The sequence below is a fragment of the Pinus tabuliformis genome, chromosome Q (assembly GCF_031772625.1).
Source record: "Pinus tabuliformis cultivar Carrire ecotype Pingquan chromosome Q, CPIR1, whole genome shotgun sequence".
NCBI lineage: Eukaryota > Viridiplantae > Streptophyta > Pinopsida > Pinales > Pinaceae > Pinus > Pinus tabuliformis.
The window spans coordinates 905,565,481-905,853,838 of NC_142296.1; the positions used below are offsets into that span (position 1 = coordinate 905,565,481).

At 39.3% G+C, this 288,358-nt stretch overlaps 1 protein-coding gene across 1 annotated transcript; it reads right to left on the reverse strand.

Annotated features, from left to right (window-relative positions):
- Nucleotides 1-4,859: 4,859 nt before the first annotated feature.
- LOC149222392 (3-oxoacyl-[acyl-carrier-protein] reductase 4-like) lies at nucleotides 4,860-150,142 on the reverse strand. The gene is made up of 11 exons (XM_089385425.1): nucleotides 149,740-150,142; nucleotides 76,584-76,726; nucleotides 73,310-73,363; nucleotides 31,005-31,085; nucleotides 30,825-30,870; nucleotides 30,620-30,714; nucleotides 30,454-30,486; nucleotides 26,916-27,050; nucleotides 26,681-26,774; nucleotides 5,422-5,504; nucleotides 4,860-5,311 (listed from the first exon to the last, which is right to left on the reverse strand). The coding sequence occupies exons 1-11, from the start codon at nucleotides 149,927-149,929 to the stop codon at nucleotides 5,279-5,281; spliced, it is 987 nt and encodes a 328-aa protein (XP_089241551.1). The 5' UTR covers nucleotides 149,930-150,142; the 3' UTR covers nucleotides 4,860-5,278.
- Nucleotides 150,143-288,358: the final 138,216 nt, after the last annotated feature.

Genomic DNA, 288,358 nt, shown 5'->3' on the forward strand with positions numbered 1-288,358 from the left:
AAATCTTACATACCCATATGAACATGAGTCCAACCCTGACGAATCAGTGTTCCAGGATGTGCTCACGTACAAGGAGTCGAAGTTGCAAGTGTAGCTGAGAGGTTAGGCAGATTTGTTTCCTATCCAGTTCCTAGAAGAAAAACAAATAGAAAAACAAAGGGAGCAGTGTTCTTCTGAGATAGAGGCACTTAAAAAGGCTAAAAATGATGAAAGGCTTAAAGTTTAATCCTTCAAAAAGAAAAGACTTGAGGCCGAGATGAGAATAGAGCAACAAGGGCTAGTCCAGGTTGAAGGCTTAACTGTCGAACAGATAACCATTGATGATGATGAACCACAAGTAGAGATAAACAGATAAACATGTAGGAGAGAGATACCAGCAAGGGGAAAGAGCCCCAACATTCCTCGGAATCCTCTCGACAACAAGAAATCTTGGAGCCAAATGCTCCAACAGTGACTATGATACAAGGGCCCATTATCTCGAAGAGTCTGATTTCCTTTTCCTAACAATCGCTAAACAAACAGGTGCAACACCTACTTCATAATCCCAGGGACCTCATTGATGAAGTCATTAAGTTGGGCGACTATTACTACAGCAAATCCAAGAAAGCAATTATCTGCAATGTCCCATAGAGAAGAAAAATTGGAACCACTAAGAAGGAAGAAGTCATTTAGGAAAGCCCAGCGCAGAGGATAATATGGAGTATAGCCAAGAAGAGCAACCAAAAGGTCGTAGTAGACAGAGCCTCGGTTGTAGGAGCTTTGGCTATAGAAAATAAAGCTACCACTCAAAGCTCATCCTTGGATGTGGAGCAATTGTGTCAACAGGTTCAGGACTCCTTCATATAGTTGGAACAGGTAACCCGCAAAATTGATGTTGAATCACAAGCCTATGATAGAGCCAACAAAGCTCTCGAATAGATTCTTGAATGGAAAAAGGAGCATGTGGACGCTCCAAATTCATTGCCATGGTTAGGTAAAGAGAAAAAAGAGAAAGGATCGATCTCTGTTTAATGTGTAGAGATCATAACATGAAAAAAACAAAACAACAATGACTGGAGCCATTGAATTAGTTAGAAGAATGTGGGGTGCCACCGTTGAAATGATAGAAGAATGGGAACTCGAAACTTTAGTCTATCCAGCTCCACCTCCATTGGACCAATAATTCACAAAATATCTAAAAGTTGAGCCACGACAGTCCTCGAGATCGAACAAATCCAAAGGGTGAATGAAGAATCAATTGAAAATTTCATTATCATTCCCACAAGAGGGGCTACACAACATTGTTGCTATACTAATGGTATGAAGACGGACGTGCAGAGACAAGTAGGTTAAGCATTGAAGGGAAGGCATCAATTATGAAAGATGGAAGACCCTAGGATTTCTGAAATCATGTACATCCACACTACCTGGAAGATGCACTGACAATAGACTCTTTCAGAGAAGTCTTAACATTTCCATTGTGCCTAAGGTGTTACTGGTTGAACGCCCTTTTGTAACGGTATTGTAAATATATAAATAGAAAGACCCTCCAAGAGGGGGAGAGTGAAGAAGATTATAACATTGAATGTCTTTGTTGAAGGTCCCCATTTTGCAATATTTTGTAACGAAGACCTTATTCTACTAATTAATAAATTCATTGTCTTGGGGATATATGTGCCATTCTTGTATGGTAAATCAATATTGTTGTATTGTATGCACCTTGTATATTAGCATCAATTTATAAGAATGTCGAGGCCTAGTTAAAATTAATTTATCAGTATTGATTTTACGCTATGCTTAGTCAATGTTTTTCTATTCTTTTCAGTCTAATAATGAATCTCTCCAATACTTAATAAATCGTTATTAAAATTGAATCGAAATAACTAAAATACCACGAATGGTAGATACAATATACAGCTCGCAAAATGATTCCTTACCCTAATAGTGGCAATCGAGCCCACATATCAGTCAAAAGTTACTATCTCAAACAAAAGCAAGTCTAACTGGCAATCGCAATTTGGTTTCCTCCCCTCATTGGTGGCATTCCAGCAATCGTCATATTTTACCCATCAAGAGACGTATTTCAACAACTAACATGGTATGACATCTAGTTGTCTACTTTGTGATGTGTTGAATGGTGGTGTATCTAGATTGGGTTCACTTTTGATCCATTAGGGAACAAGATGATGTGGAGAGAAATGATGATATGATAGTGCTTGTAACTGGGACTCGCGATTTGGTTTCCTCCCCTCATTGGTGGCATTCCATCAATAGTCATATTTTACCCATCAAGAGACATGTATTTCGACAACTAACATGGTATGACATCTAGTTGTCTACTTTGTGATGTGTTGGATGGTGGTGTATCTAGTTTGGGTTCACTTTTGATCTATTAGGGAACAAGATGATGTGGAGAGAACAATGATGATATGAGAGTGCTTGTTAATATGTATTGAATCAATGTGAACATAGTGTATAGCATTATTACGATTGGGGGCTGAGCAATTTTATCCATTTTGACTATTGTTAAAAGTTTGTTTCACCCGGCAATGGCACAACATTAGATGTGTTTACTCACTTGTGAATTTATTTTTAGATATTTTGTGTCATTGACACCAATAGTGGGCTACAACTTACCTTGTACAGGCATGTAATGGACATTTAATAACCTGTGTTTTTAATTATTTATTAGTTTATTTCCATTTCAATTATTGCTTTGTATTCAATTGAAACTAGAGCCAACGTGAAATACTAGTGGGTGAAACTAAACCATTAGTATATCACTCTCATATCCTAGTCGACCTTGTTTATTGGTTGGGTGTTCTGACCCATATGTTTATGGGAATATTCTTATATTCACTAAATTATTTTGTTCTTACCACCATTTTAAAATATCATTGTAACATTATAAATTAATATATTTCTCGATGTCTTGCTCATCACACCTTCAATCCATGCTATGAAAGAAGAACAATAGTTTAATCACAATTTTCTTGATAAGATGATGATGCCCTCAACAATCATTCCACATCTTACAATGGCTGCATTCTTAGATAATTCTCAAAGGCCACTTTAATGTGAGAAAAATTTATGAACCATTGCATATTCAAGTTTTCATTGTGTCATCAAATTAATATGATCATATTATTTCAAGTAGATATTTATTTGTTCTAATTCATTGGTTTAGTTGCACCAATATTTGTTCTAATTCATTGGTTTAGTTGCACCAATTTGTTTAAGAATGAACAAACGAAGGCCAAGATAAGCCTGAGACAAGTATCAAATTAATCTTATCATAATGTTTCGGGTAGATATTTATTTGTTCTAATTCATTGATTTGGTTGCACCTATTTGTTTAATCATGAAACATAAGGATATACAATGGAACAAAGAAAGAATGGATCTAGGACGGAAGAATGGCACAAGAAAAATAAATGCTCAGAGCGCTAAATATAAATGAGTTGAGAGTAACAAAAGATTAATACACAAATGGTGGTGGCTGTGAAAGTGGCAGTGAATGCAAGTGGAGACGTTTAAAGAAGAAGTGGTCGTAAATGTGCAAGTGGAGACATGAATGTGGTTGCCTCCCACATGTAAGGTTTTCGTAGAGTTGGCAGGAAAGAGGTGAAATACTCTTTAATATGGTTTTCTGCATTTATAAGAGACTTTTCATAAGGAGGAAACCATATTATGCATATATAACATATTTAATTACTATTATTAACAGCAATAAGCAGAAATGAGGCATAGCACAAGAAGTGGTGCTCAAGGCCCTAATATATCAACCTGAGCTTCACACCACTGTCACGTGACATCCGCTTAAATCCTGTCTATTCTTGTCTCTGTAGATAATTAATTCACCATAAAACTCCCAAAATCTCTCAAGGCCCTAATATATCAACCTGAGCTTCACACCACTGTCACGTGACATCGGCTTAGATCCCGTCTATCCTTGTCTCTATAGATAATTTAATTCACCATAAAACTCCCAAAATCTCCCAGTTGGGCCTTCAGTCAACATCTTCTTCAACTTTGACTGAACCTTAAACAATCGCAACTTCAATAAAGGCGCCAATAATTACAGGCTCTCAGCAACAATGTTCAATACTTCTCAGAGAACATTGGTCAGATTTTTAGTCAACACTTACATTTAAGGCCTCAAATGTTTTTTTCAATCAAGATCGCCTTGGGGTCAACAATGCTTTTCAATTCTAAAACCAAACTAAAATCGTCCGAAATTGAAATGCACGAGGAGCTCCAACACTGACACGCTGCTTTTTCTAAAAAAGCATGGATCCAAGAATGAAAGGCAATCCACTCAGTAGAGAGATATGCAAAATAAATTCAGAAACAAAATCATATTGAGAGGGGTACGGGAATTCCATGTTAAACACCGAGTGATAAACATACTGTAAAGCCTTGTTGGCCCAAATGAAATTTCAGATTATGGTGATGATATCTATTTGTTGGCCCTGTTGCTTAGAATGAATACATTATATTCGATGTCCTCTGATTGAGGCTGTATCTATGACCCAATGCTTCAGACATAATTTTGCAAATATGAATTTAGTCCCTTTTAATGTTTTGGTGTGCCTCCATGCCAGTCTTTCCTCTTGCAAATAGTAAACTCTTTCAATATAGCCAATTTCATTTTACAATTTCAAAGTCAATGTACAAGAAAATGACTTGTTCATCCTATTTGAAAATAGGGAAAGTACCTCAAATCATAAGCAATGTATATTTATTAAGTATAGTGCACAGAGTAATAATGTGAACATTTGTTAGCAAGATCTCCAAATTTTAGTCTTAGAAATGAGGAATGATTTCTTATACCAAGATACCTAGATTATTACTTTGTGGGATTATTTATACCATGACCGTTGAGTAAAATGATGGTTTGCATTTAATGTATCCCACACGATGCAGGACACACAAAATTGGGCTACGTGTTATGAAAAAACAAAAAATAACATATATATGTTCACTATGAAGTTCCACTGGTTTGAATCAAACCCCTTCTTCCTGTTGTCACCGTTGGAATTGTGGATATCTCAAATGTCAACCTACAATTTGTAACATGAAAACTTAATAAAGCAGAAAATATGCTCATAAAAATATCGTGCAGTCTTTCCTCCCATGTGAAATTTGTAACTTTCAGCCCATGCTTTTGTTCACTTGAAGCCAATTATTCAATAGGCTTAAGAACTCCGAATAAGATATTAATTTAAAAACTACAGTTGTTTTTTTGCCAGCATCCATGCACTTAGCAAACTCATAGACACTAGACATTAGCTTGTCTTTACATAACCATTCCTCCATCAATATTGAAAACCTGCAAGAATTGGCGTGCAATAATGTCAAGGCAAAATCTTAACATATTCTCTCGTTACCAATGTAAATGAAAGACATTTATTCTGATAATTTAAAACAAGCTTCTCATACCTGGCCTGTGATATAGTTGGCAGCTGGATTAAGAGCCAAGAACTCCACCAAACCTGCAACTTCCTCCGGTTGTCCATACCTACCTGAATATCCACATAACGAAGAAAAAAATATGAAAATTTGATCACAATTATTGTTATCATAAGTCAGTTATTAGTAACTAACATTTACTTCACATAAATACATAATAATTAACATTTATTTATTTATTTATTTGATAATAAATAAACAAGATGAGGTTACATAATGTCTTTCTCCTCTACATGTATATATATGAAGACATATTATGACTTTGAATGAAAATATGAATTGATTTAATAATAAACAAAGAAGGTGAGGTTACATAATGTCCTTCTCCTCTACGTTTTGATAAATGACGACATTATGATTCTGAATGAAAATATAACTTGATGGTTCCCTTCTCATGAGTAAAGGATCCTCTTCATTCAGTCCCTATATAATCTGATACGGTATCAAAGCCACGGTGAAAACAAACCAAAGCTAAAAACAAGTGAAGGCCTAAGGACCGGCATGTCCAGTGACAGTCCAAGGAACTGCAATATGAGTTAAGCAGTGCAGATAGGAAAACAGTAACACATGGAATACCTGTCGTATAAATCTGGCAAAAGTTGCACCGTACTAACAGAGCAGCAACTGCAGTACAAATTTGATGTTAGTGTTGGTCTTTTCCAACATGCACTTTTCCAAAGAGCTAGGTGTTGTGAGTTGTAAGTTCACGTAGGGTTGTTATCTGCCCAGTTGTCATAGCTATCTTTAGCCAACACTGGGCCTCCTCTCATTGTTATAAATGTAGGACCTCATTATGTATTTTTCATACAATGTGAGTAATACAAAACTCTTACATGGTATAAGAGAGGGAATTTCCTGCCCTGTTGAAACCTTATTTTTTTCCTTTTTTCTTTTAGATTTGAATGGGGTTTCCATTAAGTCTGATGTCTAATGAGGGTTTAGAAAATATTAAATCTAGATTGAAGCCTTTAGCTCTCAGATCTGAAGGTTTTTGCTGTGGATCAGTGAGATGTCCACTATTTGGAGGAGGCCCCAATGGATCAAGTTATTAATCTAGGCATGATAAGGAGGCTGAGTTGCTTTTCTGCAATGTAAACTGATCGCATTAAGCAGTAGTTTCACATGCACAAACATTTATTGAATGTCGCAGCTGAAGCTCCACCCACTTAAAACGCTTGGCAATTGAGCTTGATTTAGTCGCACCAGGAGCTGTTTGAGTGCCATTTAGTCTTGCCCGATGGTCCCATTGGCCATTCATAAATGAGTATTCTTGAGAGCTCAGACTGGCACAGCCCACTTTTGCTAACAGCCGCTACCACCAGATGGTGAAAAGGAGATCCAAACGATAGGTATGAGGTGGTTCTTTCCGAGAGTCCTTCTACAGCCAAGGTTCTGAAAGAGCTGTTGATTGCCCTGTGATAGCTGTCTTCTATGTGCCAGTGCAGCTTTCTGTGGAGCTGCAGAAAGCAGATCGTCAATTCTCCTAGCTTTACTTCACTGGATGGTGATTTTCGTATGGGGTGTCCTAACTCTGTGATTGAACTGTGATTGTTTTATGAGTGCCACCTTGATGGTCCTTATGATTGTTATCATCTTTCTGACTGCTCCTGCGTTATTGCACCAGCTAGCAATTGTATGTTTACATAAGGCATTTAGGGTCCCTGAATATTTTTCTGGGCAACATTTTGATAAGCCACTATTTTTTCTCCCGCCGTCTTGTATTGTTTGAGGCATTGGAAGGGGGATTTATTTATTAGCAGGTCCATGGTCTTCTGTAACTCTTGGATCTCACTAAGGGATATCATTCCTTGCAAGAATATACGTGGCCTCTTCACTCCCCCATTGCCACCATCAATTTCCTAGCAGTCTTTGTTATTTGTTACTTCCTGGAAGCCTTAACCAAGTTGTTGGGATCCTTTTTTAGTTGTGATTTATGAATCCTCAAGCCAGTCGAACTTCTTGATGTCATTGTTCAAGATCACAACAATCAGAGAAACACCAAATCTCATATCTCCTTCAGATCTTCTGTTCTCTTGTGTAGAATCGAGGGAACAGGCCACCTGCATTTTTTTTCCTCAAAGCACCAAGCCATGGAAGCATACCAAGGAGCATCAGTAATGACTTGAAGAACAGAGACAACTGGGCCACTTTTGGTGCAAAGGGAGTTGATTAACAGATCTGTGTTGTTTGTTTGATTCCACAGAAGCTGTCGATATTGCCCTCTCTAACGCATAAGACAAGGCCAAACCCTCCTACAAGCAACCATTTGAGAAGGATAAACAGACTTTTTCCAGGCTGGAGATAACGTTGACTCCTCGTGTAATCCTGTTTCTTCACTCACATATTCGTGGCATTGAGATCTGAATTTGCTTGGGGGGCTTTCGCCTGTCTATTGCAGATCTGATACAATTGTATTGGGGCCCAGACTCTAAAGAAGCCATAGTTATTGACACAACACATCATCCTTTGCAAGGCCTGGCACCTGGTCTTCCCCTCTTCATGGTTCCATCCTGCTGAAGTTTTGGCATTGAGTTTGTGGATTGCTATGGATCTTAGTGGCTCTCCATATTCTCAGGTGAACCTAAGATATCCAAAATTGTGTGGTTGCAAATTAGGATGATAACTAGTCGATTTATCAAAATACATTTTGCTATTGCTTGGCTTAACTCCTTTTTCAGTGTGTCATCTCTATCATGGTGATTGCATAAACCAAGATCAGATCCACACATCCATCAGCTTTTGTTTTTTTGTAGCAGTTTTGTTTCTGTGGCTAGTGAAAAACACATTTGCCAACTTAAGGTTGTCAAGATGGGTAAAATATTGCCGGAACTTCATGTAAAGAAAGCAGCTGAGGAACCTCGCAACAAGGTCCATAACTTGCAGTCTGTTGTTGCTATATTGCAAGCAGAGACTGCAACACTTAAGCCTTGGTTCCAGTCTTATATCGCTGAGAAAATCAGCAAGGTTGATAACCTGGAGTCAACAATTGGAAAGTATGTCCAAAATATTGCAGATGAATTTCAGGCCAAGATTGACCTTCTTGATGATTTGGAGGAGGAAGTTGAGTCTCTGTTTAACTCCGAAAATGCTTTGTTGAAGAAGCAAATTTGCAGGATGGGGGAGAAAAATGCCCAACAGACTGAAGAGGTTGCTTATTTAAAATCCTCCATGGAAATGCTTCGTGAACAAGCTGCACCTCTTCAAGAAGATGACAGGAGTGACTGCTTAATCAATATCAAACTTTGAAAGAAGATCATGGCGACTTGTTGCTGCAGTTGACTAAGAAAAATGACATTATTCAGGACTTGCAGGAATGCAAGCAAAAGCTTGAACAGGAAGTCAGTCGCCTATAGAACACTGAGACGAAGACTGTTGTGTTGAAGAATCTAGGGCAAATTAAGTTAATAAGATTCTTCTCACCATGATAACTATTTGTGAGGTATTTTTAACTTTTTCCTTATTAGCACAATCTTCTCTTGCTATTATTAGAGTGTGTCTTCTTAGTTCATCAAATAGTTACCAAAACAAAAGAGACAAGAACACAAGATGTTGGCTTTCTGCCAGGGCCAAAACCTCTCACTCTTTGAGAGGAAAACCTGCACAAAATTCTTCTTATAGAGATTCCAATTGACAAATACCAAGACCATGACCCTTGACCTATTAGGCCACTCCAAGACCAAGACACCAATCCTCTTCTTTGTCACTGCTGAGATCATCATCATCACTGCTGCTACACCGAGGTCATCATTATTGCATCACTGAGGTCATTACAGTTGCACCATTGCTGCTCCTTCATTGAGACCTTCACCATAACAACGAGATCTCTATATGTATGAGAGCTGCACCGAGATCTACATCTAGATCATGACCTTGTAACTATGTCCTCATCAAGATCATGACTGAGATCATGATTAACATTATGCTGAGATCATGACTGCGTTCAGAATGAATGCCGAGACAGAGTGTGTTACTGTGGGATCACCGAGATCCTCATCATCACAACTATGCCGAGACTGTGACTGTAATCTCTCCCTGCACCGAGATCTTCATCATCATAGATATGCCGAGACTGTCTAGTATGCTGAGACAGTGATCATCATGAGACTTTACTTCTGGGGTACCCATCCGAAAAACACAGAGATGCTGGTCTGTACCCATCTGAAATACTGTACCCCTGTACTCATCCGAAATTTCAGAGGATCCGAGTTCTTCTGCCTGTAATGCGGATCTTACACGCCTATTTATAGTGGTTAGTCATGCATATAAGCCGACATGAGAGAGTGAACTGTTGTGTCTCCTTATATGAGCCGACATGACTTCTTTTTATATCGTTTGGAGGCCGACTTCTTCAAGAGGGATTGTGCTTGTCTTTGGAGGGCTTCTACACATTTCTATAGACTTGAATACATTAAACATAGGCTCAAGAAGAGCTTCTTCATACATGACATTGACTCTTTGACTTAATAATAAATCCTAAGGCTCTCAATGGGAGCCACTAACAAATAAACCTCTTTCTCATGAAACCCATGTAGCAAGGCATACAAAAATAATTTTATTTCTTTTATTTCATCATTTACAAAGATCATGTCATTATGAAGACCGAACCTAGTTACACTTTCTTCAAGATGTTTCTGTTGAGCTGTCAGGCTTACCTATTACTTCTTCCACCCTTTATAATGTTGATTGTCAGAAGCTTTTATTACACTAGCTTTGAAAAACACACTACTGGTATTGGACCCCAAATGTTGACCAAAAACGGATAGCCAGAGGAGGACTTGGGAAAAATGGACAGTGAATTTCTGTTCCTAATGCGCCCAAAGAGCAGACATGTAAAGTAGGTCTTGGATATGTTGGTCCTGCTACTTCACTTCTTACATATGACCCTGCTGAATCTGGGAAGGTGTCTTTTGTCTCAGGTAGATTTCAGACTACGTTGCTGGAAGAGAAACCCCTTGCTGATTGTGTTGCAGACTGATAAATTGGCTGATAATGTTGTTGCAGATGACAATGTTGCTGCTGTAAAGGCTTGTCTGCCTGTTTGTGCACCATGATTTGAGTCTATAGAACAGATATCTGAACCACGTCAACATCCCCATATGAAAAAGAGGAATTTATCTAGGAACCATAAAGTTGTTGATTATAAATTCAGATCATTGCAAAAACGACGAGAAAGGCTGAAGCATGGACCAACTCCAACCATTAGGATCAATTGTGGTTGGATTGATGGATGGTCATGGCATCATTTGAATAGATGTTTGCAAACTTTATATTGAGTCTCATCGGCTGTGCAGCTGTATAGCATTCCTATTGTTTGTTGTTGATTGCAGCTGCTCCCTCAGTTCAGGTGGGGAAATTTCATGATGACAGAGTTTCATTTGAGTTTCGAGGGGGGGAAAGGAGGGAGGGTTGAAGGGGGAAGTTAGAAGATGACAAATACTGTTGTCGTTGTTTAGTTGTTGTGACCATCTTTGATCAGTGCGATGGTGACAGTGTTCAAACATCTTCATAAGTGCTGTTGTACCATGTTTGAGCTAAGTCTGTCATACTTACAGGCCTCATTGTTTGTTGGTTAGTTGATAGTGTTCCTTATGTTTGAAGCATGTAGCCGCAAAATCTAGCAGGCTTTGGAGAGGGAAACCAGGCATAAACTAGACCAAGAGACAACAATGGGGTAGTGGCCCACTATCACCACAGCCAAAACCCTTGCTCTTTACAAATTTTCACTGATGGGAGGAGTCCCAGTATGTGATAAAGGTCACCTATGTATGATATTCTAGGAAGAATGTATTAGATGACTTGACTAGGTCTCCTACAAGAAAGACACAACAGTGGCTCCAAGCTCCAAGAGCAAGCAATTTGATTTCTATGTATAGGCCTAGGGCTACAAGCACAAGACCTAGGGTTTGAGTAATTTGTTGAATGTTGGAGTATCCAAAGGTCAAGGCTAAGAGAAAAAGTTTCCAACAATGTGTATTTGCAAGGTCAAGGCTCATGATGTTGGAATTAATGCTTCCATGTCATGTGTAGTTGTCATTAGGAGTTACGAGGAGTCAGTCTAGAAGTTGTTGTTTCCAATGTATGAGTTGTAGTGATGATCTAGATGTGTCGAAGTCAGTAAATTATGTCCTATATATTTGTCCCTGTGGTGATCAATAAAGGTATCAAATGTGAATTGTTGTGTGCAATCAATCGCTCTCTGATCTCTCTCTTTGTTTTCTAAAATGGTATCAAAGCCTGTTCTGGCTTAATTCCCTTATGGGAGGCCAAGAAAATGAAAGAGATGTGAAAGTTGATCCTTTGTAAATAGATTAGTCTAATAGAGTGTCTGATCAGTTTTTTGTGTGAGTAAATTCTTGTTCTTGTGTGTTGTTTGTTTCGTGGTGTTGAGGTGTTGCTATCTGCTTGTTTGACAGCAGAGTTGTGGAGAACTTTTTTATTTCTGATGTGGATCAAATTAGTCAAGGGGAAAGATCCAACGTGATCTGACTACTTTGAAAAGATTTAAAACTTTGGAGAGATAGTGCACTAAGGCACAAAACAATGACGAATTTTGGATCTGAGATCCAAGAGAGAACGTGTGCTGCTCAAAATTTTGCAGAGCCATTGAACGCAGTGGTTTGGGGAATAAAGAAATTACATCAGATCTGAGGATTTCCAACGCCAACCAACATCCAGCGTCAGAGGAATCATCTATTCTCATCAGTGCATGGATATTTTCTGTCAGATGGAAGCTTTATCGATCTCCCCTGACGTCCAAGAGGTCAAATGGTTCCGCAGCAAAGAAATGGGCCAGTTTTTGTCATGTGCTAACAGATAATAACCGACACAGAAATTGAGTGTAAGGAGCCCACTCGCTGAATATGGAATTTTATTAATAATTAAAGGCCCTGTGTCATCATGGTCATCAAATACTCTAAAGCTATGAGCCAACAGTTACCGTGAGCCACTTGCTGTAGCGGACTCACTATTAATTTAGAAGTTCATTTTTTTTTAAGTCTTCACGTGAAAAAGGGTTTTTATTTGAAGAAAGTCTTCGTCCCCTTTTTTTAAGTCAAGTCATTTAATGTATTAAATATATATAAAATGATTTTTTTGACTTGCGGAAGGATTTGGGTATTAATAAATTGATGCAAGGTTGATTTAAGAAAAGCTGAAGTGGGTGGATTTCAAGCAGTTGCGAGCTAAAGAAAGGATCCAATGTCGTAGAGGTTTTGTTGGTCAGCTCTATATTCCTTGGTTAGTGGGAAGATTTGCTTTGAAGATGGCAGAGTTGTTATATTATTTCAAACAAAAAAATGTGAGAAATCGTGTTGGTGTTTGTGTTTTTATTGGTTATAACTTATAAAAAGGGTTGGTGATTCTTAAACTGGAAGCCCCGGTGTCTGAAACATCAATTGTTGTGTGTTAGTAATTCTGGTTATAAAAAGAGTTGATGGTTCTTAACTTGGAAGCCTCGTGTCCGAAACATCAATTCTTGTGTGTTAGTAAGGTCAAGTTGTTTGATCAACTTTTGAACACATTCAATATCCAGACTTCCATCCTAGCACCTGATGGGTAGTCGAAAGTGAAATATTCGACAGATAGTGGTTTGTCCATAGGATGGTTTCATTACTTGATGGCTCTTATCACGAAAGCCCCAACAAACCGAGGTGTCAATATTGTTAATCTTGCAAAGTTCATCAACGATGGTCAGAGGCGGTTACGTTTTAAATGGAGGTCAAATAACAACTCGAAGATGTGGTCATGAAAGAGCAGTGTTAGCAAGATTCCAGAGATGTGAGTGCTCATGAAGACAAGTTAGACAGATATCATATTGTTGTTGTAATATGTGTTTTCAATGTTTTCCATGTAAGCATTAAGGGAGGGTGTTGGAAGTAATGCTTCCATGTCATGTGTAGTTGTCATTAGGAGTTACGAGGAGTCAGTCTAGAAGTTGTTGTTTCCAATGTATGAGTTGCAGTCATGATCTAGATGTGTCGAAGTCAGTGAATTATGTCCTATATATTTGTACCTGTGGTGATCAATAAAGGTATCAAGTGTGATTTGTTGTATGCAATCAATCGCTCTCTGATCTCTCTCTCTGTTTTCTAAAACACGAAACGTTCAAGAAGCCCCGAAGTTGAAGGAAAAAAAAGCTAGGGTTTCCCTATTAGGGAAAACAACTAGGGAAATAATTTATAGATGAAATTGAAGTGGATGCCCACCAAAAGGATAGATTTTGTGGAAAATGATATCCTCTTGATGTTTAGGCTCTTCAACCCCAAGAATTCTACTTGCCTAGGAATTCGCACCAAGCCCTAGTTTACTACCTTAGCCTTAAAGCGGCTGAAATTTAAAGGAGAGAGAAGAATGGATAAGAAAGGTAAATGATCACCAACCAATTGGACCAGTCCCTTATCCCTTGGGAGTATGGAGTCAATGATGTTTCAAATCAGCCAAATAGTTTCTAATGAGGCCGAAATTTTGATGCCCTAGCTACCAAAATTCCAACAATTACCTATCCAATGGAAGAGGGATTTTTTCATGGGAGAGCTACCAAGAGTTCACCCCGAAGGACATTCATTGACATGCTATGTATGAGTAATCATGCAATAGATCATCTAAATTAACATTCAAGAGATATTCAACAAGTTAGGGCACAAGTGCAATTACTAGAATCAAAAAAATTTCATACATTACACATGCAAGAGATAGATATTCAAAATTTAGGTACAATTACAAGATAACATGCAAAGAATTTGAATGTTAATTTGAGAGATGACAGGAATTAGGATTCTCTATTGCGAAGCCTCGTTCACTGTTGTCGACGATTTGAAGAATGTCTCAGGGGATGAGGGAGGTTTATGGATAGGAAAAGGTGAGTTTTCTCTTCCACCAGTGAACGGGAGGGTATTGTTGCAGCCTTTGTATGTGGAGAAAGGGCTGCAAGGCGTCGCCGCAGGCCATATCCCCATGTTTTCCAAAGGAAAAAGGGCTTCGGGCTAAAGCAAAAAGCCCCTTCCTCAACATCAACAATGGCATTTGGAGGCTAGGAGTTCAGGCATCAGAGTTCTATTTAACATATTGTAGCAGTCTGCAAACATATTACACGACTGAACGATGGACCTCATCTTAGATCTAGCCCTCAAGTCTCACAAAGGACCAGTTTACAGCAAATCTAAAACACTTTGTAGATCTTTGTTGAAATATTAGCAAGAAATTGATTCCTTGATTTATGCCTTAATTCAAGGAGTCACACTCGAGTTCCTAAAATTCAGGAGTGTCCCTAAAAATAAGGACAAGTTAGATTGCAATTAACTGATGTGTTGATATTGAAGGTCGAGTTCTTGACTTTCTAGTGTTAATTGAGGAAAAACACAAGTGGTCGAGTTTCAAGTTATTTACATGAAATAGGACAAGTTGCGTGAACAGTTAACTCATGCTAACTCAATCAATCACAAAATCATTCCTTAATTAGAAAATTCACTAATTTTAGCCATTTAAATTGCTATAAAGAAGGCACAAAGGCACAATTGTATTCACTCTTGTATGCACCAGTTTTGTGTGTAAGCTTGTAAGTGAGCATGACAAGAAGGCTTGTGCAAGTTGGTAGAAGGTAGTTTGGCTTATGTGCTAGAACTCAGGAGCTAAAGGATCAGCTCTTGCGCAAGGAATTAGGGACTTGGTTCCTTGGGTTTATGCTAGGAATTCGGAGCAGAGGAGGAGCAACGAAAGAGGGCAGCGTAATTAGCATTCTTGCGAGGATTTCAGGCTTAGGATAAGAGCAAGGAGAAGGGTGTATTTTCCAAGTGAAACAATTGTATTTGTAAGAGATCAATTGCTCAGTTTATATCAATAAACAAGCAGAGGGTTTTCCCAGTTAGGTTCCCTATAAAAATTTTGTCTCAAATGGTGTGAATTGTATTTATTTATGTTCTTATTCCGCTGCAAATTTGAAGTAGAGAAATTTTGTGTTTTGGTGAAAAGGAACCAGTTTTCAGATAATCACTATAGCAGATCAGAATTTTGTGGATTTTCTACATGGTATCAAAGCGTGGATCATAATAAATACCAACACAAGGTGATTAGCACATCCAAGTGGAACGCATCATAAAAAAAACATTATCTGAGGCAAGCCGCAAATCAAGGTGCTCAACGAAGAGAGAAAGACATTTGTTTTGGGGTTGATATTTGTGACAACTAGTGAGCCGAGTTTGATCAGAAGTGTAGGCTGAGTTGAAGCGAATTCTGGGCAGGTTTTGTGTGAGTCTATTGGTGGGACAGACCTCTAAGTTTAGGTCGTAGTTCTGTACAATTTGGGCAAGAGGGTCGAGGTTCCTATAGTCTCTATTTGGAGAGGTCGAAAGGCATAACATAGGTGTCATATCAGTCCTAGAGGGAAACATATGGAAGGAGCTTGACAAGGGAGGAGGACCGCAACTTTAGAAGGTTTTTTTGGAGCAGGAAAGTAGGGCTAACAAGGACTGTTAGGAGCCCTAACCAGACCGGATCCTACAGCAATACATAAGCCCAAAATTGAGTAAAAAAAGGTCATATTGGACAATCTGTGTGGGCAACTTATATACAAGTGGGAAGTCTGTTAGGAGTTGTCATAAGTAGCCCAAGTTCAGTTCTTGTGAAGGACTACAAGACTAATAGGAGAGGCAGAATTATTTGAGCCCTAAGTACAGCCTCTTGTGAAGGACTACAAGACTGTTAGTGGGCAGGTGTTGGTGAGTTCTCTAAGTAGCTAGAATGACACACGCTGGAGTAGGATTGAGAGAGTTGGATAGACTTGATGGTGCAGCAAATTTTGGTGTTTGGAAAGTCTGGATAATGTTCTTGTTGGACGAGTTTGGGCTAAAGGATTTCGCTGAGAAAGGTGTTGCAAAACCTTCAAATCCAGACGAGTTAAGGCTTTTCCAAAGGCAGATGGCCAAGACCAAGAGGATGATCCTAGATGGACTCTGGGATCATGTAGTCCCTCATGTTGCAGGTAAAGATACAGCTAAGGAGATGTGGGATGCCTTAGTCAAGCTCTATCAAGACCCTTCCAAGAACCGGAAGATGATTCTCAAAGAGAAGTTGAGGACAATCAAGATGTTGAAGGGTGAGACTATAACTTCCTATCTCACCAGGATTCAAGGAGTCTGAGATGAGCTAGCAGTTGTAGGAGAGAAGTCGGTGGATGGAGAGCTAGTACGAGTTGCTATAAATGGGTTTACCAAGGAGTGGGCTACTTTTGTTCAAGGGATTACTGGACGAGATAAGTTGTCGGATTGGGAGCACCTGTGGAGTGACTTCACTTAGGAGGAGCTAAGGCTCAGTCTAGTTGAGGCTTCTAGCAGCAGTGGCAAGGGTGCCAAGGTTGAGAAGGATGAGGAGAACTTTGCCTTGGTAGGCAAGAGTAGCAAGGCCAAGGGCAAGGAGGGCCAAGGAGAGGCCGAGTCTAGTCAGAAGGGAAAGAAGGACACTATAGAGAAGTGGTGGTTGAGTGAGAGCAAGATAGAGCTGTCAAGATGGAGCCTCAACTAGTATCTCAGTTTTAGGTTAAGCTAGTTGGCAATTGGGTTGACCAATAGGATGATGATGATGAGGACCACAACCTAGAGCGAGTGGAGGCAACCACTAAAGCAAAGACTTCCAGTATAGGGAAAGTTCGAGAGAAGTGGGCAAAGGAGTTGGTTAAGGGAGATCAGAAGAGAGTTGAGTCTTCTAGCATCAAGAAGTAGCCACAATGGTACACAAGGTACATCGCACTTATGACTAAAGAAATGGACTAGCAGAGCATGGTGGGAAAGAATAGGTCTTCAAAGCAAGTTCCGACAAAGAAAGCAGGGAAATCTTCTAGTTCAGAAGGATCAGCTACAGCAGCGGAGAACTTGGTAGTGTTGGAGACAGATCCAAGTGGATGAGGTTCTTCCAAGAATCCCTTCCTCGCTAAGAGGGAGTGTTGAAGATAGTAGCGAGAAATTGATTCCATGATTTGTTCCTTAATTCAAGGAGTCAAACTCGAGTTCCTAAAATTTAGGAGTGTCCATAAAAATTAGGACAAGTTAGGTTGCAGTTAACTGATGTGCATGGTGGGAAAGAACAAGTCTTCAAAACAGGGTCCGACAAAGAAAGCAGGAAATCTTCTAGTTCAAAGGGAGCAGCTACAGCGGCGGAGAACTTGGTAGCGTTGGAGACAGATCCAAGTGGATGAGGTTCTTCCAAGAATCCCTTCCTCGCTAAGAGGGAGTGTTGAAAATAGTAGCGAGAAATTGATTCCTTGATTTGTTCCTTAATTCAAGGAGTCAAACTCGAGTTCCTAAAATTTAGGAATTTCCATAAAAATTAGGACGAGTTAGGTTGCAGTTAACTGACGTGTCCAAATTGAAGGTCGAGTTCTTGATTTTCTTGTGTGAGTTAATTGAGGAAAAATACAAGTAATTGAGTTTCAAGTGGTTGACTTGAAAGAGGACGAGTTGCGTGAGCAGTTAACTCATTCTAACTCAATCAATCACAAAATCATTTCATAATTAGAAAATTCACTAATTTTAGCCATCTAAATTGCTATAAAGAAGGAACGAAGGCACAATTGTATTCACTCTTGTATGCACAAGTTTTGTGTGTAAGCTTGTAAGTGAGCGTGACAAGAAGGCTTGTGAGTTGGTAGAAGGCAGTTTTCCCTTGGCTCATGCGCTAGAATTAAGGAGCTAAAGGATCAACTCTTGCACAATTAATTAGGGACTTGGTTCCTTGGGTTTGCGCTAGGAATTCGAAGCAGAGGAGGAGCAAGGGAAGAGGGCAACATGATCAACATTCTTGCAAGGGTTTCATGCTTAGGATAAGCAGGGAGAAGGGTGTATTCTCCAAGTGAAACAGTTGTATTTGTAAGAGATCAATTGCTCAATTTCTATCAATAAACAAGCAGAGGGTTTTCCCAGTTGGGTTCCCTATAAAAATTGTGTCTTGAATTGTGTGAATTGTATTTATTTTTGTTCCTATTCCGCTGCAAATTTGAAGTAGAGAAATTTTGTGTTATAGTGAAAAGAAACTAGTTTTCAGATTGTTCACTATAGCATATCAGAATTTCGTGGATTATCTATAATTCGGCCATCTATACTAATAAATCTCATATTTTCTTTCCAGATATGGACAAAAAATAGGGAGAAAACAAAAAATATCATATTTTTATCAAAAAATTAAATGGGAAGGTATTTACCTAATGGATCTAGGGCTCGAAACTAGTGAATCACTTGAAGCAAAGCGTTTAAAGTGACAGGGGAATACTAGCAACAATCCAAATTTTGTTATATGAATGAAAAGTGCTCCAAGATGCCCTCTAGCTGAAAGATTATGGTGTGGCAAGGGATTCTACCATAATATTAAATCTGAAGCTAAGGTGGAGCTACAGCCTCCAAAAACCGTAATACAAATTCTAGAAACCCTAATGGATCCATCTTGTTCAAGGATGCAGTGAAAGGGAGGATTGTCGCTCCAGCTAAGTCGATCCAAAATCTACCATGACCTTATATTGTTGAGCAAATGGACAAGGTACCAACTACGGATGTAAAAACCCCAAAGGTAAAATAATATTTTTTTGATCTACAATCTAAGGCATTAAAATGTCAATTTAATGGTTTATGGCCGAAAAATGAAGAATTATATAAATGGGTGTTTTCTTCTTGGACACAAAATTGTGATCTTTACTTATTCTCCAAAGGTTTTTTCATATTACAATTTGACACAACAAGATATGGAAAAAGTTATAAACGAAGGGCTATGGTTTTGGGGTGGAGTTGGGCTTTTCATTACACCTTGCTTCCCTGGATTCGACGCTACAAGCATGGTGGTAACAACAATGCCAGTATGGGTGAGGTTAACAAACCTCCCTCTCCCCTTCTGGCATCATCAGGTCCTGGAGGATATTGGAAATACCCTAGGTAAATTCAAAAAAATGGACATGGATAGAACAGCGAAAGGTATCTTTACATTGCGAGAATATGTGTAGAGATAGACCTTAGCAAAGGTCTCCTTGATCGTATTCTTTTAAAACGTGAAAACCTTCAGTGGACACAGGTTTTAGATTATGAGAATATGACATTCTGGTACGAACCTGTTTTCAAACTGGACATCTTCAGAACACCTGCTCACAAGCAAAAAGGACTCCAAAAAGAAAAAGAGATAAGCCCCAAAGCCAAGAGGAGGACAATTTCCTAATATTTCTGAAGACGAAAAAGAAGAGGCCAAATTACTCCAAACACAAATGCACAGACACAACCTGAGAATCAAGTAAATGGACGAGTTGGGGAATAGTCAGGAATAGTGGTTCATAACCAGAAGGCACTAAATCAACAGAGATCATAGCAACAAAGCAACAAAAAGTGAAAACACCTATCGAAAAGGAATTAGGGGGCATAAAGAGATCCCATGTCTCTGAGAGCTTGAACTCAAACAAAGAAGCCCTTCTAAAGGCAGAAGGCAATCATTTGGCAATAGTAACAGTCACTCCCAAACAACGAGTTTGGAAAAATGTGGAGAAAAAGAAAGGCAAAAAGGGGACGCTAAGTGATTTTTATCACACTTAGCCTTGGCAAAATTATGCAATTTTTTATATTTATATGTTTTTTATTGTGCATTAGCCAACAAAATTACGATTTTTTCAGGTTCAATAAATTACGATTTTTCCTTTAGTAAAAAAAAAACATGCACTGAATCCATTCCATTCATGCAAAGAATAGCTCCAAAGTGCAATGATTTAGCTCCAAATATCAAAATGCATCAAAGATCCAAATATCCCCACAATTTCAAGAGGTGGAAATATCCAAGCGTGATGTGATGAGATATAAGAATGAAGGCCTCCTCTATTTACATGAGGAGGTCAAGTTCCTATTTAGCCTAGAAACCCCTTTAAACAATAAAATAATGTGCTAGGTCACAAGTTGACCTAGTAGCCCTTGCAAAACACATTAATCCTCCACATGTGTGAGCCAAAATAAGCAAAAGTGTTGACGTCATGCCAACGTAGGCCCTTCTAGGGTTGACATTGAGGGTAATAGGTGCCATAATATGTGTAGTAGCCCCCTCAAATCAAACTCTAGGGGTTGGCCCCTGGGTCTCTAACATAATCCATCTGTAGACCTGATTTTGGCTTTGGGGCACGAAAGTGGTCTCATGGATCTCCAAGTGGCCAAAATGTACCATTGCTCCAACGTTGAGGGCTCTCATGGTGCTACTAGCCCTCCCATGTCTCAATGTATGAGACCATCCTCATTTGGGCCTTGGATTAGTTGCCATACATCTGATCGGTGCTAAGTCAGCTAGGGGCATGCTGGTCTAGCTACATCATCTCATAAAAGTCAACAATGCGGGGCAAAGAGCTAGAACGTTATGGGAGCTGGAGGTGCCCAAGGATGTCAATGTTGCTCTTCAACTATCTGGAGTCCCATGGCTCTCAACACTTCATCTATGGGTGCCAATATGTCCCTCTAGAAGACCTGGACCCTAGTTAAGTTGCCCAAACCTATAGATGGAACCACCTGTCAATTACATACAATATCTAGTGTTGCAACTTTCACCATTAGGTACATTTAATCATTATTGCAAATTAACACTTCATACAAGGCTTCCCTTCCAAAATTGTGGCTTCGGTAACGTAATCATGTTACCTCCCTAGGTAGAAGTGGTTAATAGATGACCCTATTAGGTGTTCTCAACCCCCAAGGGGAAGTAACATGTCCTTGGTCCACCCTTCAATCGATTGGTGCCATGTGAATAATAATGGAACAGAGGGGAAAGTTCAAAGAACTTCATGGCCAAGTGCCATGGTTAAAGGGACCAGCCTAATGGGGATCCTCATACTAGGTGTATTGATGTGTATTTTTACACCCGTCTTATGCCTTTTACTTTTTCTTGATTTTTCTTTGTATTGTTGCTCATAGCTCAAAGAGTTAGAACTTTTTTTGTATGATGTGTAGCAATAATTAGCCCCTTAAGGATGGGACAGTTCATCTCCCATCAGGGGTTGGGACATGCAAGGGTTCCTTGTCTTCCATGAGATAAGGCAACATTGGCCCAAGAACCAGGTGATGGCCATATGAGTGAGGTAGAGCTCATACTTTTCTTTTGCCCGCGTCTTAATTTTTGTGTCCCAACCATCTTTTGCATTTTTAATATTCTTTTATTTTCCTTTGTTTCTGGCCATTATATGCTTTTTGTGCTTCTTTTAGCTACATCAAACTCCCAGTGTACATTTCCAGGCCCTACCCAGATATGTGGATGTGTGGCTGCCAAATCCGAATGAACCAGTGGTTAGTTGAACCTGAAGAATGGAGGTTGAATAGTGGCTTCTAATGTAAGATGGAAAGTGGTAAGTATGGAATAGGGAGAGATGGGGCCACATTATTTCAATCATGGTTTCCCAAGTAGTGCCCCTCCTATACCCGTCAGGTCATTAGGGGAGGTCCCACTAGACTAGGATTGAAAATTAATCCCCCATTTAAGGTGAGTGAACAAGATCACGACCAAGACCCTTCTTCCTTCCAAGTTACCCCATAATCCATGTCAAATGCCCAAATACAAACAAGCATAAGCACCCAATTGCAAGATGAGTAAAGTACATTTTGATCAAAAGCCCACTTTCTAACATGTGCACTTGCCAAATGGGGGGTGAAACTTATGACTGATGCAGGTAGCAGAGATATAAATGGCACATTATCATCGGCTACTACTGGTTCTCAGGGGTTGTTGGCTACCAACTAAAAGATATGATAGGAGAAAAATTTCTCCTATGGGGTCACCCACTTTGGGTGGGTAAAAAACATTTGCCTTGTTTCTTTACCAGCGTTTATTTTCTATGAATCATTTATGAGGATGTTGTTAGCGTTTGTCTTTCTTGTGCCTCTACAACATCTTCTACTTCAAAGATCAACCAAGTTCACTAATGTTTCTTGGCTCTCATCTTCACAGTTTGGTACTTCTTGATTGGAATGGGGAGATTTTTTGGTCGACCTTCCCTAAAATTTGGCCAGAAATTGGGAAAATTGTAGTTTTAAATTGCTAAGTCTGCACAATTTATTTGTTGAGTCTGCAGAATTTGAGTGCCCCATGATTTTTCTAGGGTACTTAATCCATTTTTGCATTTAAAAATGCAATTTAAACAACAGAACATTGCAAAACTCACAAAGAATCATGTTACCGAGTTCCAGCGAAGAAGATCAATCATGGTTTCCCAAGTAGTGCTCCTATACCCGTCGGGCCATTAGGGGAGGTCCCACTAGACTAGGATTGAAAATTAATCCCCCATTAAGGTGAGGGAACAAGATCACAACCGTGACACTTCTTCCTTCCAACTTACCCCATAATCCATGTCAAATGCCCAAATACAAACAAGCATAAGCACCCAATTGCAAGATGAATAAAGTACATTTTGATCAGAAGCCCACCTTCTAACATGTGCTATTTCCAAATGGGGGATGAAACTTATGACTGATACAAGTGGCGGAGATATAAATGGCACATCATCATCGGCTACTAGTGGTTGTCAGGGGTCGCTGGCTATCGGCTGAAAGATATGATAGGAGAAAATTTTCTCCTATGGGGTCACCCACTTTGGGTGGGTAACAAAGCCTTTGCCCTGGTTCTTTACTAGCGTTTATTTTCTATGAATCATTTATGAGGATGTTGTTAGTGTTTGTCTTTCTTGTCCCTCTACAACATCTTCTACTTCAGAGATCAACCAAGTTCACTAACGTTTCTTGGCTCTCATCTTCACAGCTTGGTACTTCTTGATTGGAATAGGAAGATTTTTCTGGTCAACCTTCCCTAAAATTTGGCTAGAAATTGGGAAAATTGTAGTTTTAAGTTGCCGAGTCTACAGAATTTGAGTGCCCCATGGTTTTTCTAGTGTACTAAATCCATTTTTGCATTCAAAAATGCAATTTAAACAACATAACATTGCAAAACTCACAAAGAATCATGTTACCAAGTTCCAACGAAGAAGACCAATCATGGTTTCCCAAGTAGTGCTCCTCCTATACCCACCAAGCCATTTGGGGAGGCCCCACTAGACTAGGATTGAAAATTAATCCCCCATTTAAGGTGAGGGAACAAGATCACAACCAAGACCCTTCTTCCTTCCAACTTACCCCATAATCCAGGTCAAATGCCCAAATACAAACAAGCATAAGCACCCAATTGCAAGATGAATAAAGTACATTTTGATCAGAAGCCCACCTTCTAACATGTGCTCTTTCCAAATGGGGGATGAAACTTATGACTGATGCAGATGGCATAGATATAAATGGCACATCATCATCGGCTACTAGTGGTTGTCATGGGCTGCTGACTACCGGGCCACTAGCTAAAAGAGATGATAGGAGAAAATTTTCTCCTATGGGGTCACCCACTTTGGGTGGGTAACGAAGCCTTTGCTCTGGTTCTTTACCAGCATTTATTTCCTATGAATCATTTATGAGGATGTTGTTAGTGTTTGTCTTTCTTATGCCTCTACAACATCTTCTACTTCAGAGATCAACCAAGTTCACTAAGGTTTCTTGGCTCTCATCTTCACAATTTGGTACTTCTTGATTGGAACAGGAAGATTTTTCTGGTCGACCTTCCCTAAAATTTGGCCAGAAATTGGGAAAATTGTAGTTTTAAGTTGCCGAGTCTACAAAATTTGAGTGCCTCATGGCTTTTCCAGGGTACTAAATCCATTGTTGCATTAAAAAATGCAATTTAAACAACAAAACATTGCAAAACTCACAAAGAATCATGTTACCAAGTTCCAGCGAATAAGACCAATCATGGTTTCCCAAGTAGTGTCCCTCCTATACGCGTCAGGCCATTAGGGGAGGTTTCACTAGACTAGGATTGAAAATTAATCCCCCATTTAAGGTGAGGGAACAAAATCACAACCAAGACCCTTCTTCCTTCCAACCTACCCCATAATCCATGTCAAATGCCCATATACAAACAAGCATAAGCACCCAATTGCAAGATGAATAAAGTACATTTTGATCAGAAGCCCACCTTCTGACATGTGCTCTTGCCAAATGGGGGATGAATCTTATGACTGAAGCAGGTGGCGGAGATATAAATGGCACATCATCATCGGCTACTAGTGGTTGTCAGGGGCTGCTAGCTACCGGCTGAAAGAGATGATAGGAGAAAAAATTTCTCCTATGGGGTCACCCACTTTGGGTGGGTAACAAAGCCTTTGCCCTCGTTATTTACCAGCGTTTATTTTCTCTGAATCATATATGAGGATGTTGTTAGTGTTTGCCTTTCTTGTGCCTTTACAACATCTTCTACTTGAGAGATCAACCAAGTTCACTAAGGTTTCTTTGCTCTAATCTTCACAGTTTGGTACTTCTTGATTGGAACAGGAAGATTTTTCTGGTCGACATTCCCTAAAACTTGGCCAGAAATTGGGCAAATTGTAGTTTTAAGTTGCTGAGTCTGCACAATTTGAGTGCCCCATGGTTTTTCCAGGGTACTAAATCCATTTTTGCATTCAAAAATGCAATTTAAACAACAGAACATTGCAAAACTCACAAAGAATCATGTTACCGAGTTCCAGCGAAGAAGACCAAAAAGTCGCCTCATTAGACTACACCTAAAATTTGGTACATGGCCACTTTATCAAATATTATGCTTATGGGTAACCAAAAATTTAATGGCCACAATTTTGAGAACATATGTTTGAACAGATCGGTATTGGGACAAAAAGAAATCAGAAGTCAAACTCATGTAGATGCCCAAGAAAAAATTATGATACAAAGATTGGAGATGTTGTCATGCTCAGTAAGCTTTCAGTCACGGATGAAATGCTCCTTGAACTTCAAACTGGGAGCAATGCATTCACCATTCGGAAGATTGTTCAGAATTTGCATGAAACCTCTGATATAAGTAGAGCTTTTTTTCTTGAAGAATATTTGTTTTCTACTAAGATGGAAGAGCATGATTCTTTTCGAAAGTCATTATTGAAGATTAAAGATGTTCAAGATCAATGAAAGGCTATTGATAGGAAGAATGAAGAGGAAGATCGTGTCATCATAACACTGAAGCATTTTCCCCCATTCAAAAATTTTATTGAAGCTATGAATATAACTTCTAATATTGAGCTAACATATGAACAACTCAGGAATAGGTTCTCGCAAAAAGACGGGTGGAGGAAGAAATTTGGGAATGGGAGTGGTCATGACAATCACTTGGACAGGTCTGAGTTTTGCAATCAACTACATATCCAGGTTTCTGACAGACCTTGAAGTAGAACATTGGATAGCAGTAGAAAGTGTTTTGGAATATGTTAAAAGTACAACAGGTATTGGATTATTATATGGTGAAAGTGATGCATTTCACTTAACTAGTTATACAGATTCCAATTCTGTGGGATCAATAAACGACCGAAAATCAATAACTGGATATGAGTTGAGTCTTGGAACGGATGCAATTTTATGGGTTAGTGAGAAACATGTGGTTTCACTTTCTTCTATGAAGGCAGAACATAGGGCAACAATAAAAGGAACATGTGAGATGGTTTGGCTTAAAAGAATACTTGGGGACTTGATGCTTGAACAAACCAAGCCAACAGTTCTTTTATGTCACAATCAAAGTGTTCTGAAATTAGCAAAGAATCCAGTGTTTCATGAGTGCAACAAACACATTGATGTGCATTGTCATTTCATCAGACTTGTAGAAAATGCCGAGGTTGAACTTCAATATTGCCCCACAGAACAGCAGACTGCAGACAGTTTCACCAAGCCACTTGGTCCAGATAAGTTCGTCAAATTTAGAGACAAGTTTGGTGTATTTTCCAGAAAGACCATTAAGGGAGGATGTTATAGTGATTATTAATAATGGTCATTTATTAGTAATTAGCATTTACTTCACATAAATACATAGTATATTAAGTACTTTAGAGTTTACAATAAATAAACAGGAAGAATTTACATACATCTTTCTCCTCTTCATTAATATATATGTAAGAAGACATTATGATTTTGGATGAATATATAACTCGATTGTTCCCTTTTCATGAGTATAGTATTTTCTCTGTTCAATCTCGGTTTAATCTGATAATAATATGCCATTCTGAAATTACTCGGCCCGTATTTTCTGCAGTAGCAAAAATAACATGGCAAGTTTGGCTTGTCTGTCGTATGAAGCAGAACACCAATACATGACATTTCCAGAATATCAAGAATTCTTAGTTGTTTTATTAATGGGAGCAACATAATAAAAACATGCCTGAAATACTTACCCAGAGGTATGGTCTGGAGAATTTTCTTCTCAATTTCATCACCAAGTTTTGCAGTCATGTCTGAAGCAATAAATCCAGGAGCTATGGCATTGGCCTGTATAAGAGAATATTAAAAGCATCCCTTTATGTTTCCTACGAAAGGTTCAGTAATTGAGATAAGACCTCATAACTCCAACCTAAACTCTTCATTTAAAATTCTAATGCACACAGAAATTCACAAAGTTGAGAAGCTCACTGTGATATTTCTAGTGGCATATTCCCTTGCAACAGTCTTAGTCAGCCCAATAACTCCTGCTTTGGCTGCACTGTAATTAGCTTGCCCTATATTGCCAGTCAAGCCAACCACAGAAGCTATATTGATGACTCTTCCCTGCAAGCATTCAAAAAATACGTTGGAGTTAACAAAAAACAACCTACCATCAAAAAGCTTATAACTTTAATTGTACTATCTTGCTTAGGGTACAAAATAGGAGTGAATACTATTGTAATCCCCATTTCGTACCTGCTGTTTTGTGCATGGACTACACTGTAAATATCAATATTTTCCTAGGTTCCAATTCATGAGAACTTTATGCAAGGTGCCACATATCATATGTTTGTTCATATGAGGTAAATTGTAGGATCTAGTAAAGTTTCTAGTAAGACATAATTAGCTCATTTAGAAATTAGCCTAATTTTGTTTCCCCAAGCCATGAAGCCACTATGTAATGGCTTCCATTGGAATGGGGGCTATGTCACTATGATATGAAAAGTGGTAGGGAGAAAAGGAAAGAGATAGGCTAGGACATGTGGCATATACCTAACTCATTTACCACTAATAGTAAAATGTGGCATAACTGAAAGGATGAAAAGTGGGATAATGGACACCTCACTCTCCAGTGTACCTATTGTACTACCAACCAATTCCATTAATAATTTAATATATAGGCTATAGCACATTTTGAGATTATGCAAGGTTCTTTCTTTTTGGATCTCTTCTTCTTTTTCAGTGATTTTAGTGGTTGGTTCTTAAGCTGGTTCTATTGCTTGGTTTTTGGGGTATTCAGCCACACTCCATTGTTGCCCATTATACCTTGGCTGAGCAATGTGCAAGCTTGGGGAGCAAAACGTTTATGCTGCTGCATAGAGGCTGTAATCCTGTGCCAAAGCCTCATTTGTGTGAGGCTAGACTTCTGCTGTTGGTATTTCTAAGATAAACAGAGGTATATTGTGCTTGAACCATAACAATACATGTTGGTGGAGGGATCTTGGGTGCTTCATTGCTCAGTTCGCTTTCTAGCCTAGATATCATGGCACTACTCTCGGGGATTGCTAAGAGTAAGTCACTAGCCCTTGTACTCTCATATCCCAAACCTGGGGAAGGGAGTTGAATCAGATATCTATAGCTGGGTGATAAATGTCCCTCTGGAAATGATTCTACATGTTAAATGTAACACCCCAACTTTGACCCGTGGATTGTGCTTGATCATATTTGTAATATGTAGTTGTACATATACAATGAAGATGTGACCAGTTTTGCTCAAGTGTCGAGTCATGTTGGATTCATTTATAATACACCCATGATGTGTATTTGTATACAGAGCACAGGGCTCCACTAGAGAATGCTAGGAAAATTGCTTTATTCACATTTCCTAAATAAGACATGGTGAAGTCACCACTATCTCTGTTAATAAAGTTAGTATGAAAAGTATAGAGTTCATGTGATGGCTGCAAAGAAGCATGAGAAGAGAAGGCAATGATGTGATGAGAGGGGAAGGAAAAGGGGTCACAAGGGAAAAATACTGCTTGCCAACTGTCATGTTTAGAACACCCCAATCCTCATGAATGTGTTCCAAATCAAATACTCTTTGAGAGAACTTCATGACATACATATTTTCATGCATGCTCTTTCTCTTGTATATACTCCATAATTTTGACTTAGTGAAAGAGGGGGGGTGTTGGTGATCTGTTGCAATTTCTGTATAGTTGGACAGCTTGAGTATTGCTGTAGCAAGAATATGAGACTGAGAGGGACTTCCACCATTCTTACACACCCTGTGCAGAGTCTTGATCATTTTGATCTAATGATTTCTTGAATCCCCCACTGGTGCTATTATTGTGGGATTTTGAGAGTTGAACTGCATTACCTTACAAGGTCTCTTGGAATTTGCAGCTTAGTGGGCTAGGATCTTCTTGTCAGATTTGAATCTTGGCTATGAAGGTTCCTTATGCAATTTCTGATTTGACAGTGGAGTGGTCGAGCTAGTGTGTGTGCTGGCTCAAGGAAGATGATCATAGGTTAAGTGAGTGCTGGTAAAGCATCCTAAATGGAATATGCACCAGTCTGACTAGTATTTGGATTCATGTCATATGCTATTTTCTAGCTCATATTGGGGTATTCTTCTCATTGCTCACTTCCTCACCCTCCCAACTACCTCAGTCATATTTCTAACATTGTAGTGAACCAGAGTAATGTTGTTGATCTGTTACAGTTTTTATATAGTTGGAGAGCTTGAGTATTTCTTTAGCAAGAATGTGAGACTGGTAGGGATTTCCACCATTCTTACACACACTGCAGAGTCTTGATCATCTTGATCTAATGGCTTCTGGAATCCCCCACTGGCACTATCATTGTGGGATTTTGAGAGTTACAAGGTCTCCACGAATTTGTAGCTTAGTGGGCTAGGATCTTCTTGCTAGATTTGAATCCTGGCTATGAAGGTTCCTTAGGCAATTTTTGATTTGACAGTGGAGTGGTTGAGCTAGTGTGCATGCTGGCTCAAAGAAGATGGTCATAGGCTAAGTGAGTGTTGGTAAAGCATCCTAAGTAGAATCTGCACCAGTCCGACTGGTGTTGGGATTCATGTCATGCCATTTTCTAGCTCAGTTCAAGTTGTACCATGTTTGGGGTGTGTTGAGAGAGAATTTCAATAAGCAGTCAATCACCCAGCTCAGGGGAGGTGTCCACAGTTGATGCATATGGCTGGGAGGAAAATCACTCCTATGCAATAAATTCAGTTGAGCATACTTTCATATGGGTAAGTATTCTAGTATTGTGTATTGTGCTATTGATATTCGGACTTGTACATACATAATGATTTTATGTATGAATACTGTATATTGCCTATGAATGGCAAAGAGTAAAGGTATCAAACAAATCCACAGTACTCTGTGTATACATATTCTTTGTCTGTTCATATATAGCTGGTATTATATTTTTCGTATTTTATGGATAAATTAGATAAAAAGTTTGGCCGCTTTTTACGTTGTTCCTCACCTCAACTCACATAGATTTCAGTAGTTAATTTCACTTTCTCTCGAAAATTGACATGCATACTTTTGCAAGAGTCTGTAAGCACAAAAACATAGATCACATGTAACCCTCTATCAATGGAAAACCTTCATCACTCCACTGTCAGTAGAAGACCAGCATTTGGATCATAAGTTATAACCCAAATGGATTAAAACCTTTCTAGAAGAAGAGTAGGTGAATTCAGAGGGGATGAATTGGATATTAAGTGTTGCTTTGCAGGCTGCAACACGGGACGGTCAAATTAAGAGTCGTGAGACTTAAAAGGCAAGCATAGAATTATCTTACACAACATGTACACTGTTCCTGGGTAATTTGAAATGTTTATTGGGAAAGGGTGCACACCACTAACAAATTCCACACAAACTTCAACAAAAAATAGCAACAAGTGTAACAGTCATCTATATTGTAACACAAAGTTCTACACTAAAGCATGAACTACCAAGAGTTTAGTTTACAATTCAATAACAAATTTGAGGTTTACCTTCCTCTTCTTCATCATAACTTTAGCTGCTGCCTGCATAGAAAATAAAAGTCCAATTGGTAACTGAAGACAGAGAAACATCACTAAAGCAAAAACCAGAGGAAATAGCAAGACACTTCAGTAACTAGACCCTAATTCACCATGCTTGCAACAGACCAACATTTACCTGTGTACAAAGAAATACACCAGTGAGATTCAAGTCAATGACATCCTGCCACTGAGATTTTGTCATTCTCATCATTAGTGTGTCCTTTGTAATACCTGCATATAAAACTCACGGCACCCATACATAAGAATGCAATAAGAAATAAGCAGAGCAGATTGAGAAAGTCAAAACAAGAGAAAAAAGACATAAAAACACATACGAATACCTGCATTGTTTACCAAGATGTCAACTGTTCCCCATGAGTCAATTACCTATTCAAATAATAACAGCAAAAATGAAATTCAGCAATTAGTGCATAATGTCATAACAAATTGAAGTGCAGTCCAAAAAAATGGCATGATATCTCATATTGACAGCAGCTGTAGTCTGGATATTTAGTCCTCACCGTTTTAAACATACCCTCAACATCAGCCTCCTTTGACATATCCCCTCCATAAACAATGGCTGAGCCACCAGCAGCTTCGATCTGTGGTGAATTGAATCTCAATAAAGATAATAAAGACAATAAAAACCTTTAATGTAATATGTGTACTTCATATTAGACACTACAGTGTATATCAAGAAACAAAGCAACATATATAAATGCAAACAACAAAAACCAGACACCAATTCTGAAGAAACAAAGCTCTGACACTGCAAATAAGCCTCCCGCTGATGCATTTTCAAAAGAAAGAAAAAAAGCAAACAATTTTTGATAACATAAAATACATTTAAAAGGCTAATCCTTCCAATCAAGGCACCTTTTGAAAAGTATGGCCAATCCAAATAGTGTATGGAAACATGAGGCTTTTTAGATGAATCAATCTCAGTTGGTGGTAGGTTTTTAGATGAATAAATCATTTCAGCTGGTAATAGATTTGACAATGTACACAAACAAAGGACACTTTAGAAACAGAAATTTAAAAAGTGTACCCAGAATTTTCACATAAATGGTTTCAGATTCTTGTTTCTAGTTAGCTTTGCTATCAAAAAATACCAGAGTAGCTGTTTCTAATTCTTCAGCCTTTCCTGTTGATTATTGTAGCATCGGACAGGTACTTTCACACAGGTCTAAATATCTACACATGTGGAAATCGTACTGTCGTCCAAAGCCTTCAACCTTCGATAATTCACTTTAATTAAAGGAATAATTGAAGTGTTTTTTATAAGAAAAGAGAGTTTAATCTAATGAAATGCAAAGGCTATTTGCATTAGTGAATTAGATGAATCCTAACCATTAATCTCAACTGAGACGAGATCTAATCTCAACCGTCAATCACTATGGATATCAAGGCTATGGATTCAGTCAACAACTCAAGCTTATAAAAGCAAAGTTAGGTGAAAAAAAAAAAGATAAAACAGTGAGCACAAGACAGCGAGATAATGAGATCCCAGTGATTGGATGAAGAAGGAATTTCATCCAAGTGTGCAAGGTCTAGAGGAAATTTGCAAGAGAGTAATTTTAGCAGCAAGGATCATTCCCAGAAGGATCATACAGCAGAAATCTGCAACAGCCGCACGTGGAGGCCATACACAGCGAGAAAGAGTTACACATGCCACATGAGGGCAGGAAACAGTTGCAAAAGTGCAGGCAGGTGCTACTCATGCCACATGGAGGGAGCAGATCTGTCACACATACTGCAGGCAGCAGCAGTACATCTCACACATGTGCCACAGGCAGGGTTGCAGACAGTCAACAGGTGATGGATAGGTGGCAGGTTGAGCAGACAGCAGGTTGTGGGGGTGCTCAGGAGAATTTTCAGAGGCCCGTACTGTTGTTTAGGTCCCCAGTGTTGTAACTTGTATATTTCCTCTGTGGGCCATTTTCCCATTGAGGGAGCCCTTGCATGCTGAGTATTTAATTAATGAACAGCAGAACTTGAAAAGCAGAAATTTCTGTGTATGTGTGAAATTGGCTTAATTTGCTTCTGCTGATTTTATTTGTACTTACCTATTAAAATCCCAGCAGTGTATTTTATTCAGTAATATGCAATTTGATATAATTAACAGCAAGGTAATTATTAGGTAGTAATTTGCCGGTTGCTAGGGTCAAGGAAACTTAACTTGGTATCAGAGCTTTCACTCTGAGAGGGAGGCTGATTTCAAGGTTGCACAGCAATTCAGCCAACAGTTGGATTGGAGGCTGAGGGAAGTCATACCAGTCAAAATGTTTGGCAGCAGTATTTTTTTTCCTTTTGTGTATTTGAAGGACCAAACACAGATCCACAAGTGTTTGCAGTAGATCTATTAGATCTGCAAAGAGATCTCAGATTCTCGGCAGATCTATAAACCAGCAGCAGTAAAATTCTTGTGGTTGCTTGAAGGAATAAGCGTACACACAGCAGTTTTTGTTCGGATCTAGAAATGGCAGCAGCAAGTCTCACATTTGAAGACAGATTGGATGGGGCTTCAAACTTCTTGTCTTGGAAGGTAAGGGTTACCTTGCTATTGAAGGAAATTGACCTCTGCAAAATTGTGAATAAGGTAATTCCTTCACCAACAGACCCAGTGCATTAACAACTCATGAAAAGGACATCAAAGCACAACAGGCTATTATGGATGCCATGAAGAATCATCTGTTCCTTCACCTAGCAGAGAAGAAGTCGTACAGGGAGATGTTCAAGGCTCTCATGGATTTGTTCCAAAGTGACAACATGAATAGAAAGATGATCTCAAAAAACAAGCTCAGCTCCATGCAGATGTCAAGATCTGACAGTGTTACAGCTACCTCATGAAGATCACACAAATATGTGATCAGCTTGCAGCGATTAAGGAGAAACTGGAGGATATAGAACTCATAAATATGACACTGAATGCTTTAACCAAGCCATGGGAACCATTTTTCAAGAGGACCTGCGCTCGGAACACCTTCCCAATTGGGAAAGGCTTTGAGATGATTGCATCCACAAAGTGTTAGAAAACCAGAACAATCTGAGAGTGGGGATGCATCAGTATTGTGAGAATTTAAAACATTCTTTCACAAAGTAAAGAATACTTAAACACCAACAATCTCTTTAGCAACAATATATGTGAGCATCATTATCAATCAACACAAGAAGCACATATTAAACACATAGATACTTCAATCTTTTTCTCAATTGCTTTTATAAAGGCAAGCTTCAACTTGTTATTACATCAATTGGTAAGCTTCAACCTACTTGAGAGCTTCAACCCTCAAACTATTGGTTTCTCAAGCTCCAACCTGAAGGAAGCTACTACTCCCTAGTTTATCAGTTGCTACTAAAAGGAGCTACAACACCTGATTTTATCAGCTACCACTGAAAGGAGCTACAACCCCTGAATTGCTTACAACTTGCTGAACCTCCTTGGTTCATCTTTCATTCGATTTTCGAACTCAAATCATGAAAGCCTCTCTTTTACAAAATAATTTTTCGGTCTCCCAATCACATACCTTAATCACCAATGCAATCTTTGCTACAGCATCACCATAAAACACCTTCAACAATATTCTTCTCTAATCTCTCGATCATCAATCTTCTTGCTAATTCAATTTCTGCTTATAAAGAATAAGAGCTGATATTTTTAGTGTTTATCTTTAGTTAAGTTCATCTTAACAAATTCTTTATTTTAACTTACTTTTCTCTTATATTCCACTTCTTTAAACTTATCTTGATGTGTACTAATGGTCTTTAGTTTTCCATCACTGTTTCCTATGAGAAAATCTGAGTTAAATTGTTGCTTTCTTCAATTCTGGTGCATTACAGGTTTTGGCAGTGAATTTAACTCCAATTCTAACTCTAGTGAACTGCCAAATTTGGCTAAATTGCCAAATACACCGCCCAGCACCAACTACTCCATTTCTCCGCTGACTTTACCAATGCAATCTTCCTTCAAGTCGACTGAGGCTCAAGTCGAATAGAAAAATCAATATTTAGTCAATTTGACAATTCGACATCTAGTCAAGTCGATATCCATTCAACTTGACAAGTCGATATCTAGTCGAGAAACAAAGTTGACTAGTCGATATCCATTCAAGTCAATGAGTCAATATCTAGTCGAGTCAACTTCACCAAGTGCCACTTGGTTGTGGCTATACTGTCTGATAACTTTGTCTAAACTACCAAATATACCACACACTGCCAACAACTCCACTGACTTCACTATTTTCCCCATTGAATGGCTGCTTCAGAGCACAAAGTTCTGGAGCACGTGCTTGTTAGCGCTTTCTCCATAAAATCATAGGTTGTGACCAAAGCCTGAACACTTTGGGGGCTAAAAGAGGTCAGGGGTTGGGACCGTTTACTCTGTGCATGTTTCCTTCTCCGTCAACTGGCTGGAGGCCCAACTAGGTCGTGTTCCAAATGCATGACTAGCCCAAGTTTCTGACTAGGCCAAAAATCATTAACACTTGAAAATCAAACAAAATACGACCCCTGGCACAATTTACGAGGCTTTGCCACATCACCAAACTGCGCCATGTTGATGTCATGAGCCATGGTGGCTCCACCTGTGCTTCCATGTCATCTCTCTCATCCAATCAGAATATTCTATGTGTCCTTTTGTCGGGTCCTACATGGTCGAGGGTCGGGGGAGTCGACCCATTTCCTTGTTGTGCACCAACCCAACTATACCAACTCCCAATTGGCCTGACTTGGGTCCCATGCCGACTCGAAACCTTGCCTTGTTGACTCTTTTACCCTTTTTAAGTTCTAAACTTTGACCAGCTATAACTCCTTCATCCTTAGGAGTTTTTCAAGTTGCCATATACCATTGGAAAGCTCTCTTCGAGGCCTATCGATCTGAGTAGTTTCCAATCTCATATGGGTTGATCTTTGACTCCAAAAACTAATCTGAATATGCTGCTCCATAAACACTTGTTTCACTATTATGCTCGCACACAACTGATCTTTGTCAATCAATGACTTCCTTTGACATCAATGCCAACATATTTCTAACATTCTCCCCCTTTGGCATTGATGGCAACAACAAAAACATTGTTATCAAAAATAAAAGCATGTGTCATGTCAAACAATGAAATTATATGTAAGCATAACAATTCTTTTGATTTCAACGCTGGTTTCAACACTTGCACCTATACTTGTTAGCTGAGTTCTCCTCCTGTTTGAATAATTAATAAGTGTTTGCACTTATCTTCTTCAAAGTTTTCTTATCCTCCCTTCAATGTGCAAGGGTTTTCTTACTTCTCCCCCTTTGACACCAATGGTAAAGAAAATAATATGCTCCTCCTACAACCAATCTCCCCCTGTCATACTAATCCTATAGACCTAGCAACTCCCTTTTGATGTGTTGAATGCTTGGACTAATCTGGTTGTTGCCTTTCTTTCTCTCGAAGAAGAATTAGTAGAGGGAGGCAAGAGGGACTATTCCCAATCTCTGCCTTAAATATTCAAATTGATCTCTTGGGAGAGGTTTAGTGAAGATATCAGTGACATGTTCTTTTGTAGGTACATGCTCCAATTTTACAATCTAATTTGCAACTTATTCTCAAAGGAAATGGTACTTGATTGGAATATACTTTGTCTTGGAATGGAAAACAGGGTTCTTGGACATGTTGATTGCACTTATGTTCTCACAGATGATTGGTATTTGTTGGTCATATATTACTTGAACATATTGTAAAGTTTGCTTCATCCATAGTGCAACAAGTTATTGCTATATATTTTGCTTCAGCGATAGAGAGAGAAACTGAAGCTTGCTTCTTGCTCAACCATGAAACAAGGCATTCACCAAGAAAGAAAGCACCACCACTAGTACTTTTGCAGACATCTACATCACCTACCCAATCAACATTAGTAAAAGTCTTTAGTGAAAAATCTTTACCTCTATGGAGCAACAAAGCTCAGTATTAGACATAAGCATATATTTTTATTGATGAATGAGTGATTTTTACATAGAAGGGCCCCTGGCTTATATATTGGCTCGGGTGCCTCTTGGCAAAAGGGCATGATCTTTTGATCGTACCCTATTGCCTAATTAACCTATAATTATAGCTTATTAAATTTGGACATAACATTGCCTTCCTCTCAAAAAGATGCTTTGTCCTCAAAGCATACGTAATGACGGGTGTTGTTGACAAAACGCTTATGTCTCCCAAGAGGCTTTCTTCTGGAAGGTTCTTCCACTTGATAAGGTACTCTTTAATTACTGAAGAAAGTAATTTCTTTTCCCTAGTGGTAACAATTCCTTCTAGTTCTAAACGAAATTGCCTTCATCATCTAATATCGAAAGCGTTGTCTATGTTGATTGGTGTTTGCCCAATGCCTTTTTAAGATGAGATATATGGAAAACATTGTGAACTCGACTATTATCTGGAAGACTTAAGTTGTATGCTACTTGGTTGATCTTTTTGTTAATCTGGTACAGTCCACAAAACTTTGGTGATAGTTTATTTTTTCCTTTCTGCTTTAGGGATAATTGCTTGTAAGGTTGAATTTTAACAAATACTCATTCACCAACTTCAAATTCTCTCTTTGTTCTATGTCGGTCAGCCTGCTGCTTCATGTGATTTCTTGCAATACTTAGATTTTATTTTAGTGTTTGAAAGACTTTTTGGGTTTCTTCTAATTGCTCCTTAGCTACTCGAACTTTTGTCTCGGAAATGGCCAAGTCCTTCCACTTAGGAGGTTCATATCTGTTAGAGAATCTAGGGCAAAGTAGTGTTATGATGATTCTCTAAGACTTGATAACAATTTGTGAAGTCTTTTTACTTTTTCTTAGTTAGCTTATACTTCTTCTTCTTCTTATTGGTGCATATATGTGTGTGCTTCATCACACTGCTACCAAAACAAAATAACGAGAACACAGAATTTGGCTCTCTGCCAGGGACAAACCCTCTCCACTCTTGAGAGGGAAACCCTTTGTAAGTTTTCTCTTATTGAAGCTTCTTATTTGAACAACTGCCAAACCCTAGACCCTTGACTAGGATGTCCTCCAAGCATGAGTCAAATCCTTTCTCTTTCTGCACTATCACTTCCAACACATCTTTCAACTCTTCTTCCAGCACTTTGTCTTCCAGTACTTTTGTCTTCTAGGTTAGGAAGCCCTAGAATATGAGGGCTCCTGTTCTTCGCTATAAGGAGGTCCTTCTTTACTTACCTTGGAGACCTTGTAGACCTTTCTCTACATCCAAATGATACCCTTCAAAGTGTTGCCTTTAAACTGTTGTCAATCTGCAACAACTTACCTCTGAAATCCTTGCACGTGTGGACAACAAGAACCCTAGAACAGTCTTTTTATTCTTGTTGGCTCTTCCTCCTTTCTTTGTTGATGAGAGAGGCCTTGTAGGCCTAATTTGTACCTGAAAATTCTGAGATATAATGACCTGCACCTTACTGTAGTTGCAGCCACAAGCAGTCCTTACTTCTTCGTATGTGTGACTGCGTGTATGCCCTAAAGACAGTCTTTTCTTCTTCGTTGTTTCTCCTTCTTTCTTCGTTGCCCTTGTAGCCCTCTTTCTCACACTTTCTTTGTGTTACTTCGTCCTCCTTGCTTGCGGATTTCAAAGATATGATTGTGTATAAATGAGGAGTGGACAACCTCTATTTACAGAGGTTTGTCCCTCCTCTCTCAAGCCAACATGACTGTCCATTGGCCGACTTGACAGTTGCATTATATTTCACATTTATTCATCGTTTTTGCTGCTTGTAAACCTTGTTGGATCTAGGAGAGGATTTGACCATGTTTGGAGTTATTTCCTTGACCTTGTATGATGACTTACATGATGTAACATGCCCTCAAAGGGTCTTTTCATAATTACATTTTGACTTTGACTCTCTAGAAGCACTTCAAAATGTGCTTAACCTATTTTCAATGAGCAAGAAACTCATTGACAAATAATACAAAATAATTTCTTTTCTTGAATAAGTACAAATATCAAAATTACATATATGAAGACCAAACCTAGTTACATCTTCTCCAACACTCCCTCTTAACTAGGGAGGTATTCATACAACATTACAAGGTGTTTGGCAATTTTCAATCTTGAAGAATTCACATAAGAGAAACCGAATTAGCAATCCATCTATTATAGCATCATATTCAACAGCATTGTCATAGTGCAAGGCCTTGACTAATAGCTCCATCTCTTTACGAGACCATGAGCCACAATGCTGGCGAGCCCAATGATTTATCGACACCTTCATCATTGTCTCTCACATAGCCACCCGGGTGTTCTTGAGTATGACCTTCTAGGACTATTCTTATCTTGGGTTCCTAGCCCTCAAAGAATATCGGTCCTCTTGCCTACTCTTGTCTTGGATGCCCTACACATCCTCAAAGAGTATCGAATGCCAGATGATTACCTAATCCTCCCATTCTTTCTTCCCAAGTGAAGACAAGAATGTTGTGTCTATCTTGTGTCTACATTTCCATTCATGGCCTTCATCTAGACTTATGGTTGTTAGTCCTGCATGACCCATGACATGGAAAACACAATAGTCACTCCTTTGTAATCAAGGGTGATTCAAAACTCCCTCTTGATCAAGGACTTGTCAGAGCTCCCTCTTGATCAGGGACTTGTCAGAGCTCCCTCTTAACTGGGGACTCTTTCCTTCATCAACAGCTTCTTCATGGGTCCTTCAACTGCATGATCTCCTTCCTTTCTTGATGTCATGAAGTCTTTGATTGAACTTCTTCTCAGTAGGGCACCATCCATCCATCACTTTCCTTCTTGGTTAGTCATGTCATTGCTTCGTGGAAAGTGACTATCAGGTTCTTCTAGTCATCTTGGCTACTCCTTTGTCATCTTGTCCATGCTTCGGAATGCTCTCCTCATGGATGCTCCATCATACTTGCTAGGTTATATGCTTTGACCTGGTAGCCCATCATGACTTCATCCTGATATTGCTTCAACATTGTTTTTCCTTTTGTTGGATGGCTTCTTCATCACGACATCTTCATAGAGTAGAATCAGTTATCTGCACCTTTTATATCTCCAAGGCCTTCATAGGTGTCAAGGGTCCTTTCTTCCTTCATCAGAGTTATCCTGCCTTCTTTCGAGAGATATCTTTCAAGGCATTTTGTCAGATAGTGATTCTCAGTGATCATGGTGTTCTTCACATGCTTGATCTCTTTCTTCATTTGCTTCTTCTCAGATAGATCGGTCAACCACCTAATGCTTCTTGTGGAAGCATTCCTTCATCCCTTGCTTTCTAGACTTGTCAGCATTTCTTCTTGCTTCTTAGTCAGCGATCTTATGCTCCTTATGTGAGCATGTTCTTTTGTTGACCTTCATTGCATCGTGGTACATGCCTTCGAGCATGTTCTTGGTGAAAGAGATCCTTTCATGCTTGATCATGTTATAGAACTATACCCATGACTCAATAATATACAAATGATGACATGACTTAAACTTTGATGCATACATACCTCATCTTGATCCTCCTTGATCATTCTTTGGTGTAGCCCTTCTTGCTTCATCTTAGCCTACCTGCATATCATCCCTTTTCTTGAATCCCATGAGTGGGATTCCCAATGAGACATCTGCCTTTGTTCACGAACCTTCTCTTGAAGATTCCATCATAGGATCTTAAAGATCCTCGCCTTGCAAATGTTTCCTATCTTTGATGATTTAGGTCTTCTAAGATTCTTATCATGATCAAGTTTTCTTCCATCATATATGAGGTCCTATTCTAGGTATGCTCCTTCTACATGAATATCTTTGAGCTATATTTTCCATGCTCCCATATTCTAGAAGATATTCCTACATATGCATTTTTGTTCTTCTCATAAATGCTACATCTACATGAGTGTCTAGAACTCCATGTACATCATACTGCTAGATCCTAGAGGGTGATTCTAGCCATGCAATTTAGTTTATTCCTGCATGCTCCTATTCTACTCAAAACTTTGAAAGAAGTCTAGAAGGAAAGAGTTTGACCTAGTCATAGTAGAGATCCGAAGGATCTTCCTTCTTTTGCTTCTTTCCTTCCTCTTCCACCTCTTGAGTTATATGAGCTTCTTCTCTCTTTCTCTTGTTGTTGTTGTCCTTCTTAAGATTGGGACAATTCCTTTTGTAGTGTCCATATTCTTGGCATCCAAAACATTGGATCTTGGACATGTCTTTGTTGTTTGTTCTTCGTGGACCAAACTTGCCAAACTTACCCTTTCTTTTGGCCATGGTAGCAAATGCTTGTTCCTTTGATCCCACATCTTCTTTCGCCTTAAGTCTAGTCTCCTTTGTTATGCATAAAGACCACATATCACTGAGAGTGGTTGCTTCCTTCTTGGCATAAATGCTTGATGTGAAGTTTCCCCACTCCTCAGGTAGAGCATTGAGTACAACAGTTGTCATCTCTTTGTCAGACATGACTTCCCCAAGCTCTTGAAGTTGATTTCTCATCTCAGAGATTTTCATGAAGTAAGGAGCTACCCCTTCCTTTGTTATCTTCATCTTGTATAGTTCATTCCTCAAAGATAATACTTCTCCAGTGGTGGATACCATGAATAGCTCTACTAGCTTATCATAAATTTCTTTTGATGTCTCAAACTTGGAGACATAGGGAATGAGAGAGTCCTTGATTGATTCTATCAGAATCCTTTGAGCTCTTGTCTCATCCTTATTGTACTTGGCTAAGGCTTGAGTCTATTCCTTAGCAGGGACAGTGATGTTCCCCTTAACATATTCTAGGAGCTCATTCTCCTTGAGAAGTAGATCAGTCCTCTTCTTCCATGCAAGAAAGTTATTGGTGCCTACCAATTTATTGCTTTCCTTGCAAAAAGACATTGATGTATATTCAGAAGGGGACATGCACTTACTTGATAGATTTTGAGATTTGATGGATTTGCTTCCTCCTTGAAAGCTTGATGGCTTGTCTTCCCTGGATCTTGATGTCCTTCAAGTTGTCTTCTCCAAGTGGATTTGCTTGGTGATGAGGTGTGCTTGAAGACTTGTAGCTTGATGTAGATCTGCTCTTCTTTGTAGGTGCCTTTATATAAGGCTCTCCTTCTAGCTTTGTAGCCCTCCTTGATGAATGATGGATTGTAGACCCTTCTTGTCCTTGAAGTGGTTGAGACTTCTAGGCTTGATGCTTCAACTTTGTAGATGCTTGAGTGTTCTTGAGTTGCCCTTTCCTTGATGTGTCACCTTCCCTTTGATACCATGTTAGAGAATCTAGGGCAAAGTAGTGTTATGATGATTCTCTGAGACTTGATAACAATTTGTGAAGTCTTTTTACTTTTTCTTAGTTAGCTTATACTTCTTCTTCTTCTTATTAGTGCATATGTGTGTGCTTCATCAAACTGCTACCAAAACAAAATAACAAGAACACAGAATTTGGCTCTCTGCCAGGGACAAACCCTCTCCACTCTTGAGAGGGAAACCCTTTGTAAGTTTTCTCTTATTGAAGCTTCTTATTTGAACAACTGCCAAACCCTAGACCCTTGACTAGGATGTCCTCCAAGCATGAGTCAAATCCTTCCTCTTTCTACACTGTCACTTCCGGCACATCTTCCGGCTCTTCTTCCGGCACTTTGTCTTCCAATATTTTTGTCTTCTAGGTTAGGAAACCCTAGAATATTAGGGCTCCTCTTCTTCGCTATAAGGAGGTCCTTCTTTACTTATCTTGGAGACCATATAGACCTTTCTCTACATCCAAATGATACCCTTCAAAGTGTTGCCTTTAAACTATTGTCAATCTGCAACAACTTACCTATGAAATCCTCGCACGTGTGGACAGCAAGAACCCTAGAATAGTCCTTCTATTCTCGTTGGCTCTTCCTCCTTTCCTCGTTGATGAGAGAGGCCTTGTAGGCCTAATTTGTACCCAAAAATTGTGAGATATAATGACCTGCACCTTACTGTAGTTGTAGCCACAAGCAGTCCTTACTTCTTCGCACGTGTGACTGTGTGTATGCCCTAAAGACAGTCTTTTCTTCTTCGTTGTTTCTCCTTCTTTCTTCGCTGCCCTTGTAGCCCTCTTTCTCACCTTTTCTTCGTGTTACTTTGTCCTCCTTGCTTGCGGATTTCAGAGATATGATTGTGTGTAAATGAGGAGTGGACAACCTCTATTTATAGAGGTTTGTCCCTCCTCTCTCAAGCTGACATGACTGTCCATTAGGCCGACTTGACTGTCTTCTAGGCCGACTTGACAGTTGCATTATATTTCACATTTATTCATCGTTTTTGCTGCTTGTAGACTTCGTTGGAGCTAGGAGAGGATTTGACCATGCTTGGAGTTATTTCCTTGACCTTGTATGATGACTTACATGATATAACATGCCCTCAAAGGGTCTTTTCATAATTACATCTTGACTTTGACTCTCTAGAAGCACTTCAAAATGTGCTTAACCTATTTTCAATGAGCAAGAAACTCATTGACAAATAATACAAAAAATAATTTCTCTTTCTTGAATAAGTACAAATACCAAAATTACATATATGAAGACCGGACCTAGTTACATCTTCTCTAACAATATGCGTACTGAGCTTAAAATGAGGGTCATCTTTGCGGAAGTGTGATAAGTTGAATTGTACCACCATTCAGTGAGATGTAACCACTGAGCCCACTTATTTTGTTTGTTTGTTGCATAACAATGAAGGTAAGCTTCTAAGCACTTATTGACAGTTTATGTTTGACCATCTGTTTGAGGATGATATGTAGAACTCATGTTGAGGTATGTTCCAATATGTTTGAAAAACTCCTTCCAAAACTTCCCCTTAAACTTGGGATCTCTATCACTAACAATGACTTTAGGAAATCCATGTAATTTGTAGACATTCTTGCAAAATATCTCGGCGATCTCTTTTGTTGAATCTGATTTCTTCATTCCTATGAAGTGTGCATACTTTGTGAGTCTGTCTACTACTACAAGAATTTTATCTTTCTCGTCTGACATGGGTAATCCTTCAATAAAATCCATTGATATTTCTTCCCATTTTTGGTTTGGGATATTTTAAGGGGTGGAGCAGACCTAGGGTCATAATTTTCTCACTTTTATTTCGTTGACATTGATCACATTCTGCTACATATTTTTGAATATCATTATTCATACCCTTCCAGAAGAATGATTGACGTGCATTATAGTAGGTTTTAAAGAAACCTACATGTCCGGCTGACAGTGAATCATGGGACTCTTTAAGAACCTTGACTTTAAATTTGGAATTTGGACTTAGGTAAATCCTTCCCTTGTACCACAAAATATCGTTTTTCCATTCAAATTTTGAATTCTGAGGGGGTTATTGATTATAGCACTTGTTTCTGGATCTTTTGCATACTCACTTCGGATTTCATTAAGCCATTCTGGGATTATAGCTAAGACTGCAAACAAGGATGTTCCTTCATCTTTTCTGGAGAGAGCATCTGCCACTACATTGTCTTTTCCCCTTTTATGTAATATCTCCATGTCATGCGCAGCAATTTTTTCAATCCACTTTTGTTGTTCTTCAAAGAGTGTTTTCTGTTGGAGGAGGTACTAGAGACTGTTATGGTCTGTTCATATGGAGAACTTACTTCCCAAAAGATATTGTCTCCACTTGGCTAAGGCGTGAATAATGACGAGCATTTCCTTGTTGTATGTAGACTTGAGACGTTCTTGCTTGTTCAGCTTCCTGCTTTCAAACGCGATTGGATGACCATCCTACATTAATACTACTCCTATGCCAAATTCCGAAGCATCACATTCAATTACACACGGCTTTGAAAAATCTGGGGTTGCCAAAATACAAGTGTATTAGACATAATTCCCTTCGAAGTCTTTAAAACACTTTTCTGCTTCATCACCCCCATCGAAATTAGTTCTTCTTTAGAAGGTTCGTTAAGGGTGCGATTACATGGGCATAGTTTTTAATAAACCATTGATAGTACCCAGTCAACCCTAAGAATCCTCTTAACTTGGAGATGTTAACTGGTGTAGGCCATTCTTTTATAGTCTTGATCTTATTAGGATCTACTTTTACTCCTTCCCTAGATATTATGTGTATGAGGTACTCTACTTCTTTTCCAAAGGTACACTTGGACATCTTTGCATAGAACTAATGTTCTTCTAATATGGCAAGAACTTGCTCCAGATGTTGCAGATGCTCTTTCCACGTTTTACTATAGATTAGAATATCATCAAAGAATAATAACACAAACTTCCTTAGATACAGACGAAATACCTCATTCATGGTGGCTTGGAAGATTGTCGGAGCATTAGTTAATCCGAAGGGCATTACCTTAAATTCATAATGACCTTCATGGGTTCTAAAAGCAGTCTTCACTATGTCTTCCAACCTTATCCTTATTTGGTAGTACCCTGATCTCAAATCTAATTTTGAGAAGTATTTAGCTCCATTTTGTTCATCCAACATTTCATTGATAAATGGAATTGGAAATTTGTTCTTAATCGTTATCTTGTTTAGCCCTCAGTAATCTACACATAACCTAAACGATCCATCCTTTTTTCAAACTAATACAATTGGAGCAGCATATGGACTTCTACTTTTTATGATAATACCACGTTGTAAAAGATCTTGAACTAATCTCTCAATTTTGGTTTTTGATGATGTGGATATCGATACGGTTTGATGTTGATGTGATTTGATCCTGATTTGATTTCTATTATATGCTTGATTTCTCTTTTAGGAGGCAACTTCATAGGAAGGTCTTGGAACACCTTCTCATGCTTTTGAATTAGCTCTCGAACTTCAGTGACTCTTCATTAATCATATTTGAAATTAGCATTTCTAATTGATGACACTGCACTAAATAATTCGGTGCTACCTTTTGGATCATTTTCATCATCTGGGATGATGATACAACTTGATTCTCAGGGGATTGGAACCCATATAACTTGTATTTCTACCCTTCCCATTTAAATTTTATAAATTGCTTTTGATGGTTGGCAAAGTAGGTGCCTAGGGTTTGTAGCTATTGGATGCCTAGGACCACATCCACTCCTCCTAATGGTACAGTGTAGAATGAAGACTCTAGATTATAGTCTTGAATATGTAATTTGACTTTATGGCATTTCCCTACCTTTTCAATTTTCTTACTGCTGGCTACCATAACTTTCATGTTGGGCATAGAAAACGTGAAAATATCGAGCCTTTTCGCCATAGTTGAGTCCAAAAAGTTGTGGGTGCTACTGGTATCAATTAGAACCATTACGTTGCTTTCTTTAATATGACCTTTTAACTTTAATATCTGGGGTTGCGATATACTTGTCATGGCCAATAATGACACTTGCGGAATGTTCTCTTTATCTGGTTCTGGAGAAAATTGTGGAGAACCTTCAATCTCTTCTACATCTGAGTCTTCACTATCTAAATCATTAGTTGCTTCACAGTTATAGAGGTTCTTGGTTTCTTTTCCCTTAGCACATCTATGTTTAGGGTCCCATTTTTCGCCACAATGTCTGCACTTACCTTCTTTCATTCTTTGCATTTCCAAATTAGTTTTGTCTCTTTCACGAAGACGTGGTGGAACATATGTTGTATTATCCGTGTTCGCGGTTTGGGGAAATCTTCATCTCGAATATTCTCTTTCATTTTTGGCCATTGCATCTTTTGGTGCTTCTTTTTAGCAACTTTTGCTTTTTGTCTTGCTTCTTCTATAGAAGTGATGTCATGAAGCTCAAGCTCAGCCTGGAGATGGGGTTTAAGTTCCGTGATGTATGACTAAATGAGATGATTTTCTGATAATCCAAGTACTCGTGTAGCTAAAGTTTCCCATTCCCTATTGTATTCGTCCACATCTCCTTTTTGTTGCAATCTGGTGAGTGATGAAAAGAACTCTTCTTCCTTGACACCATGGAACCTCTTAAAGAATGCATTTTTGAATTTCTTCCAACTAATAGCAAGTGTCGTCTTTTTCCACCACATATACCAATTATATGTTTCGCCTTCCATTTGCATGGATGCATGTCTGATCTTTTCATCATCATTGTCAATACCGTAAATCTCGAAATATTCTTCTGCTTTATTGAACCATGCAACACTGCATTTCTCATTACTGTCAAATTTGGAGAGCTCAAGTTTTGCTCTTCATTGATATGTAGCAACTGGTGGATTGAAGCAAGGGTATTGATTTGACAACTGCATATTTGAGTATTGATTCAAGAGTTGCATATTTTGAAAATTTGTGTTATTATTTTGTTGATTGGGTATGGAAGATGTCTTTGAAGACTCAAGGGTCTGATGTGAGTCTGATGATTTTGATGTATCCAAATAATTTGGATGTTGAGTAGCTTCATTATTCTAGGGTATTTGATTTGTTGTAATCTTCAACTTGTCACAAATATAGGTTAACATCACCAATGCTTGATTATGATTTAGATCCACTTTATTTGAAAGGATTGCATGATCCCTTTTAAATTCATTATGGTTCTGCTTGAGCTGACTCTCTATTCTTTTTGTTGTACCGTGGAGCTCCTCGATTTTTTCGCCATGTCCGGTCACCTTAGTCTCAAGATCTATCAATCTTTTATTATAATCAGCCATCGACATTGATGATGACATTGAAAGGGTATGTGGGGGTTTATATTTATCCAATTTTAACCTTTTCTTTAACTTGACCCTAATTTTTTTAAATTAAATATAATTTTATTTTTTAAATATAAAGCTTTTTTTAATCGCTTTATTTATAATTAAATATTAATTAACCTATAGTTATTAAATACTAATTAATTATATAATTATAAATCATATAATGAATGAAAATCAGAACTATATGATAATTAACATAACTGTATAATATGCATTGTTGACCGATCAAAAAAACTTGAACCCAATTCAATGGAAGACAGAACAGGGGTCAACAGTGACATCGGGTAGACGAGTCGATTGGGAGAGTGATATGATGGTCAGGCAAGCAGGCAACTGACGATGAGAGTGGGCTTGGTTGGCGTCCAACAAAAATACGACACAGCGAGGACGTCGGCAGGCTAGACCAGACAAGGAAACGGTCAAACGGTATTCGATGTAGCTACAAAGACTAACACGAACGATGTGGCCACGGAGCAGAGGTGGCGATGTAGCTGCGAAGGCGGATGACCCGATCTAAACGCGGACAGGGAACCCGAGGGAAATGGAGGTTGACGGCGACAAGATTGCAAAGCAGAGACAAGGATGAACACGGCGACGCAGAGAGGTAGCGAGCAGTTGCATTTGTGGGAAGTTGGCGAAATCATGAACCGTGCAACAGTGAGCCGAGGAGTGTCCTACTCTGATACCAAATGGAGCAACAAAGCTCAGTATTAGACATAAATATATATTTTTATTGATGAATGAATTATTTTTACATAGAAGGTCCCCTGGCTTATATATTGCCTCAGGTGCCCGAAAGGGCATGATCTTTTGATCGTGCCCTTTTGCCTAATTAACCTATAATTACAGCTTATTAAATTTTTACATAACACTCTAGGGTACCAAAAACCATAGTCCATTGTGACTCTCTGAAATCTGAGAATCATCTTGGCTACTAGGAGATGACTTTGTCTAGGATTTGCTTGAAATCTTCCAACAATACCAACTGCCTGCATAATGTCTACTCTAGAGGCTACCAATAATAGATCTATATAAAGTTTGATCCACCTCTAGTGACACATCAACCTTGCTGAGTTTGCATCCAATGACCATTGAAGTGCTTGCCAAAGAACATTCCTCCATGCCAAACTTCTTTAACACTTCCTTGAGATACTTGCCCTGTGAAATAAAAATACCTTCCATTGTTTAAGTGATCTATAAGCCCACGAAATAAGAAAGTTCACCGAGCATTGACATTTAACGTTCAGCGTTCATATCAGCTGCAAACTAGCAAGTTAGATGATTTGCATCACTTCCAAATAATATATCTTCAACACAGATAACAACTACTAACAGTTTTGCATCATTAGATTTCACATATAGGTTGTTGTCAATTGCACCTCTTTTAAAACCACACTTAAGAAAATAACTATCCAGCCTGGAATACCAAGCTCTTGGGGCTTGATTGAGACCATACAAGGCCTTTTTCAGCCTACAAAAAGAATCAGGATTATCTGACAATTGAAAACCATTAAGTTGTTCAATACTATGTCATAAGGTTCGACGAACTTGAACCTTGAGGTTCGAAGTTCGGCGGACCTCAAAAAAATATTCAGATTCGATCAAGTTCGGTTTAAGCTCCCGCTAAGATTCGATTTGGGAAGGGTTTTCAATGTTGGTTTAAGCTTCCACTTGAACCCTAGCATTGTTGTTCTAGGGCACTACCATCATCGATGAAAAATCCATTCGCTCTGTGTACGATCAAAGCATCTTTCTCCACTGCTCCGATGAAAAATTCCATAGACACTGTTTCTAGTTCGAGCATCTAGTGGTTTGAGGAGAACGCCTGCATGTTTCCATTCCAGTAGAGGGCAGGGTCATTTCTACTCTCGCTCTGTTGAGCACTTGACACAGAAGTGTTTTACGCGTTCGAAGCTTCGATGGGCTTAGCCATCTCAACACGAAAGTGATATGTATATTTTAAACTTTTAACATATAATGTGTAATATAGTTTTATATTAAATAGGTTGAAATTTATTATTTTTATTATTCATAAAGAGTATGAACTAAATTATATAATTTAAAAATCATTTTATTTAAGTAATATAAATGAATAATATTTAGATATTCTCAATTTATTATTTTATGTTAAATTTTATTTTATCTATATATACATACACTCAAACTTAATGGCAAACCTCATTCGAACCTTATTGAAAAAATTGAATTTGAATCGAACTTAATCGTTGTCGAACTCGAATTCAAACCTGAAACATGTGACATTAGTTCAATATAGACTTCTTCCTACAACTCACCATTTAAAAAGGCAGATTTGACATCCATCTAATATATTTTAAATTTCTTGAAACTAACAAAAGCCAAGAACATGTGAATTGCTTCTAATCGTGCAACAGGAGCAAAAGTCTCATCAAAATCCAAACCTTCAATTTGTGCATAACCTTTGCAAACTAACCTTGCTTTGTTTCTTACCACTTCACCATTTTCATTCAATTTGTTTCTGAAGACCCACTTCATGCCAATAACATTCTTATTTGTTGGTCTTGGAACAAGCTCCCATGTTTGATTTTTCTCGATATGATCAAGCTCTTTGTTCATGGCCTTTAGCCAATTTTCATCTTGGTTGGCTTGAGAAAAATCCTTTGGCTCTATCATAGATAACAAGGCTACATGCACTTGAGTAGGGGGGTTTACTAACCTTCTTCTTGTTTGAACACCTATATGCAAGTCACCAACAATTTGGTCAATTGGGTGTCGTTTTTGCACATACCTTGCAAGATCTCTTGATTGTGGACTGAAGGGTTTTTCAATGTTTTCATCTGTAGCAGGTTCATCATTGTCCTCATGATGGCTAACTTGGTCATTGGTACTAATGTTTGTTGGTTGTTTGTCTTCAAAATCAATGTGCTCATCAACTTTAACATCAATGCAATCAATTATTTTTCTTGTATTCTTGTTGTAGCATCTATAGCCTTTGTTATTTTGAGAGTACCCAAGAAAAATACCTTCATCAGCTCTTGCATCGAACTTACCAAGCTTTTCATCATTCTTCTTGATATAACACTTGCTTCCAAATACTCTGAAATGCTTGACTATAGCAGGTCTGCCATACCATAGCTCATATGGGGTTTTGTCATTGTTTGGTCTGAAGTGTGCTTTGTTTAAAATCACCACTGTTGTGCGTATGGCTTCAACCCAAAATCTATGTTGTATACTTCGTTTTCCCATCATGGCTCTAGCCAGCTACTGGACAGATTTGTTGGCTCTCTCTGCTACTCCATTCTGTTGTGGAGTCTTTGCTATTGTAAATTGTCTTTTGATGCCCTGTTCTTTGCAAAAATCATCAAATTCTTTGGAGGTAAACTCACCACCATTATCAGACCTTATGCATTTGATTTTACAGTCTATCTCATTCTCAGCCATGGCCTTAAAAGTCTTGAACTTTTCAAAGGCCTCTAATTTTTCTCTTAAAAATGCTACCCATGTCATTCTACTAAAATCATCAATGATAAGAATGAAGTACAATTTACCTAAGGGTGACTGAGTTCTTGAAGGACCACACAAGTCCATATGTACTAATTGCAATGGCATGGTCGTTGAGTTCTCCTTGAATTTGAATGGTATTCGCACTTGTTTTCCAATCTGACAAGATTTGCAAATGGTGTTCTCTAGCTTAGATAGCTTTGGCAAACCTCTAACAGCATTCTTCTTGCTTAGCTTGACAATCTATTCAAAGTTCAAATGTCCTAACCTTTGATGCCATAACCAGTTCTTGTCTATCTTTGTCAGACATCATTTTTTTCTTTTATTTTAGAACATAGACATTATTGTCTATCCAAATAGCCTCTGCTATTACCTCTCCTGTGCATATAGATTTGATTTGAAAATTATTTGATCTAAACAACACATCATAGCCTTGGTCACACATTTGGGAAACACTAAGTAAATTGTGCTTCAGGCCATCAACAAACAGAACATCCTTAGCCTTACCTCTACCATTTACCAAATTGACTATTCCTTTACCCATGATCTTTCTTGGTGCATTATTTCCAGAGAACATTACCTTTTCTAACAGGTTTTAATGACGGAAACTTACTCTTGTCTCCTAACGTGCTTGTAACAACCACTAGATTGCAAAACAAAACTAGATTACAACCTTCTTCATTTTCCTTTTTCTTCCACACCGTCGGTTGTTGGCTTGATTGTTTAATTTGGCAGCTCAGGGACAAATTCCCTCCACTGGACAGCCTTCCTCATCAAGAAAGGCCCTCTTTGGAAGAATTTAATTTGGTAAAGGAAAAATATAATTTTATTATGGAAACCCACATGTGCACAAAAGGACAGGTTAGCCCTAAAAGGAAATAGGACACCCTTCGATGGCTATAAATACAAGTCAAGTGACCCTCAATTGGAGACAATCATCAAGCATTCTTCTTTTCTCTTCTTTGGTTTTGGCTCACACAGATCTGAAATTAGTTCACGGGGAATTCGTTCACATAGGTCCAAAATTTGAAGGTTCGAGTTCACACATGCGGATTAGGGTTTCAGGTTCGCAACCGCAAGGTTGCCACGGAAAATTTTCGGCTGCAATTGCACGCATACAAGCCTATGCTTGCGGTTGGAATGCTTCAGTCGCACACATACCCGTTAGCTCTGTGCGGCCAAGACATAGGGTTCTTTTACAATTGACCACAGATTATGATAGTTGACCGCAGATCCGACAATTGACTGCAAATGTTGATAGTTGACCATAAACTTCTAAATCATGATTTTGATTAGTATTATTGTTGGGTTCATCTCTAGGGATATGGTTTGGTTGGTTTTGTTGGATAGTCTTGTGAATGAAGAAATGGATTATTGTACTCTCTCTTTGTTGAACATTTTATGAAAATCTAATAAGAAGAAGAATTTGAAAGGGTTTTCCCCCTTGTGGGGTTTTTCCCTGGTCTCCAACCAATCCTAGTGTCTCTATGTGTGAATGTTTTTCTTCTATTGTTTCTTTATGTTCCACTGCATTATTGATGGAATTGTTTTTTCTATATAATTGCATATGTTGCTAATGATGTTATAATGTTGTGGGTGAATTCAATATGTAAATAATGAAATGCAATTATCAAAGCAAAGAACAATACAGCCCTAAGAAAAATTAACATGGTGTCAAAGTTGGGCTGAAAAAAAAGTCATTGAAGATCACCCCTATGAAGACACCATTGATGGAAAGCAAGAGAAGATGGCGGAGACCTAAAAGAATGCTAGGGTTTAAAGGAAACCCTAGGGGTTATTAGGGTTTGATGGATTACATGAGGTTACGGTTTGGAAGAAACCCTGAAGTTTGAAAAAGGTTTGAGTTAGGCAATCTTGAAACCCTAACATGATCAGTGAGAATTCATTCTAGCACTTGTGATGGATTCAGTTGGGCTAATATCTCCTGAAGACTGGTTCAAGAGGGATATGATCACTTCTCGTCGAAAGATAAGTACCTTTTAGATTTATGTTATTTCTTGATTAGATTTATTGATTTGATTATTGCTTCTTACATATTTGAGTATGTGAATACTTCTAACCTCTAGATGAGATGTGATAGGTTGATCCTTCTTGAGGATCATATAAGTTGCAGAAAGAGACAAGTTAGTGTCGGAAAAGGAAAAAGTTGCAAATGACAAACTATGTTGCCAGGAAACATGGGTTTAGGGACAGGGACAGGTACATCGTTTTTTGAAACAAAGTGTGTGGGTTCGTCGGGGGTATATTATAATTTATATATAATATATAAATATTATATTTTAAAAATTATTATATATATGAATTTGTATATTTTTCAACTTTAAACAAGAAAACTAAAATATTTATGATTTAAACTTTAAAGATTTAAACATGCACATCATTGAACATTCAACATTCACATTGAAATTTCAAAATTTTTAGTTTGATATCAAGTGCAAATTGGAGTTTACATATTAATAAGAATCATGATATATGTCCATTGTCACACTACATTCAAAATTTGCCTCAAGGCATCTCCAAACATGAACCAGGAAATTTTAAAATACTAAAATAAAAATAGCTAATAGTGAACAATGGCTTCCTCAAGCCATGTCATCAACATCCATGTCATCAGCATCACTCAAATCTTCAATTAGCATGCTCTCCGGGTAGGAATCACTCTCATCTTCAGGCTCCTGCTCATCCATAGCAACTGGAGGTAGCTCAATAAAGTCATCTAGTTGTATCTTCTCGTCCACACACATAGCATCATTTGTGTATTGGTCCCATCTCTTGAAAGGACCATCCTTGTACCCAAGGTCTTTTCGAGATATGAGACAAAGTGTGATATGAATGTACACTAAGTTCTCTTCTTTCTTTGAGCCCAGCCTATTTCTCTTTACTGAATGGATAAAGGCATAAGTACTCCAATTCCTCTCGCAAGATGAAGAACTAGCTACCTGGAATATTATGGGAAGCCCATTAAACTAATTAAAATTTTAAAAATAAAAACTAAAATTAACCCCAAAGAACTTGATTTTGGGGTTCCAGGTACCCATCATGGGGGTTCTTCGTACCCGTCAAGACAAAAGAGCCCAATTTTTTTTAATGGAGAACTCGGTTCTTCATAGAAGAACCCAGTTCTTATGGGTTCTTCTTAGAAGCACCCTTACCTGAATCCGGTACTTGGGGACGAGAACCCAAGATGGGTTCGAGAACCCCACCCCCAGGTTCGCGAACCCATGCAACATATATGACAAATAAGTGTTACAAGTTTCAAAGGTATATGAATACTACAAGGTATGTGTAGTAGATTGTTTCAGTGTTATGATTTAGCTACAAAATTAGATGGCAAGGTAAGCCCTGAGTTATGACGAGAGTATCACCTTCATAAATGACTCATGCATACGAAAGTAAGTTTGATTTCTGGTACATATGATATATTGGTGCACTTGATATTTGGCAAGTATCTTACATTTTATTAGACATGTTAGATTTCTTGTTTTTATAAAGCGGGCTAGAAACATTGATTTTGATATATAGAAACTTGATACTATTGTTAATGCATATGATAAGCATGGTAAACCTGACGATAAAAGTGTGACAATAAGATTGACACTTAGGATCTTCTTGCCGATCTTGGTTAGGTTTTGATAAGCGTAGTAGATTTGACAAAGTGGCAAAATTGGATGCCCTGATTTGATGATTGAGTAACGAAGTGATGTTGTGATTATAATCCTTGAAGTATGAAGACACACTTATATGACACTAACCTTTGATGAATGTTTGATGACATGTTCATATGTGATGATGAAGCAGTTGATGATGATTTGTTATATGTTTGAGAACTTGATATAGTTTGACTTCGTAATCTGACAGTTTTGTTGATGCATGACAATATTATGATAAACAGGTTAATGTTTTGATTGAAGATGATTGAAGAGGCTTTCCATTCAGAGGGAGAAACTCTCCATGATACCCCAACACCTATTATTATTTACTATAAATGAATAGAAGACTCTTGATTGTTGAAGCATGGTTTTTGGGTACACTTATATGACACTAACATTTGATGAATGTTTGATGACATGTTCATATGTGATGATGAAGCAGTTGATGAGGATTTGTTATATGTTTGAGAACCTGATATAATTTGACTCTGTAATCTGATAGTTTTGTTGATGCATGACAATATTATGATAGATAGGTTAATGTCTTGATTGAAGATGATTAAAGAGGCTTTCCATTCAAAGGGAGAAACTCTCCATGATAACCCAACACCTATTATTATTTACTATAAATGAATAGAAGACTCTTGATTGATGAAGCATGGTTTTTGGATACACTTATATGACACTAACCTTTGATGAATGTTTGATGACATGTTCATATGTGATGATGAAGCAGTTGATGATGATTTGTTATATGTTTGAGAACCTGAGTTTGACTCCGTAATCTAACAATTTTGTTGATCCATGACAATATTACGATAGAAAATTTAATGTCTTGATTGAAGATGATTGAAGATGCTTTCCACTCAGAGGGAGAAACTCTCCTTGATACCCCAACACCTATTATTATTTACTATAAATGAATAGATGATCACCTAGTGTTGTTCCGGATTGAGCTAGGCTCTTTGATGTTGATGTGGGTTGAGTTGAAACTCCCCGATGATGAGTTTCTCGAGTAGTAGCAGTGGGCTCCCCGCTAGCAGTGATTCCAAGTGGTAGCAGTCGCTCCCCAGTGGATACAAGGTGGTAGCTTAGGTTCTCCTCCAATGTCAAATTCTTCTTCTTTTAGATTCGAGAGTGTTCACCATACGAGCAGAGATAAGCAGAGATGAGCCAAGAAGAGCAAAGACGACATTTGATGATGACGATATATTTAAGATAGGACATGTGTTGCAATCGGTAATTTCTCCCTAGCTGAGAGGGAGTGTTAATTTGGCAACTCAAGGACATCCCTCCATTAGACAGCATTCCTCATCAAGAATGACCCTTCCTAGCCCATGGAAGAATTTAATTTGGTTGAGGAAAAATATAATTTTATTATGGAACCACACGTGCACAAAAGGACAGGTCGGCCCTAAAAGGAAATAGGACACCCTTGGATGGCTATAAATACAAGTCAAGTGACCCTCATTTGGTAATAATCATCAAGCATTCTTCTTTTCTCTTCTTTGGTTTTGGCTCGCATAAGTCTGAAATTGGTTTGTGGGGAATTCATTCGCACGAGTCCGAAATTACAGGGTTCGAGCTCGCACGTGCAGATTAAGGTTTTTGGTTTGCAGTCGTAGGGTCACCACAGGAAATTTCCGGCTACAGCAGCACACATAATCGTCAGCTCCATGCGGTTGAGACTTAGGGTTTTTATGACAGTTAACTACAGATTCTCATAGTTGACCACAGATTCTAACAGTTCACTGCAGGCTTCTGAATCATGATTTTGATTAGTATTATTGTTGGGTTCATCTCTAAGATATTGTTTGGTTGGTTTTGTTGGATAGTCTTGTGAATAAAGAAATGGATTATTGTACTCTCCCTTTGTTGAACATTTTATAACAATCTAATAAGAAGAATTTGAAAGGGTTTTCCGTCTTGTGGGGTTTTGCCCTGGTCTCCAACCAATCCTAGTATCTCTATGTGTGAATGATTTTATTCTATTGTTTCTTTATGTTCCGTTGCATTAATGATGACATTGTTCTTTCTATATGATTGCATATGTTGCTAATGATGTTATAATGTTGTGGGGTGAATTCAATATGTAAATAATGAAATGCACTTATCAAAGCAAAGAACAATACAACCCTAAGAAAAATTAACAACAACCACTGCCCGCATACCATTGGCTCCTTTCATTCTGAGCATACAAAACCATATTGCAGCCTTCTTCATTTTCCTTTTTCTTCCATACCTTCAGTTGTTGGCTTGATTGTTTAATTTCAGGCACTGGCCTTTTGTTTCTGAGTCTGCAAACAGCTGCTCTGTGGCCAAAAGTCTAACAAATATAACATTGAATCAAATTGTTCAAAGGAGAAAATGAATTGTCGAGACTAGTTTTTCTTCTCCACTATCTGGCAAATTGATTATCAAACTAATAATTTCTTCTTTGTGGAACGATCTACCTGAACATTAGGTTAACCCTGCAATACGCAGCCTTATGCCCATAATAAGTGCAAGTAAAACATTATCCTCGAAATACATCCTAGTACCTGGCAAACCATTGATTTTTGAAGCTTGTATGGGTTGCTCCTTGAGGTAATAAATCTTTTCTGAGGTTTGAATTTCTTTGTTGATTTGTCTTCTTTGCGTTGTTAGTGTTTTGTTGAGTCGAATGCGACTTGCTCTTTCTATCTTGGAATGGTTGATTTTCCTAACAATTGCTTGCGTTGGTTGTATTATTCACTGCTTGAACGGAAGTAATGACTTTCTTTCCCTTCACATCAACTACTGAGCTTTACTTAGCCTCAAATCCTAGACCTATTTTGTCATTAGAGACCCTATGTGCTTTAAGAAGTTCATTTAAACTTTCAGTACCTTAACCAAATTTTCCGTTGAAGCTCAGCTAGGTTTTAGCTTTTACAAGTTGTTTCCTTAGAGAAACAATTTCTCCTTCAAGCCTTTTACATGCTTGATTTTTCTCATTGAGCTACTGATTCAAAGTTTCTTGGATCTTCTTACTTTCTTCAATTTGCAGGAGCAGAGTTTCAATAGCTTCAGCTTTATCCTTAACCAGCAATTCCTTTTGTGCTTTATTTTTCTTTCTTAGCCTTTGGACCTCTTCAAGAGCACTAATCAACTCACCTTCTAAGTCAACTTTGGCCTCTTCTCTATCAGAGTCAACAGCTTTTGCTTCCAAATTGCCTATGGCCATGAGCATAAATTCTTTTGAACTTTCATAGGCTATGTCCTCATCCGAAGATTGGTTGTCTTCATTTTTAGAGGAGCTAGAGTCTTGGGTGTAGAAACTTTTCTTCTTTGGCTTCTTCTCCTTTTGAACCTTTCTATACTTGTTCTTAGATTCATCCTCATTCTTCTTATCTGGACACTTGGAGGCATAGTGACCTACTTTACCACAATTAAAGCACTTAAAAGGTAGTTTACCTTTGTACTTGTCTGAGCCACTCTTGAACTTCCTCATGAACATGGCCTCCTCTTCATCTAATTCACATTATGTTCTTCCTTGGACTTATTGTTTGCTTTGAAGGTTGACTCTCTTGATATAGGCTTGCCATTAGAGATCCTCATCTTATAGGTAGTAAGAGTGCCAAGTAGTTGATCCAATGCAAGAGACTTGAGGTCTATAATTTCCTCAATGGTTGAAACTTTGGGATTAAATCTCTCAAGCAGAGATCTCAACACTTTTTGGACTACCACTAGCTCTTTTAGTTCTTCATCAAGACCTCTTATTGTATTCACAATTTCATCAACTCTAAGGAAGCATTTTGCAATATCGTCATCATCATGCATCTTCAAAGACTCCAATTGCATTCTAAAACCTTGAAGTTTGGCTTGCTTTACCTTGCTATCACCTTCATAGCAGTTGCTAATCCTGTCCCATATTGTTTTTGCAACAGTGCAATCCATGACCTTGGCTAGTTCTGATTCAGATAAGGCAGTGAGTAGAGCATTCATAGCCTTGGCATTGCACGTAAATTCAATTTTCTGATCTTTAGTAATTATAGCTAGAGGTTTTTTATATTCTTCATCCACTAAATCGCATACATCAGCACCAAGGTTTTCATCCTTACCTTGCAAAAAGCATAGTTCGTTCCATTGAACATAGGTGCCTTGTTGGTCCTTCTTGATTTGCCATGATCCCTAATCTTTCTTCCAGCTGTTAAACTGGTCCTGAAGTAACCATGTTTTGATACCAATTGTTAGAAAACCAGGACAATACTAAGAGGGGGGGTGAATCAGTATTGTGAGAATTTAAAACTTTCTTTCACAAAGTAAAGAATACTTAAACACCAACAATCTCTTTAGCAACAATACATGTGAGCATCATTACCAATCAACACAAGAAGAAGCACATATCAAACACATAAATACTTCACTCTTTTTCTCAATTGCTTTTATAAAGGCAAGCATCAACTTGCTATTACATCAATTGGTAGGCTTCAACCCTCAAACGATTGGTTTCTCAAGCTTCGACCTGAAGGAAGCTACCACTCCCTAGTTTATCAGTTGCTACTAAATGGGGTTACAACCCCTGATTTTATCAGCTACCACTGAAAGGAGCTACTACCCCTAAATTGCAAGCTACAACTTGTTGGACCTCCTTGGTTCATCTTTCATTCCATTTTCAAACTCAAACCATGAAAGCCTCTCTTTTACAAAATAATTTTTCTTTGTCTCTCAACCACACACCACAATCACCAATGCAATCTTTGCTACAGCATCACCATAAAACACCTTCAGCAATATTATTCTCTAATCTCTCGATCATTAGTCTTCTGGCTAATTCAATTTCTGCTTATAAAGAATAAGAGTTGATATTTTAGTGTTTATCTTTTAGTTAAGTTCAGCTTAACAAATTCTTTATTTTAACTTATTTTTTTCTTATATTCCACTCTAAGTTGCATGAAACATTGAAACATTTCGGAGTTTCTGAAACGGGTACGTTTAGAAACGTCACCTCCCAAAAATGGAAACATCGACCGAAACTTCAGCCAAAACGTCATATATGTATATATAAATAAATAAGTGAATAGCACATTATCTTGCAAGAAAAAAAGGAATAAGACCCATAGATGACAATTTAAAAGGAAAAACAAGTCTATATTAACTCTAATAGATGATTACATGATAGTCGAGTTTTGGCCAAGTTTCAACCAAATTTCGGAGTTTCGAGTACAGATATGGCCCGAAACACTGAGTTCTTTGAAGTTTCGTGCAACATAGATTCCACTTTTGTCAACTTATCTTGACTTGTTTTTTTCTTATATTCCATTTTTTCAACTTATCTTGATGTGTACTAATGGTCTTCAATTTTTGATCATTGTTCTCTATGAGAAAATCTGCGTTAAATTGTTGCTTTCTTCAATTCCGGTGCATTACAGGTTTTACCAGTGACTTTAACTGCAGATCTAACTTTAGCAAACTGCTAGATTTGTTTAGATTGCCAAATACACTATCAACTACTCCAGTTCTTCACCGACTCCACCACTGCAATCTTCTTTCGAGTCAACTAAGGCTCAAGTCAAATAGACAATCCAATATCTATTTGATTCGATGATTCGATATCTAGTCGAATTGATATCCATTCAAGTCAACAAGTTGATATCTAGTTGAATTGATATTCGTTCAAGTCGACGAGACAATATCTGTTCAATTCGACGGGTCGATATCCGTTCAAGTTGACGAGTCAATATTCATTCCAGTCAACAATTCAACATCTAATCGAGTCGACGTCACCAAGTGGCTCTTGGCTTTGGCTGTATTGTTTGATAACTTTGTCTGAATTACCAAATATAGCACACACTGCCAATAACTCTGTCGACTTCACTATTTTCCCCGTCAAATGGCTGCTTCTAACCGTTGAGTTCTGGAGCACCTGCCTATTAGCGTTTTCACCATAAAATTACAAGTTGTGACCAAACCCTGAACACTTTGGGGGCTAAATAAGGTTGGAGGTCGAGACTATTTAATCTGTGCATGTTTCGTTCTCCGTCAATTGCTCGAAGGCCCAACTAGGTCATGTTTCAGAGGCCTGACTGGCTCGAGTTTCCGACTAGGCCAAAAATCATTAACAATAGAAAATCAAACAAAACACAACCCCTAACACAATTTACGAGACTTTGCCACATCTCCAAACTGCATCATGCTAACCTCATACGCCACCATGGTTCCACCTATACTTCCACGTCATCTCTCTCTCCAATCAAAATATGCCATGTGTCCTTCTAAACCAGGTCCCACACAGTCGAGGATCAGGCGAGTCATCTCATTTCATTATTGTGCACCAGCCCGAGAATCTCGACTTCGACTTGCATGACTTGGATCCCATGCCCACTCGAAACCTTGCGCTATTGACTCTTTTATGCTTTAAGTTCTGAACTTTGACCAACCATAACTCCCTCATCCTTAGGAATTTTTCGAGTTGCCATATACCGTTGGAAAGCTCTCTTCAAGGCCTATCAATCTGAGATTTACAATCTCATATGGGTTGATCTTTTACTCCAAAAATTGATCTAAATATGTTTCTCCATAAACACATGTTTCACCAATCTGCCTGTACACAACTAATCTTTGCCAACCCATGAATTCCTTTGACATCAACGCCAACATATTTCTAACACAAAGAGGTTCAAGAGGAATCTAAAGCCAAAAAGTAAGGAGATGGAGATGAGAACTTGGCCCAGGCCAATCAGGCTAAAAGGGCAAAGGAAAGGGTTCCAAGGGTAACAGTTAAGGGGTCAAACTCATAGCCAAGAGAAAGCTCAAGTGTTTCATTTGCCACAAGAATGGACAATATGCATTACAATGTCCAGAGAAAAAGGGGAAGGGGAAGTCACAGTAGATAGCAACATTTGCGGAGCTATAGCTAGATGAGTTTGCAGCAAAGTTCGAGAAGGACTTCCCACTAGTCTCCTATCTTTCTACCACCACCATAATCAGGAGTGCATGGTGCTTGGACAGGGGTGCATCATATCATATCACAGAAGCACGGGAGTTGTTTAGCAATCTAACAGAGAGACTCAAGGATTGATGTGTAACTTGATAATGATGCCATGTACACAGTGAAGGGAGTGGAAGATATCTTGTTCCAACTTGAATCAAGTGGATCTTTGGAAGCCATGGATGTGTTGCATGTACCAGGACTGAAGAAGAATTTGCTCTCAATCTCAGTGTGGAGGACAAAGGATTTGTAGTCATGTTTCAAAATGGGTAGGTGCTCATTCATCTAGACGAGTCTAGCCTTAACACAGCGGTGGTCATTATGGTTAGAGAGGGAAATTTATACAAGTTGCAGAGTAAGCCTATTCAGACATTGGTACATGACAGTGACAACCTGTGTAAGTTATGGCATAAGAGGATGGGACACCTGCATTACAGGCATTGACAATCCCTAGGGAGATTGTCACTAGTCTTCTGAATTTCAGTGTTGACCAACAAGGCATGTGCACTTGGAAAGAATGCCAAGGTTGATTTTCCAAGCAATGAGTAGGTCCAGGGGATCTTGGATCTCATTCATTCAAATGCATGTGGACCAATGTCGATAGCATCAATGAAAGGAGCACTATGCTATGAAGATTCAATTTCTAACGTTCATTGATGACTTTGCCAAGGAAACCTAGATCTTTATGAAGACAAAGGATGAGGTCCTTAGTCAGTGCTAAGAGTTCAAGGCCCAAATGGAGAACTAGATAGAGAAAAGGATCAAGGTCTTAAGGTTGGGCAATGGGGGTGAGTACACCTATATTGAATTCAAGGATTTCTACAAGGAGGTACGGATCAAGAGGGAGTTGACAATCTTGTACAATCCTTAGCAAAATGGAGTTGTGGAGAGAAAGCATTGGTCCATCATCAAAGTTGTCAAGGCTATGGTTCATGACTAGGAACTGCCTATATTTCTTTGGGAAAAGGCATGTAATACAATAGTATATTCAAAATAGAAGTCCTCATAAAATATTGGGGGACAATGTTAGTTTTTGTAGCATCAGATGGTGTTCCAGTCTCGAAACTTTGTGGAGAGACTAAAACATGGGAGTTTTCCAAAACCCAGAAATTGTTTTGGAAATCCCACCTACAGATGGCTCGATTAAATTAATTGGCCATAATTAAAATTTCCTAACTTAGGAAAAATGGTTAATAATAGTATTTAATTGAGAAAAGTGAGAATTCTCTAAAAGCTCACACAAATCGACATGGAGATGATCTCATCCATTGATTAAGTTTTAATCTTGGTTGTTGGAGTCCCAACTAGAGATTATAAAAAGAGGTCGATGGGTAGATGGAGGATACACCAAAGCAGATACTCAATTGCCTAAGCAATTCGAATTCCCAATAGCAAGAGTGATTCAGCAGTGGAGATCGAGCCAGTCGGTGAGTAGCAGGTGGCAGAGGGGCAACACAGCAGTATTCTGGAGGAGTTTCTAGTTCCGTAGACTCAGAAAGAGGAGGTCGAAATTATTCTTCAGGAAGCAGCGCAGGGATTGCATAGTTGCTTCAACAGATCAATTGAATTTGGCTGAGGGGAAGGACGTTTTCAGTTCCAGAGGCCAAGAGGATTTTCCAGAGTGTCGAAGAGGCAGTTTCCCTGTCAGTAGCAGGCAAGACGGCTTGATTAACATCAGTTTCGGGTTGAGCATGAGAGGGTTTGCGCAGAGGTGACACAGGGCCTACACAGAGGGTTTGGACGGCTTGCTTTTGAGAGGCAGTCAGGTGTCGAGATTGCTTGGAGAGAGGGTAAAATCCCTCAGTATATTTTTCTTGGATAGAATCACCATTTTGGCGATATTTTATTGTACTCAGAAATTATGTTGTTGCATAATAATAAAAACCCTCACTATTGCACTGATTTTCCCACATTGGTTTTTTCAGAGGACATTTGTCCAAAAATAACGGTGTCATAATTTGTGTGTGCTGGCATTTCTCTGTTCCTATTTTTGCTTCCGCAATATTTTTTATTTGGTGAAGAAATTGCAGTGTGATTAATTCGATATTAATCGAAAAATTAATAAATTCATAATCAGTTCGGAGAATTAATTCCAGTTGTTGCATTTCAAGGAATTTTCACGTGGTACCAGAGCATATTTGACAGACAAGAAGCTCAGAGGTGGAAGAGAGAAAATTTCATTGTTCAGAGGCAGCAACAGGCCAAAATTTTCAGAGGTTGTGCAATGCCTAGCCAGGCAATACTAATTGTTGGGCAAGGGTTCGATTTTCGGTTGCAGGGTGGCAAAAAATTCAACTTGCCTAGAAAAGCGATTACAGCAAGCAAAGGGAGTAGCAGCTCAGTGTTTTTGCTAAGCATATTTCTTGTCTGGGTGCAAAAGGGTTTTGCAGTGGTTTGCTATAAGTAGAATCAACATCGGGTAGAAGAGAAAGTGCACACACAAAGAGAAACTGCTCTCAAAGGATTTCTAGCTTCAGAAATCCAAATTTCTAGTTGCAAAAGGCAGTAGCAACAAGCAGACTTTCTCACTCCAGAAGGGAGTGCAAATAGCAGAGCTAACAGCCAAGCAGGAGAAAGTGGGAGATTTCCAGCACAAGTCGAGTTTTTGCAGAAATGGCCACAATCATGCTTAGAGATTAGGACAGATAGGATGGTGCCTCCAACTATATCATTTGGAAGGCCAGGATGTCCTTTCTCCTAGATGAACAAGGTCTGCAAACTTAAGTATACAGCATTGTGGTAGAACCCACAGACCAACAGCAATTAGTGACTTTCAGGAAAGAGATGGCCAAAGCGAAGCGAATGATCCTGGATGGAGTCCGGGACCATATAGTCTCACACATATCTTGCAAGAATACATCCAAGGAGATGTAGGATGCTCTCGCATGGTTATATCAAAATCCTTCTGAGTAGCGGAAGATGTTTCTAAAAGAAAAGTTGTGGAATACTCGGATGCAGAAGGGTTAAGGCATTGATCCTTTTCTCACCAAAATTAAGGATATCTAGGATCAGCTTGCAGCCTTAGGAGAAGCACTTCAAGCTACAGAGCTTGTACGTTTGGCCTTGAACAGTGTCTCAAAGGAATGGGAAATCTTCGTCCAAGGTATTTTGGGACGAGGTACATTACCAGGGTGCGGCAGATGTGGTCAAACCTACAACAAAAAGAGATGAGGCAGTCTCTAGTAAATACCTCCATTAGTGGCAGTAGCAGTGAGGGATTGAAAGGTGTGAAGGACAAAGACAATGTGGCCCTTGCATCAAAAGGGAAGGCAAAAGGTCCCAGTCAAGGACAAGGCTCGCAGGGAGAGAAGCGAAAGAAAAAGGATCTATCTAAGATCAAGTGCTTTAGGTGTGGAGATTTTGGCCACTACAGTATTCAGTGTCCTCAAAGAAGAAGGACAGGAAGAAGAAGCAGGATCAAGCGGCGGCATCCGCAGAGATAGACAAGTTGTCCTCCAAGCTACAGGAAGATTTCGCCATGTTTGCAGCTATACCTCCAAGAGTGAGGTGGGGTAATATGGAGCTTTAGTCCCAGAGTATCGCAGAGATTTGGACAGGGTCCAATGAGGCGAGCATCAGATGGTGTTTGCATCGAATGGTGTTTGCAGTGATGCCCACAGTAGTCAGTAGCAGGAGGAAAAGTGTCAGTTGGTGCAGTCAGATTTCAAAGGGACAATTGCAGACTAGCTGCAGTCAGATGTTGAAGAGAGCAGAGCATTGTTGATAGCAGTGCACGAGGCACAGTGTGGAATCAACAACAGTGCAGATTTCTCAGTGGACAGCGCAGAGGCGAGTAGGAATCAAATGCTCAAGAGACAGTTGCAGCACAGAGATACAGTTGATTCAATATTTTGGATGCTTCTTAGTTGCAGTAGTTGTAGTGGCAGTAGCAACAGTTGAGAGGGATTATTAGTTGGGTTGCAGTGCAGAAGCAGAGTTGGTCACAATACAAGATGTACAGTGCAGTGTCAACAGCAGCATGGTTCAACTATAGTTAGTGGCAGATGAATCAGAGTTAGCGTGGTTGTTGGTGGACAGTGGCAAGCACCTACAGTTGTTAGACATCAACAACATGGTTGCAGGATGTTACAGAGATAGAGTTTGGAGAGAACACCTTCCTCGCTAAGAGGGAGTGTTAGTTTTTGTAGCATTGGATGGTGTTCTAGTCTCGAAACTTTGTGGAGAGGCTAAAACACAAGAGTTCTCCAAAACCCAGAAATCGTTTCTGGAAATTCCACCTAGAGATGACTCAATTAAATTAATTGACCATAATTAAAAATTTCCCAAGTCTAACTTAGGAAAAATGGTTAATTAATAGTAATTAATTGAGAAAGGTGAGAATTCTCTAGAAACTCACACGGATCGACTTGGAGATGATCTCAGCCATCGATTAAGTTTTAATCTTGGTCGTTGGAGTCCCAACTGGAGATTATAAGAAGAGGTCGATGGGTAGATGGAGGATACACCAGTGCAGATACTCAGTTGCCTAGGTAGTTCAAATTCCCAGTAGCAAGAGTGATTCAGCAGTGGAGATCAAGCCAGTGGGTGAGTAGCAGGTGGCAGAGGCGCAGCACAACAGTATTCTGAAGGAGTTTCCAGTTCTAGAGAGTTAGAAAGAGGAGGCAGAAATTATTCTTCAGGAAGCGGTGCAAGGACTGGGCAGTTACTTCAGCAGAGCAATTCGATTTGGTTGAGGGGAAGGACGTTTTCAGTTCCAAAGGCCAAGAGGATTTTCCAGAGTGTCGAAGACAGTTTCCCAGTCAACAGTAGGCAAGAAAGCGTGATTAGCATCAGTTCCGGGCTGAGCGTGTGAGGGTCTGCGCAGAGGGTTTGGACGGCTTGCTTTTCAGAGGCAGTCAAGTGTCGGGATTGCTTGGAGAGAGAACAAAATCCCTCAGTGTATTTTTGCCAGTATTTCTCTTGGATAGAATCGCTAGTTTGGTGACATCTTATTTTACTCAGAAATTATGATGCTGCATTATAATAAAAACCTTCACTGTTGCAACGATTTTGCTAGATTGGGTTTTTCCAGTGACATTTGTCCAAAAATAACAATGTCATAGTTTTTGTGTGCACTAGCATTTCCCAGTTCATATTTTTTCTTTCGCAATATTTTTTATTTGGTGAAGAAATTGCAGTGTGATTAATTCGATATTAATCAGAAAATTAATAAATTGATAATCAGTTAGGAGAATTAATTCTAATTGCTGCATTTCAATGAATTTTCACATACAAGACTTCAGAGGAAGCATTCACTAGGCCGAAGTCAAAGATCCAACATTTGAGGATCTTTGGTTGCCCAATATTCATCCATGTGCCTATGGAGAAGAGAATGAAATTGGAGCCATCGGGAGAGAAGAGGATATTTCTAGGATACAGCTAGACTTCAAAGCCTCACAAGATCTTCATAACAATGTAAAGGAAGATAGTTGTGAGCAAAGATGTTAAGTTCGAGGAGAACCTGGCATCTTGGAAGTCTCGTCATTTGCCACCAATAGTGACAGAGAATAAGCAGGAGGCTCCAAAGATAAGTTGCATGATAAGGGGAAATGGGTACGCATTTCTAAAATGGAAACGCACTAGAAACATGAGCCCCCAAAAATTTGGAAATGGGAGTGTATATATATATATATATCTATATATATATATCACATTATATTGAAGCTTGGAAAGAAATCATTATGAATAAATGAGCAAGAACATTTAAATGACAAACATAAAGGACAAGTAATGTTCCACCATCACTTATAGTAGGATTTGTGTCGTTAGTATTACCATTTGCCTCTACCTCAATCTTCTAGGGACATCAATCAACACCACCCAATTTTGATGAAACTACCTAATCCAAGCTTTAAAAAATTTGCTACGAAAAGCCTAGCATGCCTAATCAATGATTTTGTTTTGAGTGAAGGGTACATTTTTGCTAAGGCCATGATAGAGGAGTCCAACATCACTAACATCGAGGTACATAAAGGGCTTGGTGCTCTTGATTAACTAACAATTCCATACCTTCATACATGATAGAATCTAACGTAAGTATTCCTAAAATTTTGAAAATCGTTGAGTCCGTTGAATTTTGAATAGGATATGAAATTGTACTTTCTCCATATGAAGACCAATGAGGTTGGAAACACTCTCAAACATCCCAAAACAATTGATGGCAATGTTAAAAATTTAAGTAAAAGCAATATTTCTTTTACTTTAAGAATTTAACATTACCATTAATTAACAACATTTTGGTGCAAACTGAGAGTGAAACCCTTTTTAAAGAAAAAAATTTCAATCTTAGAGGTTTCTAGAAGTCTCATTAATTCATAATTAACCTTTGATTAGGCAATAAAACAAAAAATGTGGGTCTCAACAATTAAATCAAAGCAAAATCAGACAAATTTCATTTAGAAACTCACTGTACAGATGTTGAAATGTGTTCAATTTGTATGAAACACATTTCTGACATGTGTAATGTGTTTCAGTCGAGTTTCAAAGTTTTGATACAGAAACAAGGAGGTTGCGAAGTTTCTCACAACATAGCTCCAAAGGGTGAACAATGTTCAAAGGCTTCTAGTTTAGGGAGTCAACCTTCAGTTAGGGAGGAGTCAGTATATTCTTCAAGTTCAGTCAAGAGATCCAGGTGATTTACACAAACATTGAAAGATGCTCAAGAGCATGTTGAGACTCCTAAGAGCACATTCAAGGAGATCATACCTCTGAAGAAGTTACCGAACTACATAGCACTGATGGGTAACATCATTGACGAGGTAGCAAACTGGGAGGTTTGGAGGAATGCCATGGTGAAGGATGATGAATGGGACATTGTGCCAGGACAAAAGGGAAAGCCAGTTCCAAGTGACTCTTTGAGAAGTACCTTCCTCACAAAGAGGGAGTGTTGATGATTATAGTGTTAGATGTGTGGAATTCATCCAAACCCTTCAACCTTAGCAAATCTACCTTAATGAGAGTGAAGTTTTTATATAAAAAAGTGAGCTTAATCTAATGAAATGCAAAAGTTATTTGCATTAGTGAATTAGATGAATCCTCACCAATGATCTCAAGTGAAGTGAAAGCTAATCTCAACCATCAATCACTTTGGAGATTAGGGTTATGAATTTAGTCAACAACTCAAGCTTATAAAAGCAAGGCTAGATGAAAGGGAAGACACAATAGTGAGCACAAGATACAGTGAGATAATGAGGATTTTAGTGATTGGGTGAAGTAATTTCATCCAAGTGTACAGGGTCCAGAGGAAATCTGCAAGAGGGTAATTTATGTAGCAAGGATCATTCCCAGCAGGGCCATACCACAGAAATTTGCAGCAGCAACAGCAACAGCCACACATGGAGGCCGTACACAATAAGGAAGGGCTATGCATGTCGTGCAAGGGCAGGAAACAGCCACACAAGTGCAACAGGTGCTACTCATTCCACGTAGAGGGAACAGCTCTATCATATGTGCCATGGGCAGCAGTACGGCATCAGGGGTGCAGACAGTAGCATGGGTGATGGTAGGCGGCCAGTTGAACAGCCAGCAAGTCATGGGAGCAGGCTTCAAAATTGCACACGTCACAACCGGTCAAGAGGGCTCTAGCGCGTCTCAGAAGTGCAAATCAAAATTTACACGTCAAAAAAAATGTTAAACTTTTTTTATACCAGTTTAACCAACAAATAAAAGATATAAGAAAACCAATAATAATTACCAACCAAAAAAAAAATTCTAACAGCATTGCCTGTGAAGGGCTGCCAGATCTCCCTCGAGGTTGACCCTGATCGGAGACCCATGGTTGCTTGTTTCTAGTTTTTAAAATTCGTTGTCGTACGCAGCCAGCATTTCAACCGTCCGTCAATTACTTTGAAGACATAGACGTTACATAATTCATTAAAAGCAGTGATCTTGATAAGATTTCGTAATTAACTGCTATGACTTCGCTGATAAATGGATTGGAGTTTCTTACAGCGCACAACCCCATGCTCCCCACCACTTGCTAATTACTATTAATACATTTCCACCATAGTGAATCATTCCATCAAAGAAGCAATAAATTGAATGACCTGCGGTGTAAAAAACAAGGCAGAGGAAAGTAAAATAGGGAGAAAACCAATGCAGCAGATTCATGAATCATCATCCTCGTATCATGTATCCCAACTGGTATCTGAAAAACTGATCTCTAATGCTTTTTTAGTCTTTTCTTGTCTGTGTATGTGTGCATCACTTGCTTTCTTGATTCCTCCTTTGTTGTCTGTGTGTATTTGGTGGTTTGATAACAGTGGGATGTTGGGGTCTTGAAACTCTGGTATTGCATCCATTTGGGCGCTGGATGTTGGATCTGAATTTGACCTCTGAAACCCATTTTTTAGTATCAAGATTCAAGGTGAATAGTTGTTTAGAGCTTCAGTCTCAACATCATAATCCATAGAAGCGGACTCTTTATGCGCAACTATTTTCAGCTTGATCCAACGCCGACTACAATTTGAGGGTGCACTAAGATTTCAAGCGGATCATTCGCTGTCCAGGCCTTGCATTGGAGATAGGCAGAGCTGGAAATTGATGAGGTATTTTCTCAAACCATTTACTGGTTTTGCACAAGATCATGGATTTTGCAAGCTATTCAGATAAGATAGGTCTCTGCAATCAAATTCTAATCACATGGTGGGGAAATTAGCTTTTCATTCTCATTGGCCAAGCCAACATAAGGTAGATCTGCTTTTTGGGTTGGTATTCTCACAAAAAACAACCCTGATTTTGACTCTTACCTACAACCCTGGCTTTCAATATATTGGTCATTTCTCCAAGAGAGCATTGTATGGCTTGTTCTTGTGGGGCTCCAATCTCTGGAGCGCCCTGGGGTTTCTCTCAGCGCTTATGGGCCATAATCACCCCTCAATTGGAAGCCAAATGAGTGATAATATTAGCTTCAACGTCCTTAAAATTATAATGAATGGGATTTCCTATCAGTTTCTGTGGGTGACTCTTTTGTTCCAGCCTGACTCGAGCTCTGGTTTTGTGATAAACAAGGGAACACCTGACCTTGGCATGAAATTGTTGATCTAATTTCTCATTCACGTATTCTTCTTTGTTTCTGCCCAAATATTGTTACTTAACTGAACACAGTTAGGGAAAGGGCTAACCTGAAGAGATATGCTTCTGCTCCTTGCTCGGATGCTTCCTTTACTTCCTTTGGTGGTTAATCAATTGGTTTTGCGCATGGAACCAGGCAATTTCATGAATATATATTTTCATTGCTTGGCATGAGAAGCCCAACGGTATCCAAGAAGAACCATTATGGATTCCTCACAAAACTCACGAGTAAAGGAGAGTTTGTTCTTAACTTTATTCTTGTCTATATATTAAGTAACATATATATGCCAAGTTGGGAATGATGCATATCACCCATGTGTTCATGCAATCGTTACATTAAAATAGCGAATAGCTCACATTAATTGACGTTTATTGAATATATATATATTTATATATAACATTAATCCACTTGTTGCGACTAACAAAGCAGAAAGCTATGAGAGTTGGGATTTGAAATCCAAATTCCTCTGTCAAATTCGAAAATCATACCAATATGTTTTGAACATTTTATTTAATTTTATGATGATTAGGCTTCATTTGTCATCGTATTAGATTAGTAAATGGCCACATTGATGATAATTTCAATTTGCTTTCAAATTCAACACTCTTAATTATAATATTTTATAATATTCTTAAATTTTTTGAAATTAAAACTCTTAAGTATTATTTTATAATATTTTGAAATTTTTGAAATTCCAGAGTCTTAATGATATTATTTTATAATATTCATAAGTATTTGGTGGTTCAAACTGTATTTGTTTTGGGGATCATGGTTAATGTTATTTAATTTAAATTTTACTAAAAAACTACGCTGAATAGAATGCCTCCGAGAAGCCTTGACACAGTTTTTTTTCAGAGTAGCAAAAATGCCATAGCTTTTTGAATCTTCATTCCAATATCAGTTATTGATAGACAACTCATTCCTCAAACTATTTTTCTCTATATATATGATTTAAGTGATTTGTTTGCGAATTGCCCTCCACATTCACATTGCTTCCTCTGTCTCGCTCACACACAAATGTGCAGCATGAATTTCAAAAAGGAATACAGTAAGAGGCAACGACCTCAAGCGTGACCTGCGCCCAGTGATATGGAGCAGAAGAAAACAAGCAAATAGTTGTTGGTGACATTGCTGTTAGTGCCATGGACTATATGCCCTGTCTCATATATATAATATAATGATTGGACAGATTTATTTATTTTATCCAACGCTTTTCTCCCCAGCTAAATAGAATTTTTTTAAATACTTTCCTTTTATTTTAAATATAAAATAGAAAATATACTCAAAAAGAAATATAATAAACGAAAGAATGAAATATCATATTACTTTATTAGTCTAAACATTAAATATAAAATAAAGAAAATGGAAAGAAAATTTTTGTAAATTTAAACATCAGCTTCGATAAAAGAAATTTGCAAGCATTTTCAGATTTGACTATATTGTTATTTGATGTTATCATAATGTGATATTTAGGAATTTAATTCATTTAATAGAAATAAATTTGATTAAAAATGAAATGTATAGATAATATATTGTTGTCAATAGAAATGCTTTTTTATTTTAAGCTTTTCATTATGGCAGGGTTGTATGGATATATGCCCTTCTAATCGAAATTAACACTAGCCCTTCAAATTTGATCACTGCATGGGAGTGCTCAGGAGAATTTTCAGAGGGCCATACAGCTGTTCAGGTGTCCAGCAAAATTTATGAATTGCTAATAGCTATAGCTTGTTTTTTCCTTCTGTGGGCCATTTTCCCACTAAGGGAGCCCTTGTATGCTGAGAATTTAATTAATGAACAGCAAATCTTGAAGGGCAGAAATTTTTGTGTTTGCATGTGTAAACTTGGCTCAATTTGCTTCCTCTGATTTTAATTTTATTTACCTGTTAAAATCCAATAGTGCATTTTATTCAGTAATCTGCTGTTTAATTTAATTAATAGCAAGGTAATTATTCTGTACTGATTTGCCAGTTGCCGGGGTCAAGGAAATTTAACATTTTCAAGCTCTTGCTAATAACCAGGATCATGAAATGATGCAGATAGCTATTGGGTGGAAAAATGAAAAATGAAAACTTCTCTCTAGAAAAGAGATCTTTGCTTATTTACCTATTCAAAGCTCTGATCAAAATTGTGTCATGTTCTGACACCATTTTCTAAGATTTAAGCAGCCTTGGAAAGTGTGAAGCACCTCAGGGAATACAAGGTGTGCTCATATTTGTAACACTACCTCTACTCTTGGGCCTAAAGGCTAATATTCTATTTTACAGGAAATCTCTGCTTTGCTGAGTTTCAGTGATGGGATCAATCATCAGACAATCCAGAATAATATTAAAGAATGGTTGGAGAGACACCCAAATTTGACGTGTAGGTATAGGGGATGGTACTTGTTGTAATCACTAGTCACCCTAGTCGACTAGTCAACTAGACAGGAGAATAGACCATGTTGCATGTATGTACTTAACCAAGTGGCTCAGCTCGGTCAATTGACTAGTCTAGTAATCCAACAGACATAAAGTAGTTATGGAAGTTACAAGTACCTTCCTCTCTAATAGCACTATAAAAAAGCATCAATTTGTCACTGTATGGAGGAGATACAAGGGTTGTGATGATATAATAAAAACTACCTATTTACTGGCTGTATGGTTCCTTGTTCTCCCTTCATATATGTGTGTATGCAGTAGATTGACCTTATATACATTATTGTTGCTTGTGATGTACAACTGGTAATTAAGTTACATTGTAATCCTGTAAGTTACGAAGTTGGTTCTGTTGTCAGTTGGGTTGGACCAGGACTTGTATTGGGAATATCTATATATATATAAACAAGATTGCAAATTGGTAAGAGGGAAAACTGGAAAATTGTTTAAAATTACACCAAAAGGAACCCACTAAACCTTGCAGAAGATAGGGCACAGTTTGATTAAAAGAGACACAAGAAATTCATATCGTACCACAAGAGATAAAGAAATTGATTTTCATATGCAGCGTTAAGTCAATTTAAAAAAATAAAAAATAAAAAAGTACTGAGTTGGATTGGCTGCGTAAGAATGGTAAATCTGACCATGAACCCATCTACAAGACTCTTCAAGCTTACCTGTCTAGAAACATCTTCAGCCTCCTTTATTGACCGAGCATAGTTCACAAGAACCTGCATTACCATTTGATTAAAGAGAAAAGAGAATTACATTCCCATCTTACAAAGTGCTCCCTATATCTCACATAAAACAGAAAAAACAAGCATCCACCTATGGAGCAGGACAATTGTTAAAACGATCCAAAGTGCATAGGACAAGAAGGAAGGAAATACCACTTATAAAAGGATGAAAACAAACATTAATAAAAGAAAGATTAAAGTGATACTCCAGTTAGATATCCAAAAGCCAAGTAGATAGTTTACAACTCCACAATGAGGTGTGATCTAATAACTTTGAAGTTTGCATTATTACGAATATAGGGGTACAAAGTTACAAACTTCAAAGCGCCACAAGTGAAATGCAAACATTACTGAGAATCAGCAAGGGACAAAGCCTAGAATGCCTTCAGCATTAGAACTTATTAACTTCCCTCTCCAGCAAAAGCCTAGGCCTTGAACATTTGAATTCATCAATTTCCTTTACAGAAAAAACATAGTAAAGCCTTGTGTGATAAACAGTTGAGATCTGAGAGTTGCATTATAAAGAAATCCAAGATATAGATTTTTTTCAAGAAGACGTATTTGAGTAAAGTGATGCAATTGAACATTCAAGAGGCTAGAAACCTGCCAGTTTCACAGAAAAATAATTAATCAGGACTCAAGTGAATATATGTTTCACAGAGAAAACATTTGAACTGAAAGGAATTAAAATTGTGAGCTGTCTCACTTTACTTATCAAAGTAATGATGGTATTGTGAATTTGTTTGTTTTTTGTCATGATAGTTGCAACTAAGAAGTATATGAAACCAAGAAGACACATTTCTACATGACTGTTATGAAAGATTTTCCTTAAACATGACACAACCAAATCTAAGTACGGTAAAAGTTAAACATTCATACAAACAGCATGATACCACACACCGATAATACAAAGTTACAAACTGATGGGCAACGCTAATACCAGATACTGAGATATATTAACAGTATAGTGTATATTGCATTCTCTTAAACTGGAATAAGAACTATGATCAGTGATCACTAATTATAATAACCCAGATTTGAGTTTTGAATAGTTTTTAAGAGATCAGGATGCTGGGATACCTTCAAGAAATCAATATCATCTTAAGTATAAATGGTCAGCAATCATTTTAATCTAAAAAATGGTAGGTGTAGGATTATGATAATTCAGAGTTCATAATGAAATCACTTGCAATCAAAAGTTATATCATATGATGACATGTCAAACATCTTGAGAGCTATGCCATGTTAGAAACATACAGATACAAGACTATAATTGGCAACTTCAGCAATAGTAACTGAGTTCAATGGATGGTACTTGAAAGTGGTCAGAGTGTCTATTTTTCATATGTTCAAAGTATGAAGCCGCACCCTAAATTTAAATGCTTGTGTTGTAGGTGCAATATGAATAGAATCTGAGTGGTACAAATACATAACGTGTTAATCAATTGTATGGGGTCCTAGCCTATCAACAAAATGATATCATTATTGCCATGTGTATTTCTTCGTGTATGGACTCTGGAGTACAATGAATTTCATTATAACAGATTGAGGAAGAACATGTCTATTGAGTGAAAGAAGTCTACTATTATAGATGCATCATGTGCATTTTCAAAAGAAGAAACATATGATACATAATTCTGCAAATCAAAGACTAAGAAAATCCTACACTGCTTGCTGCTACACACTTGCCCAATTCTGAGATTAAACTTTTCATTCAAACAGTAGAAGGTAGTCAACATACAGATAGATTTGAAACACACAAGCAATTAGAAAATACCCAACCCATGTCAAACAAGTTCGATGACAACGCTGGGAAACAAATTAAGCATAAAGCACTTAGTGCCTGTAACAGAGGTATATAAATAAAGAAACAGGAAAAATATCACTTTCTTATGTGATCAAGAATGCTTGCATGCAATTTTTATCAAAAATGGGGCACTGAATGCAACTGATTTGATAATTAAGTAGCATATAACACAAGATAACTGTCCAACTGTAACAAAAGTTTTTGAGACAACTTTCAAAAGAAAAATGCAAAACTACAGACATGGTAGGTTTAACAAAGAACAAAATATTTAACAAAAGCATTTCTGACCACATATAAGAATGCAGACTCCAAAGGGAGATGACAAAGAAAAAGAGAAACAAGCAAAAATCATTTTCTTACCTAATCAAGAATGCTTGCAAGCAAATTTTACCAGAAACAGGGCATTGAATGCAACAGATTTGATAATACAATAGCTTATAACATAAGACAATTGCCCAGCCATATAAAAATATCTCAAGACAACTTTTAAAAGAAAATTGCAAAAGTACATACATGGTAGGGCTAAAACAAATGAACCCAATATCTATAACAAAAGAAATTTCCCAGACATATATAAGAATACAAACTTCCAAAGGGAGATGGCACACATCGCCTGTTAAAACTTAAGAGAAAAGTTCAAGTCGCACCTAACAAAAGTCAGCTGTTGGACTATTTAAAGTACAATGCAAATCAAATAAAGAATGAAATCCACAACCAGTCAATATGCCATGCTCAAGATACATTGAAAGTAGTAAATAAGTACCATAAATAAGGCCCATAAAACCTGCCAAAAAAAACTATTATGAATTCAGTATGGGGGGTTACAAGATTATGAAACAGCATTGCTGAAACTAATCTTGAAGATTACTAAATTATTCTCTCTTCCTTTAGCAATGCATCATTTATTACATAAGACATTAAAATTCGGGATGGTAGGCTTTTATACTAACTTATCATCTTTTCTTTGTTGCACTTTTCTTGGACTTCTTCGAAGGGTACCAGTTACCATGTGTTATCGTTGACCTTAGTGGATGTTCAAGATGATAAACTGTATTACATTAAACCCCTCTGCTCTGCTTTTCCCTTCTTACAATTACAAGGCATTTCCTTTGTCATGTCATACATGACTTGTATGAATACACAATGAAAAAAGGTCATGTATTAAACAGAGACCATCTACAAAAATAAAATATTGCATCTCCTAATAGTGCAAAAACAACTCGCCTTATTCCTCATGCATTATATTCATCTAAAGCAACAAGAGAGAAAGTTGCATCACGTCAATTGTTGCATCATTTGTCCCCTCTTCCTTTTCTAATAAATAAATCTGTAAACAGTTTATCATAAATGAGTGCAAACAGCCATTGTAATTGCATGTATTAAGTAGGCAATGATATAAGTATGCACCTTACAGCCTGCTCTACCTAGTGACAGAGCAATGGCTTTGCCAATTCCTCTCGAAGCTCCAGTTACAACAGCCACTGGGGCTTCAACCTTTTTAGGAGTTTCAGCAGTTGCTTGTTCAATTGATGCAACTTGAGCCTTGACACCTGCATGCCAACATAATAAGGCCCAAAGTTCACTTCCTGTAAAAGCCTTCATGACAAAACAATAATTATTTGTATCCTTGTTTGTTATTTCTTGGGTTAGAGTATGAATGGCTATCACACACACACACTCTTTCTCTCTCTCACACAGACACACATAACCATTAGTTATTTTATTTCTTGTCCTTAATATATGAGATAGAGAGTAATTTGTCGTCAGGCAAGGACAGAATAGACAGCAATAAGTTAAGCAGAGCTGTTTCAGCAAAAGTAAAACAATTGACATTCATGGAGAGACACAACTAAGTCAATCCCCTAAAACCATATTTAAGGCTAATAATAGCAAGCTGTGGCATTTCCAAGAATTCAAGGTGGTCATCAAAGGACCACAAAGACAAATCTGTCTGTGAAAAAATATATTGTAGGATTTGACCCAATAAACCGCATGTAGAAGCACCAAATGCAGACTATCTGGTCTCGTCCCATTTCAACATAATTAAAAGATAAATAGATTCATTTAGGTACAGTGATTGAATAAACAAAGAAACTTCAAGACAATCAATAATTGCTGCCTTCTCCCATCTTATCTTATTGTAATCTTATCTTATCTCCTAAACAAAAAAGTTAAGGAAAAAGCCAATCTACAATAAAGTAGTTGACATACAAATTACCATTTTAATTTGTCAATGCTTGTATATATTAGGCAATTCCACACATAACATAGATTGCCCTACACTGATGACCAAATATTCAAAGGAATATAAAAACTTTAAGCGTGGACAACCAAAAAAGAGGAAATGTGGAACCAAAGCTCTAATAATCCATTAGAATCCCTCGTAAATAAGGAGTGGTTACATGTTCCAAACAATTCTGAGCTCCATTGTATTTACAGCTCACAAAAACATCACAACAGTTAATTTTTCAGGCCAGGGGAGACAAAATTGGATATGTTATAAACTAATGTTCTCCAAACAACATTACATCTACATTATCAAAAACATTAGGCTAGTTAAGCCTTCTCCCAAATTCTAAGGTTATTTGAAAAGTCAACAGAAGGAAAAATGGGACATGAGAACATAAGTTAATAGACTTTCGTGTACTTATGTAAGGATAAAGAGACTACAAATCTTTACTGATGCATCTTGAAAAAGGGAAAGCATATATTATTAAAAAAATAAACTGCAATGAATCAGGTCAAGCATCTTCAAGGAGCATCCATTAAGATCTTCAATGATAAGCATAGGCTCTTTGGAGGGCAGAGTAATTCAGAGAAACAAGTGAAGCTAAAAATCAAAGCAGTGATTAGAGAGACTGTAGAAGACATGAACATATCAAAGGTATGTGGCACATGGAGAAGGCAGAAAGGGATCTCATCAAAAACAAGAGCTTGGAAAGCTGTTTTCAATCTATGCTTAAGGGTCGAAAAAATCTGGTTCTCATAAACCAGAAAGGATTTCATTTGAAACCACCCAGCAAGTTGAGTAAAATTAAAATTTGACAAAGCACCAAAGGGGAAAGTCGGAGAGTGGAGGAAATTCCTAAAGGAGGAGAGGAGGGACACATATTTTTTGTCAATGTCTGAGTAAAAATTTTAAAAATGTGGTAAAGACAAAAGCAGTGTTGCGAACATCTCGATAACATCCTGATTTTATCTTGAAATGACAATTTTTTGGCCTAGGCGATGTTTGCCGATTTTTAAAGATATTTTTATGGTATCTTAATTCTGCTGATATTTGCCGAATTTTACTGATATTTTCCCCATTTTTTAGTTTTCCGGATCCTTGCCGATTTTATCGCGATGCCGATGTTCGCAACATTGGACAAAAGGCCTCCTCATGGGTCTGAAGTTAGGCATTGAAAGAAGATATCAGAAGCTAATAGTGAAAAGAGATATGAAAATCCTCTACGAAGCTGTGTCACCGCATTCACCAATTTTCAAGCATCAAAATTCGCCAAATTTGAAGGAAAGCCAAATTAATACGGAACAAATTCACCGAACTCAAAACCAACTTTTGTTTTGGAATTCTAACTCGATTTCTCTGTGAATTTGGAGTCGGTGCGTGATGAAATTCAGCTGTGGCATTGAATTCGTCAAAGGCAGTAGTATTAGACGCAGGGTTTTTTTAGTTTCTTGTGGTTTTATGCGATCCATGTGGTTTTATATTCAAGTGATGAAATTCAACTGTGATTGATGAATAGACTTTAAATATATTTGGTTACAGACTTACACACAAGTTTGGTTACACATATTTTTATTTACATTTTCATTTATTATTATTATTATTATTATTTTTAATATGTCGAATTTAATGTCGAATTTTATTCCAAAAATTTTTGCTCTTGAATTTTTGTCGAACTTCAAGGTCGTTCAACTCAAATTCGAATTCAAACCAGGTGACATAGCTTTGAAAGTATGGGTGGAAACAGTAAAATATGGTTGAGCCAATGGGCATATAGGTGCTAGACTTCAGGAAACAAGAAGATCACATTTAAAGTATAGAGAAGTTATCTCGAGGAAAGATGCAAGCACTTTACCATATATTCAATGGAGTAACAGGGAGGCTAGCATACACAATAGATTAGTAAAGGTTAAAAGCATTAGAAAAGATGGGGACTTTACATCAAAGAAAAAGAAGCCAGCGTAAATGAAGTCTAGAATTAAAAACTGAAAGATATATCAAATCATCCCATTCATACAGGGGAAGGGATCTGTAATAATGAAAATAGCCCCTGGAAAGCTAAAATTAGTGAGTAAGGATGAAAGGGATGATCACATTCAAGTTTCAACCAGTTACGTAAGAACAATAGAAATTTATAGCACCGTCTCTTAGATCAAAATACGAAACAACAGATCCCTGCTATATTGGGAAGAGTACAAAGTTGAAGATCAATCCAACATAGGAGCAAGGAACATTTTAGCAACAGACATAAATAAAAGAAGGGAAATAAGGAAAACATGTCCACAGAAGAAAACAGGAAAACTGTTAGGATAGATGACGTTTTGGCCTGAAAGCAAGATGATGTAAGCAGCCCTGCTTCTCAATGAATACGCTTTTGGAAGAAGAAAGAGAAATAGAGGAAGTTCTTCCACAAAATATTTGCAATTATTTGGAACTGTGACGACAGCCAAGAGTGGATGAAGTGAAGGAAGGGAAGAGGTGGATTAGATTAAATATCAGATAATGATAAGATAATTATATTAGTATCCAATGAATGTCCAAAAAGGCAGATAAATGCGGCTGAAAGAAAAATTACAATGAGCAATAGGGAACTGCAGGAGTACCTAAGGTAACTCTGAAAGCATAAAATAAGCTAATCTAACAGATACATGAAAATTACATGAAAAAGTGTGATCAAGTTTCAGAGAAACATGAAAACCAGGAGGAAGATTTAACTCCAGGCATCCCAGATCAGCAATCGTGTGACCTGTCTAGGAGCAAACTGATGGACAGAAAAAGAGATCCACGAACCAAAAGGAAGATTTGCTCTAGAAGAAATAAGCTTAGCGCTATAATACAAAAGAGATGAATATACTATGAGAAAGGAATTCCTCTAAAGAGGAAAGCTATGTTCCACAAAGTTTCCAGGATGGGGGAGCACAGGAGCGGGGATATGCACAACAGGGACATGTGGGAGCACCACCAAATTTTGGGGAAATTCAGGTGGGACAGGGGGCGTCAAGGTTCCTGGCATAGGGGTCCTCCTCTCTAAAATTATAAAAATACTAATGATAAAATCCCAACAATACCAATTCATTCCATGCAAATTCATCATCATGCAATCCAATGGAAATGCTATAATCCTGATAACCCTGAAAACTGTTAAGACTGCTGAATTCTGAATGGGATGTGAAATTCTACTTTCTCCATATGAAGTCCAATGAGGTTGGAACCACTCTCAAACATTCTGAAACAATTAATGGTAAAGATAGAAAAGGTAAGATAAATATTACCATTAACTACCAAGGTCACAGACTCCTCAAAGCTCTAAAACCTATCTTTGTTCTATCTTCATGGATTGTTAGACAAAAATCTGGGAAGGGACCCACAGACGTCCCCCTTCTAGGGAAGGGGGATGCCCAGACATCCCCCTTCTAGGGAGGGGGATGCCCAGACATCCCCCTTTTGAGGAAATGTGCCCCCCATACCAGGGAAACGTTTTCCCACAAGGGGGGACATGGGGAAACGTTTCCCCAGGCACTCCCCATCCCGGGAGTGTGGGAAATGTGGGGAGCCCGCGCCCCACCCTAGAGAATGTGTCCCCACGGAACACTAGAGAAAAGACATCTCACAGTTGAGCTAAGTTACCGGATCCGGCCCTCTGGGGTACAGGATCCACGGATCTGATCTGGATTCGGATCCGGATCCGCGTAAATACGCCCAAGAACCGGCACGTGGCGTATTAATGTTTGTTAGAAACAGATGTTGAAATCTGGAAACGGATCCCGTGTCACTTTTCCGGATTTCTAAGTTTTTTGCCATGTTTTTTTTACTTTGTAGACATTCGTGGTGTCTGCGGGAATCGAAAAGTCATTGTACATTTCCAAGGGTTTCGAACGCCGAACCTTGGCTTCAAGTTACACGATCTCCGGAATTTTTAAACGTGCAGAGTTTCGAGCACGCGAAGCATGACATTACAGGCAGATATTGATCTTTCTACTGTAAAGTAAAATCCAACCAACACACCATTTTATCACAGCCCTTGATCTGCAGTCAACTGCGCTAGTTGCGGTGTTATGACCCATGACCCGAGCTTTTACGAGCTATTAGACCTATATTTTGACTTATAGATTGGGATTTTAACATATAATTTTTTGCTAATTTTTATTAATTAATTTAAAATTTAAAACGATATATAAAATTTATACAAATTTCAAATATATATATATATATATATATATATATATATATATATATAATTTTAAGTTTAGTTTTGTCTTAATAAACTTAAAATATAGGTATGTATTTTTTAAATTATATTGCTTTTTATTTATAATTTAGTTTTGACTTATAGATTGGAATTTGAGCATATATTTTTTATTTTAAAATATTTTTTTTCTAATTTTTACTAATTAATTTAAAATTTAAAATGATATATAAAATTTATACAAATTTAAATATACATATTGATATATAGATATAATTTTAAATTTAGTTTTGTCTTAATAATCTTAAAATATAGGTGTGTGGGCATAAACTAATGATGGTGTTTTATGAATGCAAACTTAAAAAACAACAATTTGTTAATTTGAAGAGATAATTAAAGATGAACTTGAATATATGGTAAAAGCACAAAATGAATGACAATGATTTAGCTTTAATATATATATAAAAATGTATGATTTTGTGTCTATTATTAATTTTATTACATTTTTAATATTATTATATTTTTTGTACTTGTTGTATCCTTGCCATATCCGGATCCTGGATTTTCAAAAAACTAGCGAATCCGTATCCGTATCCGTATCCGAATCCTGGTAACTTAGCAGTTGAGTGATACCTTACATAATCACCTTGGAAGACACTACTCTAGTTCCTACATCAGAGTTAAAATGCACAAAACAGAAAACATGGTAAGAATTAAACTGGAGTTAAAATGCACAAAACAGAAAACATGGTAAGAATTAAACTAGAGTTAAAATTACATGGGATGGGAGTTACAAATCCACATTGGCATACAACAAACAAAACACTATCTTAGTGTATGATGTGTACTATAAAAACAAAAGTCACTACAAGAATAAAAAAAAATGAAAGCACCCCTATATTTTAAAACATATGAGAGCCAGCTAACTGAAAGGCTTCTCATTTCTTCCCTACTTAGGAAAACTGTCCTTAATTTTTTAACATCTAAAACACCTCCTTTCTTGAGTTACTGTTGGGATCGAGTTGTTGTCAAATAATAGTCATACGTCATCCAAAATAGTCAATAACCCAACTATGCATTATCTTCCAAGATGGTCATCATGCATACTCTACAAACAATGACAAACATATCAGAGAAACCCTAGGATAACAAGAAACCAAACTATTTATGCTAGGAAGAAGATGACAATGGAAGAGGTATTGTACTAAAAATAAGGTAGAATCAATAATACAAAGATGGATGAACCAAATTTGAAAGACATGTGCGAAGCCACTTTAAATTAGACTGTGGAAAGGGAGGGAGGAAAGTCACAATGGAAACTTGAACGATGTTACTCTACCTCTGAGATAGGCTGGGATTGCCAACAGATTACTCTCCCCCAGGGCCAGTACTTCAGCAATTTGAAACAAGAAGCTATAAGATATCTATTAACAATAGTTCATGGAAAAGCAATTTGCCCTTAAGGAAAAATATGTAATGATTCAAATAACATCCACATTCTAACGAGAATACCTAAAGATGACAAACTAGTTATGATCCAAAAAAGTGAAAATCGAGTGCTCCAAGTGGGATGAGCAAATAACCAATATCACAACTGCATATGATTTAAGGGGCTTATTAATAAAGTGAAGAACAAGGTAGCGAAATGGGTACCCCCTAAGGCCATCAATTTTTGGCTAACCTGTTCAAGTCATTTTTTGGACTTGCACATTGTTGTCACCTACTGTACCTTTTTTCGAATTGTGCCAAATGATGTCAAATGTTGGCCAGAAAGGGGAGCCGAAGTGCAAAAGGCCAAAAGGAGGACAAATATCAAAGGGCGAAAGCTCAAGGAGGCCAAAACCAAAGCTTAAATTTCAAAGACAAGAGGAAAGCCCAGATTTAAAGAGGAGCGTTGCAGTGCGAGACTCGATCACATCAGAGCCTAACATTGGGGAGACTAGCAAGAAGCCATATCGGAGGATGTTATATTAGGGGTCGGTGGCATCAAAACCCTTTTAAATCTCTTTTCAAAAGTTTCCGATGAGAGGGGCTTCGATATCAGCTGGCACCTAGTCACAAAGACCTCAAAGGACCAAGGGCGCAGAGTTGGGCAGAGCCCCCCAGTGCTAAGAAGGAATATCGGGGATTGAAAGCATCGAGATTCCTTCATAAAAAGTTCTAATGAAGGGGGCTTCCGATACAGATTGGCACATGGTCGTGAGAGATCCACAGAACCCGAAGCCAAGGGAAGATTTAGCACTTGAGTGCTACGAGCCATATTGGGGAGGCAAATATCGTAACTCCTGTGTAAGTTGATTTTGGAAAAGTTACGATAAAGAGGGCTTCCGATGTAGACTGGCGCTTGGTCACGACAATACAAAAGAAACCAGCGCAAAACCAAAGGCCCTAAGGACCCTTTCTCTCTCCTCAAAATTGGACACATGGCAACAGGTAGTTGGTCCCGAGAAGTGACAGGGTAAATTACGTCATCATGACGTGGAGGGACAAGGACACGTGGCAAGCGTTTTCAACATTTTGGAGGGCCCAAAAGGACAAATCTAGGTGACACGTGTCACCACCCAGGAGGCGCCACGTGGAAATGAGGACATCAACATGACATCACTCAAAGGTCTGCATATTGGAGGAAGAGGCCATCGGAACTCTTTTTATTTTCTTTTGCAAAACTTCCAATGAGAGGTGCTTCAATATCTACTAGCACTTGGTCACAAAGACCTCAAAGGACCAAGGGCGCTAAGCTGGTTGGAGCACCCAAGTGCTAAGAAGGAATACTGAAGGTTGAAAGTATCAGAACCCTTTCAGAAAGAGTTACAATGAAGAGGGCTTCCGATATAGGTGGCGCTTGGTCATGACCATCCATAAAACCAAAGGAAAAGCACAAATCACAAAGAGAGATAAGCCCCAATCGGAGCCCAAAAGGTTTTAACACTCAAGCGTTGAGCCTGAGGTCACAACACCCAATCCCATGGGATAGACAAGAAGAGGGCCAATAGAAAAGGAGCTTGAAGGCATCAGAACTTTGTGATTTCGGAAGGCTAGTTCAAATAAAGTTACGAGGATGAAAGGCTCTGATATCACAGTGCCTATGCATCGAACCTTTGGTCACAGGCAGTGGTTCCATGGTTGAGGAGCTTAAGCAAGAGGAGCTAAGGGTTATCGGAACTCTATGTTATTGTAACGATCTTTTATAAGAAGTTACGAGATGTATCGGGTTCCAATCGTATAGCCTAGAGTGTATGCAGGTGGATAAGTCAGTAGCTATGATTACAGAGCATCGTCAAGGCCACCACAGTTGATCGCTTCCAGCTCCAGAAAGTGGGGAATTCAAGCAGTTAAGGGGGAAAGCAAAAGGCATACTAGTCGGGTGATTGCGGAAGAAAACCGTGATAGAGACGTGGCCTAGTTGGACACAATCACAGGGAATGGCATGGAGATATTTTGCTATGACCATCATTCAGTTTTCCCAATTTTTGTTATTATGTAATTTCTGCATTTTAAAGAAAGAATCAAATCTGTTGTAATCATTTGGGGCAGCAGAACCTCCGCATGCCAAGACAGCTAGTCGATCAAACAGTTGGGGTGCATGCCCAGACAGCTAGTCGATCGAACAGCTGGGGCATCACCAAGATATTTTGTAATTGTTGTTTCAAGCTTCCCCTCTCCTTATAAATAGGGGGAAGAAACTCATTCTAAAGGTTCCCAAATTCTACATTCTAGAGGCCCGAATTCTGCTTTTGCAAGTTCTGAGCTCTGTTTGCAGAGAAAGCGGTTCCACTTTTGGTTCAATTTGCTTGTTCATGAGGTGCTCAGGCTTATACAAATGTTAACTATGATGGACTGGTGATTTGGACTCTATCTTCAAAGATTAATGAAGCAGTTTTGTTGATTCCAAGCGAAGTAATGTGCAATATGTTTTCCCCTCTGTATATCATTTCATGTATGTTTTTCCTCCTCTGAAATTGTGTAATGAAGTTGTTGGTTTCACTCTCATTTATGGTTGTATATATGTTGCAAAGTAGCAAACAGTACCTGTGTAAATGACAGATTTACTTGTGTTATTTTATAGCCTGTAGTACCTATGTGAGCACATATTTACTAATGCTATTTGGTGACAAAATGTGTCCATGAGGTATAGAGCTAGAAACCTTAAATTGCGCTCCACTATTCTGCGTTTTCACCTCCTCACTCTTCCATACTTCTGTTGGAACTTGTTGCTTAGGATTTTGTGTTTTATCCAACCCTCTGCATCGAATTCCTTCCTTTCTTTCCTCCTCTTCATTTCTACTACAACGACAATATTAAGCTACATTTTGTTGTGTGTCGGCCACCAGAATCAGGACATTCCTCCTTGAGATGAGTCATATCTACCCGTATGTATATATATTTTCATGTCTGCTTGAGTCTACCTTGGTGAAGGGCTATTGAGCCAAGCTTTGAATTATCTTATTTCAAGTTATGTGACATATGTTGTGCAGCATAAAACCTCAGAGAATCCTCAAAAGCACTCCTCTAGGATGCCCTAGGCACTGACCCTTTCCTTCAACCTGGGGGTTGTCTCTAGGAGGCTTCTACATCTTCTGAAGCACGAAGGGAGATAGAAAAAGCTACAACACACATGTAGGCAAACCCATGTATGTTTGAATTCTACAAAAAAATATCCAAAGTTATCACCACTGTTTCCTCAATATTTCAAGAATTTCCATCTAGAACACAAGCTTTACTCTTCTTTATGGATAAATATCTAAAAACAATAAAGAAAATCCATCAAATGTTTAAATTTACACAATATGAGAAAACAAGCTAGACTTTAATTTATAGTGCACCTGCACTAGTCATGTCAACATCAACAAGGATGGCCTTATGAACAAATTGCCTACAGCTAAAGTACCAATTATTTCTCAACTCAGAGTGTACTAATGATGTTCATATAGTAAAAGAGACTACACTCTAGGAGAAATCATCCCACGGCAAATTTGCAATCTATTTTGAGTGGGTCAAACGAGCCAATGCAATTGTAGCACAAGCAAACATTATAATACTTGCCTTGAACTCACCTCACAACACCAACCATCAATTGCACATTTGAATGGGCTATGGAAATAATAAATTCAAGGCACAAGCATTTCAAAAGAAACCTGGCACCTCTAAGTGAAGGAGGAAATGTTTTATCAATTCATAGCGCTCAAATTATCAAATTATGTATGAGTCATTCAAGCCCACAATAAGGCCGTGGAAAGGGACTGGACTTACAAAGAGTAACGCTCGAGTAAACTTAAGGATAAGAGAAAAAACTTACCTAGAATCAGAGATCTCGTTGGCGGGAAGAAAACCATCCTTGACATTCAAAAGGTTCTAACTTGTTACCTTTGTCAATTCATTAGCCCTTGATAGTGGTCAAGACTCAAAACACAATGTAGGTCCCCTTTGGTTAGTAGTAAGCACCACATGGAAGGCAAAGGTGGCCAAACTCAATCACAGGGTAGGGAAATTTGAAGATTTATGGAACTCAAAATTATTCAAAACTTTATAAGAGCTTAAACAAAACCTACCAACTTTAATGTTGTTGGTTGACATTAAACGCTCCAATGCTTCAAAATATTATGTAGGCCCCAATATAGGGGATCCACCATCAGATCATTTCGGCCTATCCACTTCCTTCCAGACATTGAATGGTACTTTCTTTCAAATACCCGAATGGGTTTTACATTGGCAAGGTTTGCTTGCCACAACATTAATGATTGAAGGAATTTCGAAGATAGGGTTAGCTTCAAACAATTCAAAAGAAAGCTTTCTAGAAGCCTTTGATGGTAATAAGGGTGGGCGATTGGAAGGGTTTATCAAAGATTGAGGTGTCTATGAGCATAGACCATTGAGGCACTTCACAACAATTCCAAATTGGAGTCTATGTTTAAAAATTTTGAAAGGCGGCATGCAGGTCCCACCATGGTTATCAAGACATTAGAAGAATTAGGCCATTCAGCCTCTTAGAAACAATTTGAAATTTTCACTTCAAAATGACTCCAGTGGAACTTGCTTAGAACCTTTTCAAAAAAGTTGGCAAGTGAGTCCCTAGCACTTAAGGCATTACCTTTTGAAAAGCATATCCTACTCTGAAATAAGACCAAAATTGGGTCATTAGGCCTTTTCTCCGTAACTAAGATGGAACCTTGGCATAAATGTTGTCGATGAGAGAGGGATCAATACGTACAAACTTGATCTCATAAAAGTGTAAAGGTTGCATTGGAATATTGGCTCACTCAAGTCACCAACATTCTTCAAAACAATTCAGACATGAAGCTTCTAAAGGCTTTTGATGGACTATACTTAGCCTATTCAAAAGAGAAACTCAAAGGTTATAATCATAAAATTTCCATATTCGAAAGGCAAAGATTGCAACTTGAAAGGATTAGCAATGCTAAAGTGAGTAGCATCAGAAGGTCTTCTACAATTGCTTGGTGTCTTAGCATGTGGAAGACATTATTTGCCTCTTCTAGTGATTTATGTCTTCTTTCCTAAGTTTAATTTAGGAAAAGTACAATAATTAAAGTCAATTAATTATTGTGGACTATTGGGTTATTTTCTAAGGATAAATAATTTAATTATTTAAGTGACTTGGAAATAATCTCAATTGTTGATCTTCAAGATGTTTCTAGAAGGAATCTTCAAGATATTTCTAGAAGGAAGATTCAAGATGTTTCTAGAAGGAATCTTCCTGATGTTTCTAGAAGGAAGATTTAAGATGTTTCTAGAGGGAAGATTGGGTTAGAGATTTGGATTCAATGAAGATTATGAATAAAGTCTAGCGATGGAGGTGAAAACACAAAGAAGAGCACAAGTATGTGAGCGAGTCATCACGAGAGAGAGCGATTTTCTCTGCAATGCAAGTGGCTTAGTAACTAGTGTGCAGAGAAGGAGAAGTGCAAGTGGGTTCGTGCGAATCTAAGAGGGTCAAGTTGGAGGAGATTGCAAGGTCGAGTTGTCGGAAGGAGATCGAGTTTGTCTAGAGGAGACCGAGTTGCTAGAGTGTTGGGGTTTTTCCAGTGCGCATTAGTGGCAAGGCACAGATCGAGTTGTTGGAGGGCATAGATCTTATTGTTGGAGGTTCCAGTGTGCATTAGTGGCAGAGCACAGATCGAGTTTGTTGGAGGGCATAGATCTTATTGTTGGAGGTCGATTTCTTCAGAGCGATTTCATTTAGAGGTAGATTTCCTTGACGTCAATTTACCTAGGCTAAATTCATTCTGAGGGAGTCAAGTTGCAGGTTCCAAATTGTATTTCTCCTTGTATCTCTGTGGGTCGAAAAACCCAGATTTTCCAGATAATGAAATGATGGAGAATTGTTTGTGGGTTAATTAATTTTGCAATGTGTGATTGATCTCTCTGGTTTATTTCCGCTACATATTTTTAATTCTAGAAGTTAAAGATACCAGTGATTTTATTTTTCAGTGATTCAATTATTATTTGGGTAAATAAATAATAAACTAGGGATAAATTAAATTGTCGTGAGAAAATAAATCTGGTTGGTATTAGAAATTTAACATGGTATCAAAGCTATCTAGAAAACTTTGAAAGAGAGATCTGAGATCACGAGGGTTTGCAGTAAAGAGTTTTCTTTTTTCGAACAGCAGAAAGTATTTCTAAACATTTTGCAGTTGTCTTTTGTGGTCGTGGTTGATTTGCAAAGATGTCACCATTAAACAATTTGAGATATGAAGACAGGTTGGATAGGGTACCAAATTTTGGCCATTCGAAGGAACGAATTACCTAGATTTTGAAGATGAATGATCTCTGGGAATTATTAAACAGAGATGTGCAGGTTCCTTCAAAACCGGTACAAGCAGTCGATCATAAAACCAAGGATATGAAAGCGAGTTGTATAATTCTAGATGGCATGAGGGATCATATAATTCCTCACATATCAGGGAAGGACACCAGTAGACAGATATGGGTATCTCTGACCGGTCTTTATCAAAGTACAAACGAGAACAGAAAAATGGTGTTGCAGGAAAAGTTAAACAGTATTAAAATGGTCAGATCTGAGACCGTGACTTCCTATCTCACGTAGGTCCAGTAGGATTGTGATGAGCTTGCCACTGTTGGGGAAACTATGCATGATTCCAAGCTCATCAAAGTTGCTATGAAGGAGTGCGTGAAGCATTGGTCCACTTTTGTGGATGGTATTATTGCTCGTCAACAGCGTCCTGATTAGAGTCGGCTATGGGACAATTTCACCCATAAGGAGATCTGGGAAAATTCATTAACCAAAGGACAATGAAAGGGCGGTGAGAAGAAGGACGAAGTTGCTCTTACTGCACAACTGAAAAAGAGAAAAGCGAAGGCCAATCAAAACTAGGGTAGAGAAGCATCTTCATAGAGAAAAAAGGAAAAAGAAATGAGCAAAGTTAAATGTTTTGCTTGTCATAAGAACAGGCATTTTGCCCATCAGTGTCCAAACTAAAAGAAAGGCAAGGGTAACACTGCTACAGTAGCTACTACACAGAAGGAGGAGATGGCAGAGAAGTTCAATAAAACTTTGCCCTAGTATCTTACCTTTCTGGAACTGTCACGAGAGGTGTCTAGTTCATGGACAGTGGAGCATCTCGTTATATGACGGGATTGCGAGACTCCACCAGCATGACTAGATGACCAGGGGGCCCAGTGATGTAAATGTGGAGCTTGGTGACAGGGCCAATTATGCAGTCAAGGGCACTGAGAGTATCGAGTTCTAGATGGACTCAGGTGACATCATGAAGGTGAACAAAGTGCTATATGTACCGGGTTTGGAGAAGAATCTCCTAGTTTCAGCCATGGAAGATAGAGGACTGGAGGTCATCTTTACAAGAGGTGAAGTGGTTGTTGGGTCGAAGGGGACCGATTTCAACAAGAAGTGGGTGATCAATAGGAGGGAGAGAGATCTCTATCTGTTGCAAGGACAGCAGGTGAAGGCTCTCATCCATGACAATGACAGCCAGAGCAAGATTTGGCATAGTATGATGGAGCACCTACAGTACAAATCTCTTCTGATGTTGCAAAGGATGGATCATGGTTACTGGTTTTCTAGATATTCAGGTTTAGCAGGATGAAGTGTGTAAACTTTAAAGGGTGTGCGCTTGGCAAGCAAGCCAAGAATGTGTATCCTCATAGGGAGACCAGGTCGAAGGGTGTGCTAGACTTGGTGCATTCTAATATATGTGGTCCTATGTCTATGACGTCAATCACAAGGTCCTTATATTTTGTGGTGTTCATAAATGATTATTCCAGGAACACTGGATCTACTTCCTAAATACCAAGGATGAGGTCTTCAATTGGTTTTAGGAGTTCAAGGCTCATGTGGAGAACCGAACAGGAAGGAAGATTAAAGTGTTGATATTAGAAAATGAAGGCGGGTACACCTCCAACAACTTCCTGGACTTTTGCAAGCAAGCAAGAATCAAGAAGGAGCTCACAATAACCCTACAACCCTTAGCAGAATGGGGTTGCCAAGAGGAAAAATAGGACCATCATGAAGGCAACGAGGGCAATGATCTATGATCAAGAGTTGCCTATGTTTTTGTGGGCAAAGGCTTGCAATACATATATGTGGTCCTATGTCTGTGACGTCAATCTCAAGGTCCTTATATTTTGCTATGTTCATAAATGATTATTGCAGGAAGACTAGATCTACTTCCTAAAGACCAAGGATGAGGCCTTCAATTGGTTTTAGGAGTTCAAGGCTCATGTGGAGAACCAGACAGGAAGGAATATTAAGGTGTTGATATTAGATAATGAAGGCGAGTACACCTCCAACAACTTCCTGGACTTTTGCAGGCAGGCAAGAATCAAGAAGGAGCTCACAATACCCTACAACCCTTAGCAGAATGGGGTTGCTAAGAGGAAAAATACAACCATCATGGAGGCAATGAGGGCAATGATCTATGATCAAGAGTTGCCTATGTTTTTGTGGGTTGAGGATTGCAATATAGTTGTGGATGTGTAAAACAAAAGTCCTCACAGGGTGTTAGAGGACGTGACTCCTACGGAGTTGTTTACAGGAGTGATACAAGATGTGAGACACTTGCGCATATTCGATAGTCCAATTTATGTCCATGTGCCTACAGAGAACAGGACTACGTTGGAGCCCTTATCTGAGAGGAGGGGCCTGTTTGTTGGCTATAGTGAGATCTCCAAGGCCTACCAAATCTACATTCCAAGATATAGAAAGGTGATCTTGAGTCAAGATGTCAAATTTGATGAGGATAAAGACCCTTAGGAGATCTCATCAGTGAGAGCCAGCAGTGGTAGAGGAGCAAAAGGCTCCTAAGACTGAGCAAGGACCAACAACACCAGCAAGGACACAGTCATCAAATTCGGAGGATGAGTTAAATATTCCTTCGAGTTCTACAAGGAGAAAGTCGAGATGGGATGAACAGACATTGAGGGATGGAGGAGCGTATGCAAGCTTCTAGCAACACCTTCAGGTATAGCAGACCGCCAATCAAATATTCCAATTATTTCGTACTATCGAGCAGCGTCTGCAAGTCTGAGCCATCCACTTTTGAGAGGGTTATAGGTGAGCAGGTCTTGAGAGATGTTATGATAGAGGAGTACAACTCCATCATGAGCAATGATGTTTAGGATATAGTGTGGACACTGGAGAGGAAGTCTGTGGTCACTTTTCGATGGATTTACAAAATCAAACATGCAACAAATGGCAGTATCAAGAAGTATAAGGCGAGGTTCATGGCAAGAGGGTTTTCCCAGAAGAAGGGAGTGGATTACGAGGAGACATTTGCACTCGTTGCCAAATATGCATCTATTAGAGCAATTATGTCCATTGCTTCAGAGATGGGGTGGAGGATACATCAGATGGATGTGACGACTACTTTCCTCAACAGAGTTATTGAGGAGAAGCCATCTATTGAGCAGCCTCAGGGTTTTGAGGTGCATGGGAGAGATTCCCATGTATGCAGTTGAAGAAGGCCCTTTACGGGCTGAAGCAGGCTCCATGTGCATGGTATGCCAGGATCGATGGATATCTTCTTCGTTTCGACTTCACCAAGAGTGAGATGGATCCCAAGACTGAGCAGGGACCAACAACACCAGCAAGGACACAGTCATCAAATTCGGAGGATGAGTTAGATATTCCTTCGAGTTCTACAAGGAGCAAGTCGAGATGGGATGAACAGACATTGAGGGATGGAGGAGTGTATGCAAGCTTCTAGCAACACCTTCAGGTATAGCAGACCGCCAATCAGATATTCCAATTATTTCGTACTATCGAGCAACGTCTGCAAGTCTAAGCCATCCACTTTTGAGAGGGTTATAGGTGAGCAGGTCTTGAGAGAATAGAGGAGTACAACTCCATCATGAGCAATGATGTTTAGGATATAGTGTGTGTTAGTGTCAGTCTTTCCAGCCTTCCTATAGTGATCAAATGTGCTCTTACAAAGTGATTTTGAAGTGTCAAGGTCAAATTTTGTCATTTCAGTGAGTCTTCAAGCAAAATTTGGTCACTAGGCATTAGGTCTAGGGTTTGCTTTTACTCTGTTCAAAGTTGCCCAAATGTCAGTCTATGTCATCATTCAGCTGAGTGTATCATCATTCAGAGGGTTGTCATCGTCATGTCAGAATCTAATGAGTCATTTCACACCTTGTTCATGCTTCAGTTGCGCCCAGGCAAGGTCATTTCCCTCTCTTAGGGTTTTGAAGGCAGTTTCTCTTGGGCGGACAAATCATCGGCAAAACTTGTTTCCTGATGTTCATACACCTTCCCCTATCCTTAATGTACCTTATCAAACACTTCCCGACACTCAGATCCCCCAAATTCCTCATTTTTCCACAAACCCTAGTTTCTAGCTACAACTTGGCAATTTTCTAGGTTGGGCCTGTGTTTCACTCTTTTGAACCCCTCCTCTCACTCAATCTCTGAGATTCCACTTTCCCCTGCTTCCTAACATCCCTCCCTACTCCCAAAAATTTCCTCAAGAATTTAGAAGCCCCCTATCCCCTTCATTTCGCTCCATTTCGACAAAATCCCTTGTTTCACACATCGGGACAAGTTTCACTCAAAAGCTGTTTCTGAGCAATCAAAGATGAATTTTGCAAAACTGAGAGAGGTTTTTGTCCACAACATGCCAAGGAAGAAAAACCTCTTTCACTTTTTACACAAGTGTCATGGTTTGAGAGAAATGTCAAAAATACCAGCGAGAACGAAGGTGCTCCAAGGACGGTTGGCCAAAGCACAAAAACGAAGGAAAACGCCCGATCCACTCCAAATTTTGGCCAAAGCCTCTTTGACTGAGCATGGTACTTGATTGGGGACTCCCAGCCCAAATTTCAAGAAATTTGGAGAAAATTTTGTCATTTGTGAATTTTTTGTGCAATTTTACAGGGTTTGGCCGTTGGAGTGGTCTCACCCCGCGCGCGACCACTCGTGGGGACAGCTCAGAACGGGGAAAACTCTACATTTTTGGAATTGTCATGCAAAAATACACTTGCCTATGGATGGACTTCAAATTTTATGGAGATTTGGACTTCCAAAAGCTCAAAATACATGCAAATTTTGACTTTCTGCCCCTTTTTTGAGTTGCAGAAAGCTGCCTTGGGAGAAATGATTTTTTAGGGGTCAAATCAACTCCAAATTCAGAAATTCCAGTGGGGTTGGAAAGTAGACTCATAGACCTTTCCAACAAGCTATCTTGCACTTGATTTGGACACCAGGAAGGCCCTCAAACACAGCTGCCAATGTGCGCGACCACTCCAAGGGAGGGGCGCGACCACTCAGGGAAATTTCACCATTTTGACTATTTCGGCCTGCAAAACACTGTTTTTACTTTGGTTGACTCTTAATGCATGTAAATGATGGATTGTTGGGTAATTTTCATGGCACATGGATACATTTACTCTCCTTTAACACTTCTAGAAGTTTCCTTGATGTAAATAGTGAATATTAAATGCATGAATGGGTTACCTAAGTTTTAGAGGCAAGTTGTTTTGACTGCCTATTATCTAGTGCTCAGTTTAGAATTAGTTCAAACTGCTCCTAGGAAGCTGAGCTCGACCCTTAGAGGTGGGGAAAGGAGTTAGATCATCTATATTATGCCTTCTCTTGCTCATTTTCATGGTTGGACTCTTGAGGGAGAAGCTCTATTGTATATTTTACTTGTATCTCTGCAATTTGAGGAAAAGGAAGGCCAGGGTTTTGCAGACATCATTGTGGATTCTTGTGGATTATTGTGTTGATGGTGTGTTTCCTACTTGTCATTGTAAGTGTGTTTATGTGTTCCATCTCTTATTCTATTGCTGCTAATTAAACAAAAGAAGTGATAAAGTTTGAATTCATGCATGCCATGCTCAGCTTTCAATTTTGTTTAATATTTATGTTTTCCACTGTCTAAAGAGGATTCAAAGTCATTGTTTGCCCTCTTTAGCTCCCTCTCTTTCTTCCTTGATCATCCATCTCAGCTTAAAGCATCAGCACAAACTCCTACCTCGCCCCAAAGACCCACCTGCAAAAACTGAGCTCAATCCCCACACCCTGAATTGCACTCCCTCCAATTGCCACCAAAACCCCAAAAACTTTAAATCAACCCTCCTTATCAGTTTACTAGCCTAATATCTTTGATCCTAATTGGTCATCTCGCTCCATTGAAAATCTACCGAGTTTGACCGGAGAGAGCCTTCTCATACCCCGTAGGGCTAGCTACGAGGTGAAATGGTTTGATGTTGCCTTGAAGGTTTACCTTCCTCAGCCTAGGGTGAAATCTCAAGCGCTAACATAGTGGCGACCATACTGGGGAGAACAAACTTGTTTGTGGGTTGATGTGTTTGTTTCATAAGTCTTAGACGGAGCCTGAAGTTACGCCAGGAGCCTTCGAAAACGCTCTTGTTTTACATCAGCATTAGTAGATAAACGCTGCTTCAGTCAATCTCCGTGAGCTTGTGAACACGACCACTTCATTTGAATTTCACCCCAGTACATGTATCAAGTTCAGATCTGATTGTTGATGGTGGACAACGATCAGACACTTGAAAGGCTGAAATCATTCACCTGGCGACTCTAAATCAGTTTTGAGATCAGATCCAAAGACTCCACTGGAGGATGATCCCGACCAGCAGAAACATGAAAGGAGAATATGGCAAAATCAGGTATTCAACTTGGAATTTCATCCAAGACATTTTGTTCTTTGTCATAAATTATTTCTTCTCTTTTCCCACGAATGTCAAGAAGGCTTTGCAAAGTATATTATGCTTGAGAAAAGATCCTCGGCCTGCCGTTGATTCTTTCCCTTTGAAGATTGTGAATACCAAAGATTTGCATGCTTTTGAGCTTGATCAAGATCCTTTTTCCGAATTTTGTGATGAACCTATACCTGTTGTACATATCCCTATACCTTGTAAAATTCCAGATCGGTATAAACCTCTTGTTTTACCTTCTGTTCTTCATGCTTTCCCCAAAAATTATGATCTATACTTGCCGATGTTTGATGGTGAATGTAAGAATGTCAACGCTGAGCAACATGTCCAGAATTTTGAGAATTTTCTAGATCTTTTTGAAGTTGATGAAGAAGATGTCAGTATTAGGCTTTTTGCTCTTTCTTTGCAAGCCAAAGTGAAGAGTTGGTTCAAAGCCCTGCCTGATGCAAGCATTTCAGATTTCCAGCAGTTTGTCAAAGTTTTTCTCGATAGGTGGATGATCGGGCAAAATCTTTTCTTGATTGTAGAAGAGTATAACCAGCTGAAAACACTGCCAGGTGAGACAGTACAACAGTTTTCGGCCAGATTTAATCAAGTTTATTATTCGATGCCAGTTGATATAAGACCTTCTCCTAGATCTGCTCTCTTGCACTATCCGGGTGCCTTTGATCCGGAGATGGAGTTTCAGCTGAGAGAAAGGGATATTGCAACACTTCACGAGATGCAAAACAGTGCAGTAAATGTAGAGGCTCATCTGCTGATCCGAAGGGCAAGGTTGAAGGAAGAAGAGATGAAAAACATAGATCCGGCCGAATCAAAATCTCTAGAGGTGAAGCTTGATATTTTGGTAAGTGCAGTGGAAAAGATGATGGACAAGATCAACACAAGAAATGCTTCTGATGTTCAAGCCCATGGCTCGCTGATTGAAGAAGAACAAGTTGCTGATTCAAATCATTTTATTTTTTATGCCAATTGTTAGGGATCTGATAATGATTGTCTTATTAATCATCTTGGAGAAGAAAGAACTGTTGATATGACATGCATGCTTGATGATGTGTTTTATAGTGATGATTTGCCTCGTTTTGATCAGTATGATGATGATTATGTTCTCCAAACAGAGGCTAATTGTGCAATCAAACAAGCAGCTAGTTTGTGGAAGGAAAAAGTTCATTTTCAGCAGCTTGAATACAATGTTCAGCCATCACATATCAGCTATGACAGTGACGAGGAAAGTGCAGCAAATTTTGAAGTAAGTGAAGGATCTTTACCTTTTTGTTTTGATTCATGTCAGTTCATTAAAGACAACTTCCATGAAATTAGAAATCAGCTGTCAACAAGTCTTGATCTAGACCATCTTGGAGGCAATAAAAACCTTGTTCCAGACTTCTCATATTCAGATTTGCAGCCCCCAAATGCCATTGGTTTTCAAGTTGCAGATGAAAGCATGGAAGCTGACATATTTGATCAAATGATACAAGAAGGTGACTCCGTACCATTCTGTTTTGAATCATTTCAGTTTTTGAAGGGTAGATTGCATAGTAAATCTTCAAATGAACAGCCTATAACAAATCAGCAATCTCTCAGTATAAATGTTGAGGATGAGACAGATGACAAAATTCTTGAGCAGCCTGTAACATCAGATTTGCAGCTACCAAATGAAATTGAAGGGCAGATTACAGATGAAGCTGTGGAAGATGATTTGATGATGCCGGAAGATTCTATACCCTTTTGTTTCGAAGCATTTCAGTTTATAAGGCAGAATCTTCATAAAATCTCTCAAGAAAAAGATGAACAGCTAGAAGGATGTCATACATTTTCAATGGATACATTGCAGCAGTCTTTTCAAGTTTTTCATGATCCAATAGCTGATGTTTTGGATGAGGTTTGCAGTCAAAGTCTTTCTCCATTGACTACATATGAGCTTGAAACATGTGCTGATATGAATTTGATCCGGCAGTCAGTTTCTTTGTCATTTTCAGCAGAGGTCTCGTCACAAGGCTCAGATTTGCATTCATATGAGGAAACGAGAAGTAATCCATTGGATGAACTAAGTTACAATGTGCATGAACTTCAAGATCCTTATGCAGTGTTGTTGGAGGTGGATAGAGAATTCATATCTTTCAACGGATCTGTTTCTAAGTTGTCATGGGAGTTGCCTTTCAGTAGTTCTCTCTTGTTATTCATAAGCGAGCACTTGTGGAGAATTCGAACAGCAGATGGACTACTCACTTGGTTGCATTGGTTGTTTCATTTCACTTGATCAGGTGATGAATGAAACTGTTAGAGTAGGTTGTGATGAATAAGCTCCCTTTTGAGCATCTTTCTAGTTGGTCGATTGTGTTTAAGTATTGAGTCAGTTTTTAGTTGAGTCATGAGTCCTTTGTTATTCCATTTTCAGTCTTGTTGTTAAGTTAGTTTGAGTCGGTTTTCAGTCATGCATTTCAGCTTGAGTTTTTGACTCCATTGCCCAATGATTGTAAGGCACTGGTCTCCTCTCCCAGAGGTCCGAGGTTCTTGGCACCTCCAAGGAGCTACCATCCCCATTGGAGCCAATGTTAGTGTCAGTCTTTCCAGCCTTCCTACAGTGATCAAATGTGCTCTTACAAAGTGATTTTGAAGTGTCAAGGTCAAATTTTGTCATTTCAGTGAGTCTTCAAGCAAAATTTGGTCACTAGGCATTAGGTCTAGGGTTTGCTTTCACTCTGTTCAAAGTTGCCCAAATGTCAGTCTATGTCATCATTCAGCTGAGTGTATCATCATTCAGAGGGTTGTCATCGTCATGTCAGAATCTAATGAGTCATTTCACACCTTGTTCATGCTTCAGTTGCGCCCAGGCAAGGTCATTTCCCTCTCTTAGGGTTTTGAAGGCAGTTTCTCTTGGGCGGACAAATCATCGGCAAAACTTGTTTCCTGATGTTCATACACCTTCCCCTATCCTTAATGTACCTTATCAAACACTTCCCGACACTCAGATCCCCCAAATTCCTCATTTTTCCACAAACCCTAGTTTCTAGCTACAACCTGGCAATTTTCTAGGTTGGGCCTATGTTTCACTCTTTTGAACCCCTCCTCTCACTCAATCTCTGAGATTCCACTTTCCCCTGCTTCCTAACATCCCTCCCTACTCCCAAAAATTTCCTCAAGAATTTAGAAGCCCCCTATCCCCTTCATTTCGCTCCATTTCGACAAAATCCCTTGTTTCACACATCGGGACAAGTTTCACTCAAAAGCTGTTTCTGAGCAATCAAAGATGAATTTTGCAAAACTGAGAGAGGTTTTTGTCCACAACATGCCAAGGAAGAAAAACCTCTTTCACTTTTTACACAGGTGTCATGGTTTGAGAGAAATGTCAAAAATACCGGCGAGAACGAAGGTGCTCCAAGGACGGTTGGCCAAAGCACAAAAACGAAGGAAAACGCCCGATCCACTCCAAATTTTGGCCAAAGCCTCTTTGACTGAGCATGGTACTTGATTGGGGACTCCCAGCCCAAATTTCAAGAAATTTGGAGAAAATTTTGTCATTTGTGAATTTTTTGTGCAATTTTACAGGTTTTGGCCGTTGGAGTGGTCTCACCCCGCGCGCGACCACTCGTGGGGACAGCTCAGAACGGGGAAAACTCTACATTTTTGGAATTGTCATGCAAAAATACACTTGCCTATGGATGGACTTCAAATTTTATGGAGATTTGGACTTCCAAAAGCTCAAAATACATGCAAATTTTGACTTTCTGCCCCTTTTTTGAGTTGCAGAAAGCTGCCTTGGGAGAAATGATTTTTGAGGGGTCAAATCAACTCCAAATTCAGAAATTCCAGTGGGGTTGGAAAGTAGACTCATAGACCTTTCCAACAAGCTATCTTGCACTTGATTTGGACACCAGGAAGGCCCTCAAACACAGCTGCCAATGTGCGCGACCACTCCAAGGGAGGGGCGCGACCACTCAGGGAAATTTCACCATTTTGACTATTTCGGCCTGCAAAACACTGTTTTTACTTTGGTTGACTCTTAATGCATGTAAATGATGGATTGTTGGGTAATTTTCATGGCACATGGATACATTTACTCTCCTTTAACACTTCTAGAAGTTTCCTTGATGTAAATAGTGAATATTAAATGCATGAATGGGTTACCTAAGTTTTAGAGGCAAGTTGTTTTGACTGCCTATTATCTAGTGCTCAGTTTAGAATTAGTTCAAACTGCTCCTAGGAAGCTGAGCTCGACCCCTAGAGGTGGGGAAAGGAGTTAGATCATCTATATTATGCCTTCTCTTGCTCATTTTCATGGTTGGACTCTTGAGGGAGAAGCTCTATTGTATATTTTACTTGTATCTCTGCAATTTGAGGAAAAGGAAGGCCAGGGTTTTGCAGACATCATTGTGGATTCTTGTGGATTATTGTGTTGATGGTGTGTTTCCTACTTGTCATTGTAAGTGTGTTTATGTGTTCCATCTCTTATTCTATTGCTGCTAATTAAACAAAAGAAGTGATAAAGTTTGAATTCATGCATGCCATGCTCAGCTTTCAATTTTGCTTAATATTTATGTTTTCCACTGTCTAAAGAGGATTCAAAGTCATTGTTTGCCCTCTTTAGCTCCCTCTCTTTCTTCCTTGATCATCCATCTCAGCTTAAAGCATCAGCACAAACTCCTACCTCGCCCCAAAGACCCACCTGCAAAAACTGAGCTCAATCCCCACACCCTGAATTGCACTCCCTCCAATTGCCACCAAAACCCCAAAAACTTTAAATCAACCCTCCTTATCAGTTTACTAGCCTAATATCTTTGATCCTAATTGGTCATCTCGCTCCATTGAAAATCTACCGAGTTTGACCGGAGAGAGCCTTCTCATACCCCGTAGGGCTAGCTACGAGGTGAAATGGTTTGATGTTGCCTTGAAGGTTTACCTTCCTCAGCCTAGGGTGAAATCTCAAGCGCTAACAGTGTGGACACTGGAGAGGAAGTCTGTGGTCACTTTTCGATGGATTTACAAAATCAAGCATGCAACAAATGGCAGTATCAAGAAGTATAAGGCGAGGTTCATGGCAAGAGGGTTCTCCCAGAAGGAGGGAGTGGATTACGAGGAGACATTTGCACTCGTTGCCAAATATGCATCTATTAGAGCAATTATGTCCATTGCTTCAGAGATGGGGTGGAGGATACATCAGATGGATGTGAAGACTACTTTCCTCAACGGAGTGATTGAGGAGGAGGTATATATTGAGCAGCCTCAGGGTTTTGAGGTGCATGGGAGAGATTCCCATGTATGCAGGTTGAAGAAGGCCCTTTACGGGCTGAAGCAGGCTCCACGTGCATGGTATGCCAGGATCGATGGATATCTTCTTGGTTTGGGCTTCACCAAGAGTGAGATGGATCCCAACTTGTACTTTGTACTCGTTGAGGTTGAACAGCTCATCTTGGTATCGTATGTGGATGATCACTTTTTGATAGGATCACAGAAGTTCATAAGGATGTGCAAGGAGGATCTTGCTTCGAAATTCAACATGAAGGACATCGACCTGATGCGTTACTTTTTGGGATTGGAGGTGTGGAAACAGCCAGGAGAGAGTTTCCTTGGGCGTGGCAAGTATGTAGTGTAGATCTTAAGTAGAATCAAGATGGAGGATTGCAAGCCTATGTCTACACCTATGATCACTAACCTGAAGAAGTTGGGCGCTTATGAAGGTGAATTAGCGGATCCCACAATATATATGCAGTTGATAGGTTCCTTGATGTATTTGATCAACACTAGACCTAATATATGCTTTGGTGTGACCACACTCAACCAGTTCACGGTGGAGCCAAGGCAGGTTCATTGGGTGGTACTGAAGCATGTGCTGAGATACCTGCATAGGACAATAGACTTTAGACTGAGATATGTCAGAGCTGGAGGAGTTGAGCTGAAGGGGATACAAATTTTAATTGGGCAGGGAGTGTGGTGGACATAAAATCCACATCTAGATGTTATTTCAGCTTGGGATTATTTATGATCTCATGGTTTAGTAGGAAGCAGCGGTCAGTGGCACTCAATTCAGCAGAGGCAGAGTACATGGTAGTGAGTATGTCGAGTTTTGAGGCAATGTGGCTTCACAAGATGCTTACAGGATTATTTGATCTGCAGATAGGGCCAACGTGATACATTGTGATAATCATAGTTGCATTAAGCTCTCTAAGAATCCTGTGTTTCATGATCAGTCCAAGCATATCAAAATTAGACATCACTTCATCAGAGATAGGGTCTTGAGGGGTGTTGTGAAATTGCATTACATTTCTACAGAGGAGCAGGTGGCAAATGTTCTCACGAAGCCTCTAGTGAAAGGAAAATTTGTGAAGTATCAAGATAAGTTGGGGGTGGTGGAGAATCCCTTCCTTGCAAGGAAGGAGTGTTGATGTGAGTAGCATCAAAGGGCCCTCTACAATTACTTGGTGTCTTAGCATGTGGAAGACATTATTTGCCTCTTCTAGTGATTTATGTCTTCCTCCCTAAGTTTAACTTGGGAAAAGTACAATAATTAAAGTCAATTAATTATTGTGGACTATTGGGTTATTTTCTGAGGAATAATAACTTAATTATTTCAGTGACTTAGAAATAATCTCAACCATTGATCTTCAAGATGTTTCTAGAAGGAATCTTCATGATGTTTCTAGAAGGGAGATTCAAGGTGTTTCTAGAGGGGAGATTGGAGTTACAGATTTGGACTCAATGAAGATTATATATGGAGGTTAGATGGAGGTGAAGACACAACGAAGAGAACAAGTGTGTGAGTGACTCATCACGAGAGAGAGTGATTCTCTCTACAATGTGAGTGGCTCAATGACCAATGCGCAGAGAAGGAGAAGTGTGAGTGCGTTCGTACAAATCTAGGAGAGCCAAGTTGGAGGAGATTGGGGGGATGAGTTGTCGGAAGGAGATCGAGTTTGTCTAGAGAAGGTTGAGTTGCTAGAGTGTTGGGGTTTTTCCAATGCGCATTAGTGGCAGGGTGTAGATCTGATTGTTGGATTTTGATTTCTCCAGAGTGATTTCATCTGGAGGTAGATTTCCTTGAGGCCGATTTACCTAGGTCGAATTCATTCTGAGGGAGCTGAGTTGCAGGTTCTAGATTGTATTTCTCCTTGTATCTTTGTGGGTAGAAAAACCGAGATTTTCCAGATAATAAAATGGCGGAGAATTGTTTGTGGGTTAATTAATTTTGCATTGTGTGATTGATCTCTCAAGTTTATCCCGCTACATATTTTTAATTCTAGAAGTTAAAGATACTAGTGATTTTGTTTTTCAGGGATACAATTATTATTTGGGTAAATAAATAATAAATTGTGTATACATTAAATTGCCATGAGAAAATAAATATGGCTGGTATTGGAAATTTAACAAGCAAACCAAACATGTTTGGGTCATCTGTAGCATTTGAACAATATAGATTAGTGGGCCTAATAACAAAGTCATCAACCCATTGTTGGCTCTCAACAGAACAATCATTCAAAAGAAAGGCAATGACAACATCCTAAAATAATAACTAGGTTGAAAATATGTTGAAAATAAACATAAGAAGATATTGCAACTAAATTCAAGAATGATCATCCCAATTTGCAACCCACTCTACACTCTAGATCATTCAATCAATTAAGGTTGATTCAATGAAAACAAACTTCCTAGCGATTGAATCCCAGCATGAAAACATCAAAAGATTAAGGAGGGACCCATATTGGCAAATGGACTTGTTGAGGGCTCAACAAAATCATTGTAACTAGAAAAGCACCCAATAGCATTCTCTCCAATTAATGATCAATCACTTCAGCACTAATGACGTCAACCTCTTAGCAAGGAAACCATCTATACCAATCACCAATGCTTGCAATCTTTATTTTCCCTTTAAAGTTCAACAACATTACTACCTACAATGGCTTCACTTAGCAATCAACTAGGTGAGATCCTCAATCTCCTCCCCACTCATACACCAAATGCATTCCACCTTGATACCTCCTCTCCCATAACAATAATATTCCTCATAAACAAAAGAGGTCGAGAATAGTTACTATTAAGAAACAAGGATATAGTGACCATTTTAGTCTAAAACGTGTGAAACATCAGTGCTTAATTATAGATTATAACACAAAGATTTGTATACTATTTTGTTAATTGTAGTGTCAACTTATTCTTTAATGGTGTGTTTGTCCTTTATTCTGTGTTTTTCCTTTTGTACATCCAACTAGATTTGTTAACTCCATTTAGGATATAATAAATAGAATAGTAACCTTCTAAATAGTATGCAATGATGCAAGGTGGCAAGTGCATGCAAGGATTCTTTCCTATTTTTGACATCCTCACTTTTCATGTAATGGACAGGTTGGGTTTCTAAAGCTTTATTTTGGCTAAATTTTCTTCAAGTTAATGGAATGCTCCATTATTTACAAGTTCTATTCCCATACAATCTATGTTTTCCAGCGTCCCATCTTACTCTCTCTAAAGCTCATAAAAATGTGAGGATTGAAATTTGAAAATTAGTCACTGGTTGAGGATGAGGCTAAACATGCTTGGCATTGGTGTTGGTTCAGATTATTTAAAAGACTTGTTTGGCATGTAGTACTAACAAGATTACTAGCAAGGAAAATAAAGAGAGGAAATAAGATGCTTTATTGTAGGATAAAGTAGTACCAACAAATTCTAAAACCCATCCATATGTCATTTTTTATCTCAAGGAAGATATACCATGTAATAAAGATGGAATTGTTCTAGGCGTGACTAGGTACAAATGTAATGACCTATACGAGTATGAATCAACTAATTTTGTTGGTAGCGGGCAAAAGGAATATAGAGTTGAACAGATATAAGACTAGCATATGTCAGTCAAGGATAGCCCAAGTGATTCGGACTCACAGTGATAATGTCACCCACCTCAGTTCAAATCCTGTCTAGTCTTGCTAACTATGGTTTATGGGCTATAACATCGAGCTAGGGGGCTTTCTTAGTGGTAGCACTATGTGATCCTTGGTGGAAACAATGATTGTATATTCTAGTTATTGATTTCCTCCTTGATACGTAGCAACAAAAGGATGTGGGAGTCGGGACTATCATCTATATAATAATTGAAGGTTGCAACTAAGACATACATTAACTATAACCAAAGAAGTAGGATACTTTCAATAAATCAATGGCTATAGAATCATCTTGACAATACAGTCAATGGTGGATCTGTCAGACACATAATCCTTCGGAGTGATTATTGTATTATTATTGTACATAATACAAAGGTGGATGAACAGAAGAGCATTGACGAAGATCAAGAGTACCTCATAGAATGCCAAACAAATGACCACCTCCTTTATATGTATGCAGCTTTGAGTTAATGAAATAAGCATCAAGTGTGGAGTTAATTCCTATCCTTGACAATACTATCAAAGCAGGGCTTAACTTCATGATTCCAGCTCAGACATGCCTCCTTGTCTCTTTACCTGTCAGATTTGCCTCTTTGCCAATCTAAGTTATGCTCCTAATCAATCCTAATCCCATTAAACTTGCCTCCAATGCCCTCTGTTTATTCTCCTACCTTGTAACGTTCTTTGTGGCCCATCTGTGTCTTGAATCAAATCCTTGTCCCTCCCTCTACATATGCGAGCTAGGATTTGTGTCATGAAGCTATGTTAGCAACCTCTTGAAACTCTTGCATACTCATTTCTTTATTCTTTGGATCAAAGAAACCCTTGCGAGCTCTCTTGTCTGCGAGACCTTTCAAATTTTTTGTCCAAAATTTATTTTTCTTTCTAATAGGGAACTCGCAAATTGAAATCTAGAAGACTATTATCACTGCCTCAAGTTCTACCAAGTTTATGTAGTGTTTTTGAATGTCATTGCGAGGTGTATCTAATTACCAAGAGCTTTTGCATTGATTTAGAGCACACTTGTTCTAATTACATTGTTGAACATCGTGCATTCAAACAAGTTCAAAGTTGTAAACTAGGGTAAACCTTAAACGCCTCGAGGAACGCTTTCTGTTATCAATTGTCACTTTCTTTTTTATATCTCAAATTGGTATGAATAGTGTGATATGTTGAGATTTGTAGCTTGGGAGTTACTCCAAACCCTAGTGCTAGAGGGTTGTAGAGGAATGGGCACACAAATGTGCTTTGTGGGCTTAGAACCCAAGCTTGGGGTTTTGCACCCAATGGTGTGGGGCCCAAATCCATGAGGAGTTTCAATGGTTTGACCCTTGGAGATTGCAGTAGACCCTAAAAGGAACTAGGGGCCGCAAAGAACACCAAAATTGGGTTAGTAGAAATGGAGATAATAATTTTTTTAATATTATGTGTGGGTTGGTGGTACTAAAGATAGGTCAGCCCTGACTTAGGATAAGCCCTTCAAGGGTAGATGTTGCCACAAGGAGTGTATAAATATGAATGAGGAGAGACCTCATTAACACATCCACATCACACCTTTTTCTCATCTAAAGGACAGGGACAAGAGGGTTGAGTATCTCAGACCTAGCTGCAACTCTAGGAGGCCAAACGAAGAAGAGAAGGAGGCCTGATCTGGTTTGCAGTCTCAAGACTGTTTGAGCCGAGTTTGAGTAGGGAGTAGGCAGCAAAGCTAGGAGGAGGATAAGCTGAGTTTTGGAAGGTTATTTTGGGCACAAAACAGTGATATATTCTCTGTATGAAGGTCGAGTAGTTATGTTGTAATTGCAGGTGGGAAGAAGGCTTGTTTAGGGAGGTTAAGTAGCCTACTAGGCTCCCTAAACAAGGCCGCATTTATCTCAAGCAAAAGCGCAACAAAGGGTGGTCTATGGATGTAAGAAATGATTGTTTTGATGCAGGACCAGCGTGCCCTAAATAGGACTGAAATCCTCAAAAAGTAAAGGCCCAAATCTGATGTGCTTCAAGGGTTTAAAGTGTAATGATCCACCTACAATTACCAACAGAATGTGAATATTAGCGTGCATACGAGGCATGCATATGATAGTTACATATGCATGCAACGTATGTACTGCACTAGTATACCTACTAGTTAATATTGAACACGTCTAAGTATAGGGTAACGAATTAATTGTTGAAGTACTAGGTAAATACCTAATTCACCAGAATGTAATGAATATGTAGAGTGGGGTACTTATTAAGTATACCAACACTATAAATGACACTAATCAAAGCACTATTCAAATAATATACATATCAATAAATACAAAGGATTGTATAAAATAAAATAAAAGAATTAAAATATATATTATTGTTTAATATACAAACCAAAATAATTATATATTTTACTTTACAAAAATACATATATAATAATAATAATTATATATTTTACTTCACAAAAATACATATATAATAATAATAAATATATCAAAATGATAAAGGACATAGATATTTGAATAAATGTAATTCCCTAAATAAGATATATGGAATAAAAATTAGTCAACAAGCATATTTATTAAAGGTAAAATAACCAAATTCGATGGAATATAACTTAGTTATATAATGACCGCCTCTAACCAAAAGGAGAGAAGGGGCGAGAAGGTAGGAGGCTGATAGCAAGGAGGTTGGGAGACGATGGGTTTGAGCATGTAAGGTAGTCGAAGAGGCCAGAACAAACGGGGGGGTGAGACATAAGAGAAATTTCCAATAGAGCCACGGAGATTGAGCCTGATTGTTCTGGGAATTTTGGGCACGGGGGCCAGAAGGTTTGTCTTCTAGATCTGGGGACCGTACAGGTAGACCCCAGATAGGCTGGGAGGTAAAGGGCAGCTTGGTAACTGTAGCAACGGGAACAACCACAGTCTAAAACACCTTCAACTGATTCCAGGTACTATTCTGCAATTTAAATTTTAAATTTTGATTCCTGTCTGGTTAAAATTTGCATAGTCAGGGTTTTACAGAAAGAACATGTCCTTAAGAGGAGAAGAGTGCAGGATGGAGGTCCAAGTATTGTACAGTGATTTGACCAACCATGTGCAAACATCATAGTGGGAGACCATCTAGAGAAGGCCGTAGATCTTGAAGCCTAAGCAAAGGAGGAAAGAGCATAAGTTTCTGTCTTTTCATGACTGCTAGGAGGGTCGAGTACAGAAAGAGGCAGGTCGAGTCCTTAAGGGATTTTTTGGGTTGGTAATTGTGTGAGTTTGTGGTGGATCAGACCTCAAATTTAGGGCCAAATTTCTGTGATTGGTTGCAGGAGGGCCGAGGGTTCTGTAGCCCTCATTTGGAGGAGTCGAAAGGCTGCAAACAGTGGCACATCAACTCTCAAGAAGCAACAAAGGGAAGAGGCATAAAGGAGGATCTAGACCGCAGCTTTAGCAGGAGATTTGGAGTTGTTTTGGAGGACTGACATAACCCTAATCTACAGCAGAAGTCACAAACCCATATCAGTAAGGAAAAGGTATGTTAATGATCTCCCAAAGTTGATGATTTTGCAAAGAGGTCGGAGGTCCTAGTGTAGGACAGCTGGTGAAGTAGCCAAAAGAGCAGGAGTTAGGAGGGTTGCAGCGGCTTGCTCCAAGCCCTAAGTGCAAGTCATTGAAGGACAAATGAGCTGATAGAAGAGGCAGAATTAGGTGAGCTCAGGATTGATTCTTGAAGGACGAAGAAAGGAGGTCAAGGGAGTAGATAACATCAACCCAAGTTCATTGTTGGAGAAGGACTTCTAGCATTGATAGGTTGCATGTTGAATTGTGTAGCTTGGAAGGTACTCCAAGCCCTAGGGTTCAGGGTTTGGAGGACAAAGCGCCACAAGGGCATCTTGTGGGCTTGGAACCCAAGTGTGGGGTTTTGGCACCCATCGTGTTTTGGGGCAAAACCATGATGGATTCACGGCATGTGATGGATGAGGATGATAGTGCTCGGAAAGACGATTCCAACGCATCGAAAATTGTCCGAATCCGAGTTGTCGTTAGAGAGATGAATTTTTTAAGTTAACATGATTATTATTGGGTGTCAAGTACGCCGACTTGAAGAATCCAATGGACGTGTCGCTTCAAACATGACTTTTGGGAGCCCTTCTTTATGGTATATATAGAAGGTGATATGGAGTCATTTTAGGCATCCAAATGTGCAACAAAACATAAGATATATCTATCTGAAGCAGCCACAGTCTAGGAGGACAGAATCTGAGTTGGAGAGAGGCATGTTTGGCATTCTTGTGATGGATTAGGAGGTCCGAGCTAGTACAGAGAGGCAGTCACATGCCTAGAGTGAGTTTTGGACTGTGTTTGGGCTTCTTTTGTGTGGCTTTCTTCCCTTGTGCAGGCCGCAGCTCCCAGGGGATGAAACAAGTAGGCTGCAGCCCAAATAATCTCTGAAACAGGGTGTCGTTGAAGCTGATGTATGACACAGCAAGACCGCAGACCTTGTTTCTCTGAACAGGAGGGCCAAGGAAGGTTGTTTGGGGCTGGCATTAGCCCAGAAAGGGAGCAGATTATGGACAGAACTCAAGAAGAGGAGGCCGCAGCTGTAGGAGGTCTTTTGGAAGAGAAGGAGGGGCTGACAAGGGATTGTTAGTAGCCCTAACCAGTCCATTGACGTGACAACAGTGCACAGTAGTTCAAAACAGTGAAAGGTATGTGTGGTCGATGTGTTTTGTTGCTAGTTGGATGGTCCATGTGTGAACGAATTTGTAGCAGCCTGTGGGTGCCATTTGGAGGACTTTGCATGGAGGTCAAAAGTTCATCTTAGGATCAGAACTTGCAGTGAAGGATTAGGTATCATAGAGTTGTTGGAGGGCAGCAAGTTGGCTACCCAAAGTAGCCCTAGAGCGGCAGACAAGAAGGACTTTGTTGGTGCGAGATTGGGTGAAGTTTTGGTGCTGAAGTGCAGCGCTTTGATGGACGGAAGTTGTTGCTAGCCTGGTAGATTGAAGCTCGAGAATTGGGCAACCCAGAGAGCAATTGATGAACTCGAGTTCAATGTAGCAGACGTGACTTGCAGCAGTGATAGGAGGCAACCCTCTTGGAGTCTCGATGTGTAGATGCCTTAATGGACTAAGGCACTACTAGTGAGAAGTACAGGAGCAAAGGACCGGCAAGACAAGATACGACATCGAAGTTGCACAACGAAGTTTGTCATTGTATCTTGTATACCATAGACTGTTGTATTATTCAAATTTGGTTTAATATAACGAAGATTGGGATTGTACATATTGTACAATTTTGTTTAAAAATTGTGTATATTGTGCATATGTGATTTACTGCTTTATATTTCCGTTGTGCAAAGTAGTTTATGGTTGAGATTCTTGGTTTTGTAGCGTCAATGATTTTAAGACTCTAACCTAGACCCAAGGTCGTGGAAATTGAACATGGTATCAGAGTGTGTCTGAGCTACTTTCGAAGTAAGTAAATCAGAGTTGTGCGCAGCAAAGTATAGAGTGAGAGGGAGTTGGTTACATTGTGAGTGAAGGGTTCACTACAATGTCGAAGTTGCAAGCAGGTAAATGATATGAGGACAGGTTGGAGGGGTTGTCCAACTATAGTCCATGGAAGGAAACAATCAAGTTGATCTTGCAAGTCAACAGGATCTGGGATTTTGTCGAGAAAGAAATCAAGAAGCCAACCGACCCTAAGGAGCTGGAAAAATGGGAAGATTTGGATGCGAAGGCGAGATTGATCATCCTTGATGGTGTGAGGGATGCCCTAATACCTCATTTGTCTGGGAAGAACACCGCACATGAGATGCGGGTGTCTCTTCAGTACTTGTTCCATAATAAGAACGAGAACCATGTATTGGTATTGGAGGATAAGTTGAAGTCCACCAAGATGTTAAAGGGTGAAAGCATGACCTTGTATGGTACGAGATTGTCTCAAGTCAAAGATGAGCTTGCCGCCATCGGTGTGACTGTCTCAGATGGAGATAAGGTAAGGATTGTCTTGAAATGGTTCACCGAAGAATGGAAGCTCTTCATCAAAGGAATCGTTGCCAGGGAGACGCTGCCAAACTAGGATAGGCTATGGGATGACTTCGTTCAGGAAGAGTTGCGAGACGAGGATCTTCAACCGAAGCAGAAAGCTTCAGATGATGACATGGCACTTGCATCATGAATGAAGGGTAAGCAAAAGAAGGACTTGAGTAAAGTCAAGTGTTTCAACTGTGGCGAGATGGGTCATTTTTCGTCAAGATGTTCGAAGAAGAAGAAGGGAGATGATGAGAAAAGAAAAGGGAAGCAAGTCACCCTTATTGCCAATAAAGCAGAGGTGGATGAGCTCGCTAGAAGATTGGAAGACGAAGAGGAGGATTTTGCTATGATTTCTCATTTATCGCAGAGTACTATCAAACAGGATGGATGGTACGTCGACAATGGTGCAAAGAAGCATATGACAGGGTCACAAGATATTTTTGAGACTCTAGTTGGATGGACTCGAAGTTGCACATGGTATTGGGCAACAAGAGAATCCGAGGATCGGATGTTGTGCCATTCAGAATGGAGACAGGACGTATGATGTGGGTCCAGGATGTACTGTTTGTACCAAGACTCAGATATAATGTGCTCTTTGTCTCGATGATGGAGAAGAAGGGGTTTGAGGTCTTGTTCCAGGATGGAAAGGCAAGACTTGGGCTCAAAGGCTCTAAGTCCGATGGGATTGTACTTGGAGTTAGAGAGCAATGTCTCTACAAGTTGACTGCCAAGCCTGAGGATCATGGAAAGAAGCAAGGATAGGTGCAAGTTCCAGAGAAGCAGGAGCAAGTGCAAGTGCAGGTGCAGGCTTCAGAGGAGAAGGCACAGGTTCCCGAGAAGAAGGTACACTTTTTCGAGAAGGTCCAGGTTCCAGAGACTCAAAGGAGTCTAGTTCGAGAGGGAGCTTGCAGATTCAGAGGGAGACTCTGCAACCCAAGAAGAGCGCGTGGTTAGTGGTGAGCAAGGGTGCTCCTACAACTGCCAAGAAGGAATCATGGAAAGAGTGGAAGACGTTACAAGATAAGAAGAAGAAGCAGGTTGCTTATGGTAGTGACAACGACACTTCCAAGAAGGGTGTAGTTCACTATACAGGGATTGTTGCGATTGTGAGCGCCAAGCGCTGGGCAAGTGTTGCAAGCAATGATGATGATGACGAGATACTTCCTAGTCTTGGAATTACCTCCCTCGCTAAGAGGGAGTGTTGAATTGTGTAGCTTGGGAGGTACTCCAAGCCCTAGGGTTCAGGGTTTGGAGGACAAAGCACCACAAGGGCAGCTTGTGGGCTTGGAACCCAAGTGTGGGGTTTTGGCACCCATCGTGTTTTGGGGCAAAACCATGATGGATTCACGGCATGTGATGGATGAGGATGATAGTGCTTGAAAAGACGATTCCAACACATCAAAAATCATTCGAATTCGAGTTGTCGTTAGAGAGATGAATTTTTGAAGTTAACATAATTATTATTGGGTGTCAAGTAGGCCGACTTGAAGAATCCAATGGATGTGTTGCTTCAAACATGACGTTTTGGGAGCCCTTCTTTATGGTATATATAGAAGGTGATATGGAGTCATTTTAGGCATCCAAATGTGCAAAAAAACATAAGATATATTAATCTTAAGCAGCCGCAGTCTAGGAGGACAGAATCTGAGTTAGAGAGAGGCCTGTTTGGCGATGGATTAGGAGGTCCAAGCTAGTACAGGGAGGCAGCCGCATGCCTAGAGTGAGTTCTGGATTGTGTTTGGGCTTCTTTTGTGTGGGTTTCTTCCCTTGTGCTGGTCGCAGCTCCCAGGTGATGAAACAAGAAGGCCACAGCCCAAATAATCTCTGAAACAGGGTGCCATGGAAGCTAATATATGACACAGCAAGACCACAGACCTTGTTTCTCTAAACAGGAGGGCAAAGGAAGGTTGTTTGGGGCTGGTATTAGCCCAGAAAGGGAGCAGATTGTGCACAGAACTCAAGAAGAGGAGGCCGCAGCTGTAGGAGGTCTTTTGGAAGAGGAGGGGCTGACAAGGGACTGTTAGTAGCCCTAACCAGTCCATTGACATGACAGCAGTACACAGTAGTTCAGAACAGCGAAAGGTATGTGTGGTTGATGTGTTTTTCGCTAGTTGGATGGTCCATGTGTGGACGAATTTGTAGCAGTCTGTGGGTGCCATTTGGAGGACTTTTTGTGGAGGTCAAAAGTTCATCCTAGGAGCAGAACATGCAGTGAAGGATTAGGTATCATAGAGCTATTGGAGGGCAGCAAGTTGGCTACCCAAAGTAGCCCTACAGCAGCAGACAAGAAGGACTTTGTTGGTGCGAGATTGGGTGAAGTTTTGGTGCCGAAGTGCAGCACTTTGATGGACGAAAGTTGTTGCTAGCCTGGTATATTGGAGCTCGGGAATTGGCCAACCCAGAGAGCAGTTGATGAGCCTGAGTTCAATGTAGCAGACGTGACTTGCAATAATGACAGGAGGCAGCCCTCTTGGAGTCTCGATGTGTAGATGCCTTGATGGACTAAGGCACTATTAGTGAGAAGTATGGGAGCAAAGGACAAGCAGGACAAGATACAACATCGAAGTTGCGCAACGAAATTTGTCATTGTATCTTGTATACCATAGACTGTTGTATTATTCAGATTTGGTTTAATATAACGAATATTGGGATTGTACATATTGTACAATTTTGTTTAAAAACTATGTATATTGTGCATATGTGATTTACTGCTCTATATTTCCATTGTGCAAAGTAGTTTATGGTTGAGATTCTTGGTTTGGTAGTGTCAATGATTTTAAGACTCTAACCTAGACCCAAGGTCGTGGAAATTCAACATGGCCGCCCTATGTGCCCTAAGAAGTGTCTTCATCAAGAAGCACAGGAAGGCACTAGTGGGAAGAAAGTCCCTAAGAAGTTGTGTCCTTGAAGGACTAAGGAGCAGCTAGTTGGGCAAGAAGTCCCAAAGGAGCTAAGGAGCAACAGTGGGTAGTTGAGAGTTGTTCACAAACGGAGTTGTGAACAACTCGACAGGAGTCTTGATGTGTTGATGCGTTGAAGGACTAACGATCAGCTAGAGAGCAGTTGAAGCCGAGTTTAGTGACCTAATGGAGTTGGTTCATTGATAGAGGCAGATTGGAGTTGCTATAGATCGAGAGCCAAAGGACTAGGCAGGTGTGTTCAGGGTACAACCGAGAGGAGCTGAGAGAGCACGCTAGATTAGCTAGATGGTCAGTGTATCTTGTTCTATGTAGATTGGTTGTGAAGTGACCGACACCAAACCCTAGTTGTATATCCTTGTATCAATGGATGTATGACAGCCATTATCCATGGTACAGGAGCCCTAAACAACTATATTAACAATTTGATTAATATAACGAAGTTGGGTTGTAAAATTTGTAAAAAGTTGTATATATCTGTGCACGTGTTGATTTACTATTATTCATTGTTCCGCTGTGCAAAGTGGTTCGTTGCGATACTTGGATTGGTAGCGTCAGTGATTTAAGATTCCATCCTAGACTCCAATATCGTGGAAAAACATGGTATCATAGCTACTTTGAAGGGCCAGTGTATTAGAGCATGCACAGTGAAGCGGCTCAAAGGGAGCAGAGGGTTCAATTGAAGACATGGAGATGTGGTCTTGACTGGCTTGCCAGCGAGATTGGTTGTGAGTTCTGGTGGATTGGTGGTAAACTTGGTGAACAACAATTTGTTGTAGGGCAGATTGTTGATCATGGAATTCCTATGACTTGCCATGGATCATTGGGACAGCTCAAGGTTTGCTTTGGCATGGATGAGATTGGTTTGATCGAGAGTGCTTCATGTGATGGATTGCAGATTTATCAACTAGTTTCTTCATTGGATCGTGATGTTGCATATCCGAGATTGGAGGGATGTGCACGAGTTGTGTTTGATCCAAAAGGATGAGTGCTTGCAAGACTAGGTTGCGGTAATGATGGCCTATGTTCAACCGCAACTTAGACTAACCTTGTAGGACATGAGATCAGTATCAGGATTGAGCCAGTGGAGATCGTGCAGACTCAGAGGGAGTCTAGCTTCAAAGGGAGAAGCCCTATGGAAGTGTTGAGGTCTTCAGGTTCTACTGAGATGAGGAAGAGGCACTACCAAGATTGCAGGGTTAATTTTACAAAGCATGTTGCAGTGATGGACGCCAACTGGGCTACTATTGTCAGTGATGATGATGAAGGCTTCATAATGTTGGAAGCATCTCCCTCGCTAAGAGGGAGTGTTGAGATTTGTAGCTTGGGAGGTACTTCAAACCCTAGGCTAGAGGGTTGTGGAGGAATGGGAACACAAATGTGCTTTGTGTGATTAGAACCCAAGCTTTGGGGTTTTGCACCCAATGATTTGGGGCCAAATCCATGAGGAGTTTCAATGGTTTGAGCCTTGGAGATTGTGGTAGACCCTAAAAGGAATTGGGGGCCACAAAGAACACCAAAATTAGGTTAGTAGAAATGGAGATAATAATTTTTTAATATTATGTGTGGGCTTGTGGCACTAAAGATAAGTCAGCCTTGACTTAGGATAAGCCCTTCGAGGGTACATGTTGCCACAAGGAGTGTATAAATGTGAATGAGGAGAGACCTCATTCACAAATCCACATTGCATTTCTTTCTCAAGTAAAGGACAAGACAAGAGGGTCGAGTATCTCAGACCTAGCCGAGGCTCTAGGAGGCCAAATGAAGAAGAGAAGGAGGCATGGTCTGGTTTGCATTCTCAGGACTGTTTGAGCCGAGTTTGAGCAGGGAGCAAACATCGAAGCTAGGAGGAGGATAAGGCGAGTTTTGGAGGGTTGTTCTGGGCACAAAACAATGACATATTCTCTATAAGAAGGCCGAGTAGTTCTGTTGTAATTGCAGGTGGGAAGAAGGCCTGTTTAGGGAGGTTGAGTAGCCTATGCGGCTCCCTAAACAAAGCTGCATTTATCTCCAACAAAACTGCAGCAAAGGGTGGTCTGTGGAGATAAGAAATCACTGTTTTGATGCAGGACCAACGTGCCTTAGATAGGGTTGAATTCCTCGGAAAGTAAAGGGCCAAATCTGATGTGTTTCAAGGGTTTAAAGTGGACATCCTTAAGAGGAGAAGAGTGCAGGATGGAAGTCCAAGTATTGGAGAGTGATTTGACCAACCAATTGCAAACATCATAGTGGGGGACCATCTGAAGAAGGTCGCAGATATTGAAGCCCTAGTGAAGGAGGAAGGAGCACAAGTTTGTGTCTTTTCATGACTATTAGAAGGGACGAGTACAAAAAGAGGCAGGTTGAGTCCTTAAGGGATGTTCTGGGCTGGTAATTGTGTGAGTTTGTGGTGGATCAAACCTCAGATTTAGGGTCGAATTTCGATGATTGGTTGCAAAAGGGTCAAGGGTCCTATAGCCCTCATTTGGAGGGACGAAAGGCTGTAAACAGTGGCACATCGGCTCTCAAGAAGCAACAAAGGGAAGAGGCATAAAGGAGGATCTAGACCGCAGTTGTAGCAAAAGGTTTGGGGTTGTTTTGGAGGACTAATGTAACCCTAATCTACAACAAAAGGCACATGTTGAATTTCCACGATCTTGGGTCTAGGTTAGAATCTTAAAATCTCTGACACTACCAAACCAAGAATCTCAACAAGAACTACTTTGCACAGCGGAAAATATAAAGCAGTAAATCACATGTACATAAGTATACACAATTTTTAACAAATATTGTACAATAATGTACAACCCAATCTTCGTTATATTAAACCAAAACTGAATAATACAACAGTCTATGGTATATAAGATAAAATGACAAACATGCTGCACAGACTCGATGTCGTATCTTGTCATGTCGGTCCTTTTCTTCCATACTACTCACTAGTTGCCCCTTAGTCCTTCAAAGGACAACACATCGAGACTCCAGGAGGGTTGCCACCTAACACTACTGCAAGTCACTTATGTAGCATGTACACGGGCTGATCCAATCTGCTCTCTGGGTAGGCCTAATTCCCGAGCTCCAAACTGCCAAGCTAGCAGTCACCTTAGTCCATCAAGGCACTGCACTTTGGCACCAAACTTCACCCAACCTTCAGCTCCTCTTTGTCACTTCAAGATAACTCGTCTAGGGCTACTTTGGGTAGCCAACACACTGCCCTCCACCAGATCAATGGCACCCAATACTACACTGCAAGATCTGCTCCAATGAAGGCTTACGATCACCTAATCAAGCCTCCAAATTGGCTCCCACAGGATGCTAGATAATTTGATCCAAAACTGATCCAAAGCTTGGATCCAACACCTACAAACATTCACTAAAATACATACCTTTGTCCACTAGCTCCACTGCTGCAAGTCTGGGCCTAATTAGGGCACAAAAACACAGTGCCTAACAGCCCCAAAATCTGCCTAGATTTTCCCTTAATTAGTGTGGTTGTCCTCCAATAGAAGGTTGTCCCTCCATGCTGCAAGTTTTGGGCAGTTTCAAGCCCTAAACACGGACTTGCTCTTCACTTGTTACAGTGGCACCCTACAAGACTCTAAACAGGCTTGTGGCAATCTCTTTTGAGGATTGTCCCACCTCCAACGAGCCCTCAGACAAACTCCTCTTCCTGAGGCCCTCAGCCTCCTTCCAACAACTCAGTGCCTTGATTTAACCCTTAAAACAATCCCTTCAACCTTCGTTGGTCATGTCCTCTTGCTATGGCCCAAAACAGAAGTATCTCCCTCACCAACGAGTTCTTTGTCAGGCAAGTGTTGCACTTTTGGATGAGTAGAATGACTCCACTCCACCTCTATATATACACATAAAGAGGGCTTCACGAATTTGATGAAGAGTCATGTCTCTTGGACGAATTCCTCAAGCCTAAATGACTTGTCTTGTCCAAATATTAATGACAACTTCAAAAATTCATAATTTCGTTTGTGGAGCTCCAATTTGAGTGATCTTTGGAGCGTTGGAATTGGCACGCCAAGCTCTATCACCTCAAATTTTCTCATGCTCAAATTCTTCATGGTTTTGGCCCAAATCCCGATGGGTGCAAAATCCCTACCTTGGGTTCCAAGCCCATAAGTGACCCTATGGCGCTTTGCCCTCCAAACTCCAAACCCTAGGGCTTGGAGTACCTCCCAAGCTACACAAAACAACAGCACAAACCCATATCAGTAAGGAAAAGATATGTTAATGATCTCCCAAAGTTGATGATTTTGCAAAGAGATTGGAGGTCCTAGTGTAGGACAGTTGGTGGAGCAGCCAAAAGAGCGGGAGTTAGGAGGCCTACAATGGCTTGCTCCAAGCCCTAAGTGCAGGTCATTGAAGGACAAATGAGCTGCCAGAAGAGGTAGAATTAGGTAAGCTCAGAACTGATTCTTGAAGGATGAAGAAAGGAGGTCAAGGGAGCAGATCACATCAACCCAAGTTCTTCTAGCATTGATAGGTGGTAGCGCTCTGTGCCCTAAGAAGTGTCTTCATCGAGCAGCACAAGAAGACACTAGTGGGAAGAAAGTCCCTAAGAAGTCGTGTCCTTAAAGGACTAAGGAGTAGCTAGTTGGGCAAGAAGTCCCAAAGGAGCTGAGGAGCAGCAATGGGCAATTGAGATTTGTTCACAAATGGGGTTGTGAACAACTTGACACGAGTCTCGATGTGTTGACGTGTTGAAGGACTAACGATCAACTAGAGAGCAGTTGGATTCGAGTTTAATGACCTAATGGAGTTGGTTCATTAATAGAAGCAAATTGGAGTTGTTGCAGATCGGAAGTTGAAGGACCAAGCAGGTGCGTTCAGGGTACAACCGAGAGGAGCTGAGAGAGCATGCTACATCAGACAGATGGTCAGTGTATCTTGTTCTGGGTAGATTGGTTGTCAAAGTGACCGACACGAAACCCTAGTTGTATATCCTTGTAACAGTGAATGTATGAGGGCCATTAACCTTGGTACGAGACCCCAAGAAAGTTGTATTAACAGTTTGATTAATATAACAAAGTTGGGTTGCAAAATTTTTAAAAAGTTGTCTATTTGTGCACGTGTTGATTTACTGTTATTTATTGTTTCGTTGTGAAAAGTAGTTTGTTGTGATACTTGGATTGGGAGCGTCAATGATTTAGGATTCTATCCTAGACTCCAGTATCATGGAAAAACAACAGGATATGCATTCCATTATCAAACACCACCTTCCCTTTTTTTATCTCAATTTGGTATGCATAGTGCTCCTCCAAGAAGTTGATCCAATATAAGTTGCATAAACTGTATTTCCAATTCCAAGAGGTTTCAATTTATTCTAAAGAATAAAAATCATATCTTCACCTTTTAAGATACAAAACTACTCACCTATGCCCAAGAATATTGTGAACCAAGCCTTGTATTTAAATTACAGAGTAATGTCCATCCTTAAACACCACTAGTCCGAAACTTCGCACAATAGCCTACTTCCTCTCAAGTATCTCAGCTCATAACTCTATTGAAGATCAATTCTCTCATTTCATTCTTGGTGCAATGCTGACTACCAAGGAAAACTATGTAGAGTCATCCAAAAAGATCAAGACCACTCCAATCTTTAATGATTTGTGGGAGGGCATATGTGAAGGAGACGCTAAACCTGGTAAAGGAGAGAAGCACTGTGGAAACAAGCCTACATCAAACAAGGAGCTAGCCATATGGAAGAACAACAACAAGAAAGCAGACATCATAATTGTTGCAATAGTAAGTGAAGAGGTAAACAACCATATTGTTTCCATTAAAGATTCTTATGATGCTTTAAACAAATTAAAGGATTTGTATGAATCACACTCCAAACTGGAAGTTGTACAATTGTTGGTGAAACTCTTCAACCTAGAGTTGAAGGATGATGATCCCATGGCTTTAGCCTCTAAGATCAAAGCCATCATGCATAACATAGACGCCACTAGAGTGAAGATAGACCTTACACTCACAACCTTCATCAAGGCCTTCTACCCTACATATTCTCACTACCTTGAAACCCTACAAGTTAGTGACCAACTAAAATCCATCACATTTGACTCTTTGGTGGAAAAAGTTGTAGAATGTGAGAAAGCCTTTGGAAAGAAGAAGACAACAACTCAAGCCCACTAGAGAGACTATGTGCCTTGCTAGGAAAAGGAAGAAATTAATCGCATGATTCTTCTAGAGGAAATAGCAGTAAATGAGGATGTGGAAGAAAGAATTCCAAATACGAGGGGGGTTGACACAATTAAGGTGAGAGATCTAATCTTCATTGTATTTGTTGCACCAAAAATGGACATGATACAACAACGAGCAAAATCCCCTAGGAGAAGATCAAAGACAAGTAAGATCAAAAAGAAGACAAAGGTAAAACATCATATCCAACTGAAGAGAACGCACGTGAATCTTCTCATTACATTGTTGCCCATTGCAATATTACGGTAACTGAAGATTTATTTCACACTTCATTTGCTTCTTGGAGAGATGCATGGTTGCTTGACACAGGTGCAACATGCCACATGACCTTTCGGAAAGGCTTCTTTGAAGATTTCAAAGACAATGTAGATGGTATAGTTCATTTTGCAAATAAATCAAGTCTCCAACCTTTAAGAATTGGCACCACTAGGCTTAAATTGCTTAGATTCCTAGATTTTCTTCTGCATGCTATGCTCTATCTTCCAAAGATATGAAGAAACTTCTTGTCCCTTGTGCGCATTCAATAGCAAGGCCACTCCATTCATATCTTTGATGGCAAAGTTGAACTAAGAAAGGCTTCTAACTGCATGGTTGTCATGACCAGATTTGAGGATGAAACATTTTTGAAGTTGAAAGGGACATTTTCTCATGAATAGAATGCATGCCTCTCATTACGATGAAGGTACATTGCCATCTAGTCTACTATGGCATGCCATATTTGGACGTATTAAATATGACAACCTTTGTTTGTTAAAAAATATTGTTTCTAGTTTGCCTACAATTCCTAGGAAATTGAAGCATTGTGATGATTGTATCCTTGGAAAACATAGCAAACAACCCTTCCATGATTCCACTTCCAAAGCATGTAGAAAACTTGGACTGATACACTCTAATTTGTGTGGCCCCATGCCTATTTCATCTACTAATGGCAATAAATACATCATGTTTTTCTATTGATGATTACACCAAGATGTGTTGGGTATACTTGTTGAAAGATCGATAACAAGATTTTGAAACTTTTAGAAATTTTCATATATGGATTAAAAATGAAGCACAATCACATATTGGTTATCTCCATACTGATAATGGAGGAGAATATACATCTAATGAATTTGAAAACTATCTTTGCCAACATGGGATTCAACATCAAACCATAGTTCCATACAATCCTTAGCAAAATGGTGTAGCTAAAGGAATGAATGGAACTATCTTGAATAAAGTTTGTTCCATGATGTTTTTCAAAAATGTAAAGTTGATGTTTTGGGTTGATGCAATTATATGTGTTTTATATGTGAAAAACAGGTATCCTCATGCTATGAAATGTGGTATGGCTACATTCTTCAGTGAGGCGTCTCAAGGTCTTTGGTTCCACCTGCTATGCATTGATTTCTAAGGAGCAAAGAAACAAGCTTAATGCAAGGAGTCAGAAGTGCATCTTCTTGGGGTACTCAAATATCACCAAGGCATATCGTCTTTAGGATGAGGTAAACAAGAAGTTCATTATTTTCATAGATATATTTTTTCTTAAATCTTCCAAGAATGAAAAAAATGTTGAGCAACAGCTTGATCATCTAAATAGATTAACCCATGTAAAGACATCATGAATTATAAGGTTCCACATATTTAACGAGGGATGCTTATGTTGGATCAATCTTTGGAATCTCCTTTTGAAGCACCATCAACCCTCATGAAGTTTTGACCACTTCATCAAATCAAAAAGATCCATCGGATGATGTGATTGAGAGGATTGAAAGGTTTGACCTTGATGTAGCACCATGTCATGTAGTGGAGCAACTTGGACCATCTCAGAAAGGTCCACCAAAGTGGCTCATCAAGACACTTGAAAGTGTTCATCCTGATGAGGTTGGAAAGACCAGAACCAAAGGTTCCATCAAACAAGATGGAGGCGATGTAGATAATTCCGATTCAAGTCATATAAATGATATAGATATGTCATATGAATAGGATTTGAATTTATCTACTAATTTTGAACTAACTTCCTTTGAAAAAGCTACTCCTTGCGTTGAGTGGAAAGAAGCGATGCAAAAGGACTATGATGTTTTCATCAACAATGGAACATGAAAGTTAGTGGACCCTCCATTTAAAACCAAACCAATTGGCTGCAAGTGGGTCTTCAAGAATAAGTACAAATCAAACAGTTCACTTGACAAGCACAAAGCAAGGCTCATGGAAAAAGTATCTGAATAGAAAAAAGGCATTGATTATGAGGAGACCTTTGCTCCAACAGCAAAATGGGCCACCATCCGCACTCTATTTGCCAAGGCAGCATAGAATGGATGGAAAGTTCATCAAATGAATGTGAAGACTTCTTTCTTAAATGGAGACTTCAAATAGAATGTTTTCATGCTCAACCATAACACTTTGTTGTTAAGGGGCAAGAACAAGAACAAAAAACATGTAAACTCGTCAAATCCTTATATGGCCTAAATAAGCACCTTAAGTCTAGTATGAAAAGTTAACTAAGAATATTCTTAAATTGAATTTCAAGGGCTTTAATCTTGATGATGAAACTTTCTTTGTCAAGAAAGATAGAAAAATTGTTGTATAGCGTATGGAGATGATATGTTAATAATAGGGAACAATGAAAGCCATATTGCATCCATAAAGGAAGAATTGAAGGTAGACTTTGAGATGATAGAAGTACAATGGAGAATTGCCGAACAAGTTTGGCATGATTGAATGCAGTTTTATCGGAACTGGACCAAAACCAATGGAACTGGTTGGTCCGACTAGTTTGACTCCAAAACCGGTCTAGTTCAAGGTTTGGAACCAAAAATGGTTGATTCAATGCCGAACCAACCTTTTTCCACCAAACCAGCGGGTTTTGTACAATGTGACCAAGGACATTCCAAATGAAATTTAAAAAATAAAAAATTGAGTGGGGCAATCTAATGTTCAAGCCTAGGGCCCCACTATTGCTATGCAATTAATGGTAATGTTAAATTCTTAAAGTAAAAGACATCCTTTTACTTCAAATTTTTAACATTACCATTAACTAACTCAGAATGTTTGAAAGTGGTTTTGACCTCATTGGATTTCATATGGAGAAAGTAGAATTTTAGATCCCACTCAAAATTCAGCACACTTAACAGTTTTTCAAATTTCAGGATTGGGGGGATTGCAACGTTTCCATTGTATTTTGTCATGTACGAGGGTAAGGGACTAGCATTTAATCAAGAACACCAAGCCCTCTATGTACCTTGATTTTAATGGCATTGATTGTTGAACTCCTCTATCATGGCCCTAGTAAAAATGCATCCATCACTCAAACAAATCTTGATTTGACATATTAAGTTTTTTATATCTTGTTTTAATGCTTAGATGGTGATATTGATGACAAAGATCCGAATATAGGCAATTATTTTGATGATATGTAGGTATTTTTTGTAGCATGATTTTTTTGGATGCTAGAGGCCACCTAAAGTCTATTTGTTGATGTATTTTTGGTTCAAATATGGATTACACTCGATTTTTGATTATATGCTCTTACATGCTATATAAATGATAACTTTTGAATATTTGTGTATAAATGGTTCAGATTCATATGGATGCACATGAATATATATGTTTTTCCTCAAAATTTGAATGTTTTATGCATTTTTGGTCGACCAATTTTTTGATCCAATTTATTTACCGATACCAGAATGGTTTTGATCTATTCCTAGTTTCAAGTGTCTACTAGTTCAGTCAATGGTTCAGTTCTGATAACATTAGCTAAATGTAACCCTCCCTCTACTCCAATAGAACAAAATTTGTAACTCACATCAAAAGAAGCTTTTACTAATGAGAAACCACAAATGCCGCATTTTCATTTTTTTTGTTGTCCTATCATCCTATGTGTAGTAATACATATTCCTACTAAGAAGAGACATAATGTAATATCCCTTAGAGGAAATCACCCTGAGGGTTGAAAAACACCTAACAATAATGTACCAATATCACAATATTTCTTCTATTTTGCAAACAAAGATAATATTGAATGCTCAAATAGAATAAACAAGTAGTTGTTTTCACCATCAACTCATAAAATGTAGCCAATCCAACAGCACATAATAGGACTACAAATCCACAGTTTTTACAATATCATACTAAGGTTTAGATTCACAACAATGGTCGTTGCAGCAACAAACCTTGTTATCCTAATTCTACTGATTTGACCTTTCAACCAACCTCAATAATAGCACCTCGACTCCCATTGCTACAAGCAAATCAGCCAAACTCCATTTGCCATATATCATGCCAAGAATGTTTTGAATGTCGCAAACAAGCCTCAGGGACATCCTGCCACCACAATCCCACGTTAGAGATAATATGCTACCAAAGAAATACTCCTGTATGGCCCGAGATCATCAACAAGGCCTCAGGATACCTCATTGTCTCAAGAGGGTTTCATGGATGGTGGTTTCCACGGTAAGCCTTGGGGTTCACATGTTGCCACCAATAATGTCCTAACAACAGGTTGTTGCCTCAAATAGTGTCTTAGGGATGATCTGTTGCCCAGATAGTACCTTAGAGTTCATGCGTTACCATGGGAAACACATTCAGATGGACCGCTACCTTAGAAAAGCCCTAAACAGGCCTACGTTGTCCCAAAATAGCCTTTGTTGCTCAGACTTCACTTTATTATCTCTCGTTGTCCCAGAAAAAGCCTTGAACAAGCCTACAACGTCCCAAAATAACCTTCGTTGCCCAGACTTCACTTTATTGTCCCTCGCTGCCTCAGAAGAAACCTTGTTGCCACATAATTATTCCCTCAAGATGGGTCATTGCCTCAAGTGGAGTCACAGAAGCCCTTGTTGCCACAAATTTAATCTCAACAACCCCTCGTTGCCTCAAATTTGGACTCAAAGGCCCTTCGTTGCTTCAGATCTAGCCTCAAAACCCTTCGTTGCCTTAGATCTAACCTTAAATAATGTCACAGTGGTATTTCGCTACCCAGACCATGCCCAAGTATCCTTGCCGTCACAGACTTGCTACCTTAGAACCCTTGTTTTCATAAGATAGATGAATGTTGCCTCATAAATTATGCTAAACAGAGTAGAGAGAAAGGATTGGCTAGGGTGGAATCCTTCACCACCAAAACCAATCAAATAAAATGAGTCATAAAACCCTCTAACAACCTTACCTCCAAAAATCGGAAAGATCCACAATCCATGATGAGAACGAACCTCCTTCCTCTCTTAGATAGTTTTGTCTTGGGGTTTTTTCCCCTCCTAAATTCAAATTTAAGTTACTTTTCAATTTCCCTCCTTTTTCCCCAAACTAGCATTTAATTTTTAATTATCCAATCTTACTTTATAAAATGGCTTTTTCCCCCTAAGTAACATTAAAGAATAATCCCCTTATAAATTAGACTATGGCCTATGGGAATTAGTTAGGCCACTAATTCATTCTAGTCTTCATTTCAAAAGGGACATTACAGTCCGCTCTTCCTGATAATGCTTGTCCTCAAGCAACTGTTAGTTAGGGGGCCACCATGGCTTAACCCTATATCTAGTCATCTCCTCAATCTTTGCTTGCCCAGAATTCTTCTTTTCATGCTCACAATGGAAGCCTTTTGGATCTTCATCTTTTCTAACAATGTCATTATTTGCTTGCTCTATTGCAAATATCAATGGTTTGTCTGCCATTGAAAATATAAACTTGTATCTTCCAGCCTTCTCAAATATTTCATCCAAACTGATTCCTCTCCTACAAAAGCTAGACAAACCATTTAATCCAACTATCCAATCCACCAATGTTGGAGCATCATATTCATACAGTGCTCTGCATGGAATCATATGGTAAGTGATGTTGTATCGATGCTCTACTCGATGCAACCACTTAACACAGTTTTTCTATTGTCCTGATAGATAGCTATGTAGATACTCCTCAACCATCTTAGTCAAACCATCCATCTACGGGGGGTAACTGATACCAGGAATCAACTGTATGTCGACCACTTTGAACATCTCCTGCCAAGGTATTTTGTGAAACCTATTATCCCGATAATGGATCACATACCCCGTTGGCTCGAGGAGCCTCAACATCTCCCTCAAGAACAACTCTGCCATATGTGTCAGCGATCAACCATTACATAAATGTGACCTCTGCTCTGAACCATGGGTTGACCCGTGATGACATCCATCAACCCCCTCTCCTTAGGAATAAGCAAGGGTTGACATACTCCTATCGAATGAGTCTGCTCAAACTTGCTCTACTAACAAGTGAAGCACACCCGCACATGCTTCATCACATCATCCTGGAGGCCCTTCCATGTAAACCTCTCTCTGACCTGCTTGTAAGTATCAAAGTATCCTCAGTGCCCTGCCAATGTTGTATTATGATGGGTCCTCAACAAATCTCTTCCATTTCCTTATCATCAATACAATCACCAATATCTACCAAACCCAGCAGGTTCCTTAGATATTCGAACTTCTTATTAGGAAGAGCCTTTGTCAGTATGTCTGCTACTTGTTCATCTGTCAAAACATACTCTAACTTCACGATCCCATCCTGCACCAAGTTCCTAATAAAGTGGAACTTATTATTGATATGTTTCGTCCTCGAATGAAACATGGGATCTCCAGACATCTTGATACAACTTTGATTATCACAATTAATCACAGTAGGACCCAGAGACTTCTCGAACAAATCTGTCAGAAGTTTCCTTAACCAAACAGCCCCTTTTCCTACTTCACATGCAGCCACATATTCTGCCTCGGCACTACTCAATGCAACAAGATCTTGCTTCCTACTCATCCATGAGATCATAGCAGCTCCCAGACTAAAGCATCCTCCAGTAGTGCTCCTTCCATTAGTCTCACTACCACCCCAATCAGAGTTTGTGAAGCCAATTAGCTTGACTTCCTTACTATCATACTTTAGGCAGTGATGTATAGTGCCACGAAGATACCTCAATATATGTTTGGCAACTATCCAGTGATCATGACGAGGCTCCAACTGAAATTGACTAAGAATGTTCACTGCAAAACATATATTTGGCCTAGTATTTACCAAATACATTAGGGAACCCACCAATTGACGATATGAGGTAGGATCCACGAGACTAGAGTTGGAGCTCCTCAACTTCTTGAGGTTGGTGATCATAGGAGTAACCATCGGCTTGGAGTCCATCATCCCAAATTTCTGCAATAACTTGATGATGTACTTTCCTTGCCCCAAATATATCTCCCCAGGTCTCTGCCATACTTCTAGACCTAGGTAGTAATGCATCAGTCCTAGATCCTTCATCTCAAATTCAGCTGCCAACATCTTCTTGCATTCTTGAATCCTTCGTTCTACACTAGTGATGAATAGATCATCCACATATAGTAGAATAATGACTGACTCATTATTCACGACCTTGATATATAGATTCGTATCAGTAGTACTCTTCACGAACCCAATCCTGAGAAGATATGCATCCATTCTTGCATATCATGCCCTTGGTGCTTGCTTCAAACCATATAGGGCCTTCTTGAATCTGCAAACATGAGAGTCCCTGCTATTCACTTCAAATCCTTCAAGTTGTTCAATGTACACTTCTTCATCAATGGTCCCATTTATAAATGTGGTCTTAACATCCATTTGATGGATATTCCACCCCATTGTAGCAGCCAATGAAACCAATGATCTAATCGTAGTGTACCTTGCAGTAGGTGCAAATGTTTATTCATAGTCAATGCCTTCCTTTTGAGAGAAACCTCTTGCGACAAACCTTGCTTTGTACTTGTCTATACTTCCATCAACAACATGTTTGATCTTATAGATCCACTTTGATGTGACAACCAATTTGTCACTAGGTCTAGGAACGATTTCCCAAACCCCATTCTTCATGATGGATTGATATTCTTCCTGCATAGCTTTCTTCCAAACCTCTTCATGCTCAACTTCCTGGAATGTAGATGGTTTGGCTTCAATCAACTTTGTTATATATGCAGCATAACCAGAATACCTTTTCGGTTTCTTACTTTCCCTGGAGGACCCTTTCGCAACTTCATGTCCTTCAGCATCTTCTAATGTAGCTTTCAACCAATTTGGCCTCTTCCTTGTGGTTGGGATAACCACCGATTGAATAGGCTCACTTGGTCCTTCTTCTTCATCATTTGCAATAGAGTTCTCATGATGAACTTCATCTTCTTCAAATACGGGAACTTCTTCGTCATCAGAATCAATAGGAATATCCTTTGATTTCTTGTAAGCTTGATTTTCATCAAATATGACATCCCTACTTACTTCAATATATCTTCCCTCCTTTATGTAAATTCTATATGCTTTTGAGAAAAGACTATAACCAACGAATATTCCCTTGATGCTTGTCAAGTCCAACTTCTTTCGCTTGTCTTTTAGAACATGGACATATGTTGGACCTCGAAATATGCGAAAATGATCCACACTTGGCTTCTTTCCTCTGAATACTTCTTCGGGTGTAGTATTATCAAGATTCTTATGAGGACTTCTATTTTCAACATATACGGCAATCATCGTTGCTTCACCCCATAAGAACTTCGACAAATCTTGATCAAGGAGAAGAGTTTGAATGCCTTCTTCAATTGACCTATTCTTCCTTTCGGCCAATCCATTTTGTTCGGGATAGTAGGGAACAATGAGCTCCCACTTAATTCCAGCATCCTTACAATATGCAATTAACTCTTTAGAGGCGTATTCCCGACCATTGTCAGACCTTAGAGTCTTTATCTTCTTTTGGGTTAGAGTTTCCACCTCAGCCCTGAACTCTTTGAACTTATCAAAAACTTCATCTTTAGTTTTGCGTAGGTAGAGCCATGTCGTCCTCGAATGGTCATCAATGAATCTTACATGGTAGAGATGACCTCCAAGTGTTTTTCCAGACATGGGCTCGCATTCATCGGAATGGATGAGATCTAATATTTCTTTAGATCTAGATTCATTATGATGAAACGGCTTTCTAGTATGCTTCCCCAAAGAACATCCCTTGCACACACCTTCATGGTCTAACTTCATATCAGGAATACCATGAACCAAATGACTAAGAGTAGAGATGACCCTATAATGAAGATGGCCATACCTTCGATGCCATTGTTCAATGGGACTTATTTCCATATGAACCAAAGCTTGAGGAGATGGAGTGATAACCTCGTAAAGACTTCCTTCACGAACTCCAATAACCCTAACTTTGTCAATACTAGAGTTCTTTCCCCAAACCAATACTTTTCCATCAACAAAAGCAATTCTTTCCCCTTTATCTTCTAAACAAGAAATAGAAAGTAAATTCTTTTTCAAACCTAGAACATAGAGAATCTTGTTGAGATGTAGCTTCGATCCATTATCCAACTTCAATGATGTAGATCCTAAACCTCTAACAACATAGCTGTTGTTGTCACCCAATTCCACTACATGAGAGGATGACTCCTTTGATAGCGTGTGTATTTGCTTGCTTTCACCTGTCATGTGTCTTGATGCTCCACTATCAATGATCCATGCATTGTCATCAGTAAGAGAGCCTGTAAGGGCAACCAAGAATCCTTGACTCTTGATTTTGTTGAATAAGTAGTAGATGATCTTCTTGATCCATCTTCCAGCAGAGTTGAAACCCAATCTTATGTAGTTCACCATAGAGGGAGAATCCATGCCAGCATAGTGATCTTCGACTTCTCTTGACCTAAGCTCTGTTACCATGTTGGAAAATCAAGGATATTATATTAGGGTTTGATTCTCCTTTCTTGATAATTACTTGTGAGTGTGTTGGCTTCTCTTACTTCTTTATCATCTTATCTTTCATCAAGCAATTATACATTTTTGAAGATCACAAAACAACAGACACAAGATATAGGCACATGCCAGGGCAAAACCCCCCTTGAGTGGAAAACCCAATCAAGATAATTCTTCCTTTCAATAGTATTCTTTGAGACTCTTTACCCTAGACCAAGACCAGACTTTCCCTCCACACCATGTCAACCTCCAAGATCTTTGACGCCTTCCAGCAACTTTGACTAGGCAGTAACTTCCGGCAACAGTGAAATCTTAGGAGACTTCAATCTCCCAACCCAGACCACTAAACAGAAAGAGAGGCACCAAAACTTGATTTTCTTCTTCTCTAAAGATTCCCCCAAACTCGCACTTCTTTCGTCCTCCTGGAAACATACCACTTCTCCAGCTCTTCTTGAGATATCGAACTTCCTTTAGAGTGAGTGCTTCAAATGACTTCGACCTCCTTCAATATATAGGCTTCTAGTGGGTCGAATGGGGGTCCTTAGGGTGACTTGATCTTCCTTAGGCCGACATGATGTGGAGGACACATAATTCATATTTGACTTGATACAAAACCTTTTTATATGATTCGAAAGGCCAGGAAGGGTCTATTCGAATATACAATGACTCTATAAACTCAATATGAATCCTAGGAGTCCACAATGGGGACTTTGACTAATATAATGATGACCAAAGCATGAAACCCATGCTTTAATAACTCATTGTTACAATAATAAAAATTATTTTCTTTATTATTTTGACAAGTACATTATTGAAGATCAAACATAGTCACATTTTCTAACACCAAGGAGGACAACATGCCCTAATGAAGCCAACTTCTTAGCTGCCAGGCTGACTTGGTCTTGGAGGGGTATTTTGACACTTTAAATACAAAAATAATTATTTTGACATGTTACAATATGCCCAATGGGGTCTTCTTCATATGACAATGACTCTATTGACTTCTTGACTCTATGACAAACCCTAGAAGCACTCAATGGGTGCTTGACCTCTAAATAAAATAACCTTGAGCATGAAACCCATGCTACCAAAAATAACAATAATAATTTTTCTTCCTTTTTACAATATACAAGAATCAAGAGTACATTTCATATTTATGAAGACCGAACCTAGTTACATATTTCAACAGTAATAACTGTTATACATCATACAAAGCAAGCTCTCATTCCTTGAGCTACGAGCAGTAATACAAAGAATCAAGAAAAAGTAAAAGGCATTTAGAGGGGTGGAAAAACAAAGGCTGAGGTAACTCATGCATCCACAATTGCTCCCTCCTCACATCTATACACCCAGGATGAGGTACTCCATGATAGTCGATCCCTACAACCATGGCACTTGGCCATGAAGTCTTTTCCCCTCTATTCCATCATTATTCACATGGCACCTATTGATTGAAGGGTGGACCAAGGACATGTCACTTCCCCTTGGGGGTTGAGAACACCTAATAGGATCATCTATTAACCACTCCTACCTAGGGAGGTAACACCATTACGTGACTAAGGCCCCAATTTTGGAAGAGAAGCCTTATATGAAGTGTTAATTTGCCCATTCCATTCAAGCTTGGTTCAATTTGATGCAATAATGAAAATGTACCTAATGATGAAAGTTGCAGCACTGGATATTGTGTGTAATTGATAGGTGGTTCCATCTATAGGTCCGGGCAACTTCACTAGGGTCCAGGTCCTCTAGAGGGACATATTGACACCCACAGGTGATGCGTCGAGAGCCATGGGACTCCGAACAATTGTAGAGCATCATTTGTATCAATGGGCACCTTCAGCACCATAGAGCTCCTTCACTTTTCCCTATATCATTTATGGGACGATGCACCTAGACCAGCATGCCCCCAGCCAGCTTAGCAGTACTACAGGGTCAAGCAATTGATCCAAGGCCCATATGAGGTTTGTCTCATACCTTGAGACATGGGAGGGCTAGCACCATCTAGAGTGACCTCAATGTTGGAGCAAAGTCAAGCATATTGACCACAGGGAGACCCATTTTGAGCCCCAAACCCAAAACTGGGGTCCACAAGATGATTTTGACAAAGATCTAGGGGCCAACCCCTAGAAGGTGAATTTAGAGGGCATCTACACAAATCAAGGCACTCAAGGTCCTCAACGCAAGCCCTAAGGAGACATCCACTAGCATGACGCGAACATTTTGGCTTGTACATGTGGATATTTACTTTATTTCACAAAAGGCTACTAGGTCAGTTTGTGACCTAGACTAGTATTTGCCCATTATTTTATGATTTGGAGGGGCTTATAGGCTAATTAGGCATTTGGGTGCCTCATATAAATAGAGAAACATATCATTGTAGCTTCTCATCATCACCACTTGAGATATTTCGGCCTCTTGAGCTTAATTTGGACTCGTATCTTAGAGGAGAATTTGGAATATCTTTGAATCTTTCTGCACTTTGACATTTGGAGTTGATTTGTCTATATTTGTTGCTATTCTTTGGATGAATGGAATGGAGTATTTGCATATTATCTTGTCAGTGTATCTAGATGTTGAAAATTAATTTCTTACATGTCTAACGTCTGGAATGTTATTGATTCTAGTAATTGCAATTGTGCCTTAATTTGTTGAATACTTATTTGAAAGCCAATCTAGATGATCTACTGCATGCATTACTCATGAATAATGTGTAAATGAATGTCCTTAGTGGTGAACTCTTGGTAGCTCTCCCATGAAAAATCCATCTTCCATTGCATAGGTAATTGTTGGAATTTTGTTGGCTAGGACCTCAGAATTTTGGCCTCCTTAGAAGCTCTTTGGCTAATCTAACACATTGAGGCTCCATATTGCCAAGGAACAAGGCACTGGTCCATTTGGTTGGTGATCACATCTTAATTTTATCCATTTTCTCTCTCTCCTAATTCGTCCCTTTCAATGCCAAGCTAGGAAACTATGGCTTGGTGCAAATCCCTATGCAAGTAGGGTTTTGATGGTTGGAGAGCCACAAACTTTATCCTTTTGGTGGGAATCCACTTCAATTTCATCCATAAATTTTCTTGCCCTAGTTGTTTTCCCTAAGAGGGAAACCTTGGTTTTGTCTTCCTTCAACTTGGGGCTTCTTGAAGGTTTCATGAGCCTTGGCCTTGCTAATATACATTGTTGGAAACCTTTTCTCCTAGCCTTGACCTTTGGTTACTCCAACACTCAACCCATCAATCAAACCCTAGGTCTTGTGCCTCATCAAATAGACCTCTACCAAGAAAGTGAATTGCCTCCCATTGGAGCCTTGAACCTAAATTGTGCCTTTCTTGTAGAAAACCTTATTGTGTCACCTTATAATATCCATTAGGTGACCTTCTCACATACTAGGACTCCTCCCATTAGTGAAAATCCATAAAGAGCAGGGGGTTTTGGCTGTGGTGATAGTGAGCCATCACCCCATTGTTGTCTCTTGGTCTAGTTTATGCCTTGTAAGGTTTCCCTCCACAAAACCTGCTAGATTTTGCAGCAACCATCACAAGATAGATGAATGCTACCTCGGAAATTATGTTAAACAAAGTAGAGAGAACGGATTGGCCAGGGTGGAATCTTTCACCATCGTAACCAATCAGAGAAAAGGGGTCTTAAAACCCTCCAAGAGCCTCAGCTCCAAAAATCAGAAAGATCCACAGTTCGTTATGAGAATGAACCTCCTCCCTCTCTTATATAGTTTTGTCTTGGAGTTTTTCCCCTCCTGGATTCAAATTTAAGTTACTTTTCAATTTCCCTCCTTTTCCCCAAAACCACCTTTTAATTTTTAATTATCTAATGTTACTTTATAAAATGTCATTTCCCGTATGTAACATTAAATAATAATCCCCTTATAAATTAGATTATGGCCTACGGGAATTAGTTAGGCCACTAAGTCATTCAGGTCTTCATTTTGAAAGGGTCATTACACATAAGCTTGAACCTTTTAGCATGAAGGATATTTTTATGGGATGAAAAGATGCCCAATACTTACAAGATTTACCTTCAAGCACAGTGAAAGATAGTGGTAAGTTAAGATGTGGAGGCTGACAATGACCCTTCGTCTTCTATGTGCTAGAAGCCTCTTATAGAGGCAAAAGAGAGAGAATATAGTGTTGTCCCAAGTAACAAAAAACATAATTTAGCAAAACCAAAAGCAATTCCATCAAGTCCTAATGTAGAAACAAATAGCAAAAAAGCCAAGATGCCTTACTTATACATTACAAGAAGCAAAAGAGCAAGTTGGAGCTCCAAATACTTCTTGTCCAATGAGTAATCCTCCTAAAACTCAATTATAAAAAAATAATGTATGGGAGATTCTGTTGAGACCAAAGGACTAAGTCAGCAATTGATTCCAAGTGATTGTACAAGGTGAAGCATATAGTTGATGGCGACATGGAGAAGTATAAGGCCAAACTCAATGCACGAATATTATCACAAAGAGGGACTTAATTATGGTGAGACCTTTGCTCCATTTGCTAGATATACCTCTATGAAAATTATCATGTCTTTAGCATCAATTTTTGGTTGGTCTTTACATCACATGGATGTTAAACTTCTTTTCTTAATGGGCTGATTGATGACACACTTCACATTAATCAACAGAGGGGTTTTGAGGTGCATCAATGAGATACCCATGTATGCAAATTAAAGAAGGCCCTTTATGGGCTGAAGATGTTGATTTGGGGTAGCATCAGATGTGCTCTAGCCACGAAAATTGGTGGAGAGGCTAAGGCACATGAGATCTCCAATACCCAGAAAGGGTTTGGGCAGATTCTAAACAATTTGGGAGATATTAAAATAATTAATATTTTTAATGGAGTCCCTAACTCTAAACTTAGGGAAATTAAAATATTAATGTGAATTAATATAAAACTGTGTCAGGCCCATGGGGCTTTGGATTGACGGTGAATGGGTGCACTGTTAAGGCACTCCTTGCGATAGGTCACTGGTTCAATTCCCCGTGGGTACTTAGTTTAGTCTTAACCTAGAAAAAAAAAATATAAAACTGTGTCAGAATGGTCCAAAAGTCATGGATCAAGCCAGATCTAATCTTAGTCGTTGATTAGGGACTTAATCTCAGTCGTTGATCTGTCAACGAGAAAAGTATAAGAGGAGGCTTGAGGGTCACTTGGAGAACACACCAAGAGATCAAGATTTCGACTTTCTGGGGCTAGGTTTGCTGAGAAAGTTGAGAGAGTGATCAGAGTTGCAGATGAGGGGCAGTGAATACAGAAGCAGAGAGAGGCAGAGATAGCACTGGGAGAATCAGCGCAGCAGCCAGAACTACCAGAAACTACCGGAACAGCTGGGAACACTGACGCAGAGGGCAAAAGTCAGAACTATCGGGAATAGCGAGAACTACCGGAACAGCCGGGAAAGCTGACGTAGAGGGCAGAAGTCGAAACTGCCGGGAAGACCCGAAACTGCTGGAACAGCTGGGAAGGTTGACACAGAGGGTAGAAGCTGGAACTGTTGGGAACAGCCAGAACTGACGGAACTGCCGGGAAAGCTGACGCAAAGGGCAGAAGTCGGAACTGTCGAGAACGTTGACGCAGAAGGCAGAAGCTGGAACTGTCGGGAACAGCCGGAACTGCCGGAACTGCCGGGAAAGCTGACGCAGAGGGCAGAAGAGGCTGACGCAGTCCCTAGAGGTTAACGTTGGGGTTTCGTGGGGCAGACTGGAGTTGTGGAGCTGCCGGAGTGTTTATCCGGGGTTTCAGCCGGAATATCTGCTTCCGAGTAGAGAGGTACTATTGCTGAGATTTTACTCTGTTGGGTAAGCCGGATTTGGCACCCAGATTGTATTCTAAAACTGCTTAACAAATCAAACCCTCAAATAGCTGCACCAGTTTTCCCGCATTGGGTTTTTCCAGGAACGTTAGTCCAAAAACAACAGTGTCACTTGTGTGCTTGTTTCTGTTTCCTTCAGTTGATGGTCTGTAATATGTTGAGCATGTACTTGTGTTTATTTTCATTATTTACATGGTAAATAACTTGTTAATTAATCAGAACAAGTAGGAAGAAATAAACCAGTAAGTACATGGAGGGTTTCTAACGGGTTAGACTTAGAAATTCCAACATGGTATCAAAGCGTGGTTGCAGATCGCAGGAGAACTGAGGACATCAGCAAAGCAGAGCAGTGGCAGCAGAAAACAGTTGTCCCGAGTGACAGAAGTTGTTCCTAGCAGAGTAGCGGCAAGGGAAGGGTGACGCAGTGCCTGCATCATCAAGATTGAGCCGGGAAAAGGCAGCGCAGAGGCTGAGGGAGGCAAAGGCAGACTCACGCAGAGCCACGCAGAGGCCAGGAGGGCTGCCGCAATTGGCTGAGGAGGCTGATTTGTCGGTGTCAGGATTGCAGGGATCCTAGGAGCTCTAACCTTCAGTTTGCTGGGGTTTAGGAGGATGTGGGTAAGTTGCAGAGTGGCGTTGGTGGGGTACTGTAGTCAAAACAGTTCCTAACATGGCAAGACCAAGGTAGAGGGAGTTCTTGACGAGGTGGATTCCTAGCCAAGGAATCTAGATCAGTGTTGCAGTTGCACAGACGATTGGAGAGGGGCATCTCGACATTGGCAGAAGGGTTTCCAGGAGGGAAATCGAGGCTCAGAGGAGTCATACCAAGAACTTCCAGGAGGGAAATCAAGGCTCAGAGGAGTCATACCAAGAACTTCTAGGAGGGAAGTAGAGGAGCAGCGAAATGGCACTACACGGAGTAAGAGACTAGGACAAACTGGACGAAGCCTCAAACTTTGTAGTCTGGAAGGCCAGAATCTTATCTGTGCTAGACAGGAATCGTGTCAAGCACTTTGCCTTGAGGACAATAGCTATCCCAGTTGACCCGGTTGATAACGACAGGTACGAGGATGCAATGGCAAGGGCTAAGAGTATCATCCTTGACGGGGTCAAGGATCATATAGTACCACATATTGCCGAGAAGAACATAGCACAGGAGATGTGGGAGGCCCTGACCAAGTTGTATTAGCATACTTCTGTGCAGAGGAAGATGCTACTAGAAAATCAGTTGCAATCATACCAGATGAAGAAGGGAGAACAGATCGACCCATTCCTCGGTCGATTGAAGGAGATCCGGGATCAGCTGACTTCCATAGGGGCAACACCGAATCCAGAATTGATGGTGAGAACAGCCCTAAACGCAGTCTCAGAAGACTGGGAGGTGTTTGTCCAGAGCATACTGGGCAGGGCGACCCTTCCAGATTGGGAGGAAATGTGGGTTGCTCTTCGCCAAGAAGAGATCAGAAGGCTGAGCAAGGCGGGAAGCAACGGCAAGGGGATCAAAATCAAGGAGGAGGAGGAAGATGTTGCCCTAGCATCTAAGGGAAAGCAGGAGAAACGGAAGAAGGACCTCTCCAAGGTCAAATGCTTCCACTGTGGGGAGCTGGGTCATTATGCGACCCAGTGTCCAAGGAAGAAGAGTAAGGGAGAGGCCTCCGAGACCAAGGCAACGCCAACAAGGGCAGAGAAGGAAGTGGAGATAGATGATGATTGTGCCATGAGTGCTCATGTGCCACTTCAGAAGAAGTGGGGAGACATCGAGTTGTAGTCAGGAGGACTACAGGCAATGAGGGGCAGAATCCTTGAGGTACCCAACCTCTTGGATTATACCTTGTTATGGGAGCCCCGAAGAGGAGTAGTAGGACTGACGGATGCAGGTAGAGACAAATGCGGATGAAGCGGCAGAGAGTGCTATAGTGCAAGAGTTCCCAGGACAACGCGAGGCTAGCAGGCTGCAACAGTGTGAGAGGCACGGGAGTGTTGCACCAGTGCGGGATGGCACAGAGAGGTGTGCAACACAATGTTTTAAAACTCCGACTCTGACTCGGCCGAGGGTCGACTCCGACTCGATATCGACTCGGCCGGCTCGATTTCAATGACTCGGTCGTTGTAAAAAATACATTAAATATTTATGTTTTATAAAAACACATAATTTTAAAGATTTTCATTCATGTTTCCAAACACACAGCATTAGAATATAGATAGAAGACAACATATGATCAAAGTAGGCTCATGAATATATCCATTATATCAAAATGGCACCCAATGCACTGTCCAATACATACATGATGATGATATAGAGATCAAAACAAAAACACATACCAAGGAGGCTATAAATGGCCTCTACAACAAAAGCCTGTGACCAGTACTACTGGCTACTGCTAGAGTTGCCAACATCATCTGGCTCACTATTACTTGGGAGTGGGAGCGAAAGTGGGGAGCGAGAGCGAAAATGGGAGTGGGAGCGACATTTTCAGAAGCTCCTAGTTTGGGAGCAAATCCCAAAGGAGTTCGACAACCAATGTCACTAATATCAAGGTACATAGAGGGATTGGTGCTCTTGATTAAATATGACTTCCATACCCTAATACATGACAAAATTCAATGGAAACATTGCAATCCCCCAATCCTGAAATCCTGAAAAACTGATAAGTCTGCTGGATTTTGAATGAAATCTAAAATTCTACTTTCTCCGTATGAAATCCAATGAGGCTGGAACCACTCTCAAACATCCTGAGTCATTTCATGGTAATGTTAAAAATTTAAGTAAAATGATGAAAATGAAGATTAAGGAGAATGTCACTTTTACTTTAAGAGTTTAACATTACCATGAAATTTGAATAGCATATCAATACTAGGAGAGGGGAATGGACCCCAAATAGCATTTAACTAATTTAGAAAACACCTTGGAGTCCCCAACACTCAGCTAACAGTTAAAATTTCTTAAAAAAATATGAAAAATCGCATTTTTTTTGGGGTTACAGGCCGCATTCATTGACTCGGCCGAGTTATTGCAGAACCGGCCGAGTTGACCGAGTCATGACTGACTCGGCCGAGTCAGTCATGACTCGGCGTCCCGTTCCGTTTTTTCTGCCAGGTCACAAAAAATCCCAACGACTCCGATCAACTCGGCCGTTTTGGATTCGATTCGGCCGTTTTTTAAAATGCAACGGTGTGAGATGCATGGAGTTGTTGTAGCAGCACAGAGGTCAAAGAGGGAGCACTTGTCAGTGACAGAGGGAGCTTCAGCATCAGGAGTGTTTCTAGCCTGACGGAGATGTCAGAGTTGGGAGATCAATTACTTACTTCTCAGTAACTGAGTTGCAGTGCAGCGATTAGCAATGGTAGTGCTATGGGCAGCGCGATGCAGCATGATGAGAGGAGTTGCAGTGCAAATGCAGTAATGGCAGTGGCAGGGCCATGGGCAGCAGCATGGATGCAGAGGGAGTTGCAGTACGGATGCAGCAGTGGTAGTAGCAGAGCCATGGGCAACAATACATGATGCAGCAGTGCAGAGGATGTTGGGCAGCAAGCCTAGCATCAGCACAGGAACTGATGCCGGATGACCAGGGTGATGCTCAGTGAGGAGTATTGCTAGAGGACAGTCCTCGCTAAGAGGGAGTGTTGATTTGGGGTAGAATTTGATGTGCTCTAACCACGAAAATTGCTAGAGAGTCTAAGGCACATGAGATCTCCAATACCCAAAAAGGGTTTGGGCAGATTCTAAACAGTTTGGGAGATATTAAAATAATTAATATTTTTATAATGGAGTCCCTAAGTCTAAACTTAGGGAAATTAAAATATTAATGTGAATTAATATAAAACTGTGTTAGAATGGTCCAAAAGTCATGGCTCAAGCCAGATCTAATCTTAGTTGTTGATTAGGGACTCAATCTCGGCCGTTGATCTGTCAACGAGAAAAGTATAAGAGGAGGGCTTGAGGGTCACTTGGAGAACACACCAAGAGATCAAGATTTCGACTTTCTGGGGCTGGGTTTGCTGAGAAAGTTGAGAGAGTGATCAGAGTTGCAGTTGAGAGGCAGTGAATACAGAAGCAGAGAGGCAGAGATAGCACCATGAGGATCAGTGCAACAGCCGGAACTGTTGGGAACTGCCAGAACAGACGGGAAAGCTGACGCAGAGGGCAGAAGTCGAAACTATCGAAAACTGTGAAACAACCAGGAAAGCTAACGCAAAGGCAGAAGCCAGAACTGCCAAAACAGCCGGGAAAGCTGACGCAAAGGGCAGAAGCTGAAACTGTCGGGAATAGCCGGGAAGCTGACGCAAAGGGCAGAAGTCGGAACTGTCGGAACAACCGGGAAAGCTAACGCAGAGGGCAGAAGCGAGAACTGCCAGGAACAGCCGGAACTAATGGAACTGTCGGGAAAGCTGACACAAAGGGCAGAAACCAGAACAATCGGGAAAGCTGACGCAGAGGGCAAAAGTCGGAACTGCCGGGAACAACCGGGAAAGCTGACGCAGAGGGCAGAAGAGGCTAACGCAGTCCCTAGAGGCTGACGTTGGGGTTTCGTGGGGGCAGATTGGAGCTGTGGAGTTGCCGGAGTGTTTATCTGGGGTTTTAGCCAGAATATCTGCTTCTGAGTAGAGAGGTACTACTGCCGACATTTTACTTTGTTAGGTAAGCCGGATTTGGCACACAGATTGTATTTTGAAACTGCTTAATAAATCAAACCCTCAGATAGTTGCACTGGTTTTCCCGCATTGGTTTTTTCCGAGGAGATTAGTCCAAAAACATCAGTGTCACTTGTGTGCTTATTTCTGTTTCCTTCAGTTGATGGTCTATAATATGTTGAGCATGTACTTGTGTTTATTTTCAGTATTTACATGGTAAATAACTTGTTAATTAATCAGAACAAGTAGGAAGAAATAAACCAGTAAGTACATGGAGGGTTTCTAACAGGTTAGACTTAGGAATTCCAACAGAAGAAAGCACCAAACCTAGTAGTTAATGATTGACAATGCTTATGGAGATTGGGCTTCACCAAGATTGTTGTAGATCCTATTTTTTATTATTTGTTTGTTAGACCTGATCTACCTATTTTGGTTCTATATGTAGATGACTTAATACTCACAAGTAACTTTGAGAAGCTCATAACATGGTGCAATACAAAGTTGACATGTGAGTTCAACATGAGGGACATTGGTCTTATGCATTATTGCTTGCGTCTATAAGTTTGGCAGGGTACAATTGAGGTCTTCCTTGGACAGAGGAAGTATATAGTTGAGATTCTAAAGAGATTTTAAATGATAGTGTTAAAACCCTTAGCCACTCCTATGGTTCCATATCTAAAGTTGCATATTGACTTAGATTCATCTTTGGTAGATCCTTCCATTTACAAGCAATTGATTAGTTCCCCTCTATATCTAGTTAATACCAAACCTCCTATATGTTTTGGAGTAAACTTTTTGAGTCAGTACATGGTTGCATCAACGTATATTTGCTAAGTTGCTATAAAGCATGTGCTTTGATATTTGAAAGGTACAATTCAGTATGGCCTAAGGTATGTTGGAGATGGTGACTTGGTGCAATATGGTTTTTTGTTGACTCTAACTGGCCGAGAGAAGCAAGTCGCAAGGAGATTACTTCAAGGTTCTTTTTTAGGTTCGGTTCAAGTATGATATCCTAATTAAAGGAGAAGCAAGTGGAAATGGCACTTAGTTTGTCAAAGGAAAAATAATGCCAATCAGTTTTGCTATTTGTGAGGCCACCTGGCTTCACAAGTTCATAGCATAGTTGACCAATCAAATGTTGGAGCCTATTGTGGCATATTGTGACAATTGGAGTTGTATCAAACTCTCTAAGAATCCATTGTTTCATTATCACTTCAAGCATATCGATATCCAATACCATTTCCTCGTAGACAAACTCCAAAAGGACGCAATAGTTCTTGAGTAAGTTCCTTCAAATTCACAAGTTGCATATATTTTGACAAGGCCACTAGCAGAGGGAAAATCCAATATGTTGGAGGAGAGACTTGGATTGGTGCAAAACACATTTCTTATAAAGAGGGAGAGTTAGATTGTACCTAGCTGCTCGATCAGTATTCTCCTACAACTAAACTTAGCCAATAGTTTGCATCAGATCCATACAATGCCTTGCAGATTCAGCTCACCTTGGGATTTGTGAGTTGATGTCGCAGGTGAGAAGACGTACTAGAGAAGCCTCTTAGACATACACCTTGTTTTCGTAGAGAGTAGAGAGGTAAAGGACACATGCATGCTAGTGAGGCCATACCAGAGAGACCTTTTAGACATGTATGTGCCCTCTACCTCTCTGCTCTCTACAAAAACAATAAACATGCATCCTCTATTTCTCTACTCTCTACAAAAACAATGTGCATGCATGTACCATTTACCTTTCTACTCTCTACAAAAATAATGCACATGCACCCTCTACCACTCTCCTCTACACAAAATCAATGCAACTGTATGTTCCCTCTACCTCTCTGCTCTCTACAAAAACAACATACACGGACAATCTACCTCCCTGCTCTCCACAAAAACAATATGCATGTGCCCTCTACCTCTTTGCTCTCTACAAAAACAATGCACATGTGCCCTCCGCCTCTCTACTCTCTACAAAAACAATGCACATGTCTAAGAGGCCTCTCCAGTGTGCCCTCTACCTCTCTGCTCTCTACAAAAACAATGTGCATATCTAAGAGACCTCTCTAGTGTGCCCTCTACCTCTCTGCTCTCTACAAAAACAATGTGCATATCTAAGAGGCTTCTCTAGTGCACCCTCACGCCAGCTACATCAACTCGGAAATCCCAAGATAAATATCTGCAAGGCAGGCATGCATGCACCAACCTTAGAAAAGTTCTAATTTTAGTTGGTGTTATAAAATTAGAAGTAATCCATTTTCTTCTCCTAGATTAGGTTATAATTCTGTGAGTATATAGTTGTTTTCTAGACTTAGCATAGCCATTTCTTAACTGGGTTAGATGTTGTTTTTAATATAGAACTGGGGCACTTTTCCTTATTAAGATTTTCCAAATTAAGCAGGGCACAACTTTCAAGCAGGCAATTCTTCATGCATGAGTCTATCTCCTTGAGATGTTTTATCCTATGCAATGTCCTCTTGCGGAACTAGGTGTTGAAAAATGTAACTAGTGTCAGTCTTCATAATTGTATTTGAGTCATGATGTAATGCATTTGTTACAAGAAAGAAAAAGAAAAATTATTTATTAGCATCGGTTTCATGCTTTATTATTTTATTTTTAGGTCAAAGCCTTCATTGTAGGCTTCTAGGATTTATGTCGTGAGTCCTTGTCCTTGTCAGTATTTAATAGACCCTTCTTGGGCTTTGTATATCAAGAAAGAAAATTATTTTTGATGTATTTTGGTCAATTAACCCTCCTCCAACAAGTCAGCCTCAAAAGGAGCCAGAAACCACTATAAATAAGCAACTGCTCAACTCATTTGAAGAACACACAAAATCAAGTTCAATCTGTAGTTGCAGGAGAAAAGAATAAGTGTGGAATATCCAGAAGAGGCTAAAACCCTAGCGAAGAAGTTTGAAGACCATTTTCTCTCTCTTTTGATTCACACGTGCGAAATTCTGAAGCTGCAGGAGGGCTGGAATTGCAAATCTGAAGCAGGGCCGAAATTCTGTTGCAGTAGGGCTGAAATTCTACGCTGGATGCAGTTTTGATGCAATTTGACTGGAGTTGACTTTTGATGTTTGGTTAATCATCTTGGAGGTTGACTTGGTGGATAGAAGGAGGTTCTTTGTCTAAGGTCTTGGTTTGTATCAATTTGATTTGAATTTACTAGTGGAAGAGTTTAATTGGATTTTCCCCTTCATATGGGTTTTGCCCTGGCTGAGTGTCTGTATCTGATGTCATTGATTTTCATGTTTTTGATTTGATAATTGCCTGATGAGAAGAATATAAAAGAAGAACATAAAGAAAGTTACGAAGAATACAAGAATATCACAAGTAATTGTCAACATAAGAAAATCTTTTTGCCTTTATGATTTTCTAACACTACAGTCTTAGGGTTTTTTCTAATATCACTGACAAGGATGGATTACTTTTGTAGCCTCTATGCCTTCTTTGTCTATAAAATAAAGAAGGGATAAGTTATTTATCATTTCAATTTTGAGTGAGTTCTTGTATTGTTTTCTTTTCTAAGTTGATAAGAGAAACAAGGATGTGTTTTTGAGTGTTTCATATTCTACTGTTAGTGTTTTCAGTTAGCCTGTGTGTCTGTAGATCTAGCATATATACGAACAATATTATGAGCTTTCCATTTTAAGGCTTTCAAGAGTTTTCGGTTGTGATTCTGCTAACCTAAAAATTTAAAATTTACTGGCTAGAAGGTAACCCCAAATTTCCAAGGGATAGGTTGAAGGGTCAGGATAGGTAAAACCTTAACTATATTTTTTTGAATTGAGCCTATTCCAAATCCACCTAGAAATGGTCACTAAATTTTGTGGCCAATTCCTCCTTGCCTCCATATCCAGGAAAAGTGCCCTGTTAGGAATCAGGATAGTTCCCAGCAGCATGGCAGCTAATCAGGATTAAGCATTTGAACTCATTTAGAAGAAACAAAATGATGCCAGGTTTAATAAGACATGGCCTATTAAGAATTTTTCATTGTATGGGAGCTTTCTAATTCGTGTTGATATATGTGTGTGTGTGTGTGCAAATTATTAGGTGAGTGAAAAAAGTTGAAGCTGGATGTGACCAAAGTTGGAAAAACTTAAATTAGGGGGATGAACAGGGTTACGAACACAATGTAAACAATGCCCCATGGAGGATATTGTTCCCTAGTAAAGTATCGCTCATTTTAGTTTCCTTGCTAGGTAGCAAAGAGGAATACAATGAATCAGCCACCCTGTGTGAGTTCTAGTTTCAAAGGGTGCAAACTTTTGTGTGCAATGTTAGAGGTACTTCTGTGATTATTTATGCGTGTTGTTGACTCACCCTAATCACTACACTTTGATTCATGGATTTGCTAACTCTTAACAGAATTTAAGCTAGGGCAGCAAACATATCACTGTTCCATTTGAACATGGCTTTTTAAGTATTGCTTATTTGCGTATGAATAGGGTTGGATAGCATCCCAACATGTTGTTTAATGGACATGTGAAGAAATTTTTGGGTTGTTTTATACCTGAGATTTTGGATCAGTTATCTGATGACATCAAATATATTTAAATCCAACAATCGTAGCAATGTATTAAGGTCTCTCTTACATAGATCTTGGTCTGATCTTGAGTATATTGGGGTTTCACACAAGAATCCATTTGTCAAAGCCCTCTAACCTTGGGCCCTGGGGTGAAGGCTTCGTGGGTCACTAGTCTTCTATCACACTCCAATCTTCAACTTTTAGAGGAGAGGAGCCCCAAAATGGTCCTTTCGTGATGAAATTTTGGCCTTTATCTTGCAGGTTTAGTTTGTTGAGAATCAAGATTAAGGTTTTTCCAAATGGCTACATTGGGAGTGTTCTCAAAATCTAGATCTTTCAAAGAGGCTGTGGCAGCCACAGTCTTTAGGAAAACCTACCATTCTCACTTTATCATTGAGAAAGTGGCTTCACCCCCAATTATTTCTGTTGTCCGGGAGGTTGTGGAGCAAGTGTGTGTGTGTGTGTGTGTAAAACATGACCCATTGTGTCAATTTAACAAAGCTCTGACCTCATCTCACAAATTTACACCACTAGATCTCACAATCTTGGAAACCCCTCCTCAAGAAGAAGCTTATATCCACACTTGTGCTAAAGGTTCCTTCCATATAGAGTCTGAATCCATAGAGGATAGGGATTGTATCAATCAATCCATTCCAAGGTTCTAGGGACTTGCTAGTTTATGTGTGACTGTAGTACCCCCAACTTTGACACCTCTTTTAATTCTTTATCTCCAACATCAGCGTGGATTGGACTTCTCAACCAACCCTTGCAATTTGGGGGGAGAGGGAGGGAATCCATGGCCACTATCTAAAATGCTTCAGGGAAATTCTTTTTCAACTCCCCTAACATTGATAAGATACATATCACAACTTTCACAAGGATGTATGTGGAAATGGACCTTGCAAAACTTAAAAGGCTTTCCAAGAGGAATTGATTTAAATTGACTTATTATACATGGAAGCTAAAAATGGACTATGACCAGATACCCTACAAATGCAGGTCATGTTTTGCCTACGAGCATTTGGCATCATCCTACCCTAATCATAAATCCAAAATTGCTCAAGACACCTAGAATTCTTCTAGGGGAAGAAGTAGGTAGTGAAAACCCTGAAGACCCATGTGGTGGTAAGGGCAAAGAAGTGTCACCATCTTATTGATCCTCCCAAGAATCAATGGCTAGAAGAAGGGAAAGAGATTTCAAGAAACAACATTTACAATAAAGATGATCCATCAATCAACTCCCCAAATTAGGATGTGTCATTATCCATGAAAAAGGAGAAACAAGACAAGTCGTTGGATCAAAGAGAAAGAGGTGAGGATTCATGCCTTCTTGAGGCTTCAAATATTGACAAACATTATGGAGGATCAACCCAAATCTAATGACAGGGATTAGATTGAAGAAAAAAAGGAAAAGGAAAAGGAAGATAGAAAGCATATGAATCTCAAACCAAGAAAAAAGAAGGGCTAAAGGATAAGTATGACTTGTACAAAAATGCATAAAAGGTCCAAACTAGGGTCAACGTATATTTAAATTGTAGCTGTGATAGGATTAGTTGTTTAGGGTGGTAAGTTAAGTTGAGGTAACCTAAAGTTGTTGAAACATAATCCTTAGACCAGCTATGGTGCTTTTGGAATGGTATATCATTTTTTACGAAAATAAAAAAGGTTGACCTGGATGTGCTGCACCTACACCAACTGCTAGAGTATTGGGGGGGTTGCTCCTTATGCTATGACTCTGAAGTTACCTGTCAACTCCCTAGCTCATTCTTGCTATTCCAAACAACCACGCAGGCCTAAAAGAAGGCTACATCACGCATTGGTCAAGTTGTCCATAATGAGGGAGTGTCATCACAATTGACCCCCTCCATCACAACACTAGAATGATGAGTTCCTATAGCTCAGCTTTGCCGTTTTTGAGACAAAGAAACCTAATAAGGACCCTTAGAAGGGCCAATGATGGTTGATACACTACCATACCAGGTCAAGAGCTAATGAATGAGGGATAGGGGCCCAACCCAATAACAATGACTACCTCCGACCAATGATGGTTGATACGCTACTATACCAGGTCAAGAGCTAATGAATGAGGGATAGGGGCCCAGCCCAATAACAATGACTACCTCCCACTTGAAGTGAGCCTTATCCTATTAATTGCTTGAGTTATGAATTTCATTGCTTGTACTTCCAATTGTGCGCATTGGAAGGCTAAACTTTATGGATATTTATGAACCTGTGCCAACTACACTAATATTACCAATATTGTATGCTCAAGTAGCAAATGTGGTTTTTAATGATCTTGGGTGATTGGATAGTGGAATCTACCCAACTGTGGACAAGCTTGTGGTGGTTGCTTAGTGTACTACTCTTTTTTGTATAAAATGCCCACAATGTACATTACTTGTTTATATTAATAGTCAAGGGCGGCATTTTATTCAAATTAAATTTAAGACACGAGCATAGATAATTGCAAACTTTACTATGGCAACGAGATGAATATAAGCTTTGCTCACAAGAAATAGTTATTGAGAATTTGAGAAAAATTGCTTGCGAATTGTAGTTTGGGCTTCATGTTGGCTCTCAAATCAATGACAAAGATCATCTAGGTTGGAACCAGCCATCACAGCATCCAACAACAAATATCAATTAAAAAAAGAGTTATGAAGAATTGAAGCCAAATAAAAATATTGCTTGCATTCTAAGGGCAATGTGGTTTCCTCCAAGAGAAGGATGTTATTTGTCAAGTAAGAAGTCATTGGCCCTAGAGGAATAGATAAACTGTCCAGAAACTTCTCGAAAAGGATGTAGCAACTCAAAAGATAACATTTTTTTGAGACTCCAATCAAGAGGAACTTTAAAAGGGATTGCTCGATGTGGGTGATTTTCTAGGAAGGATGTCTAGGCAAAATCTACCATCAACATAAAGATACATGAGGATGATGACAACCCAATGAAGTATCGATGGTTGGCTCCATAAATGTTGAAAGACAGACTTGTGAGTTTAGTCGGTTTCCATTAAAGAGAGTAATTGATGTGTTAGAAATTTTGTGGATTGAGAAGGGTGTAGGGATAATGTCAACACACAAGCGTGTGTGCGTAAACATGTGTGGATGTTTAATGCCAGTGTTAGGTGTCATATATATATATATATATATATATATAAAGTGTGTGAGAGAGAGAATAAAAAAGAATAAATAGAAATAGTTTATTTCTGTGTCTGCAAAATCAATTGACCTGTCATTACAGGAAGACTCATATAATTGAACCAAAACATAAGAAAGCAATATAAGAGAATAAAACAAAAGAGTGAGATGGAAAGAAGGTGTCAGTCCAAGATGTATTAGTTGCAACATCAATAATAAAACAATCTTTGATTTACTCTTCACCTGAAGTTCTACTGGATGTGTATGTGCACCATAAAAATTATCATGCATGACCCACATTAGATATATGTTAGGGTAATACATACATAACTAGGTTGAGGAAGGAACAATGCATGTAAGCACAAACCTGCATTTCTTACCCTGAGTGGTACAGCACACCAAAGCACCAAGGATTGCCAAGCAATGGAAAACTAACTAGGTTGAGTAAGGAATTGTGCATATAAGCACAACCCTATATTTCTTACCCTATGTGGTAAGGCACACCAAAGCACTAAGGATTGCAATCTTGTGCCAGTTGATATATGGTGAAAGGGTGGAGCCATGTGCAACCCATCTTTTATATTTAGGGAAATAAGGTGACCATGTGGCACTAATTGGAAGAGAGACTACATGATAAGTTTAATTGGTTTTATATCTTTCCTTGTAGGCAAGTACTATCCACCGTGCAACATGAATTGATTATTGGACTCTATTATCACACACCCTTAGTGCTTGAGAGGATCTGCGATTAAGATAACCCATAACACCATGTTGCTTGTCATAATGTCTTTCAGGTGCAGAAACGCAGTTCAGAACAAATGGTATATTGCAGTTCCAAATGCATTTTGAGAAAAAAGTTGAAGAAATTGTCTCCTAGGATTCACAAATATAGATCACCGTTTTAATTTTTAACAACAATGATTTTATAATTATAAATAGATAGCCTATCAAACTTCCCATCCACCTACACCAAACTTCAGTAATTGCACGCAAAATCTAGGATTATCTTGGAAGGGTAGGTCCTGCCTAAAAGGTCAACCCTTCAAAGAGTTGATCCTGAGAGTCTTAGAGTTGGTCCTGACTGAAAGGTCAATTCTTTAAAAAGTTGGCCATGAAAAGCTTCACTAGGTTACTTGAGTTGGAAGGGTTGGTTATGCCTTAGTTGAGTACAGCAAATGGTTGGTCCCGATAGAAAGACAGTAAGGTCCTGCCCTTCTAGCAAAGGTCCTGAAGGCGGGCACGAGAACAAGATAAGATCCAAGCACATCCAAAGACATACCTAAATGGGAATACTTACCAACAAAGGGAATAACTAGACACATTCCACAACCTCTCGTAAATCAAGGGAGTCAGATACTAAAGTTATCAAACAGTGCCACAACCACACAGTCACAGCAGAAACAAACCACAACACAGAATCTTCTTGGTTACCTTACCAGATTCCCTTCAAGCATTTCAGTTTAAGACTTACTCGTATTCAAAAAACAACGAAGTAGAGACTGAAACTTCTGCAACTATATAAGAGAATCCTGTGAACTGTCTCTGAGAGCCTTCCATGCCTCGAGACTCATACTCGCTCATAAGGGAGCTAAGATTTCAAGCTCAGTCACTCTTAGCTTCACCTTCCTGTTCCAATTAGGTAAGCAAACGGTCACAATACTGTATTTGACCAGCTGTCACATGGGTGGACCCTAGAACAAAATAAACAGTTAGCCAGTGGTCTTAAGCCCAATTACTTCTCATCAGACAGGTCCACTCTGCCTCCACGGGCATAGGAAAAATGCAACTGTGTGAATTTGTATCCATACCCACAGACAACTAATCCAAAATAAATAGTCGACTGATCCAGGGATTGGTAAAGGGCAATATATCTCCGAAGCATCAAGCCTTCGCCACAATAAACAGAAATCGAAACCATACAAAATATAAAGATTGACGGATCAGATCACGTTGTCATCGACAAGTCCCAAAACTCACGCATACGCATAAACAAAGAGGCATCTCCAAATACAGATATGTCTTGAAAGTTGAGTAAGGGCGTCCCCAATTCCCAACAGCCATATGAATTGTGCGGTCGATATGGGGCCAAGGAATTCAAGACTAACTCTTTGCAATTCAGAAATGTAAAGTTCTGAAACAGAGAGTAAACCAAAGCTTTGTGTAAACAAGAGAGGGAATAGAAATTGCCTGCTACATGGCATAGCGATCTCGATCTCAATCGTAAGGTGGAGGAAACACGAAGGGAAGGGCATTGACATTGGCATAGAGAGTGCCCAAATGTTAGCTGGTGAGCAGGAGGAACAAGCCTATTAATCACTGCGTTATTTGCTGCGTGGAGCATCGCCACATTGGAAGCCGCCATGGATATGCTCGCCATTGTCTTCTCAGTGGAACTCTGAAGGGATCCGCAAAACGATGGTCTCTTCCTGCTCTACTGATTTCATCGTTATATGATATCCAAGTTGTGTTTTCTTGAATACATCGAACATGACTCGAAACATATCGATGATCTCGATGACTTTAATTATTATAAAAGTTATTTACAGTTGGGCGTTGATAGAAGTCTCTGTTAAATTATTGCTCGTGAATGGTGGGTTGGTTGTGGGCAGGTTAGTTGTTGGTCAGTAGACTTTTGACATCGTGAAATAATTTGTGGACGGAAACAGAATTGATGAATGACGACGACATCAAACCAGGGTCTTTAAACAAGAAGCTTATGGGCATGACCAAACCAAGGATTATGGGTTTGTGTAGGGTTTAGTGTAGGTTCAAATTTTTATTTTTTTTATTAGGGGAGGATTTGAGACAAATTTTTATTTTTTTATTAGGGGAGGATTTGAGAGTTATTTTGGAAGAATTAAATGATCTAAAATTATTGAAAAAAAAAATCAATCTCCACCGAATCAGATTATCAATTATTTTAAAAATATCAAATTAAACTATCATTATCCCAAAAAGCATCTAGCACAACCAAATTAAACTATCCCAAAAAAGTTGTCAAGTTTCATTGAACTTCACACAATTTAATGATAATATCTCACAAATGACCATAAATCATTCTTTCATTTAATATTAAAGTTAATTTTCATCTTAAGTTAAAGTAAATTTTACTTATTTTTAATTAAAATAATAAAAATAAAAATAAAATAAAAAGAGTTGTCTTTAATTTTGATTTTTGGAGGCAGATTTCTAATCAAAATCTACTGAAAAAATTGTGATGAAATTTTAATTTATATTGTTTAAAGTTTGTGATAAAATCTTAATTTGTGTTGTTTAAAATAGTTTTTGACTGTATATACTTTGATTAAAAATTCACTAATCAAACTTATCATCTCAATAAATCCGTGCCTAATTCTAAACAAATTAAATGAAAAAATAAACCAGAATTATTTTTGTTTTAAATCACACTCAAAACAATTCCAAAATAAAATATACCCATATAAATTAGTTATAAAATAAAGTACACATAATTTCCAAAAATTATGACTCAGCATCCTAGAGGTCCTCCCTTCCCACATGGTTTATGTGTCTAACCGAGAATGTTTCCTCTCTTTTTTATATATATAAATTTTAGGTTTTGTTGGATAATCACCGAAATCAAGGAGCGCATAATAAACTTCTACATGAGTTGTTGTTTTCTATTAGGAGGTGTTCTTTACCTCTCATTCCAATAGTTCGTCCATTTACAAAAATGTAAATCATATGAAATAAAATTTCTTCTTAAAGCATACAAATTGTGATTATAATAGTGTAGTTATTTTATTTCGCAAATTGTTGGAGCTTTGAAAGATCATGTGTTTTCATCATCTTCAAGACAATAAATCATGTTCTTAGAGAGGTAGACTGCTCCATTTAATTGAGGAAGAAGTAGAATAAGGTATAAAAATTGTTGGGAGGAGTATAAACATTTGGCTTATTAATATTAATATTTATTTCATTATATAATTATTTATTTATTTTCATTTTCATTTTATTTTATTTATTTATTTATTTAATAAATTTTTATTCTTTTTATTTTTATTTATTTATTTACTTATTTTTTTTTTTTTCCTTATTTTTTATTTATTTATTTTATTTTGTTTTATTTTATTTATTTATTTTATTTTATTTTTATTTTTGTTTTTTTATTAATTTATTATTATTATTATTATTATTATTTATTTTTTTATTTTTATTTTTATTTGTTGAATTGTGGCTCATGTGATCCATAATATTTATAAGTAGGACTTCGGCATAAATCAAATAAAGAGAGACATTTTTCGACGTGTTTCCAATTAACTAGTGTGGTTCATCGTCAGGACAAGTTGAAGAAACAGATCCAGCTTAGCAAGTTAAATAGTTTGAGCAGAGCCTCCAATGGCTAATTTGACCAACGGCTAGTTTGCTTCTAGGACCAACGGCTAGTTTGCCTCTAGGACCAGGGTCAAAATTATTTTATTAATTTAATTAGTAATATTTAGGACCAATCCCATATATATATATATATATATATATAATTATAATATTTATAATGGGTATTTAGTTCAATAATAATAATAATAAGTTAAATAGTATTTAAAAGGAAATTTAGTTAAATAAAGGACCTTATAATACATGAATTAAATGCCTGAATACAAATATATAAAGTAAAAAAGTATTATAAGTTAATTAATAATTAAATGGAAAATTAGTTACATAAAGGACTTATAATATCTTAATAAAATAAAGTAAAGTCAAAAGGATGCTAGGTTAGTTAGAAAATTAGTTAAAAAGTATAAGTTGATTAGAATTTAAATGGAAAATTAGTTATATAAAGGACCTTCTAATATAAGAATTTATAGAAGTAATATAAAATATATATAAAAAATTGAAATGGGTGTTTGTCTAGGAGTATTATTAAAATTACAAGCTAATTAGAATTCACATGGAAAATTAGTCACAAAAGACCTTATAATAAGAAATGAAAAAATTAACTCTCTAAAAATAAATAAATAATTAAATGAAAGGAGAAAATAATGATGAGAAAACATAAAAGTCTTTAATAAAAAATAAATAAATAATATATATATATATATATAAATAAATAAAAATAAAAATAAAATAAAATAAAAATAAAAATTAATTAATTAATTAAAAATTAAAAATAATAATAATAATAATATATAAAATAATAATAAAAAATATATATATATTAAAAAAAAAATTAATAATAATAATAATATTTACGATCATATTTATATAATAGTTGCGATCATAATCATTAAAAAAAAAAAAAATTATCAGGAAGAAGTAAATAGAAAGAGCATCAGAAAAGAAGGAGAAGAGCCTAAAAAAGCCAGAAAACAAGAAGGATAAGCACCAACGACAGCAAAGAAGAAGAAAAAAGAGAGGGGGGAGGGAGGAAGAGAAAGACTAGGATGAAAGGGCGGGGATCCAACATCTACTGATCTTCCATCCATCATCCCTATTGAGATTGTTTGGCCTTCTTTCAATCTTAAGAGCTTCCCTAAATTTACGATGATGGAAATGAGCAACTTTGGCGACAACCTTGGCCTCCTCTATACACACATGATGCTTGGTCTTTTCAACATGCTCCGCCAAAGCTGAAGACTTGGATCTCCTATGTCTTAGGTCGGCTACATATTCGTTGATCCTCTGATGGATGGAGCGCCCCGTTTCCCCAATATAGGGGGGCCCACAAGAACAAGGGATCAAGTAGATGCTCTTCATGTCCTTGGGGTTAATGGGATCTTTCACCGATCGGAGGGAATTGCGAATGGTGTTGAGGGGCCTAAAGGTTGAGGGAATCTCATACCTCTTAAGGATCCGAGCAATCTTGTCCTTGGTTCCTTGGACATAGGGAAGATGGACACCTAGACGGCGCTCTTTAGGCTCTTTCCTAATTAACATATTTTTAGAGGCTTTACGGAAAGCCTTCTGACCCAGGCGCCTACTATATCCATTCTCCACAAAGACATCAAGGAGATGGGATCTCTCCTTATCAAAGCTCTCACTATCAAAAATCCTAAGGGCACGAGTAGCGAGGGTGTTAAGAACACCCATCTTCTGAGCAGGGAAATGATGGGAATCAGCATGAAGATACTGCTCAGTATGCGTTTTCTTTCGGAACACAGAGTGGGAGAGATAGCCATCCTTATTCTTGGATATAAGAATATCCAGGAAAGGGAGGCTACCATTGACCTCTTTTTCCATGGTGAACTTAATGGCAGAGGACTGGCTGTTGAGGTGATTAAAGAAAAGTTCCAGCTCCTCTGGACCATGGGGCTAGATGACATTAGTGTCATCTACAGACCTTTTCCAAAGCTTGGGAAGGAGACGAGCCGATAAGGATATCGATAATATTTGTTACGTGGTTAATAATGATAATTACATTAGTTTTAATAATGACACTAATGATATTAATAATAATAATAATTCTTATAATAATAATAATAATAACTTATATAATAAGAATAATAATAATAGCATTGTGGATAATTTTTGTTCTGATAATAATAATAATACCAATTTTTATGATACTAATAATAATAATTTACCCCAAGATGGCAAGGATTCTCTTAACATTAACAGCTATGTTTCTGATAACCATAACAATAAGGTTTTTGGTGGGGATCCTGTTATTCTTCCCCCTTCTTCCGGGAATAATAAAGTTATTAACCTTTCTAGCTTCTCGTTCTCCCCTTCGGTCTTTAGCCTTTTAAGCAAGGGTTTAAACTTTGCCCTTGCCCCTAGAAATATCCCGGTGGATGACATTATTTGCGACGTGGAGTACGGGATTAGAGATCTTCCGGATAAGATCAAGGACACTATTAGGCAGGATTGTGCTGTCGTCCTTAGAAAGGCTAAGCCCCCTCGGAAGAACCTCAGCAATGAGGAATTCTCTGCCCTAAAATCCCTAAATCAGAACAAAGATATTGTAGTTCTGAAAGCGGACAAAGGAGGAGCTACGGTCATCATGAATAAGGATGATTACCGTAGGAAGATGTTAGATCATCTTCACAATAGTGGCAGTTATAAAAAACTACCCAAGAATCCTCTGAAGAAGATTTCTAGGACAGTGGCTCTCGCCATCAAATCGAATAGCTCGGTGAGTTCCCTGTGCCACAAGCTCATTGAAAGCAATCCCATTGCTCCTAGGATCTATGGGTTACCGAAGATTCACAAGGAGGGGGCTCCTCTGAGGCCTATCGTCAACACCATTGGTGGTCCGACCTATCTTCTGGCTAAGTTCCTTGCCCTCAAACTTAAGCCCCTGGTTGGCCGCACTGAGTCCTTCGTGAAAGACTCTGCATCCTTCGTTAATGAGCTTAAGGATATTAAGCTTAGCCCTGATGACATTCTCGTCAGCTTTGATGTGGTCTCCCTTTATACTTGCATCCCTATAAAGGAGGCCTTGAAAGTGATCTTTCGCCTAACAGATCCTGATACTGCTCATCTGGTGGAGATCTGTCTCACTTCCGCTTTCTTCTGTTTTGAGGGTGAATTTTTTGAATAGACTTTTGGTGTTGCCATGGGTTCCCCTCTTTCCCCTGTTGTTGCGAATCTTTTAATGGAAGATTTCGAAGCCAAAGCTTTAGCCTCAACTCGTCTCCTTCCCAAGCTTTGGAAAAGGTATGTAGATGACACTAATGTCATCTAGCCCCATGGTCCAGAGGAGCTAGAACTTTTCTTTAATCACCTCAACAACCAGTCCTCTGCCTTTAAGTTTACCATGGAAAAAGAGGTCAATGGTAGCCTCCCTTTCCTGGATATTCTTATATCCAAGAATAAGGATGGCTATCTCTCCCACTCTGTGTTCCGAAAGAAAACGCATACTAAGCAGTATCTTCATGCTGATTCCCATCATTTCCCTGCTCAGAAGATGGGTGTTCTTAACACCCTCGCTACTCGTGCCCTTAGGATTTCTGATAGTGAGAGCTTTGATAAGGAGAGATCCCATCTCCTTGATGTCTTTGTGGAGAATGGATATAGTAGGCGCCTGGGTCAGAAGGCTTTCTGTAAAGCCTCTAAAAATATGTTAATTAGGAAAGAGCCTAAAGAGCGCCGTCTAGGTGTCCATCTTCCCTATGTCCAAGGAACCACATACAAGATTGCTCGGATCCTTAAGAGGTATGAGATTCCCTCAACCTTTAGGCCCCTCAACACCATTCGCAATTCCCTCCGATCGGTGAAAGATCTCATTAACCCCAAGGACATGAAGGGCGTCTACTTGATCCCTTGTTCTTGTGGGACCCCCTATATTGGGGAAACGGGGCGCTCCATCCATCAGAGGATCAGCGAACATGTAGCCGACCTAAGACATAGGAGATCCAAGTCTTCAGCCGTGAAAAGACCAAGCATCAGGTGTGTATAGAGGAGGCCAAGGTTGTCGCCAAAGTTGCTCATTTCCATCATCGTAAATTTAGGGAAGCTATTGAGATTAAAAGAAGGCCAAACAATCTCAATAGGGATGACGGATGGAAGATCAATAGATGTTGGATCCCCGCCCTTTCATCTTAGTCTTTCTCTTCCTCCCTCCCCCCTCTCTTTTTTCTTCTTCTTTGCTGTCGTTGGTGCTTATCCTTCTTGTTTTCTGGCTTTTTCAGACTCTTCTCCTTCTTTTCTGATGCTCTTTCTATTTACTTCTTCCTGATAGTTTTTATTATTATTATTATTATTATTTTATGATTATGATCGCAACTATTATATAAATATGATCGTAAATATTATTATTATTATTAATTTTTTTTTTTAATATATATCTTATTATTATTATTATTTTATATATTATTATTATTATTATTATTATTTTTAATTTATTTATTTATTTTTATTTTTATTTATTTATTTATTTATTTTTATTTAATATATATATATATATATATATATATATTTATTTATTATTTATATATATATATATATATATTTATTTATTTTTTATTATTATTATTTATTTATTTATTTGTTTTTATTTATTATTTATTTATTTTTTATTTATTTATTTTTTATTTTTTTATTAAAAACTCTTATGTTTTCTCATCATTATTTTCTCCTTTCATTTAATTATTTATTTATTTTTAGAGAGTTAATTTTTTCATTTCTTATTATAAGGTCCTTTGTGACTAATTTTCCATGTGAATTCTAATTAGCTTGTAATTTTAATAATACTCCTAGACAAACACCCATTTCAATTTTTTATATATATTTTATATTACTTCTATGCATTCTTATATTAGAAGGTCCTTTATATAACTAATTTTCCATTTAAATTCTAATCAACTTATACTTTTTAACTAATTTTCTAACTAACCTAGCATCCTTTTGACTTTACTTTATTTTATTCAGATATTATAAGTGCTTTATGTAACTAATTTTCCATTTAATTATTAATTAACTTATAATACTTTTTTACTTTATATATTTGTATTTAGGCACTTAATTCATGTATTATAAGGTCTTTTATTTAACTAAATTTCCTTTTAAATACTATTTAACTAATTATTATTATTATTATTAAAGAACTAAATACCCATTATATTTATATATATATATATATATATATATATATATATATGGGATTGGCCCTAAATATTACTAATTAAATTAATAAAATAATTTTGACCCTGGTCCTAGAGGCAAACTAGCCGTTGGATGCTCTCCTCAAACTATTTAACTTGCTAAGCTGGATCTGTTTCTTCAACTTGTCCTGACGATGAACCACACTAGTTGGTTCGAAACGCGTCGAAAAATGTCTCTCTTTATGTGATTTATGCAGAAGTCCAACTTATAAATATTATGGATCACAGAAGCCACAATTCAACAAATAAAAAAATAAAATAAATAATAATAATAATAATAATAATAATTAATTAATTAATTAATAAAAAACAAAAATAAAAATAAAATAAAATAAAATAAATAAAACAAAACAAAATAAAATAAAATAAATAAATAAAAAATAAGGAGAAAAAAATAAATAAGTAAATAAATAAATAAAAAGAATAAGAATAAGAATTTATTAAATAAATAAAATAAAATAAAATGAAAATGAAAATAAATAAATAATTATATAATGAAATAAATATTAATATTAATAAGCCAAATGTTTTAATTAAGAAATACATAAATAGAACCTACTCTCCTGTAAATGAAATTTAACAAAATCACATTAAAAAAAAAATTGGTTAACATACAAAGTCAAAACTAATCCTTAAAATTATATATATTCTAATAAAACAACTAACATATAGCTAAGGATCTAAAACAAGTAATAATAATTATTATTATTATTATTATAGTATATATACACACATATATATAGAGACACAAACATTAATAAAATAAGAATATATCTAAATAAATAAATATTAATAATAAATAATAAATAAATAAATACATATCTAAATAAATAAATAAAATTATTATTAATTAAATTAATTATGTGTAAGCCGACTACAGAATAAGACATCAAAAATATTTCTCAATAACTATTAATAAGCTCTGTAATTCGCTCTCTCTTCTCAAATATAAATCTCATTGCCCTGATGATGGACTCACTAAGCTAGTCCGAAACGTTGGTTTCAAAACTGCTCACAGGTTTTTCCACAAAATTATAAAAAATTCGAGCAACCTGTATGGACTCTCTCTTTAACACCATTAAGTCCCACTATGGAAGGGACATAATGAACAATGCTCTAGATTTTGAGAAGATGAGAATTTCCAGAGCCAGAAGTATTTCAAATCTCATATTTCTAAAACAATGTAGGGATGAAAACCTCATTCCAAATTTCGCCAAATGTAACCATCCCCTTAAACGTGGTCGGAACATTTCAGTCTTCAATAATCTCAGCAAAACCATCATCAAACATGAAATCAAATTTACCAGAGTCCAGCTAATTAAAATTTCTGAAAAACTTCTAACCTTGCATCTCAAGCTAGCATCTGCTCTTCGCTTTGATCTCTGGCAAAACTTAGAAGCGTTTACCTTCGCCAAAGCTAAAAGGATTTTTTATTACAACTTAGCAAAGAAATCTAAAAAACTTAAAAACCTAAGAAGTGCGGACTTCGACATTAAGTCTACAACGCTAACGCAGAAATCAAGCCATGAATATGACTACACTTACCATCACAACGCTTGCAATCAATTTGAAGCCACCACAACGCAGTGGGATAATTTGAAAACGCAGTTCACAACTAGTTTCGTGCAACCCGAAGATCTGACAGCGCAGTTGGTATTTGATATTGCAGGAGATGGCAGCAACTACACGACCATCACACGAGGCGATCGCTCCAGCATAAGGAAAATCACGCAGAATTACAGCATTGAAAACACAGTCACTCATTTAAACAACCAAACAGAGCAAGGGAAAATTAAAAGTGTTGAAGATCACACGCAGAAAGGAGACATTGTCCAACTCCGTGCTCCCATCAAACAGCACGCTCGCAATACGCATATTATTAACACACAGTTAGACGATTCTCCCACCTTCACTACGCAGGCTAAAATTGCTGAAGATAATACGCAAAAAGGAGAAACTGATGTCCAACACAGTGCTCCCATCAGACAACACGCTCTCAGCAATTCTCAAGTTATTGATATACAGTTAGACGGTGATAATTCTCTTGTTCAAAAACGTAGCAACTTTTCGTTACAGGAAAAATCCAGCAACAACAAATTAATTAAAAACTCAACAGTCATCAACCTCTCAAATCTGGCTTTGGATGACAACTTGAAAGCGCTGTTAGAAAAAGGTCTTAATTTTGCTTTATCTCCAGCAAAAATACCTGTGAATGATATCATAAGTAACATTGAGGTCATCATTAGAAACACAGATCAAAATGTTGCTGAAGAAATAAGACAGGACGTCGCCAGAATTCTCAGAAATGCCAGACCCCCTCCCAGCAACATTTCCAAAGAAGAATCCATAGCTTTAAAAAACATCAAGAAGAACAAGGATATCATGATTTTAAAAGCGGACAAAGGAAATGCCACTGTTATTATGAATAGGACAGATTATGATAAGAAGATGGAAGAACACCTTAACAAAAGTGGCTGCTATAGAACTCTCAACAAGGACCCTAGCAACAAAATCCTCCGCCTACTTAGTAACAAAATCAAAAACTCCTCTCTAGATCCTACCATTAAGAACAGGTTAATTCCCAATAGTGCCATCATCCCTAAAATCTATGGTGTACCCAAAATCCATAAATCTGGAATTCCTCTAAGACCCATTGTGAACACCATAGGATCACCCACTTACTGGTTAGCAAAATACCTTGCAAACAAGCTTAGACCTTTATCAGGTAACACTCCCTCTTACATCAAAGATTCCGCTTCTTTCATAGAATGGATTAAAAACCTAGAAATTAGTGACAATGATCTCCTAGTTAGCTTTGACGTAGTGTCTCTCTACACTATGATTCCAGTAGATCAAGCCATAGAAGTCTTGAAGAATATTACAAACCATGAAATGGTGGAACTAGTAAGCATTTGCCTTAAATCTTCATACTTCAATTTCAAAGGAAAAATCTATGAGCAAACTCATGGAGTTGCCATGGGTTCTCCTTTATCTCCGCTGATTGCCAATTTATACATGGAACATTTTGAACAAATGGCCCTTAAATCTTTCCCCTTTACCCCAGACGAATGGAAAAGATATGTAGATGATATTTTCGCTAAATGGAGACATGGCTTAGATAAATTTAATGAATCCTTATCCCACTTAAACAGTCTCTCAGAACACATTAAATTCACAATTGAGATTGAAAAAGACAACCAGCTCCCCTTCCTAGATGTCCTCCTTACAAAGAAAAATGGCAAACTAAGTCACCAGGTCTTCAAGAAACAAACTCACACTAACAAATATCTTTGCTCAAACTCCCACCACCATCCAAAGCAAAAAGTCGATGTTATCAAAACCCTAACTACTAGAGCTTCAAGAATCTCTGACCCTGAACATTTAGAAGAAGAACTTAACCATCTCTACAAGGTCTTTATAAACAATGGCTATCAGAAAAATGTTATCCAAAAAATAATTAAAGAAGCCACAACCAATACCCAAAAAAGAAAAACTCCAGAAAACCCTAGAATATCCTTACCTTATATTAAAGGAACCACAGACAAAATCGCCAGAATTCTCACCAAGCATAACATTATGGTTACCTTCACACCCCCTAACACCATCAAAAACATGCTAGATTCTGCCAAGGATCTAATTGACCCAAAAAACCACAAAGGAGTATACTCGATTCCTTGCTCATGTGGCAAAATATATATAGGTGAAACAGGAATATCATTTGGCATTAGGCTAAAAGAACATATCAATGATATCTCAAGAAATAGGTCAGAAAAATCAGGTCTAGCTGAGCATGCATGTTCTTCCTCACACTATACTTGCATGGAACAAGCGAAATTAATTCACAAAGAAGACCATTATTTAAAAAGAAGGGTGAAAGAAGTAATTGAAATCGAAAAATCCTCCAATAACATGAATAGAGACGATGGTCTAAAGTTAAGTAATACCTGGAAACCCCTATTAAATAAAATAAAATAATAGCAATAAAAAAATAAAAATAAAAAAAAATAATAATAAATAATAAATAAAATAATAATAATAATAATAATAAATTAATTAATTAATAAATTAATAAAAAACAAAAATAAAAATAAAAATAAAAATAAAAAATAATAAAAAAAAAAAACAAATCAAAATAAAATAAAATAAATAAAAAAAAATAAGGAGAAAAAAATAAATAAATAAATAAAAATAAAAAGAATAAGAATTTATTAAAAAATAAATAAATAAAATAAAATGAAAATGAAAATGAAAATAAATAAATAATTATATAATGAAATAAATATTAATATTAATAAGCCAAATGTTTTAATTAAGAAATACATAAATAGAACCTAATCTCTTAAATAAAATGTGTTATATTAAAAAAAAAAAAAAAAAAAAAAAATTGATTAACATACAAAGTCAAAACTAATCCTTAAAATTATATATATTCTAATAAAACAACTAACATATAGCTAAGGATCTAAAACAAGTAATAATAATAATTATTATTATTATAATAATAGTATATATAGAGACACAGGTATGTAAATAAATAAACATTAATAAAATAAGAATATATCTAAATAAATAAATATTAATAATAAATAATAAATAAATAAATACATATCTAAATAAATAAATAAAATTATTATTAATTAAATTAATTATGTGTAAGCCGACTACAGAATAAGACATCAAAAATATTTCTCAATAACTATTAATAAGCTCTGTAATTCGCTCTCTCTTCTCAAATATAAATCTCATTGCCCTGATGATGGACTCACTAAGCTAGTCCGAAACGTTGGTTTCAAAACTGCTCACAGGTTTTTCCACAAAATTATAAAAAATTCGAGCAACCTGTATGGACTCTCTCTTTAACACCATTAAGTCCCACTATGGAAGGGACATAATGAACAATGCTCTAGATTTTGAGAAGATGAGAATTTCCAGAGCCAGAAGTATTTCAAATCTCATATTTCTAAAACAATGTAGGGATGAAAACCTCATTCCAAATTTCGCCAAATGTAACCATCCCCTTAAACGTGGTCGGAACATTTCAGTCTTCAATAATCTCAGCAAAACCATCATCAAACATGAAATCAAATTTACCAGAGTCCAGCTAATTAAAATTTCTGAAAAACTTCTAACCTTGCATCTCAAGCTAGCATCTGCTCTTCGCTTTGATCTCTGGCAAAACTTAGAAGCGTTTACCTTCGCCAAAGCTGAAAGGATTTTTTATTACAACTTAGCAAAGAAATCTAAAAAACTTAAAAACCTAAGAAGTGCAGACTTCAACATTAAGTCTACAACTCTAACGCAAAAATCAAGCCATGAATATGACTACACTTACCATCACAACGCCTGCAATCAATTTGAAGCCACCACAACGCAGTTGGATAATTTGAAAACGCAGTTCACAACTAGTTTCGTGCAACCCGAAGATCTGACAGCGCAGTTGGTATTTGATATTGCAGGAGATGGCAGCAACTACACGACCATCACACGAGGCGATCGCTCCAGCATAAGGAAAATCACGCAGAATTACAGCGTTGAAAACACAGTCACTCATTTAAACAACCAAACAGAGCAAGGGAAAATTAAAAGTGCTGAAGATCACACGCAGAAAGGAGACATCGTCCAACTCCGTGCTCCCATCAAACAACACGCTCGCAATACACATATTATTAACACACAGTTAGACGGTTCTCCCACCTTCACTACGCAGGCTAAAATTGCTGAAGATAATACGCAAAAAGGAGAAACTGATGTCCAACACAGTGCTCCCATCAGACAACACGCTCTCAGCAATTCTCAGGTTATTGATATACAGTTAGACGGTGATAATTCTCTTGTTCAAAAACGTAGCAAATTTTCGTTACAGGAAAAATCCAGCAACAACAAACTAATTAAAAACTCAACAATCATCAACCTCTCAAATCTGGCTTTGGATGACAACTTGAAAGCGCTGTTAGAAAAAGGTATTAATTTTGCTTTATCTCCAACAAAAATACCTGTGAATGATATCATAAGTAACATTGAGGTCATCATTAGAAACACAAATCAAAATGTTGCTGAAGAAATAAGACAGGACGTCGCCAGAATTCTCAGAAATGCCAGACCCCCTCCCAGCAACATTTCCAAAGAAGAATCCATAGCTTTAAAAAACATCAAGAAGAACAAGGATATCATGATTTTAAAAGCGGACAAAGGAAATGCCACTGTTATTATGAATAGGACAGATTATGATAAGAAGATGGAAGAACACCTTAACAAAAGTGGCTGCTATAGAAATCTCAACAAGGACCCTAGCAACAAAATCCTCCGCCTACTTAGTAACAAAATCAAAAACTCCTCTCTAGATCCTACCATTAAGAACAGGTTAATTCCTAATAGTGCCATCATCCCTAGAATCTATGGTGTACCCAAAATCCATAAATCTGGAATTCCTCTAAGACCCATTGTGAACACCATAGGATCACCCACTTACTGGTTAGCAAAATACCTTGCAAACAAGCTTAGACCTTTATCAGGTAACACTCCCTCTTACATCAAAGATTCCGCTTCTTTCATAGAATGGATTAAAAACCTAGAAATTAGTGACAATGATCTCCTAGTTAGCTTTGACGTAGTGTCTCTCTACACTATGATTCCAGTAGATCAAGCCATAGAAGTCTTGAAGAATATTACAGACCATGAAACGGTGGAATTAGTAAGCATTTGCCTTAAATCTTCATACTTCAGTTTCAAAGGAAAAATCTATGAGCAAACTCATGGCGTTGCCATGGGTTCTCCTTTATCTCCGTTGATTGCCAATTTATACATGGAACATTTTGAACAAATGGCCCTTATATCTTTCCCCTTTACCCCAGATGAATGGAAAAGATATGTAGATGATATTTTTGCTAAATGGAGACATGGTTTAGATAAACTTAATGAATTCTTATCCCACTTAAACAGTCTCTCAAAACACATTAAATTCACTATTGAGATTGAAAAAGACAACCAGCTCCCCTTCCTAGATGTCCTCCTTACAAAGAAAAATGGCAAACTAAGTCACCAGGTCTTCAGGAAACAAACTCACACTGACAAATATCTTCGCTCAAACTCCCACCACCATCCAAAGCAAAAAGTCGATGTTATCAAAACCCTAACTACCAGAGCTTCAAGAATCTCTGACCCTGAACATTTAGAAGAAGAACTTAACCATCTCTACAAGGTCTTTATAAACAATGGCTATCAGAAAAATGTTATCAAAAAAATAATTAAAGAAGCCACAACCAATACCCAAAAAAGAAAAACTCCAGAAAACCCTAGAATATCCTTACCCTATATTAAAGGAGCCACAGACAAAATCGCCAGAATTCTCACCAAGCATAACATTATGTTTGCCTTCACACCCCCTAACACCATCAAAAACATGCTAGATTCTGCCAATGATCTAATTGACCCAAAAAACCACAAAGGAGTATACTCGATTCCTTGCTCATGTGGCAAAATATATATAGGTGAAACAGGAAGATCATTTGGCGTTAGGCTAAAAGAACATATCAATGATATTTCAAGAAATAGGTCAGAAAAATCAGGTCTAGCTGAGCATGCATGTTTTTCCTCACACTATATTTGCATGGAACAAGCGAAATTAATTCACAAAGAAGACCATTATTTAAAAAGAAGGGTGAAAGAAGCAATTGAAATCGAAAAATCCTCCAATAACATGAATAGAGACGACGGTCTAAAGTTAAGTAATACTTGGAAACCCCTATTAAATAAAATAAAATAATAGCAATTAAAAAAAATAAAAAATAATAATAATAATAATAATAAAATAAATAATAATAATTAATAAAAAACAAAAATAAAAATAAAATAAAAATAAAAAATAAAATAAAATAAAATAAATAAATAAAACAAAACAAAACAAAATAAAATAAATAAAAAAAAATAAGGAGAAAAAAATAAATAAATAAATAAAAATAAAAAGAATAAGAATTTATTAAATAAATAAATAAATAAAATGAAATGAAAATGAAAATAAATAATTATATAATGAAATAAATATTAATATTAATAAGACAAATGTTTTAATTAAGAAATACATAAATAGAACCTACTCTCCTGTAAATGAAATTTAACAAAATCACATTAAAAATAAAAAAATTGGTTAACATACAAAGTCAAAACTAATCCTTAAAATTATATATATTCTAATAAAACAACTAACATATAGCTAAGGATCTAAAATAGGTAATAATAATAATTATTATTATTATAATAATAGTATATATATACACATATATAGAGACAGGTATGTAAATAATAAACATTAATAAAATAAGAATATATCTAAATAAATAAATATTAATAATAAATAATAAATAAAATAAATACATATCTAAATAAATAAATAAAATTATTATTAATTAAATTAATTATTTGTAAGCCGACTATAGAAGAAGACATCAAAAATATTTCTCAATAACTATTAATAAGCTCTGTAATTCGCTCTCTCTTCTCAAATATAAATCTCATTGCCATGATGATGGACTCACTAAGCTAGTCTGAAACGTTGGTTTCAAAACTGCTCACAGGTTTTTCCACAAAATTAGAAATCTACTAATTGATTCGACTATAGACAAAAGTAACAACCTTCTCACGAATCAATTGTCTTAATGAGCATGAAGTTTGACACGATTCATCTTACTATGCGCAACATTGTCAACAACATGAATTGTTGTAACAGCCCTAGTTAAAAATTCATGTAAAATTATATAAGACCACGGTCATGGGACATGTATTGCAAGTTGAATGGTGGGCAAAAAACATCCTAGTGGGTGTTCATTTCAGTTATTATGGCTAAAGGAAATTGGCAAAGGCGATGGAAAAGGCTTTGGAAAGGCAAAATGGCATTTTTTTAACATTTATTAATGAAAATAATGCAAATTAGGAGAAAAGGATGGTGAAAGGTCATAGGTTGCATGTGAGGAGGAAAATGAAAGAAAATAATGGAAATTGAAGAAAATAGAGGCCTTATTGATAAAAAGGCTTCTGAGGATCAGTGTGTAAGCTTGGTCAGTTCAGTTTTGGTGGAGCTCTCTTCTATTCTCTCTCTCTCATTCTTGGACACTTAGATTTTTCTTGGATCACTCTTGGAGGGTGTGGCATACATGGAGTTTTGGAGCAAGAAGGCAAAGGAAGAGCAGGAAAGCGCAAGAGGACATTGGGATTAGCAACTACAACGGATTTGGCTTGCAGGTTCTGAGTTGCATGTATGTTTTCCTCACTAGTGTTGGCATGCATGGTATATGCATGTGGTTTATTGATCATGATTTGTCATTAACATGGAGGATTGCTTGGATTGACAATGGATTTGCATAGCCTTGCCATTTCTTGAATAACTGTGGAGATTGTGGGTTTATTTCTTTGTTTTGTTTTGGTCGGTTCTCATGTTTCCTTTAGCTTGGGTTGAGTTACTAGTCCTGGAAGCCCTAGTTGGACAAACGCTCTAGAGCCCTGTAACAGCTTGGGTTGAGTTACTAGTCCTGAAGCCTTGGTTGGACAAATGCTCTGGAGCCCTTGGTGGGTTGAGTTACTAGTCCTACAGCCTTGGTTGGACAAACGCTCTTGAGCCTGGTATAAGTTGTGGGTTGAGTTGCTAGTCCTGGAGCCTTAGTTGGAACAAATGCCCTAGAGCCCTGAAATGCTTGGGTAGAGACCAATCTGATGGTGGTTCTTGTGATGTCCGACCATGAGATGGAATCATTTTTTGATGGGTTGATGTGGTTGGCCTATGGAAGCCCAGGATGGTTTCAGTTGATGTGTTTATGAGATCCCACATTCATGCTTGGAATATGGCACCGGGGTGACTGGCTGAAAGAAAGATTTGGTTTAGCCATGTCTATGGTCGGGCGGTACGTGGAAGTCCTGAACCTGGTCAGATTTGCCTATGTTTAATAAAAGTTAAGTTCTCTTGTTTTTGTACTGATTTATATGTTGATTTAATGGAATTTATGTCATTGTTATTTTCATGGTTTTATGTTGGTTATAAGCATAGTTTATTGAATGGTTCATGTCATCGTTATTTCATGTATTTACTTGTAAGTGTTAAAATTATGGATGCAAGACCTAATTGATTTCATAACAATTCAAGGGAGAAGGTGGTGATCCTTCTTGTCATGTCTCATAAGAGTTTTCAGTCATTCATGCTCTGTCTCGTATCCTATACTTGTAGATTGCATTGATGCCAAGTGTTTGACAGAATGTCAGTCCCGATTGGGGATGGTCAGGCCTAGTCCTGGAGTTATTTTTTGGTTTATTAGTCTTGTCATCATGTGTTTAATGGATTCTAGAAGTTACAACAAGTTATGGGTAGTGGCCAGAATTATGGGCTTGAAAAGTGCCTTAAATCTCGCGGACTTTGGCACAAGTCTACTGGAAATAGTCCCTGGATGCTGGCATACAGGCTTGTGGGAGCGTCCAGAGCTATCTAGACGCTGACATGCCCATAGCATGGGAGAATCCATAGGTTTAATAGCTTACAAACTCTGTGGGACCCAGGGGCATGATACCTGAGTGGTTGGGATGGCTCATGGGAGTGTTGTTGCTTATGTGGAAGTTAAGTTTGATGTGTTTCCATCGATTCCACTTCCTTAAGGTCACCTAAGAGGTTGAATCATATCATAGTAGCCTTTCGTCACATGTTTACCCCCATTGGTCGGTTACTTGGGTAGATATGGGAGGAGGGTATTACAGAGTGGTATCAGAGCATGGTTCACCCTTCGGACTGGATGGACGGTTTGTTGGTCATGCATTCATGTCGGTTGCATATGTGTTGCTTATGCTTGTAGTCCATGTGCTTGTTGCAATTTCATGGCCTTGATCATGGTTGTAGTGATGTCATCATGTGAAGGTTGATGGTGTTGCTATGGGAAGTGTCGTCATGAGTGTATGGTTGTATATGCATTTTTTATGCATGTCAGTGTTTATATATTATTATGCATGCATTTTCATGGTGAAGGTTATTGTGCATGAGGTCATTGTATGCAATTAGGTCATCATGCTTATATTGGTATATTATGATGTTAATGTTTTGGCTGAGATATAACAGGAGATGCAGATCATTAAAGTGAAGTTGCAACAATGGACTTTGGAGTGGGAGCAGATCATCTTACAGGTTTATATGGTGGCCATGTAGATATGTTGGTTAATGTTTGTTAAAAGCATTAGGGTTATTGATATGATTTCCATTCTATTACTATTACGGTTACATGTGTGATAAATGCTAGTTGATTAGTGTAGTCATATGCACATGTGTCAGATAGTCATGAATGATAGTAACATGTGGTTGTATGCATTACTATTGTTGTTTTATGTTAGATAACTTGATTATTATGTTATATGTTGTTGATGAATATGTTATAGGTTAATTCGTAGTTGTTATATGATAGTTAGCTTGGTGATTAGGTTATATGTCATTGATGAGCATGACATATAACTTCTTGTTGTTATATGCTAGTAACTTGATTATTAGGGTTATTACATTAAGATCTTGATGGATTGGTCTTGCAAATGGTTAGGGTTATGACATTTAGGTACAAGTTAATGTGTTGTGATATTATGTCATACTAATCTAGACTGACTGTGCAGATGTGATTATATGTATGAATGATAAATGTTTATGAGCTTACGATGTGAACATGTTAGTTAGTTACTGATATGGATATCACGACCTTATTTATGTTTGAGTTGATGTGTTGTGAAGTGATATCGTGCTAAACTATATTGATTGTGCAAACAAGATAGCCTCCCCTAAGATACATTAAGGTGTGAGTTTTCTTATGTCGTATATTTGGTGCTTGATTATTTGATTATGTCATATAGTTGATTAATTTGACATGGTATGTTTGCAAGTTGGTTGGATGTTTGATGAATTGCATAATATGAGTATGTGTCTATAAGATTTCTTGCTGAAATGATCTTGTTTTAAGATGGTTGTACTAATACATATGTGTTGAGACAATTGATATATACTTGAGTGTAAGTAGCTGATAGTTGTAGCATTATGTATTATGACTGATGAATGTGAGTTGACTGTGGATTATGACATGATTGTTAGTCTTGGTAAAGGTTGATTTCAAATTGATAGATATGATTGTCTTAGTATTTGGAACATGTGGTTGACATGTGTGAGCAGTTGCAGGGAAACATGTTTGGTATTAGCATGACAAGGTAAGAAGGTAAAAGAAAGGAATTGGGCAAGAATTCCTTTGGTTGTGTTTGGAAACCCTAATTCCAAACGAATGAGTGTTTTGCATACATGAAGTCTTCTTAACCTTGATTTTGTCTGACATTGTGTGGATATGTGCTATAGTCATGAACATGTATTTGATAAGTATATCAGCTAGTTTCCAGTTATGGATGGATTCATCAAGGGAATCAGAGCCACTTGAGAGATGGCATGGACGTGTTCAGTTACAAGGCAATGTTATTGGGACAACAAGGTAAGGTAACTAGTATGTTGTTATGTTTATTTATGCACTGACAGTTATGCATTCATGGCAATATGATGTAGGGGATTACATGGCAAAGAGACTGCCATGAAATCTTGAAGAAGGCTCAGGTTGAGATTTCCTTTGGAAGCACTGGGAACCATGGGGATTGAGTCATGGTGTCTGTTGTTAGTCTTGTGCTTTTGGTCTTTTGTGATTTTCTTGCGCTTGATTTGTAGTTTTGTTATGTCTAGTGCATGATCATGCCACTTTGTTTGTGGTGTCGTATTGTTATTGGTTTTCATGGTTTTCTCTTGCTTGCTTCTTGGTATTCCCTTTATGTTTTAGGAGTCTTGGGAATTGGTTGGGAAAGAGGAAAGTTAATGGAGCTCGAGAAGAGTTGAATGAAACCCAACAGGTGATGTAAGGCCTGGATGAATCTCAGTGCATGTATAAGGGCAGTTGAAGGCAAGAGTATGACAGTTAGTTGGATTGGTTGGGTCCATTGGTGTAAATGGACGATGGCAAGACAATCATGAGAAAAGTAATTAGGAAAGGTAAAGTAAATATACTTGAGGTGTCAGATGCCTTGGCTATGTTGGGAATCATTGTTCTCAATGTTGTGCATGTTGTGAACAAATAAAGGGAGTTCTCTTAATCTTGACCTTATGATATCTGGTAATTATGTTGTGATCATGATTATGTTGATGTCTATATGTGTATACATGTATGAATGTATGTATGTCATGTCTGACAGGGTCACCGGGGATCATTCTTGTAGAAGAATGATTGCTTATGCAGGTGAATGGCATGAAGAGGTTCCTGGTCTTACGAGCAATTAATTAGGAATAGTATCCCTGACAATATATGAGGTCAGAATCATGTGGTTATGAGTTGATATTATGTGATTATATTATCAGTCTATGTTATGGGCAGGCTATACCAAGGGACACATCAACGAAATGAAAGCAATATGGCCTGCGACGTGTTGGGACAAGCATGGATAAGACACTGGAAGCAAGGTTGCTTGGTAGAGACAGTGTGGTTTTGGATGTGTGGTACTACTGTTGTGCATATGTTGTATATGTTGTACATGTTGCATCTGTGATGTTGTGTGCATGTGGTGTTGTGTATATATAGTGTGTGTACATGTTGTTTATGCAATATTATGTATAGGGTGGTACAGATAGTGTTGTGTGAATATTGCATATCCAGTGCTGGGTATAGATGGTGTTGTGTACATATTGTATTGTGTGCATAATGGATATGCAATGTTGTGTGCATATGGTGTTGTGCGCATGTTGCACATGCAGTGTTGTGTACATAGGGTGATATGTACATATGGTGTTGTGTGCATGTTGTACATGTGGTGCTATGTACATATGGTGTTGTTGTGAGCATGTGGTGTTGTGAGCATGAGGTGTTGTGTGCAGGTGGTGTTGTGCACATGTGGTGTCGTGTACATGTCGTGCATGTGGTTTTGTGTACGTTTAGCATTGTGTACATGTTGTACAGGTGGTACGATGTACATGTGGCGTTGTGTACACGTTGTGCATGTGGTGACATGTACATGTTATGTTGTGTACACGTTGTGCAGGTAGTGTTGTGTATAGGTGGTATTGTGTACATGTTGTACATGTGGTGTTATGTGCCTATCGTACATGTTATGTTGTGTACATGTGGTACTAAGTATGTGTATTGTGTAGTCACGGTATCATGACATGTGTATTTGTTATGTTGTACTCTATGCATGTATATGTATTGTGTTGTACATTGGGTGTAGGTGTGTGTATTGTGTGGTGGTGTACACAGATGTATGTGTATGTATTGTGTTGTGTTGTACACTAGGTGTAGGTGTATGTGTTGTATGTCAGGTGTAGGTGCATGTATTGCATGGTGTTGTATGTCATGTGTGGCTGTATGTGTGTGATGCACACTATGTGTATGTGCACATGGTTGAGGAGAAGGAACATGGTGTTTGTCGGGTGTGGAAACTGATTCGGAGTGCATACAGAATAAGGACAAAGGTACAAGCTAAGGATTGATTATAGGATAAGTATCAATATTTTACTTCAATTTTAGTATACATATGACATATTGTTATGATTTATGACGGTTATATGTGATCTATGATTCTGGTTTATGATGATTACATGTGATTTATGATTTTGATCTATGATAGTTGTGTTTTGAGCTAACCTAATGTGATATGTTTATACATAATGATTTAGTCAAAGATGCTAGTTTGATTTGTTGTGACATGAAGTGAATTGAATTGCAAGTGTACCTTGTTGATGGGCCACCAATGAGGTATGATTTGAAGTTATTTTAATTTATTTTGAATCTAATGGAAATTTTGTTCTTGGTACAGGAAAACATGAAATACCCGGTTGGGTGATTGAAACCAACTGCAAAAATTAGCAACAACAGTGAAGGAAATTGGAACAAGAAGCAATATGTTGGTAAAGCACTTCAGGAGCAGAGCCATTATGGAACACTGGTACCCAATAATTTCCATTGATTGCCATGAGCATGCTATGACCTGTATGATGTTTTTAAGGTAGGGATATGCCTTGGTTTTTGTATCTTCCTATGTTAGGAAGCCTTGCCAAGGGATGGATTGCCCGGGATGGGGGTGCCAGCGAAACTTGGAAGGTGTGTGACTACATGGAAGGGGGTGACCGAATTGCTCGAGGGACTATGTAGTAGAGAAGGGAAGGTCGGGGATGGATTTGTTTTAGTCATTAGCATTTCCAGATGGAATCAAATGCACATTGGGAGTGTTCCCTGGAATAATGAGCCGATAACTGTTCACTAAGAGGACAAGTGGCGCTAGATTATAGCGATGGACATTGGATGCAGATTTGACCTTGCAGTGGATTCTGGATTTCTTGGGAAGGAGGTGAATCCTGGTATTACTTTTCGAGTGAGGGTGTGAGCCCCTAGATTCCCTTATTGCGGATGCGGGCATTGTATCCTTTTATTTGTTGGTTAAGAAAATATGCATATGTGTGTATTATTGTAAAAATTGTATCGAGCTGGATTTATAAAGCTCCATAGACAGTATGGTTAGTGAAGCAAATGTGTATGTGTGTATATGTGGTTATTATTGTAAATACCGTAATGAGTTGTGTTATAAAGCTCTATTAAACGATATGTTTGTCATGTTTTAGCAGATGGTCATTGTAAATACTACAACGAGCTATGTTATAAAGCTCCATGGGCAGTATGTTTTGTTTTCAGCAGTCATGTTGATTATAGGTGTCATTGAACATCGAGGACAGTATTCCCCCAAAGGGGAGGGTTTTGTAACAACACTGGTTAAAAATTCATGTAAAAATATATAAGACCACGATCATGGGACACGTATTCCAATCTGAATGGTGGGCAAAAAACATCATAGTGGGTGTTCATTTTGGTTATTATGGCTAAAGGAAATTGACAAAGACAATGACAAAGGCTTTGGAAAGGCAAAATGGCATTTTTGGCACATTTATTTATGAAAATAAAGGAAATTAGGGGAAAAGGAAGCTGAAAGTTCATAGGTTGCATGTGAGGAGGAAAATGAAGGAAACTAATTGAAATTGGAGAAAATAGAGGCCTCATTGATAAAATGCTTCTGAGGATCAATGGGAAAGCTTGGTCAGTTCAGTTTTGGTGGAGCTCTCTTCTATTCTCTCTCTCTCATTCTTGGACACTTAGAGTTTTCTTGGAGCACTCTTGGAGGGCATGGCATACTTGGAGTTTTGGCGCAAGAAGGCAAAGGAAGAGAAGGAAAGTTAAAGAGGACATCGGGATTAGCAGCTACAATAGATTTGGTTTAAAAATACCAAGTTGCATGTATGTTTTCCTCACTAGTTTTGGCATGCATGACATATGCATGTGGTTTATTGGTCATGATTTGTCATTGGCATGGAGGATTGTCTGGATTGACAGTGGATTTGCCTAGCCTTGCCATTTCCTAGATAACCATGGAGATTGTGGGTTTATTTTTTATTTATTTTTGGTTGATTCTCATGTTTCCTTTAGCTTGGTTTGAGTTACTAGTCCTGGAAGCCTTGGTTGGACAAATGCTCTAGAGCCCTTTAACAACTTGGGTTGAGTTACTAGTCCTGGAGCCTTGGTTCGAAAAACGCTCTGGAACCCTAAGTGGGTTGAGATACTAGTCATGGAGTCTTGATTGGATAAACACTTTGGAGCCCGGTATAAGATGTGGGTTAAGTTACTAGTCCTGGAGCCTTTGTTGGAACAAACGCTCTGGAGCCCTAAAATGCTTGTGTAGAGATAAATCAGATGGTGGTTCTTGTGATGTCTGATCGTGAGGTGGAATCATTGTTTGATGGGTTGAGGTGGTTGGCCTCTGGAAGCCCTAGATGGTTTTGATTGATGTGTTTATGAGATCCCATATTGATGCTTGGAATATGGAATGAGGGTGACTGACTAAAAGAAAGATTTGGTTCAACCATGTCTACGATCGGGTGGTACGTGGAAGTCCCAAACCTGGTCGGATTTGCCTATGTTTAATAAAAGCTAAGTTCTCTTGCTTTTGTACTTATTTATATGTGGATTTAATGGTTTTTATCTCACTGTTATTTTCATGGTTTTATGCTGGTTATAAGCATAGATGATTGACTAGTGCATATCATGGTTATTTCATGTATTTACTTGTAATTGTTAAAATGATGGATGCAAGACCTAATTGATGTCATAACAGTTCAAGGGAGAAGGTGGTGATCCTTCTTGTCATGTCTCATAAGAGTTTTTAGTCATTCATGCTTTGTCTTGTATCATAGACCTGTAGATTGCATTGATACCAAGTGTTTGACAAAATGTCAGTCCCGATTGGGGATGGTTAGGCCTAGTCTTGGAGTTAGTTTTTGGTTTATTAGTCTTATCATCATGTGTTTAATGGATTCCAGAAGGTGCAACAAATTTTGGGCAATGGCTAGAATTTTGGGCTTGAAAAGTGTTGTAAATCCTGCGGACTCTGGCACAAGTCTACTGGAAATAGTCCCTAGATGCAGACATGCAGGCTTGTGGGAGTTTCCAGAGCTCTCTAGACGTTGCATACCCATAACATGGGAGTGTCAGAGGTTTAATAGCTTAAAAACTCAGTGGGACCTAGGGGCATGATCCCTGAGTGGTTAGGATGGCTCGTGAGAGTGTTATTGTTGATGTGGAACTTATGTTTGTGTTGACGGTGTTGGACCTGCCAACATGTCAAGGGGATCTCCCTAGTAAGAAGTCCTAATTAGACCTCAAACCGTTTGGTGTAGGAGTCCCAACAGTGGGTCGTAAGGTAATGCCTTGACTGCTGATGAGCCCCCAAATTGGGTAACTTATTGGGCTCATTTTGCCTAATTATCCTTGTTCAATCCTCCATTTTTCATAGATTATGCATGTTTTCCTAGTATGTTTATGTTATTTGAACGAATAAGGGTGGTCACTCTACCTAGGAGGCTAATACGTGGTTATTTCAGGATTTTTGGACAAATTTTGGAGCAAACCAAGAAATCATGGGTCAGCTGACAGCCAAGCTTGAGGTGAGGATTCATATGGAGGTTGTCTCTTGCATTAAATGGCCTTCCTCGAAATCTCCACCCTCAACACCGAGCTCCACAGGCCACCAAAACGAGTTTTAAAGGCAGCCAAGCAGATTTTGGAGGAGTGATTGTTCACTAGCAGTTGGGACAACCGAGTCCCTTGAATCTAGGAGGGCTGTTAGCCCCCTCGTATTGTACAAATAGGAAGGCCTCAGCATTCGTAGTTTACTTTTGGAACTATTGTTATTTTTGCACTATAGTGCTGTCATTTTGCTTAGCCTGTTTTATTGTTGTACAACTTTCTTATGATGGTTATTTTTGAATAATGATAAGCAGCTTTACTTGGTATCAGATCTGAGTTCTTTATAGGAGCCTGCAGCTCTTGGGGTTGGGCCCAACCCGAGTGCTAAGGCCTCCTCTATGTATTGTTAGTTGTTCTTTATGCATTTGCAAAAACATTTCTGTTAAGTAGGTTAAAGTTTGTTGATTAACTAGGTCACTGTAAATGGTTAGATAGACTTTTGAATGCTCAGATTTTGTTGATAGGTTGTTAATAGGAAAAAGCTTCAAGAAAAGGGCCATCAAACATCTCTGGTTTCACCTCTCCTTCAGTAGGATCTGGAGCTGGGATCAGGATAACTTTGCTGCCCACAAAAACACTGATTTTGCTTTGCCATGCAATCGCTAGTGTTTGATTTCCATGTGTAGAAGTTGGTTACAAGTTCAGACTTTCGTTTGCTTAGTTGCATGAGCTAAAATACACGGTTTCATTGCAGGTCACACTTCTGATTCATTCTCTTTGCTGGCAGCTAGCAGATTAGGTCATCGTAATTAGGTTTTTGAAATTCCAAGTCTTCGTTTGATCGGTTGGAAGAAACGCCTTGCAGAGCACCTGTACCACTCCTTCATCTGTTCATTCTCCATCAGCACCATCCACTCCACCCTCTGCTTAGAATCCTTGCCTCCAGTTCGCCATTTGCTCCCATAACCCTAATCTTGTGTGTAACGTTGCTTCAGTCTTCTTTGAACCAAACCCAGCCATCTGCACCTGTCCACAACTCCATCCACCGAGTTCTAGACCATCTCCAACCCTCACCCTACCTCCACACTCACTCCTTCACCTTTCCCTCTCCATTCATCCACCAAAAACCTCATCTCTGAACATCCTGTAGAAAATTCCAGACATCCTGTAGAAAATCGCAGACATCCTGTAGAACCCCTGCAGACTTCCTGTAGAGGCTCACGGATGAGGTTTTTTTACAGCCAAAATCGGTGAAACTCTATGGAAGGGTGTTAGGGACCCCTTAGGCCCTCTCTGAACCTTCTTGACCTTTCCCAAACATTTCTTCTTGCATACCCACCTCTGCACAGCAAAAAATAGTCAAATCATATGCATAATAACTCTGACAACTTATTCAAAAATACAAAAAGATGGTTCCTTTCAGATATTGATGTAGAAGTAGCTTAGATGCATGTATTTACCTTTCTAGAAATCAATGGCATCTCCTTCAGTAGATTGCATCCTCTTTCTTGCATCAGTAGGGTTAGCTGGTAGAATTAGGGCTTGCTAGGGTTTATGTTTCCTTTTTGCTTTCCAGTTTCTTTCTGCAAATAGATTAGCCTTCTTTAAGTTAGCTTTCATCCATCAGTTATAAAGCTTCTTCTTAGAGCTTATAGAAGTTGGCTTAATCCCCTAGCGGACTTGTGCCAGCTGACCAAGTGACAGTTGCGGCAAGAGCTAGTACTTGTGCATATAGCACCGTCGCTTCCAAGTTTGTTACGAACTACCAGGTTGATAAAAGTAAAGAAGGGAGTCCCAGGAGTTGTAGCATTATTGCTGCAATACTGGAGCTCACCACTCTTTTTGGCGTCGTTGCCGGGGAAGCGTCAGAGTATTTGAGATTGCTGCTTTTCTTCTATTTTCCTACTCTCGCCTTCTGCTAAATAGTTTATTTCATTTCTGCAAAAATAAATTAGACATTTCCTGCTTTCGTAGATTAACCTTTCAATTCTGCAAGCGTAAAATAGAATTTCAATTTTGCAAGCGTAGTCTAGTATTTCCTTCTCGCAATTTGATTTCAGCAAAATAGATTAGTCTTTTCCTGCTTCCATTTCAATTCCGCATTTTCATTTCTGCAGTAGGCTTTATTAGAGCTATCCCTTGACTCATGTGCATATAATACGGGCTATCATATACAGCTACTAACACAAATAAGGCATATATGGATACCAAGTCAATCTTATAACCATAATGAATGGGCTTTGTACTATCAGCTAACACCAATTTGACCAGTAGCATATGCCGATTCACCGTATGAGATATGAAAAACCATATCGAATTAAGGGGAATAGGTTGTGTGCGTACGTCTCAAAGGAGGTGATTCATAACATGTTGTATACTAGTTTCTTTTATTCCGGTAATAAGGCAGTGTTACTATGAATGGTATAAGGCTTATCATAGAGCCTAACCTATCAGTAAAGCCGAGCTAAACTATACGGGAAACATACACCCTAATAAGTAAGCTGATCAGAGTATAAGTACAGCTAAGTTAAGTATGATCAATGCATGGTTCGTGTTGGTGCCCTCCCTGCCCAGTCAATATATCCAGGCCAGGAGAAAGCACCTTTAACGAATGAATGATGCCTGCCATAACATAGGAGAGGCCTTATATCTTCTCTATGGATTTGCCTGCGTCTTAGGGTGTTACCAAAGGAGCACCTCTTTCTCTTCATGGGCGAGGGTGTGGTTGCCAAGGGGCTAGATTCGTGATATTCGCCTAAGTATAACAATGCGTAAAATGGCTAGGCTATTTTGATGCTAATAATTGACACTTTCACCCTTTGTGTAAATGGGTTTACCGGACAATTTCTGTACATACGCCACCATTTCGTATTTGTTAGGCATTGATTACTAGCAGGAATGATCAGGAATGAAATTGATTACTGTATGATTTTCTGGTCGTAACTAGGTTGCGTTCCTGCTCTTCTGCCTTCCTTATGCCTAGGTTGCATTCCTTGTGACTGAAGGACCAAAGGCCTTCTCTTATATTTGTGGTTGGTCTGCCCTACCTAAAGATATATTTTAGTTAGTTGCAATCCCATCTGTTTCAGTTTTGTAGGTACAAGCAGAGAAAAAAAAGCAAAAGCAACCAAAAGTCCTTTCATGCCTCGTAGGAACAGAGATAATACTGGAAAATTCCTACCCAACACCCCCACCACTTCACTGAGTCACCCTTCTCTCTTCTTTGGTGGCAGTGATCCAGAAGAACCTATAGGTGAACCTCTTGAGATATACGAAGATCCTATAACAGAAGAAGAGCAAGAAAACATTCCTTTTAAGACCATGGCTGACAACAAAAATGGTAGAGACGATGATGAGAGAATAGAAGGTACCTTCCCCATCCGAGAGACTAACAGGGACATGAAAATGAAGAACATAAGTCCCTCAGCCTTACCTCATTTCCATGGGTTGACCACTGAAGACCCTGATACCTTCCTGTTTTAGTTTGCTGTCCTTTGTCGAACTTATGACTATACCAAAGACGAGCAAAAGTTGAAACTCTTTCCCTCTACCCTCAAGGATGCAGCATTACGCTGGTTCATGGGGTTACCTGGAAACAGTATCACTACTTGGGCTCAGATGCAGCAAGCCTTTAACAACAAATATCGGGATTACTGTAGGTCAAAGGAAACCAAGGGGGAAATCTTTCGGATGACCATGGGAAATGATGAGTCTCTAGAGGACTATGAGGAAAGGTTCCAACTTAGCTATAAACGGGCCAGGTGCACACTTGACCCTGAATCTCTAAAGCTGGTTCTGCTCCGAGGAGTCCCTGAAGACCTTCTAGATACCCTTCACATGCTAGCTGGAGGAGATATTTACCAACTACCTTATGAGGACATAAAGACTGTGTTTAGAAACCACTCTAGGGCAGCCCAGAAAAGAGGTAGGGGGAATCCACTTTCGGCTAGTACTACCTTCTCCAAGCATGAGTTTGCTAATCAGATGGAAAACCTCAAAAGTGAGATGAGACAGACCATTGCCATGCAACTTGATACTTTCCGAATCCAACAAAAGAAAGAGGAAGCTGAGAGGGCTTTGGCCATCTTTTGTCCCAGATGTACGAGGAAGCACCCTAAGAACGAGTGTTCGTTGCACTCAGTAGAGGTATGTTTCGTTTGTGAGGAGGACTACCCCACAAACCAATTCCCAACCTTACCAGGATTCAAAGCCATGTACCAAGGGACTGAGGCACCCACTGAACCTCTCTACTTCTCAACCAAAGGAGGCCGCATGGACCCAGACCTTACCAGCAGGGGATGCAAGGGACATCCCAAGCTTATTATAGCCCCAACCAGGCTGCTCACATGCCTTCATGGGGTCCCCCTGCTCATCCTTCCTGGTCTGCACCTCCTTCGTGGTCTTATCCACCTCAATACCATACTCAACCCACTGCTCATTCGTTTCACTCACATGTCCAGTCACAGCCTCAATGGAATGCACCTCAACCGAGGTGGAGGCCCCAATACAACTCTCCTCCCACCATTCTGCCTCCACCACCGGCTCAACCTCAACCATTACCTCCTGCTCCTCTAAGACAACCCCAAATGCCTGCTCAACCGAACCCGAACCCCAACAACCGACAGGGCCAGCAGGTATACACTGGGGAAACAACATGTCCTACCTATGCTGTGGAGATCCAGGAGATCAACCTGCGATCCGGGAAGACCCTTCCAGATCGCCAACCTCCTCAACCAGAGGACGAGGAAGAGAAACAGGAAAGTGAACCCAAAGCCATTCCACCCTTTCTTGAGCGACTAACAGTAACCACACAACCAAACCCAGAGGAGACTAAACTTCTAGGGGAACTAAAACAGTTGTGTGTGAGAATACCCCTTCTCCAGGCCATCAAAGATGTACCGATATACAACAAATTGATTAAGGAGAAGTGTTTTAGGCACCCAGGCAGGAGAAAGAGAGATGCCTCGACTATCAATGTCATAGGACAACTGTCTGATCTAATGTTGGGGCAAGTAATCTGTCCAAAGTATTTGGACCTTGGGAGTTCTGTAGTTGATGTCCACATCAATGGCACCATTATCCCCCATACCTTGATTGATCTAGGGGCTGCCATTGATGTGATGACCAGGGACACCATGCTTAAACTCAACCTTCAGGGTTCCTTAAGGAAGACTTCGACAGTCCTGCAATTGGTAGATCGCTCCACCGTGACTCCCGAAGGGATTGTGGAGGATGTCTTGGTCTCGGTTGACTCTTGGGAGTATCCTGTGGACTTCTTAGTCCTTCAACCAAAGGCAAAGCTTACTGGATACCCCCTCATTTTGGGAAGGCCTTGGTTAGCCACTGCGGATGCTTACATCAGTTGCCGAGCTGGAAACATGACCATAAAAAATGGTCCTATGTCCAAGCAGCTAGTCCTATACCCTCCTGCCCAGCCTCTGCTAGAACATGACTTACCGCTCTGGCTGGAAGAAGGAGATGAGGATGAGGTATACTTTGCACCCTTGTGCACCATAGAAACCACTAGGGGAGGTCCTCAAACCGAGGATGATTTGATTGAGACCTTGATTCAGAATCCACCTCCCAGTGCATTGCCCTGAGAGGAATTGGTGGAGGATACCCAAGCCAGCACCTTAGTGGACCTCTGTGTGACTGATCCAACCTCTCCCAGAGTTAAAAATGTGGATTTTGGCCTCGAGAGAACTTTGAGCTGTGTAGCTTACTGAACAAACATTTAGATGCTTTCGCCTGGAGCTATAAGGAGATGAAAGGAGTCAATCCTTCAGTCTTTACCCATCACATCTACATTAAAGAAGATTGTAAACCAGTCAGGCAACCTCAGAGGAGAATGAATCCAGCCCTTAAGGACATTGTCAAAGAAGAATTGCAAGAATTGTTGGATGCAGGATTCATCTATCCTATCTCCGATAGTGAGTGGGTTTCGCCCCTAGTGCTTGTGCCCAAGAAGAACGGGAAGTGGAGAATCTGTGTAGATTACCGGGAACTTAACAAAGCCACTAAGAAAGACCATTTCCCTTTGCCTTTCATAGATCAGGTGTTGGATGGACTAGCAGGGAAGAAGTTCTTCTCCTTCCTAGATGGGTTCAGCGGGTATAACCAGATCCAAATCAGCCCGAAAGACCAAGATAAATCACCTTCACCTGTCCTTGGGGTACCTTTTCTATCGCGTCCTTCGCTTTGGGCTATACAATTCTCCTGCCACTTTCCAGAGAGCAGTATTGAGCATCTTTTTTGAGTTGGTCCATGATTCGGTAGAAATCTACATGGATGACTTCACTCCTTATGGGTCCAACTTCCAAGAAGCATTGACCAATCTGGGAAAAGTTCTAACCAAGTGAATTGAGATGAACCTGTCCCTCAGTCCCGAAAAATGTGAATTTCTGATGACTGAAGGGACCGTGCTAGGACATACCATTTGTCGCCAAGGATTACAGGTGGATCCTAATAAAATTGCTATCATCCAAAAGGTCCCACCTCCTCAAAAGGTAAGAGATGTTCGGAGTTTCCTAGGCTTAGCAGGATATTATCGAAGATTCATTAAAGACTTCAGCAAGTTAGCCTCGCCTTTGTTAGGACTCTTAGGGAAAGATGTTGAGTTTAAAAGGACTAACAACTGTCAAGGGGCACTGGATGAGTTGAAAGAAAAGCTGGTGTCCGCCCCGATCTTGAGAGGTCCAAACTGGGCCCTACCTTTCCACATCCACACTGATGCCTCGAACAAAGCCATAGGGGCAGCCTTAGGACAAATTGAGGAGAAACTCCCATATGCCATATACTTCGTTAGCAAAAACTTGTCCAAGGCAGAAATGAACTATACTGTAACCGAGAAAGAGTTCCTGGCCGTAGTCCATTCCCTAAACAAGTTCAGACACTACATCACCGGTTATCAAACATTTGTGCACACTGATCATGCTGTGATTAGATATTTAATGAATAAGCCTGATGTCAATGATCGTATTACTAGATGGTTACTTTTGTTACAGTAATTTGATTTGACGATTGTCGACAAGCCAAGTAAGGAAAATGTTGTTGCTGACTTCTTGTCTAGATTGGACTTGCCTGCAGGTGAGGAAGAAACAGTGGATGATCAGATGCCAGATGAACATCTATTTTCTATCTCAGTACTCTCTCCATGGTTTGCTGATATAGCAAATTACTTGGTCTCAGCACAGTTCCCTCCGCATCTGTCCTCAAAGGAGAAGAGCAGAATTGTAAGGAAGAGTGCCCCGTTCACCTGGATCGGGGGCAACCTGTTTAAACTTGGCCCAGATCAGATCTTGAGGCATTGTGTTAGGGAGGAGGAAGTCTTTGACATCCTCCTAACCTGTCATGATGGACCTTGTGGAGGCCACTTTGCAGCCAAAAGGACTGCCTTCAAAATTCTACAGGCAGGCTACTATTGGCCTACTCTTCATCAGGATGTCAGAAGATACATCAGCCAGTGTGACCGATGTCAGAGGATGGTGAAATCGACTCCAAGAGATGAAATGCCTCTCCAACCTCAAGTGACCTTTGAGCCATTTGAGAAGTGGGGCATGGATTTTGTGGGTCCTATCAACCCTCCTTCAAAGCAACGTCTTACATCATTATGTGCACCAACTATCTGACCAAGTGGGCAGAAATGAAGGCAATCAAAGCAGCAACAGAAGAAAAGGTGGCTGAGTTTCTGAGGGAAAATATCTTCTACAAGTTTGGCTACCCAAGAGAATTAGTCACAAATCAAGGAAGCCAGTTCACCTCCAACTTGATTGAAGTTTTGCTCGCTCATCACAAGATCAAGCACAAGACTTCCACCCCCTATCATCCTCAAGCAAATGGGCAGGTGGAAGTCACTAATCGAGCATTAGAAGGGATTTTGACCAAGGTTGTGAGCAGAAACAGAAAGGATTGGGCAGATCGCCTGGTTGAGGCCACCTAGGCCTACAACACCACTTGGAAGACCACAACCGATTTCACACCTTATGAGCTGGTCTACGGGAAGAAAGCTTTGCTGTCCATAGAGTTCGAGTACAATACAGTGAGGGTGGCAGCTCAGCTGGACCTAGATCTCAGCCATGCTCAACGTGAAAGATTATTGCAGCTGAATAGATTAGATGAACAAAGAATGCAGGCCCTTCTCCACTCAGAGGTAGTTCAACTCCAGAGGAAGATATGGCATGACTGGCACCTTAATGAAAAGCATTTCCAACCGGGAGATTGGGCGCTAATGTATGACTCAAGATACAAGGATTTCAAAGGAAAGCCGAGGACAAGATGGTTAGGACCATATACAGTGGAGAAATGCAATGACAATGGTTCAGTCCTCATTAGGACCATTGATGAAGAAGTCATCCCCATGCTTGTCAATGGGCATCGACTGAAAATCTACAAGAAACCCCTTTCCAGGCAGGAGTTCATTGAAACTGTGGAAAAATCAGTGCTGGTAATAGAGCAGGGTTCTGCCTCTGTTCTGGCCATACCTTGATCATCAAAAAAAAAAATGGAATAAAAAGATCCCTAGACGAAAACCTGTTTGAGGCGGCTAGGGCAGGCAGTGAGGGTGAAAACCTCATGGAGGCACCCCTGCTGTCTCTCAAAAAATAAAGAAATGGAATAAAAAAGATCCGTGGGTGAAAACCTCTTTGAGGCACCCAGGGCAGAAGTGGGGGTGAAAACCTCATAAAGGCGCCCCTGCTGTCTCTCTAAAAAAAAAAAAAGAGACAAAAGAAAAAAGAAGGAAAAAGAGAAAAAACAGGTATGATCTTTGAAATTATTGCAGGTTGCAGGGATCATAGTGCATATGAAGAAGGTCACGCAAATCGAGGACAGGGGTCCATCCCAAGCTACCAGGCATCCTCACAGATACTCCCTCCATGGCCACTCACTTCTTCCAGGATTTGGACACATTCGGGTCAAGATTCAACCTCCTACAGGAAGTTTCAGGGCTTTCTACAGGAAGTTTTGCATTTCTATAGGAAACATCCTGTAGAACCTTTGGACGAGCCAAAATCGATTCTGGAGGAGGATTTAAGACTTGAAGTTTGTTGGTGAGGCCTGCAGCCACCCCTTTGTCCCATCCATCACCTGTTTCCTCTCTTTCCACTGCCATTACCAGCACAGTCATGTAAAAAAGTCCTGTTCTCCTCAGATCGCCATTTTCTTCCAAGGGACAAATCAAATACATGAAGGCCCACACACTATACCTGTCAAAAGCTCCAAGAGGACCCTTCATCCATGACTATAGCCATGCCTGTTTCAGCATGCAGCCCAGGAGGAGAAGCAGCTACAGGATGTCCTACAGGAATCCTGTAGTAGCTGATCCGCCTGGAATACACACTATGGAGTCAGGAGCAGTTGAGATCAGCACAGGAGGCATGCAACCAGCTCCGCGTAAAGATGAACACCTCCTCAACAGCTGAGAGCAGACGGGGCCGTGCATGCAACGTTCACCACCAGAGGACCGGTTTCTGAAAGCCTTGCATCTGGCACCAACAAATGAACGAGGGAATTACCACGCCTGTGCATGAAGCAGCAGTGAGCAAAACCATTGCTTCATGTCCAAAAACCTGCGAAACACGTCTGCGGTCACCCCAGGTAAGTGCCTAACCTTATTTCGTCAAATTAACATGAACTATACTATGAAACTTGCATGTCTGTGAATGTGCGGATTGAACAAATGCAATGGCCAGTCAACTGGCCACCCACAACCAGTAGAACTGTCTCGTGGGATCCGAACGAGCATGGTTACGCTCGATTCTGCCAGAAAGACGTGGAGCCGACACGTGGGAAGTGTCTAGTCAGGAATAATCAGCAGATTTGCAGTGAAATCGACAGACTGACAGGGATGACAGCGGGTAATGGCGGAGATAGATATTGGCGGTCAGAAACATGCCGAGGAATGATGGTCGTGACGGCTCGGCCTGGACACCTCACCCCCGCGCCATGAATTGCGCCGTATTTCAAAATCATTCGGCTAGAGCACGCACATCAACCACTGTAATTTACGCCACAACCGGTTTTGCAGCAACGTGAGCGTCCTCCTCCTCTGCAGTTCGTTAGCCCGAGTTTTTCGGCTTAGTTCAAACTCTTCCCACGTCCCAGAATTGCTCCGCAGCGCCGCGACGTCCTCCAGAAGCAGCAGAAGCTCTCTACAGGAAGGAGCTCTACAGGAAGCAGAGTGAAAGCTACCGGAGCAGAGAAACCTGTGTCTGTGCGTCGGAATTGGAGGCTCGAACATGCCATCCCCATGCTTAATTTTCGAAAGGTGGTGAATTAGCTTGTTCGAAGTGGGGAAATTGAAACCAGTCTGCCTGTGGATCAAGAACGGTGGTTTGCTTATATAATACACATAATTTCTTTTGAATGGTGCTGCGTCGTATTCACCTCCATGGTTCATGTTAACAAACTCTCCCCATTATATTGACAAACCGCTGTAAGGCTCACCTGTGCACATATCAATTTTTTTTTTTGTGACTGTTATATGATTGGTATGAAAATTTTCTCTGCACTCTGTCTGTGAGAGCTTCATTCCTTTTGACAAGTCGAGTCTTGGGCGGCAGCAGTATTCTAACTAGAGAATTGGTGGAAGGGGAGATACAAACAGCGAAGAAACCCTGTCCTGAGAACCAAGGAGGAAAACCACATCTGAATTTCCATTCTAACCAGAGCTCAAGCCGAAAACAGGGTATTTTCACCATGCTTGGAGGGTTTATCAAAAAGGAACCCTCGGATTCCAAGAAATTGAGAGAAACTCCTGAGGTGGTAGACCTGTTTACTCGTGCAAAGTGGATGACCTTCTGTGATAAAATTCAAGGTCACGATGATGAAATAAAAGAGGAGTTCCTAAGGTCCCTGCAGCCCAAATCAAAAACATTAGCAACTGTAAATTTAAGGGGATTGACCTTGAAACTCACCCCACAACTCATTAGCCGGGTCACTGAATTGCCATTGGGGATGCCCTTGGATAAAGAGGAAAGGAAATTGGGCCAAAAAGCCAAAAAGGAATTCTTCCTACCAGAAGAACAGTTTTCAGAGGATAAAAACGGGGTCCGGAGAGCTAGCTTACAACCATTTTGGAGTGAGGTCAGCCTTCAAATTATGAAATATATTACCTGTGAGGGGCGATTTAGTATTGTGTATGGTTATCACTTCTGCTTGTTAACTGAGCTCAGGCATAAGATGGATTTTCCCTCAGAACAAAAATTGAGCATCCCATACTTCCTCATGCAGTCATTGATTGAGTGTGGCACAAAACTGAAGGAGGGGACACCAGACCAGTTGGCCCATCATGGGCTTATCAAGCTCCTCGTAGAAGATGCCCTCCATACTTACACCGTCCCTATCTCCTAGGAGATTCCACAATATGACCAAGAATGATGATATCCAGACTCTGGCAGAAAAACTCACTTCATCCAGCAGTGAGGAGAAGGAGCATATTGAGGCAGAGAAGAAAAATAAAGGTAAGGAAGCTAAGGGTAAGAAAACCCAGGGCAGGCCATCACAGGAAAAGTCACAAGAAAAACAAAAGGACAAGCTGCTGAGGCCAAAGCTGGGAGTAAAGTAAAAACACCAACGCCAAGGGAGAAATGGTTGAAAACCCTGGCAGAGAGGACGGAAAAGGTACAAACAAGTAGAGGCACACCCAAGGAAACCACAGCAAAAGTCAAAGAGGAGGCACCCCCAGCCAAGCAAGCCAAATCAGGGAAAACTGGTTCTACAAGAAGCCAGCAGACTATTTCTACAGGAAGTCAGAAAACTGCTTCTACAGGAAGCCAGAAAACGGCCACTACAGGACTTTCTACAGGAAGTCCGGGGAAAGGGCAGCAGAAGGAGAAATCGGCTGAGATTTTAGCTAGGGAGGCAGCAGCTGTGCTGGCCACCCTAAGCACATCCCCCAAGCAGAAGGAAAAGCGAAAGAGGGAGCCTCCCCTGTACTTTAAGGCAAGAAGAAGTGTAAGAATTAAAACCGGCAGACCCCAACCTCCATCCAAAGAACCAATCACCATTGTAGACACCCCTACCACACCAAAGGAGAGGTCCCCCTCCAAGGCATCCATCACTTATGAGCGGGGAAGCTCGAAGACATCCACCTGGAGGGAGAGAATGGAAAGGTTGGACACAAAAACCTCTCTACAGGATGCTGAAACTATTCTACAGGAAACATTGGCTAGGCTCAAGGAGACCGAAGAAATGGAAGGTGAGGCAGCCAAATCACCACAGAAGGAAGAAGAGGTAGAGCACATTATGGAACCTAGCCCCCAGCCCAGCTTGGGCTCCTATTATAACTTCTTGGAGGCCGGAAAGATCATTCCTCAGAAATTCATAGTGCCACTTTTCCTTGCACTAGAGGAAGAGAGGGTGAGGACCCACACTTGGATGAAAATCGCTAAGTCCAAGGGAGTAGCAGATATAGGTCCTCTGGAGGAGCAACTCAAAGAGGCCAGAAGAGAATTGGCTATGGTACGACATGTGGAGAGCAGCCAACGGGTCATTCTACAAGAAGAAAATGAGCAGCTCAAATGACAGCTACAGTCACAGGGGCAAGGAAAGGAAGACAAGCCTCATATCTTGGGACAACAACAGCAACAGGAGGGGCCCACAACAGCCACAGATACCCCTTATGAACAACAAAGAAAAGTAGGGACATAGACTTAAATTGAGGCACTGAAGCAGCAGCTACAGGAACAAGAGATGCATATACATTCTCTGAAACAGCAGGTGCAAGACAAGGAGGCCCAACTAGCCTGCATGGCCAGCTGGGCAATGGAAGCTCTGCAGTGCAGGCAGCCTGCCAAATCCTATGCCCTTTACCTCAAGGACCAATGGTTATAGTTTCAAATCAATACCTTGGCTCAAAGGGGCATCACCCCTTTCCAAAATTATCATCAGTTTGCAGCTTTATGTGGCAGTAGTTCATCTAAGGATAGGGCCAAATTGGCAGAGTTCTACTTGCACAACTTCGCCCTTCCGGACATGAATGCATGGGATCCCAACACGGTGCTAGGAGATATCTAGCTTATGGCCATGGCCTCTTGGATGAGCCATGAGGAGAAGAGAGCAGCAGAGGTCCGCAGTATCATAGGCAGAGAGCTCAGTGAGCCTCTCATGATCAGAGCAGAGCCGGATGACCCCTCGCAGTGATAAGCGCCCACCAGCACTTGGCCAACAGTCCTTAGGAGCTACAGAATACATTGAGCAACAGGCTCAGGCCATTGCCCACTTTGAGGACATGGAGAGACTGTTGGGAGAAAACTGTATGCATGCCTGCACAAGGTGGTGGAACACACTGCCTCACAGCTTGAAGATAAGGGAATACCACTCTCCCACTAGGATGAGGGAGGCCTTGGCAAGGGTACCTCTCTACAAAAAGTTGATGTAGGACTTGCAGGCCAATTGGATTGGCTTGAAATTCAGTCCTCCTTTACTTCTGGGATTGCTAGAAGGAGTAAAGGAAGAGGAGGAAGGTAGACAATGGGAGGAAGTGGAAAAGAAGGCAGGATTCCATGACCGAGAGGAGGATATCACAGCAGAGGCCTGGGACGTGAGGGAGGCGGTCAAAGCCATCAAGGATGATGAGCTGGACTAGTTTCTCAGAGGATGAGCAACCGATTTAGCAGGGGGTGATGATGAGCCCCCAAATTGGGTAACTTATTGGGCTCATTTTGCCTAATTATCCTTGTTCAATCCTCCATTTTTCATATATTATGCATGTTTTCCTAGTATGTTTATGTTATTTGAATGAATAAGGGTGGTCACTCTACCTAGGAGGCTAATACGTGGTTATTTCAGGATTTTTGGACAAATTTTGGAGCAAAACCAAGCAATCATGGGTCAGCTGACAGCCAAGCTTGAGGTGAGGATTCGTAGGGAGGTTGTCTCTTGCATTAAATGGCCTTCCTCGAAATCTCCACCCTCAACACCGAGCTCCACAGGCCACCAAAACGAGTTTTAAAGGCAGCCAAGCAGATTTTGGAGGAGTGACTATTCACTAGCAGTTGGGACAGCCGAGTCCCTTGAATCTAGGAGGGCTGCTAGCCCCCTCGTATTGTACAAATAGGAAGGCCTCAGCCTTCGTAGTTTACTTTTGGAACTATTGTTATTTTTGCACTATAGTGTTGTCATTTTTCTCAGCCTGTTTTATTGTTGTACAACTTTCTTATGATGGTTATTTTTGAATAATGATAAGCAGCTTTACTTGGTATCAGATCTGAGTTCTTTATAGGAGCCTGCAGCTCTTGGGGTTGGGCCCAACCCGAGTGCTAAGGCCTCCTCTATGTATTGTTAGTTGTTCTTTATGCATTTGCAAAAACATTTCTGTTAAGTAGGTTAAAGTTTGCTAATTAACTAGGTCACTGTAAATGGTTAGATAGACTTTTGAATGCTCATATTTTGTTGATAGGTTGTTAATAGGAAAAAGCTTCAAGAAAAGGGCCATCAAACATCTCTGGTTTCACCTCTCCTTTAGTAGGATTTGGAGCTGGGATCAGGATAACTTTGTTGCCCACAAAAACACTGATTTTGCTTTGCCATGCAATCGCTAGTGTTTGATTTCCATACGTAGAAGTTGGTTACAAGTTCAGACTTTCGTTTTCTTAGTTTCATGAGCTAAAATACACGGTTTCATTGTAGGTCACACTTCTGATTCATTCTCTTTGCTGGCAGTTGGCAGATTAGGTCATCGTAATTAGGTTTTTTTGAAATTCCAAGTCTTCGTTTGATTGGTTGGAAGAAACACCTTGCAGTGCACTTGTACCACTCCTTCATCTGTTCATTCTCCATTAGCACCATCCACTCCACCCTCTACTTAGAATCCTTGCCTTCAGTTCGCCATTTGCTCCCATAACCCTAATCTTATGTGTAACATTGCTTCAGCCTTCTTTGAACCAAACCCAGCCATCTTCACCTGTCCACAACTCCATCCACCGAGTTCTAGACCATCTCCAATCCTCACCCTATCTCCACACTCACTCCTTCACCTTTCCCTCTCCATTCATCCACCAAAAACCTCATCTCTGAACATCCTGTAGAAAATTCCAGACATCCTATAGAAAATCGCAGAGATCCTGTAGAACCCCTGCAGACTTCCTGTAGAGGCTCACGAATGAGGTTTTTTGACAGCCAAACTCGGTGAAACTCTATGGAAGGGTGTTAGGGACCCCTTAGGCCCTCTCTGAACCTTCTTGACCTTTCCCAAGCATTTCTTCTTGCATACCCACCTCTGCACAACCAAAAACAGTCAAATCATATGCATAATAACTCTGACAACTTATTCAAAAATACAAAAAGATGGTTTCTTTCAGATATTGATGTAGAAGTAGCTTAGATGCATGTATTTACCTTTCTAGAAATCAATGGCATCTCTTTCAGTAGCTTGCATCCTCTTTCTTGCATCAGTAGGGTTAGCTGGTAGAATTAGGGCTTGCTAGGGTTTATGTTTCCTTTTTGCTTTCCAGTTTCTTTCTGCAAATAGATCAGCCTTCTTTAAGTTAGCTTTCGTCCATCAGTTAAAAAGCTTCTTCTTAGAGCTTATAGAAGTTGGCTTAAGCCCCTAGCGGACTTGTGCCAGCTGACCAAGTGACAGCTGCGGCAAGAGCTAGTACTTGTGCATACAGCACAGTCGCTTCCAAGTTTGTTACGAACTACCAGGTTGATAAAAGTAAAGAAGGGAGTCCCAGGAGTTGTAGCATTATTGCTGCAATAGTGGAGCTCACCAACTGCGATGTCGCATAGATTCAAGTAGGATAACTCTGTCATCAACAAGGGTGTGACTGATGCAGTGAGTCAGGGAAGGTGCATGAGAGGTTCCAACACTTTGAAAGGGGAAGGAGGTGAAGGTGAGTTCCAGGTTGAAAGGGATCAGTCCCAACTCGGCTAGGAACACACAACACAAAGGACATGCATAGCTTCCAGCGGAGCAGTCTACTCAGATGCGACAGTCACATCATACAAGTTAATATAACACATACAACACTCACGGATCAATGCGAGACGAGTTTGATGGTTGTTATAGAAAGGTTCAAGTGAAAGGTCTGTCTGATGTCCGGCAGAGTAGTCGACACAGACGGTGACAACATTAACAACATATGCAACACATTAACAACAAGATTCATATAATTACATACAAATCAGTTCATACACAAGTATGTAAGTTAAACAACATATATCATTAAGGCAACTGAAGCAGTCCAACTACAATAACAACATATGCATGAAAATGTGTTGGCTCTTATTATATAAAGAAGTGTAAGTCACGATCATACAATACATCCATGTAAACCTGCTAGCCCCGACAGTGGAACACTACAGCCACATCCGCTTGCTCCTCCAAAGAGATGTATTAGCTCCGTTCAGTGGAGAAGCCAAGGTGCATTACAATACTGTCCAAGCCTTCTTCAATATAGTCTTAATAGAAGCTTGGTTGACCAAAAGCCTATACAATGAGTTATGAGGGACTATTTATAGCAAAGGGTGGGGTGACCCTTGACATTCTCCTTTGTGACATCTCAACTATCCTTATGAATCTTCACCTACTCTATGACTGTTACATCCAACTATTGACACTTGACTTACACTTGACATGGCTCAACATTACAATGCACATGTACTCATGTGAGACAACATGGCTTGAGCAAGCCTTGCAAGACATCACTGACACTCGACTTGTTGTGCTGAGACCAACTCTTTTGCATGCTTGTGATGGTGAAGCTGGTGAGTTGATGCCAAGCTTGGTTGTCCGTGATGGTCTGCATGCACCTCATGGTGACATCTTGCTGAAGCGAACTCTTGCTTTCGTTGCGATCAGTGCATTGGTTTGGCCCCTTCATCCAACTTGTCTGCTAACATGCGCATGGTCTTCTTGGGTGCAGTTGAATCGGCATCACACTAATGCATAGTTTCTGTCCTGATCTTCAAGTGTGTGCTGGTGGTCATGTGCATCAACTTGCCAAAGTACCCGTTCAGCTCCAGTTGGACTTGCTTCTTGTCTTCGCCTTGGTGAGTGTGTTGAATGGGTTGGATTGCATGCGTGCGCACAATGACATGCATGCTGCTAAATCCCTTGCATGTGATCAACCACACTGCTCACCATGTCTGCTCCGTGTTAGCTGCTGGGATGGATCTTTAACTTGTCCGGGCACAGTTTCATCTGTGAGCGCATGTTGCGCCCACTGTTGTTCCTGATCCTGCTGCAACTCATTCGTTTGTTTGTGCAGCTTCATGTTCTTCCTGAGTTGCTACTTTAGCACATGCAACTCCTTCTTTGTTACATCTTCTGCCTTCATGCGATCTTCATGTCGCGCCATCACTCCATAGCCGGAGTCTCCAAAGTTGCTTTCATCATCAATGGACCTGCTTGAGCTTGCAACCTTGTTCCACCTCCGTGTTATCAACAACCCTCCTCTTGCATTCGTTGCATTTGGTATGTTGTTCATGATGTTGCTCGTTGTGATGTTGTCGCTTGATGTCCTTGTCTACAAATAGCTTGATGTCTTCATGAGTATGCAAGCTCATAGACACTTGATCGACTGCATCCCCAAGTGTGCTCTGAACGGTGTCCTCGTCTATGCTCTCCTTGAAACCATTGTACCTGTACTACTGAGAGGCATATGAACACCTGCGATACTTGGAGACATGGAAACACTCATAGCATGCAATCTGTCAGTCGAAAACCAAAATGAACATGAGAACTGACTTGCAACATACCTGAGTGAATGATCATGAAGGTTGCGCAATTTTGGCCAGGAGGTCGGGAGACTAACTGCCAAGACTTCTCAAGGCATAGTCTGGGCTGCTCGGAGACTAGCTGACTGTTGGAACTGCGCAATGCATAGTCCATTATGGCTGTTGACTACTGGGATTACGCAATGCGCAATTCCAGTTGGGAAGGACTGTTGGCCTAGGGACAGATCTACGCAATTTCTTGGACCAAGTAGCCATTATCCTCTAGAAATGCGCAAAACAGTCCTAGAGGCCAGTGTCAGGCAGGAATGCACAAATCTGGAGAGGAAGGTGAGCCTTCCTTTCCCAGATTGTGCAATGCAACCTTGGTGAAGGTAGAGCCCGGGCCAAGGTTGGCTCGACTCGCTAGCGACTAAAAGGAAGTAAGTTAGTGAATGCATGGTGACACTAAGTGATAGTAGAAGTAATTGAAAATGCATGCAAAAAATGAATGAAATATTCAAAAAACAGATCAACATGCATGTGGGTGAGGCAGTTTGTCGGTTGGGTGAATGTCCGTGCAAAATAGTTTTATTCATGCGACAATAGTGAGATAGCAACAAAAACTAAAAAAGAGCTAGGACAAGCTAGTATATATGTAAACCACAACAAGCATTTAAAGAACTCAAGAAAATAGTACTCATACAAGCGAAAACCCAAAAAGCGACAGAAATGTAACAGAAGGCATGGGAAGTGGGCTTACCCCAAAACAACTTAGCTGAATGTGCCAACTGCTCCTAGATGTGGTGTGGGATGTCAGAGCTACAAGGTTAATGTGAGGAATGAGCTCTGCAACATCTGGTTGATGAGTTTTGATAACATCGATGTTGTGACGCACATGCCACGAATCTAGGGGGAGCAACACTTGGTGGGAGGTTTCAGAATTGCTCCTTGTATGTAACCTCCAGCTGCTAAACATAGATCCCTAAAACAAGGGATGCATTTGCATGCTTCCTTGGGAGAAGCAACCCACGCATGCAAGTTTGTTTTGCTCAGTCCCAGAGGGAACCGGTCAACTCAGCTGCACATGCAAGAGACTGCTCGACTGCTGGAGAAAAATGTGCATTTCTGGCTGGGAGTTGGGCTACCTACCTAGGAGATCTATGCAATTTCTGGGCAAAGTAGCTGACTGCTGCCCAGATTTTCATAAATCCTGCGCTGAATAGCCTGCTGTTGGGGAAATTTGTGCAAATCTAGTTGGGAGGGTTGGCTGGCAGGATTGTACAATTCTGGAGCCTAACAGGCTGCTAGAGAGGATTTCACAATTTCTGGAGGGAAGGTTGGTTTCCCTCCAGAAATACGCAATTTTCAAGGGGAAGTTGCTAAGCCTGCAGCTAGACCAAGTCCGAGTGAGCAGCCTGTGAAGGGAAAAGATCAAACTGTGATTGACAGGCTGCCTTTGAGCAAGAAAGACACTGAAGCTTGAGGACTTGACGAAGCAAGGCAAGCTGCTGTGAAGGTTGGTAGGGAGGCTCCAAAATAGGCTAAGGAAAAATTTTGGAGGGTGGTTGTAGCCGCTACAACACTTGGTGACACACTGGTAGAACTCTAGCTCTTTGAATGGACCTTGTTCGTGAAAAGCAAGTCTAACACCTCCGGAAGTATTGTTCAACTCTCAGCTCGTCTTGGCTTCGCACTAGCTTGATTGTAAGATGTAGTATCTGCCAGACTCTTGGTCGATTAACACACATTCCAAGCCAAGGCAACACAGTTATTTCGATTGGGGTTGAGGGGTATATTGGTGTACAAGCAACATAGTTGTTAGAGTCTTAATTTCATCTCTAGTGTTGCTCCACTACCAGGAGGCTTGGACAGTACCCCGGTGCAGTCACATAGGAACACAACCATGGCTCCACTACCAGCGAGCTTGGTCAGTACCCCGGTGGAGTTACTTGTATCACCTCCCTGAAGCCTTTCTCTTCTTTCGCCTTATTCATTTTTCATTTTGAATTTTTTGACTTTTCATTTTTTTTTTTTTCACTATGCATAACACTTATTCATTTCAGAGGCGGAAGAGGGATTTCGACTTATTGAGAGCAAAAGAGGTTGTTCCAGTAGAGAAGTAGTTTATTGTATCGCTGACGTGCCTGCTAAGTTTTCCCCCTCACCTTACTCTACTTGATTGAGCTAACAAGGGTTAACCCAAAAACAATCGACTAGAGAAGGTGACACTAGTTAGCGCACAAGCGTTGTGTTTTCACCAAGGTTCACTTTGAACGGTACATATTTTCCTTCAACGTATCATGGACTAAAAGTAACAATCTTATCATACAGAGGCAAGATGACAGATAAGCAAGTAGTGATAGTTGTACAAGCCCTCTTGCACTTTACCCAGCTCGTTTCAAAGTGTCCACGGGACATAAGTGAGTGCATGTGCATGACGAGCAGTCCGTGGACTTATCGTGGTGTTGTGTGACAGTACGTGCAACTTTGAAGCATAAGCACACTCTTGACTGAGATAAGCAAGCAAACGAAAGAAACAAAGATAACTTGCGTCGCACATGAGTGCTTGCAATGTAAGACTCCTCCAATGCATGAGCAATGGGATCGTGCAGTTCGAGTGGAGGAAGTGTGCTCTGTGTATGAGATGGATCTTCAATGCATACAGATGAGTGATGAGGAGCCTTGGGTGATTGAATAATTTCATGATCGGGAGTGAAGCCAACCTCGGGACAGCGAGGGCCTGACGTAACCATCAACTCGGGCTGAAGTGCCTCAACAGTCTGTGGGGTTTCAACTTCGTTGACAGGTGGATCTTCTTAGACTAGTGGCTTAGATGGATTAACAACGATTGAATGAACATCGTGATCGGATGATGAGGTGAAGAGATCACGACAACCAAGATCATAAAATTTAGGATGTTTGTCGACATCCTCATTATTTTATGAATCACACAGAGGGGTAGATGATAAGGAAGGATGTTCACCCTCTGCGTTTCCGAAAAGAGAAGATGAAGGATCAAGTGGATTTTCAATGAGGAACTTATCCTCTCCGTTGTCGAATGATGGACTAACATCCGGTGAGTCCTGTGAGTGATCAACAATGGGTGCATTCATGGATGAAGATACACATGCAAAATCATGGATGGCAAGTTCACCAAAGAGGTTAGGAAAGAATGGAGGGGACTCAGACAGAAGGGAGTCATCCTTAGTTGAGTTTTGATGTTAAATCTCCCACTCATACTCTTCATGAATGAAAGCACATGTTGGTTGTGCAACACCGACTCCGTCAGTGAGTTGTTCCTTGTTTACAACAAGTGGAGAGTCCGAAATGGATGAACATAAGACAACATCATCTGGAGGAACACTTGAGTGCGAAGACGGAGGTCGAAGAAAAGAATGCATATGAGAACTTGAAGGACTCACAACCAAATCTGCGTAAAAATCGAGTGGAGTGATGTTGGGAGACTATGAAGGATGAACAGGTGTGTGAGCATGATCCTCAACATCACTGGACAGTGGCGGAGCTGTTGAATGAGAGGGAGGTGGATAGTCAGTTGAGATAGTGCCCGCTCCCACATGAAATTGCACAATTCCATCAATGAAGAATGTTAAGCAAGGCTTGATATCAAGTTTCCTCTTGGGATGGGCAGATTTCTTAAGGCAATACTCGAACCGGTCCCAAAGATGAGCAAATTCCATTTGGCTCTTCGGGGCTTGAAACTGCAAGTCACGGAAGCGCTGCCAAAAATCAATAATGGATTCATGTGGAGCCCTCCATTGCTGTAAAAATTTCCGGTGAAGATAGTCTCGATCAAAATGATAGAACATGTCTTCAATGAGATCACAAAAGTGCTCAAATGAGTGCATGACACCCAACGAAATGGAGATTTGCGAAGTGTGTATGCAAGCAACAAACCAGCTTGTTCGTCAAAAAAATCATCTTCCTCATACAATATGAAAAGAAAGTTATATAAGTGCTCAAGCTAGTCCACTTCACCTTCACCATCATACTTGTGAGTGGACGAGAGATCGAAAAGCTTCCTCGAGATGGAGACATCTTGACGATTCAAAAAACACCTCGGGGGAATAAGAGTGCGAGGCTCCATGAAAGATATGCAAAGGTTCAAAACTGGATGAGAGGACACAGCTTGTCATTAGGCCCTCCTTCTAGCACCAGAAATGTTGACGGTGCTGGAATCACAAACATGTCAAGGGGATCTCCCCGGTAAGAAGTCCCAATTAGACCTCAGGCTGTTTGGTGTAGGAGTCCTAACAGTGGGTCATAAGGTAATGCCTTAAACGCAATGTTGCACAGAGGCAAGTAGTATAACTCTGTCAGTAGCAAGGGTGTGACTGATGCAATGAGTCAAGGAAGGTGCATGAGAGGTTCCAACACTTCGAAAGGGGAAGGAGGTGAAGGTGAGTTATAGGTTGAAAGGGATCAGTCCTAACTCGGCTAGGAACACACAACACAAAGGAAATGCACAGCGTTCGACGGAGCAGTCCACTCAGATGAAGCAGTCACATCATACAAGGTAAGATAACACGTACAACACCCACGGATCAGTCCGAGACGAATGCGACAGTTGTTATAGCAAGCTTCAAGTGAAAGGTTTGTCTGATGTCCGACAGAGCAGTCGACACGGACGGTGACAACATTAACAACAAGATTCATATAATTGCATACAAATCAGTTCATACACATGTACGCAAGTTAAACACCATATATCATTAAGGCAAATGGAGCAGTACAACTACAATAACAACATATGCATGAATATGTGTTGCCTCTTATCATATAAAGAAGTGTAAGTCACAATCATACAATACATCCATGTAAACCTGCTAGCCCCAACAGTGGAACGTTACAGCCACATCTACCTACTCCTCCAAAGAGATGTACTAGCTCCATGCAATGGAGAAGCCAAGGCGTGTTACAACACTGTCCAAACCTTCTTCAAGATAGTATTAGTAGAAGTTCGGTTAACCAAAAGCCTATACAATGAGTTATGAGGGACTATTTATAGCAAAGGGTGGGGTGACCCTTGACATTCCTCTTTGTGACAGCTCAACTACCCTCATGACTCTTCACCTACTCTATGACTGTTACATCCAACTGTTGACACTTGACTTACACTTGACATGACTCAACATTACAATGCACATGTACTCATGTGAGACAACATGGCTTGAGCAAGCCTTGCAAGACATCACTGACACTCGGTCCACTATGGTGAGACCAACTCTTTGACATGCTTGTGATGGTGAAGCTGGTGAGCTGATGCCAAGCTTGGTCGTCCATGATGGTGTGCATGCACCTCATGGTGACATCTTGCTGAAGCAAACTCTTGCTTTCGTTGCAACTGGTGTACTAGTTCGGCCCCTTCATCCAACTCGTCTGCTAACATGTGCATGGCAGTTATATCTACATTAACTACACCATGATACTTAGTTGTTGTGGTTAACAGAGAGATTACCTTTTGTTTCTTGCATGAATAAACCAATGATTTAAAATTGAAGCGAAATATAAACCCATAAGTGGACTTGCGACCGTCATTATTTCCCGCCCAATCAGAGTTGATGAAGCCAACTAATAAGTCTAAATTGTGACAACTTTTGATTCCATGGTATGATGTACCTTTAAGGTTGTGAAAAAATCTCTTTACAACTTTCTAGTGGCTTTGATGTGGATCGTGCATGAATCAAGAAACCATACTAACAACAAAGGAAATGGTAGGTTGATTGTGAATTAAATAGATAAGACTATTAACCAATTGTTAATAGAGTGGTGTCAACTTTGGGGTACTAATATTCTTTAGTCAACGTGATATTTAACTAAAGAGGGGTACCACACAACTCACAATAATCTATCTTAAGATATTTTAACAAATCTATTGCATTTTTAGATTAAGAGAGAAAAAGACCATAAAACTGAGGTAAAACTTAAAGACCAAGATCTCTCATTTCAAAAGTGTCAACAAGTTTTTTGAGAAGAGTTTTCGGCGAAAATCACATCGCAATTCATTTGTCGATGCCTTTCGAACCAACAAGTGTGGTTCATCGTCAGGACAAGTTGAAGAACCAGACCATGGCAACAGGATAAATAAAGAGAGCAGATCATCCAACGACTATATTTGACCAGGAAGGATTACATTTGACAAGAAAACAGCTACAATAGATTGGGAAACGGGAGTGGACCAAGAGAAATGGAAATGGACCCAAAATTAGTTAATTAATTAATGAGTTAGTTTTATATTATTTCTTTTGTAATCTAAGAACTAACTAATAATCTTTTTATTATTTAAATATTCAAAAACTAGATAAAGAATTCTATTATTATTATTATATAAAGAAGAAATAATAAAAGTTGTTTCTTCAATCCAATAATTAGATCAAAAGATTATTGTTGATTATTACTAAATCACTCATATATATAAAAATAATCAAACTATTGTTGATTATTACTAAATCACTCATATATATAACAATAATCAAACTATTACCATTAACTTGTGCCCCATAAAATTTGTGATCAAATTCACAGCATTAGAAAGAAGCGGTCAATATTTGCATACCAAGACCTAGAGCTCTGCTTCAAAGCATAAAAAGACTTTTATAGTCAACAAACAAGATTGGAATTTGTCATAAAAATAAGGAGTTGCTCCATATAAATTTCCTCAAATAAGTAGTTGATGAGTCCAAGGAATTAGCTCCTTTTTTTCACCTTGTTGTTATAGTTTTAACCATTTTCACTTTTTAGAAGCCTTCATAACCATCTTTTTACATGCTCACCATCTATGCATACATATACTATCAGAGCTACAAAGGTGTTGTGGGGAAAAATGCCTATGCAGGACGATCCTATCCACCTAAGGTGTGACAGTGCCTTAGCAACAAACGAGTACAGCTACACTGGTTTCTTCCTTTATGAAATGTGAAAGAAGAGAGATCAATAGACTTACCGATGTCTTCCGTTTGTCCCTCGATCCAATCTCCCTTCTCTTTGGGTGTTCACAGCTACTTGCCTTCTTGCTTATCTAGCTACAACTTCCTGCAAGATCACAAGAGAACAGCTACTTGCGACAAGAGAACAACTACTTGAGACAAGAGAAGAACACTACACAAAGACAGATGTTCACATTCATAACTAGTTTAGGATTAGAAATAAACCAAATACACTAATACATTTATACATCAAAATACATCAACATATAGGAGAAACCAAGATAGCTTTATTGATGAATAACAAAGGTTCAGGAAGAGATACAATCCAGAGGGCTCCAATCCAGCATCTCCTTCCCAGCAAATGGAATTCCTATCTTCACCCCCTTCAAAGCATTAAGCACCCAATGATTCCAGTCTCAAACCAACATCAATTCTTTGCAATAACAAAATTCCAGCCTCTAGATCTCATGGAGGAGAGATCCATATATAGATGTTTGGAGAGAGGATGAGTCAGCTTGAGATCTGACTAGTGTCCTCTCCCTCTATCAGTTCTTGAGTCCACTTGGAGGTTCTTGCTTCCACTTGGAGATTTGGAACCTCTTACTCATCACCAGTCGAATTCCCTGAGGCAAGTGTCATTTTGGAAGCTTCCTGGGTTCTAACACCTTGAGGAATGAGTCTGCCACTTGTCCAATCTCGCTCAGCGCAGGTAGCCAGTGTTGGAGTTGACATTCAGCGCAGGTAGTCAGTGGAGCCATTGACATTCAGCACAGATGGTCAGTGGAGCAGTTGACATGATCCTGAAATGACTTGTTTTTGAGCAGTTTCAGGTGGAGAACTTTTGTGAATTGCTGTGGTTTGTTAGCCTTGTTCCTCTAGGGGTAGGAACAACATGTTTAGGAACTTTGGATCCCTTAGATTATGGACATTTCATGCTCAATGCTGTAAGGCACAAAAATGTCTATAACAGTTTCCCCCTAAAGTATGAGGCTGTTTATCGGGCGAAATGCTTTATCAAGGGGATCCGAAGTTCATCCAATGCTGGGAGGGAGACCTGTAATACAATACAATACAATACATTATTTTTCATACTGCTTTCATGATCTAGCTGAGGCGGGCATTCCCATGCTCAGCTTTATAAATACATTTTTCTGTACATAGAACAGACAATCGTCTGATGATAGACTGATAATTTTGATGAAATTATCATCCTTTGAGTAGGATGATTATCTGCTGCAATGATGTACATGTCAATGTCTTTATCTTTCCTGAATACATATCGCAGCCTGGATGGATGAAACTAGATCCGGGGTCTCAAACTCGTTCGATCTTCACTCTAAGTACAAGTCGATCCACGTGAGAATTGTTCTGAAGTCGAACATGGAAAGACATCGCTTGATTACCGGTCAATGATGTAAACCGTTAACAAGCGCGAGAGGAATCACCGATAATGATAATAACCCTCAAGGTACTGCAGTACAATTTACGTGGTGTGAATAAAGGACTTGGCGTCGAACACCACGCAAAATCTTCTGGTCGAAGGTCATTGATGTATACCTGTCGGTGGAAGTGAGAAACTTGACATTGTGGCATGCAAGCTTCAAAGTACTGAAGGGGTTGTTCCTAGATCAACTTCTTGGATAATGAGCTGACGTCGACAAGAAGCGATCCGTCACAGGAGGGCCTTAATGAATCCCACATCAGTGACACGGAACGGAGCTAATGATTTTAATGGAGGTGAAAACGATCTGTGACATATGATTCAGGGTGGCGGTCATGAATGGATGAAGGATAATGTATGGCAGTGGATGGGACACGGTTGACTCTTTCTGAACGACTTCTCTTGAACATATGGCGACACTGATGCGATGAATCGGTAGCATTACCCCAAATATGGATGGTATGGTGAGACCATGGTGATGTGACCAGTGAATGAAACAACCCAACCTGATTGTGGTACGGAGGAAAAGTGTCATTTTCAAGAGCGACTTGCTACCATCAAAGTTTTCTTTAGTTTCTCCCAATTTTTCCCCAGTCATTGCTGACCAGTACCTCTTTATTTTTGTCAAGCTTGAGGAGGATAACATATGCTTGTTCTATAACCTGTCCTTCGGGCAAGCCCATCGCTATGTTTTAACGAGCCTAGCGATAGTGAAACTCGTTGTCATCTAAAGACAAGTTTGTCGCTATTTAATAATTTTAACGAGTCTAACGACAAGGATAACTCGGTCCTTTTCATTTTTAGAGAGTCTGAAAAGGTACATAAAGTCAACTCCAAAATTATTTTTTCGTCATCTAATCCCTTAAGTCCGAAAAAGTATAAAACAATACAGAAGGGATGAGTTTTTGATAGTTTTAACGAGCCGAATAAAACAAGCGCTCGATCTTTTTGTGTAATAATCCCTCAGGTCCAAAAAGATTAAAATCTAGAGGAGGGATAGCTCTTCCGGTTGCTTAAACGAGCTGGAAGGCCAAAACTCGGCAATCTTTTCATATTTTACGAGTTAGTTGAAAAGAGCTTAAAGAAGACTCGTCTTTTGAGGAACGAGTGATAAACAGGGATAGCAGCTGATTCCAGGTACAGGTTGGAATTTTCCAATCACGGCAGTGTCACAAGGATGGCTAGGTGAAATCACTCTTCGTAGCTGTTCCTCAAAATGGGTAAACAATCATATGGAGGTGAACGATCGGCCAAATGAAAAGTGGAGGTGACAGGTGCAAACACGACCAAGGCTTTAATGGCTGATAAGGTTACATTCACGGTGGTTATTTACCGGGTAGGTTCATTTTTTATTTTAAAATGAGCTTAAACGCTGGTGGAAACACTTGCTCATTGCTTATGTTTATTTTTTAACGAGCATGAAGTCCGCGTTAAAACTGCTCGGATCTTGCGTTTATTTTTTAACGAGCATGAACTTTATGCTAAAACTGCTCGATGATAAGTTTGCATGCCCCCAGCATAATAATGCAAATCGAGGTGCATGCCCCCCAAGCTTCATTGCATTCAACTTGGTGGTTGGAATGAAGGTTTACCTCCGAGATCTTTGAAAGACTCGACTTGGAAAGGGAGTCGTTTCATTTTTTAATGAGGTTGACACAGTAAAAGAACTATCCTCATGACTCCTTGTTTCATTTTTTAACGAGGTTGACATGAGATAAGAACCGTCCTCAGAGCCCACTGTATTTACAGTATTTCTATTAGGGCGATAATCCATGCTGACAAAATGTTTAGGAATCTTCTGAATCCATTAGATATAGAAGATTTCATATTGTAGGTTTCCACTGTGGCCACTTCCGCCAGATTACTTGCAGGCGGTAGGGCAAAAGTACCCATTAAGGCAGGGTCTTTTAGGAGACCTACTCCAATATTTTGAAGCGAATGATTGCTTCCATGGATCATTGGAATGCTTCCCGTAACTTGTGAACTGTCGGGGAGGAAAGTTTGTTGGTCGATGATTGTAATTCCTCCTTGAAAGGGAAATGCAATCTTCCTGAAGTAGGTCGACACAACTGCGGCCATGGCATATATCCAGGGCCTTCCCAGTAGGATGTTGTAATCGAGGTTCCCATCGATGACTTCAACATCTATTTCTACTATTTTTCCTCCCAGTTCAACTTTCAAGTTATTAAGGATACCCGACGGGGTATATGTCCTTCCGTCGAACGCTTTTAATGTCGTCGAAGATCGCGACAAGGTTGGAGATCCTAAAGTTTTCCAGCAACTCATCGACATAATACATGTAGATGCCCCCTCATCAATAATTGTTCTGTGAACAGTTTTGTTGAGGGCTTTCACTTGAATAAGGAAAGCTAGTTGAGCTGGTAACTGAGGATCGTATCCTTTGTGATCGAAGGATACAAGATTGGAATCCTTAGGATCAACCCCACCAATAGCCGATAACAAAGCCTGCCTTTGGGATGGGCAATTTTGTAGTACTTCAAGAGTCGACATAGCGGATGGCGATTGGGCCAAATCTTCCACTATGTTATAATGCTGCGCCGCTCTGGCGCGATGATTAAATGTCGACTTGTGTACTACTCCCTTTGGCGGTTTTATTGTTAATTCCGGAATGATGGGCGGTACAACTTCTGTCGAAGTTGCTGTCGAACTACTTGGTTGATCTTTACCTTTGTCGTTCGACAGCTGCGGATTCCCGTAATCTTTGTTCCTTGTCGAAATCAAAGCATCATTCTGCTGTTTTGAGACCGACAACATGAGCACTTGCGACGGGGAAGCATTTCCACTACCAACCAGATTTTGACCTGGATTGGGAAACGGATCAGTTAACACAGCTGAGGTTTGTGAACTTTTGAAGAACCTTTCCAGCTCAGCTTTGTATGGACAATCCCTTGTCCAGTGATGCTCGTCACATATCTGACACCCTATGGTAGGGGGTTTCCTATTTCCAGGAGGGTTTGAAGAAGTTTTTTGGGGGGATGACCCACCCTGTTTCTTCTTCTTCCCTTTGTTTTGTTTCTTCTTGCTTCCTGGTTGATTGGTTTCTTTGCCTTTATCTGCCGATACGGCATTTACTTCCGAAGTAAGAACTTCATCTTTTGCATTTTGATCCGAATTCTTACGGGCTTTCTTAGACGAAGCCTTTGTCGATTTCGCGTTTGCCGTGCCAATCATGCCATCGCCGGCATGAGAGTCACTATTGGATTTAGGAGGAGGAGGAATTGAGAATTCCGGTCTAGGGGTGTCAGGTATTTTGTCGTAGAGTGTGCCAGACTGAGTATAAACTAAGTCTAGATACTGTGCACGAGCAATAACTTGCTCCTCTGTTATGACTCCCCCCTTTGCCACATCTTCTGTTATAGCAGGAAGTAACGACTTTATAAACCATTCAGCTAACAGCTGATCGGGAATGTATGTTTTCACCATCCTACGACGACGACGCCACTCATGTATATGATCGGATATATGAGTGGCAGTTGTCTGCTTGATGTTGGTTAATATTTCTGTTCCCGTTTCATACCTTATCGGTAATTGAAAATGGGTTAAGAAAGTCGTGGCTAGGGAGCTAAAATTGTCGAACGAGGCTCTAGGTAACTCAATATACCATTTTGCCGTTGGACCCGTTAACGTCCTCTGGAAAAGGCGAAGCCTTATCGAATCATCATTTAGGGTGTTTGATGAACACCACAGATGAAAAGTCATCACGTGATTCGATGGGTCTTCACCTGGATTTCCATTGAATTTAGGAATGTCAGATGGAAGTTTGTGAGGAATCGCTGGCCACCAAGGGGCATAAGCAATCGGATCGTTGGTTAACCGGTGTAAATCGGGTAACTCTAAAGTTGCCACAAATGGTAACTGTTGATTCAGATTAGGTGAAGCATACCCAGGGTACGATGGGATCGCCTGAGCAGTGGGCCTTTGCATACCAGCATAATGTAATTGATGTTGGTATGACTGATACGGTTGGTGGACTTGACCACCGTAAAGCGGTTGGTTTTGACCGTTTTGAATATACGGTTGTCCACTGTTCGCAAAGATTTGCTGCTCAGAACCTTGGTACACTTGCTGGAATTGTGGTTGTTGGTATTGCACTAGCCACGGTTGTGAAGCCATGTTCTGTTGTGCTATACTAACTGTTGGACCAAGGTGTGGGGTAATTGTACCCGTTTGGACCTGTGTCGCCCCACCAGTTGGCGACTGCGGCTGTGACCCAGGGTCAAGGGGCTGTTGCATTACAACCTGAGAAATCTGAGGTTGACATACAACAGGCAACGTTTGAACCTGCGACACTGTCACAATAGCCGGTGTGGTCGGGATATTCGACATAGGTACACACTGTTGCATAGAATATACAACCCTTGGTTGTTGAGGTAGCATAGGTACCCAACCACTTGATGTAATTCCAGTATAACCTGAATATTGTTGTGAACTCCCGTATGGATACCCTCCCGGAGGGGGTAATGAAAGGGCATACTGCCCCCCATACGGTAGCAATCCGGAACTCAAGGGGATTGTTTGTCCTTGGGGACTGGATTGCCCAAATTGACCTCCAAATGGATCAATCTGGCGAGTCTCAACATAAGAGTTGCCGGATATTATTCCGGATGAACAAACTGGAACGGACCACACTGTCGAAATAGTCCCTTGGTGGACTCCTTCTAGCGGTTGTGAGCTAGTCGGGACAGATGGTATGCCGGCAAACATTCTTGGAGTGATGGCAGGGGCTTCTTCTGTCGCTGTGTCGTTCGACACAGTCCTAGATGTTGACGGTTGTTTAGACATTTTGAGTCTATCCAATAGATTGCCTAGCAATTCTACAGGAACCTCCACTTGTGGTGGATTAACTTATGATGAAGGAAATAGAGTGACCCCGACTCCAAAATGGGTTGGAGTACTTGCTTGCGGATCCTCTACAATTTCCTCTATCACAATCAAACCCGGTGGAAGAGGAAGACCGTCAGGTCCATAAAATATTTCTGGTGCCGAAGAAGGGGTTGAATCGACAGCGACAGTTGTTTGGGGAGCAAGACTCTCTAAACCGGTTACAGATGGAACTGGTTCAGTAACGCAAGTATTTGCCCCCAGACTAGGATCAGTATTACTGTCCCTCTGTGGCTGTTGAACTTCTTCTATAGAGGCAGGGTTTCCAGAAATGTTTGGAGTAACCGGAATCTCAGATGTGGTTGGAACACTTGTTCTAACTTTGATAGGAGATTTTGAACCGGTTAAACGAGTTCGCTTTGTCCGTACTGTTTTCGATTCCGGAGACAAAGACGGTTGACTCGTAAGCCTCCGCGAACGACGGGGTTTCAATTGACTTTCTTCCACGATTGCGGATTACTCGATCAACTAAAATACAAAAAGGGAAATTGGTGTTTCCGAATTGAATGAATTTTATTAGACGCTTTAGACACAACTTGCTTTTTCACTTTTAAAGAGTCGAGAAAAAGCTAAAGATGACTCTAGTCTCCTTCGATGTTTTAACGATCCCGAAGTGACAAATGCTCGGATGGACTTTTTCTGTTATAGAGTCTGAAAAAGGCCAAAAGAAACTGCTCTGGAGTTCTAGGCAGAGGGTGTGCCAAACTTTTCGCAAAACCGCAGAATACTTTTTAAGGTATGGGCGGTCGATCTTCGTGAATGCTGTGTTCACTGCATTGCGATCAGTAGGGCGGTCGACACGACTTCCTAAGGATAAAGGATATATGCCTATAGGGGTCTCCCAATATATACGCGACGGTACGTGGGAGCACAATCCGTACTAGTGCTATCGTCCCTCAGGAGGAATCACCCACCTTCCACGAGATCGACAGTCACTAGGCTTAACGACGCTGGAACACGTCTCTAGCCTAGACCTCTATGTTGTGCGTTATGTTACAAAGCGTTGTTAGGTTCATTCAGTTTATTTTAGGTTGATCTTCTTAAAGTTTGCCTTTCAAGGTTCACCACGAGATGTATGATACAAATTCCTAAATGCAGTCTAAAGATGATAAGCAAGCTTTATTATCTTTTCAACTTTGAAAATCCTAGCTACTAAGGGAAAAGAAAGACACCATCTTTTCTCAAAGAGCAATCAGCACACTCTAATGCACTTTCCCTAAATCCAACATGCAAACTATCAAATGCAAAATGCACAATGCAAGTGTTTGTTTTCCGCTTTCTTAGTATTGATGCCTACAAAGAAAGCTTTTTGTACAACTTTGAATTTGCTTTTAAATGATCAATACAAACAAGTTCACTTTTTCGAAGTCAGAGAAGATAGAAGAGATTACAACACTTAACGATTTTCGAAACAAAGACTTGTTTTGATACTTAAAAGAGACAAATTCAAACCAATAAGCAAAAGTAAATGTATAATCAATCTGCAAACAGCCAATGAACTCTCTTCTAAGATCACAATCAATCAGATCTGAATCAAAGGCTACAGGATGACTACTTTACTCATGCAAAGGAAAACTGTAAATGATGCCACAAACACATAAAAACACTCACAGTCTTTTTGTACAAAAGGAGGCGGAATCTAAGCAAAGAAAAGGAGTTATCTGACTGGTACCTATATTGGTTAAAGGCTGCAAAAAACAGAGATCAAAACAGGGCAACAGAGAACAGAGAACCCCAGCTGCACAAGGCCAAACTGGTTCAGCCCAACCTCAACACTGAGGATTTGACATTCAGCGCAGGTAGCCTTCACGGGACCTGCGTTGAAATGCAGACTGCCTTCACAGCAGTTGCGCTGAAGGAGAAACTCTCGTTTCTCCTGGGTTCTGGGTCACAAATTGCTCAAAAATCAACAGTTTCAGGCCAAATCAGAAACACAAGCAAGGTATAATCAAAGGGATGCTTTGAAGGCTACTAAGATCTATCACAAGGATCATCAAATCATTTGTGAATCCATTGTTCAAATCATAGACAAGTCCAACAACTGGATCAAAGCAGCAACTTTCTACTTTGCATCCGGGAAAGATGCAGTTCGATTGTTGCTGTCAAGTCTATGATGCAAACAAATGATAGAAACACAAATGAAATGAATAAACAAATCTTCCCCAGTGGAGTCGCCAATTTGTTGTGGGGAAAAATGCCTATGCAGGACGATCCTATCCACCTAAGGTGTGACAGTGCCTTAGCAACAAACGAGTACAACTACACTGGTTTCTTCCTTTATGAAATGTGAAAGAAGAGAGATCAATAGACTTACCGGTGTCTTCCGTTTGTCCCTCGATCCAATCTCCCTTCTCTTTGGGTGTTCACAGCTACTTGCCTTCTTGCTTATCCAGCTACAACTTCCTGCAAGATCATAAGGGAACAACTACTTGCGACAAGAGAACAGCTACTTGAGACAAGAGAAGAACACTACACAAAGACAGATGTTCACATTCATAACTAGTTTAGGATTAGAAATAAACCAAATACACTAATACATTTATACATAAAAATACATCAGCATATAGGAGAAACCAAGATAGCTTTATTGATGAATAACAAAGGTTCAGGAAGAGATACAATCCAGAGGGCTCCAATCCAGCATCTCCTTCCCAGCAAATGGAATTCCTATCTTCAGCCCCTTCAAAGCATTAAGCACCCAATAATTCCAGTCTCAAACCAACAACAATTCTTTGCAATAACAAAATTCCAGCCTCTAGATCTCATGGAGGAGAGATCCATATATAGATGTTTGGAGAGAGGATGAGTCAGCTTGAGATCTGACTAGTGTCCTCTCCCTCTATCAGTTCTTGAGTCCACTTGGAGGTTCTTGCTTCCACTTGGAGATTTGGAACCTCTTACTCATCACCAGTCGAATTCCCTTAGGCAAGTGTCATTTTGGAAGCTTCCTGGGTTCTGACACCTTGAGGAATGAGTCTGCCACTTGTCCAATCTCGCTCAACGCAGGTAGCCAGTGTTGGAGTTGACATTCAGCGCAGGTAGCCAGTGGAGCCATTGACATTCAGCGCAGATGGTCAGTGGAACAGTTGACATGATCCTGAATTGACTTGTTTTTGAGCAGTTTCAGGTGGAGAACTTTTGTGAATTGCTGTGGTTTGTTAGCCTTGTTCCTCTAGGGGTAGGAACAACATGTTTAGGGACTTTGGATCCCTTAGATTATGGACATTTCATGCTCAATGCTGTAAGGCACAAAAATGTCTATAACAAAAGGTTGTAAAAAAGATCTTCAAAGTTAATATGTCCAGTATTCTAGTATTTTATATGTTTTCTTTATAAAAACAAGCTAAAATGTCGTAGTCACAGAGATTGAAATAATTTGTAGCTTCCCTTTAGTCCTCTAGCAAGTTCGTAGGTTGGCGCACTTTGGGAGATAGCTCAATTGAACCCAACATTGGAGCGTGTGGAAAAAAACATCAAGATGGTTACCCACCTATTAGGCGCACTAAAAAGGCAAACGTGTCATCGTTATAACAAAGTCAACATTCTAGTAAAAGTGGTGAACAATTACATGATATAGCACCAACGTAGAACACTAAAGAATTGTGACAAAGCGTTGAAAGATCGTTATAAGGCATCGTTGCATCTTTGTAGGATTAAGCGTTGGAGAACGAGATTTATGTGCGTTCTAAATTCATACATTATTACGCAACGAGCAGAGTCATATGCTCTAAGTTTATATTAGGTATAGCATTAAAACTCTTGGTCATTATATCTAGTTTTAATTTGTAGCACTAGATTGTTATTTCATAAACTTTATATATTGAAAAGATTAGAACTAGATTGTTATTTCATAAACTTTATATATTGAAAAGTATTGCTCAACAGACGGGAGACAGATTTGAATTAAAGTTTATTGTATCAACACTTTATCTTTAATGTAATTTGCAAGCCAGCGTAGTTATATTATTCTTGTGCATAATGCATATGTGATTCGATTAGCAGTTAGGTTCTGAGTTGAGTTTTCTTATAGCATGTGCCCCCTTTGCCAAGATGTGAGACGTTTTTTCATAAATTGGTCATAGTGTGTTTTACTTTGTTTTTCATAACTTAGTTTAAATGCTATGTTTTTTCTACAACATTAAAAATACTTTGTTTTCCTTCCCATAAAATAAGTACTTTGTTTTCAATATAGTATGCAATTCAAGCGCTTGAAAAATAAATTCAAAAGAATTTAAATTTAGAATTAGTCAAATCATCAATAAGGATTATTTGCATTTGCATTGTGATTTGAATGAATTTCCATTTTAACAGTGTGAAATTTAATTGTTTTTGGTGTGTCAATATGATTTAGGTTGATCACACGAAGTTTTTGATTGAATAGGAATTAACTTTTAAAAACTAAAAACGATCATACTTGAGAAGTTTGTTGTTAAAAATTAATCTAATTACTTATATGGCAAAGAAAATTCTTAATTCTTAAGTGCTTCAAAACCATGATCATGTCGAGATAGATTATATTCAATCACTTTCATAGAATAGTATTTCCTTTTAATGTCAATTTACATTTAATAGAATTAAAAATCAAATCTTTGCATATAATTTTATTACACTTCAAAGCTTACAAACTCGAATTGATAAGATTAAAATGTTACATAATTCTAGTACAATTGAATTGACCAATAGTGGCCATAAAGAAAATCATTTTTAATATTCCTATGGTGGATCTAACATTTGAAGAAAGCAACATAGGAAAGATGTTGGGCTTGTGTTATATCCTTTGCACGACTAGCCCTATGCATGATTCATTAGGTCGAGCACAGTTGGGGGGTAGAGCAGGTAGTAGCCCACTCTACTTGGGGGTTTAGGGGTAGAGCCCTCAAAAGAAAAAGAAAAATTAACTGTTTTTTTCATCCATTTTTGTCAAATTTTAGAACATGGTTTTCACTTTTAATGGCCTTGTGGAACATGATGTCTCAACCCATGGTTTTTTAATTCTAGTTAAGGAACTACGATTGTATTCTAATCCAGGGTTAATGGATTGGGGGTTTATGGATGTTGTGGGATATATATATTGTATTGTAACATTGTAAATACATTAATACATTGAAAAATCTTTCTGGTTTTTCCAATTTCGGTTTCTAGGGTATAATCTTTGTGTTAAATGCGTGTGTGTGTGTGCCATTGTATCTTTTTATTATTATTAAGATTATGTGTGCAACAATTAATTGTACAAGGTTAGAACAAACAAAAGAAGCAACCAAACAGAGTTCATTTCAGCCACTAAAGCAAAGTTTTTAATGTAGTTGATGCCTTTTTTACTAAGGAAATATACGTGCAACAAAATGATTTTTACAATGCTCAATAGCACATTTAGAGTTAAATTTGGTCGTGTAAACCCATTAACATTTTACAATGTTCTTCCCTCAAGGTTGAGAAAAATCCCAATTGTGGTTCTTCAAAATATAGTCCTTCTCAACTAACATGTCCTGCTCCCATTCAAGTTGTCCTTGTGCATCATCATAAGAGACATGATCACAAATCTCACAAACACAAGCCATTAAGGCAACACTAACCTACTATTTTTTACTACAAGTCTATCGACCTAAAGAGATATCACCAACAGTAGGTCCAACAACTTTAACCATCTAAACAACCCACGAAAATAAAAAAGGAGTCGGTGAACTAAAACTCATTTTAGAAGGTTGATCAAGAGAAGTAATAGTGTTAGTATAGACTAAATACTAACCAACTTAGGAACAAATTTTGACTAATCAATCAAAATCCCCAAAAAGAAAGTAGTGAATTCATTTTTTGTAATAATATTAGAGGAATCACTATGTAATAGCCCAAAAGAGGAGTTTAACAACTTAAGTCTTGAAGACTTCTCATCAAAGATGAAATTCCTTGTAATAATGATCTAAATTTTGATAGGATCATATAGTCAATAGGCTTGAGATTCTTCTAAGTAGCCTATCGTGATGCAATGATGATTCTTTAAGTCTATTTTCTTCCCATAATCATTGGAAATATGTGCCAACCAATGCATCCAAATATTATGAGATGATTGACTGAGGGTTTCTTCCCACAACATCGAGCCATGTGGACCAAAATATTATTCTTTTTTTGGCCATGCCATTCTATTGAGGAGCATGAGGGACATATCTCTACCAAGAGATACATGACTGAACAAGAGATTCCTCAAATTTTTTATTCACATGCTCTCTACCATTATCAAATCTAAAACATTTAATACATGGCTTCCTAGTTAGTGCCTGAAATTCCTTTTTTCAAAGACCGAACTCTTACTCTTTAAGAAATATACCTAAGTAAATATAGAGAAATCATCGATAAGGGTTAAAATATACTTCACACCTACTAATGAAGGTTTATTGATGCAACAAAGATCACTATAAACAAGCTCCAATGGTGTCTATGCACACCATGCTTTTCTAGAGTTGGAAGGGGCTTGAGGATTCTTGCTTAACACACATCCTCTACAAACTCCATCGGGTGGAAGAAATTTGGGTGAACTAGCAACCATGTTTTGTGTTACCAATAGCTTCAAAATTTGAAAATTTAGGTATCCAAGTCATTGATTCCAAAGTCTACTCCATTAGTTGGTTTAGGCAATGAGAGTAGTTAGTCTAGGATCTGGTCGAGGTAGATCACAAAACTCGTACAGTCCATTGTTTGAGTTGATAAATCTTATTGACCCATCACTCTTTAGATTCTTAACCAAGAACTAATCTGGCCATAAGTCAACAATTTTACCTGTTTGTGATAGTTGGGGAACTCGCAAAAAATTTGCACTCATACTAGGCACATGATATACATTAATAATTCTAGTATGTTTACAAGGAATATCACCATGACCAACAATGTTGAGAGAAAAATCATCAGCAACATAAATCTTCCATTCAATAGCATTGTTTAGGCAAGAGAATAAAGAAATATCCTTAGCCATGTGATCAGTGCATCCACAATCAACTAACCACTTATTCTACAAAGTGTGAGCATATAGGACTTGGGAGGTTCCAACTTTGGATACAAAGTTGTCACCCAACCAAGTGGTCGAACATATAGTCGACACATCTCCTTCAAGTTCTTTGACCCTCTCTTCCAAGTCAAAGTTTTATTCCAACATGTTTTCTCAAAATTCCTTGCCTTTCCATAATAATGGCATGTCTACTTATTCCAACTCTTCTTGATGGACGTCGAATCATCATTCTTCTCTTTAGCTTTTTGGTCAAGAAGTGTTTGTCTATTTCCAGATGTATCATAATGACATGTTTCCTTCTAATTTTGCTTAATTTTTCCCTTAAGCAAGTGATCTTGATGTTTGCCCCCAAGCTTCCATTCATTAAGTAATCTTTGTTAGTTATTGATTAACAAGTCACAAAGGGTATCAAAGATATAGTCTTTACCATATTCCTTGCTTAAACTTCGGTTGCTACAAGAGTGGAACAAAAAAATTCATAAGGCATTCTTTGATTCATCAAGACCAATTCAATGAGCTATCCATCTTTCTTTGGAAAAATCCCTCCACTTTTTCCTCATGTCAAATGTAGTTCTTTAAGACAAGCTAATCCTCTCTAAGGAATGGGGATCAAGATAGATCGACTCTTTCTCTATTTGTATAACTTGTTTCTCATCGACTTTATGAAATAACATCTTTAACTTCCTCCAAATTTCATGAGGATAGTCAATCTTGCTTGTATGAAAGCAAGTATCCCAAGAAATGTAGGTCATAATGACCCTAATACCCTGATATTTCTTCTCGTCAATGACAAATTCCAATCGATCCCCCTTCAAATCTCAAATCGTAGTCTTGGTCTAAGTCAATAAGTTAAACAACAAAATTGATTAAATTCAAAGTTGCTCGAATTCAATTGTTGGGAAAATTTATTCAATGAGTTTTATAAATCTCAAGTCGAACATGAACAAGCCAAACATGAACACGAACAATTTTAGGAAAATTGTGTAAAATTCTATTGAAATTTGTTTCAAGCTCGTTGTAAAATCACAATGATTCAAAGAGGTTTGTGTAAAAAAAATACCTACTTGCTTTTAAAAAAAATCCATGTTGTTTGCACTAATGGAATGTTGTCTCTGAATGTCAAACTTGATAATGAGGGAGAGACCAATACAAGTTAAGTTACCTTTGAGAGGATGTTGGGAGTCATGTTATTTTTTTTTTGTAAATAAGATAAGTTATATTACTAAGTAGAAGAGGTATTTACATAAGTTGGTTTGTGCGAGACTGTGTCTCCAGCACAAGAGCTAACGACCCTGGCTATTCTGACAGTCAAATTGACATAGTTACATTGAGACTTTACAAAATATAAGTTCTGTTTGCTTTGAGAATTACAATGATCGGTACAAGGCAAACAAACAGAAACCAAAATTGATGTTGACTCCAAAAAGAGACCAAAAGACTAAGTCGATCTTGGACTGTCAGCACTGAGGGCCTTTATTTTATGCTCTGAATTCGATGTTGCTTTCTCTGTCGTGACCTTGTAACTACATGGGAGATGTATCAAAAAGGATATTGTTGCACTCATTAAGGGTTGGCGGTGACCGGGTCATCATCCATGCTTATCGGCTGCTCCTGGGAGGAGGCTCCTGTTGTTTCTTTCTTTATGCTTGGAGAGCAGTCTGTGAGTGAATGCATCTTGGCAGTGGACTTCTTCTTTAGGATAGTATATTGAGGAGATTCTTGAGTGATGAAACGACAGTGGTGGACAACCTCGACAAAAACCACAAATTTTTTGGTGAGGCTGTCAATTTTGTTCTCCACCACCTTGGAGCACTCTGCCTACTCCTGCAAAGCCAGGCCCAGGATGGTCTTCATTTGCCACCAGATGTCGATGGAGTGCGCGTAGAGATTTTCTCTAGCTCTGGTGAGAGTGGGGTTGGGGATCTAGGCAAAGTCGGCATCAACTTCCTTTGAGGGAACACCTCTTCTTAAAGCTCTAGCCTAAGCCTCTAAGCTCGCAATTCTCTCTTGGGTTTCAGGGTTCATTGCCACATAGTAGTTTAGAGTTGCGCACCTCACCGAGGACTCAACGCGAGTGGTGGTAGGAGAACCTAAGCAGTTCCAGCATGAAGACTGTCTACTTCGACTATGCCCCCGACTTGGAGCCGGTATAGAGCTGTGCTTGGGAGCCATGGGAAAGGAGGGGGACGACAACAGGTTGAGCGCAGGGGGGAGATGGATAGACTAAGGGAACAGAGTTGGCGGAATGATGGGAAGGAGAGGGAGAGGGGTGGTATTCATAGGGGTAGGAGAACCTCGGGGGGTGAGGAGATGAGGGAAGGGGAGTGAAGATGGAGCATGGGAGGTACCAGAGTTAGGTGGTGGGGAGGGTACCTCACATGGCTGATTGGAAAGAAGGTCCTGTGACCTCACTGGAGAGTGGAGTCGTGGGAGGGTTATAAAGCACGACTATCGAATAGAGGACGACCCTGGGCATATAATCGTCAGAACCGTAGTCCTCCAAATTCCTTGAACCATCATTGATGTGACTGGGGATCCTCGAACAATTATTGTTCGTTTTTCCGGTTGTCCTTGTCATTGATGACTTCGCAGTGCTGACAGAGATCATCATATTTCAGGTCATGCCATGACCTTAATCGCAACTGGAGGTTACCTATTGTACCTTTGTTGGCCAACCTGTCCGCCAACTTATTCCCTTCTCTTCTGATTGCCTGGAAGTGTAGCCCTTCCATGCTTTCAATGTTGTTTTTTATTCTCTGTAGGATTTTGTTTAAATGCAAATTATCTGATACCTTGGTAGCGTCCATCCCCTACTGGAGTTTCCTACTGACCTGTGTCGCTAGAGTTGTATCACCTTCGATGATCAGAGGGCTGAACTTGTGGCTCTTTGCGATGGTGATTCCATGTTCCAAAGCGTGTAGTTCGACGATGTTATTTGTTGAAGAACCAATGTTTCCCTCGTAAGTCCACAAGATTTCCCCCTGAGTGTTCCTGAAGGCCCCCCCGAATTTCATTGAGCCCGAGTTTCCTTTGGCCGCTCCATCGTAGTTAAGCTTAATGGTCCCTTGCTTCGGGGGCGACCATTTGCCAGTAGATCCCCTATTTCTGGAAATGGAGGAGGCAGCAGGAGCTCGAGCGAGATGGAGATCCAACATGGTAAGAATTCTCATGTTTGGCCTACTAGGAGGGTTAATGGGATCTTATAGAATAAACGAGGCCACAGATTCCCGAATTGATTTCTTGACATTAGAGAGGGTGATTTCCTCCTGAAGTGAGGTTCCTTGGAATATTCTGGCATTTCTTTCCTTCCAAAGCGCCCAACATATGATTGCCGAGACAAGATTCCATGCCCTGTTGACAAGAGGATTGGGGGAGAAGGAGGATCACCAGTTTTTGATGGTGTTAAGAATGGAGGAGGGATCTTGATCCGATGCTTTAAAGACCAAATTTACCCAGTTCCATAGCTTATTTGCATAGGGGCATTCATTCAACAAATGATTTGTAGTTTCTTCTTTTTGCTGACATAGGTAGCATCTGGAGGGTCCGATAAATCCCTTTTTTCTGAGATTATCCCAAGTTAGAATTTTCCTGTGCATTGTAAGCCAGAGGAAGATAGAGATTTTTGGCCAATGTCTTCTATCCCACAATGATTTCCATTTGAGCTCTGGTTGAAGTTGGTCATGAAGGGCTATGTATCTATACGCTTCCTTTATATTGAAGTGCCCAACTGGGTTTTGACCCCATCAGATCTTGTCCTTGGAGGTGTCGTAGAGAATTTGTCTCTTTTTGAGTTCACTTGATAGCTCTTTCCACACCTGAGGGTTGATTGGGGGATCCCACTCTTTCTCATCAATCCATTCTCTCCATCGATCACCTTCTGTGTTGGGTTTCCAATAGTGACAGACCCTACTCCTACCCCTGTTTTGCATTTCAGACTTAATCTGTTGATATTGATCCTTATCAAGGTCTAGCCTTTGCTGCTAGACATCTTCCCAGAAGAGTGCATTGTCCCCATTTCCTACCTCCCAGAAACTATGTTTATGGATAATTGCTCGGTTTTCCCATGCCTGATTCCAAATTACCGAACCTTTTATACTTCCATTGAGCCTTATAATTTGCTCCTACGAGTGGGTGGGAGCATATTTTTCCTTCCATAGGATTCCCCAGGGGGAGTTGGGGTTTACTATCCATCTCCACAGAGTTTTGGCTCCCAAGGCTTTTCCTAGGAGCTCAGTGTCCCTAAGTCCCAGGCCACCATCTTTTTTGGGCTTACACATTTTTTCCCATGCTACAAGAGCCCATTTCTACTTTTTTTCCCGTACCTCTCCATAAGAAGTTCCTTTGTAGATTTATGGTAGCGTTGGAGATTGCTTTAGGGGCAACCAAAGTCGAATATAAATAATGAGGAATAACCTGTAAAATAGATTTTACTAGAACTAGGCGACCTTCCAGATTTAGCAATCAGAAGGTCCAATTTTCCAGCCTCTTCTCTAATTTGATTATTAGTGCTTCCCAAGTGGAGTGAGCCATTAGCTTGTCTATGAGGGGGACCTCGAGGTATCTGGAGGGGAGGATGCTTATAGGAAAATCAAGGATTCTAGCAATGTTTCTTTGAATGGACGAAGGGGTATTGAAGAAGAACAATTTAGATTTTTCTTGATTGATGGAGGTGCCAGAGGCAACAGAGAAATCAGAGAGAATGGCCTTGAAGGAGGAGGCTTCTTTAGCAGTAGGGAGACCCATGAGCAGAGTGTCATCCACAAATTGTTGGTGCGTGGAAGGAGGAGCTGAAGCGTAGAGCTTGAGGCTGGATAGGGCATTAGAAGATAAGGCAACAATGATAGAGCGATTGAGCCCTTCTGCCATTATGACAAAGAGAAAGGGTGAAATTGGGTCCCCCTACCTGATGCCTCTTGAAGGGTGGAAGGGAAGAGAGGGGGAGCCATTCAGGAGGATTGAGAAAAAAAGCTCCTGAAACCATCACCATTATCCATTTAATACAGTCTTTGTGGAACCCAAAAGCTGCCAGAACTTCTCTCATGTAAGCCCAACTGATTTTGTCGAAAGCCTTGGACATATCTAATTGGATCATCATACTAGGTTTCTTTAGCATTTTGAGGGAGTGGATTAGTTCATGGGAGAGGATGATATTGTCCATTATTTGCCTACCTTCCACATAGCTAGTTTGATGTTGGGAGATTAGAAGAGGCAAGATAATTTTCAAGCGGTTGGCCAAAACTTTGGAGATGATCTTGTAGATAACATTGCAGAGGGCTATGGGACGAAACTTGTCCAGGGAGTTTGCTATGTCGCCTTTGGGAATTAGAGTGAGAAAGGTGGCATTGAGAGCTTTTAAGACAAACTTTTGGATTCTGGATTCCTCAACCAGGGCATGGACCTCATTTTTTAAGATAGGCCAACAAGCTTTGTAGAAGTCAATGGTAAACCCATCCGGTCCAGGAGCTTTCCCATTGGGCATACTCATGACTACTTCCTCCACCTCCTGAAGTGAAACCTTTCTCAGAAGCATTTTGTTATGTTCCTCTGTGAGGATCTTAGGAATGTGGTTGGTAATTTTTTGAATATCCTCTGCCTGATTATTCCTTGGCTCCGTGAGGAGAGTGCTGAAGTATTGAGTTAGTTCTTCTTCCATTTCCTCCTGAGAATGAATGAGGTTTCCCTCTCGGTTCTTTAGATCTAGAATTATGTTATTCCTTCAGTGCTGGATCGTTGATCTATGGAAAAAGGTTATGTTCCTTTCCCCACATTTTAACCAGTTTATTCTGGATTTTTGATGCTAGAGTTTCTCTTCTTGAGTGACTCTTTCCTCCCAGATTTGTTGTAATTTGAGCTCTTCTTGCTTTCTATGATCAATGATGCCTTCATTGATGATTTGTTGCTAGAGGAGTTCCATTTTATGCTCCAAGTTTTTTTTTTTGTCGATGATAATATTGCTGAAAGTTTCCTTGTTCCATTTTTTGATTTCCTCTTTGATGGATTTTAATTTCTTTTGAAAGGTGTACATCTTATTTCTAGTTCTTGTCTTCGAGTTGTCCCACCATTGCCTCATCTTGCCTAGGAAATCCAGGTGATCAAGCCAAAAGGCCTCGAATCTGAAAGGCTTGTTTTTGGGGCCAGGAGAGATATGTATCTTCAGTGAGATCGGCCAATGATTAGAACCAACTTGCGGGAGAATTCTAGCCTTTGTTTCCCAGGAGGTGAGGTAGACTTCTTCAGAGAGGAGGAAACAATCTAGCCTGGAAGCTATTTTTCATTCTCCCCCTCTTCTATTATTCCAAGTAAAGGTGTCGTTACTTGTAGGGATATCTATGAGATTGAGGCTTTCAATAGTGGCTAGAAAGGCTTCTGAATCCTTGTCCAGTTTTCGAATTCCTCCCTTTTTTCCCCAAGATTTGTTATCATGTTGAAGTCCCCAGCGAGGATTTTATAAGGCGTGTGGATGGAATCCACTAAATTAGAGATACCTTGAAGCATCTTGATTCGATCAATCACCTTATGGGGGGCATAGATATTGGTGATGTAGATGTTGTCATTGGAGCCTATAATTCTCAAGATAGTAGTAATGGAATGATGAGTGGCCACAGAGGAGATGAGATCGAACTGCGAGCTTTTCCATATGGTCATGATTCCTCCTGTTGATCCTATGGCAGAGTTGGCTATGTAACTGTAATGCTTGAAGAAGATTTTTTGTAGGAGAGGAAGGTGAGCAGACTCAAGTTTGGTTTCTTGAATGAGGAGGATATCAGGTTTATCGGCAAGGATTCTATTTTTCAAGATTCTTTTCTTTCCAGGACCATTGAGTCCTCTTATATTCCAAGAAATGCAATTCATAGGTAAAGAGAGGGGGTTAGGGCTAGGGATTTTACCTTTCCTTCATTGATGAGTTTGGCTCCCAGTTCTTGAAGAAGTTGGCTGGTGGTTTTTCTTCCCCATTTTGCGGCTTGGTCCTTTTGGGTTATACCTTCCTACTGATATATTTTCTATGATGCCTTTCGATGCGTTGCTGTCCAGTGGAGGATGAACAACATTATGCTTGAGTTCCTCTTGGAGGAGATATGCTCCTTCTATTTTTTGGAGTTGGTGTTCTGGGATTGCCTCTATTCCATTTGTCTTCCATTCCTCTGCTATTGATGCTAGGTCTACTCCTTCCAGTGCTTCTTCTATAGCACTTTCCTCTGGGGTTTCATCCGTCAATATCTATTCCATTTCTGTATCCTCCTGTGAGTTCTTGTTTTCCTTATTGCTTTGATCTACATCTTTGTCCTCTTGTTCCCTATTTGCCTCAATTTTCTTGTCCCCTGTTTGCCTCAATTTTCTTGTCTTCTCTTGCTTCATCTCCTATCGGGTAATTCAGAGACGAATGTTCTTGCAGATTGACTAGGGCATCAAATTGGTTTTGAGTGACAACTTGTTGTTGTTCCTTCTTTGTATTGTTTTTCCTGCTATTTTTATTTCTTGTATTGACTCTGGTGAAGCCCTCGCTGTCCTTTTTCTTGCTTGCATGTTCAACATTTTGAGGGGTTTTGTTTTGCGGACAATCCCTGAAGAGATGTCCATGTTCATGGCACTTCCTGCACCTGAAGGGGATGTGTTCATAATCTATACTTTGGAGCCAAAATTCATCCCTGAAAATTAGTTTTATGGCTTCTGGGAGGGCTCCAAAGACATCTATATACATGCATATTCTGGCATAGGAGACATAGTGTCCGCTTCTAGTGCCTTTAAACATTTTTATGTACTCTCCCAGTTGGTCTCCTATGCCTTTTAGGACCGAAGGAGCCCAGTAATCCGTTGGCAAGGAATATAGGCACACCCAAATCGAGACTCTTGTGAAATCCTCCTTCTCTGGAGTGAAGTTTTCTTTCCAAAATCTCATATACAGTCCTACTGAGTTGAAGAAGTAGGGACCTCCTTCAAATATCCTGTCTCTATCTTCTAGGAGGTCGAAAATTACTGTGAAGAACCCCTTTGAGCCCAGTTGGAGTCTGATTCCCCCCCTTGGTTTCCATTTGGTTTGGATCCACTAGTATAGGGCTTTCTCTGTGGGCCAGATGCCCATGAATTTGTAGATAATTGCATGTTCTTGCATGTATTCTTTGTAAACGGCTACTCCTGAGTCTTGCATTTTCAACTTCGGAGTTTTCTTGGCTTTTGGGTTACAGTTACTCCTTGTTTTTGTTTCTTCTTGTTGCACCTGACCCTTTGTTGTGGTCGCTTCTGTTATTAAGGGGATGATAGAGGTGGTGCCTTTTGCTGAGTGATTCTCAACCTTTTTTCCTTTCTCCTGCCTCATTTCTCTATTCTTTGGTTTCTCACCTGAAAAGCGAAAGGCTGTTCTGGAGGCCAACTTAGTGAAGAAAGAGTCTTGGTTCGGCGGGCGACCTGTTACCATATCCTTGAAGGAAAGAGATCCAGGGCTAGTATCCAACTTCGCCATGGGAGAGGGAGGAGTGGGGGCGCTATCAGTCGGAGGGCTCAGCATGCCAAGGGCGGCCATCGCGGAAGCCGAGGGGCCTGTTTAGGTTTCCCCAGTCATGGGTTCATCTTGATCATTCCGTGCTTATCCACAACAATAGAAAAAAGTTGGGAGTCATGTTGTTAATTTACATTGGACACAATTTTTTTTTTTATATTAAATTTTTTCAATTCTAGTCGTTGATCTTTATCTTCATAATTTTGATATGTTAATTTTTATTTATACCATACATACTTAAACTATATAAATTTATATATTTATAAACCATGATAATATAAGTGTAATATGTAAACAAAATATAAAAGTTAAATATATAAAAGAAACATATGTAAATTAAAAAAAATATTTTAATCTTTAAACTGTGTTGTCATTTATTATTTTTGAATTTTTTTATTTATAATATACACACTTAAATTATATAAATTTATATATTTATAAATAGTGAAATTAAAAATGTAATATTTTAATAAAATATTAAAATATATATATATATAAAACAAACATATGTAAATTAAAAAAAAAAAAAAAACTATTTTAATCTTTAAATACCAAATGACAACAAAATTTAAATATATATGTATTTTTTTTTTATTTACATATATATTTTTATTTTATATTTTATTGAAATATTACATTTCTACTATAATTGTTATAAATTTATCGCTGCTGGCTTAGTTTCGTCTGCTTCTGGAGGGCAAGCTCCTGCCCATATTGTCAGTGAAGCCCCAACTCCCACTGTCTAGGTGGTCCAAGCCTCACTTGATGAGGCTTTGAAGTTTTCTGAAAGTGCCATAATCTGTCAGTTCAATGGTTTTTGGCCACAGTTGACAACTCCCCACAATTGGATCTCAGAGGGATGGAAGCCTGTCATTTTTGATGAAATTAATATCTACCCTTATGTTAGGGGTTTCTTTATAGTAGATTTTGAAAATCCTGAAAGCAGACAATGTATTCTAGATTCCGGCCCTTCGTTTTGGGAAAACTCAGGCCTATTCATGAAGCCATGGAACCCATCATCGATCCCTCAACAATAGTCATAATCTTAGCACCAGTTTGGGTGAGATTGCCAAGCCTACCCTTGCATCTCTGGAATCTCTCCTCGCTAAAAGCCATTGGAAATGCAATTGGGAAATTTTACTGCAGGTGCCTAGAAACAGAGGAATATGCCAGAACCACCTATGCACGCATCTGTGTGGAAATGGAATTCAGCGCCGGATTCCCAGCCAAAATAAACCTAACAAGTAAAGATTATGTGTGGAACCAAAAACTCGATTATGAAAGTGTCCTCTTCCGATGTCGATCCTGCTTTGAGACGAGCCATCTAGCCAAAAATTGCCCAAAAGCCTACCAGAAAAATTCTGCTAGAAAAAACCACCATAGATCTACGTGGTGGGAAGGAGCACAAAAAGAACACTACACTGTCATCAAAGAAGAATACTCTAGAGAAAACTCTGAATCACAAGAAATCGGGCAAGAAAGAAACAACTCTCAAGACAATCAGGGAGAAAGCCTTGCCCAACAACAAAAAAGTCAACTGGACAACCCCTCAAGCATCAATAGCTATGAGGATTCGAATACCCCACAAAATAAATCTTCATTTAACAGCAAAGCAGATCTCCTAGACCAAACTTCTTCTCCGACTATCTTCAAAAGGACGAACACAATAGATCGCGAAGCTAAGACACTAATGTCCCGAGAACCAGAAGAGATGAAGGAGATGCAAGATAAAGGAAGTTGGAAGACCGTAGAGAAAAAAAAGAAAGCTACAACACCAATCTCGCCAAGAAAGACGAGGAGCCAGAGAATTAAAAACTAAGAATAGGTTCGATAGACCAATTTGGTCATCGTTGTCGTCGTCGTCGTCATCATCATCATCATCATCAAATTAGTTTATCAAAATAGTTTTTTTTTTCACATGTTTATTCACCCATTAATTAATTATACATTTTTTTTTTTAAATTATATTAATTTTCGCTCATTTAATAGAACAAAATACTTGACCAATTATATATAACATGTTTGTTTACCAATTAACTAGTTCATTTTTCACCTCATCTCAACCAATTTGGTCATGGTCGTCGTGGTTGTGGTCATGGTCGTCGTCGTCGCCGCCGCCGCCGCCGCCATCGTCGTCGTCGTCGTCCTCATCATCATCATCATCATCATCATCATCATCATCATCATCATCATCATCCTCGCCGCCGCCGCCGTCCTCGTCGCCGCCGTCGTCCTCGTCGTCGCCGTCGCCGTCGCCGCCATCGCCGTCGCCGTCGCCGTCGCCGCCGTCGCCGTCGCCGTCGCCGCCGCCGTCGCCGTCGTCGTCGTCACCGTCACTGTCACCGTCACCATCACCATCACCATCACCATCACCATCACCATCATCATCATTTTTCACATGTGTATTCACCCATTAATTAATTATACATTATAATTATATTAATTTTCGCTCATTTAATAAAACAAAATACTTAACCAATTATATATAACATGTTTGTTTACCAATTAACTAGTTCATTTTTCACCTCATCTCATCATTATCCATGTAATTTAGTTGACTATATATGATATGTCCAATTATATATAACACGTCTGTTTACCAATTAGTTAATTATACTTGTTCATTTTTTACCTCATCTAACCATTATCATCCATGTAAATTAGTTTTTTAAATTTTAATTATTTAATTATAAATATTTATTTTAGTTTAGGTATAATTGAAAGTTATTAACACATTTATGAGTTTAATATAAAAAATTAAAGGAAAGTAAAGAGAATAACCTTCATTTATCTTAATCACTCAATTGTTTTTATGAAGTTTATACATAAATAGAAATAAAAAAAAATCTCGTTACATAATTGTATTTTACATGGAGATGTGTCAACATTTTGACACGTGATATTAAAAGAATGTTAATAACAAAATAATATTTCAATATAAGCCATAAAACATTTCAATGTCGACACACACACACACATATATATATATACTATAAATGTTTAATATTATGTTGACATTTGGTACTTAAACAAATATAATAGCAAAAAAACTATTTCAATATATCTTATAAATAAAATATTTCAATATAATTTTTGTATGTTTGAAAGTAAAAAAATTCCAATTGTTAATTATAATATCTAGATGATGTCATGCTAGTATGGGGGTGACCTGTAATTCTATCTCTACTCAAGAAGGAGTTGAAACATGACATAGCAAAAAATATTAATAAGAAAGAAAAACCAATGAGCAAACTATTTTAATATAAAATATTTCAATATTACATCTATATATATATATATATATATATATATATATATATCACGACCAAGCGAGACACTAAATTGGTGTATGAGACCCCCTTGTTTGTGTTGGCATTATGGTACATGTGTTGTCCTTGATGGCAACCCACATACAGGTCAATTCAAAAATGATAAAGGGCAACTCACATTGTAACAGGTCTATTCAGAGGTAACAGAGTAATGGTACAAAAGAACATGATGATGGGACAAAGGATTACAGATCAGAATCAAGAAATTGAGGAAAGAGAATGTTTTAAGTTGTATACGTTGATTAACCTAGTCCAAGTAGCATATACACGCGGGTACACAAAATAAAAGGAGCGTATACGTATGCATGCAGTTTCACAGAAGGAAAAGCGCGTATGGGATGGAAAATTAAGGTTAAAGAATACCAAGGGTCCATACCATGGTATTAGCCCACAATATTGAGTGGAATAACAGTTACTTGATCCCGTCTAAGAATACCATAAGTTCTAAGTGTTGTTTTGGTGCATGGTATTAACAAAGGCTCTAAGTATATAAGGAGGAGAAGATCAAAGGGGTAAGTGTGCAAGTGAAAGGGTTTTTCATGAATACTTCTATCTGAAGTATATTTTATGTTGTAAGGGTTATGGTTATGATATAGATCTGAAACATCGTGTGCACCCTTGGATACAATGTTGGATTAGGATCATGAGACCTGAAATGACTTATCATTGTATGATTTGATAATGGATAGGCTAGATCTAAGTGCTAACACATGTTTTATCATTTAAATGCCATGATCTGGGTATATCTGAAGTCTTGAAAAGCTGCGAAGTTATAAGTCATTATTTACATATCTATATGCATGTTCGCCTCGATGAAGGCGCGTATATGAGCGGGTTTAGCACTTCCAAGTAGACTATGCAGAGGAAGGGTTTGTTGTTCAGAAATGACTGATCTATTTGATCTGTTGTTTGTGAATGATGTCTTCAATAGATTTGAAGTAAAACTGATTGAATAAGGAGATTGAGTCTGACTGAATGATTAATTGAGTAAGAAATGGTGATCTTTGCTGCTATCTATTTAGAACTATGTAATATGATAGTAGATCTTTAGAATATCTTTGGGTAGTACAATTTTTGGTTTAGAAGTTTTATGATTCAATATCTTTAGAGGCATATGCAAGTTGGGCTACAGAAAGTAGCGTATACATGCAAATTGTCCTCATTGAAGTAGCATATACATTATGACATATGATTTTTTGAGGTTCTGGTTATTGATGTAGTGTTCTGGGTTCAACTTTGTGTTCTGGTGACCGTGATATGACTATTCAGATTGATTGATTATGTTTTGCTTAAGAGTTGATGGGTTTCAGTGATTGGTTGATGCACTTGTATTTTATGGTTGTATTGCAGTGGTGATTGATTGTTAATGTGTACCAGGAATATCTAGTCTGAAAATTTATGAAACGTGGTCCCTCAAGGAAGAGTGAAGGTGGTAGCCCTCTGTAGGCTGGTGCCTACGTACTGGTACAAGTTTACGCCAATACAAGAACAAGGGGGTTGTAGCTCCCTTCCAGTAGCAGCCGGAGAACAAGTAAAGGTTGTAGCCTTTTGTAGGCCAGCGCCAATGTACTGGTAAACATATCAGCCAATACACGAGCTAGGGGGTTGGAGCTCCCTTCTAGTAGAAGTTGGAAAATGAGTGAAGGTTGTAGCCTTCAACAGGTGGATCCCTGTGTACCGGAAAAAGTCTACACCAGCATAAAACTTGTAAACACTTTTTATAATAAGAACATTGAAGACTGAGATGACAACAATAGTGGTTTTTTCCCACATTGGGTTTCCACCTAAAAAATCTTGGTGTTCATGTGTGCTGCTTACGTGTGTCAATTTATTATGTTCTTACTACATCTGTTTACTGCTTAGTAAATGCATCACACTCTGATTTAAGTTCAACATACAATGAATTAGTTGTTTTACAAGTTTATTATCTATACACTAGTTTCATTCATTATAGTCACGGACATACGCTGTTTGGTTTCTGTAAAATCGCGTATACAGTTTGAAAAGGAAAAATTATTATTGTGAAAGTTTAAATACTGATTCACTCCCCCCCTCTCAATATTTTTCCCAACAATTGGTATCAGAGCAGGTCCTTCAGAAGAAGCTTGATTGCTTGAAGGAAGATCTCTCAAGATGAGCAATCACGAAGGAATGGGATCTATCAGACCACCAATTTTCAATGTAAATAACTTAGCATATTGGAAGATAAGAAACAGAGCCTATCTTCAGTCACTTGGAGTTGATGTTTTGGAAATTGTGGAAGGAGGATACCAATATCCAGCAGTAGTCCCCACAGATCGAGCAGAAAAGAAATCATATGAAACCAATGCCAAAGCCGTCAATGCATTATTGGGAAGTATATCAGAATCGAAATTCGTCAAAGTCATGCAGCTCAACGCAGCCAAAGCAATATGGGACAAAATAATTCAAAGCTATGAAGGAGACTCCTTGGTAAAACGTGCTAAGCTCCAAACTTTGAGAATTCAATATGAAACTCTCAAGCTGCATAGTGATGAAAGTATTGCTAGTTACTTTTTACAAGTAGATGAGATTGTAAATCGTATGAAGAATCTAGGTGAAGAAATAAAAGAGGCTACTATAGTAGAGAAAATTTTAACATCTTTATCTTCTAAATTTGAGTCAAAAGTATCTTCCATTGAAGAGAGGCAGGATCTACAATCTGTTACTGTTGTTCAACTTCATGGAATTTTAATTGCCTTTGAAATGAGGAAAGGAGCTCCATGAGAAATCAGAGAAGCCGCTTTCAAAGCCTCTGCAAAGGGAAAAGAAAAGGAAAATATCAAGGAATTAGGATATATATCAGAAGAAGACGAGGTAAACTTTGTGAAGAAACTTCAACTAGGTATCGAAAGATTCAAATGTAAGCTTCCCTTCAAATGTTTTGCTTATGGTAGAGTTGGTCATTATGCTGCTAAATGTCCTCATAAAGATAACCATGACAAAGGAAAGGATTCTGCAAAAGGTAATAGGAAACAGTTTGTTAATAGAAGAAGTTATTATACTCATGAAGATAGTGATGGCCTATCTAATAGTGATGAAGGTGAATTTGAGCAAGATATTAAACTACTCATGGCTTATGAAAATGATAAGTTCATGGATGCCTTAGAAGAAGAAGATTTTCTTGAAGAAATCACTCAACTCAAAATCTACTTGGAAGAAAAGAATATAGTCATAGACACTTTGACACATCAACTCATGGAAAGGGAAAAGCACAATGAAAAGTTAGAGTGCAAAATAGTGAGTCTAAGAAAGGAACTTGAGAAGACAAAATCTCTGACTCTTAGATTTGCTAAAGGATCAGAAATCTTAGATCATCAAGGTTCAGAGTTCTCCTCTTGAACTCATTCATACTGATTTGTGTGGACCAACAAGGAAAAAGTCACCTCGTGGAGAAAAATACTACATTTTATTCATTGATGATTTTTCTAGAATGCATTGGATTGGTTTACTAAAACATAAAGATGAAGCATTTGAAAAGTTTGAAGTATTCAAAGCTTTAGTTGAAAATGAAATAGTTATAAAAGTCAAATGTCTCAGATTTTATTGGGGAGGAGAATTCATATCATATGAATTTTTTGAATTTTGTGAAAAACATGGAATAAAGAGACAGTTCTCTATTGCCAGAACTCCTCAACAAAATGGTGTGGTGGAAAGAATGAATAGAATAATTCAACAAATGCCTCGAGCTATGCTTGATGAGTCTGGAATTTCTAACACCTTTTGGGTGAAGCTGCACATACTGCAATAAATATTCTCAACAAAGCTCATGCACTTGTAAATAGTGATCAAACTCCATATGAAGTTTGGTATGGTAAGCTTCCCACTGTAAAACACTTAAGAGTTTTTGGAAGAAAATGTTTCATCAAAAAGACTGATGAAAAACTTGGTATGTTTGAACCGAGAGCAGACGAAGGAATATTTCTTGGTTATTCATATAGAAGTAAGTGATACAAATGTTATAACAAGAGACTTCCAAAAATTGTTGAATGCATTGATGTTGTAATTGATGAAGCATGGAGAAATTCGAAATAGGTGACATCAGTAAAAGAAGACGATAATAATAAAGATGGTGAATGATTTCCTGTATCAAATCGAAATGATATAGAGGAAGAAACCAACAAAGCATCCAAAGAAGATACATCTAACGGGGAAAAGGCTCCATCCAGGTATGTTCAAAAGAATCATCTAGAATCTCAAATTCTAGGAGAAAAAGGATTTGGAGTACAAACAAGAAGGACTCTTGTAGGATCTTTTAGTTATCTAGTCTGATTATCCTCCATAGAACCACAAAATGTAAACGAATCTAGCAAAAATGGATGTTGGGTTAAGGCCATGGATGAAGAACTTGACCAAATTGAAAAGAATGATACTTGGGAATTAGTTCCTAGACCTCATGATAAAAATGTTATAGGAACAAAATGGATATTCAAGAATAAGTTGAATGAAAATGGAGAGGTAATTAGGAATAAAGCAAGGCTTGTTTATAAAGGGTATGCACAACAAGAAGGTATAGACTTTGAAGAAAATTTTGCACCTGTAGCTAGACTTGAAGCCATAAGAATGTTTCTTGCTCTTTCAAGTTTTCGAAAAATTCAAAGTTTATCAAATGGATGTAAAATCTGCATTTCTTAATGGAGATTTAGAAGAAGAAGTATACATTGAACAACCAGAAGGATTCATTCTAGAAAATGATGCAAAGCTTGTATGCAAACTCAGAGAGGTTTTATATGGACTGAAACAAGCTCCGAGGGCATGGTATTATCATCTTGACAAATATCTTCAACAACAAGGCTTCACAAAAGGATTTGCAGACAACAACTTATATACAAAAATTGAGAATGATAAACTACTAATTATTGTTGTTTATGTTGATGATATCATCTTTGGCAGTAATGAAGAATCTATGAGTCAAAACTTTTCTTCTGTTATGCAACAAGAATTTGAAATGTATTTACTTGGAGAACTAACCTATTTTCTTGGTATACAAGTGCAATAAACAAAAGATGGCATCTTTCTCTCACAAACTAAATATCTCAAGCAGATTCTGAAGAAGTACGGAATGGAAGATTCCAAACCAATATGTACTCCAATGGTAACAGGATGTAGTCTCAGTTTTAATGATGATTCTCCTACAGTGAATCAACCAGAGTACAGATCTATGATTGGAAGTCTACTTTATCTAACAGGTACCAGACTAGATATCATGCATGTAGTAGGAATTGTTGGAAGATTCCAAGCCAATCTGAAGGAATCACATCTTCAGGCAGTAAAAAAAATATTCAAATATCTCCAAGGAACTCAAGACTTTTCTCTATGGTATCCCAAAGATACAGATCTCACTCTTCATGCAAATACATATGCGAATTTGGCCGAGAATGTTGATGACTGAAAAAGCACTAGTGGAGGTGCATTTTATATGGGATCACAATTAGTATCTTGGTTTAGCAAGAAACAAAGTTCGATTGCCTTATCTACATCGGAAGAAGAATATGTGGTTGTTCCATCTTGCTGCACACAACTACTTTGGATGCTGCAAGCATTACAAGATATTCAAATTAAATGTTCTCCACCCATCTCCATCTTATGTGATAATACAAGTGTTATTAGTATTTCGAAAAATCTTGTTATGCACTCCAAGACCAAGCACATACCCATTAAGTATCACTTTCTACGAGAACAAGTGCTTGAACAAAAGGTTAAATTAGAGTATGTTCCCTCCAAAGATCAGGTTGCTGATATATTTATCAAACCTCTTCCTAGAGAAGCATTTGAATATCTCAGACAAAAACCGGGAGTTGTTTTTGCCTCATCTTGCTGTTAAAACCAATTTGTTCAAATTCAAAAGATTGTTTTCTATACGCGGATTTCATGAAGAAGAGTCACGTATATACGCGAGTTTCTGTGCCGACAGTAGCGTATATGTTTTTCTGATAGAAAAATAGTGGGTTAGACTCAAAATCAGTTTCTGACATGGTTGTTCAGTCTGATGTTGATGGATACAATTTGTTGATATGTTTTTCTCATTGATGTTTATTTAATTGATGAAGATGCCTTGATGAATGAATTGTTGACAATGCACAGGTTCAGGGGGAGCATTAGCCTTCAAAATATTATGCATTGTTGGCATCATGGTTGTTGAATTCATCTATGGTCTCAGTTATTAATGTCATTTGATGAAAAGGTCATGTAAAGACCTATGGTGTAATAATATGTCTCTTTCTGTCATAGTCTATTATGAATGAGTCCTTTTAGACATATGATGTAATTTTTACCCCCACTATGCATGGGAAGGATGATGTAATAATTCCAACTTCCATTCATGTATGAACATTTGGTGTATCCCCACTTGGTTGGGTGATTGATGTATGTATGAGCCATTGGTGATAGGAAGGTCATACTCACATAGTTGAGTTATAGAGTCATGTTATTCTTTTGGAAAATATTTCTGTAGACTCTGCATGTGCTCAAGGGAAGCCTGGATAGTATAGTGCATCTCAACATGTACTAAAGGGGGGAATATCTTGGTCCGAACTTTACCCTTGATGTCAACTGGGGCGAGTAGTATCTTGGTGTTGTTTAATATATCTAACAGGTTCTAATGCTTGAAGTTATCAACATCAATAGGGTTGCCATCAAGTCCTAAGGGGGAGATTTTTGGCATTATGGTACATGTACTGTCCTTGATGGCAACCCACATACAGCTTAGTCCATAAATGATAAAGGGAAACACACATTGTAACAAGTCTATTCAAAGGTAACAGAGTAATGGTACAAAACACAAGGATGATGGGACAAAGGATTACAGATTAGAATCAAGAAATTGAGGAAATATAATGTTTTAAGTTGTATACGCTGATTAACCTAGGCTAAGTAGCGTATACACGTGGGTACACATAATAAAAGGAGCGTATACGTATGCACACAGTGTCACAGAAGGAAAAGTGCGTATGGGATGCAAAATTAAGGTTAAAGAATACCAAGGGTCCATACCATGGTATTAGCTGATCTGAATATTGGGCAAATTTGTTAATGCCATGCAAGCTCCCTCACTAGTATTAAAAAAATGTGTTTAGGATCGTCTCAAATTAACCAAAATGTGAAGGATTATGTGTCAAGTATTGAGTGTATTTTATGAGAATTTATGAGGTTAATCAGATGTTTAAAAATAAATATACAACAAGTTAATTACTGAGAAATAAAACACAGAAAATCATAACACAAATCTGATAAAGGAGTTCACCCCTCCTAGGCTACATCTCTTTGGACCTGCTTCAATGGCTAGGTCCTCTTTGGATTAATCATCAAATATCTGAATGCATGCACCTACAGTGCTCCAATGGCTTTGCAACCTACTACATTGGATTCAGAAGACCCCAAAACCCCAAAAATGACTCTCCAAGCTCTGTAATTGGACTTCAGCTAATCTAAGCTTGACCTCCTCTCTTGGTGGCCCTAGGCTTCCTTCAACTTCAACGTAGAAAAATCACATACAAAAGCATCTTTTTGCCCCTGTAACCTATTCCATTGTGTTCAGAGCATCCAAATCATCTAGGAATGACTCTTTCTGAGCCAAAATTGGTCGCAAACTGCCAAAGTTATGGCCTCTTCAGTTTCTCCTAGAAAATCTCCACTAAAATGGGAGAAACTCCAATTAACCTCGCCAAATTTGGAGTAGTTTTGGATTTAACGGACCCGAAAAAAATGCTGCCAACCTAATCCGCACTTAATTAGTGGATAAGTATGGATTAATTAGCATAACTCCACTTAGTGCATTTAGTGGTGCGGTTAGCTCTAAGCATCGACCCACGGTTATGGTGTTAGTCATATGGGGAGGGGGTTGGTCCGCAGGGCTGGCTCCTTACCTCCAAACTCCACCAGAATAACATTCAAATAGTAAATGTGCCCATAGAATCTTAAGTCTGATGGTTTTGGTGTAGCGGTAATGCTTGGTGCTTGTGTGGGCGAGGTCGCGGGTTCGACTTCGCTGACCTGCCAATAAATATTTTCCATTGTGCACCGATGCAGGCCTTTGGGGAGGGGCACGTGGCAGCCTCCGGGCTTGTCACATGTCTCCTTGATCTAGATTTAAACAAGAACGCAACAAATTATAGAGATAACCATAAACACATAGATGCAACGAAAATAATACTTCACTTCATTAATGTAAAACACTGAAATATGATTACAAACAGAAATGGAAGCAAACCAGCTAGGGCGGTGCTAGCTTATCTCTGAGAAGAGATGTGGTGGCTACATGCCTTTGAACTGCCTTAAAATGAGGCTCAAGGGCCTTTTTATTATTGAACAATAAGAGCAAACCCTAAACAACCAAAACCCTAACCCGAGGAGATGTAACACCAAGAGTTTATGGGCCCCGTTGGGGTGAGTTGGACAACCAACTTCCCGGGGTCGTGACTTGGTTATATTATCTCTGTTTGATGCGCATGATAACCCGTTGGAAAGATCTCTCCGAGGCTTACGACGGAAAAGACGATTTTAGATAGAAATTGCTGGCTGTAGATTTCCAAAAAACCGTCGTTTAGGGCCTCAAAACGGCTTCGGAAGTTTAGGACCCAAAAAACTGCTAAAAATAGTAAACTGTGCTACAATTAAGGAAACTAAAAAACTGAAAGAAGTAATGGTGGGGGTCCAAGTGGAATTGGCGGGTGGCCACCAATATCCACCTGGATCACTCCTTCTCATTGGTCCTCCCCTATCCAATGAAATAAAGCCAACTCATCAAACTGTAGACCAATTGAAATGCACCACTTGGCATGACCTCACTGGTCATTGACCAGACATTTGATCTGCACAATCACCTACCACGTTAGCAGTATGGACTGTTGACTGTGCAGTGGCTGTACTTTTTTTCTTTTCAAAATTCCTTTGTTTGGCAAAGCGGACAGAACGCATTATATTTCTCATATGAGCTCTGTTTTGAGTGAAACGAGTTGCGTTGGGATCATATCACTGAGACAGATGTGCTCGTTCAAGTTTTGAGCGATTCTGAGCACTTTTATTTTTAAGCAAATTTTTGCCCCTAATCCAGATTTCGATCACTCCTTCCCACTGACAGGTTTTTGGACCCACAAAAGCTGGTTATCTGATGAGAGTTGAATACTCTTCTCCTTCCCAAGTTATATCAATTGATTCTACTTGCAAAAACCTCCATGACAACCACTTGGGTTCACTAACATGCCTTGCCTTGCTAATGGCTTGGCACTTCAACCAATGTTCTCCTTTTGTTGCTTACCCATTCCAACACTTGTTGGCTTCTTGTTGATTAAACGCCCTATTGTACCAAAACGATCCCTCGGTGCTTGGAAAGTTGTCTAATGGCCTTCCCACTTAGAATCATGTTCCTCCTTTGCAACACATGCATTCGATGCAAGCTTCTCCTAGGAAACCACTTTTCCAAGTTAAGCCCATCTGAGTGAACTACAATAATGAGTTCCAATATCAGTAATAAAAAGAAAATAAATGATCATTATTTTACCTCCACGGTTCAAAATTCCACATATGGAAGAATGCATTCGCCATCTCTTTTGCTTCTTGGTGCCAACACATCAAATGGTCTACAATGGCTGTAATTTTTTTTTGGCATTTTTAGTCCACTTTCACTTCTTGATTCCATCATCCTCCAGTATTAACATGCTGCTCATGTCATGATTTGAGAATGAAGGCTAATCATGACCCTTTTTCTAAAGCGTTGACCTTCCAAAATCCTGCGACATCTTGTCACAAGAAATGCCATTAACCTTGAAAAACACTCATGCAAGAATATAACTTGACGACCTCCTCCTTTTGCTTCTTCAAAGCAAAAAATATCACATCATGTGAACATCGCCATGTACTCTTACATATTGGTGTATAAACCATCAAATAAACACAAGTAGACAAAACATGCTTCTTCAAACAACTGACATTCAAGTCAAGCAAAAACATGTACAAAAACTTGACGATTTACAACAAGAACTCCAAATTCTCATGAAACAATTTGTCACATCTCCCTTTCATCTTTGGAGACAAAATCAACTCTTCCAAGTCGATATAACATACATGTAACAATCAATCGACCATTCTCAAGTTGAAAACATACATGTTAACGAAGCAATCAACCAACACAAGTCAATCACTCATGCATGTTCAAGCACAATGAAACTATTAAAAATTCCACTGTTCACACACACAAACTCTCATGCATGTATAATAATTCTCAACTCTCTCACAAGTACAATCAAAAGTACAAGAATCCCATTGGTATGTACGAGTTCTTAAAGAGCTGAAATTTTGCTGCAATAAAGTGAGTCAACATACTCCACTTTCGAACACCTTCCTAGCGTAAACATGCAAGTTCAAGAATGCAACATGCATGCAAATTTGTAGTTGCAAATTGCCATCTTTGTTGCATCTAAGTGAGTCAACATAACTCTACTTTTCCAACATCTTGCTTCATGCAATATGCAACATACTTTCAGGAGAAAAGAAATGCATCCAAATAACAAGGAAATGCATCAATAAGGCAAGATTTGCATCAATTATCAAAAGAAATGCAAGGCCTTAATTGGTTAATAAATCTAGCCATCCCTTTCCAAACCATTTCAATGGCACTTTTTTCAGCTGCACTTCATCATGTGTGTCATCCTGACCCACATCAATTATGGAATCCTCTTTTCCATTCTTGCCAAAATCTCTCTCCACCTTCTTCAAATGTCGTGGATGACTTGTTGGATGCAAAGTCCAATGCTTGTCTACAAGATGACCCTACTTATGGCAATGAGTGCAAAATAATTGCATCTTCTTTTCAACATGGTTTCCATTATCCAATGGACCTTTGGCTTTCTGTCTCTTTTGTTTTGAAAAGTTTCTTGTGTATGGCTATCCTCTTCCAACACCTCGAAATAGTATGGTTATTCAAACCACAAAAGGAACATGTAAATTTTCTCCAAATCTTATGTGAATATTTACCATGTTTATCATAATCAAAAGAAACTTGATTAAAGGTAGATTTATACCTTGCACATTCACCTTTGTCTCCTTCTTGAGGAGGTGAATTTGATGAGGTAGTGGCTTTCTTCGGAATACCAACAATGGTTTCAATGGCCTTAGAGCTTTCAACATCCTCTTGTTTCCATTTCCACTAGTTGCATGCTTATGAACATCTTCTTGCAAAGTGCGTATAAAACTTTTTCATTCCTCATGAACACAAACTTCACAAGCTTGAGGTAATGAACATGTAATGAAAGTCCCTTTTGGAACACCTTCATGTGCCTCCTTGGCTTTGGAGCATTCTCCATCATGTTGTTTATATACAAGACCCAAATAGCTAGGCCTTTCCTCAACAACAACTGGCTCAACTATGCCTTGTGCATGTTTTCCTAACCCTTTACCTTCACAACCCATCTTCATCAATAATTTGGACCCTATTCCTCTAGTGTGTCTTTCAAAAGCACCAAAACATTCATTTTGATAGGAAATTGAAGATAAACTTGAATTGCATACCTCATTTTCATGCACATACTTGGCTAGGGTTTCCTTCGCATCATGGAGTTGAATCTCCATCTCATGCATATTTTCAAGAAGCTCTTGCTTCTCCTCCTTCATGGCCATTAACTCCTCTTGAAGTATAGTGTTCTCCTTCCTATCTTCATTCATCTCTTGGACCATATCTCTCATGATGATAAGCTTTTGCGACATCTCTAAATCAAAGAGTCTTGCTAAGGAAGATGGATTAGAAACATCACTTGTTGAAGCTGCCATCACACTTGTAATGCATCAAAAAGCTTCCCAAAGAATAAAAAATTTTCTCAACAAAGAAGCATCTCAGACCATCTTTTCCTTCTTCAGCTTACACACATAAACTTGCACACAGTGAAATTCTCCTTGCACAAATACAAAACCAATAGCTAATTTTCTAGCTAACCTTGAAAAACCACCTCAGGGTTAAAATGAGCTAACAATACTCTGATAGCAACTTGATCTGAATATTGAGAAAACTTGTTAATTCTATGCAAGCTCCCTCATCAGTGTTAAAAAATTGTGTTTAGGATTGTCTCAAATTAACCAAAATGTGAAGGTTTATGTGTAAAGTATTGAGTGTCTTTTATGAACAATGTATGAGGTTAATTAGCTATTTAAAAACACATATATATTGAGTTAATTGCAGAGAAATAAACCAAAGCAACTCATAACACAAATCTGATAAAGGAGTTCACCCCTCCTTGGCTACATCTCCTTGGACCTGCTTCAATGGCTAGGCCCTCTTTGGATTAATATTTGATTACATGCACTTGCAGTGCTCCAATGGATTTGAAACCTACTCCATTAGATTTAGAAGACCCAAAAACCCCAAAATTGACTCTCCAAGCTCTGCAATTGGACTTCAGCGGATCTAGGCTTGACCTCCTCTCCTGGTGGCCCTATGCTTCCTTAAACTTCAACGTAGCAAAATCACATACATAAGTGCCTTTTTGACTCTGCAAGATGTTCCATTGTGTTCAGAGCATCCAAATCATCTAGGAATGACTCTTTCTAAGCCAAAATTGGTCGAAAATTGCCAAAGTTATGGCCTCTTCAGTTTCTCCTAGGAAATCTCCACTAAACCTAGAGAAACTCCAGTTAACCCAGCCAAATTTGGAGTAGTTCTAGATTTAGCAGACCCGCCAAAAATACCGCCAACCTAATCTGCACTTAATTAGTGGATAAGTATGGATTAATTAGCATAACTCCATCTAGCGCATTTAATGACGCAGTTAGCTCTAAGCACTGACCCGCGGTTATGGTGCTGGTCATATGGGGAGGGGGCTCATCGGCGGGGCTAGCTCCTTACGTCCAAACTCCACCAGCATAACATTTAAATAGTAAATGCACCCATAGACTATTAAGTATGATGGTTGTGGTGTAGCGGTAATGCTTGGTGCTTGTGTGGGCGAGGTCGTGGGTTCGACTCCGCTGACCTGCCAATAAAATTTTGCCATTTTGCGTCGATGCTCATAGGCCTTTGGGGAGGGACATGTGGCAGCCTTCGAGCTTGCCACATGTCTCCTTCTCATTGGTCCTCCACTGTCCAATGAAATAAAGCCAACTCATCAAAGTGTAGATCAACAAAAATGCGCCACTTGGCATGACCTCACTATTCGTTGACCAAACCTTTGACCTGCACTGTCACCTGCCACGTCAGCAGTACAGACCACTGACTGTGTAGTGACTATACTTTTTTTCTTCAAAATTCCTCTGTTTGGCAAAGCGGACAAAACGCGATATATTTCTCATACGAGATCTGTTTTGAGTGAGACGAGTTGCGTTAGGATCGTATCGCTGAGACGGAAGCGATTGTTTAGGTTTTGAGCAATTCCGAGCACTTTGATTTTTGAGCAAATTTTTGTCCCTAATCCATATTCCGAGCATTAGCCCACAATATTGAGTGGAATAACGGTTACTTGATCCCATCTAAGAATAACATAAGTTCTAAGTGTTGTTTTGGTTCATGGTATTGACAAAGGCTCTAAGTATATAAGGAGGAGAAGATCAAAGGGCTAAGTGTGCAAGTGAAAGGGTTTTTCATGAATACTTCTATCTGAAGTATATTTTGTGTTGTAAGGGTTATGGTTATGATATAGATTTGAAACATCTTGTGCACCCTTGGATACAATGTTGGATCAGGATCATGAGACCTGAAATGACTTATCATTGTATGATCTGATAATGGATAGGCTAGATCTAAGTGCTAACACATGTTTTATCATTTAAATGCTATGATCTGGGTATATCTGAAGTCTTGAAAAGATGCGAAGTTATAAGTCATTATTTGCAGATCTATACATAGGTTCGCCTCGGTGAAGGCGCATATACACACGGGTTCAGCACTTCTAAGTAGCGTATGCAAAGGACGAGCTTATTGTTCAGAAATGACTGATCTATCTGATCAATGCTGTTATTTTAACGATGTTTGTCAATGATGTCTTCATTAGATTTGAAGTAAAACTGATTGTATAAGGAGATTGAGTTTGGCTGACTGATTGATTGAGTAAGAAAGGGTGACCTTTGATGTTATCTGTTTAGAACTTTGTAATATGACATTAGATCTTCAGGTTGTCTTTGGGTTATATAAAGTAGCGTATACATGCAAAATATCCTCATTGAAGTAGCGTATACATTTTGAAATATGATTTTTTAGGTTCTGGTTGTTGATGCAGTGTTCTGGGTTCAACTCTGTGTTTTGGTAATAGTGATCTGACTGTTCAGATTGATTGATTGTGTTTTGCTTCAGAGTTGATGGGTTTCAGTGATTGTTTGATGCAGTTGTATTTGATAGTTGTAGTGCAGTGGTGATTGATTTTGAGCTTCAATGTTATTGATGGGTCCAATATGAAAATTTGATGAAACGTGGCCTACATATTGTGTTGATGTGTACAAGGAGTATTAAGTCTGAAAATTTATGAAATGTGGTCCATGGAAGAAGAGTGAAGGTGGTAGCCTTTTGTAGCCCGACGCCTACGTACTAGTACAAGTTTACGCCAGTACAAGAACCAGGGGGTTGTAGCTCCCTTCCAGTAACAGCTGGAGAACAAGTAAAGTTTGTAGCCTTCTGTAGGTCAGTGCCTATGTATTGTAAACATATCAGCCAGTACAAGAGCTAGGGGGTTGGAGCTCCCTTCCAGTAGAAGATGGAAAACGAGTGAAGTTTGTAGCCTTCAACATGTAGATTCCTGCGTATTGGAAAATGTCTGCACTAGTACAAAACTTGTAAACACTTTTTATAATAAGAATATTGAAGATTGAGATGACAACATCGGTGGTTTTTTCCCACATTAGGTTTCCACCTGAAAATCCCAGTGTTCATGTGTGCTACTTCTGTGTGTTGATTTATTCTGTTCTTACTGCATCTGTTTACTGCTTAGTAAATGCATCACACTCTAATTTAAGTTCAACAGACAATGAATTAGTTGTTTTACAAGTTTATTATCTAGTTTCTTTCATTATAGTCAAGGACATACGCTGTTTGGTTTCTGTAAAATCGCATATACAGTTTGAAAAGGAAAAATTATTATTATGAAAATTTAAATACTGATTCACCCCCACCCCCCTCTTAGTATTTTTCCCAACAATTGGTATCAGAGCAGGTCCTTCAGAAGAAGCTTGATTGCTTGAAGGAATATCTCTCAAGATGAGCAATCACGAAGGAATGGGATCTATCAGACCACCAATTTTCAATGTAAATAACTTAGCATATTGGAAGATAAGAAACATAGCCTATCTTCAATCACTTAGAGTTGATGTTTGGGAAATTGTGGAAGGAGGATACCAATATCTAGCAACAGTCCCCATAGATTGAGCAGAAAAGAAATCATATGAAACCAATGGCAAAGCCGTCAATGCATTATTGGGAAGTCTATCAGAATCAAAATTCGTTGAAGTCATGCAGCTCAACATAGCCAAAGAAATATGGGACAAAATCATTTAGAGCTATGAAGGAGACTCCTTGGTAAAACGTGCTAAGCTCCAAACTCTGGGAATTCAATATGAAATTCTCAAGCTGCATAGTGATGAAAGTATTTCTAGTTACTTTTTACGAGTAGATGAGATTGTAAATCGTATGAAGAATATAGGTGAAGAAATAAGAGAGGCTACTATAGTAGAGAAAATTTTAAGATCTTTATCTTCTAAATTTGAGTCAAAAGTATTTGCCATTGAAGAGAAGTAGGATCTACAATTTGTTACTGTTGTTCAACTTCATGGAATTTTAATTGCCTTTGAAATGAGGATAGGAGGTCCATCAGAAATCAGAGAAGCCGCTTTCAAAGGCTCTGCAAAGGGAAAAGAAAGGGAATATCTCAAGGAATCAGGATATATATCAGAAGAAGACGAGGTAAACTTTATGAAGAAACTTCAACTGGGTACCAGAAGATTCAAAGGTAAGCTTCCCTTCAAATGCTTTTCTTGGTCATCATGCTGCTAAATGTCCTCATAAAGATAACCATGACAAAGGAAAGGATTCTGCAAAAGGTAATAGGAAGCAATTTGTTAATAGAAGAAGTTAATATACTATGATGATAATGATGGTCTGTCTAATAGTGATGAAGATGAATCTAAGCAAGATATTAAATTACTCATGGCTTATGAAAATGATTAGTTCACGGATGCCTTAGAAGAAGAATATTTTCTTGAAGAAATCACTCTACTCAAAATCTGCTTGGAAGAAAAGAATATTGTCATAGACACTTTGACACATCAACTCACGGAAAGGGAAAAGCACAATGAAAAATTAGAGTGCGAAGTAGTGAGTCTAAGAAAGGAACTTGAGAAGACAAAATCTTTAAATCTTAGATTTGCTAAAGGATCAGAAACCTTAGATGAAATCATCAAGGTTTAGCGTTCTCCTCTTGAAATCTTTCATACTGATTTGTGTGGACCAACAAGGAAAAAGTCACTTAGTGGAGAAGAATACTACATTTTATTCATTGATGATTTTTCTAGAATGTGCTGGATTGGTTTACTAAAACATAAAGATGAAGCATTTGAAAAGTTTAAAGTCTTCAAAGCTTTAGTTGAAAATGAATTAGATCTAAAAATCAAATGTCTCAGATTTGATCGGGGGAGATGTTTCGTGAATAAGTACCCTAGGGCTTTGGGTTAGAACCCCAACAGAGCAGAAGCAAACTACAACAAGAAACACTCATACAGCTCAGGCAAAATGCTTATATAATCAAACTACGTAAGAGTGACCGTACCCAGATTTCCTTCATTCAAGTAGGTCCCGCAGGGTTCAGACCCTCTACAACTCCCGATGTTCTTCAAACTTGAAAATCATTCAATTCGAACATACATAGCAGTATAGAAGTAAAGCATATTCACGAAATTGACTTTATATCATATAAACAAATGATTGATCATACATCAAAACAACATTCATATATGAATTATAACATAATTTGATGAATAAACATAGTTAATTTTTGAAACAAGACAACATTTCTTTTATCACAGTAAGCTATAAATAACATGGAGAGAATTCACCTTAGTCTTCTTCTTCCAGCTCCAAGTGGAACCGTCCTCCGAACTTGTCCTATCCCAACCAGGGAAAATTTTAAGAACCCCCCCTAAATTTATAAATATAATAAATGGGCGAATCTCCATGGTATATAGGAAAAATGGAAGGCGATTTTATCAATAATATAATATGTATATATAATTTTTTGGCGAATCTCTCACCAGGCATGGCGAATATTTTACTCAATTATAAAATCTTGTAAGATCTTGGCGAGTCTTTCACTAAATAATAAAACTTTGTAAATTCCTAGTGAATCTTAGCATAGGCTACATGCTGGTTTAATTCCCCCATTTAAATAGGCTACATTCCAGGTGAATACCATGGGTCAATACCATGTGCCATTTTGGTGAATACCATGGGTCAATACCACGTGCCATTTTTATTTTTATTAATTCTAATATTAGGGTTAATAATGGTTTTTTGCATGGTATTAATAACAATCTAGTCCATGGTATTTGTCCCATAGTATTTTGGCCATAGGTTTCACCTAAATATAACCCATTTTTTGAGTGTTCTTAAATATAAGGTGACTTATGGAGTAAATATAAAAAAATGTTTTATTTGTTTACCATACCTCTCGTTTATTTATATTTTTATTAATTTACCATACCTCTTTTACAAATATGGTATTTGGCCCATAGGATTCACTTAAATAAAACCTCTTTCTTGAGCCTTCATAAATAGAACGAGGGTTATGGACTAAATATAAAAAATGTTTTATTTGTTTACTCTTTCTTGAGCCTTCATAAATAGAACGAGGGTTATGGACTAAATATAAAAAGAGGTTTTATTTATTTACGATACGTCTAATTTATTTATATTTTTATTTATTTACCATACCTTTTGAGTAAGTATAAAAAGACGTTTTATTTATTTACCATACCTCAACTTTACTTATATTTTTATTTGTTTACACCCTTACATGTATATAAGGTGACTTATGGAGTAAATATAAAAAATGTTTTACTTATTTACCATACCTCTCATTTATTTATATTTTTATTAATTTACCATGCCTCTTTTATAAATATGGTATTTGGCCCATAGGATTCACTTAAATAAAACCTATTCTTGAAAATGGGCGAATGGATTCACTTAAATAAAACCTATTCTTGAAAATGGGCGAATGGATTCACTTAAATAAAGCCTATTCTTGAAAATGGGCGAATGGAAGGTTGTAAGTCCTAATTTCAAGGGCTAAATTTACCTTTTTTACCCTCTCCCTTAAAATAAGGTGGGCTATTTGAGGTGATTTGTAAAAATGTACTATGATACAAAATATTCGCCCACAAAAAATTTAAAACCCCTTAATTTCGCCAAAGGGCGAACATTCGCCCCTAAAATTATCCTTGATCCCAGCCTTCAAAAATCTTCTTCCATAACCAACACCATGATATCTCAAACAAGAGGGAGAATATCTATAATCAAGGAAACAAGGGTTTCCTGAAGCTTGTGGAAGTAGGCACAGGGATTCATCAGACTCAGTCATGGATAATCTCAGTATAATAACTCTATCTCTTCTCCCTTAAGGCCTTCCCATAGATGTGTATTTATACCTCTCCCAATTAGTGTTTTAGTTGGGAAACAGTTGGGCCACGGGCACTAGGAGGTAATCAACAGGTAAAACCTGTGAACTCCGCCCATAATTAAGGAAATTTAATTTTTTAAAGTGTTTTAATACATATATGCAGGTTGGGTATTGACTGACCCGCGTGTACACGCTTTTATCTCAGGGAAGAGTAGCATACAGGGAATAAAACACTGTTGTTTATATATTTGGACCAAGTATGGAAGGAGGGGTTGCCCTAGGCCATAAACCAAGCATCACAAATATATGAGGTTAGAAGGGGTACATGATGGCCGAAATGTATTAAGTGTATGGAAAGAATCTTGTCGAGACTGAGAAGGACTTCACCATAATTCAACTTGCCAAGCCATCAAAAGAGATTAGAAAGAAATTGCTGTCTGAGGCGAGCATACCCATGCTCAGAGAAAGTAAAGCATGTCTGCATATCAAGTACAAGCGGATCCAATATGTATACAAGTATAAGGAACCGAAAATACATAATGGATCATCTAATCATGATTGAAAAAGTACATGTCGGAATATCACATATAAGAAGATGATTAATGATGCTGAAGGGTGAAGCTGATCACTGATGTCAAAAACTAATCCCAATAGTACCAAATGAACATGATGGGATAAAATGATACTACATCGCAACTCGGATGCCAGCATATAAGATGTCACTGTGAATAATTGCAACATATAAGGTGGATGGTGTCAACTAGAAGCAATAGGAGCAACTAACAAGTGAACCAAAAGATGCTGATGCAACCCGAGGTCTTCACCGATCGTCGCGATACATTTCTACACAATGGGAATAAATGATCTGAGGTCGACCACGTGAGAAATCGTTTGATTACTGATCATTGATGTATACCTTTAACAAATGTGAGACTACTCACCGATAATGATAATGAGGGTCAAGGTACTGTTGACATGGATAATGTTCGCTATGCCAACAAGGGGAACTAACCCAATCGCAAGCCCCAATTAGACCTGCTTTCATTTGGAAAGGCTAGCTCCGACGGGTTTTAAGGGACCTCGTAAACTGCTTGAGCATGTCAAAAGATTGCTTCCGAGAGGAAAACTTCAATTAAATTAAAAAAATGAAGCAACTAACCATATTAAATCCTATCTATGCTACTGCTAACTACTCTAATCTAGTCCTAGCTACTCTAATCTATCCTGTAAGAGCATAATACAAAGGTTTAAACATCATATATATGTTTAGCAGGAGCGTGATAAAGAAGGTTAAACATCATGCATAGATTCAAATCCAAATGAATCAATAAGTGAATTCACAGTTGGACAACACTGTATTAAAGCAAAATTGCGATCCAATTACTCATATAGGAATCCAAATTCTTCTATGGAATTAAAACTGCAACTAATGTTTAATTTAGTTTCAAATCAGAGACTATTCACAAGTTAACCATGAAACTGAATCACATTCAATTTAACAAGACTAATAGTGAACTATAAGTCATCAATATGCATAAATATAAATCACATTTACATTCATGCCAGTAAGAACACTCTGATCCAAAACAATATAATGAGTCTGAAACTAAAGGATCCTTCTTTCCTCAAAAGAAGTCCTCCTCATTCACAATAAAGCAACACTATTCTTCTCGAAAATCAAAAGCCCCTTCTCCTCTTCGGAGGTAATACTTATGCGGCCTCTGAACGACCCTCCACCTTCCATGCTCTTTCCATTCCCTCTTTTCGTTACACAGATCAGTCTGTACAACTGTGGTAGGTTGGTGAAACTGCTGACCAGCCGAGGTCACCCTGCCTCTTCATCTTCCCATTGTTCCAGATAAGCCCATCGAGTACACAGTGATAGGATCATTAGTGTGACTGCTGGCACATAGAAGGCATAATGGCCGGGTCGATTCATTTCTTGAGGAGGAGAACAGGTGCTGGTGAGAAGGGCAACTGTATGTTTCCTTCCCACAATGGAGACCGGGACAACTTTGCTTGTGGCCTGAATAGGCAACACGTGGGGTTGCAGCCAGATTCTTTAAATGCAACGCTTCTGCATACACGGTCCTTCGAATCCCCTTCTGCATCCTTTACTTCTCATCTGCAAGTATAGCTATCATTAGCTTGATGATTGTGAACAATAGAACAAAAATTCTCAATCAAATGCAAACGCCGCCTTTATTCATTTTATAAAACCACGGTATAAGTGTGAAAGGATTTATGCCTTGACACTCAGTCAATCATACAATTTCCCGCTCAACCTATAGGCCTAGCACAGTTTTTTAGGGCCTCCTTTCATCGCAATTGGGTATCAACCTCTTCCCAAGTCACAGGACCCATGCCCTCCATCGCCTCGATGCGCAACAACACTATCAGGACTCCATAGGCCCGCCTTTTACACTAAAAACCCGATCCTTTGTTGTATCGCTAATTTTGAAAAACACGGGAAAACATTGAAAATTCCATCCTGATCGCTTAGGACAGACCTCAAAATTTATGTTTCGGGGTCTATAAATATCACTAGGTCCGGGCTATCACATATTGCAATAGGTGAGAGCTTGGGACTTCGCCGATTGCGATATGCGATAAGGCTGCAGACCCTAAAATATATACATTGAATTTGATCAGTCGGTGGGTCTGCTATATCGATGTGCATAATATGTATAAGGCCCAGACTCCTAGCGATATGCGATATGCGATGAGGCTATGGACCCGAAGCACATATATGTTAAGGCTCATAAATCCCTTTGGGTCCGCACAATTGCCTTTCCCTTTGAAAACCCCGACTATAATGTTTTTTCGGAAACACAAGGGTATAAGTGAAAACTTGTGTATGGCCGTTGGGGCAGATTTGAAAATAAATAGGCCTAGTTTAATAATCATCGATAGGTTTGGCTTCTGCCTCCTCGCTAATTGTATATCTCGTGCTCCGCCGATATGCGATGACCGATTGGGAACCGGACCTGAAAAGATATGTATTCCGGCTGATAAGGCTATCGGGTCTGGAGGGAAGCATAATGCCATGTATGCATATGTCTTGGACTTAGGCCAATTACGATATGCGACGGGGTTTTTGGATCTGAAAATATGTATATTGTGGTTTATAATGCCATCGGGTTCGGAACCCTTGTGGCATGTGTTATGTGAAGGGTTTTCTTTGTAAAGAGCTTATAACATGACAATGATGCGATGAAGGGTTTTGTGTATTAAGTGCACAAACGCCCGTAGTGAGGGTGGGGTGATTATGCGTGCGGGCATAGAAATACCACAAATGCATATGAAGATTGAAAAGTCCGATGAAGGGAATGAATGAAGGGCTAAGCTGGGTCAAGAATGAAATATGCCACAGAGATTTATCAAAGGGGGCCTTGACCATTTAGAAATTAAATATTTGGCTTGGCAAAGAGCCAAAATCTTTGGGATTGGATAGATCATTCGGAGGAGTGCAAGATCAACTTATAGGGGGGCCCATTCAAAATTGCTACCAAGGCAAGTTTTAATAGGGTGGTGGTTGTGGCCACAACAAATGGCAAACCACTGGGCGAACCAGTTATCTCTGTTTCCAAATAAACCTTGGATCAGATAGAACAATAGGGTGTTTAAGATAAACTTGAAATGCATATTGTACAGATGGACAAGCATGGGTTCCACTTAAACATTATTTCTTCAGAGGGGATAGAGACAAATAGCTTCTACTTGCTGATATCATTTTGATAGGAATTCTCCAATGGCAGTATTATGGGGTTTATCAACCTTCCTCTACCTGTTTCCCACTTTCACAAATCCCTTTGGGGCCATCATTGGTCTGTCCATACCTGTTTAGGCATGTACCTTAGCTCTTTATTGCTTATCAATATTGATGTAGACTTGTTTTTCTTGCACTTTATATGGGAATTTCAGTGCTATACTTATTGATTGAATGGGGCACAATCATGGATCATGCCATATTTTTAAACTGCTTAAGCAAGGTTGGGCTTGCTGTGTCAATCGGTACTCTGAGCTCAACAACAGTCCTTACTCTAACCGGCTTCCCAAACAACCTGTCCTTCCAAATTGGCACAAGGACTTGACATTTCATTTATTTTTAGATAAGTCCTTTCAGTTTCAAGCACAAGGATTAAAGGACAATTAGATCTGCCACAGGGTATGAGACAATGAGCTTAACCCATGAAAGGAGGTTTTCTTGTGAGTAACAAGTATTAGACCATTTAATGTGGTGGATGGGACCAATGGAGAATGACTGTAAACCTTACAAGCAAGTATAGGCTACGTCTGAGTGGGATTTATTTAAATGCAACATTCCTCCATGCTAGTCCAGTTGTAGTTACACATTTTTTGTTTTAAAAGTGCCCCTACATGCTCCAGATGTTCAAGTTATCAACAGATCTCGCACAGTTCCCCAATAGATGTCAATGAGGGGTTTTGGTTTGGTTTGTAGGGAAATGGTGGGTTCATGAACAACAGAATCATCAACAAGCTTATGAGGTAGGGAAAGGCCGAGATTAGCGAATGAGGTCAAATCTGAAAGGTAGAATGAGACCGGAGGACTATAATTAGCTGGCTGAAAAGGAATGTTATTCAAAATAGCAGGAGAACAAACTTGGTAGAAAACAAAGGAAAGGATTGAAATACAACTAAAATAACAACAAGGATGAAATAAACTCTAACCTACTCAGGAGGAAACCACCAATGTGGTGGCTACTGGAAGTATCTCTTCAAATGCTGGCCATTAACAGGGAGCTTTTCAATCTCCCCCTGCAATGTTCTCAACCTGTAAGTCCCTTGACCAATCTTTTCAACGATTTGATATGGGCCCAACCATAGGTGTTGGAATTTTGTGTGTTTACTCATTGGCTCACTCAGCTTGTCCCATTTCAGAACTAGTTCCCCCACTTGGAAATCTTTAACTCCCGCCAGATGATGATCAAACCATCTTTTTACAATCATTTGGTGATTTTTGAATTTAATTCTGGCTCTATCCCTTAATTCCTCCAGCTTCATCAGTTGGTCAATCCTTTCTTGAAGCGGGGTTGAAGGGGTTCCTCTTGAAGCTTGGGAGAGCTGTAAGGATGTGTTACACAATAATTTGTCACTGCCTTCACCCCAGTCCTTCTACTGTGTCATGTGTCCAGTAAAACATGCTCATATTGAACATATGCTCTCTTATGTTGCCAAATGACCCTCTTTTCCTAAGTTTTCTTCCTCGTCGCAAGAATACACATAATATACGCGATGGACCCCTATCATAAACAGTCTTGTCGCGTCCTCGTTGTAGGAGTACATCTGTTTCTCGCGACGGTGCCCCGGTGCGAGTCCATTTGCTATATTTAGCGACGATTTGACTGAATACATTGCTTCCTAGCGATGTCGGCGCTAAGTCTTAGTTATTCACTGGCGACGATCCAAATTGGGAAAATTTGTTTCAACAATCGACCCTCTGGATGTCTCTGGACCTGGTTGTTGGGCTAGTTTGGGTCACCCTTCCCCCTCTGGCATGGTAGTTCCGTCTCTTGTGCTGCTTGCCCTAAGGATAAGCTCCCTCTCCCTCATTTCATGGAGACTCCTTCTCTTATAAAATCACTCACCATTGCTATCATCTGCTAGTTCTTTTGGTTGTACAGTGTAGATGCTGCTTTTGAGTTTGATAGATACTTGGTGTGAGTGTGACAAGTGTGGGATTGCTTTATAGTTTGCAAGAAGGTGTGGAGTGCCCTTAACCTTGTGTAAAGCTTGTGAATGAGAGAGATAGATATATTGCTACTTGGGGGACCCATCTTTGAAAGTGAATGCTTGAAGAAACACACTGGTTGGACCCTCTGAGAAGGCTTGCGACGTCAAGACTTGGTTGCAAGCTTTTCTTTTGATTTATCATTAATACAATTAATGATGATTTCCTATGTCTTGTGTGTAATCTACTTGATAGCTCATGACTTCTTGACTTTGTGAGTAAGTAGATCATTTTTGTTTCTCGGTTAAGTGCTCTGTTGTTTCTTTGTGGTGTTTCAGGTTGATCGATTGTTAAGGAGAAGGAAACGGAAGCCAAAGTAGCGCAACGGAACTTCATCAACCACCGGTTTGAGGTAGGCCTCCAACGATGAGTATTTAAGGGAATTAATTGTTCTTTTTTCCTTGCTATGATTAGACCCACTTTAGGGCTAGTAGGGTTTCCTCTGTCCGCGGAGGGAACAATTTCCTGCATCACAAGTTGGCGACTCTGCTGGGGATGTCCTTTGCATGTTTCCTCTCTTGTTTGCTCTTGTTTTGGTTTTGATTTGGTGTCTCTTGAATTTTGGGGATAAACTATCAGTCTTTTCGATTACCTGGGTCAATCTGGGAAATCCCTCTATTGTCTGTAGGATTGACTGGCTTTTGTTTGAGAGTTTCTTGTTCATTTTTCATTGTTTTTAAGATCGTCGCTGAAAATAGTTTAACAGTCACGCCGACGTCGCTTTGTCTCTTTTGCAAAGTCTTGTGCGTCGCTGAATCCCATCGTACAGTCGCAATGACTCCTGAAATCGGCCCGTCGCGGAAGAGACGTGTACTTTCGTGACGACGTCACTCTGTTGCTACAACTAGTGGTCGATCGTCCCTAGTTGCTTGTATAATGCTCGCGACGATTCTTGTAGAATTGTTTTTTCAATTCTACCTCCTGATATCACCAGTCCTGTTGATCCCTTGCTTTTTTTCTCTTGCTCAGTAGCTTGTTTTTGATTGCTTATGGTTAAGGTGCTCTCTCTTGGCTTTATTGAATGGATCTTGCATCTTTGGCTGTGTGACCTAGTTTATTATTTCAAGTTCTTGAATTACTTGGCTTGGTTGCTTGTTTTCCCAAGGTTCATTTGCAGCCTTCTTGTCGATTTGTTTGAGCCTTCTCCATTGCTTGTTTCTTTCTGGTTGATTTTTAGTGACAATTATTGAACCAATTCTTTCGTATTGATTCAATTTCTTTTCACTACCGAACATAGATCACAATTGTTTGGATTGACCGGATTTTTTTTTCACACTTGCTTGTTTGTTTATTTTAAATTCAAAACAATCAAAATCAAAAGATTGCATTCATTTAGTATACGAAAGTGAAAGTGTATTTGCATTTCAAGTTTGTATGTTGGAAAGCAAATGATAAAATCTATCATCAGTAGTATCCATGCACTATAGAGTTGATGTGTTTACGCATTGTGTCTCTTAGCTTATCTTGGTTTTCTTGGTTTGGGAATGATCTCTCTACCCTCCCGTAGGTAGGTGTTCATTGAAGTAAAAGATGTTTTACTCATGCTAGCTGCATCCTAGGTTTTTGTTGTATACATACGGTAAGGCCTGAAAACTGAAACATAATTCAAGATCAAATTTAAAATGAATTGAATGAACTTAACAACGCATTGGAACATAACGCACACTATTTAGAGGTCTAGGCTAGAGACATGCTCCAGCGTCGTTAAACCTAGTCACTATTGTTTTCACTCAAGGTTGGGTGATTCCTCCTTTTGTGACTCAATAGCGGTCTAGTACGGAATTGTGCTCCCAGTACCGTCGAGTATATGTTGGGAGACCCCACTAGGTTATCATCCTATATCCCTAGGAAGCCGTGTCTGCCACCTTGCAAACCATAACGCACCAAACACAGCATTCAGGAAGATTGACTACCGTACGGAAAGTCCTTGGTTTTCATATGATCGCCAAGGTGTATATGCAGTTTTACGGGATGTTTGGTAAACCTTTTGCCTAGTTCTCTAGGGCAGTCACTTTCGTTCCTTTTTGGACTCCTTAAAAGAAAAGGTCCATTTAAGCACTTGTCACTTTGGGCTCATTAAATATTCGAAGGCGACTAGAGTCATCTTTTCGTCCTTTTCTCGACTCTTTAAAGATGAAAAGGTCAAGTTCTATTCCTGTGTCTTAAAATTTATTCGGCCACGTTCACACTTACCCTATTAGATCTTGTTGCGTTTTAGTTTGCGTAGGGTTTTTCTCCTTACTCGATTAGTTCTCCCTAGGGCTTTTGAGTTAAATCATCTTGGCGGAATCACCGATCCCGTCTCTCATTCCAAGCGACCAAGGATCCCCATCTTCTGTCGCTCCTGAGGTACTGGTTGCTAGTGATACTCTTCCTGTTATTCTGAGTATCCAACCACTTAACTCTCGTGCTCCGGAAGATGAGTCTTATGATATTCGTTGGAACTGCATTTGGGAGCCTTTCGAAGAATATTTTCCCCTTACTCCTCCTGGTGTTTCGGTCCCAATGTCTTCTTCTGACATGGATGAGACGAACCCCGTCACGAGTGAATAATCCTTTATGGCAAGTTGTGAAATTCCTATACCTACGGAAACTTCACCCTTCCATGTCACCTCTCTTGGTATCACGCTGCCTTTACGCTATAATGCTCTGGCTGATATCATAGGTTCTAGGTCTCCCCTTACCAGTTCCATGTGGTCTCGTATTGTCACTCTGACTTCGGGATCTTTCACTCCCCAAATTCACAATGTGACATCTGTCTCGACTATTCCAACCATTTGTGTGGTTTCCTCAGCCCCCGTTATTAGTGCTGTCACTGCATCTTTAGTCGTGACCACTGTTTCCGGACCTTCGGCAGGTCCTTCAAATAGTGGCCCCTCGACACTCGTATTAGGGGTTGTTGACCCTAGCCTTAGTTCCCCACCTTCTTCTGGTTCCATTCCAGCAGGGGGGGCATATGATCAATATCTCCAAGCTCTTCAGAATCCGGATCCACAAAATCTGTTTAATTATTATGATTCTCGAGGAGCCCATATTTACCATCCTGGACCCATAGTATCTCAACTTTTTGTTGAGGTCTCGGTTCCATTATTTGTTGCTTGGGGTACCATAGCTTACCATGGTGGCCAAGCATAGTCGTCAAATTTTCAAGGACCACCCTATCAGGGTCAACCGTCTTACGGACAACAGTCTTATGGACAATCGTACTATGGGCAACCTTATTTAGGGCAAACTGTCGGCCCACAAGGACAACCCATTCAGGGACAACCTTCGGCCTTCGGTGGGTCTTCTTTCACATACTTCGGGCAACCTTCTGGTAACCCAGGACAACCTTACATTCAACAAGGCCAACCTGGTACCCAACAAGGCCACCTTTTTGGACAAGTTGGTCAGCCTCAAATTCAACAAGGCCAGCCAATTGTCTAGCCTACTCAACCATCTGGTCAGTCTGGACAGCCTTCGGTTCCGCAAGGTCAACCAAATCCCCAACAAGTCCAAACTTCTGGGCAAATGGGCCAACCTCAACCTCAACGGGGCCAACGTTCTAGCCAGATGGCCTAACCTCAATCTTCTCAAGTAAATCTGTCTCGACCTACTCAACCGGGCACTCAAATGATCGTTGCTTCTCAAGCTCCACCCGATTTTCAGCCCCAATATGGATTCCAGACCCAATCCGGTCTCCAAATTCAGGTTGGATCCCAATCCCAATATGCTTATCAAATGCAGTCTGGTCCCCAGGCTCAGTTTGGAACCCAGCCGCCTTATGGTTTTCAGCAATCCCAAGGGCAATTTGCTCCATACCAAAATTATCAATAGCCGCAGGTTAATCCTTATCAGAATTTCCAGCAACCATATGTTGCTCCTGCAGGCCAAGTTGGTAATCAGTGGAATGTTGGGGGTCAAATCCAGGGTCAACCGTCCAGTTACAGTTATAACCCCTATGGACAAAATCCCTACAGACAAAACCCTTATGGGCCGAATCTGTCCGGACAAAATCAATGGGGGAAACAAGCAACTGGGTGGAACTCTGGTGCTACTTCCTACCCGCGGCCTCAGATGTCCTTTAACCCTCAATTACCCTTTTTAGCGACGTTGGAATTATCGGATGTGTCCAAACTGACAAATGATCCCATTCTTCATAATCCGTATTGGTCGTCGGTTCCAACTAAAATTCCAGGTGATTGTCCCAAGTTTGATGGTAAAGCTGGAGAAGATCCCCAAGCGCATGTCATGACTTATCATCTATGGTGCTCATTAAACTCATGGCTTGATGATTCAATCCAGCTCCGCCTTGTTCAATGGACCCTCACTGGCTCTGCTGCTAAATGGTATATTGAGCTAGCTCGTGGATTTTTTCAGGACTTTAACTCATTGGCTATGGCATTTTTAACTCATTTTCAGTTGCCGATTCGATATGAAACAGGAACAAATCTCCTGACATCCTTAAAACAGACCACGGCCACGCATATCTTTGATCATATCCATGAATGGAGGAGACGTCACCATTTGATTAAGTTTTGGATTCCCGATCAACTTCTGACTGACTGGTTTACAACCTCATTTGTCGGTCTGATAGCCCGAGACATTTCTATGGGGGCATGTGTAACTGAAGAGCAAGATATCGCGCGTGCGCAGTGCCTTGACTTGGTTTACTCCTAGTCTGGTACACTATATGATTATTTGCCCGATGCTCCGAGGCCCGGAACTTCCAAAGCCCCGTCAACACCATCAGTTGACGGTGTCATCGGTTCTGTCAATACGTCCTCTAAGAAATCTTCCACGAAACCTGGGAAGCAAAAGTCGAACGCTTCAAATGAAAATGCTTCTCAGGCCGTCTCTAATTTTGGTAACACTTCTGAGGTTAACACCGTTCAATCCACCACGGTGGACAAAGATTTGAAAGGGAAAAAGAAGGGAAAAGGAAAGAATAAGGCAGATTAATCGAATCAAGATTCCCCTAAATCTCCACCCAAGGAAGGTGCCAAATGCAAGCCTAAGTATCCTTGCCTTATTTGTGACGAGGATCAATATACTAAAGACTGCCCCAAGCGGTTTGAAGTTAGTTGTTTGTTAAAAGGTGCCTCTGGGACTCCTGCCGTGCTCAAAGAGCCTTTATGGTGGCTGATCCATCTCAATCCTCTTCTCCCTTTGGTTCTCAGGTATTTATGGTTGGGACGATTCCTGTCCACATTAGTACTTGGTCAAAAGAGTATCCGTCGCCTGCCGGGAAGGAAACTGAGGTCCCCTCTAGTGCTCCTCCGTCCAGTTCTGGTCCCCTCCATATCGAGCAACCTAGCACTGAAGCGGTCATCCGACCTCCTCCTAAAGGGGTGCTCCGGAAGTCTTCTTACAACCCTAATGCTCGTGCTGCTCAACACTATAACATCGTTGAGGACTTAGCCCAGGCTCCATTAGCTATGTCCACATTAGAAGTCCTCAAGAGCTGCCCCTCTTAGAGGAAGTCCTTGCTATTGGCCATCGGTGGCATTGACCCGACCGACTCAGATTTGATCACTTTTGACCTAGACAGTCATATACCGAGACTGCCTCACCAAATTTCCTTCCTTATTCAAGTCATCATCAATTCTAAAACTATTCACCACACGGTCATTGATGAAGGCGCTTCTACTTGCATTATGTATGTTGCTTGTTGGAAGGCTATCGGTTCTCCGACTCTAAGCCAGTCTCCCACGACCTTGGAAGCCTTTGATGGGAGAGAGTCTCATCCTTATGGTATCCTCCAGCACTTGCCTATTACTCTGGAGGGGAAAATGATTGAAGTTGTCGATGCCAATTTAACTTACAACCTCCTTTTAGGATGAAGCTGGACATATGCCATGCGAGCCATGGCTTCATCTCTATTTCGTGTTATTCATTTTCCTCATCAGGGGAAAATCGTCACGGTAGACCAGTTGTCCTTCTTCGCCTCTTCCTCCTCTGATGGCAACGTGCCTTTCGTGGAGCATACCTCTGTTCCATGTGAGAGTGTGGGTGCTGGACTCTTTAAAGATCCTGCCCTTATGGGTGTTTTTTCACTCCCACCTCCCAACATCGCTCCCGTTAATATGATTTCTGTTCACTCTGATCCTTGGGTTCTTCCTCCTGTTGATTAGATAGAATCCTGGGGCGATGAGATGCTGTTGAGTCCTGCCGAGCTCAACTACGTCGAAATTATTTCCGTATCGGCTTCATCCCCTGAACTTGCTCCTTCGAGCAAAGCTCTCGACTCGTATGCTCAAACCCCTTGGCTTGGAGATGGCACTTCTTTAGATCCTTTAAAGGAAAATTTTCCTTTTGATGAAGCGATTATTGAGACCATGTCTTTCGAGGAACCCCCTTGGTCTAATCATCACCATCGTTCCTCGTTTCTCCTTACCCATCGGGAAATGCTTACTTATCTCGAGCAGTTTGCTCCTTGTCTCCCCTCTTAACCCCTTTAGACACCCATCCAAATTCATCAGGTGTCTTCTTAAGGAAATATGGGGAACATTACGCAAACTCAGCCAATCAACATCTCTATTAAACCAAGGATTGTCGAGCACATTCATGTTGGAGTAACTTGTAATCCGGAGGAGATTCAGCTTTATACTGATTTTTTTTCGCGAATTTCGTGATGTGTCGCTTGGTCTTACGAAGAGATGCCCGACATCGATCCTAGCATTGTGGTGCATGAAATCCCTACATATCCGGGTGCCAAACCTGTCCGACAGCGTCTACACCGCGTGCACCCCCAAAAGGCTGCATCTATTAAAGAGGAAGTTGACAAGCTTCTTAAGGTTGGCTTCATTTATCCTATCCTGCTCACAGATTGGGTCTCTAATATTGTCCCTGTGACTAAAAAATAGGGCACTATTAGGGTATGTGTTGATTATCGCGACATTAATTGTGCCTGTCCCAAGGAAAACTACCCTACACCTTTCATTGACCAGCTCATTGATGAGTGTGCCGGGAGTGAGATATATTCATTCATGGATGGCTTTTCTAGTTATAACCAGATTAATATCTCACCTGCGGATCAACACAAGACCGCATTTATCTATCCGTGGGACACTTTCGCTTATAAAAAGCTCCCATTCAGTTTAAAAAATGTCGGTGCTACCTTCCAGCATGCAATGTCTTATGCGTTTCATTATATTCAACACATTTTGCAACCTTACCTGGATGACCTTTTGGCTCATTCGGCAAAACGCCAAGACCATCCAACCCACCTTCGCGAAATTTTTCTCCGCTATTGACACTATCGTATCTGTCTTAATCCACATAAGTGTGTCTTCTGCGTGGAATCTGGCAGACTTCTCGAGTTCATCGTCTCCTAGGAGGGCATCCGTCTGGATCCTCTTAAATTCGAAGCTATCCCGAACCTCCCTCCCCTTGCTTCTTTGTAGCAATTGCAGAGTCTGCAGGGTAAAGCAAATTTTCTGCGACAATTCATTTCGAATTATGCTGAAGTGGCCAAAGGCTATACGCGGTTATTAAAGCAGGACACCCCTTTTCTTTGGGATACTGCTGCACAAGAGTCATTCGAGCGCCTCAAGGCCCTCCTTGTTTCTACTATGTTGTTACGTCCACTTGATTATCACCGTGAATACACTCTTTATTTAGCCGCTACCGATACCACCATCGGCATGGTTCCAGTCCAAGACAGTGATGATGGCATTGAGCATGTCGTTTACTATCTCAGCCACAATTTACTTGATATGGAAACTCGATATGCCTATGTCAAGAAGTTGGCATTGGCCACCGTTTGTGCCATCCAACATTTCCGCCACTTATATATTAATGCGCACCATGACGGTGATTTTTGATTGCAACCCAATGACGTACATCTTGTCACGTCAGTTACTGGGGGGAAAATACTCAAAGTGGATTGTCATCCTTCAAGAGTTCAACTTGGAGTTCACTACCGCCAAGTCTAAGAAGTCCCTCGTCTTCGCTGAGTTGCTTTTCTCTCTACCATCTGTTACCGCGCCCTCTTGGTTAGAGGACCATATTCCGGATGAAACTCTATTCTTGATTAGTACCCTCGATCCTTGGTACGGGGATATTATTGTCTATCTTCAGACGTCCTCTTTTCATCCAGATTTGTCCAAGGATGCTCGGTGACGGATTCGCCATCATTCTCAACCTTATCGCATTATTGGGGACACCCTGTACCGTCTTGGTGCTGACTCTGTTCTCCGTCGATGCTTAACGTTCGAGGAAGCCGAACGAGTTCTAAATGACTTCCATTCCAGTGCCTGTGGTGGTCACATGTCCGGGTATGCTACTGCTCAGAAGATCCTTCGTGCTGCTTATTTTTGGCCTTCTATTTTTAAGGATTGCATTCTTGCCATCCGCTCTTGTCATGAGTGCCAAATCTACAAATGGAAGATGCGCACGCCTCCTGCTCCTTTGCACCCTGTCATTACCGTCGGACCTTTTGCCAAATGGGGCATTGATTATATGTCCTGTAACCCTCACTCGGCCGAGGGGCATGGGTATATCATCGTTGCCATTGATTATTTCACGAAATGGGCCGAGGTGATGCCTATACTATCCGAGGATGGTCAGACGGTGGCGCAATTTTTATTCAATCATGTCATTTCACGATTCGGAGTCCCTCTGGTTATCGTCATTGATCACGGCAAAAATTTCTGTAATCATATAATGACTGAGTTAACAACCCAGCTGGGCTTGCGGCATGATAGCTCAACACCGTACTATCCGCAGGACAATGGCCAAGTGGAATCTGTCAACAAAGTTTTAGTCACGATGCTTCAACGCACCATCGGCATGCACAAGTCCAACTGGCATTTGATGTTGTTCTCCGCCTTTTGGGCCTATTGAACTTCAGTGAAGGATGCCATCGGGTTTACCCCATTCCAATTAGTTTACAGTCTGGAGGCTACCCTTTCGATTGAGTGTGAGATCCCTTATCTTAAATTAGCCTTCGAATTACTCCCCAACATTACTCCGGTAGAAGAACGTCTTCTCTACCTAGAGCGGTTAGACGAGACTCGTCGACTAGCCTCTCTTGCCATTGAAGCACAGAAGAAGAGAGTGAAAACTCACTTCGATCATACTGTCAATCATCGTTCTTTCGTTGAAGGAGATTTAGTCCTGTTCTATGATCAAGCAAACGATAAGCTGGGGGCAGGAAAATTCGAGCCTATATGGCATGGGCCTTACATTTTGAAATGAGTTTTGCAAAAAGGGGCCTATGAGTTGATCGATTATGAAGGGAACCCTCTAGATAAGCCCTGAAATGGGCTTTATCTGAAAAAATATTATGCATGAATCTCGTGCATCTAATTTGTACATACGTGTGTTTTCAGCAGGTGTGTTGTCAGTGTGTTTTCATGTTTGGCTTGGTGTGTAGGCATAATTGCTGCTTATTGTGTCTTTTGCTTCTTTTGTAGATGTCTGGTACACCTTACGTTAGTTTCGCTGATGGTTCTTGCCACAGTACTCGGAACCTTTCTTCTGCGGCGTGGGTGATCTACGATCCTCATGGTGAGTTAGTAGACCTCCAAGGTGTTTGTCTGGGTTGCACCACAAACAATGTCGCTGAATATAGTGTTGTCATTGAAATACTGACCGAGGCTATCAACCTTGATATTCATGCATTGGTTGTGAATATGTCCACCAGCTTAACGGGTAATATTTCGTTAGAGATCATCGGATTTTAAGGTTGTATTTATGTGTTAAATTATTGGAAAGGGATTTTGATTTTATTACATATCAACACATTCCAAGAAGATGAAACACATTAACTGATGCATTAGCAAATCATGTATTAGACAGACAGGTACGCAACATGTAATCAAAACAGTGTATAGAAGCATTCAAAACACAATAATGAACCATAGGAATATGTATATGTATATATATATATATATATATATATATATATATATATCTCGTGTGGCACACCGAGGTGCTCAAAAAATAAGTGTATATGTCAAAATAGAGTTTGTGCTCTCCATACATCTGAGACACATGTCTCCCAAAAAATCAGCAGAAAATAAAACCTAGGTGTCTACTACGGTGGGTTATGCTCCTTGTAGCACACCACTACTCGTGCGACTCGCCTCAAGAGTCTATGCACCCTAGGTATCACCCCTACTGTATGTATCTGATACTCTATGGGGATCTCCTCAATCCCCCTGTAATCAAGTATCCCCTCTTTTAGGCACTTAAGATTGCGGGCCACTGTCTCCACTGAACTGCCAGCTGGGGGAACCAAGGCCAGCTCTCTGATGCCTTGTGGATCCTTCCGTGCCTCTAGAGCTAGTCCCACAGGCCTCTTTGGTCCCACGTCTGCAAGTAACATAAGATACATCATTAAGACATATGCATGAAAAAATCCAAAAACATCATAAAAGACAAAATACAAAAATTGTATGATCAGGTGTTTTACCTCCATCGTCCCACTGCTCGCTAGCAGGCAGCTGCATGTCAGAATCCCCACAAAAATCCATACCAGCGTATGGCCAGTCCTCGACGAAGATCATCTAGCAATCCAACCACTCTTGGAATAGTGTCCCCCATGACACTGGTCGTCTGCCACCCCCTCGTGGCATGACATGCGCCCAGCGAGTGATCTGGGTCTCCCGTGGTCTAGGCCTGTCCAAGTCCATGTCCTGTAACTGAAGTGCTGGCACTTGCTTCAGCATGAGGGGGATCAAGATAGACCCGTAACCAAATTGCTTCGCCTCCCCGCGATGGCATTTGGTGAGCTGTCTCTTCATGCTAATGGTCACTGCTTCCGCCCAGTTGTACATGGTATGGTTGAGGGAATCAAGAGCCAATCGGAGGTGGGTCTTTGTTGCCTCGTTTTGGGCTTGGGAGCCCCCTGCCCTCGTCACCATAAATAGAACCGAGTGAAGAACCAAGTCTCCTACTGTGGGAATTGCCACTTTCTCGCTAGTGTTTGATTTACGTGCCATTGGGCACACCCGTGCTATTAGCATGTCCAGTGATTTGCCCCTGGTTCGTTGGCCCTATAGAATTGGCCTCTCACCGTGATGGGACAATCCAGTTAGGAAATATATATCTGTAGCATCGAACTCAATGTCTCTACCCCGGATAATGAACTTTCTGTCTGTTGGGTTCCAAGCACGAATTAGCAACTCTAACAAGTTGGGTTGGGCCCGAAGATGTGGAGTGAGGAAAAATTTTAGCAATCCATAAGCACGCAAAGCATTTCGGCACCTAGCATCATTGAACGCTTGCTCATCGTTGATATCGTGAGTTTGTTCCTGCCATACAAATGCCATGTTGCCCTGCATTAAAAGAAAAATGAATTAGAACTCTTTTCATAAATTTAAATCCATAATTTATAAAAAAATTCAACTTCACGTCGCCGTCGCGGTTGTTTTCCAAACAGCGGCGACGGCGCAGGGTCAATAGTTCATTTTTCCCGCGATCGTCGCGAGAGTACATCTGTTTCTCGTGACGATCACGGAGGTGGTGCATGTTACCACGCTTGGTCGTCGCGAACCCGAGCGGCTTTTCCACGACGACCGAGAGGCAGACTTGGATTTGAAAATCCACCTAAAACCACCTACCTAACACTAAATTGCATAAAAAAACCACTCAAATGCAGCGCAAGGAAGAATGTACTTACTTGGAGAAGGTTTCAGGAGGAACCGTGGACAGATGGTGCCGGAATCGACTTGAGAAGTTCGCTCAGGTTGGTGCTCCAAATGCCCAAAGGTAAAAATGCACAATGTAAATGGTAAAAAATGAATTACCACACCCTTTTTATAGTAATTTTTTGAAAAAATTAAAAATTGTACTTTAGGGTGTGGGTTTTTTCATTTATATCGCATTTTTAATTAGGTTTTTTTGGGTTTTGACCATATTTTCCACATATATAATCTATTTATGTTGAATGGGTCTTATGTTTGACGTGTTTTGTGCAGAGCTACAGGTGGCAAGATTATGTCATACTTTGTATACACTTGGTCCGTATTTTCCGCAAAGTCCTCTTTAAGCTCTTTTTCGACTCAAAAGACGAAAATATTGCCGAGTTATTCCTTTTGACTCGTTAAACGAAATAAGAGGTGGTCCGCTTTGAGCTCTTTTCCGATCATATAAACATGAAAATATTGCTTGACTTTTGTCGTTTCAGGTTCAATATTGGTTACGAAACGACGTGCCTTCGATCACTTTTCTACTCTTTCGGATCGAGGACACTAATGACGAAAAGTACTCCTTGATCGTAACGGTCAAGCAGTTCTCTCAAGTATTGTTTTATACTTTTTTGGGCTCGAGAGACACAAATCTACGAAAAAGGACCCCCTTGGAGTTTTCTTTCCCGTGTCTTTTTCAAAGTCCCTAAACATGAAAAAGACTTCGAGTTTTACCTTTGTTGGACTCGTTAAACCTTGACGACATCGGGCTCGTCACCATGACGAGAGTCGAGCTTCTCCTCCCTAGGGCTCGTTAAAATATTACTAGGTTGTATTCGACCGAAGGTCGAACTTATATTACAAGCATATGCTATCCCCTTCAAGCTTGTTTTAAAAATTAATTGGGGTACTTGCCAGCAATGGTGGGGAAAAATTTGGAAGTTGTCATTGGTTACCTGCAGCAGCTAGTCACTCTTGAACATGGACACTTTTGCTTCTTGTCGGGGTGGGGTATCCATACATCGTCATTTGGCCTTCTGGGGTTTTTGGGTTGCCATTTAGCCTCATTCCATCTGATCCATGCTGTCTCCATCAAGCCTCTGATCCCTTGGTACCTGAATGCTGCCACCCTCCGGAGTCATGTTGCCGACATGTTCAAGAGTATAATCCTTCTGCAGTTCACATCCTTACCTCCTCCTCTGATACTCTGTTTCACCATCTACCACTTGTTCCTTATCTCGTGTCGTTGATGGGGGAAACATTATGGCCCTCCTGCGACGGATCATCTCTTGTCGACGCCAACTCATTATCCAAGAGATTGCTCTAGAGATCCCTTTTGGTACCTTGGAACTTGCATGCCTCAATGGCAAGTTCTTCGCGCCTGACGGTCAACTTTCATCATTGGTCATTGATTGGGTGATTCCATGAGTGTTCGACTTCAACTCATTCTTCACACTTCGTGGATTGTACTAGACAATACCTTGAGAGCCATTGGCATTATTGGTGGTTTCTCTCGCGCTTGTTAACGGTTTTCATCATTGACCGGTAATCAAGCGACTTTCCATCATGCTCGACCTCAGCACATCTGTTCGCATGGTAGAATTTGCACCATGATCGGTTGGGTTTCAAGACCCCGAACTAAGATTACACATGTTCGGGCTGTGTAGATTGGTTACTCTTCGATGAATAGCTGTGACCATACCTGAGTCTACATAGATGGCTGCGACCATGCCTGGACTACATGTATTTCACTATTAGAGATATCAGTTGTACTTGCACCTGCAGGTTCTTCCAGGTGGTTTTCCAGTTCATACAGTTTCGTAAAGCATTTTGCCCCTCCCACTCTCTCGGGCTTCATACTTTAGGGGGCATCTGTTACATAGTAATTTGTCACTGCCTTCACCCGAGTCCTTCTACTGTGTCATGTGTCCAGTAAACCATGCTCATATTGAACATATGCTCTCTTATGTTGCCAATTGACCCTCTTTTCCTAAGTTCTCTGCCTTGTCGCGATAATACACATAATATACGCGACGGACCCCTGTCATAAACAATCCTGTCGCACCCCCGTCGCAGGAGTACATCTGTTTCCTGCGACGGTGCCCCAACGCGAGTCTATTTGCTATCTTTAGCGACGATTTGATTGAATACATTGCTTCCTAGTGATGTCGGCACTAAAGCTTAGTTATTCACTGGCGACGATCCAGATTGGGCAAATTCATTTCAACAGTTGGCCTTCTAGATGTCTTTGGACCTGGTTGTTGGGTCAGTTTGGGTCGCCCTTCCCCCTCTGGCATGGTAGTTCCGTCTTTTGTGCTGCTTGCCCTGAGGATAAGCTCCCTCTCTCTCATTTCATGGAGACTCATTCTCTTATAAAATCACTCACCATTGCTATCATCTGCTAGTTATTTTGGTTGTACAGTGCTGCTGTTTCTTTTGAGTTTAATAGATAGTTGGTGTGAGTGTGACAAGTGTAGAATTGCTTTATAGTTTGAAAGAAGGTGTGGAGTGCCCTTAACCTTGTGTAAAGCTTGTGAATGAGAGAGAGAGAGATATATTGCTACTTGGGAGACCCATCTTTTAGAGTGAATTCTTGAAGAAACACACTGGTTGGACCCTCTGAGAAGGCTTGCGACGTCAAGACTTGGTTGTAAGCTTTGCTCTTGATTTATCATTAATACAATCAATGATGATTTCCTATGTCTTGTGTGTAATTTACTTGATAGCTCATGACTTCTTGACTTTGTGAGTAAGTAGAGCATTGTTGTTTCTCGGTTACGTGCTCTGTTGTTTCTTTGTGGTGTTTCAGGTTGATCGCTTGTTAAGGAGAAGGAAACGGAAGCTGGAGCAGCGCGACAGAACTTCATCAACCACCGGTTTGAGGTAGGCCTCCAACGATGACTATTTAAGGGAATTAATTGTTGTTTTGTCCTTGTTGTGACTAGACCCACTCTAGGGCTAGAGGGGTTGCCTCTGTCCGCAGAGGGAACACTTTCCTGCATCAGAGGATGGAAGGGAAACATTTGGGGGCAAGACGGCTTCCTGTCTATAGACTAGTAAGTATGGAGAGTTTCCCAAGGCCACGTTAGGGGTGACCCTATCGGCCCAAAGGGCATTTGTCAAGGCGTTGTGCTAGTTCCTCTGGTTATCAACAACTGTCTTGTGGATTATGCAGATAAGGTTCTTATTGGAAGACTCTACAACTCCGTTTCCCTGGGGATAATAGTTTGCCGCATATTTTATGTGGATTTAATTATCAATGACAAACTCAGTCAGTCTCAGAGATGAAAAATAATAAGCGTTATCAAAGATGAGAGTGTCAGGGATGCCATACCTGTTGGTAATGAATTTCTCAATGAATGATATTACCTCATCTTCGTTCACCTTCCAGAGAGGGATGGCTTCGGTCCATCTAGTGAAGTAATCAGTCACTGTGATTATATACTTGTGCTGTTGTGAGGAGTTTGGAGTGATCTCATCTATGATGTCTAGGCCCCATTTCTGGAATGGTCAGTAAATCATGACAGGCTTGAGGGGAATAGCGGGATTTCTTTCTCGTCCTGCGACGGTTTGGCACGCCTTGCATTTGTGAGCATAGGCATGCGAGTCTCTGAACACTGTGGGCCAATAATATCCGGCTCTCAATATTTTGTGGGTAGTGGTCTCTCCGCCATAATGACCACCTGCTGGGCCATCGTGCATTTCTTTCAATACATGGTTGGCATCATCTTTCTCTAAACACCTCAGCCAGATTCCATCATGATTTTTTCTGTACAAGATGCTGTCGGCCAAATAATACAGATTGGATTTTAATCTGAGAGCTCTCCTCTGTGATGCATCCATGTGTTTTGGACATGAACCCCACACTAGATAGAATCATATGTCGTGGTACCACAACTCAGGTTCCAAAAAGGTTTCCGATGCTTCTCGCTCATACACTAGCGCTTCGTTACTCCACAAGAGCTCGTCCCTGAGTTCCCTTTGTACATATTGCAAGCTCAATGTTCGCGATTTTTCAGATGCCTCCTTTTGGTCCGCTAAGGCTTCTGCCGCTAGCCTGCAAAGTCCCTACCCTCGAACTATCAGTGCCGGCTTTATCTCCAGGTCGAACTCTTGAAGGGTGGTTATCCAGTTCCCTCTTCGTTTGCCCATTTCTTTCTACACGAAGAGGGCTCTTACAGCAGGATGGGGCACAATGAATTTGGTCTTAGCCTTTAGTAAGTAAGGGCAGAAATGTTTAACGGCCTTGAAAACTCCATAACCTTGTTTCTCCATGTCCGGGTAATTCAATTCCACTCCTTGGAGATTTAAACTCATGTAGGAAATGGGGACTTCATTGCCATCATCATTTTTTTGAGTGAGAATTGCGGCATATGAAAGGTCAGAAGCAAAGGTGTATACGAAGAATCCTTTGCTGAAATCAGGGTTGACCAGTGCAGGGGCTTCAATAATGGCTTCCTTGATTCGTCGGAACGCTTCCTTGGCTTCATCGTTCCATTTATACACAACGTCTTTCTTCATCATCTGCTGCAAGGGGTGCACTATTTCTGCGAAGCCTGAGACAAATTTTCTAATGAAATTAATCCTCCCGAAGAAAGATTACATGGCCTTTTTATTGGTAGGGGGCTATATTCTCATGATGGTTTGTATTCTTTCAGGATCAATCACAATCCCGTCTTTAGAAAGGATATGACCTAGCAGTTTCCCCTCTATGGCTGCAAAGATGCTCTTCTTGGGATTCAAAGAAATTCCATACCTTCGGCATCTTTCAAAAATCTACCTCAGGTGATAAATGTGATCCCTCTTGTGATATGAATACACAATGATGTCATCCATGTACACCACTACCGATCTGTTCATCAACCCTTGGAAGGCTATGTCCATAACTCTCTGGAATATGGCACCTGCGTTAATGAGACCGAAAGGCATTTTGCGGTATGCGTAGGTGCACCATTTAGTGTTGAAGGCTATCTTAAGCTGATCCCCATGAGATACCAGTACCTGATTATATCCTGAAAACCCATCTAATAGGGACAACATTTCAGACCCAAAAACACACTTAAGGATATGTTCCATAGAAGGGACAGGATAGTTATCCTTTTGAGACGCTCTGTTCAGGTTTCTGAAATCAATACACAGCCTGATGTCTCCATTTTTCTTTCTCACTGGCATGAGATTGGCTACTGAGCATGTTTGTCTGACTTGGAATATGATTTTAGCATCCAACATCTTGTTCAGTTCTTTCTTCACCAATGGTTCTAGGCTTGGATGCATCTTACGCAACTTTTGTTGGTAGGGCTTGGACTCCTTTTCCAAAGGGATCACATGCTGCATAATACTGATAACAAAGGTCTTTAGGTCTTCATATGTCCAAGCAAAGACATCATTGTATTCTTTAAATAGTTTGACAAATGCAGCCTTTTCTTGTGGAGAGCACCCCAGGCCTAGATTGACATTTTTTAGGTCTTTTTCAGTCCCAAGGTTCACCATTTCATACTTCATGGATGAGTTGTGTGTTTTGTAGTTAGTAGGTTTGTTGAATTTATCATGCAAGTCATACAAGTGCTCCATCCTGACCACTGATTTTGGAATCACATTGGGCTGATCCTTTTCCTTATCTTCCCTTTCGCTCATAAGCTTTTCATGCTCCTTTTTGTCAATGACTGCACTCTTGAATGTCTTCTTGCAGTGTAGGAACTCAAGGATTTGCTCATCATCTTTGAAAACCTACCAATTCGAGATGTTATCAAGCATGGACAATCTAAAAATCAATTCAACAGAACATTTATTTTTTTTCAATCTAAAATTAGGAAAAATTTTAGCAGCCATATTAGCCATCAGATCAACATCTTGATTTTGGCCTTGAGGTATGTATGTAATATTAAAGGAATCAAAATTGTCAATTAAATCCCATACCTCATGCTGGTACCTCACTAGGTATGGAGAATTGCAATGTATCCTTTTCTTACCTGATCTATGATTATCTGCGAGTCACCAAAAACCTTAATATTTTTCACATTCATACCAATGGCTTTCTTTAGGCCTTGCAGCAGGCACTCATATTTGGTTGTGTTGTTGGTGCATGCGAACTCCAACCGGTTGGCCATTAGATGTTGGTTTCCTTGCGGGTCAATGAGATCAGTATCGATCAACATCTTGATTTTAGCCTCAAGGTATGTATGTAATATTAAAGGAATCAAAACTGTCAATTAAATGCCATACCTCATGCTGGTACCTCACTAGGTATGGAGAATTGCAATGTATCCTTTTTCTTACCTGATCTATGATTATCTGCGAGTCACCAAAAACCTTAATATTTTTCACATTCATACCAATGGCTTTCTTCAGGCCTTGCAGCAGGCACTCATATTTGGCTGTGTTGTTGGTGCATGCGAACTCCAACCGGTTGGCCATTAGATGTTGGTTTCCTTGCGGGTCAATGAGAATACTTCCAACACCTGCACCTTGAAGGCAGTTAGAGCCGTCAAAATAGAGTGTCCAAAATATTATATCTAATGCTACATCAATTGAACTACTATCTAAGAAATTGGTCCTATCATCTACTATAATAAAGGATATCTCATCAGTTGGATTATAGGAGGGAATTTCCAACTGTGTGTGTGTGTCAAAGTTTCTTCAACGATTTCTGCATGAAACTCTCCAAAACAGGTTTCCGTATTATAAACACTGAAACTATAGTTTCCAAGGATGGAGTTGGTAAACATTACAGGTTCATTGGGACCATTTGGTTCCGTTACCACATACTTCATGTATCTCTCCCTATCGACTCTTAGCGTATCACCCTTTCCCTTTTGAGGCAACAAAATATGGGACCAATCATTCGAGAAGTATTTGTTCAATTTCGCTGACCAGTCCATGCTAAGCAACATTCCATAGGCCTCAGGTATATCAACTACCACTATATCAATGACCTATGTGTACTGTGCTTTAACAGCCATCTGAATCAACACATCCTTCAATTCTTCAATTACTGTCACATTTGTCCTATCTGATTGCATGATTCGAGTTCCAGTTTTTTCAGGTATGCCTTGAAGTATTTTAGCCACAACATAAGGCATGACAGTGGATGAGGCGCTGGAATCTATCAAGCAATTGTGGACGTTCATGTTGAAAATTTTGAACGTAATGAGGAATGGTGGGGTCATAGATTTCGATTTCCTCCCTATCATGGTTGCGCTGACATCTTGGGGTTTTCGATTCATTTTAGACAACTTGGCTGCCATAGCTGAAGGTACTTGGGCTGCATTAGAGGTACTAACAGGTTTGGACATCGTCTTCTTGGTTTGGGTGCTTGAGGTGGTAGGGGTTTTGTAGTTCCACTCATTCATAGCTTTCAGCAACAAATCTCTTTGCTGCATTAATTTTAACAAGTCAAAATATGTGATATTGGCCGTAGACTTCTTGATATCATCCACAATATTATAATCGATGTTATAGATAGGATAGGGCAGAGTAAACATACCTATTTTGCCATTTTTAAGTGGGAGTTTACCATGTTGAGTAGCTTTCGTTGCAGTGGGAGATGCATTTTCTTTCTCTGGGTGACTTGCAACAGGGGTATTCTTGGATTGACCGCCAGGCCCACTCTTCTCGACAGGAACTCTGGGGGCGGATGCTTTCACAGGGCGAACATCTTGCTTTGTTTGGTCTAAGGGCTTTGTCGCACCTGGAAGTGGCCCTTTACTGCGCGTGTGGATTTCATTAGCGTTGATTTCTGCAGTGTTATCTCCCTCGTCATCATTCTCATCACTATGGAAATCCCACAGCACATTAATTTGGGTTTCCTCATCCGAGGGTTCTTCTACTTGGTATTCCTCCTCGTCTCCCTGTTCTGGTTCGAGCTCTAGTATAGGTTCTTCTTTGTTGAGGAGCGATCCAATCAGAGGCAATTCTTCTGTGTTTAAAGCCCCTTCATTAGGTGGAGCAGGCAATGCAAGCTGACCCTAACCACCTTCTATTTTCTTTCGGCAAAAAGGTTTGAAGGGTTTTCTGTTATTATAATCTCCTCCCTTATCGCTAGTACTCTCTCCATGATTCCTTCTCATATCAATGACTGTGTTCGTAAGTTTCTTAATGATTCAAAGCAACCCTTCCACATCCGTGGTGTCCTTGTCTTTAGTTTCATCCCATTTGTTATCATTTCCATTATTATTCTTGGATGTCTGAGGGGCTTTCTTTTCTCTAGTTGTAGGGTGGCATGCTGTGAGGCTGATCATTTCATTTTCAAATTTCACTGCTTCATCGATAGCACCTTGTAAGGTTGGCACATTACTCCTTTTAACCCACATCGCTGTAGGGACAGGGAGAGTAGAGATATAGAATTCCATTAGCACCTCTTCAGTAGGTCTAGCAGTGACTGGGATTTTGTTGAACAAGGTGTTGAACTGGATGTTAAAATCCTTAACCTTCTCCTTAGTTTCCATTTTTAGACGGGATAATTCTAAAACTAAGGCCATAGGTGTTTTGTCATCACCAAACTTGTCCAACAAGGCTTGCTGAAAAGCATCCCAAGAGGTAATTGACCCTATTCTCAGACTAAAATACCATGTGGAGGCTAGACCAGTCAAAGTAAAAGAGAATAGGCGGCACACCACATCTTCATCAGCCACCCCCAACTTGCGCAAGGCTAGGAAGAAAGAGCGAATATGGTTATCATCGGTATCTCCCCGCTCAGGGTCGAAATTGGGTAACACTCTTTCTGTATTTTTGGGTAAGGGATGCCGCTACCTGGGTACCACTACAACATCTTGTGCAAGCCAGTGAGGGAGTGCTCCTGGAGGAGGTGGGGGTTGATTCCCACCCAGAGGAGGAGGTGGAGGTTGATTTCCACCTAGAAGGGGAACGTTGGCCATACTATGGACATGGAAGTTTTGGTTGGAGGCTTCTCCGTTAGGATTCTCAAAATCAAGCGAGGAGTTATCTTTAGAAAGGGAATCCATAGGAATTTATTCCCAAGGGGGGTCGATACTTTGCAAGGATTCTAGCACAATGTCTTTGAGAGAAGTGGCTAGTGATGTATCTTCGCTCATGGTAAAGATCCTTGGATTTCTCTTAGTTGTTGGAGGTAAAGAGTAAAAGATGGGAAGCTGAGAGAGGGAACGAGCGTAAGCCCGAGTAAGTGCTCTGACAGGTTTTTCTGAGTGACTGGATACTCCCACAGTCTCTCTTCCTTGGGTGACCCAGATACAGGGCTTAGAGAGGTCTCTGTCTCTTCAAAAAGAAGCTCTTTCAAATGTGTGGCAAGATCTCTTCGACCTTTACGATCCATACATTAATCCTTTTGAATCCATGCGTGGCGCTTATAGATGAAATCTTGAAAAGCTGGAGAGGGCGGTTCAGGCCCTCCTTCTAGCGCCAATTTGTTGACATGGCTAATGTTCGCTATGCCAACAAGGGGAACTAACCCAATCGCAAGCCCCAATTAGACTTGCTTTTGTTTGGAATGGCTAGCTCCAACGGGTTTTAAGGGACCCCGTAAACTGCTTGAACATGTCAAAAGATTGCTTCTAGGAGGAAGACTTCAATTAAATCAACAAAATGAAGCAGCTAACCTCTATGTATTAAATCCTATCTATGCTACTGCTAACTACTCTAATCTAGTCCTAGCTACTCTAATCTATCCTGTAAGAGCATAATATAGAGGTTTAAACATCATATATATGTTCAGCAGGAGCGTGATAAAGAAGGTTAAACATCATGCATAGATTCAAGTCCAAATGAATCAATCACTGAATTCACAGCTGGACAAGACTGTATTAAAGCTAAATTGCAATCCAATTACTCATATAGGAATCCACATTCTTCTATGGAATTAAAACTGCAACTGATGTTTAATTTAGTTTCAAATCAGAGACTATTCACAAGTTAACCATAAAACTGAATCAAATTCAATTTAACAAGACTAATAGTGAACTGTAAGTCATCAATATGCATAAATATAAATCACATTTACGTCATGCCAGTAACAACACTCTGATCCAAAACAATATAATGAGTCTGAAACTAAAGGCTCCTTCTTTCCTTAAAAACAGTCCTCCTCATTCACAATAAAGCAACACTGCTCTTCTTGAAAATCAAAAGCCCCTTCTCCTCTTCGGAGGTAATACTTATGCGGCCTTTGAACAACCCTCCACCTTCCATTCTCTTTCCATTTCCTCTTGTCGTTACACAGATCAGTCTGTACAACTGTGGTAGGTTGGTGAAAATATCGACTAGACGAGGTCACCTTGCCTCTTCATCTTCCCGTTGTTCCAGATAAGACCATCGAGTACACAGTGATAGGATCATTAGTGTGACTGCTGGCACATAGAAGGCATAACGTCCGTGTCGATTCATTTCCTGAGGAGGAGAATAGGTGCTAGTGAGAAGGGCAACTATATGTTGCGTTCCCACAATGGAGACCGGGACAACTTTTCTTGCAACCTGAATAGGCAACGCGTGGGGTTGTGGCCATATTCTTTAAATGCAGCGCTTCTGCATACACAGTCCTTTGAATCTCCTTCTGCATCTTTTGCTTCTCACTTGCAAGGATAGCCATCATTAGCTTGATGATTGTGAACAATAGAACAAAAATTCTCAATCAAACGCAAACGCTGCCTTTATTCATTTTATAAAACCACGGAATAAGTGTGAAAGGATTTATGCCTTGACACTCAGTCAATCATACAATTTCCTGCTCAACCTATAGGCTTGGCACAATTTTTGAGGGCCTCCTTTCATCGCAATCGGGTATCAGCCTCTTCCCAAGTCACAGGACCCATGCCCTCCACCGCCCCAATGCGCAACTGCACTATCGGGACTCCACAGGCCCGCCTTTTACACTGAAAACCCAATCCTCTGTTATATCGCAAATTTTAAAAAACACGGGAAAACACTGAAAATTCTGCCCCGATCGCTTAGGCCGGACCTCAAAAGTTATGTGTTGGGGTCTATAAATATCGCCAGGTCCAGGCTATCACATATCGCAATAGGCGCGAGCCTGGGGCTCCGCCGATTGCGATATGCGATAAGGCTGCAGACTCGAAAATATATACATTGCATTTGATAGGTCGACAGGTCCGCTATATCGCTGTGCATAATATGTATAAGGCCTGGACTCCCACCGATATGCGATATGCGATGAGGCTGCGGACCCGAAGCACATATACATTAAGGCTCATAAATCCCTTCGGGTCCGCACAATTGCCTTTCCCTTTGAAAACCCCGACTATAATGTTTTTCCGGAAACACAAGGGTATAAGCGAAAACCTGCGTATGGCCGTTGGGGTGGATTTGAAAATAAATAGGCCTGGTTTAATAATCATCGGCGGGTCCGGCTTCCACCTCCCCGCTAACTGTATATCCCGTGCTCTGTCGATATGCGATGAGCGATTGGGAATCAGACCCAAAAATATATGTATTCCGGCTGATAAGGTTGTTAGGTCTAGAGGGAAGCGAAATACCATGTATGCATATGTCTTGGACTTAGGCTGATTGCGATATGCAACGGGTTTTTGGACCCGAAAATATGTATACTTTGGTTTATAATGCCATCGGGTCAAGAACCCTTGTGGCATGTGTTATGCAAAGGGTTTTCTTTGTAAAGAGCTTATAACGTGACAATGATGCGATGAAGGGTTTTGTGTATTAAGTGCACAAACGCCCGTAGTGAGGGTGGGGTGATTATGCGTGCGGGCATAGAAATACCACAAATGCATATGATGATTGAAAAGTCCAATGAAGGGAATGAATGAAGGGCTAAGCTGGGTCCAGAATGAAATATGCCACAAAGATTTATCAAAGGGGGCCTTGACCATTTAGAAATTAAAGTTTTGGCTTGGCAAAGAGCCAAAATCTTTGGGATTGGACTGATCATTCGGAGGAGTGCAAGATAAACTTATAGGGGGGCCCATTCAAGATTTCTACCAAGGAAAGTTTTAATAGGGTGGTGGTTGTGGCCAAAACAGGTACCCAGTACAATCTAACAAGTGCGAATGAATGAGCTGAAGTCGAACACCGGAAAGAATCTATCAATCAGGGGACAATGATGGTTTTCCACTGTTGATAGCGAAGGAATCTGCCACTGATGACTATAAACCACAAGATACTACCAAATGAATTCTAGATATTTTTCCCAGAGTAAATGAGCTGTAGTCGATAGGAAAAGATCTGCTAGAAGGAAGGCATTAAGGCACCCTTCATCAATCTAGCATGAGTGTAACCTGTAGGCCAATAATGTGGAAGAAATCGAACGAAAAAGATGTAGTAACCCAACCAAATCACATTTATGGCGTACATAAGATGTAGCTAGCGCATGATATAAACCCTCTGAACCAACCAATAATGAAAGTTGACACAAAGGTGAGGAATCCACCAATAGGGTCAAATGGAAACCAAAGCACTGCACGAATCCCAATGTGTCATAATGAAAGCTGATGTCGAACACAAGGGAAACCACTCAGTCAAAGACCCATGATACTGATTGATGCTGAGCACAAGGTGACCTATCAATAATGAAAATAGGGCCAGGGTGTGGCTCTAGATCTTCCCTCAGAGCAATATGTCGTAGTCGATAAGGACAGGACCTGCCAATAAGAAGTCAATGGAGACCTTCTCAAACCGGCACGAGCAAAGGACCAATATAAGTGATGTGATGACAAACATGACACTGACAACCAGGGATGGCCGACTGAAAAATAGGTCAAGAGACACCATAGAGAGGCCGAATCAGGTTTACTTCCCTTGAACAAAATCATGACTCAATGATGACTATATGGCAGCATATGATAACTCTGTATAAGTTTGTAATGCAAGAGGCATGAGAAAACTCTCCATATTATTAGAAGAGGTAACCAATCAGAGGAGTACTAACTCAATAACAAGGTTAAGGCACACCTAAGTCAAACTAGATCCCGCCCAAATGGAGGAGAGACTTTCTTTTGAGTGCTTTGTTCAAGGGCGACACGACTGACTCTAGTTGCCAACAAAATATAGAAATGTTGTCCCATTCCCGCTCTTTTTGGAATATATAATTTTTTTGTCTTTTTCTTTAAGCTGGAAAAATAATAAAATAATGCTATAGTATAGTGGAAAGAACGAGTGTTAGAGAAACTAATGATCTAGTTCCTGGGAGGGGAACAGGGAAAATTTTAAGAACCCCCCCAAATTTATATGTTTAATAAATGGGCGAATCTCCATGGTATATAGGAAAAATGGAAGGCGATTTTATCAATAATATAATATTTATATATAATTTTTTGGTGAATCTCTCACCAGGCATGGCGAATATTTTACTCAATTATAAAATCTTGTAAGATCTTGGTGAGTCTTTCACTAAATAATAAAACTTTGTAAGGTCCTAGTGAATCTTAGCATTGTGAACTCTTAGAGAATTTTTTGAAAAAGTATAAAACCATATATGACAAGAGCCACATGGTGGCAATATCACTGTTTTTTTCATATTTCCACAAAATGGAACTTGTTCATAAAATTATAAAAGAGCCAACCAAGTCCCTTATAATATGCAGGTAAGCTTATAATAGAGTCTGATACATCTACTATGCTTGTCTTCATTCAAGTGTCATAGCTGCTATACTTAACAATGTGAATCACAACTCTCTCAGAACTCAACTCTATAGTGTAATTAAAACCTTTGGAAATTGAATCTGACAACTCTATAAAAAGGATTAATGAAATAGAAGCTTTTGTGAATGATCCCACTAATTATCACTGCTAAACAATCAATCCAGACTATGAAGTCTTCCATCTTGATCACAATCGTGCTCACGATCAAGGGAGTGCGACCACCTAGCCTGACATAATGGCCATCATAGCTTCCAATAATCAACAACCACCTTGCAAGGACATCCTAGCTCATGTCTCATGAATTTTATTCATCAACCTTAACTAATATAAATCTTATAAAGATAATATTATAATCCTCTCCGGATTCATTGTTAATACAAGGGTAAAGGAAATTTTCTAGCTCAAGGCACTAGCCAATACCAACTTTGGTATTTGTGACCCCTTTGTGGGGATGCACCTACCCTGCCCCATTGGGTTTCTGCCTTGTAACATAGTTCAAGGATCACAAGACTTTCCAATCTTCCTACTCCATTAGACACACTTTATATGCTATACATAGTGAATGGAAAAGAAGCATTATATAACACACAATTTCATAGAAGGAAGAAAAATCTTAGCCAGTTCAATATCAAAATCTTAACCACTGATTAATAAAGATTAACAAGTAGTGTAATGAAGTGTTCCGAGTTATTTATTTACAAGCTGTAAAGAATGTAGTGGAATGGAAAATATTACTTAGGCAACCCTTCAATATTTTCTACTAATATGTCTGTGCATGTACATATGAAATTAAGAGCGTCGTTGAATACAAAGTTTCCTTTTCTCTTGCCTCCATTTTGACAGATTAGTGCGAAATCAATGTCACTTTGAATCTCCTTTCCTTTGTGGATGTTTTGACAAATCAATGTGAAATCAAAGTCACTTTGAATTTCCTTTCCTGCGAGGGATCACATCCACAGTTGATTAGTAAAATATAATCTACTATATATTATGTTCAAGAAACTGACTGCAATCTACAGTGGAAACGAGACCTCAATTCTTATTCTGAATTTTAATATCTTAGGACAACATAAGAGATAAAAATGCATATGGCCTTAGTAGCTAGAAAACAATCACTCCATCATTACAAGACCACCTAGATTTCGGCACTTAATCTAAATAATGGCACTAGTTGTAGTGCTTATTTGCATTAACACCATGGAAAAACAACAACAATGTTTCAAAGTACACTTACTAGAAAAGTTGTAACGTTCTGAGAATATTTAATGATAGCATCTGAACCTCATAGCTATGGTGGAGAAACTAGGGAACCCAAATATTGGAAGATATCTCATACCAAATCTGAGGAAAAAATAAAAAAGGGAAAAAATCAAAATCTATAAATCAAGCAATGAATTATTTACAAATCAAATACAATTCCTTTAACTAACACTTAAATTATGGTGATATATTTAAATATTTAGTAAGAGGGTAACTTAAAACCATGGAATATTACCTTTGTCATTACTGTCATCCCTCAGTGACTGAGATTACAAATCAATACTTATGGAAAGATTGTAAGAAATTCTGTGAAATAGTAAAGCGTAACCTCTATTTTCAAGCAACAAAATTAAGACATCATTACATCAAGAGCCATAATTGATACATAATCAATGAATCAAGTCCTTGTATGGCACAAGCTTGTTTCACAACCTCTATTTTCTCAATAACAAAATTAAGACATTGTATGTGGTTATTGCCAAAAGGAAACTGCGTTTTAATTTGGAAGAGGATCGTATCAAAAGACATGGATTTATTCAAAGCTACAAAGCCTAATGGGTTACTGAAAAATAAGTTAGAATATGGGATCATGATACTTAAATTGAAAAAATATGCTTTCCTTTTAGAAACATTACAGTTATACAATGTTTTTTGAAAGCATTAGAATTTGAAATTGGGCCTTTCTATCAAGACAAATTTTCATTAATAGAATGTACTTTCCTACCTGAAACGTTGTAGTTATCCAAGAAAAACTTGAAAAGCATAAGAGAACTTAGCATAATGTAGTTTCTTTCCTTCCTTAACATTCTTAAAGAGTTGAGGTTCCCCAAGTCATCATGTAACTTTCGAAGGAAATGATAGTTAGTAATAGTCCAATTCACAACTGAAGATGTGTCGCAAATACGAGGGGGCATCTCCTCCAAATCACAAAAGTGCTCCAAGTTAAAATCTAGCATTATTGGAAGCTTAATGCTCGACTGCTTGTTATTGAACCCAGACATTTTTCCATTCTTCACTAAAAGCTTAAAGATAGCTTCTCTAAGTTCTACATGACTTTACTATGCTCTTGAAGTGGGGGCACATGCAGGCTCTCCAAGTGAATAGTCTTAAACTAAGTGAAGATAAGGCCGATAGATCATTCAGTGTGGATCTCTTTAACCCATAATTGAATACTATTAGGACTTTCAAATTTTTCATGGAACTCAAAAATGTTGGAAGAAAGTATTTGCTTCCAAAAAGAGTAAAACTAAAGTCTCTGCTTGAGGACAATTGATGTCACACAACTAACACTTCTCCATGGAATCTATATAGGTAAACCAAAAATGCAGAATTCCATTAGAATATTGTGTTTATTGAATACACAAATGAAATCATTGCATTTCTTTAAAATATCTTTTGAAATCAAAATTACTGAAATTACATATCGATAACCTAGTGGGTGTAGGATAAAATTCATCCGTGTCATTCACATAAAGCATGAGAAAAAACCTAATACTATATATAAAACCAAGAAAAATTCAAATTCATCACTTCTAGGGACCTCGTAACCACCCTGTCAATACACAAGTATGTTCCTGTTTGCAGTTAGAAAAATTACCCAAATTACAATCTGTTTACTCCAGCATATGTTGGAAAGTTATAGAAGGATGACTAGTGCAATCAATCCATTCCTTTTAGCCCTGGATTTGTTTCAGTTTAAAACAGAAGTATACAAATATACTTGTCCAATGTCTATGCTTTAATCATTCACCTTAAGATGTTTTTACAATATAATTTCCTAAGTCTATTTAATATCTTCATTATCATAAAACCAACCTATATCCATCTTAACTCCACATCTACCACTCTTAGGGGGATGAAATCTATTTATCCCTCTGAGCACTTGATAGACTCAGAATTAAGATGGATCCAAGATGATAGAATTTCCCCTTTAAATAGTCTATGCTCACATGAATACCATGGGTCAATACCATGGGTTATCATAAACCTGGAGCTTAAAAATTACTATTAGTAATTTATAAAAATTAATAAAATTAATAGTTGAATTTTATTTTATTTTTTATTTTAACCAAGCTAAAATGTTTAACATACATTAAATTACAACATCCATTTTTACTCTTGATCCACCAAGCCCCGAGAATGATCAAATATTTTTTCACTCTATGCTAGTTTGCATATCACGATATTTGATACCTCTCGGTGGTTAGTAGATCCAGAGTAAAGATGGATCTATGCTGGTTTAATTCCCCCATTTAAATAGGTTACATTCCAGGTGAATACCATGGGTCAATACCATGTGCCATTTTGGTGAATACCATGGGTCAATACCATGTGCCATTTTGGTGAATACCATGGGTCAATACCATGTGCCATTTTTATTTTTATTAATACTAATATTAGGGTTAATAATGTTTTTTTGCATGGTATTAATAACAATCTAGTCCATGGTATTTGTCCCATAGTATTTTTCCCATAGGTTTCACCTAAATATAACACATTTTTTAGTGTTCGTAAATATAAGGTGACTTACGGAGTAAATATAAAAAAATGTTTTATTTGTTTACCATACCTCTCGTTTATTTATATTTTTATTAATTTACCATACTTCTTTTACAAATATGGTATTTGGCTCATAGGATTCACTGCATTTTTGAGTGTTCGTAAATATAAGGTGACTTATGGAGTAAATATAAAAAAATGTTTTATTTGTTTACCATACCTCTCGTTTATTTATATTTTTATTAATTTACCATACTTATTTTACAAAAATGGTATTTGGCTCATAGGATTCACTTAAATAAAACCTCTTTCTTGAGCCTTCATAAATAGAACGAGGGTTATGGACTAAATATAAAAAGAGGTTTTATTTATTTACCATACCTCTAGTTTATTTATATTTTTATTTATTTATCATACCTTTTGACTAAGTATAAAAAGACGTTTTATTTATTTACCATACCTCCACTTTACTTATATTTTTATTTGTTTACACCCTTGCATGTATATAAAGTGACTTATGGAGTAAATATAAAAAATGTTTTATTTATTTACCATACCTCTCATTTATTTATATTTATATTAATTTACCATACCTCTTTTATAAATATGGTATTTGGCCCATAGGATTCACTTAAATAAAACCTATTCTTGAAAATGGGCGAATGGATTCACTTAAATAAAACCTATTCTTGAAAATGGGTGAATGGAAGGTTGTAACTCCTAGTTTCAAGGGCTAAATTTACCTTTTTTACCCTCTCCCCTAAAATAAGGTGGGCTATTTGAGGTGATTTGTAAAAATGTGCTATGATACAAAATATTCGCCCACTAAAAATTTATAACCCCTTAATTTCGCCAAAGGGCGAACATTCGCCCCTAAAATTTTCTATGGAGGGGAATTTTCTTATGCTCAATGCAGGGAGGTGAAACTGGTCAAGGACACTCAAAGGGATGCTCTTTCCACGGGTCAAAGGATGCGTTAAATTGTAGAAGCTAAGTGATTGCATGATTGATTTTGTAGAAGACATGGTCAAATAGGTGGCTTAAACACGAGTCCAAGTGAAGCCGGCTTAAGGCCAAAAGGTGCAAATAATCAAAATGCAATGTAGTAGTACAACTCAACACAAAGGAGCCTCTAGGGTATCAGGCGAGAAATTAGCGCGGAAGAAAGGAGAATGTGTCTTCAACGCATCAGTCATGGCAGAACCAAAGAGGACTCCCGAGCCTACTCAAAATAGTAGCATGGGCAATCGATGTCAGCGAGGTTCTAACTAAGATGTCCATGTAAAGGATGTCTCTACCATCGTATCATGATTTCAAAATCAGCGGGTGAAAATGATTCGCTAACCAAGATACGATGGGGTCGACCCTATGGCTAATGTATCGCTGAATGGAGGCTAGTATGCAAGATGCAGCGAAAAATGGTTTTCCCTAACCTAAATTCCAGTGAGTGAATGATCCCTGCCATGACGGGTCAACGATCATGGGACCTATTGATGCCTCGAAAATCACTGCATCAACATCGGGGAAAACCACCCGGTCCAGACCTTAAAAGCAACTCCTTTTTTGTTTGGTGTGGTGGCTCCGACTGGATATAATGGGACCAGTTTCCCAATGATTTATGAATGGGATGGATAAGTGATCGATTTTCTAATATATAATGGGAATGATGGATGATTTATTCTAATATGCAACAATATAAATAACTAATCTATCCCGGGAAGTCTTTCTCTTAGTGCAATTTTTGATGATTCTTATTGACAAGTAGGCATATAGATGACTCTATTTATAAACAAAAATATTTATTCATATGATAATTACTTTGTTCAAGTAGTTGAACAAAGCAATGATTAAAACGTTATCACACTAATCTTTATATATTACTGATACACATACATATGAAAAATAACAACTCTTAAACATTCAATAGTGATAAGTGAAAGAATTGCTGTAAGAGCATATACATATATCAATAATAGCAAAATTAAATAAATGCTGGTTCACATAAAAGCATGAAACAAAAACATAGATAATAGTACCATATGTGTTTGAGTCTCCTCCAATATGAATTGCATTCAGATCCCGCCTTTCAATTTGGAAATACTTTCACAAGAAGCAATAGTGCATATCACATAAAAGTATTCTTCATCAAAACTCAGAATTCAGGTCCAGTTTTTATAAAAATAAATATATCAGAAGTACAGTAGTGCAACTTCCAATCCAAGTCTTAGTATAAAAATTTGAGGACCCTTTCTAAAAACATGAAAGGGTCTATAAATACTATCTAAGTAACAAACTATGAAATAAAAATGCTATGTGCTGGTATAACCAAATCACAAATATGTGAAGATCTTCTCGAAATAGGCATGCTGCAGTCGGTCAGAATGATTCACTGTATTGGCTGCTTATCTTGTGACTTGAGCTGACAAATGGAAAGCATCGGTTGAAGTTCTAGTGGATGACTCATTTGTGAGTGTAACTGAGCTGTGTAGGTGGCATCAGAAATTTCGGGAATCATATGGCCGATTGCATCTGTGAGGCATTTCATCACTGTCTGCTGACTGTGTGGTTTAACAAGGAAAAACCAAAAGGTTTCCCATGTTAAAGTTTGAATACCTGCAATCAATCTTTCCCTCTGCTCCAACTCCTGTTTCCATGTCTGTTCCAATGCTTTTATTGATGGAAGTTTCCCTGGAGAACACTCTGTAATTAAATTTGACAAATAAAGAGTATCATTAATCAATTCAACCAGATTATTTGTTGCCGATCTGCATCTTGAAGTCGCTCTTTCTGCTTTCATTAGTTGAGATTGCCATTCAGTGAATAGGATTTCTTTATACGATTCTAGAATTTGGGGTAGATTAGCAGCTTTTCCTTCTTCGGTTTCTTGCCAGGAGAGAAAATCTGTTAATCGTTCATCATCTTGCTCCAAATTTAGTCTTGCATCAACTGATTTATCAATCATAGACGAGGAAATTTCATATAGAGGAAGAGCGAGTGAGATATTATGACACAATAGGCTCAACTATTTAGACAATGCCTTAGTAATTTGTAGAGCCTCCGATCTGAATTCTCCCACTTGGGGATATTCTTTGAATCTTTCAATCTGGAGTGATAGTTGAGCAGTCTGTTCTTCTTTTGATTTTCTCAACTGTTCGTTTATTGATTGCAACTTGCTCAATGCTTGGGATAATTCCTGTTGCTTCTGAATTGCATGTTGATCAATCCTTTGTTTTTCCTTGAGTAATTGCTCGTTCAATTGGTTATTTAACTGCCTTTTGACTGCTAACTGTTGTTCCAACTGCTCTATCTTTTGTTGTTTCTCTTGTGCCTGTGTTTCCAGCAAAGTGATCGCTTGATCTTTTTCTTTGAGCAAGTTACTGACCTCCGATGCTTTGTCCATTATTGCCGCTGTGTATGCTCCAGCATACTGAGAAAGATTAGTGAGATCTTCAGAAGGGTTAACTTCTTCTCTCCATACCACATTTGTTATCTCCATTTGTGAAGTCAAAAGAGGAGATTGATCAACTTCCCTCTTTTTCCTTTGTCTTTTTACTACAGCCCTATGATTAGGGCTATAGAAGACATCCAGTGGTGGTATTTCTTATACATGCAAAACAATTTCATGAGAGGGGTTTTCGGGGATTATTTCTATATCCTTGTAAGTTATGGGTGGGCCGCTAGTTCCTTCAGTCGGAACTGTATTGATTGCTGATTTTTGACCAGTTGTCACCTCAGGTGGGCTGAATCCTTGAAGGCTCTCAGTGTTACTAATTATGGAATCAAATTACTGCCATTCCTTAATCAGTTTTGGATCAACATAGATGCTTGAATCAATGAGTTCACCACTTTTTTCTTGTCCCTTCTCCTGCTCCGGCAATTTTTCTTTTTCAGGGATCTTCTCCTCTACAAGAGTCTTGTCGGCAGCTTTCTGTTCACTTTGACTCTGTGGCTGATCTGTCGGGGCTGTAGCTAATAGGTCCAAAGGCAGAGTTTGCAACCTCTAGGCTCTGAGCCTATTGAATGTTTCTAACCCTTCTTCTCCATATTTGATCCTAGCCAATCCTTTAACCTGAAAAAATATTTCGGCTGAAGCAAATAAATCATCAAAGACATCTGCTTCATGATCGAATTTAGCAAGTTTAGCTTGAGAGGTGACGTTATAGGCAACCTTCCTTGGGTCATATTGCCTATTCGGAATGGTGGCAAGATTCAACATCTGAATCTTCTCTGCTTCTTTCTCTGCATGCTTGTAATCATGCAAGGTAAAAATGCCACATCGTAGGGGGAATATAGGCCACATTTGTTTCTTGGAATCCTTAAGGGTTCTTGATGTTCCTGAAACTGTTATCTGATATGCCAATTCTCGGGCTAACAATTTATCAGGAACATATAGAGGAAGAACATGGAGTTTAGTGAGACTGTCAAAAAGCCTCACATAGGTAAATTTCTCCTCTCCAAACCAGCTACCTACTGCTGTCAGGTCAATTGCTGCTTCTTGGGATATCCTGGGGGCAAGCTTATTGAAAATAGAATAATACACAGGTGAAACAAAACCATTGAAAATTCTGTACAGGTGATTTTTATAGTGTGCCTTCCACAACTGCTTGTGATAGATATGAATAGGGTTAGGATCTTGGGAAGTCCACTTCCATCCGAGTATCAGGAATTCAGAATTAAAACAAATAATATCTAGAATATATGCACTGTAGTAGAAAGGGGGAATGATTCGGGAAGTTGTAAATGATTTCTTTCTGTATTCTAATATCTCAGTGGCTAGTTTATCAGACAAAATATTTGCCTAATCCATAACATAACCATTAGTTGCAGCTTCCATTAACGGGACCATATCTATAGAAAACTTTGCAGAATCATGTTTTCCCCACAGTCTACACATCATAGCTCCAGCATAGCAATAAGGAGAAGCTAGTGAGTTGAAAAAATACTTACCCGATGAATCATGGTTATGTTTTTCTAGGAAATTCCTCTAGTGCTTGATCGGGTCTGATTCCAAGTCATTTTCCTTTGCAAATACTTCCAAGAATGCCTTGTTATAGCGCTTCTCGGGCTGAGGTAGATGGTACATTTGCTTGAGATATTCAGGTTTGAATGACCCGAATATCCTTCCATCGGCCGTGGAAAATGTTCTATCTGAAGTTGGGATTTTCTCAACAACCCATCTAACCACATCTGTGTATGGCAAAATTTTGGCCCGCGCTGCTATTCTGTGAAGGTATGAACAGGCCAATTCTTTGAGAGTCCCCTCTGACTTGTTGGTTGAATCGGCTGTGGCTTCCTCTGATAATTCTTTGGGTTCCTCTGCTTCTATCAAATTATAAATGCTTTCCCAGCTCGTATTTCCCAGACCGAGACATGTTGTATCTGAAATTAATCCCTTCTTGCTTGGTCCTGGTTCTTTGGCCACAGGGTTGCTTTTGCTATAGGGGTTGCTTTGGCCTTCTTAGATTTCTTCCCCATCTTTTCTGGATTCATGAGTTTTGAGAAACTCTGCACAGACAATTTCAAACCGTAATACAGAGATATGCCGCTGAAAGCTAATATGAAAATGAACATAATTAAAGCGATTGTCGTATGATAAATCGGATGTACAAAATTACCACGAATGAAATATTTTGAAGGACACACTCTTAACTATAAAATTTAATAGCCGTTCGAGCCACCAATCATGATGAATTAATACCATAAATGCCCATCTCATCGATTATTATCTCAAGCGTGTCTTAAGATTTCTCCGATTAGCGATCGGTGATGAATCGCAAATCGCAACCGGGAGTTTCAAAGGGACAGGGTTCTTTACTTGCAACGAATATATCCGATTGTCGATAAAGTAATATTATAATAAAGTGGAGTAGCGTTTAAGTGTATGTTCTGCTCTTGAAATGCGCACCCTATTACTTGGTCGCAATCGGGGGTTTGGTTTGCACTTTTATCTCTTGGTCATGTAATATCTCCGATTGCCGATTGCGATTTCCTTTATCGAATCGGAGAATATGTTGAGGCCCTATTTGTGCGTATCTCCGATTGCCGATTGTGATTTTCTTTATTGGACCAGAAAATATGTTGAGGCCTTGTTTGTGTATGTCCCTTTGTCATTTCGATATGCAATCTCCGATCACTTTATCGCAATGTAGAATTATTCTTAATGTTTTTTAAAGGAACATTTTGTATTTTTCAAAAGGCTTTAAAAAATGAATCATTTACATCGGGTTTTTGATAAGATTTTTCTTGTAAAGAGGTCAATACCAATTTTATTTATCAACTCACAAATCTTAACTAAGTTTATTTAAAAAGGGACCCATTTCTTATTAAAAAATTTATGTAAAAGTTTTTTAGAAATGGGGGGTTTTTGTACAGCACAACAATTGGCGATTCACTGGGAGAAACAATTATCTCTGAGAAAATAATATAATATTTTAACCTTCTTAATCTGAAAACCTTAGTGGATAGAGAAAATCTAATATAACTAGGTAATCATAAATTCTGAATATAATGAAAACTATTTTTGTTATTTCTTTCTCATCTCAAAATTAAATACATCCTAAGTTTAAGTAAACCTTAATTGGTTGATAATGATAAAACAAGAGACTTCTCCAACTTAGCTTGTATAATGACTCCTTTGTCACAAGTAGAGCCACTGCTGCCAGCAAACGTTCATAGTCTCGGCAGGGTTACCTTTTAACCATTTGATCATTCATTGTCCCATCCATTTCAGAGTATAATTTAAAAGAATGAATCCAAAAGATATGTTTCCACATTTTTTGTATTGCATTTTTATTTTTTTCTTATTTCTTTATTTTGTAAGATAAAAAGCCATTGTCCTAGTTTGGTGGCCAGCTGTTGACAATGCCATTCACTGGTTGTAATTTAACTGAACAAGCTGGCTCGTGATGAGACCCCTTGTCTTATAATTATAAGCCATTATCCTGTTTTGGTATGCAGTGTTGGTAATGTCAGTTGAACTATTCCCCTATGATTATGGTAAGCAGGCTTGTGATGAGACCTCTTATCTTTTATATCAAATATATTTTGGAATTACACTCTGAAAAATCATAAACTTTGATGGATGGGGTGAATAATTTTCTCCTTAAGAGAACACGGATGACAGTTTTGAGAGTTGAAGATGCTAAGATTGGATCAGTCTTTGCTTTGTATTGATAACCTTTTTTAGGCTTCTAAAACTTAGAACGATTTACAGTATTTTCAAGTTTTGAGAAGATTTTCACAAAAATAAAAAGGGTTTTCAGAGTTTACTTATATCTAATTTCCTATAATTTTTTTTTTTCCTTCAAGGCTTTCATCTATCAAAAGTCAATATTAAGACTATTTTCTTTTAAGTAACCTTTTCAAAATAGTAAAGACCAATAGAAGGCTATTTACAACTTTATTTTCTAAGAAAGAAAATAAACTAAGTATTCACACAAATATAGCTGAAAATTGAATATTTACAAAGTGAGATGGGGTTACCTCCTCAATTGAAGAATTTTTTCAAAATAAGCTCATTGACAGGAAGAGAATCTTTCTTTCCTGATAGATCATGCAATATGAATGTTGATGGGACTATCTTTTTGCTGATTTGAAATGGTCCGAGCCACATTTTCTGAAATTTAGTGTGTTTTCCTTTATCCTCATGGGCTTTGTCCCATTTCAAAACAATATCATTAACTTGTAAATGTTTTGATCCGCTTGAAGTTGTATCAAAAGAAGACTTAATAATTTGTTGATGCTTTGCATGTGTAATTTGGGCTTTCTCCCTTTCTTCCTCTAGTTTCAGAAGCTGATTATGTCTGAATTGAATAGAAGATGAGGGATTTTCTTCAATAAACTGCACTAAGTCTAATGATGGAAGTGCTAAGTTTGCTGGTATGACAACATCCTTTCCATACACTAGAATTAAATGGAGAAGTGTTTATTGAGACCTTCTGTGTTATACGGTCTTCCCATAATGCAAATATCAAAGACTTGTGCCAATTCTTATGATTCTGGTCAATAGTTCTCTTAATGATTTTGATAAGATTTTTATTGGTGGATTCTACTAAACCATTACCCTGAGGGTAGTAGTTTGCAAAATATTTCAATTTGAATCCTCTTTTGATAGCAAATTCAAGTATAGAATTACCAGAGAAATAAGATGCATTATAAAAAATAAGAGTGTTTGGGACACCAAACCTGGTAATGATGATCTGATCTATGAATTCAATGATTGCTTCAGAGTTTGATGTCTTTAAAGGAATTGCTTCTACCCACTTAGTAAAGTAATCCGTAGCTGTAAGGATGTACCTATGCTGTTTGGATGAATGTGGAATAATTTCTCCAATGATATCCAATCCCCATTGTTCAAAGGGCTGTTCAATGTTGACTGGTTGTAGAGGAAAAGTTGGCTTCCTTTGTCTTCCACTAGTAGTTTGACATGTTCTGCATTTTATTACATATTCATGAGTGTCTTTAAATAAGGTGGGCCAATAATACCCAGTATGAATAATTTTGTGGGTTGTTGTATCAGCTCTAAAATGTCCTCCTGCTGGACCATCATGTAGTTCCTGCAAGACCTTTTGTGCTTCAGGTTTTTCTAAGAATCTTAACAAAATTGAATAATAATTCCGTTTAAACAATACATCATCAAAAATCATGAAGTTTTTTTCTTTCAGTCTTATTGCATGTTTATTTTTATAGAAATATTAGAAGGAGCATATCCATTTTTCAAATAAAATATTAAATCTGCATATTGGGATTCAGGATTAATGGTACTTAACTCATTAGTTTCTTCGATATTGTTTGTACCTTCATGTTCCTGAATATTAGAAGCTCCTGCTAACAACCTGAAAAAACCTTGGCCTTTGACAATCTTTGCTGGTCTAATGTCCAAATCATATTCTTGTAATGTTGTGACCCAATTTTCCCTTTTTTCTCCAAATTCCCTTTGAATTAGTAACTGTCTTACTGCTGAAAAAGGGATTATAAATTTTGTGTGAGCCTTTAAGAGAAAGGGCCTAAAGTATTTAATGGCTTTGTATACAACAAAGGCTTGCTTTTCAACTTCGGAGTAATTAAGTTCAACACCTTGAAGATTTGAACTGTAAAATGAAATTGGTGCTTCCAAGTTTTGATCATTGATTTGTGTTAGCATTACTGCGTAAGATGAATCAGATGCAAGAGTATATCAAGTGAAATGATTTGAAAAATTGGGAGTGTTTAATGCGGGAGCATTTATGATTTCCTGCTTGGTTGAATTAAAGCCTCCATTTCTATATGCTCCCATTTAAACACCGAGTTTTTCTTGATCATGGTTTGTAATGGTAAAACAATTTGTGAAAAATCTGGAACAAATCTTTTTACAAAGTTAATTTGACCTAAAAATAATTGCATTGATTTTTTATTATGTGGAAATGAAATATTAAAAATCTCTTTTATTCTATCTGGATCAATATAAATACCATCTTTTGAAACAATGAATCCTAAGAGTTTACGTTGGTCAAGAGCAAAAAAGGACTTCTTAGGATTGAGTGAAATGCCATACCTTTTACAACGTTCAAAGATTTGTTTCAAATCACGTAAATGACTTCATCTTTTCTTAGAGAAGATAGTATGTTATCCAAATAGACAACTACTGATTTATTGATTAGACCTTTGAATGCTATGTCCATCGCTCTTTGGAATGTAGCTCCAGCGTTGATTAATCCGAAAGACATTTTTTGATAGGTGTAAGTTCCCCACTTAGTTCTGAAAGTAGTCTTAATTCTGTCATCGGGGTGCACCAAAATTTGGTTCTATCTTGAAAAACCGCCTAAGAAAGACATTAGTTCAGAACTAGCTATTGAATGGAGAGTTTGCTCCATTGTTGGTAGAGGAAAATTATTCTTTTGACTTGCTTTGTTAAGATTTCTGAAATCAATACAAATTCTCATGTCACCATTTTTCTTTCTTACTGGCACCAAGTTGGACACCTAATTTGAATGTCTAACAGGGAAAATTATCTTAGCCTTCAAGAGTTTGTTTAACTTAGCTTTTATTTGACTTTCGAGGTTGGGATGAATTTTCCTTAATTTCTGCTGTACTGGTTTTTCTTCAGTTATCATTGGAATGGTATGCTGTATGATAGAGGTACCATATGTTTTCAAGTCATCATAA

Bases quoted from the DNA above. Each gene is read 5' to 3' on its own strand.
- LOC149222392 (XM_089385425.1), bottom strand. From the start codon at position 149,929: ATGGCGAGCATATCCATGGCGGCTTCCAATGTGGCGATGCTCCACGCA. The intron at 30,871-31,004 runs GTGAGGACTAAA...TTATTTGAATAG, and splicing joins TTGAGGGTATGTTTAAAACG to GTAATTGACTCATGGGGAAC. The intron at 30,487-30,619 runs GTAAATGTTGGT...TTTTCTATGCAG, and splicing joins GTGTATTTCTTTGTACACAG to GCAGCAGCTAAAGTTATGAT.